Source organism: Balaenoptera ricei, chromosome 6 (genome assembly GCF_028023285.1).
Source record: "Balaenoptera ricei isolate mBalRic1 chromosome 6, mBalRic1.hap2, whole genome shotgun sequence".
In the NCBI taxonomy this organism is placed as follows: Eukaryota; Metazoa; Chordata; class Mammalia; order Artiodactyla; family Balaenopteridae; genus Balaenoptera; species Balaenoptera ricei.
The window spans coordinates 10,992,665-11,226,920 of record NC_082644.1 but is presented as its reverse complement, the minus strand read 5'-3'; the positions used below and the strand labels follow the sequence as shown (position 1 = coordinate 11,226,920).

The window sequence follows — 234,256 nt, the reverse complement described above, 5'->3', positions numbered from 1 at the left end:
TTTTTTTGTAGTATCTTTGTCCGGTTTTGGTATCAGGGTGATGGTGGCCTCATAGAATGAGTTTGGGAGTGTTCCTTCCTCTGCAATGTTTTGGAAGAGTTTGAGAAGGATGGGTGTTAGCTCTTCTCTAAATGTTTGACAGAATTCACCTGTGAAGGCATCTGGTCCTGGACTTTTGTTTGTTGGAAGATTTTTAATCACAGTTTCAATTTCATTACTTGTGATTTGTCTGTTTATATTTTCTGTTTCTTCCTGGTTCAGTCTTGGAAGGTTATACCTTTCTAAGAATTTGTCTGTTTCTTCCAGGTTGTCCATTTTATTGGCATAGAGTTGCTTGTAGTAGTCTCTTAGGATGCTTTGTATTTCTGCGGTGTCTGTTGTAACTTCTCCTTTTTCATTTCTAATTTTATTGATTTGAGTCCTCTCCTTCTTTTTCTTGATGAGTCTGCTAATGGCTTATCAATTTTGTTTATCTTCTCAAAGAACCAGCTTTTAGTTTTATTGATCTTTGCTATTGTTTTCTTTGTTTCTATTTCATTTATTTCTGCTCTGATCTTTATGATTTCTTTCCTTCTGCTAACTTTGGGTTTTGTTTGTTCTTCTTTCTCTAGTTCCTTTAGGTGTAAGGTTAGATTGTTTACTTGAGATTTTTCTTGTTTCTTTAGGTAGGCTTCTATAGCTATAAACTTCCCTCTTAGAACTGCTTTTGCTGCATCGCATAGGTTTTGGGTCGTCGTGTTTTCATTGTCATTTGTCTCTAGGTATTTTTTGATTTCCTCTTTGATTTCTTCAGTGATCTCTTGGTTATTTAGTAATGTATTGTTTAACCTCCATGTGTTTGTGGTTTTTATGTTTTTTTCCCTGTAATTCATTTCTAATCTCATAGTGTTGTGGTCAGAAAAGATGCTTGATATGATTTCAATTTTCTTAAATTTACTGAGGCTTGATTTGTGACCCAAGATGTGATCTATCCTGGAGAATGTTCCGTGCGCACTTGAGAAGAACGTGTAATCTGCTGTTTTTGGATGGAATGTCCTATAAATATCAATTAAATCTATCTGGTCTATTGTATCATTTAAAGCTTCGGTTTCCTTATTTATTTTCATTTTGGATGATCTGTCCATTGGTGTAAATGAGGTGTTAAAGTCCCCCACTATGATTGTGTTACTGTCGATTTCCTCTTTTATGGCTGTTAGCAGTTGCCTTATGTATTGTGGTGCTCCTATGTTGGGTGCATATATATTTATAATTGTTATATCTTCTTCTTGGATTGATCCCTTGATCATTATGTAGTGTCCTTCCTTGTCTCTTGTAACATTCTTTATTTTAAAGTCTATTTTATCTGATATGAGTATTGCTACTCCAGCTTTCTTTTGATTTCCATTGGCATGGAATATCTTTTTCCATCCCCTCACTTTCAGTCTGTATGTGTCCCTAGGTCTGATGTGGGTCTCTTGTAGACAGCATATATATGGGTCTTGTTTTTGTATCCATTCAGCAAGCCTGTGTCTTTTGGTTGGAGCATTTAATCCATTCACGTTTAAAGTAATTATTAATATGTATGTTCCTATGACCATTTTCTTAATTGTTTTGTGTTTGTTTTTGTAGGTCCTTTTCTTCTCTTGTGTTTCCCATTTAGAGAAGTTCCTTTAGCATTTGTTGTAGAGCTGGTTTGGTGGTGCTGAATTCTCTTAGCTTTTGCTTGTCTGTAAAGCTTTTGATTTCTCCATCAAATCTGAATGAGATCCTTGCCGGGTAGAGTAATCTTGGTTGTAGGTTCTTCCCCTTCATCACTTTAAGTATATCATGCCACTCCCTTCTGGCTTGCAGAGTTTCTGCTGAGAAATCAGCTGTTAACCTTATGGGAGTTCCCTTGTATGTTATTTGTCATTTTTCCCTTGCTGCTTTCAATAATTTTTCTTTGTCTTTAATTTTTGCCAATTTGATTACTATGTGTCTCGGCGTGTTTCTCCTTGGGTTTATCCTGTATGGGATTCGCTGCGTTTCCTGGACTTGGGTGGCTATTTCCTTTCCCATGTTAGGGAAGTTTTCGACTATAATCTCTTCAAATATTTTCTCTGGTCCTTTCTCTCTCTCTTCTCCTTCTGGGACCCCTATAATGCGAATGTTGTTGCATTTAATGTTGTCCCAGAGGTCTCTTAGGCTGTCTTCATTTCTTTTCATTCTTTTTTCTTTAGTCTGTTCCGCAGCAGTGAATTCCACCATTCTGTTTTCCTGGTCTCTTATCTGTTCTTCTGCCTCAGTTATTCTGCTATTGATTTCTTCTAGTGTAGTTTTCATTTCAGTTATTGTATTGTTCATCTCTGTTTGTTCTTTAATTCTTCTAGGTCTTTGTTAAACATTTCTTGCATCTTCTCGATCTTTGCCTCCATTCTTATTCCGAGGTCCTGGATCATCTTCATTATCATTATTCTGAATTCTTTTTCTGTAAGGTTGCCTATCTCCACTTCATTTAGTTGTTTTTCTGGGGTTTTATCTTGTTCCTTCATCTGGTATATAGCCCTCTGCCTTTTCATCTTGTCTGTCTTTCTGTGAATGTGGTTTTTGTTCCACAAGCTGCAGGATTATAGTTTTTCTTGCTTCTGCTATCTGCCCACTGGTGGTTGAGGCTATCTAAGAGGCTTGATGGGAGGCTCTGGTGGTGGGTAGAGCTGACTGTTGCTGTGGTGGTCAGAGCTCAGTAAAACTTTAATCCACTTGACTGTTGATGGGTGGGGCTGGGTTCCCTCCCTGTTGGTTGTTTTGCCTGAGACAACCCAACACTGGAACCTACCTGGGCTCTTTGTTGGGGCTAATAACAGACTCTGGGAGGGCTCACGCCAAGGAGTACTTCCCAGAACTTCTGCTGCCAGTGTCCTTGTCCCCACGGTGAGCCACAGCCACCCCCTGCCTCTGCAGGAGACCTTCCAACACTAGCAGGTGGGTCTGGTTCAGCCTCCCCCAGGGTCACTGCTCCTTCCCCTGGGTCCCGATGCGCACACTATTTTGTGTGCGCCCTCCAAGAGTGTGGTCTCTGTTTCCCCCAGTCCTGTCGAAGTCCTGCAGTCAGTTGTCACTAGGCTTCATAGTCTGATTCTCTATGAATTCCTCCTCCCGTTGCCAGACCCCCAGGTTGGGAAGCCTGACGTGGGGCTCAGAACCTTCACTCCAGTGGGTGGACTTCTGTGGTATAAGTGTTCGCCAGTCTGTGAGTCACCCACCCACCAGTTATGGGATTTGATTTAACTCTGATTGCGCCCCTCCTACTGTCTCATTGTGGCTTCTCCTTTGTCTTTGGATGTGGGGTATCTTTTGTGGTGAGTTCCAGTGTCTTCCTATCGATGATTGTCCAGCAGCTAGTTGTGATTCTGGTGTTCTTGCAAGAGGGAGTGAGAGCACGTCCTTCTACTCCGCCATCTTGGTTCCTCTTCTCTCTAGTTTGATTTTTTTACCTGAACTCTGGACCTGAATTCCCAGCTGTCTGTGCATCTCCGTCCCTGCCTGATGAATTTGTGTTGACTGTTCCATCTGCTGGGAGTGGTTCCCCCACATGTTTGCAAGGTGAAATCTTGCCTCCTTCCAGTCTTTTCTCAAATGTCACCTTCTCAGTGGAGCTGACCCTAAGAATCTTGTTTAAAATCGCTCTCCAGGACCTGCCTGGAGATTCTCCTTACCCTGCTCCACTTTTGGTCTTTTTTGCCCATTATCCCAATAGACTTAACTTACCACATAACTCGCTACGCTTGTAAATGATTACTACCATATTGTTTATGGCCTGTAGAGGGCCAGCTCTGTGAAGACAACTCACTCATGCATCCCAAATGCCTACACCAGTGCCTGGCACACAGTGAGTGCTGCACAGATATGTGTTGTGTGAGGATCTGGGTAAAGAGCGTTCTATGCACAGGGAGCAAGTGGATTCACGGACCTCAGTATGGAGACAAAGTGGACAAGCTAGGGGGGCAGACAGGAGGCCTGCGAGGCTGAGCACAGAGAACACAAGAGGAAGGACCTGGATTATTCTGAGTACAGTGGGAAGGCCCAGGCCACTGCCCTTCTCATATCATCCTCTTTTTCCAGCGAGCACAAAGGTCCGTATCATATATTTAGTTTTGTTTTTTTTTTACATATATCTCCACTATAATTTGCTATTTATTTATTTTTTTAATTGAAGCATGGTTGATTTACAATGTTGTGTTAGTTTTAGGTGTACAGCAAAGTGATCCAGTTTTATATATATATATATATACACACACATATATATTTGTATATATATGTATTCTTTTTCAGATTCTTTTCCATTATAGGTTATTACAAGATATTGAATATAGTGCCCTGTGCTATACAGTAGGTCCTTGTTATTCATCTATTTTATATATAGTAATGTGTATTTGTTAATCCCAAACTCCTAATTTATTTTTATTTTTAAAATTAAAAATTTTTAATTGTGCTAAAATACACATAACATAAAATACACTACCTTGACTATTTTTAAGTACATAGTTCAGTAGTTAAGTATATCCAAAGTGTTGTGCGACCCTTCTCCTGAACTGTTTCATCTTGCAAAATGGAAACTCCATACCCATCAAATAATAACCATCCCCCTCCCTTCCCCCAGCCCCTGGGAGCTCCCATATACTTTGTCTCCGTGAATGTGACGATCTAGGTATCTTGTTATTTCTTTATTAGTGGCCTGCTCTACAAAAATATACTCTTCATTAATTTTTACTTTTAGTCTTTTCTTCATCGTTTGTTTTTAATCTGGTTCAGGTGAAATATAAATATTAAAAAACAATTTTTGTCCATGGTTCACAAACCAGTGTTTATCTTTTTCTTTCGTTGTAAGCTTCATAGGAATGTCCTGGTGAAAAGTACATAATCTCTCAAAACCCAGAATTTACATTTACCGTTTTACAAAAGTAACTATTGTTTAATTATACAGTGAATTTCATCAGTTTAGGTCTTGTTCAGGAGAGTTTTGGTAAAAAGTAGTTATTGTACACATGAAATGATGTAGGAATTTGGCTTGCGTGGTTTTATACAAGTTTGTTTGATCAATAACATAAATGCTTTCTAGCTTGTCATCTTATCGTTTACATCAAAGCACCCATCTGATCTTAACTGAAATCCATCAACCACCTCCAGCCACTAGCCCCAACGCCCCCTGCCAATAAGAGCTAAATGTGAGGGGAGGAAGAATGTACCCAAGGAAAGGGGCTTCTGAATCAGAACAGCCCAGGCCTCTGGAGAATCTATGTCTGATGAGCTTTAAGTCATTCCTAGTGAATTTTATTTCCTCCTCCATAACTTTCTGTATCCACCCCACCCCCAAATAAGTATGTATACTTTGTTAATTAGGAAAAATACAATAATTGTCTTCAAAAGATGATTCAGGGCTTCCTGGTGGTACAGTGGTTAAAAATCCGCCTGCCAATGCAGGGGACACGGGTTCGAACCCTGGTCTGGGAAGATCCCACATGCCGTGGAGCAACTGAGCCCACAAGCCACAAGTGCTGAAGCCCGCTCGCCGCAACCAGAGAAAAGCCCATGCACAGCAATGAAGACCCAACGCAGCCAAAAATAAATAAAATAAAATAAATAAATTTAAAAAAAAAAAGATGATTCAGACACTGTACGCCTGAATTCGGACAAAGCCATAGACTCATAGTGTTGAGTCCAGACTTTAATCTGAGGATTCCTACTTGCATGTCCTTGGGCAAAGCACTAAGTTCTTAGTCTCAGCATTCTCACTGGACATAAAGATAATAACCCCTTCTCACAGGGCAGTTCTGAGGATCGGATGGGATGAGACAGAGACTGTGAGCCCACTAGTTTCATGAGATGTTCGTAGGAGTCCCTTGAAAAAAGGTTCTCTGGTCAAAGCAAAAGTGTCCTTTTATTGCAGGACTTATCAGAGCCTTTAAGATGCTATTGAGCATGGTGCCTCGCCAAGAGGGGGATGGAGTATTAAGTTTTCTCCCTTTTTAAGTGCACACAGAGAACAGGGCTGGTGTTCTACAGCTCATGCTGAAGGAAATTCTGAGCTATAATAGTAAAAAGATTTTGTTTACAATTAAACCAAAACAAACTTTAGAAAATTGTCTTATTCCTTTGAGTGCCAAACAGTAGAAGATGTCTCGTGCTACTGGCGTGTGGGGAGGAGGCATTCATCCTGCGAGGATGTAAGATAATCCTGCCTGTCACCTTCCTGAAGGAGGGACCACGTCCCTCTTTTTACTGCCACCCCAGGCTGCAGCACAGCCCCATAAATGTTCATGAGCTGGATGCCTAAAGCATGGGTTTCACCTCCTTGCTCAAGGCCAATGGCTGCCACCGGCTCACCCTCTCCATCCTGTTTTCTTCACCTTGACCCCTACTAGGCTGGTCCCTTCTCACCCCTCCCCTCCCCACTCACACCAACCCACTGCCTGGCCCCCGCCCCCATCTCCCCAGACTTTCCAACACAGCTCACCCTGCAGGACCAGCCCATGCCCTGCCCCTCTCCTGAAGCATCCTGCACCCAGCGGGCCTCCTTTTCTCTCCATGGCTCTTGTGCTCAGAGGCTGCCCCACCTGCTCAGGTGCCTGAACAAAGTGCCATAGCTTGCTCTGAGCTCGTGGAGGTCAGGGTTCACGTGTCATACTCTTGTGTGTACCCCCTCCAGCATCTAGCCCAGCAATAGGCCCAGTGCAGTTGGTAGGTCAACACTTACTAACCGATGACCTGACAGTTGGCTTCAGAGATGCCTTGTGGTGAGAACACTGCAGGCAGGATGCCCCACCTTGCCTCCAGCCCCACCCTCCCAAGCGCTGGGGCTGTGGGCAAATCTCCGAACCTCTTCAAGTCTTGGTTTCCTCATCGGTCACGCTGGGTTGCTTCTCCCCGACCTTCCCATCTCAAGGCTTATTACAAGGGAGAGCAAGGCTGAAAACTCAGAGTGCTTCGCAAATGTCAGCCATCGTTACCATTTTTCAGAGTTGACAGCCCCTGACAGATGGAGTATTCACTGTGCCGTGGCTCTCTCGCTCGTGTCCAGCTGCTGACAGCTGGCGCGGAGTCCGAGGTGGCGGGAGCAGGGGCCTCCACCTCATGGGGTTCCCTGCTTCGCGTCCAGTATGGCACCCACCCAACCATCTGATCTGTCCCCACGTGCTCGGCTCATTTTCATTCATTTCCCAGAAGATGTGGGGATGGATGATGGATTACAGGAGACAGCTCAAGTTTTCTGACACTGGTCCAGGGCTGTAGGCAGTAAATGCCATGAATCCCACTCCCCATCATAGGCACAGGCCAGAGACCCAAGAGGAGGGCTGGCCTGGACTTCCTCCTATTGTCAAACTCGATGGCCCAGGGGATCCAACATGGGTCATATAGTGAGGGGCTTGAAGGGGATCTGTCTTGGAGCTGAGGTGATGTAAATTTTGTTTGGGAATTGGGTGATGAAGTAATTTTAATGTGAGCAGTTTGTAATTGGGAGCCAAACATGTTCATTCAAGTGAATCATAAGGAACTTCTCAAAACAGGGTGAAAATTGGGGCCAAAACTTGGAAGAAGAGATTTAGTGGGATAAATGTGAAATAGACAGCAATGCTGGAAAAACTCATCTGTTTACATACAGGATATGGGATACCAGGCCTCTCAGGAACACATAAGAGAAAAAAATAAGATTTTAAATGACTTTGAGGTTGATGTAAGTCAGCAAGAGTTGAGAGAAATAGATATTCAGCTATTTCAAAACTTGGGCTGCATCAGCAGAAGCATCGTGAGCAGAAAAAGGGAGGTGACAGAGCTCCTGCAGTCTGTACCGCTGAGCTCACACCTGGTGAAGTATGTTCAGTTCTAGGTGCCTCTGATTGAAAGAGTAAGTTGCAGCTTAGAGAGTGCCCATGTGTGTGAGTAGGGTGGAGAAGGGTCCAGAAACCAACAGGAAAGAGTAGTGTTTAGCCCAGAGCAGAAATCACTCATGGGGATGGGATTTCTGCTGACAGATGATATATGAAGAGCTGTCATGGGGAGCAGTGTTAGTTTTTTTTTTTAATCCTAGAGAAAGAGGCAGATTTCCATTCACCATCTAGAAGCTCTTATTCACAACTGAGCTGTCTGGCTCTGGAGGTCCTCGCTGAAGACTGAAAATTCACATCGTTTAATCAGAGCCTGGGTAGTCTGTGCTGAACAGAAGTACCGCAGAGGGGGTCTCCTAAACCAGGTGACTGGTTGGACCCAGTGACCTCTGACATCTCTCCCAAGTCTAAGAGCGCCTTAACATGAAAAATTTCTCCACCTTGTTAAAAAGTAACTTAAACTGATTTTGCTGCTTAGATTGCTTTGGTTGGGGGAAAGAAAGAACATTCCATGCGTGCTTTTAATATTAAGAACTAAGAACAGGAAACATTATGTTCAATAAATATAATAAGTAATAATAATAAAGATATTTTGGCTACATGTCATGCCAGAAAGAGAGAAAAGGAGAAAAAAGGGAAAAAGTTGAAGAGAAATTGAGAAAGAATTATGGTGGTAAAAGAGAGGAAAACAAGGCAAATAAATGGAAAAAGAGAAGGGGAGGGAGAGAGGAAGGAAGGGGAGGGAAAGAGTGAAGGAATCAGAAAGAATATCAAGTGATAGAATATTTTTCTTTCTTTCTCCCCCTTCCTGAAGCACTGGATATATATCACAGCTAGTGCAATATGAAGGTTTTCATCCTTTAATTTAGATTTTACATTTATCAAAGATATGCATGCATTTTAAATAATTTTTAAAAATAATCAATTAGTTCTACAGGTTTATTATGAAACAACAGCTCCCTAAATGCTCAAACCCAAATCCTAATTCCCATAGGCACCCATTTGCAGTCTTTAAACTGTTATTTTTTATATTTATTTCCATCTTTCTAAATAACACAGTTATACTGCTATTTCCTGATTTTTGTGTGTTTTATGCATTATCCATTCCCACTGTGGAGAAAAGAATTAGCTTTCCCTACCTCCCACCTCAAACACATTCCTTTCCCTGCCCTCGTAGTAAAACCATATCATACTTCTGTTTAGACCGTTTTTCAGTTTATTTTATTATGACTATGTAGATACTATTTACAGCCAAACCATGTGATATATTTTCTTCTACAATATTTGATTTTCCGTGGAGTTAGTAATTATCTTATTTTTCTGATTCTGTAGTTTTCTATTTCTGTATCACGAATTCTTCTCCAATCTCCACCCATCCCCCAGCATCATTTGCATCCCTCTCTTCTAGATATAATCAAATACATCAGATATCCTACTAATTTATATTTCTGTAGATATCCCCCCCAGTCTTTCTGATTGGCTTCATGTAGACCAATTGCACTCTACACCTAGTTCATGGCTATTATCCAGAAATTTTCCTTCACTTTAATCCTGGAGCTTCTCCTTGATTCTGTTTTGGGTTGGAGCCTCTGCTTTCTTATTATCCTGCCTTTCTCTTCCTTGTTTGGTGGAGCACATTTATGGTAGAATGCTTTTATGGAGACTTTGCACAGCTGAAAATATCTTTACTTTTACCTTCACCCTGGACTGATAGTTTGTCTAGGTATAAAATTCTAAGTTGAGATATTTTCTCCTCCAAATTTTGAAGGCATTCTACTATTGTGCTCTAGCTTCCAATATTATGAAGTTCAAAACCATTCTTATCCCTGACCTTTACCTATGACCCTCTTCCTTTCCTCTTTAGAAGTGTTTGAAACTTCCTCTGTCCCCAGTGTTTTGAAATTTTACAAAGATGAGTTTTGATATGGATCAGTTTTTACCCATTGTTCCAGGCACTAAATGGGACATTTCAATCTGAAATCTCAGGTTCTATATTTCTGGGACATTTTCTTGAATTATTCCCTTCACAGTTTCCTTCCCTCCCTCCCCCTTGCCTTTTCTTTTTCAAAACTCTTCTTATTCAGGTGTTGGACTTCCTGAACAAGTTTTCTAATTTTCCTAGCTTTTCACTCCCAGCTTCCATCTTCTCATTTTTTGTCCTACTTTTGGGGACATTTCCTTGAATTTATCTTGCAAATGCCCTTTTTAATTTTAAAAAATCTCTGCTAGCAAATTTTTTAATTTCCAGGAGTTTCTTACTGTGTGATACATTTTAATCATAGCACGTTCTTTTCTCATCAGTGCAATATCTTCACATGTCTCCCTAAAGATATTAATGATAGTTTCTAAGAAATATTTTCTTCTCCCTGTAATTGTCTCTGTTTCCTCCAAGCTGCTTATATTCTCTTTGTTTTGGTCTTTATCTCTTATTTGAGAGACTTTAAAGTCTTGATTGTGTTTAGGAGTGGAGGACTGAAAAAGCTATTTGAAAAATCTGTGGATGTGGGTGGGTCAACTCAGGCTTTCATTGTGGGGGTGATCTGAATGGGCTGTTTTACAAGGGAACCCCCAGTATTTGTCTTTAATATTTTTTTCTTGTAGTTTGATCATCTTCAGCCTTCTCTCTGGAGAGTCTAAGACTGGCAGTCAATTTTCTGGGAGCTGAAGGGGAAAGAGTGCTGACAAGTGGGCATCAGCATCCTGCTGTGTACTTAATTTGTTTTCAGTATGCTATCAGTATGATATAACCAGGCTTGATGTTCCTCAGTCTAGAAACCCCCGAGAGACCAGCCCACAGTTTTCTGTTGGAGAAGGGAAGGAACAATTTCCCCAGAGTATGGAGTCAGAGAGACTAGCTGGAAGTTGAAATGCTTAATATACAGATTCTCAAAATCATCCAGTTTTAAGCTCTACCTTCAAACTGGTTCAAAAGGTATCTGGTGCTGTCAGTTCCTGAGAATCTGGGGAGTTTTATGGTTTGTATCAGTTACTATTGCTGTGTAACAAACCATCCCAAATCCTCATAGCATGAAACTAAAACCATTTTAACAGGTTCATAGAGTCCATGGGTTAGGAATGTGGGCAGGCCAGGCAATGATGTCTGGAATTCAGTTGGGCAGACCCAGATGGCTAAATGTGACTCAAATAGCTGAAGATTGAAACAGCTGAAGCTGGAAAATCTACTTCCAAGATGGTTTCATTACTCATCTGGTACTTGGGCTGCAATGATTTGGACTGGACTCAGTCTGTTAGGCGGGACTCAGCTGGGACTGTCTACACGGTCTCTTCATGTAGTTTGGGTCTCTCACAGAGTGATGGCTGGGGTCCAAGAGGGAGCACTCTGAGAGCAAGCATTCCAAGAGAACCAGGCAGAGGCTGTATGGTCTTTTATGAACTGCTTCAGAAGTCCTACAGCATCACTTCTGCTATTCTCTATTGACTGAAAAAGTCACATCCTTCCAGATCAAGGAGAGAGGACATAAATGCCATCTCTTACTGGGAGGAGTGTCAAAGAATTTGGGGGCTATGTTTTAAAACCACCACATTAGTTTTCAAATCAGATTGTTCCTTGGCTTCTCTGTCTTCACAATTTAGGGAATTCAGTTTTCTTGAATCTTCATTTTTCTGCTTTTCAGCTTCTAGAATTTTGTTGACATTGTTTTCTCTCCCATCCCCTTTGACTAGGTTTGTGCCTAAAAACAACAACAAAATACCAAAACCATTTTTAGTTGTTTTAGTGGGGTTCTAAAGGCAGAGGAGATAAATATTTATATTCAGTCTGTCATATTTAACCAAAAGCCCCATTTATTTAATTTTTAAAAATTCTTTGCACATGTAATTTTACACTAGTTCATTATTGTGATTGATTCATCCATGATTGTTTTAGCCAATCTTTAAATGCTTATTGGGACTTCCCTGGTGGCACAGTGGTTAAGAATCTGCCTGCCAATGCAGGGGACATGAGTTCGAGCCCTGGTGCGGGAAGATCCCACATGCCGCAGAGCAGATAAGCCCGTGCACCACAACTACTGAGCCTGCACTCTAGAGCCCGTGAGCCACAGCTACTGAGCCTGCGTGCCACAACTACTGAAGCCCACACGCCTAGAGCCTGTGCTCCACAACAGGAGAAGCCACTGCAATGAGAAACCTGCGCACCGCAAGGAAGAGTAGTCCCCACTCACCGCAACTAGAGAAAGCCCACGTGCAGCAACGAAGACCCAACACAGCCAAAAATAAAAATAAAATAAAAAATAAACACTTATTATTCTATATACGGCTTTGTATTTAGACTCTTGGCCATCCTGGTCATCCTTCTCTGGACCTCCTCTTCTTTCTCAAAGTATCTGTTGAGATGGACAACCCAACATTGGTCTGCAGGTCTGTAGGAATATAGCACTTTGGGACATTGCCTCCTTGCTCCAGACACAACTCTTTGCTGTTGCAGCCTGAGACCAAATGACATTTAAATGCTGCTCTACACTGTTGACTGAATCACCCAAACCACTTTACACATGGGTTATTAAACCAGGTTTTCTCCATCTTGTTCTTAGTAGTTGCCTTGCGGATTCTGAGTGAGCATCTACTTTACATTTATCCCCAGTTATATTTTATCTTGTGAGCGTCAGTTCATCACTCCAGCCTTTAGAGATTTTTTGAATTTTGATTCTATCTTCCATAATATTAGCTAATCCTACCTTTGTGTCAATTATAAATCTGACAAGCCTGCCATCTGCTACAACCAGGCCACTGATAATATGCTGAAAAGCTCAGGACTAAGGCTTTGGATGACCCTACTGGCTCTCTTTGGCCCCAAGATGATGCCGACGCACTGGGCAAGTATGCTTGGCTCTTATAACACAATCTATATCTCTTGGCATTCAGCCCATATTTCTCCATCACGGCCACAGGAATGTCATGAGTCTTTTTGCTTCTCTATGTCAATGGAAATTGTTTTAAAACAGAATGTGGGACTTCCCTGGTAGTGCAGTGGTTAAGAATCCGCCTGCCAATGCAGGGGACACGGGTTCGAGCCCTGTTGCGGGAAGATCCCACGTGCCGCGGAGCAACTAAGCCCGTGTACCACAACTACTGAGCCTGCGCTCTAGAGCCTGCGAGTCACAACTACTGAGCCCACGTGCCACAACTACTGAAGCCCACGCGCCTAGAGCAAGTGCCCCGCAACAAGAGAAGCCACCGCAATGAGAAGCCCGCGCACCTCAATGAGAAGCCTACGCACCGCAACAAAGAGTAGCCCCCGCTCGCCACAACTAGAGAAAGCCCGTGCACAGCAACGAAGATCCAACACAGCCAAAAATAAATAAAATTAACTAATTAATTAATTTTAAAAACAGAATGTATTAATAGAAGGTTTGAGGTAGGGTAAGGCCAACAGATGAGGAGGCAAGTGCTAATGAAAAGATAGTTTGTTGCTCAAACTAAGAAAAAGGGGGCGGGGCAGGCCACACCAGGGTGGGTCAGGAGGCAGATGGAGTGGGGAAAATGTGGGCAAGAGCCTTCCTTGTGATTTCCCTGGGAAGGAACAGGTAAATCAGGGTAAGCAAGTTTAGGATTAGCTATTTTGAATACGTTCAGCAGGCTCTGGAGCATGGGGGCTGTCCCTAGTGGTCTGGTACCTAGCCCTGGGATGATTAGGGTGGGTAGTGACCAGAGTCAGAGCCCAATAAAGGAGGTGGCATGGGGGTGGGCTCTGGACTAGTTGGTTTGCATTTGAAAAGCACACCCACTGGAAGGCAAGTTATTTACTAGCTGTAGGAATTGGATAATCCTGAGGCGGGGGGGAGGGGACCAAAGTAATGAGGGGCAGTCCCTCCAGGGTCAGCAAGGCCCCAGATGTCAAAGTATCAGAAAATAGAAAATAAATGATGTGGGTAATGCACAAACACAGTGTGTTAATACATAAACACAGTGTATTAAGACACAAACATAGTGGGCCAACGTTGATTCCAGGCAAGTCTGTGGACAGTCTCATGGAAGTCCTGCCTTGGGGCTCATGAGGCTACAGGTCTGCTCTCTCTCTAGCCCACATATTCTCTCTTTTACTTTCTTCATCCAAAAGAAGAAGAGAAGAAAGTGTCGGAATAATCTGGCCACATTTCCACAGACCATTCCTCTCTGCTCATGAGCTTTGGGGGCTCTGCTGGGGTTAAGCCGAGGTTCAGGGTGCAGGGGGTGGCCAGCACTGGAGATCCCCTCCCTGGATCCCTCAACGCGCTCCTTGGAAAGTGTGTGTGCGCGTACGTGTATTTCTCAAGATAGATTCATCCTCAGATCAATAGTTTTCCCCCTTCTCCCACTCATACTGATACCTATTATGCATGGAAACCTCAAATCCAAGGTAAAGACAGTGAGTTAGAGTGAAGACTGGCTGGAATTAAGTGTCTGCTCCTTAAGAGCCACTAGGACGAGCTCTTGGCAAGGCTGAGTGAGCATTCTTGCTGTAGGGCATCTCTCCCCTTCTCTGGATTGCATGCGTTTGGCCACCTCCCTGGCCCGCACCGGTTCTCCACACGCGTGCCTCTCACAGAGTGGCCTTCATCTCCTGAGGATTGTAGCATGTGTCAGGAACAGGCTTGTGAATCTTGCTGTCTTTCTCCGGAAACTCTTCCAGTCCCTTGCATTAATAGAAAGAAGCTGGCGGGGACCCAGACTAGAGGCAGATGGTCAGACCTCAGCCAGAGGCAGGGGCTGAGCAGGGAAAACCGGCCAAGAGCACTCACAAGCCTACCAGATGAGGGCAGCGGGCCAGCAGATGCCACATCAGTGTGAGCGTGGTTGACTCTCCATTTGGTCACACTGCTCCGGCCACTGTCCACCGCCACAGAAGACAGAAAGAGAAAGTCCCTGCGGCCACATCCTCCTCCTCCAAGCCTGCATTCCCAGAAGGCGTATCTTGGATCAGAGATTCATCGGGAGGGATTTTACGGTCCCTTCCAACTCTTCTGCTCTCTGGCAGCATCCCTCCTTTAGAAGCCAGCCTGCCTGGCAACCAGGTCTGTGTTCTTGTTTTCTCCTTTGAGGAGTCCTCTCTCCAGCCTCGTGCCCTGAGCTTGGGCACGCACAGAGCCCATTCCCCCGCACGACTGCATGGCCGGGCAACAGCGTCTCCAGAGGCCACAGGCGTTTTGCCAAAGGGTTGAAGCCCAAGCATCCAGGTGCCAACATGCCAAGCGCACACCCTTGACCTCTCTGCACCCTGGTGATTCCCAGGGCCCCTCTGGTGCTGACATTCCAGTATTCAGTTGGGCACATTTGAGCGCGTGGTCTCATATTACAGCACAGCTTGGCGCACATTCAAAGCACCGAGCAGTCCCTCCCAAGCTTCCTCTTCGAGGCACCAGGCCCTTTTAGGCCTAATCTTTTCTGCTGGAGAGGGGAAAGCACTTCTCAGGGGGCCGGGGGACCTGTCATTAGTGGGCAGTTGGAGGAATATTGATCCCTCAAGCATACGGCAATTCTAAAAATTGGCAATGCATTCTACATGGAGAAGAAATGTTGTGGGAACTCAAGAGTTAAGGGAATAAACAGACATAGAAAAGTTTGCCTGGTAACCCTGGGGCTGCTTCACTGTACAAATCCAGGGGGTCCCACTCACATGCATCCCTGGAGTTGTGCAGTACTGCTATCTGCTGTGGCCTTCCTATTTCTTCATCCAGTCTATTATCATTTGGGAAAATGCCCCACCCCTTTGGCAAACTTCAAGTTAGTCTCTTAGAATGTGAGATCCAGAAGGGACCTTTGAGTTCAGTGACACACTGTTCCCTCATTTTGGAGATGAGGGGTCCGTGGCCCGAAGAAGTGAAGTAACTGGTACAGGCATCCCAGCAGAAAAGGCAGGGCCTGTAGCCAGGGCTCTTGACTTCCTCTCCCTCTTTTCTCCCCGAAGAGTGGTCCAGAGACCAGCAGCTTGAGCAGATCTGGGAGGCAGCTGCAAAGGCAGCATCTCCAGCTCCAACCCCAGACCTGCTATATCAGAGCCTGCCTTTAAACAAGACTCCCTGGTCACTTGTATATACACATGCAAGTTCCAAGCACTGACCTTCACCCACCCAAGAAGAAATCATGGAGATCTCTACGTGCGCTCGTGTTTTCAAGACAACCCAAATTTTCCCCTGCCCTCTGGAAGGAAAAGAATTGATGGGGAGAAAGAGGAGAGACTAATGTGTGCATTTTCAGAATCTACTCATCTAGAGAACCGTACTCTTCCAGGTGGACAGCCTCAGAGGGACATCCATGGGGCGTGCTCATGTACGTCTGGGGAGGTATGACCTCACGTCCTCTCTCATTCTCTCACTTGAGCAGGGTTTTGTCTTGACTTCTGCCTTACTGAACAAAGGCCCAACCTCTTGGCTCCTCGCCCTCTTGATATCAAAAACATGACCCTTTGAAGAGGGAGGAGGGCCTGGAGGAGTGAGGGGCCTTGGACTTGAACACCCTCCAGTGCCATTAGCTCGGCTCAGCTTACTGTCTCCTGCAGTCACTGCTTTTCAGGAAGAGGCTACAGCTACCCAGGTGCTATGGACTGAATATTTGTACACAAAATTCATATGTCGAAATCCTAACCCCCCCAATGTGATGGTATTAGGAGGTGGGGTCTTTGGCAGGTAATTAGGCCATGAGGGTGGAGCCCTTTTTTTAAAAATCTTATTGAAGTATGGTTGATTTACAATGTTGTACTAATTTCTGCTCTACAACAAAGTGACTCAGTTATACATATACGTGTAACTATTCTTTTTCAGATTCTTTTCCCATTTAGGTTATTACAGAATATTGAGTACAGTTCCCTGCACTATACAGTAGGTCCTTGTTAGGTATCCATCCCATATATAATAGTTTGCATCTGCTAATCCCAAATTCCCAATCCTTCCCTCCCCCACACCCCTCCCCCCTTGGCAACCACAAGTCTGATCTCTATGTCTGTGAGTCTGTTTCTCTTTCGTAGGCATGTTCATTGGTGTCATATTTTAGATTCCCCACTTAAGTGATATCATATGGTATTTGTCTTTCTCTTTCTGACTTACTTAGTATGATAATCTCTAGGTCCATCCACATTGCTACAAATGGCATTATTAATTCTTTTTAATGGCTGAGTAATATTCCATTATATATGTGTGTGTGTGTGTGTGTGTGTGTATATATATATATATACACACTCCACATCTTCTTTATCCATTCATCTGTCAATGGACATTTAGGTTGCTTCCATGTCTTGGCTATTGTAAACAGTGCTGTTATGAAAATAGGGGTGCATGTATCTTTTCAAATTATAGTTTTGTCTGGGTATCTGCCCAGGAATAGGATTGATGGATCATATGGCAACTCTACTTTTAGTTTTTTGAGGACTCTTCATACTGTTTTCCATAGTGGCTGCACCAATTTACATTTGAGGGTGGAGCCCTTGTGAATGGGATTAGTACCCTTATAAAAGAGGCCCCAGAGAGCTCCCTTGCTCCTTCCATCATGTGAAGACACAGGGAGAAGGCCCTAGCTATGAACCAGGAAGTGGGTTCTCACCAGACACTGAATCTGCCAGCACCTTGATTTGGACTCCCCAGCCTCCAGAACTGTGAGAAATAAATTTCTGTTGTTTATAAGCCACCCAGCCTGTGGTATTTTATAGCAGCCCAAACGGACTAGGACACCAGGCAACAAGCTCCCTCTCCCCACTGAAGCCCCATAACTCTTTGGACCTCTCTTTAGGCTTGGTTTTGTTTATAGAGGTCACCTCCACATCTCCATATCTCCAAAGCTAGATTGCAAGCTTTCATGAGGGGGGGCTTACTCTTGGGCATTGGAGCCCTAATCAGACTTAGTAGATAGGTAGTGCTGACCATGAATTACTGGAGAAGGACTGGTGAAGAGCACATGTCCGGAGTGCGGAGGCAGCCAGCATTGGGCCTTGTCAAGGATGCACCAGGCGTCCCTTGGTCCTGGGAAGACTGGCCCGTGGTTATGGGCTGAACTCTGTCCCCCTCAAGTTCACGTGTGGAAGCTCTAACACCCCACTATCTCAGAATGTGACTATATTTGGAGATAGTGTCTTTAAGGAGGTAATTAAGTTAAAATGAAGCTGATGGGATACCAGTCCCTAATCCAGTCTGACTGGTATCCATATAAAAAGAGGAAACTCAGACACACTGGAAGACTCCAGGGAGCGCAGACAGAGGAAAGACGGTGTGAGGCTGCAGTGAGAAGGCAGCCTTCTATGAGCCAGAGAGGTCTCCAGCCAACCCTGCCGACACCTTGAGCTTGAACTTCTAGCCTCCAGAACCGAAGAGAATAAATTTCTGTTGTTGCAGCCACACAGTCTGTGGTTTTTTGTTACAGCAGCTCCAGCAGACTAAGACACCCGTGAATATGTATAGCAAACCAGATTCTGACTTACCAAGCAGACATTATTTTCCATTTCTATGAAGAAACTGGAGCAATTTCTAGGCTCATATTGAAAAACTTCTTCTCTTACTTTGTTATAAACAAGTGATAGAAGAAAACAGAAGACTGTGGAGAAAATGTAAAATTTTCTCCCCACTGGAAAAGAATCTGCAGCATATCTGGTTGTCTTATGGCTGAGGTCTTTACTAGCATATTTTACAGCAGGGAGTGTGTACACTCCCTTTTCCAGGCATAATTAGATTTCCGTAGGAGCTGGAGAACCTACAGTGTAGGGTCTGATTTGATCGGTTGGTTATTAGTCCACCAGCAATATTTCTAAAACTGTATGCCTCAGGAGAGCAGCACTTGAAACACTTTTTTAAAAGGTAAAGATTGTATGCACTATAAAGTGCATACAATCTCTTTTTTTAATTTCAGTTTTATTGTGATATAATTGGCACACAGCACTGTATAAATTTAAGGTGTCCAACATAATGATCTGACTTACATATGTCACGATTATCCCAACAAGTTTAGTGAACATCCATCATCTCGTATGGACATAAAATGAAAGAGATAGAAAAAGTGTTTCTTCCTTGTGGTGAGAACTCAGGATTTACTCCCTTAACTTTCATATATAACACACAGCCGTGTTCATTATATTTATCATGTTGTGCATGACATCCCTACTACTTATTTATCTTATAACTGGAACTTTGTACTTTTTGACCCCCTTTATCCAATTCCCCCTCCCTATTCCCTGCCTCTGGTAACCACAAATCTGATCTCTTTTTGTATGAGTTTGTTTGTTTTCGAAATATAATTGACCTACAACACTATGTTAGTTCCTGTTATACAACATACTGATTTGATATTTCTATACATTCCAAAATGATCACCATACTTATGGCTATGTCACCATACAAAGATATTACGTAGTTATTGACTATATTCCCCACCCTGAACACTTCATATCTGTGACTCATCTATTTTGCATTTGGAAGTTTGTACCTCTTACTCTCCCTCACCTATTTCTTTCCTCCCCCCACCCCCCTTTCCTCTGGCAACCACCTGTTTGTCCTCTGCATCGATAACTCTGTTTCTGTTTTGTTATGTTTGTTCATTTGTTTTGTTTTTAGATTCCACATATAAGTGAAATCATACAGTATTTGTCTGTCTTCTGACTTATTTCACTTAGCATAATACCGTCTAGATCCATCCATGTTGTTACACCTTGTTACAAATGGTAAGATTTCATTCTTTTTTATGATCAAGTAACATTCCATTGTGTGTGTGTGTGTGTGTACACCACATCTTCTATCCATTCATCTATTGATGGGAATTTAGGTTACTTTCATATCTTGGCTATTGTAAATAATGCTTCAGTGAACATAGGCATGCATATAACTTTTCGATAATAGTGTTTTTGTTTTCCCTCAGATAAATACCCAGGAGTAGGATTTCTGGATCGTATGGTAGGTCTATTTGTAATTTTTTTTTTTTTTTAATTTTTTATTTATTTATTTATTTATTTATGGCTGTGTTGGGTCTTCGTTTCTGTGCGAGGGCTTTCTCTAGTTGCGGCAAGTGGGGGCCACTCTTCATCGCGGTGCGCGGGCCTCTCATTATCACGGCCTCTCTTGTTGCGGAGCACAAGCTCCAGACGCGCAGGCTCAGCAGTTGTGGCTCACGGGCCTAGTTGCTCCGCAGCATGTGGGATCTTCCCAGACCAGGGCTCGAACCCGTGTCCCCTGCATTGGCAGGCAGATTCTCAACCACTGCGCCACCAGGGAAGCCCTATTTGTAATTTTTTGAGGAACTTCCATTTTGTTTCCGATAGTGGCTGCACAAATTTACATTCCCACCAATAGCGCACGAGGGTTCCCTTTTCTCCACATCCTGGCCAACACTTGTTATTTGTTGTCTTTTTTATAATACCGTTCTGACAGGTGTGAGGTGATATCTCATTCTGGTTTTGATTTGCATTTTCCTGATAACTAGTAACATTGAGGATCTTTCCATGTGCCTGTTGGCCACGTGTATGTCTTCTTTGGAAAAATGTATATTCAGACACTCTGTCCATTTTTTAATTGGGTTTCTTGGGTTTTTTGATGTTGAGTTGCATGAGTTCTTTGTATAGTTTGGAAATTAACCCCTTATCGGATATATCGATTATCTTCTCCCATTCAGTAGGTAGCCTTTTCATTTGGTTGATATTTCCTTAGCTGTGCAAAAAGTCTTTTAGTCTGATGTAGTCCCATTTGTTTATTTTGGCTTTTGTTTCCCTTACCTGGAGAGACATATGCAAAAAAATATTACTAAGACCATTGTCAAACAGCTTACTGCCTATGTTTTCTTTTAGAAGTTTTATGGTTTCAGGTCTTACATTTAAGTCTTTAACCCATTTTGAATTTATATTTGTGCATTGTATGAGAGAGTATTCCCATTTGATTCTTTTGCTTGTAGCTGTCTAGTTTTCCCAACACCACTTGAAGATGCTGTCTTTTCCCCATTGCATATTCTTGCCTCCTTTTCATACATTAATTGCCTGTATATGCCTGGGTTCATTTCTGGGTTCTCTGTTCTGTTCCATTGATCCATGTGTCTGTTTTTGTGCCAGTACTATACTGTTTTGATTACTGTAGATTTGTAGTATAGTTTGAAATCAGGGCACATGATACCTCCAGCTTTGTCCTTTCTCAAGATTGTTTTGCCTATTTGGGGTTTTTGTGTTTCTATATAATTTTTAGAATATTTGTTCTAGTTCTGTGAAGAATGCCATTGGTATTTTGATAGAAATTGCATTGAAACTGTAGGTTGCCTTCGGTAGTATGGTTATTGTTAAAATGACCATGAATACAATATAGCTTTCCATCTGTTTGCATTGTCTTCAGTTTCTTTCATCAGTGTCTTACAGTTTTCCAAGTACAGGTCTTTTACCTCCTTAATTAGATTTATTCCTAGGTATTTTATCCTTTTCAATGTTATTGTAAGTGGGATTATTTTCATAATTTCTCTTTCTGATAGTTTCTTTTTAGTGTATAGGAATGCAACAGATTTCTGTATATTAATTTTTGTCTTGCAACCAAATTCATTGATGAGTTCTAGTAGTGTTTTGGTGGCATCTTTAGGATATTCTATATATAGTATCCTGTCATCTGCAAACAGTGACAATTTTACTTTTTCCTTTCCAATTTGGATTCCTTTTATTTTTCTTGTTAATTTGTTAATTGGTTATCACATTGATTGATTTGCAGATATTGAACCACCCTTGCATCCCTGGGCTAATTCCCACTTGATCATGGTGTCTGATTTTTTTAATGTATTGTTGAATTCAGTTTGCTAAAATTTTGTTGAGGATTTTTGCATCTAAGTTCATCAGTAATATTGGCCTATAATTTTCCTTTTTCTGTGATATCTTTGTCTGGTTTTGGTATCATGGTGATGCTGGCCTCATAGAATGAATTTGGAAATATTCCTTCCTCTGCAATTTTGTTTGGAATAGTTTAAGAAGGAAAGGTGTTAACTCTTCTCTAAATATTTGGAAGAATTCACCTGTGAAGCCATCTGGTCCTGGACTTTTGTGGGTTGGGAGTTTTAAAATTACTGATTCAATTTTATTACTGGTAATTGGTCTGCTCCTATTTTCTATTTCTTCCTGATTCAGTCTTGGGAGATTGTACCTTTCTATAAGTATGTCCATTTTTCTTTTAGGTTATCCCTTTTATTGGTGTATAATTGTTCATAGTAATCTCTCATGATCCGTTGTATTTCTGTGGTGTTGGTTGTAACCTCTCCTTTTACATTTCTGATTTTACTTATTTGAGCTCTCTTTCTTTTTTTCTTGATGAATCTGACTAAAGGTTTATGAATTTTGTTTATCTTTTCAAAGAACCAGCTCTTAGTTTCATTGATCTTTTCTTTTTTTCCCCTTCAGTCACTGTTTTATTTATTTCTGCTCTGATCTTTATGATTTCTTTCCTTCTGCTAACTTTGGGTTTTGTTTTTTTTTTTCTTTTTCTAGTTTCTTTAGGTGTAAGTTTAGGTTGTTTATTGAGATTTTTCCTGTTTCCTGAGGTGGGCTTTTATCTCTATAAACTTCCCTTTTAGAACTGCTTTTGCTGCATCCATAGATTTTGGATCATTGTGTTTTCATTTTCATTTGTCTCCAGGTATTTTTTAAATTTATTCTTTGATTTCCTCAGTGATTCATGGGTTGTTTAGTAGCATATCATTTAACCTCCATGTGTTTGTGTTTTTTGAAGTTTTTTTTCTTGTAGTTGATTTCTAGTCTCATAGCATTGTAGTTGGAAAAGATGCTTGATAAGATTTCGGTCTTCTCAGATTTACTGAGACTTGTCTTGTGGCCGAGCAAGTGATCTATCCTGAAGAACGTTCCAAGCGCACTTGAAGAGAATGTGTATTCTGCTGTTTTGGGATGGAATGTATATATACAGTCCATTTGTTCTAATATATCATTTAAGGCCAATGCTTCCTTATTGATTTTCTATCTGGATGATATGTTCATTGACGTAAGTTGGGTATTAAAGTTCCCTACTCTAATTGTGATGCTGTCAATTTCTCCCTTTATATTTGATAATATTTGCTTTATGTATTTAGGTGCTCCTATGCTGTGTGCATATATATTTACAAATTGTTATATTTTCTTGTTGGATTGATCCCTTTATCTTTATGTAATGTCCTTCTTTGTCTCTTACTATAGTCTTTGTTTTAAAGTCTATTTTGTCTGATATAAGTATTGCTAACCCAGCTTTCTTTTTATTTCCATTTGCATGGAATAATTTTTCCATCCCCCCACTTTCAGGCTATGTATGTTTTCAGATCTGAAGTGTGTCTCTTATAGGCAGTATATACATGGATCTTATTTTTTTATCCATTCATCATTATATGTCTTTTGTTTGGAGCATTTAGTCTATTTAATTTAAAGTATTAATAATTATTAATAGGTATGTACTTATTGCCATGTTGTTAATTGTTTGGGGGTTGTTTTTGTAGTTTTCTTCTTTGTTCCTTTTTTTTTTCTTTTTCTCTCTTCCCTTGTGATTTGATAACTACCTTTAATGTTATGTTTAGATTCCTTTCTCTGTGTGTGTGTGTGTGTGTATCTACTATAGATTTTTTGTTTGTGTTACCATGAGTTTTATATATAGCAATCTATCTATGTATATGTATATATATATACACGATTATTTTAAGTTACTGATCTCTTAAGTTCAAACACATTTTATCAACCCTACATTTTTACTTCCCTCCTCCCATGCTTAATGTTTTGTCTTTTAACCTTCCTGCTAGCTTTGTACATGGTTGATTTTTACCTTTACTGTATATTTGCCTTTACCAATGAGCATTTTCCTTTCATAAGTTTCATATTTCTAGTTTCTTTTCTGCTTAGGGAAGTCCCTTTAACCTTTCTTATAAAGCTGGTTTGGTGGAGCTGAACTCTTTCAGCTTGTCTGTAAATTTTTGATCTCTCCATCAAATCTGAATGATAGCCTTGCTGGGTAGAGTATTCTTGGTTGTAGAGTTTCCCTTTCATCACCTTAAATATATCATGCCACTCCCTTCTGGCCTTGCAGAGTTTCTGCTAAAAAGTCAGCTGATTGCCTTAAGGGAGTTCCCTTGCATGTAACTTGTTGCTTTTCCCTTGTTGCTTTAATATTCTCTCTTTATCTTTAATTTTTGTCATTTTAATTACAATGTGTCTTGGTGAGGTCCTCTTTGGGTTGATCCTGTTTGGGACTCTCTGTGCTTCCTGGACTTGGATATCTGTTTCCTTTCCCAGGTTAAGGAAGTTTTCACCTATTATGTCTTCAAATATGTTTCCTGCCCCTTACTGTCTTCTCCTTCTGGGACCCTTATAATGCAAATGTTAGTATGATTGATGTTGTCTCAGAAGTCTCTTAAATTGTCCTCATTTCTTTTTATTCTTTTTTCTTTCTTCAGCTTCAGTGATTTCCGCTACTATGACTTACAGTGTGCTGATCTGTTCTTCTGTATCATCTAATCTACTGTTGATTCCTTCTAGTGTATTTTTTATTTCAGTTATTGTATTCTTCTCTCTGTTTGGTTCCTCTTTATATTTTCTAATTCTTTGTTAAAAACTTCTAATTTCTCACTCTGTTCACCCTTTCTTCTCCTGAGTTCTTTGATCTCCTTTATTATACTCACTCAAATAGTGTAAATAAATGTCATTATCAAAATAATAAAAATTGAACAGTCTCAGTAAGATGTAAAGAAGTACATGCCTAAATATAGTCCTTAATTGTCCTCTATTATTGCTACCTAATGTTGGCTCTGCCCAATCTGGACTTGAGTAGGAATGTTCCAGTCACCCTGAACTGTTTCTAAGACACAGGTGGTTTCAGAGTTTCAACAATTCTACCAGGTTTTTTAAAACTTTCTACTACAGGTTTTGACTTCATAGAGACAGAGAGACAGACAGAGAGAGAGAGAGAGAGAGAGAGAAAGAGGGGGCGCCAATCAGCGGTCATCAGCTTTCTTTCTACCTGTCTATACTGCCTTTTCTCATCTTCTCACTCAAAGTAAAATCTACCTTTTTCTCCATGTGATGCCAAAAGACAAAGACCACAGTGACATAACTTGTCCCCTTTCCAGCAGCAAGAACCCACATGTTTCTGCCAGAGGGAAAAATAAATGAAAAGACTTGTATAAAGACTAGGCAGCAAGATTTTAAAATAGAAATTTAAAGTGGTTCTTATTACAGAGGGTGTCTAGAACACAGTCTCATCCAGATTTCACGGCTTGTTATCAATTTTCTCTTTATCCCTAATCAGATTAAACCATGTGGCTGGGAGAAGGGAAGATATACTGAGCTATGACATGGTAGTTAGAAAGAAGAAAATAAACCAGCACACATTTGTAATTTTCTGGGTAATTCAATTGGAATGGAGAGAAACGCAAAAGAAACAGAAGAACTGAAGGTAAATTGGTAACACACACTGCGCGTGGTATGATGCTTTCAGAGAAAATGAGAGGTCGCTTCTCAATTCTCTCCTTGACAAGGAAATGCTGATGCTGTTGTATTTTGATAATAACACCTCATTTATCCCATGTTGTCAGGTAATGAAGTGCTCCACAAACAACACATTCCCTTATGCCATTTATCAGTGAAACATTTTTTATTTTTTAATTTTTTTAAACTTAAAAAAAATTTATTGATGTATAGTTTATTTACAATGTTGCATTAGTTTCAGGTGTACAGCAAAGTGATTCAGTTTTATATATATAAAAGGCTTTGGCCATGAGCTCTGGAGCTTTCACCAGAAGATAGAAAAGGGAGGAATTCCCAAAGGAGGATGTGTGGGGCCCAAAGTGGGCTGCTGGAAAATGAACATGAGGAGGAGAGACCAAGGGAGGTCAGGAGACAGGGAGCTGCTAGTGGTCTCAGCCTGGCAGGTTCCTCTGCTTAGTGGCAAAGGTCATGCCTTTTGTCACCCCCACTGCTGTGCTCTGAGATGCGCCCTGCACTTCAGGGGTTCAGCCGATCTGGAGAGTCAGGGAAGCTTGAGAAAGGAAGGTATTGCCTCCTGAAGCCACAGGCTGAAATGGAGCTGAGGGTCCACTGCCTTCTCCCCGCTCCTGCTCCACATTGTGAAAGTATCTTGGCAATGTCTCCTGGTCACCAGCAGCCATGGGCAGATGACGTTCCAGGTTTAAGAGACTGGGAAGCTTATTCCCAGTCCTCCTCAACCTCCCTACCCTACACACTCACCCCCATGGGCTAGTGAGGACCGCCCTGCAGGACAGAGAGTGAGGGACCCGCTTCTAGACTTGTATCTGCTTTTAGTTTCCAGATTCCTCCCTCATTGTCAAGAGGTCAGCGGTGAATTCTGACTCTGTTCATTAAAAAGGATGAGGCACTTAAGCGGTTGTTTTTAGCCAAAGATATCTAATCCTGATCATGAAGAGACATCAGACAAACCCACATTTTATAAAACACATGGCCTGTATTCCTCAAATATGTCTGAGATTAAAGGAATCTAATGAAGTACTTGGTCCTGGGTTGGATGCTATACCGAAAAGTATTGCTTTATAAGACAACTGGACAATTGATGAAATTTGAACGTAGACTGTGGATAAGGTGATAGTATTATACTGATGTTGAATTTCCTGAATTTGGTCATTATACTGGGGTTATGTAAGAGAACATACTTGTTTTTATGGAATACACTACAATATTAGGGGGTGAAGGGACATGACATACACAACTGCTTTGGAATAGTTGAGAAAGGTATGCACAAGCACACGCATACATTCATAAAGAATGGTAAAGCAAATGTTATAAAATGTTGGCAAGTTGATACACGGTAGATGGGAGTTCTTTGTACTATTACAACTTTTCTGAGTTTGAAATTCCTTCACAGTAAAAAGAAAAATGTCAACCCAAGCAGTACAAGGCAGTAATATTATAAATCTGATCCCATGGACCTACTGCAGGAAAGAATAATATTCATTTTTGATTTAAAAAAAATGGTATCACAGGAATTCTCATTCCTGCTAGTAAGCAGTGTTTCTTGAAAACATTTGAGACTTTAAAATGCTCTTATACTCAGATCCTGCAATGGAATTCTTAAAAATTCATCCTGAAGATAAAAATCAGAGATAGAAACAGAGATATCTGTATAAGAATATTCCCTACGATATTATTTACAATGGAGAAAAACAGCACCATATAAATGTCCAACCATAGGAAAATAAAGGGTAGTACATCTATACATCAGAATACTGTGTGGCATTTAAAGCTGTGTTTTCAAAAACTGTTGTTTTCCCTGCCCACCTCCCAGTCTTCTGAGCAATGTAACTTCTCCCCTGGTCTCCTGTAGAATCAAGGCCTGGCTTGAACCCCAGTCTTGCTGTTTCTGATGGTAGCATCCTGCCCAACTCTAGCCAGTGTCCCATTTCCTGGGAAGATGAATCAGCTGTGACTTAGAATCTTGATGGAGCCCGTGGGCTAGACTAAGGACCAAACGAAAGACTCTTTTTTTTTTTAATTGAAGTATAGTTGATTTACAATGTTGTGTTTGTTTCTGGTGTACAGCACAGTGATGCATTTATACATATATATACTCTTTTTTCATATTCTTTTCCATTATGGTTTATTACAGGATATTGAATATAGTTCTCTGTGCTATACAGTAGGTCCTTTTTTTGTTTATTTTATATATAGTAGCGTGTATCTGCTAACCCCAAACTCTTAATTTATCCCTCCCCCACCCCCTTTCCCCACTTGCAACCACCAGTCTGTTCTCTATGTCTGCGATTCTGTTTCATAGATAGGTTCATTTGTGTCATATTTTATTTTATTTATTTATTTATTTATTTATTTATTTATTTATGGCTGCATTGGAACTTCACTGCTGCGTGCAGGCTTTCTCTAGTTGTAGCCAGCGGGACTACTCTTCATTGCAGTGCATGGGCTTCTCATTGCGGTGGCTCTCTTGTTGTGGAGCACAGGCTCTAGGCGCGTGGGCTTTAGTAGTTGTGGCTCATGGGCTTAGTTGCTCCACAGCATGTGGGATCTTCCCGGACCAGTGCTCGAACACATGTCCCCTGCATTGGCAGGCAGATTCTTAACCACTGTGCCACCAGGGAAGTCCCTGTTTCATATTTTAGATTCCACATATAAGTGATATCATATGGCATTTGCCTTTCTCTTTCTGGCTTACTTCACTTAGTATGATAATCTCTAGGTCCATCCATGTTGCTCTAAGTGACATTATTTCATTGTTTTTTATGGCTGAGTAGTATTCTATTGTATATATATACCACATCTTCTTTATCCGTTCATCTGTTGGACATTTAGGCTGCTTCCTTGTCTTGGCTATTGTAAATAATGCTGCTATGAACATTGGGGTACATGTATCTTTTAGAATTAGGGTTTTCGTTTTTTCTGGATATATGCCCAGAAGTGGGATTGCTGGATCATTTGGCAACTCTATTTTTAGTTTTTTGAGGAACCTCCATACTGTTCTCCATAGTGGCTGCACCAATTTACATTCTCACCAACAGTGTAGGATGGTTCGCTTTTCTCCACACCCTCTCCAGCATTTATTATTTGTAGACTTTTTAATCATGTCCATTCTGACTGGTGCAAATGAAAGACTCTTGCTCCCGACATTAACCACCTGAACCAGCAGCTCTTGTTCCTGAATCTCCTGTATTCCTCTTGATTCCACCCTTCGTGTGTAAGCTTTGTGTAAGCTTTCCTTTTCTTTCTGGCATCTGTTCTGACCTTCTCTCCTGGATTCTTGTTAGTATCAGCCAGGACTCAAAACTCTGCCCCAGCTTCTTCCCCATTTGTTCTGCTCTGCCAGCTAAGTGCCTTCCTAACAAACAGCTCTTGGTTATGTTCTTTAGGCAGTTAACAAACAGCCCCACTGCCAGTGCCAGCTCCGACTAACTTTCTAAGCTTTGGCTGGAGTCAACTCTACACCTCCTGTTAGCAACGAGGTAATTTTATTTGGGAAAAACTAAGATTTGGAGGAGAGAGATATAAATCCAACAAGATGTTAGTCTGCAGACCTCACTTTGCAGAGGTTATTTAGAAGTGTGTTTTTTACTTTCCAAATATTTGGAGATTTTCCAGATTTCTTTCTGTTATTGATTTCTAATTTAATTCCACTGTGGTCAGGGAATAAACTCTGTATGATTTCAATACTTTTAAACTTATTGGGACTTGTTTTGTGGATCAGGATAGGGTCTGTCTTGGTAAATGTTCCAAGTACACCAAAATGAATGTGTACTCTGATGCCGTTGAGTAGAATGTTCTATAAATATCAATTTATAAGGTTGGTTGATATGTTATTCAAGTATTCTATATCGTTTCTGAGTTTCTCTACTTGTTCTATCAACTAACAAGAGGGGGTATTGAAATATCCAACTGTAATTGTGGATTTGGCTTTTTCTCTTTTGAGGTCTATCAGCTTTTGCTTCATGTACTTTGAAACTGTTTGTGGTGTACAATTAGGATTGTTATATACTCTTGAAGAATTAACCATTATGTCACTGTTCAATGACTCTCTTTATCTCTGAAATCAATACTTTGTCTGATATTAATACAGCAACTCTAACTTTATATTAGGATTTGAAGTATATATTTTCTATCTTTTTACTTTCAACCTACTTGTGTCTTTATATTTAAAGTGGGTTTCTTCCCCTTTCTGAGAGCTTCATGATGGTGAATCATACTTCCATTTGCCACCATGCCAGGCCCCATACCCTACAAGGACATAAGCTCCATTATTCAGGACCTTGCCCTATATATCTCTTCATTTGGCTATTGATTTGTATCCTTTTTTAATAAATCAGTAATCTAGTGAGTAATAAAATAAATAAATAAAGTGTGTTTCTTGTAGACAACACATAGTTGGATCTTGCTTTTTTCAATCCAATCTGATAATCTCTGCCTTTTAATTAGTGTTTTAGGTCATTTACATTTAATGTAATTATTTATGTGGTTGGGTTTAAATCTACCATCTGGCTATATGTTTCTATTTTACCATCTTTTATTTGTTCCTTTGCTCATTTTCCTCCCTTTTTTAGGATTATTCAAGTATTTTTAATATTCTGTTTTACTGCCTTTAGTGGCTTATTAGATATATCTTTCTTCTGTGTTTCTAGTAATTACTCTTGGGTTTATAGTATACATCTTTAACTTATCACACTATATCTTCAAGTAATATTACATCACTTTAGATATAAAATCCTTACAAAAATATATTCCATTTCTCCTTTTCTGGCCTTGTTCTATTGTCATACTGATACATTTTACTTCTACATATTATAAACCCTGTGATACATTGTTGTTCTTTTTGCTTTAAACAATATTTTAAATCTTTCAGAGATGAAAGAAAAGTGAGAAAGTCTTATATATTTACCCACACATTTACTATTTCAGTGTACTTCATTTCTCTGTGAAGATCAAAAATTCCATCTGGTACCATAATCCTTCTGAATGAAGGACATTCTTTAACATTTCTTTTTTTTTAATGTATTTATTTTATTTGTTTATTTTTGGCTGCTTTGGGTCTTCGTTGCTGCACACGGGCTTTCTCTAGTTGCAGTGCGTGGGGGCTACTGTTCGTTGCAGTGCACGTGCTTCTCATTGTGGTGGCTTCTCTTGTTGCGGAGCATGGGCTCTAGGCATGTGGGCTTCAGTAGTTGTGGCATGAGGGCTCAGTAGTTGTGGCTTGGCTCTAGAGTGCAGGCTCAGTAGTTGTGGCACACAGGCTTAGTTGCTCCGCGGCATGTAGGATCTTCCCAGATGAGGGATCGAACCCATGTCCCCTGCATTGGCAGGTGGACTCTTAACCACTGCGCCACCAGGGAAGTCCTCTTTTTTTAAATTAATTTTTATTGGAATATAGTTGATTTACAATGTTGTGTTTGTTTCTGCTGTACAGCAAAGTGAATCAGTTATACATATACATATATCCACTCTTTTTTAGATTTTTTTCCCATATAGGTCATTACAGAGTATTGAGTCAGGTTCCCTGTGCTATACAGTAGGTTCTTATTAGTTATCTATTAACATTTCTTATAATATGAATCTTCTGGTAATGAATTCATTCAGCTTTTGTAGGTCTTACAAAGTCTGTATCACCTGGCTTTTGAAAAATGTTTTTACTGGGTGTAGAATTCTCGGTTAATGGTTTTGTTTTGTTTGTCCTTTCAGTTCTTTAAAGAGATCATTTCTCTCTCTTCTGGATTGCATTGCCTTTGATGAGAAGTCTGCTGTCATTCTTATCTTTATTCCTCTGTGTTTAATATCTTCCCCCTCTCACTGGTTTTATGATTTTCTCTTCATCACTGGTTTTTAGCAATTTTTTATGGTGTGTCTTGGTGAGATTTTCCTGTTTTCTTGTGCATGGGATTCACTTAGCATCTTGAATCTTTAAGTTTATAGTGTCTATAAAGTTTGGGAAATTCTCAGCTATTGTGCTTTTAAATTTTTTTTTTCCATATCTGCATCTCTTTCCTATCCTTCTGTGATTCCAGTAACACATATTTTAGGTGGCTTTATGATGTCTCATAATTCACTGATACTCTGATCTTTTTTTTTCTTCAGTTTTTTTCCTCTCTGTGTTTCATTTTGACTGTATTCTGTTATGCTGTCTTCAGGCTCACTATTCTTTTCTTTTTTTTTTCAGCTTTATTGAGGTAAAATTGACAAATAAATTTGTAAGATATTTAAAGAGTACAACATGATGATTTGGTATGATTTGATATACATATACATTGTAAAAGGATTTCCCCCATCAAGTTAATTAACTAGCACATCCATCACCTCACATATTTACCTTTTTAAAAAAGTAATCCTTTTTTTTTAAAAAAGCATCTATTCTGCTGTTAATTCCAGCTGAACATTGAATTTTTTTATCTCGAGAAGTTCAATTTGGGTCTTTTTCATTTCTTTCATTTCTCTCCTCATTGTGTTTATGTTTTATCCTATCTTCTTGAGCATTTGGAGTAAATTTATAATAGCCATTTTAATATCCTTGTCTACTAATTCTGTCACCTGTGTCATTTCTGGGTCTGCTTCTACTGATTTTTCTCTTCACTGTGGGTCATATTTCCCTGCTTCCTTGCATATCTGGTAATTTTTGTTTTGATGTCATACCTTGTGACATTTCCATTGTTGGGTGCTGGAATTTTTTATTCCTTTAAATGCTTTCATGTTTTGTTTTGGGATGAGTTATTTGAAAACAGTTTGATCCTTCTGAAGCTTGTTTTTAAACTTTGTTAGGTGGGTGCACAACAACCTTTAATCTGGGACTATTTTGGCTCCAATATTAAGGCAATATTCTTCTGAGAACGCTACTTGACACCCCATGTGTATGAAGGTCTTTCCACCAACGCTGCCCCTAGCTTTATGTGAGATTTAGGTATTTTTCTGCATGCTCCTTTCCAGTGGTTCTTTCTTGGCAGTTGCATGTGCTAGTCAGTACTCAGTTAAGATTCAAGGGAAACCTGCTTCATACCTCTGGAGCTTTCTCTCTGTACATCTCTTTTCTTCATGGTACTCCACCCTGTGAATTCTAACCACCTTGGACTCGCCAAACTCTGAACTCTGTCTCAACTCAGGGAGACCTGAGGCTCTGTTTGGGTTCTCCATTCCTGTATTGTGGCCTGGAAACTCTATTCAGGCAGCAGAATGGGCAATTGTAGGGCTCATCTTTTTTGTCTCCCTTCTGGCAGGGATCCTTGTCCTGCACTATTATTTTCTCCTACCTGAAAACCGTTGTTTCATAAATCTTGCTTGGTTTTTTTTTTTTAGTGGCTTAAGGCCAGAGGGTAAATCTGGTCCCTGTTACTCAAGCATGGCTGGAAGTAGAAGTCATCCACATTCCTCACTTGAAATATAAAAAGTGAAACTATGCAAACTGCAATGGAACTGTATGTGTTTATAGAATTTTAAAATGAAGAGGAAGCACTGAGACCCACCTACATGGATGAATCATTTTTTATCTTACTCAGGGGGAAAAAAAACCCCACCAAAATAATAAGGGAAGAATTTAAATATCCTAGAATTTTAAAGACGCAAAAGATTTAAAAACCATCCAGTTAATCTCCCTTATTTGGTATATGAGAAAATGAAATCTGAGAGATGTTAAGGAATTGTCAAAAGTCATATTAGTAGTGGGAAGAGCTGGGATTAGCCAAGTATCCCAATAAACAAGCCATTAAACCATGCTACTTCTGTTCTGCCCCCAAATAATAACCATTTATCAAGTACTCTTGAGTACAGTGTGTCACAATCATTCTTGAAAGCATTATTTTAAACTTCCTGACACCCCTAGTAGTTTCAAGCCTGAAACTGAGGGAGTTTAAATGATTTGTCTAAAACAGTGGTTCTCAGGGGTTCTTGAAATACTTCTGGGGTCTGGTAGGTCAAACTATTTTTATAATAGAATTAGGACGTTTTTTGCCTTTTTCTTTCTACCATGTTGACCCTTACATGGAAGGTTTAAAAATAAAGGTAGTAAAACCACTTGCACCTTAGCATGAACCAAGGCAATGCCACCAAACTATTTTAGTAACTATTGTATTTCTCACTATTCTGCACTTGCAGTTAAAAAAAAAAAAAAAAAGGCCAGTTTCTCTTTAAAATGTTCTTAGTGAAATATTATGTTATTAATTCTATTCATTATTGACCCTTAAGTAGATGCCAATTTATGTGACAGAATGGGGAGTACACTTAAAGCCCTTCTACTGCCTCAAAGAAAAGCACTTGTATGGTTCAGTTGTGAGTTGAACTTGACAGTATTTTCATGGAACATCATTTTTGTTTGAAATGGCATTTGACAGACAAACTACGGTTAATCATACTTAGTTATATGGTGGACATTTTCTCGAAAATGAACAAAATGAAACTATCACTTCAAAGAAAACAACTGACAGTATTTGTTGCCAATGATAAGCTGAGCTTTTAGGGGAAAATGGATATTTATAAAACTTGTATCTTCCACCACGAGCTTGACAGATTCCCAATATTTCAAAACTTTCCTGGTGAAGTTGGTGGAGATATCAACAAATATGATTTTTAGTATTATATAGTGAAATGTCAACATTTGGAAGATCTGCTTAACCCAGTGAATGAATGTTTTCAAAATGACCAATGCCTGACACCACAATTGGTAAAAGATACATTCAAAATATGAGATAGAAATGTATTTTAATGTAACAGGATATAAAAAAAAATTCACCAATATGATTTCAGATTCCACACTGCAACTAACCTTTAAGAAACTACCACTTGTCAAGACTGTAGTATCAAAGAAGAATATCCACAAATGACCTAAGAGTCTATTAAAAGACTCTTCCGTATTCCACCTCTGTATCTGTGAGACTGTATTTTTTTCATATTCATTGTCCAAAAAGATTGCAACAGATTGAATGCAGAGACAGATAAGGGAATCCAGCTGTCTTCTATTAAGCCAGAGAATAAAGAGATTTGTAAAAGTGTAAAATAATGTCACTCTTCTTCACTAAAGTTTTTTGAAAAGTTTTTTTTCATAAAAATATGTTATTTATGAAAGCATGTAGTGGGTTTATTATTGTCATCTTAAAATGAATTAGTAAATAATTATTTACAATTTTTCTTGGTTTTGAGTGTAGTATATATCAACCGATATAACCCATGTCAAAAAAGCTCTTTAAAGTTCTCAATAATTTTTAAGAGTGGGGTCCTGAGATCAAAATGTTTGAGAAGTGCTCGTTTTAGACAACAATCCTGAGAAGTGGTAAAGCCAGGTCTCTTATCTGTCTGGCTCTCAACCCACAGAACAACCCATGTTGTTTCCATGGCACAATGTTACCTCCTTACCTAAAAGTCTCATCAGTCTTAAAATGGCAAATAGAATTGGGTCCCTAAAGCTTTATTTTGCAATTTTTTCCCACAATATTTAAGTTTTTCAATGTTTGTTTTTGGTTTTTGCTTTTTATTAAACTATAGTTGATTTACAATGTTTTGTTAGTTTCTGTTGTACAGTAAAGCAATTCAGTTACATATATATATTATTTTTCATATTCTTTCCATTATAGTTTATTACAAGACATTGAATATAGCTCCCTGTACAATACAGTAGGACCTTGTTGTTTATCCTTTTTACATATAGTACTTTGTATCTGCTAATCTCAAACTCCTAATGTATCCCTCCCCACCCCGTTTCCCCTTTGGTAACCATAAGTTTGTTTTCTATGTCTGTGAGTCTGTTTCTGTTTCATAAATAAGTTCATTTGTATCATATTTTAGATTCCACATATAAGTGTTTTGCTGTTTAGCTATTTTTCTCCAGTAAAGCGCAAGTTTCTTGTCCCTAAAGCTTTAGACCTTCGTGAGGGTTTCAAGATGACTCTTTCTGGCAATAGTAGAAAAATGAAACGATGTTGCTCCGTACTCAGCTTATGACAGAAGTAACAATATACTGAGTTGTCTCTAAAGCCCCCAAAGTTGGGAGGTGTTCTTTATTAGGTTTTAACAAACAGTAGTAAATCTGATTATTTGCCTCCGGGTTTGTACTCCATGGTGCTAAGCGCCAAGAATTAAATCTATGTTTTGGGGGGGCCAGATTTGCTGGGGGACACCCTCAGAAGGAAATCTTGCATGCCCCGACGTAGCAGTGCATTCTCAGCAACCTCCCTCAGGCTCCTGTGCAGCTTCTCCATCTCCTTGTATTCACTTTTGGCATCTACAGAAGAGCAGAAAGCAAGCATTAGGAGCTAGTCCTTTTCAGAAACGTCCCCAGAAAACAAATCCCCCGAGAATCCTGTTCTGACCTCGGTCCCCTGTCCCAGGATGTGAGCTTGAGAATGGAGCTTAGCGATCAGACAGTCCAGTCAATATGTGTTACAAATAGATCAATCAAACCAGGCATTCTTGCTCTTACCTTAAGGCTTATCTCAGCATAGGGGGCACCTTGAAAATAAACACAAACCTACCCACAAAAAAGGTCTGGGAAATCACTGAGTCTTTACAAAGGCCTCATAAGTGCTCAGTGGAAGGAGATACAAAGCACACCCCACACAAAACCTCCCCCAAGTCTTTTCCAGGCATCTCTCTCCTTCTCCGATCTCTCTCCCCACAGCTGTCCCCGTTCTAAGTGAATTTGCTCTTATTTTTGGCATCTCAGGTTTTTAGCCCATGATCTGCAATCAAGTGGTACCCTTTTGATGGTTAATTTTATGTGTCCACTTGTCTGAGCTGTGGTGCCCAGATATTTGGTCAAACATTATTCTGGATGTTTCTGTCTGTATATTTTTGGATGAGCTTTACATTTAAATCAGTGGACTCTGAGTAAAGCAGATTGCCCTCCACAATGTGGGTGGGCCTCATCTAATCAGATGAAGGCCTGACTAAAACAAAAGGCTGGTCTCCCCTGAGCAAGAGGGAATTCTCCAGCAGACTGCTTTCAGACTTCATCTGCAATGTCAGCTTTTCCTGGTTCTCCAGCAGACTGTTTTTGGACTTGAACTGCAAGTCCTTCTTGTATCTCCAGCCTGCTGGCCTCCCTTATCAGATTTTGGATGCACAAAACTGCCATAGTTGCATGAGCCAATCCCTTAAAATGATCTCTTCCTATATATATATATATATATGTATATGGACATATGTGTACATTCTATTGGTTCTGTTTCTCTGGAGAACCCTGACACAGTCCTCTTTGAAGGGACACTTCAGACTGACCTTGGGGTTGGCTCTGGCATTGCTCCTGAAAGCCTCTCCAATCGCCCTTGGCTCTATGTGCCCCACATCATGACTCAGACTTACCCACCCTGAGCTGGCCAGTGATGGGAGCCAAGACCTTGACCAAGAAGGGAGTCAGAATCCTGAGTCTATTTGTCTTTCTCCTGAGTCTAGAAGGTCTCCCATTTCCTCACTGCCTCTTAAATCATATTTATCCTTCCAGGCTCCATTCTAGGGCCCAGCTTACTTGAAGCTACCCCAGTGTCCCAGCCCGAATAACCACTGTCTTCTGCACTGTGGGAATAAAAGTCTGGTGCCCAAGTGCATCCCCTCCCTCAGGTTTTTGTTTACATGTCACATTCCCAGTGAGACCTTCCCTGGCCACCTGGCCCCTCCTCCGGGACCTCTCTCTCTCCTTCCTTGCTTTATTTTTCTCCATAGCATGTATCGCCCTTTGGCTTGCCACACACTTTATTTATTCTGCTTCCTGCCTACCTTCTGCCCTCTGGGCTGTAAGCTCCATGAAGGCAGAGATTTTTGTCTGTATTGGTCACTGCTGTATCCTCAGTACCTAGAACACTGCCCAGCGCCTAGGAGGGGGCTGTGGTTTCTTTTTTTTTTTTAATTAATTAATTAATTTATTTTTGGTTGTGTTGGGTCTTCGTTTCTGTGCTTTCTCTAGTTGCGGCAAGCGGGGGCCACTCTTCATCGCGGTGCACGGGCCTCTCTTGTTGCGGAGCACAGGCTCCAGACGTGCAGGCTCAGTAGTTGTGGCTCACGGGCTTAGTCGCTCCGCGGCATGTGGGATCCTCCCAGACCAGGGCTCGAACCCGTGTCCCCTGCATTAGCAGGCAGATTCTCAACCACTGCGCCACCAGGGAAGCCCGGGGCTGTGGTTTCTTGTGGAGTGAATGCATATGATCTGCTATTGTGATTTACAGTCTTGCACATCTTGTCTTAACAACCAGCTAAGACTCAGAGCAGGCACTGTTTCAGACCTCTTTGGTACCTGGCACAGTACTCCCTACATAGTGTATATTCACTGGTAATGGGAAGAAAAGGAGACGGTCTTAAATTGTGGCAAGAGTAATTTACATCAAACTCAGGGGAACGTTTTCTGTCTGTGAGACCTGGAGAGTCGGAAGACCTTTGACCACTTCGAGAGGGGGTTCTTAAAAGAAGACATGATTGGGTGACTCTAATCTTAAAACAGGTTCAAGACAGATGGTCATGGGAAAGACCGATAAATTGCAGTGCAAGGGTGTCGTATCTCCTCCCCCGGGGACCATTAGGAACAGGTTAAACGGCCGTCTCACCAGCCAGAATTGGGAGAGAACGATGATTTCCAAAGAAATACGTAAGTGCAGGACAGATCTTTAGGAGTGGAAACTGTGGCTTTTTCTTTGGAAATAGCTCTGACCACTTTCACCCTGATGGACTCAGCAAAGGCAGCAGCTCTTTTTTTTTCCCAGCAGGCAACTGTGCACACAGTTTAAAACCTAAAAGACCCAGTGCAAAGCGAGTCTCCGCCCTCCCCATTCTCCAGGCTCCAGTTCCCCTCCTTAGAGGCAACCAGTGTGACCAGTTCCTGTGTAGCCCATGGAGATTTTTCTGCATATACAGACACGTACATATGCTTTTCCTTTTTTTTCTCTCACAAATGGCAACACATTACATGCTTTTTTTTTTTTACTTTACAATATATCTTGGAGCTTGTTTCTTACCGCTACATATAAAGCTGCTTTTTTTTTTTGACCAGTTGCAAGGTCCTCTACTAGTGGTGTAGCTAAGTGAGCTTAACCGTCACGACCCCTAAGTCTATGGATGGATCTTTGAGGTCCTGACACCATGAACAATGCTACCCTGAATAACCCTGTGCACGTGCCACTCTGCCGTGTATGAGGATATCAGAGGATAAATGCCTAGAAGAAGGATTGCTGGGCCAAAGGACGTGCAGACTTTTAATTTTGCTAGAAATTGCCCAGTTGCTGTCTGCACCAGCTTACACTTTCCGGTTTACACCAGGGGACCTGGTGGAGCCCATGGTGTGAAGGGGAGATGGTTGCCTGTACCACACGCACCCTGGTGCTGCATCCCCAGCTTCCTGGTGGGTGAAAACAAACCTTCTCCACCACAACCAGAAAATGAGGCTTCTCATGGGAAGATATCAATCTAAGAGAACGGGTCTATGGAGACACCAGGACAGAGGAATGGATTTGAATTTGCCGCTTTCCAGCTATAGGTCCTCGGCGCATTATCTAAGTTTCTGCTTCTGCATCTGCAAAATGGAGCAAGAATGCCTGCCCCTGCGGGTGAACGTAAGAAGGTGGTGAGACACTGTACACAAAACCCGAATATAATGCTTGGTCTCAGCTGGGTGCTCAGCAAAGGAGGGGGCAGTCATAATCGTCCTCATCATCTCCATCCCTTGCCCTCGAAACTCTTCCTAACTTAGTTTCTTTAAATCCAGCAACGAGCAACCGCAGTTTGGGGGGTAAGGGCGTCGGCATCATCACCCTTTATGCAAAGGTCGCATGTATTTACCTGCAAGCTCCTTGTAGAGCCCATCCCCCTGGGACGAAGCAAGGGTCAGCATGGTGGTGATACTGCCCTTCACCTTCTCCGTGATTCCATTCTACACGACAAAGGACGGTCATTCTGTTAGGAGGGCACAGCCTCAGGGAAAGGAATCTCATGAAAGGGACCCCACCCAATCCCCCAGCCAGAGAGTGTTAGCGAATGGGGTTGCCTTTTGGCAACTTTTTCAAAGTTCCCCTTTTGGCAAATTTTTCAAAGTCAGGTCCAAGGGTGGACCACTTGAGAATACCCTGGGTGACCAGAGTCATCAGGACAGCATTTCTGAGGGGCCCCACCTGCCTTTGTATCTCCTTTCCTAGACTCATGGAAATTGTACCTCTGTTGCTGAATGACCGAATCAGGAGTAATGAGGATGCACAGAGCCATGGTGGGGGGAGAACAGCCACCGCAGAGACAGAAAAAGAGGCAAAGCGAGGGTCACCGTCCCATTGTCCTATCATGCATTTTGTCACTGCGTAAAAGTTTGTTGACCTCCTGCTTTTCATAATATACCATTAATACATAACTTTCCAACTACCTGAGAAATGTCTTCTTGCTACTCTCAGTCGTTCTATCAACTAAAACCAGTTTTCCTCTTCTAAGCATCTCTTGCCTCCCTTTGAAAAGCACTGGACTCTCCACTAGCCTGACAGAGCCTAGTTTTGAACCTGCATCTCCTGACTCCAAGTCTTATGGTCTTTTCTTCAATGCACCAGGCCGGGAACCCAAAGCTCTAATCTCGGCTGCATCTGTGAACCTTGTTCTAGTACCTCAGGCCCTTGGCCTCAGCTTCCTTGTTTGTGAGATCAGAGAATGGGAACCCTCTGTGGTCTTGCCCAGTTTCACCTTCCTGCATTGCTGTCATTTAAGATACATTTGTACATGCTCAACGTGCTAATCATTTTTCAGAGGGATTGTTTTCTTGGGCACCTTAAGGGCTGGTTTTTATACATTCAGTGGGGATTGGCAGCTGTAGAGTTTGGCAAATTTTCTGCAAGTATTTGTAGTCAGTGGTAATAGGTTAAATGACGGAAACTAAACCACGCCTGGTAAATGAGATACCTCTTAGCCTGGTCCAAGAGATATTACATGCCTTGTATTGTGGAGAAAGGTATTTTCCAAAACCGTGGTGATGCGGGGAGAGCAGATTGTGCAGAAGCAGGTTTCAGGAAGCAGGCTGGTTCAGAGGTGGACGGAAATAGCAAGGAGCCGGGGTCCTCAGGAGGTTGGGAGAGAGTCAGCTAAGCCTGGACTGAGGCTGATGAATTTGGAAACCCTATTGGCTTGGGGCCTGGGTTGGGGGGGCAGCCAGCAGTACCTTGGACTAAAACAAAGAATTTATATTACTTGGGGAGGGGTTGGCAAGCTAAGAGACCCAGGGCTGGGATAAGATCGTCCAAGCGTACTTGACAGAAGCACTTAGGTTTGAGGAAACTGTTAGGAACTGTCTTCTGAGATACACAGCGTCACACCTATATCTATGCCAGGGACTGTAACAGACTGACCTATAATAGTTGACTGGCATTTATCTATTGGTATTTCATGTAGACAAGTCATTTTCCCTCATTTAAAAAAAAATCTGTCTTAAGATTATGCTATTGCCGGAGCCAGGTTACCTGGTCCCAAATACCCACTCTGTAACTTACTAGCTGTGCGACCTCTTGATACACCTCTCTCTGCCTCAGTTTTCTCATCTGTAAAATGGGAACAATAGTATACTTCACAGACTTGCTGGGGATTCAATGAACTCATGTTTGTGAAGAGCTTAGGATCCCCTCTAGATATTACAGTTGTCCTAGTGATGACTCAGTAAAGAGGAAAGAGGCAGGAGAGAGCTGGAGGGGCTGCATTTCTGAAGCCACGGCCTCAGAGAGAAGCCCAAGCCAGCATGTGGTGGCAGTGGAGGCTGGCCTCCTCCCCAGCATCATGGCCGTTGGTTGGGCCCTCTCTACAGAAGGCACCTGGCTCTATTTGGGCCCAAACAACTACAAATTCTTCTGTCTTCTGTACCTGCTTCCTGTGCTCCCCCAGGAGCCTCTTTCGGACTGGAATTCAAACCATGGATGTCAAATACCTTCAGCTGGTGAAATTGGTGCTGCATCCTTTCTTGAGCCCGTTCGAACATGCCCTCGGCCACCTGCTGGTCCAGCCCTCTTCTGAGGACATCTTTCATTCTTTCACATGCCTTTTTGCCTGTGATCTGAGCTGCCTCTGGCAAAAATGATAGTCACAGTCACAGCACAGCAAGGACTTGCTTAGAGACCTTTAGCATCAGAAAGACAGACAAGCAAACAAGAACTTCCCTGGTGGCGCAGTGGTTAAGAATCTGCCTGCCAATGCAGGGGACACGGGTTCGAGCCCTGGTCCGGGAAGATCCCACATGCTGCAGAGCAACTAAGCCAGTGCGCCACAACTACTGAGCCTGTGCTCTAGAGCCCGCAAGCCACAATTACTGAAGCCCACACACCTAGAGCCCGTGCTCCGCAACAGGAGAAGTCACTCTCATGAGAAGCCTGTACACCACAATGAAGAGTGGCCCCCGCTCACCACAACTAGAGAAAGCCTGCACGCAGCAATGAAGACCCAGCGCAGCCAAAAATAAATAAATAAATAAATTTATTTTAAAAATAAATTAAAAAACTAAAAAAGCACATTAAAAAAAAAAAAGACAAGCAAACAAACTATACACACACATATATATTATACATACCTACATACATACACTTATATATATTCATACATGTAGCACCATTTTCTACACCGTGGAAATAGAATAACATGACACAAAACACTAACTCAATATTTAGATCATTTTCATGTTGAAAATCTAATGAGTGAATTAAGCAGAAGCTTCCAAAATTCCAAACTCACCTGCCCACCCCAGAAAAAAAAACAGTGGGACCACCAAACCAAGAAAAAGCTGGAAAGTGAGTTTACAAATACTTAAAGAAAATAAGAATGAGAATTGGATAATGGATTTTATCGTTTAATTAGCTGAGATGCAGCACAGAGAGGAGAAGCCAGGTGTCTAGATAAAGGCTGGACAGAAAGAACTAGAAACACCCAGATGGAAACGGTTCATGGCTGACCTCTCCCCACACCCTTGCAATTGCTTGGTTTTAATCTGTAGACCAAGAGTGCTATGGGGACTTAGGACACAGGAGGACAAACACTTTGAAGGGCGAGCAGCAGACAAGGGTGCCAAAGGAGCCGACAGACCCCGGAGGAGGCGGAAAAGTTACTCTCGGGGGCCCACCTTCGTAACAGGGCTTCAGGTCGTTCTGAACAGAGGTGCTGAGAGACTCATAAATCCTCCTCTTCTTTCTGAGGATGTGTCCCTCCAGGCCTCCCAGGATGGCGCTTATCTGAGAATCCACGTTAACCAAAAGCCATTTGTGACAATCCCTTAATAGAAGCAGGGCAGGGGTTCCCGTGTACGGCCACCGCCTCCTCTGCCCTGTATTATCGTTGGCTGTTCACACGTCTCCGCCACTGTGAACTCCTCACAAGCAGGAACTTTATCTGAAGCATTTTTATATCCCCAAGTGCTTCCCACAGTGCCGGGCACCTCAGAAAACTCAGTAACTATTTGCAGAGTTGAACTCAGGTGCGTGCAAGCTGCTGGGATGGGGCATTTGAGGGAGGGCGGGGGAGGCACAGGCGATTTCTCTAGTGTTACCCTGTAACTTGGGCTGGGCCTGTGCTGTGGACGGAATAGTCATGTTCCCCCAGATTCTTATGTTGAAATCTTAAACCCCAATGTGATAGCATTAGGAGGTGGGGCCTTTGGAGGTGATTAGGTCTTAAGGAGGGAGCCCTCCCAATTGGGATGATTCCCCTTATAGACAAGACCCCAGAGAGCTCCTCTGCCCCGTCTGCCATGTAAGCACACAGCAAAAGGATGGCCACCCGTGAACCAGGAAGCAGGCCCAACCGGACACCAAATCTGCCTGCGCCTTGATCTTATACTTCCAGCTTCCAGAACTGTGAGAAATAAATTTCTGCTGTTTATAAGTGCCCGGTCTATGGTATTTGTTACAGCAGCCCAAACAGACTAAGACAGCCTGGACTAAGAAAATGAGTCACAGACAAGAGTCTTGAGGACTCAAAACTGAAACATGATCTGCAAAAAAAGACACTTCTTTAAACTTCACCGCTGTGGATAATACTTCATGATACTGGCAAAAATGATAAAGAAGTCAGTGAGAATGTTACCAGTGGATTCAAATGTTTATACTTCTAAGGATTCTTTGAAGATTCTTCTTGGGAACTGGGTCTACTTGACAATCTCAGCGTTTACTGTTACTTGCTTCTCGGTGGGACAAAGCTTGCTACGTCTGTAGCAGACTCAGGACCGCTTCACTTTGCCCCATCCCACTATGTTCTGTATCCCACAGTGCCTGCTATAAGGTCCACCCAGACCCTGGACACTCCAGGAAAACAAGTGGGAAAAGACAGACAACCTCCAAAATCCTGCTGGGAGGAAAACCACTACCCACCCTCGCTGCCCTCTTCTCTTTATAAGGATCTTACCTCCTGGATCAGGAAACTCTTTTTATAGCTATCATATTTCCAGCCATTTCTTATCCCAATTTCCGTCATCTTCTCCTGCAGAGAGTGCTTAAAAGCATCTATGTGGGGCATCAGAGCTGAACCATCAGTGGGCTTCCCAGACCTACAGGGGAAAGCACCATAAAATGTTAAGAGACAACGGTGGCTATTGTGGGGTTAAAACAAAGAGGAAACTAGCTGGTATTCTTTTACTCATTTTTAAGAGAAGGAGGACGAGATCTAACAGTTATAAAATTCCCATAATGAAGTCCGTGCAATGATGTCCATTTTACAGATGAGAAAGCTGAGGCTCAGAGACGGTAGCTAATGTGTTCAAAGTCGCACAGCTAGTGAGTAGCAGGGCCGGACCTTGGGCACTGATCTGTTTAACCTCAAAACTCATAGTCTTTCTGCTGCCCAGGTGTTCCCACTTGAAAGGGTGGGACGAACTACACCTTAAAAGATGGGTAAGATTTAGGGACGTGACAAGAAGGAGGAGGCGTTCTCCACAGGGACGACATAGTGAACTAGGTTTCAGGACATCCCAGGAATAAAAAGCATCAGGTGAGTAGAGGAGAGGGCAGAGGCTTGAAGTCCTAGCTCTCTACTTATGAGCCGGGTGACCCTGGGAAAACTATATGATTCCTCCGAATGGCAGTGTGTTCACTTGTAAGAAGACCAGAGCCACTTCAGAGGGTTATGGGGAGGGTGTGACGACAGGATGACTGCAAAGTGCTTAGCACAAGTTCCTGGTACATCTCAGTTGCTCTTTGCTGTCTGCAGGCTGGTTAAAGCCAGGGGTTGACACTGACAGGGGGGTGGGGAGAGATGGGAAAGGCCAGTTGGAAGCAGGTGGAATGTCTTGAAGGCCGTTCCAAGGAATTTGGAGTTTACCCTACAGATGTGTAAACAGGGATGGGTGAGAGTAGGTAGAATAGCAGGATTCCAAACAAATTTAAAGGAAGGTTGGGGGCACGGGGGTGGAGGCACTAAGTAAGAATCGAGCAAGGGTAGAATGGCTGGAACAGGAGAGGGTGGTAGGCCAGGTGAAATGCCAGGGGCAAAGGAGGGAGACTGGGGACAGGCTGGGGATTAGGAGAGACTGTTTCTGTGGATGGAGAAAAGGATTGGAGGTCAAGGAAGAAGGGAAGGACGGGGCGCTGTGAAGGTTCAAGCCCCCCACCCCACGCCATGTGTGAGCACGCTGTGTGTCAAAAGCCAGCAGAGCCACTGTGAGCCACTTTTCCTTTTCTCATTCAGGGAAATTTATGAAGGCCGTGTGTTTCCTTAACTCCACACTCTCCAACCAAAATACCCCTGTCCTGGGCTCAGATCTATTAGAAAATGGATCCCCGGTGCATGTAGGAGATATTTGAAAAATAATGGGAATCATAATATTAATCTGAAAGCAGCATCTCCAGCTGCACTCCAGGTCACCACGGGAAATTTTTAAGTAAACCAAACTAAGGGTTTTGTGTTTTGCCAAAGACTAAGTTTTCCTCCTCAAGTTGCAAGCTACTCTGGACCCTTCCAGATCCAAAGTACAAATTCTTAAAGATGAGCGTTCTTCGGATGTTTGTTCACAGAAGAACCAAGTGAAGGATCCTTTACCTAAAAATGACTCCAAACACGGGATCAATCTGTTCATAGATGGGCTGCGTGATGGCTTCGTTCAGATCTATTCTCCCAAGAGTCCTGGAGGCATAGATACCGTTTTTCAGGCAAACCGCTTTCAGAGTCTGGTGAAAACCCTGGTTTCCTCTACTCCTCTGGATAATTAAACAATAAGACAGTGGAGTTAGTAGGTGTTACCTAGAATTCACGGGATCAGAGTTGCACTGCCTTTGGCCAAACACCATCACCAAGAATCACAGGGAAGAGTAGAGACATGATCTTTCAATGTATTATTAAGCTACACAGAGAGGACAGCAGTCACACCTCAAGTTGGCGGGTGCCCCTGCCCTGGGTTCCCAAAGCATCCTCTGCTCTCTGCTTACATACAGCTTTGCATTTGTCTCCTTACTCATCAGGCTGCTAAACTGGACCATCAGCTGGTTAAGATGAGGCCCAATGTTTCATCCATCGTGATGTTCTCACCATCTGGTCCTGGTATAGGTCATGCTTGATAAGTATGTGCCAAATGAGCAGTTATTAAATGAAAATGTGCTCTGACTCTACCGCGAGTATGTGTTTTAGGTTTTCCAAGCACAGCCTCGATGTTTTACACTTTTTTTTTTTTCTAAAGACCACATTTTTTTTTTTGAGCTTGTATTTTTATTTATTTATTTATGGCTGTGTTGGGTCTTCATTTCTGTGCGAGGGCTTTCTCTAGTTGTGGCAAGTGGGGGCCACTCTTCATCGCGGTGCGCGGGCCTCTCACTATCGCGGCCTCTCTTGTTGCGTAGCACAAGCTCCAGATGCGCAGGCTCAGTAATTGTGGCTCAGGGGCCTAGTTGCTCCGCGGCATGTGGGATCTTCCCAGACCAGGCTCGAACCCGTGTCCCCTGCATTAGCAGGCAGATTCTCAACCACTGCGCCACCAGGGTGTTTTACACTTTTTAAAAAATATTTGATAAAATGTAACTTGATGTGTATATCTTTGTAATATTTTCTCCCAGAGACATAAACTCACACATCGGAAGAAAAAAATAATATGAAGCTAGAGCTATAAGAGACTTGACAAATTTTAGCCACATGGTGATTGATCCTCAGCAAAGAGAATAAAAAATACATCTGCACTGACTGAAATTTCAGTAGAGGCCTTTGTGATCATTAGTCAATGATATATGTTTTAAGGGAATATGTTTTAAGTGAATGGCCATGTAGCATGGTACAACTGGCATCATACTATCTCTATCTATCTATCCATATCTATCTTCCCATATCAATCTATCTATCATCTATCTCTATTTTAATATTCTGCCAATTTTTGCTTAATATTATAACATGAGCATTTCCTGAATTCATTGTAAATACTTCCAAAAAATTATTTGAATAACCACGTAATGTCATATGGATGTATCATAATTCACTTTACCATTCTCATATGATTAGACATTTAGGCTATTGTTACCTAAAGATATGATGTTAGTATATACATATCTGTCCAAATATCTGATCACAAAGGCAAGTTGCTTATCAAATAGGAACACCCTGGGTTGTGCCCATAGCCACAGAGTAAAGAAGCCATTGAAGGGCTGAGGAGAGAGGGGACGGTTCCTGGGATGAAGCCCTGGTGACAGCCTGAAGGTGCCTGTTGCTGCTCCTTCCTCCACAAGCACACTGTCTCAGAGGACTGGTCCCCACCTCGTGCCTTCACCTTCTCAGCACCCACCCACTCATTCACCTTTTGTGATCTGGGATCTTCCACCATCGTATAGAAACAGTTCTCTCCAGGGTCACTTCGTTACCTATCGCTATGAAACAAATTACCCCAAACTTCATGGCTTAAACAACCACACACATTTCTTATCTCTCATCCCTTAGAAACCCCATATAACTATTGAATAATTAAAAGATAAAACAACAATTTGTGTGCCAAGTGAGAGATTATAGGGTGCTTTCTTACTGTGTATCTAATTGATACTTACATCAGCCCTGTGAAATAGATTGGGCAAGTGTTTACCATCCCCATTTTATAGAAGAAAAATCCCAACGGGCTTAAGTGGGTTTAGGGCCTTGCCCAGGCCTACAGAGAGGATGTTTGGTGGGGCTGGCATTCAAAACAAGACCCTCGGATCCTAAACTCCAATTCTTTCTGCTGCACATGTACCCTTCCCTGCGTCCTCACAATGCACAAACAATTCACTCAATATGCTTTCTTGTGTGCAATTTTCACTCTCTCCTAATTTCTTCTAGCTCTTTATTTCTTTTAAAAGCAATGGAATAGTGAAAAAAGGTGGAGAATCAGGCAGGCCTCACCGAACATCACGGTTTTTCTTTTTAGAGGGTCACTCACCACCAGGCACGCCCCAAGGATCCGTCGGTAGGAACTCCTGGCACTTTGGACCCCTTCTTGCAGAGGCTGCACTATGTGGGCAAAGCACTGGTCAATGGCCTTCTCCAGCAGCTGTATCTCCTCTTCCACAAATCTCCGCAGGCCACTCACGTGCAAGTATTCGTTCTAGAGACAAGGACCATCAGGAGCATGAGGCCAGCCCCTACCTTAAGGCACCGTCTCCTCCAGCTCTGCTTGCTTTAAGTCTGTCACCAACACAGGATTTAGCTTGAGCAGATCACCCATGGTGGACCTCTCCCTGTCATCCCAATAAGGCATCCTTCAGGGCACAGACCTCCTTAAGCTTTGTGGGACTGGAGAATCAAACAAATATATCCTCCTGCAACTTTTCCTCGGGGTTTAATCCATTAGGCTACTTGAAAGAGTAAATATTTTTAAACAATCCAATTGTCATTAAAAGAGATTTTTCCAATGACATCTGATTCAACAAATATTTATGAACTTTGTGCACAAAGCAGTTTTGGAGGATAGGGCTTGTCAAACTTTAATGTGCATAGAAATCACCAGAAGAGTTGGTTCAAACCCAAGGGCCTGGGATTCTACGTTGCTAGCAAGCCCCAGGTAATACTGATCTTCTGGACCCCACTTTAAATAAACAGCAAAGCTACAGGACCACAAAAATAAAGACTTGGTTCCTGCTTCAAAGGAGAATAGTCTAGTCAGGGAAGAAAATATCTCTTCAGATAATACAAGGGAGGGACCGCCAGGGGCAGCCTTGACCTCTAGGTTCCAAACTGGAAACTCTGTAGTGTCTGTCCGCTGTACGAGAACCCCGGGGACCGCACGGTGCCTGACTGCAGTGGAAAGAAACCACACTCCTTAGCTCGTCACTTAAGGTCCTTCGTGGCCAGAACTCCATCAATTTCTCCAGCACCACCAGCTCTCTGTTTGCCCAAAAGGTCCTCCCGCATAGCTGCCCCTGAACTTGCTACCATTCCCCAAACGTGCCATCCTTTTGGTCCTTTGCATGTTCCCATGTTTGGTCCTTTGCATGGTCCTTTGCATGTTCCCATCCTTTGCTCTTCCCATGTTCTCATACTCCCAAAACTCAAAAGTCACTTCCCATGTGATGCTCTCCCTGACCCCCCGGGCAGAGTTGGGGCGCTCTTTCCTGGGCTCCCGTTGCATTTGGGACACCCCTGCTGTGCTATGTCTCTCTCAGGCCATGTGTCTCCTGCCCTGGGCCAGGACCTTGCTGGAGAGACAGACTCTGTTATTCATGTTTGTTTATTCCCAGGCGGGGCACGGAGAGCACGGTCCATAAACATTTCTGGGGTGAATGAGTGGCGTGGAGAAATGGCTGGATAATGTAGACTTTTAAAGTGTATTCCAAATTTGATGACAGAAATAGCTCTTGAATTGAGGTGTGACCTTACAGAGATGACTTAGCATCTCTGGATCGCAAGGGCATCGTCTGTGAAGTAAGTGAATGGGGCTGAATGATCCTGAAAACAGCCTCAAACTCCTATACCCTGAGTCTCAGAATAGAGGAGTTTTAGAAGTTTACGGAAACTATTCCGCTTCAGGCAAGCCCTGGGCAGTTTCAGAGTTTTCACTAGTTAGAATTCTATAAGCCATACTTTCTCCCCCAGAGTTCCCTCTAGATTCTTTGGAGTTTGTGGTGTCACTAGTGATCAAAATGAAAGAAGAAAAAAGTCATGAGAAGAAACTCCACGGGCAAGATTCCCACAAAGGCTCACTCTCAAAGAATCCTTGTTGAAGAAACAAAAGAATGATAAGAAGGGAAGGGGCTGGAAATAAAAGAGCAGTAAGAAAGGGAAAGGCTGGCATCTACTATGAATAAATGCAGGACTCATTCAACATTGAGATCGTCATAATCAACTTCCCATTGATTCTTAAAAATAAAGACTAGATCCCTGTTCATTTAAAATCACTAACTATCCAAACTCTAAAATTTTTGGTTTGAGTCACAATCTTAAAAAATGATGCGTCACATATATTTTTAGATTTGATTTTTTTTTCCAGAATGCAAAGCAACTGACAAACTCTTGCCTTCCAGCTTTCCATCAGAGAACTAAGACTGAGACCAATATCTGAGGCCAAAGAATTTTGAGTAAGCCTGCTGGCAACTCCTTCTAAAAGGCTATCACAGAAGTGCGAGCCAGCCCCCTGCTCCGTGTCTTCTGTCGCCTGCAGTCTGGCTACAAGGAGGGACTGAGCCCCTACACGGGTTGCACCTCCATACCACGCTCCAACTTTGATTGCAAAATGCTTTGTCCCGGTGTTTATAAAATCAACCAACCACACACGGCACCACATCCGATTCGTTTTCCATCAGCACTTCCAAAAGCAATCTTTTGCTGGGCAGAGAGGCAACTTTCACCCCAAAGAATTTGGGGGGGAAGTTAGAGTGTCAAAACTTTCGCTAGTATTTCAGAGGACAAAAGTCAAATTGGAAAATCTCAGATTCCAGGAGGGTTTCTTTTTTCTTACACAGAACTAGACCCAAACAAGGAATAAGAAATACAATGAAAAAGATGGTGAATCTTGCTCTATATGGCACTTTTAATTTCTAAAATGTGGACATTTGACTGACACTGCGTGGACCATCAAGAGTTGACATTGCTGGGGCTTCCCTGGTGGCACGGTGGTTGGGAATCTGCCTGCCAATGCAGGGGACACGGGTTCGAGCCCTGGTCTGGGAAGATCCCACACGCCGTGGAGCAACTAAGCCCGTGCACCACAACTACTGAGCCTGTGCTCTAGAGCCCTCGAGCCACAACTACTGAAGCCACATGCCACAACTACTGAAGCTCGCGTGCCTAGAGCCCGTGCTCCGCAACAAGAGAAGCCACCTCAATGAGAAGCCCGCGCACTGCAACAAAGAGTAGCCCCCGCTCGCTGCAACTAGAGAAAACCCCCGCACAGCAACGAAGACCCAATGCAGCCAAAAACAAATTAATTAATTAAAAATAAAAGAGTTGACATTGCTTACTTTTCACACTGAAGTCAGGTCCCCACCAGCTGCCTCTGCTCATCACTCCACAGGGCCCTCCCAGGTTCACTCTCCCACGTTCTCTGGACCAGCCCTACTGGTACATTTCTCTCCCCTTTCCCTATTGTGCATAACAAGAAGTCAGACAGCTTGGCTGTGCAAATCTGATAGCTGACAGCAAGCGTGGAAATAAAGAAATACCAACCAAATGAGAACACACAAAGGCTGTTAACTTAGAGCTTGCTATAGCAAGAGTCCGTGGCCATCACTTGCGTTTGGCAGACACTCAAAGGCAAGCAGAGGGATGGGAGTGCTTCTGGTGCCCTGATCAGAGGCCCCTGGCATGGGGCAGCCGTAGGTGGAGACCTTGAAGCAGGGATCCTACGTGATTCATGAGGATGCATATTTATCTTTTCTTGATTGGTCCTCAGTTGGAAGCAGGGATAAAGATTAGGGAAGCCCATGAGCTAACAAGGCTGTCTGTGATGAGAGTTTCACGGGCAGCCGATTATAGTGAGGATGTGTGTGATCAGAATAATGCAGCCTGCTGGGAGACTGTCATTTGCAGAATTAAAGGCAATGCAATCGTTGCTAAAGGGTTTAGTTTGGACGGGCGATGTAACCTTCCAGCCATACTTCTGTCATCTGAATTTGATGGGTTGTTTTTGTGTGTTTCAGCTTGTTTAAATTTTTTTTTCTGTTTTGTAAGAAGCCATTGCTCATATTTTAAAACACCTAAGAGAAATGGCAATCTCTTTGCCATAAAATATGGATGATGGTTAAAAAAAAAAAGGATAAGGGAAGCTGTCAGTCATTAACAAAGGTCTGGCCATTTGGGGCTGATTGTTACAGAAGTTATTGTTTAGCTTCTTAGATTGTTACTAGAGATAGCAGTCTAACTTCCTACAAGTTTTAGAGCAGGCTGGCTTCCTGAGCTGTTCGTTGTAGATGGGGGGGTGGTTTCCTAAGCAGTTTGCTGCAGGCTGTGGGTCAGAGTTCTGTTTTTATATGTGCTTGTCTGTTTGTATTTTCATTCCCTCACAAGGAAACAATGCAGTTGGTGATTGATTCCAGCAACAAAGTTTTCTCCCAAACTCTCCCAAACCTCGAATTTAGCAGCTTATCCCTCTTATCTTAGGGTAAAAAAAATTCATCCATCAAAAAGATAACTTTGTCCACTACTATGAAAAAAGTCATTTTTAACTGGTTATTCAGAAGACCTGCATTCTAGACCATGAAGATAATATCTCTCTGCTGAAAGGCCCTCTTCTTTTCCTTCCTCTCACATTATATAACCACGCTGCTCTGAGTTTGAGATTCTGACAGCACCAGGCCACGCAGGAAGTCCACAGGCAGAAGAAAGTTTTTTGGACTGTATGTGCACACATGCCTCTTTAGGATAACCAAGAACTGACATATTCCAGTAGAAGCAGACAAATCCCTCCTACCATTAAACACATTCTACCTGATTCAAGTCTCAGGAGAGGCAAAAGTGACTATTTTTACCTTTTCCTCTCAGCCCATCTGTCCTAGGTAAAACATTATTTCTTTTTTTCTCTTTTACTCAAAGGTTACAATGTTATCCCTCGAATTATCTCTCTGCTTGCTCTCTTTAGATTCTCTGAGCTTAGGGTCTTCCTCTGATGAGAAAAGAAAGATTACGGTGAGTTAATTTTCTAACTTGGTAAGAGGGAGCATTCTGCCCAGGCCGGGAGGCAGAGGACACACAGCCCAGGGGTCTTCCTACCGGCAGGTTGTCCGTGCAGCTGAAACTGTCTGTGAGGAGCAAGAGGCCAAAAGCTTCAGTGACATACTTGGTCGCCATCCTCCTCTTCTTATCCAAGAGCCTCCTCCTGATATATTCTCTTAACTTGGGGATTTCTGGAATTCACAGGCAGCACAAACAATTTGAAAAGGCCAGAGCTGGTAGGAAATAGAATTCTTAAAAATTAACAGATCAGGCTGGCAGTCTGAATTAACTTCCGCTGAGGTCCTATGCGGGTGGGTTGCTCACTAAACCAACCTATCTGTTTTCCCCGGTCTAGGATCAGCAACTATGGATGGTAGATCAGCAGTGATGCATGCTAATTTTATTCAGTGGTAGAAAACAAACTCTGTGGAAAAGATCAGGCTGGTTAAAAAAACGGGCACTTCCCTCTGGACGGTACTTACCTGGATAGTATATAGAACCGGGGGCTCACATTTCTAGAGCCTCAGCCATTTGGTCCTGCTAGACTTTTCTATCTATATCAAATAACCATTAACATCAAAATAGCTCATGCTTGCTGTAGACAGGGTAGGACCTCTGACAAGTGCAATTCCAGATTAGACACGTATCTTAGTCCGAATCCTCTGTTAGTCGGAAGATAACAGATGTCATGCTAATTTCTCCCCATTATCCCTGTAAGTGGAAATGTTTCTATATTATTCCTTGCCTGTGCCGTGCTGATTATTTCTTTGATATCCTTGTTCAAGCAGTTCCCCATTTCTGGCAACTTTTCACATCTTCTGCTCCTTAATCACCTTTGACACTCATCCATGTCTAGTGACATATAGGCCCATTTTAAACCATTTTCAGCTGAGATCAAGGTCAAGCTCAGATCCTGCCTCCTCACCCAGCTTTCCTTCAGTAATCCAGTCACACAGGTCCTGGGTTCTCTGAATTTCTGCTGTACTCAGAGCACCATAGAACTAGCCTCATTTTTACTTTGATTTTTGCACCTGGCTTCGTATAGTAAGTCCCCTACTTACGAAACTTCACGTTGCAAACTTTCAAAGATGTGAATGTGCATCTGGTTCCAGCAAGGAACCAGAACCTGCGCCATCAACGTCAGGCGTGAGTGACATTGCAGCTTGCTCTCCATCTCCTATTGCTGACGATCCTTCAGCTCTACCATCTCCCACCTCCTCTCCCTCCTCCAGTCAGTAACTCTTCTTGCCTGTTCACTCTATGCCAGCCCCTGGATGCCACCTGTTGTTCTGTACTACTGTACTTTTCAAGGTACTGCACTGTAAGATTACATATGTTTTCTTTATTCTTTGTGTTTGTTTTTTATGTATTATTTGTGTGAAGAGTATTATAAACCTATTATAGTACAGTACTATATAGCCGATTGTGTTAGCTGGGTACCTAGGCTAATTTTGTGGGACTTACGAACAAATTGGACTTACGAACGTGCTCTCGGAATGGAACTCGTTCGTATGTAGGGGACTTACTGTATAAGCTCTTCATGTAAATTTCAAGTTCTCTGAAGAAAGGAGCCATGTTCTCTAACCCCACACCCCCCCCAAAGAAAAAGCATGCCATGGATGCTATTTCTACCTGTCCCTGGGTGAGCAAGGACTCTCAAGGCAAACACTAAGGAAATGACAACTCATCGTAAGATTTGGAGGAGAAAGGAATTGTGGTCTCAGGCACCACAACAATGCAGAGAGAAACACGCATGTAGTTGCTCATAGGTATAGAAACTGTGGCAAACTAGAAGTGTGGCACAGAAGGTTCTAGAACGGGAAATTCAGAGTGCCAAGCTTAATCCTGAGAATTGGAGTGATTGAGATGAAAATACATATACGTATAAATTACCGGTTTCCTCCTTGGTGAGGAGAGCCTGCTGCCAGTACTCCTGGGCGCTGACCGTGTACACCAGCTCTGAGTCTTCCAGAACCCTGGAGTCAGCTGGCAGTTTTCTCTGAAGTGAGAGAGGCACACAGAGAACAGAATAACTCAACCGCCGCAAAGGCAACCATGCACACGCTCCACAAGAGCCTTCAGCAAACTTTAGCTCATTCGCTTTCAGTTCTGCACAAGCCCTGTAAGGAACAAGCAATAGTCCCAGTGTCAAATGACCTCACAAGGTCAGAGGTTGTGAGGACACTGTTGCAGAGATTCTCTTGGGAGTGAAAAAAATAGCAATTCTAGAAGGAAATGTGTAGAGAAAATAGTTCAAAAGTGTATTTAACCTTAAAAAACTAAAGATAGAGTTACCATAGGATCCAGCAATCCCACTCCTGGGCATATATCCGGAGAAAACTGTAATTCCAAAAGATACATGCACCCCTATGTTCATAGCAGCACTATTTACAATAGCCAAGATGTGGAAGCAACCTAAATGTCCATCGACAGATGAATGGATAAAGAAGATGTGGTATATATACAATGGAATACTACTCAGCCATAAAAAAGAATGAAATAATGCCATTTGCAGCAACATGGATGGACTTGGAGGGCATTATGCTACGTGAAATAAGTCAGACAGAGAAAAACAAATACCATATGATATCATTTATTTGTGAAATCTTAAAAAAATGATGCAAATGAACTTATTTACAAAACAGAAATAGACTCACAGACATAGAATACAGACTTACAGTTACCAAAGGGGATAGTGGGGGGGGGGAGATAAATTAGGAGTTTGAGACTAACATATACACATTGCTATATATAAAATAGGTAAACAACAAGGACCTACTGTATAGCACAGGGAACTATAGTCAATATCTTGTAATAACTTATAAAGGAAAAGAATCTGAAAAAGATTAGATAGATAGACAGATAGATATAGATATTATAACTGAATCACTTTGCTGTACACTTGAAACTAACACATCATCAATTAACTGTACCTCAATTTTTTAAAAAGGTATACTTAAATGGTCAGAGGGGGGAAAGTACCAGGATCCGTTTTGGAAAAAGAAGCACAACCCTGACAAAGGCAGTGATGGGCAGGAGCCAGCTTGGACCAGCTCCTGAGCCTCCATCGTACACAGCTCCTCCCGACTCCGCCCTCAGCACCAGCACATCGGTAGCTTGAAACTGGCAAGGGAGCATTTACACCACAGGAATCGGCAAATGCTACAAATTGGGCCTTTTTTGTTTTTTAAACAGAGAGCTGACTGTTAAAACGTTTATCAATTTATCAACACAACACAACACTGGGCAAAGGTCCTATAAAAGTGCAAGTTTCTTAACTGGGTGGTTAGTCATCCTACACATTTAAATGCAGAGTAATGTTTACGCAAATGATGGTTTTAAATGTCAAGGAATTAAGAATCATATGAGAAATTTTTTATAATTAGAAAAACATCACCACAGAGAAGTCATGCTAGAATGACACATAAATGATGTTTCATAATACTTCATTCTTCTCACTTAAAAGAGAAAAGCCATAAAGAGTATGCATGTGTGTGCATGGGTATATGGGGGTGGTAGAACACAGTAGGGAGTTGTCAACCTTCTTCTGATGCAAAGATATAAAAAAGCTGAGTGAGTGGTCCACTGGGAGAGGCAAGAAGCTGCATCTCTGGCAAGTTGTGGGCCCATCTAGTCAAGGCTGGAATAGAGATGCTAGAAGCCCCACACTCTAGTCAGGACTAAAGTTATATAAAGGAGCTGCCAAGATTATTATTTTTTTCCCTGTTTGATAGAGTTTTGACTCTAGGAAAATGTTTAGGGAAAGTTGACCCCACTTTCTACTGGGAGATAAAACTAATGTGGAATTAAATGTTAGTAGAGTTTTAAAATAGTTAAAAGGAAAGGAGTATTCCTAGCTTTACCCAGGTGTTTGCATTATTTAAAATTTTGCTCTAAATTTTGTATATCTTTTCTAAAAATTATTGAAGATTAGTTGACACTTCTGCTTGTTATTGTAATCCAAAGAAATATTTTTATAGTGTCAACGGGTTGACTACAGTAGCAGGTTCCGTATTATTGCTAAAGAGAAGTAGAAACAGTTACAGTTGGAGGGTAGGATCCAAGAGCTAAGTAGATGCTCATCAGATTATCCTATAGAAAGATGAGCCACTGTTATCATTTACACACATGGTTTTTAATAACTATATATAGTATAATGTATTAAGTTTGTAAGAAGATATTGTATATAAGAAAGGAGAAAACCTGGAAGCTCAAAATAGAAGTGACACAAGATGGAAGCAGAATCAAAACGCATATAGTAAAGTTGGAGTTAGATTGAAATCAGGAATATAATTTGTAACCCCATTTTTAAAAAAATTTTATACAATTTTTAAAGGTTACTTTTCATTTACAGTTATTACAAAATATCGGCTATATTCCCCATGTTGAGCCTATCTTACACCCAATAGTTTCTACCTCTCACTCTTCCACCCCTATTTTGCCCCTCCCCCCCCACACTGGTAACCTCTAGTTTGTTCTCTATATCTGAGTCTGCATCTTTTGTGTTATATTCAATAGTTTGTTGTATTTTTCAGATTCCATATATAAGCCATTATCATACAGTATTTATCTTTCTCTGACTTATTTCACTTAGCATAATGCCCCCCAAGTCCATCCATGTTGCTGCAAATGGCAAAATCTCATTCTTTTTTATGGCTGAGTAGTATTCCATTGTATGTATGTATATATCTATCTATTTATCTACATATATATATTATATATATACACTGCAACTTCTTTATCCATTCATCTGTTGATGGATACTTACGTTGTTTCTATGTCTCAGCAATTGTAAATAATGCTGCTATGAACATTGGGGTGCATGTATCTTTTTGAATTAGTTGTAACCGCATTTTTTAAAAATCTGTGTTTTCTAGCTTTGTCAATAAAATGACTTTGTAGTGATATCACCCTGTCCACTTCTTTTACTTTTATGAATTAGTTGATATGCACCTCTTGCACCCCAACTTTTATTTTTAATATTATTCTCTGCTAAAAGAAACCCAAGTTTCTTTGATAGTAATAGTTCCATGCCTTGGGGCAGGGAAAAAGAAAATGGGCCTGAATATGTTCTTGTTGTCAGAGAGGAAAGATTTTTTTTTTTAATGTCTGGGTAATGCTAAAAGGAGCCAGCTTAAATTAAAGGCTCCCATTGGCCAAGATGTGAACTTGAACGTCAAAAAGAACACAGTAATTCTGTGAAAAGCCATGAGTTCATTATAATCCTCAAACTGAGTAAAATAATAAGGTATTATGAAGTAATAAGCTCTATCTCTATCTATCTATCTATCTATCTATCTATCGGTCTCTGCCCTGAGTTCCCAGCACAGGGCTCCTAAACTCCTTATAAATAGGGGGTTTCATTCTAACACTGAGTCTTTGGTCCCAGTTCCCAGCACAGAGCTCCCAAATCCCTTGGAATTTCTACCCCCCACCCCCATTCTCCAGAGAGGGGAGAGGAGCTGGAGCTGGAGTTAATAATTGATCATGTCTGTCTGATGAAGCTCCATAAAATCCCAGTAGTGTGGGGTTCAGAGAGCTTCCAGGTTGTGAGCACATCCACATTCTGGGAGAGCAAAACACCCCAGTTCCATGGGGACAGAAGCTCCTGCGCTGGGGACCCTCCCAGACCTCGCCCTATGTATCTCTTCATCTGGCTGTTCATCTCTTATCATATCCTTTATTATATAGTAAACTGGTAAATGTGAGTGTTTCACTGTGAGTTCTGTGAGCTGTTCTAGCAAATAACCCAACGCAAGGGAGAGGAGGTCATGGGAACCAATTTGTAGCCAAGTCAGGCAGAGTTGTGGGTAACCTGGGGACCTACTTCTTGCAATACATATCTGAAGTAGGGGGCAGTCTTGTGGGACTAAACCCTTAACCTGTGGGATCTGACACTATCTCCAGGTAGACAATGTCAAATTGAGTTAAATTGTAAGGTGCCCAGCTGGTGTCAGAATTGCTTAGTGTGAAGAAAACTCCCACGCATCTGGTGTCAGAAGTGTGAGTGCGGTAGTCATGTGCGAGTGAAGGAGAGGGGCACTGGAGCAGTAGCATAGGTTTTCTTTACAGGTTTGCTAAAGCAAAGGCAAAATGCTGTATAATAATCAGCTCAAAAGACATGCCTGAGAACATCAAAACCCAGCTTTCTTTTACCTGCCACATACAGTTAGTCGTCCAGACATATGGATCTGAACCCCCTATTAGTTCTTGAATGCATCTCCTCTACTCTATTTCTATGGTTACTGCCTAGTTCAGGCTCTTATCACTTCTTTTTTTTTGTCTACGTTGGGTCTTTGTTGTTGTGCGCGGGCTTTCTCTAGTTGCGGTGAGCGGGGGCTACTCTTCGTTGCGGTGCACGGGCTTCTCATCGCGGTGGCTTCTCTTGTTGTGGAGCATGGGCTCTAGGCATGTGGGCTTCAGTAGTTGTGGCACGTGGGCTCAGTAGTTGTGGCTCACGGGCTCTAGAGCACAGGCTCAGTAGTTGTGGCGCACGGGCTTAGTTGCTCTGTGGCACGTGGGATCTTCCCAGAGGGCTCAGACCCATGTCCCCTGCATTGGCAGATGGATTCTTAACCACTGCACCACCAGGGAAGCCCTATCACTTCTTCTTTTTTAAACACCACCTAGGTTACAGAAAAAGCCTCCCAGCTGGTCTTTCTACATCCAGTCTTCACCAGCCCCTCTCCCCACCATCCATTCTCCATATTCCTGAGAAAATCACCTTTCTAAGATGCATAATATTTCCAAATTGAAATCAATAAGTGTAGTCCCAGGAGCCTGAAATTTTTCTTACAATATTTTTCTTAATTTTCATTTTTATAATTAAAAAAATAAGCATAGACATCTCTATGAGTGGCTACCCTATAATCAACTTCTGCCTCATATTTTCTATGATCAAAATTAAATTTGCTCCAAATGAAGGTCTGCAGTACAAATAAAGGTCTCACAATAATTCAAACTGAAAAGAAGTGGTTGGAGAATGAAGGCGTTACCTAGCCATCAGAGGTGTAGGTGTGCAGACCTAAAAGAACTTGTGCCATAAGAATCAGAACCACAGTCACCCTGCAAGCTGATGTATTGTTGCCCAGACCCTATCTTGTACATACCAATTGCCACATTTTTTAGCAATAAATATAATTGTAAATTGTGTATTGAGGTATTTTATGTTTCTGCTTCCAGAAACAATATAATTAGGTCTTAATAAAATGCATATTTCTTTAATGCCAAAAAGAACAGTTAAAGAGAATAAGAACAGCTTTACTGATTTATTGCCTCATTAAAATCAACATTCAAGAATTGCTCGGTAGAAGACTTTGGCTTGAGTATGAGGTCTGATTATTCTGAATTAGAAACAAAAGCCCTGAAATTTCCAATTCCACATTGTACGCCAGACATTTTCTGCATCAATATAATTGAAGTCAAAATACAGAAAGCAATTAAATATAGAACTGGACGTAAGGCCATGTGTTTTTACTGTTAAATCCAACACTGAAGATTTAGTTTCAGCAAAACCATCCCTTCTATCACATTATACTAAGTGTGATATAACACTTAAGTTGTTCTGTTTATATTTTATCTTCAAGTTGGTTTCAGTTTTATAGTTGCACAAGACTATTACAGGAAGGAGTTTTATGTTTGTACCTCTTTTAGTGACAGCATAATAAAAATAACTTAAGAAACAGCAAGATTCCCACAGAACAATTACTCAAGCTTTAAAAATAGAGTTCAGGGCTTTTCTCCCAACACTCCTGCATATGCCCCTTGCTGAGCTATTCAAAACTACTTGCCTATAATTCACCAAGCGTGGCAGTTTTTTTCAACTATGTTCTTCCTTCTGTATCAAACACATTTTCTCTGACTTCTTCACCTCACTCAAGACTACTGGTTCTTTAAAATTCTGCTGAAGAGGCTGAGAAGTTTTCCCTGAACTTCTCCTCAACACCGCCTCCCCCCGCTGCCCGTGTGACTGGGGCATCCTTCCTCTGTGTTCCCCCAGCCCCGCTGCATCCCTCTAGCCAAGCACCCTTCAACCTGCACTGTGATTCCTGATTTTATCTGCACATAGTTCTCAGTAGACCATATGCTCATTCAATCCTTCCAACAATCACAGGCAGTACATATTATTATTCTCCCATTTTACAGATGAGAAAATGGAAGCTCAGAGAGATACGGTAATTTGCCTAAGGTCACAAAGTAATTAATCAGCAGGACTTAGTTGTCTACTCCAAAGCTTCTGCCCTCGCTACCGCACAAGACCAAATAGGTGTTTCTCAAAATCGGAGTGGTTGAAAAGCAGAAAAATGCATAGGAGAATCTGTTAACTTACCTTTAGTTTTTCCTTGAGAACTTTATTCCTTTGTAGCTTTATCATTTCATTTCTTTCTAAAACAGCCTCTCGCTGACTTTGAATAGCTTGCTGGATTGTGAAAAGAAATAAAAGCATGGCAAAGAGTCTAGGGTTATCAAGAGTGATAAAGGGATAAGATGCACATTTTGGGGGCAGCTCTTCATCTGGCCCAGACAAATGTGCATGTGTTCGAATCATATAATACTAATCATAAAAAGTATTATTTAAGAATAACGAGTCCAAACTCATCAAGATGTTTACATTAAATGTGTGTAATTTTTTGTCTATCAATTATATCTCAATTGAGCTTTAAAAAAGAAAGAAAAGAAAAAATAACTAGTCCATACTTACACTTCCCACTTGTCTTTCCCTGAAATGAGAAATGTAACAGTTATTTATCTCATGATGTGTCACAGCAGTCTTGACTTTCCCTGAAAGCAGCATATACTGTCATGCCTTTATGCCTCTCCCTAAGCTCTTTCTTCAGTCCAAATGCTCTGACCCACCTCCAGTGTCCATTTGAAAAAAGTATCTTAATTTCTCAATATTTTGTCATCAGTGGAATTTTCTGTGACCTCACCACCTGGCCCAGTCAAAATGCAGCCCTCACTCTCCGAGGTCCCATGGTACTTTACTTGTCACTCTCATATAACCTTTCATCCTCTTTTAAGACAGTGACCTCAGCGACTAAGCAAGATGCCTCTCTGAATCTGCTGCCCCTACCACAGTGTTCAATAAACATTTAATAAATTCAACTGTTTTATGTTCAGTTTTAGAGCTGGCATTGGAAAGGGAGCACTTGAGATACTATTCTGTGGGAGGGAGTGGAGTGAATGGAATTGCAGGGAAAAAAATAATGGAGCTGAAATTCCAACTTAGACCATGAAAGCAAGAAGTTGGGGGAAAAGTCTTAGTCTGTTTCTTCACTGAGGAATTTTTTCTCTGCTTAGTTAGTTCCTGGAGACAGTAGACTCAAGTGGGGGGGGGATACGGCAGAGGGGACAGGTGGAGAAGCTTTTGTTAGAGCAGAGAAACGCTGGCAAGGGTAGAGCCCGTGACCATGTGTCCCATGTCCCCGGAACAGACCAGTGTATACCTGCCGATCCTCTGTAAAGATTAATAACAACCCCTTTCACTTTCAGAGTGTCCCAACGTGGAAGACAAGTTCCAGTTCTCCTAGTTACAGGGGGAACAGACATGTTCATGGAAATCAACATATATTAACATCTATTAAGCTCTAAAATGCTTACCTTTCATTATTTTTTGTTAGAGTATGACTCTAAGAATGCTTTTACTTTGGGCCAAGCTCTGAAACTTTGAGAACCTTGCTCCTCATGGGTTTAAAATCTCAGGAGGAGACAAATCTGAAACAGAATCTTGACACTTCAAAGCGGTACCGGGCCAGACGGTGTTATAGGAAGTGCCCACTAGCTGTGGGGCGTCTACACTTCCCATATCTGGGGAGACGGGCAGGCCCACCACTCTGTAAAATGCCAGGAGCTGCTCCTTGCATCTCAGACACCTGAGTGGCGCCCCTGGAGCTGTGTAGAGCACAGCCTGTTGGGTGTTAAGCAGCTGCTCTGGAAGATTCCCAAGACAACATACCCAAGGGTCCTGATGTCCCAGGAAGTCACCCAGCCTTCTCTTTTATCCCCAGTGGTCACTTCCCTGAGTCCGCAATGCCCATGAGCCAAAGCTCTGTTGTTACCGTAGTTATGGCAGTCAGGACCCATGGAGGAAAGCCCGCATCCCTGTAAGCCCAGCACCGTACCTTAGATATTCCGGCAAGTGGAGCTTGTCGGTCTTGGTGACCACCAGGGCCACGTCCCTGCAGAACCCCCTTTGGCAGGCTTTGATGCTCTCATTCAGAAGGTCTTCATGGGCTCTCCCTCCAGAAACTCTTTCAATGTCACTGATCAGCCAGATCACTGAGCATTTATCAATGGTCTGTGAAACATGACCACAGCATGTTTAAGAGCATGAATGGTGCCTCAGTTGTAGAGCATGTGCTTCCTTAATGTACCATGTCTGTCCTTGATGCTCTGCCCCGACTCTCTCTCCAACCCCACCTCTCAACCCTCCCCACCACATTCTTTTAGGCACCAGCCATATGAGCTTCTTACACTTCCTGGGATGTAAATTGCTCATCTATCTCTTGGGGCCTTTGCCCTTTCCGTGCCTCTGCTTGACCTCCATTTGCCATCTGAGACTGCCAAGGGCCACGTGAGGCTAGGTTGGCTACCCCCCACCTCTGCATCCCACAACACCTGGACTTACCTGCCACAGTACTTCTCAGGCAGAACTATTGTACAGGGTCGGCACTCTATACCCCTCTCCCCCTCTTCACCCAGACTGTGAGGTACCAGATGGGAAGGGGCTGCACCTTTCAGCTTGGAATCCACATCACCTCAAGCACAGTACTTGGCCCATAGTAGAGGCTTCAGAGATGTTTGTGGCAGTAGTCATTGATAGAATTCAAGAAATCAGACCTCCAGTTCCAGATCCATCACGGGCTTGATTTACCTCAGCTGTCCTCTAGGGAAAATTATTGTTCTTCCAGAACTAGTCCTGGTCATGCATCTACCCCAAAGCTGTCACCACAGGGCATCATTTTCACGTCTGGCTGCCTCTGAATATTCAGCATACTACCACCAGGTGGCAGCAGGGAGCCAGAAACCGTGTGATTCAAGTGGCAAAGGCCAATGAACCTGAAATTGCAACCTACTGATTGAACACATATGTATTGCTTTAGCTAATATGCAACTTTCATGTGACAAGCAATAGTGTGTTGCCTTGTGCCATTTCTCTGACTGTATTGTTTCACTCATCTTATCTCGCCATATAAATGAAAAGCTGGTCCAACATCAAGACTGAGTTTGTTTATGGTTCCTCAGAACAGGACTTTGTACAAAAAGCTGTGACAAGTTTGTGCAAAGAATTCGCTGGCCCCAAAATGTCAAAAGAGCTGAGGCTGAGAAAGCTTGATCTAGAGCAGGGGGTTTCAAACATGTTTTTAATGGTGGAGCCTTTTTCAAATGAAATCTTAGGAAGAATTCCAATTGCCAAACTTGATTTTTGAAAATAGAACTGCTATAGTTGAATTGGGGGTGGAGGGTTTGGAGTCCCCACCTGCTCTGTGTCCCGCACCCTCTGCCCGTGAACCCCTTGGCTTCACGGATCATTGTTATGAAAGCATCCATCTCAAGAGTCAAACAAACTTCATTGTTTTATAAAGAAGGTACATAACAGGCCCCGAGAGGCAAAGGATCAGCTTAAGGCCACACAACTATGGGTCCTGAACTTCCTCCCCTACATGGACGGATTCAAATTCGGGCAGGAAAATAAAACCAATCACTCCCTCCCGCTTCCCAAATTATAACCAATTTAGGGATGCTTCAGACTGTTCCATCAGGCTGTGGAAGCTGAAGCTCCCCCTCTAGGGCAGGGCCTCTTTCACTTTTATATTCCCCTGGTCCTGGTAAACTACAGATGCTTAATAAATGTTTATTAAAAGAGAAGAGAACTGCAATCATAAAGGTTGCAGTGGTTAAATTTCAGGCCCTACACAAAGCTCCCGACTGCCAGGATTTGGTAAAATTAGAGTCACAGAAAACACCGGAAAAAAGCCGATCTATAAGACAAGAGCCACTGGATTTGGGAGTGGGTAGGATGGCCCCTGCCTTCGCCGCCCTCCTCCCTTCCCACAGTGAGAATGGGCCTCCAAGAGGTCAGGTGACTCAGGCAGCACGGGGACGTCTGAGCTCTTAATGGTTTTAGTTTAGGGACGGTACTGCTGGGCAGCTGGGGAGGTGGGGGGGAGGCATCGTGTTCTGTTCTCCCTGGAAGGAGGGGAGTCTTTAGTAACTTCTCATGAGGGGATATCACAAAACCACAAGCGTGGAGGGGAGCGGCGACGAAGTGCAGAGCACGCTGGGAACCATCACTTCGCTTCAGCCCAACCTCCTCAGAGTTCCTCTGTTCCGAGCGGCCTTTGATAAGCTGCCCAGTGTATCTGAACCGGCAGCAGCCTCGGCTCCATCCTGTGAGAGAGGCCGGCCACCTGCTCAGGCTGTCGCCCCCTGGGACTGGCCTGGAACTAAAGGAGGTTGGCGATTCCACTCCAAGAGCTGAAACCCTGCGGAAACAAAGGCTCTCCCGGCCAGGCCTGAGCAGACCACCAAGGGTGAAGGATGCTGGGACTGCCTCCACCTTAAAGAACTGTTAGGGGATGTCCTGGGGGGTGAGAGACAGAGCCTCAGCTGGGAAGGCGGGAACCTGCTCTCTGGTTCAAACTCTGCCGCTCAGTAGATGTGTGGTCTTGGGCAAATGACTTCCCATCTCTGAGCCTTCATTTCCTTATCTGTAAAATCAGGGCACAGGCTGATTATCTGTAAGCTGTCATCCTGATCTTTATTGGAAACCACAGTCACAAAGCTCCCCCAGCCCACAGTCATTCATTTAGCACAAATCTGCTGAATTTAAAGTCTACATATAACAGAGAAGCAGTGGGCCTGCAGTGAGTTTTTTGGCAGCCACTGCACTGATCATGACTCACAGACACTGGCCCTCCTTCCCAGTCCCTTCTGGCTCTGGTCCTGTGCCCCGTGTTCCCTCCCACCCTGCACTCCTGAGCTCCTTCTAAGACACCCTTTCCTTCTCTATCACTCACCCGAGTCCCTCTTGTCCTTCGAACTTCCCCAGGAAGCATGGTATTAAAGCCCACCCCACTTTTCCCAGGCTTGGCTTCTACGCCTCTCTCCATCCTTCCCCCTTGCCCTCCACCCTCTGGGCTCCGCAAATGCTGCTCTCGGGCCTGAAACGGTGCTCAGGGTCCCACCCCCACCTGCCTTCTCTACCTGGTGGAGGCTGAGTATCTGTGTCCCCTCTGAAGCCTCACCCACCTCCCAGAGGAAGTCGTCACCTCGTGCTCTCATTTTTAAGTAATGGGGTTTGCTCATTAGTGTATTTCATTCCCTTCTGGACTATGAGCCTTCCAAGGGCAAGGACTTTGTCTCTGTCCATCCAGAGCCTATTATAAAATTGAGTAGATGCTCAGTGGCTGTTTGTTGAAGGAATGAGCTCTCTGGTTGGAGGTGATTTCGACTTTTGAGAGCTCATAGCTCCTTGTGCTTCTCTTACATCATTTTCTGCCATGTATTTAGTCATCTGCGTGTTTCATTTCTCCTAGTAGACTCTAAGCCCCTCGAGGGAAGGCTCTGCTTCGCATTAACATTGTTTTATTTTGTTCTCGTCTTTTTAGTTTTAAAGATAATACATGTTCAGGCAAAATATACAAACAATACAGAGGTGTCTGTAGTAAAGAGCGGTAGGAAACACAGAAACTGCTGTTAACAGTTGGGTATGTATCTTACCAGAAGGCAGGATCTGACTTTTGCTGTGCATTTGCAAATGTTACACACACACATGCTTCTTAACATAAAAGGTCATGTTCTGTATCTGTTCATTCACTCTTCATTTTGTGTTGTTTATCATGTAGGATATAGTAGAGGTTGACAGCAGAGAGGCTCTTGAGCCTTCTTGCATGGGTTATTAGCTATAAAATTAGCTCAGCTATCATTATTATTGTTATTATTATTAACTATAATCTTTGCATCCTCAGTGCTTAGTACATAGTCTTACATACTGTATGTGTTTGATGAACAGAAAGCAAATTAACAAAGAGATAAATTCTTAAAAATCCCCCAGCCTCTAATCACTAAGTGCAGCTCAAACTGCCCTAGTGCTTAACTCTCTGGCTGCAGACACATCTGGGGGGGGCCCCAATCAGCTTATGCTCCATTTGCTGGGAATTTAACTCCTACCTACTTTCATCTCAACCACCCCCTTCAGGCACAGCTGACTGTACTAGGGATGGATACTTAATCCAGAGAGAGTTGATCCTTAGCTGGGCGGTAATTGATCAGATTTTCCTTCTGAGGAATTTGAACTAAAAGACATAGAGACTATAGTCAGACAGTCACAGGCACAGGAACAGCAATGTCATATAGAGACGCAGCTAAGGTGGTCCTATTCCACAACATGGGTCCTAATGGCTAGAAGAGAAAGCTAAGGGAGAAGCAGGACTCTGCAGAGAGATGCACAAAGAGAAACAGGGTCACAAGAGACCAGGCAGAGGATGAGCGAGAAAATAGCTGCTTCCATCCTGATAGGTGGTCCTGGGGCCTGGCTGTGTCTCGTGAGATCCTTTGATAGCCTTTTGATTAACCCTTCTTGACTTGGGATTTGCTTTAGTGAGTTTCTAGTCCTTACAACCAAACATGGGAGCAGCCTCCTGGTTCCTTGGTGCGTGGCTGTTGGCTTCTCTGCTTTGCACCAAAATCTTGGCCTCCCTCTCCTGCTCTGTCCTTTTTCCTCTGCTCACTCTTGGACAACTTTATTGCTGGCCCTTGTCATCTGTCACATACTCATGATTCCTCCCTCCCCAATTTCTCTGGCCAACCATATCCTGCCATTGCCCTGAGGCTTAGAACGTGGAAGAATTTAACTCCAATGAGCTCATAAAATCCTGTAAGCGGAAAGCAGAGCATTCTTTGCTGCTTTAGAAAGGGTGCTGGAGTTGAGGGGAGAGGGAACAAAGCCATATGAAAGAGAATCACCTTCCTCCACATCTCGTCCCTCTTGCTGTTGAAGTCTCCTGTGCCTGGAATGTCCACCAGCACAACCCCTTCTGGAATCAGCTCCGATTTGGGAAGAGTCACTTCCACCAGTTTGATCAAGGGCCAGATTTGTGTCTCAGCTGATCCTTCATCCCAGCCTCTCCTCTGAGTCCGGATGTAGGGGTCCAGCTTGAGAGACAGCTCTCCTGCCTGGGGAAGAGGGTCAGGTCACACACACCAGACATTCTCCCAGCACGTCCACCCTGAATGGGCTGTGACTCGGGTTCATCGAAGGTCCACTGAGAAACGTGAAAAGCAGCACCTGGGCAACAGGCACCAGGAGGCCTCAGATCCAGCCTGGAAGGGTCTAGACTCAGAACCAGAAAGGACACTGGAGATCAGGAAGTTCAGGCTCCTTAACTGACAGATGCAGAAAAAAAAGTCAGAACAGGGCTTCAGGAAAGTTATAGCTTCACTGGATAATGATTGTATCTTCTAAATTCCATTCCAGTTCTAAAATTAATGGAAGTCATATGCAATATTCTAAATTTGAGAGAGAGAGGATTCTTCCCACATGGTTAATGTGAACATGTTCATTACCAGAAAGCCCTGACTGTGGAAAATGGATAGTGAGATGGTGACCATATTTTCCAGATTGAAAATTGAAGTTGATCTTCAAAAAGATTTTAAAAATTTATCTTCCAAGTACCAAAAAATATATTGACATATAGGCATTTCCAGGATGTTTTAATGATGGTGGGTGAGATGGGGAATCACTCTCAGCCTATAGTTTTTCACGAAACATATCTGGGTACAATGACATATTCATGCCAGCAACTATGTATGGCAGCGAATCTCTATGGGATACTTCAGGGGACAGAAGATTTGGGATGCACGGTAGTCATTGTTAATAAATATCTACAGAATGGTCCTGAAGGAAAGATAAAGTAAATTCTTAAGAGAGTTGAGATTAAGTCAGAGGATTTGTTGCAATCTGATTTAATTGCAGGGTAGGGAGTAGGAGGTTTCATCAATTCTAATCAAATCACAAGAAATTGTGAAAGAGGAAATGATAAAAGTTCCTTAAGATATTTTGATTAAAAAATAAAGGAGATACAAAAAGAGCAACATAAAAGAAAAAGCATGGGCTTTCTATAAGAAGAGGACTCCACTCAATAAACTGGTGGAGGCGAGTCATTCTGGGAGGGAAATTCAGATTCCCTCACCCCAGCCTAGAACCCCTGACCCAAACTCTGAATTTGTGCCCTCATTCATGGAGATGGTAATTCTGTTCCTCTTGTTTCAATGGGTAAATTTGTAACACCGGGAAGGGATATTTCTAAATACACAGTAGTGAAGAAATGAATATTATATTGATACCTTGGTGTAAGTGGTGTGTATTCAGATAAAGTAACCAGTTTTATCATCATTATGTTTCTTTGGACGTGCTCGGTCTATGTTTTAGATATTAGGAGCATAATGAGTTTTAACTATAATAGCCATTTAAATATAAGAAATGGCTACTACATTTGTTCCATTTTCTAGATATATAAGAGCTAAGTGCCTTTAAAGGTTTAATTCATTTGACTTCTAAGTATGCCTGGTCAAGTAGTTCAATTTTTCTGAGAGAATCAAATATATTAAATTTGAACTATAAAAAGAAATCTTGATCAATTATGTAAGTAGCATTAACTTTTTTTTTTTTTTTTTTTTTAGAAATTTCATGTAATTGTAGCATTAACTTTTAAAGGAGGTTTTTCTATGGTAAACTTAGGAGATAATTGAACATTAAATTTTAGAACAGGTGTAAGTAATTGTTCTTGTTTTATACAAAAATTGCCAGATTTACAAATAGAATAACAATATATTAAAGGTGAATTTAAAGATGCAAGAAACACTAGGTTTTTAAATGTACAACATTAATAAATTACATATTAGTTGCCCGTGTATTTTGGTTTAATTTAAAATCGAATTTTAATTCAAATACAATGAATATTGATCATAAAAATGAAGAGAGCATTGTTCTACTAGGTGCAAATCCAGTATCCATCCTGCCCTTCACCTGCACCAGCAACATCCTGACTATTTGTTTATTTGGGAAGGCAGTGGATTGAGATTGGTCTCAGCCAATCTTGGCAAGTCTGCTTCTTGTCTTTTCTAGACTCTCCTTCAGCTCAGAAAGGCCATGTGACTCAGTTCTGAACAAGAAAATCTACATGGAAATTTGTTGGGTGTGTTTCTAGGAAAGCTTTTACTTCCCAGTGAAAGAGGAGATGTGGTTGGTGCCACCTTTTTATCCATTTGTTCCTTCTATGAAGCTAGCTGTGAAGTCCAGCACTTCAGTAGCAATTTTGTTACAATGAGGCAACAGGATGTGGAAGGTCAGGGGAACCAGAGGGATGCGGACATGTTTGAGCCACTGAACCAACCCACAGACCCAGCTGCCCCCAGACTCCTTATGTGAGAAAATGAATAAATCCCTATTTGTTTAAGCCATTAAAAATTGGGCTTATTTTTTAAATTATTTGCCACCAAAAGCATCCTTAATTAATCTTTAAGTAACTGTACACAGTCTTTCCTGTGAACAAAAACTCCCCACTCAGACACTAAAAATTCCCATTTGACAGCCATAAATAATGAAAAACCACTTTCTCATGGATACTTCTGATTTTGGCATCAACTTATTTCCAATAAGAACACTGTGCCTTGCACAAATCCCCTAAATGGATTCAATTGTTATCCTTGAGACTCGTGAAAAAATAAAGACATCCCGAACCTACCGCTTCCGCCTTGAGGGTGATGACTCTGGAGGTGGGAATCTTTCCTTTGGGCTTTGCCCTTAGTAACTCCTCATAGTTCTTCCTTGCTGCCCCGTTTCCATAAAACATTTGCAGCTTCCAAATGGCTTCCTCCACTGCATCAGCCCTGTCCCAGGCGTCCTCTTCTTCTCTGCCCAGCTCCTCAGGCCTGTGCAGGAGTTTCGTCAAGTTCTTCAGCTCCTCCTTCCACTCCTGCCAAGGCAGAGTGGGGGTCAAGCCCCCCATGACACAGATACAGAAGACACAGACAAAGAGAGAAATCCATCGTCCCTGTGGAGGGCAGGGGCCTGCATACCCAGGAAATCTAAAATCACCTAATCCCGTCAGGGATCATCTAATCCAACCCCCTTGTTTTGTCCATGAGGAAACAGGAACCCAAAGAGGGAAACGTCCTGCCCAAAGTCCCATAACGAGCTGAGACAGGACCCACTAGAACCCCCATCTTGTTCTGTTGGACTTTCTCATTCTGTACTATGTTCTTTTTGTTTAACGAAGACGTGAGCTATATTTACAAGGAACATAATGTTAGTCTCTGAGAGGGAGCAGGAAGGAAAGAAAAGGAAGAAGGAAGAAAGAGAAGGAAGGAGGAAGGAAAGGAGGGAGAGAGGGAGAATAACAGGGAGGGAGGGAGGGAGGGAGGGAGGAAGGCAACACTTACCTGGTCGGAGAGTAGGTGGATTTTGGCTTCATACTGCTCACAGCAGCCTGAGCTCACTTGAACAATACATGAGGTACATATACTTTCTCCAGACACTGGCAGAAACATGGCTTGCTGGATGATGGCATTGATCAGGGAGCTCTTCCCAGCCCCAGTGCTTCCAAATAATCCGATGTAGATTGGGTCCAATGATGGCTTTTCAATCAAGGCAAGAAGCCTGTTTCTAGATGAATTTAAAAATGCTCATTGTCACGGTCATCGAAGCATAGTAGGGAGATCATCAGAACAGAACACAAAATAACTGAGTTCTAATCCTGGGCAAGTCACCGCATCTTTCTGAATCTCTGTTCTCTCCCTGGTCAAAGGGGAATATTCATCCCTGTTTACTATACAGAGTTGTCATGAGGATCAAACGAGATTATGCAAAAATACTTGGTAATGATAATTCTACACAAACTCTACAATGTCTATATAGATGTGAAGTCTCCTTGTTTGTGTTCCATGGAAATTACATCATCTTGATCTTAGAAATAAAGTCTATGCAGAGGTGAAGTATTATTAGGAGCAACGTTAAGAGTCTTACTGGGCAGGAGATGCAGGCTTGACACCACTCAAGTCCTTCTAGTCAGCTGGGCGCAGGCCACTGAGGGTACAGGCTCAGAGTCCCACAGCCTGGGCTGGATTCCAGGCCCTTTCACTTACCAACCGTGTGACCTTGGTCAGTGTCTTGGCCTCTCAGAGCCTCAATTTCTGCAAAATGGGGATGATAATAATGGCTCCTACTTTACAGCGGTATTGGGACAGTTAAACGAAATCTGATATGTATAAAGTATCTAGCAGATCACCTAGCCACAGTGACAGCTCAGTGAATGGTAACTATCAGAAATAACAATGATGGCCTGTAGCTACAGAACTTTTTGGCTTTCTTTGCTCAGTTTTTTTTAAAAAAATTAATTAATTTATTTATTAATTTATTTATGGCTGTGTTGGGTCTTCGTTTCTGTGAGAGGGCTTTCTCTAGTTGCGGCGAGCGGGGGCCACTCTTCGTCGCGGTGCACGGGCCTCTCACTATCGCAGCCTCTCTTGTTGCGGAGCACAGGCTCCAGACGTGCAGGCTCAGTAATTGTGGCTCACGGGCCCAGCTGCTCCGCGGCATGTGGGATCTTCCCAGACGAGGCCTCGAACCCGTGTCCCCTGCATTGGCAGGCAGATGCTCAACCACTGCGCCACCAGGGAAGCCCCTTTGCTCAGTTTTTAATTGAAAATTCCCTTTCATTGTTGGAGAAAAGCATCTACCACCACCTAAGGAAAGACATCCAAGTAAGATCTGATGGTAGCTGATGTCAGACTCACATGAGGTACTTGACACCATTAGGGATGCTGTCATCCAGGAACACAGACTGAATGAGTTTCTGGTAAGTGTTGCTCAAAACCCTTCTGGTCCGTGACTCCAGTTTCTCATCTGGAATCAATAGAGATGTATTAGCCGGGATGTACCTGGCAGGGATCAAGTACTTGGTCTCCACAAGCGGAATCTGCTCAATATTACAGAGAAAGAAAAAAAAAAAAAAGAAATGAAAAGCCAATTAAACAAGAGAACAAGTTATCTGACATAAGAGATAATAGCTTGTGGGAGAGCAATCACTGATAATGAGGGCCTCCCATGAAGCCAGCCTGCTCTGAGGCTTAGTGTAACAGAAGTCAGCATATGCTTCACCCTGGGCTGTAGCCCTTCTAGATTCTTCTCTCCTGTGGTCATAAAAAAAAAAAAAAAATGCAAGGACATCATATAAATACCCACCAAAACAACCATTTTCATTCAAGAAGAGATTATTTTTGTAACAAGCCTCCTATCCAGATTCTGAGAGATAAACTGTCATATTACATTATCTCTGCAGAGACTAGGAGGCCTCCTTTTTTGGATCGGGATCATTCGAAGATGTTCCATCCTGCTTCTGAATGTAACCTTCTCTTCCTTTGAGCACGTTAACACATTTGGAAAAGAACAGAGGCACATTAAAACAAGTGATAGAGCCCTTTCATGACACTCACATTCCTTAAGGGCGCTTTGTTCCACAGAGGGAAACGCTCGGAACCGCTGGTCTCGATCTGACCGTCTTCTTTTTTTCATTGGTTCTTTAAATAAATCATCATCAACTAGAGATAAACAGAGGTTATATAAAATTATAGGTCTTGGGGGCATAGTATACAGTTGACCTTTAAACTATATGCAGATTTCTGACTTCGAAGCAGGGTGGGCGCTCTAACCCCTGCGTTGTTCAGGGGTCACTGTGTTTGCCTGACCTCTATCGATACACAAACCCAAAGAGTCTAGGAGGACCCCTGCCAGCCCTGGATGTCCGTGAGCTCATTTCAGAAGCAGCCCTGTTGGGCCATTCCTAATTCCCAGAGTCCTAGGACTCTGCATCTAGTTCCAAAACGCAGAGTCCAACGTATCTCCCCAGAAGATAAGTTGAAATGACATGAAAAGTTCCTGTTTGGGAATCCTGAGAAGACAAAATGGCTCGATATTCTTCACCAAATGCCAAGAGTGTTAAGAGAAGCCCAAGACGGCTCAGCGTGGGGTGGAGAAAGGCTCCTGGGAGATCTTTTCAAACAGGGAAATTGATTGGGAGCAGAATCAGAGGAAAGAACGGGCCATGTGACCAGGGCAAATCTCTTCTTCTCCCGGAGCCTCAGTTTCTTCATCTGTAAAATGAGTTGGCTGACAAAAATATCAATATAAGTAATACAAGAGTTTTGGAGGGTGCCCTCCCAGTGGACATCATTCAGAGATTAAATTGGGGGGCTTTCCCCCTGCTTCCTCACTGAAAGACATTAGCAGCTGCTTCCTTACATGGGCAAGAAAAAAAAAATTGCCAAGAAGCAAATCTTCGTAGTTCTGCAGAGATTTATTCACTTTAGTGGCTTCCATCGGTTATGAAGTGAAGAACTGGAAGGGTCCATAAACCTCAGGAAAGGGTGTAACCAAAACTGTGTGTTGGGGTGAGTTTTAGAAAACACCCCCCTGGCAGGATTCACCTGGTTAGAAAGGGGCAGTAGGTGGGTCTTTGGAGTCAAGATTGTTGGAAATGGTTCTAACCCAGTGCCCCTGGGGCTGGAGCTGGCGTGGGCCTTAGGAAACGGCCATGAGGTGACCTGGAAAAACAGGTGACCCGAAGAGTCATACTCTCTAAGCTCATAAAAGGGCGTGAGGCCTCCAAACCGAACATGACACAGGGTTCATATTCCTTCAAGAACCAGAGAGAGGGAGTTTCGCTCAGGGACCCAGGGTGGCAGCCTGAGCAGAAGGCCCAGCCTCTGCCACTGGCCTGCAGACGCGGGTCTCCCGGATAACTCAGGCGGCCTCAGCCTCGCATCTTCCAGCACAGATTCTGCTGTGTGCTGGAGCCGGCTCACACCCCACAGGGTACTGCAGCACAGCCTGAGCTGTCTGCCGAAGCCCCAATCTCTGCGCCCTCATGCTCACACAGTGACAGGGAGTTGAGAGAACTTGTCCTTAGACCCTCTCTCTCAGACATTCTAACTTTACGAGTGAGCTCCACTCAAAGAAGTTATCCTGGCTCAGTCTAAGGACTGCCTTAGAAACACCAAGGGGTTGCTGGCTCAGTGGCTATGCCGGAGTGGAATGGGCAAAGAAGAAAAACAACATGCCACTAGTTAGGGAGTTTGGGATTGACATGTACCCACTGCTGTATTTAAAGTGGACAACCAACAAGGACCTACAGTATAGCACAGGGAACTCTGCTCAATCTTATGTAACAACCTAAATGGGAAAAAAGAATTTGAAAAAGAATACATGTATATGTATAACTGAATCACTGTGCTGTACCTCTGAAACTAACACAACATTGTTAATCAACTATACTCCCATATAAAATAAAAAGTTAAAAAAAAAGTGGAGGCAGATAAGGTTTTCCAAAGTCCCCAGATTATTTGATTATAATATGCAAATATCAATAGCTAACTTTAATAATTTAGCTTATGTAAGGGAATACACTGTAGGTTAAACTTTTGAGCCTAGATATTGATAGTAGGGGGGCGTGACAGAATCACAGGATTTATGAGCTGGAAAACAATGTAAAATATGTATGAATTGAGATGTAGAGTTCCAGAGAGATCAAGTGACTTGTTCTAACGGGCACAGAGCTAGCAAATGACAGAGCAAGAACAAAAAGCCAAGGATGTAAACTACGAGTCCAATGTTTTTTGATGCACAATTACAGTCTCATTACTTTAAATTATTATACATTATGGTTTAATATTGTGGAAGATGTTTATAACTTATTCTTCTATTTTATCCATGATCCCAGAGTGTGGAAAAGAAAAACATTTAGAGCTATAAATATGTTATGACTGAAGTTATCAAGTGAAATTCTAGAAAATCTGCCAATAAGTTTTAACAAAATAATTTTTAACCATTAAAAAAGAAACAAACAAACCAACCAACATGCAACTTGGGCCCCTAGGCCAGCGGCCAGCGGCCAGCAGCCAGCGGCCAGCTGAAGAACAATTTAGTACGTGTTATAAACGGTGTCTTGGAATTCCAGTGTGTTTCCACCCTGCCTGCGGAAAGAAAGTAAAAGGATGGAGGGCCTTGATCTTGACTCTGTAACTCGGGAACTCTTCTGTGTAAACAACGTTTGCACAGTATCTTAGCCACATGTACAAAAGAGTCTCAGTACAGCCCATGTATCCTGGCCTTTATTTCAACTTTGTAAAGACTGGCAATTAATCTGATCAAAGTTTGGAAGCTTATTTCTCAACTAAAGCAAACGCTGAGAAGTCAGATAAAACAGCAAGGTTTTAAACTTTTTCTTCAATTTCTAAAATGAAAAACCACGTGGAAAGGAAAAAGTACTTCATCTGGGATTTAAACCACTTAAGGGTAGTAGTTTTATATTAAACTGCAACCGGAATGAATTGGTGTGAACTGGCCACATTCATTCTTCCCTGTAATTGCTCAAGCACTCCCTCGCCTTTTCCAGCATTTCACACTGATTTATTCGAAGAAACAGCAGAGGGGTGAGTAGCAGTCCGAAGAAGTCTTAGCCTCTGCTGCTGTTGCTTCTTGCTGCCACAAGGTGTCGCTTTTGACAACTGCTCTCAATACAGGCTCTTTGTTGATCCAGACCGTAGCCAGAACCTGCTGCAGATCTTCCCAGCAGAACGCCCCATGCCTTCAGGGCTAACCTCAACCAAGGGGTCCCCAAAGTTGCATTTCCTTCAGTTTTCATGCCCAGCCACGTCTCAGATGCTAGCACTACCCCACTGACCCAGAAACACTGATCCCTTGCCCTGAAAGGAATTCATCCCCAGGAGTGAAGCAGTTTTTCCTCTTCAATTCTCAAAACACAAAGGATGTGATACACCCTGCTTTCTGCACATAGGGGTTACTCCCCTGCATCTTCCGAGGAAAGGTTCCCCCCTTGTCTCCGGGGGCCCTACACCCAGCCTTCTAGGAAGGGGGGCCACCCTCACGAACTCCAGTGTTGTTCACCCTACAACTCTCCTTCTAAGGAAAGCACCTGCAGTGATTCCAGGGGCTTACCTTGCCCATTCTGAGAGGGCTACCCTCAGAAAATCCAAGATGGTTTCCTGGAACCTTCTTTTAAAGGAGGGGGAAGCACAAATGTAATTGCTGGTCAGACAACCCACTGTACTATGAATAGGATATTTTAGTTGTTATTGAAATAATTGACGTTCATTCACTGTTAAAAATGTGTCGTGAGAAAGCAGCTTCTGAATAAAGAGCAAGGAACGATGACTATAGTTCAATACAGTCTCAGCTCATTTGCCCTTGATTACATAATGGTAAACAGTTCCCATTCATTTCGTCAGGTGATACTGTAGGGATGTTACCTGGATGTGGCTCCTGACCCACAAAATCTTCAGTTTCTGCCATTTCCGGTTGTGTAATCACCTGCTTTTGTCCACTTAGAGCATCAGCCTGAAAAAAATGCACACAAAGTACAAGGGTGGAGGTGGGAGGGGTAGACTGCAGAAATTGTAAATACAAAGCAAAAAACCAAAAATAACATGTAATTTTGCTTACGCTTTGTCTCCCCAGTTAGATCCCAAGCTTCTAAAGGGCAGTGGCCATTCTAACTTATTTTCAAATCCATCACAACAGCTACTTCACTACACGTTGGTTTAAATATGACAAAAATCCATGTTTGACTATTGGTTTTCAACAGTAGTTGTATCCGTAGAACTTTAAACTGAAAAGACCTGAGATCTTTAAGGCAACTCACTCTGAAAAGAGAATAAACCTCTAGTGACCAGACCCTTGAAGGTGAAGTTTTATATAGGTTTGCTGCTTTGGGAGACATCGGCGCCCCAATCAGGTAACCCTCCAACTCCTTTGCCAGTGATATCGAGTCCCAGGAGGTCTCAGCAAGTATCTGGGAGTTGGATGGAATATTTGATACTCCTGGGGCCCCCCGGAGTTGCCACTGAGTGGGGAGGAGAGATGCAACAACTAGGGTCTCTGGATCTTCCTCACCAGCCCACCCACCACTTCAATCAGGAAGACACCCCTACTGGGGGCTACGAGCAGCTCCGCCTCATGGGGCATCTGTGGGTGGCAGGGTGGGTGGAGAGAAGGAGAAGCCCCTCCAAAAGAAGAAGTGCCATATCCAACCTGTCTCTAGTCCCGGGCACACAGGGTTGGGCACAGAGGGAGAAGTGGGTCCGTAAAGACTCAGAACAGTGGGCCCTGCTCCCCTGGAGTTCTTTTGTCCCCACACGTTGAGGAGAATCTGAGGGACACAAGTTGGGGGGCATCTGTGCTTCTTCTCCACTTCTGATGTTGCTATTTGGATCACTCAGCTGCGTAATTCAAAAGCAGAGAGTCACCAGCCCTTCTGAAATATGCAAAAGCCCACCTGACCTGTCAACCCCGACTAGACCCACAGGCCGTTAGTTGTGGAGACGGTGCCTCGTTTACATATTACCCCCAAATGAAAATCACCACTCGTCAGTCAAAAGAGCCTCTTACTCTTAGTTTGGCTCATGGGTATCAAACCAAACAAATGGTTTCTGTACTTGGTGGGTGTTTGTTGAATGTGGGGTGAACCCTACTATGTACAAGGTCCTGAGCCTTCACTAGAGCTCCTCATCTCTCCATTCTTCATCTTGAGGCTCCCTCTCCGACCACCCCAAACTCCTTGCAGTCCTCCGAGGCAGGGAATCCAAGAAGAAACGTGCTTCTGTGTAGGGTACCCTTCCCCTCTTCTTCCTGGTGAATTCCTACTCTTTCTTCAAGATCTTGTTTGAGTATTTCCTCTGTGCAACTGTGTCCTGATTCCCATTCATTCCCTTCTTGTGTCACCGCTGCTCCAAGGACATCTGTACTATGATGCTTGCTATGCTTCCTTTATGTCTCTTCCTCTTTACTGAACCGTGAGCTGTTTGAGGTCATGGCTGAATTGATTTCAGTGCTGCATTTCTATCATGACGTGCAATGACTGACAATAAGGCTGAATGATTGAATGAATGAAATAGTGGTGGGAAGCTTTTGATGAGATTCTATACCAAAAGATGTTTTAAAATCAAATTCATTTTGATAGGACTGCTCCATAGGAACTGAGAATGCTTAGCTTGAAAGGGAAGGGAAGACACAGGCTAAGGCAGAAGACAGGGAGAGGACTTCGTAGTGGTCTTCAAATACCTGACCTTAGAGCTGCATATAAAAGACGGACAACGCATGTTTCCAGTGGTCCCAAGCAGGGAGAACTAGATCCATTAGGTAGGTGTAAAGTAAGTATAAGAAAGCACATTTTTGCTGAACATTCTCTGGTACTCAGAGTTGTCCAAAATGGAATGTAACGAATTTTCTGCCCCAGAGATGTGTAAACCTTCACTGGTATAGCAACCTAATAAGAGCATTGGACTAGATGGATTTTAAGGCTTCTTTAAATCCCAAGATGCTGTGTTCTTGCTTGAAATGGTCACCAGTAAAGCTGGTGGTGGGAGGGCTCTACGAGGTCACTAAAATTCATGAGAGTTTCCTGATTGGAAATGCTGAGTTAGAAATGCTAAACCACATCAAAACTTAGGCGAGTTAGGAGGAAAAAATATGGTAACATCATCAGTAACTTTAGATGCGGAACTGGGAATTGCCCCTCAGAAGGAGATCTGTTGTTTTCTGAAGACAGCAGCTCCATGAGCCATAGTCACACAAAATGTTAGGCATCATATTACAGTGGGCACTGGAAACAAAACAACATGTGTGGTCCTCCCAGGGGACAGATCCACTGTAGACCTTCAGGACAGCTTATTCTGCTAGTCAAATGCCAGGAACAGATAGAGAAGCCGGATGAAGCCCCAAAGAACTAACAAGTTGATAAGTGTTACCACCATTTGAACACTGAGATTAAGGCCCTTCAGTCCAAGACGGAAGAGGACTTGGAGTACAAGCAGACGTGTTCACCACATTCTAGAATGCGGACAGTGGTTTGGGCTCCCTTCAGTGTCACAGGACTTTACTGATTAAATCAACAGTGCACAGTGGCCAGCAAGGGTTATTGGCATGTAACTGTCTGGGGTTAGATTGGGTTTAGCTGCTTGCAATGCAGACACCAAACCATGAGCCTCCCACTATAAAGCACCTACGGTACCAGTATAGGAGTAATGTGTGACCCCTAACTGAAATTTGGAGAAACTGGAAATTATTTGAGTTGTGGTTGTGGTAAATTCTGCTTCATTTATTCCTTCTGCCAACGTTCCAACACTGGCAGAAAGGGACCATTTGATTGATAAACGAAGACACTGGAAAATGGAAAGGGATCGTTTACTAAAAGGCTGAAGAGGCAGAATGAAATAAATGCCAAGCACTTACAAAGGAAAACCTATAGACAAACATATCAATTAATAGGGGATAGTGTGGTATAGCCCCTCAGTATATAGCCATTGAGTTAAACTAAATGATACGGTGGGAAGGGCATTAAGCTGGAAATCAGGGTGGCAATTTCCAGTTCTGGCTTTGCCAAAATCAAAGGAACCATAGGACTTGAGACCCATCATTGTACCACTCTGGGCCTTAGCTTTCCCATCTATAAATTGAACTAGTCCTTAAGGTGCGAATTTTCTCTGATTTAGTTGGGAGCCAAAAGGATTAAGTTCTTATTTTGAAATGTCACTTGCCATGGAAACCAAGACTGTACCAATAACTAGGGCTCCTGTGTAATCAAAAGCAGCGTAGCTGAGATTACGGTCATTTCAGGTTCATTTTGCTTTGAAGAGCAAAAGACCCATAGTCCTTCCTCAAATTATGTTGGGCTCCACTTTCCACCAAAGAGAGGTAGCAACAATGGTATATTTTGTGAAAATTTGTTTCTGTAGAGAAGCAATTGAAAACGTCCAAATGTATTGCTCACACGGGCAAGCTTTTTATGTGTGGTTTATTTCACTTGTATTTCAACTGTGTGGTTAACAGTTAAGTTTTGCTCTTAGTACTTATTTACATTCATGTGCACTGAGCCTAAGAATAGCATCTTTCAAATGAGACTCTCTGCATATTTATCTAGATGTGTGAAGGTTGCACAGAACCAGTTTCCTGTCAAATAATTGTGACTATTGACACTTTTTCTTGCTTCTCTTGCTCTCCTTTCCTTCTGTTTGTGTTTGCTTACTGCCTTTTCTCTTAAGAGAACATAACAGAGGCGACACAAATGCAACGGTCACTCCTATACTAGAACAGCTTCATGTAGTGGAATTAAATAATGTTCTTGAGCCCCTTCTACAGATTTGGACACTGAGGCCCAGAGAGGGGAAGGGACTTGTCCAAGGTAACGTAGTGAGTCCAAGTTCCGTGTTCTCTTCATTCCACCAAGCAGCCTCTAAGTGGTACTATTTAAACAAAGTCTCCGGAGCTTAAGAGTAGGAGAATGAGGGAACAGTGCCCACAAATGAGGGGCTCCCTCTAATGCATGATGAAGGCATTCGGGGAGTGAAGGCTGTTGAGTAGCAGGGAGAGTGGGAACTTGATAAAAATTGTGCTTAGGGACTCCAGCTGAAGCTACTGTCTGCAAATTCTTCAATGCCCTCAGAAGAAAACAAGCCAGACTGTGTGCGGGGTGTGTATGTGTGTGTGTGCGTGCGTACGTGTGTGGTGAGGTGGGGGACGAGTAGTACACTTCACTGCCTTCAGTCCGTGTCCGAGGCAAACTGCATGTGTTTATTAAGAATGACAAGCGTCCAGGTTTCTTCTCCTCCTTTAGTCAGAATCTCATCCCACCTTCCCTTGCTTCCCATTAACCCCTCCCGACACGATTCTTGTTTTCCTTTCATTTCTGTCCCTTACCCACCACCCCAAGATAACACTGATAGGAAAAAATTAAAATGCTTCAATTAGCAAAGTTCCTTGAAGGGGCATTTTGATCATTAATATTGGTTTATTCCCTACTTTTAACAAATGTGGGAAGTGCTCAGTGCTTAGTAAACACTGAATAAATATTTGTTGAATGAATGAAGCGTGTCATTAATAATGGCAGGAATTATATTCATTCGTTCAATAAATATCTGTTGGGTGTCGACTGTGTGCCAGGCACTGTTACAGGTGCTGGGGACACATCAGGGAAGAAAATGGGCAAGGTGTGCCCATACCCAGAGCTTATATTCCAGACTGGGAGTGGTGTAGTGGGAAGTACTCAGGTTTTGGAGTTAGAATGCCTGGATTTGGAGATCCTGCTCTGGCATTTCAATGTAACACTGAACAAATCACTTAATCTCTCTGAGCCTCAGTTTATCCACGTATAAAATGAGAATTAAAAATACTTATGTCTGGAGTTCATTGTGGGGGCTCAATGTGACATTGCATGCATAGTTGGTCTACAGACACTCATGCATCTGTACAAATGTTATTGTCTTTCAGAATATTTGGTGAAGACAGTTAAACAAGAAATCAGTACTAATATTTACCAGGGCAAAGTCTATTTATTTTGGGTGGAACAGATGCCACCTTAACTGATAAACTGACACCCCCATTCTTGTCCCCATTGACCAGTCACCTTGAAGGTTCTATGCACTTGGTAGAGTCTCGTCCCCTTCTCACAGGGAGGTAGCTGAAGAATGAAAAATAAGGGCAAGGAGGAGATTCTTAATAAAACGATGGAATGTTGATGACATTTAGGATTTATCTCCTTTCTGTTTTTAAATCTTAAATACCTTTGGTGCTGGCAAAATTTCCTAACCACTTTATTGGACATTGCACTGCTCTTCCAAACTAGTACATTCCAAAGGAACAATTTAAATACGTTAGCTTAGAGGCAAAAGTGAAACAAGGGCCTTCAGACCCCCAAAGGAAAAGAGTTCTGTTTTGAGCATTAATGCATCAACTAACGTGTGCAACATTAGAAGCACAGCCATGGGAGGCAGATACAGTAGAGAAGGCATTGGGATGACACGCCTCCTTCTCCCCCAGGCGAACAGGTCAGTAAATTAAGCAGATATTTTCATTACGTACTTTATTGGATTCTAAGGAAATGAACTTGAATCCTCTCATATTGCTTCCTCAAGCTTGCCAAAGTTAATGAGACTTTTAACTCTGTAATCTTCCTCCCTAAACCCATAACTCCAGTCTAATCCTGAGAAAAAAAGGACAACTCTCAATAGAGGTGAGCCCTACAGAATGTCTGACCAGGACTCCTCAAAACTGTCAAGGTCATCAAAAACAAGGTCACAGCCAAGAGGAGCCTAAGGAGACATGACAACTAAATGTCATATGGTGTCTTGGATAGGATCCTAAAACAGAAAAAGGACATTAGGTAACAGCTAAGAAAATCTGAATAAAGATAGCCTTTAGTTAATAATAGTATTATAAATGTTGGTTCATTAATTATAATAAGTGCATCATACTAATGTAAGATAAGAGGGGAAACTGGTTGTGGGTTCTATGGGAACTCTCTGTACTATCGTCTCAATTCTTCTATAAATCTAAAGCTAATTTTTTAATCAACCATAAGTTACAGCATAAATTGCATAAGAGAAACAACTTACCAGATGTCACTTTTTCTGCTTCAGCTCCAGAATTCCAAAAAGAAGACAGTGGCAGCTTCTTTGCCTTGGTCTCAGTATGTGGAACCAGCCGGGGTATAGAGCCCTTTGTAGCCACAGTCACAAAGCCACATTTACAAATAAGCAGAAGTGAAACTAATTTGTCATCAGAGGGCTATTTATGATGACTTCCTCCCTCAGAAATTGATTCACGCTATTTGCCTCTTTCATTTAAACTTAAATTGTATGTGAACTGGGGCTCTTATATTCTTTCTTCTCTGCCCTATCCCTACAGGTTAGTCATTTTTCCCTTCCAAATAGATTGCAGGATCCATCCTGCAGCATTCTTTCTTTGAGGATGAGAATTATTCAGATGGATCTGACTTACATGAGCAAGAGAGGAAAAAATGCCCCCATCCCAAGAGAGACAAAGCACTCGTTTCCCCTCCCCCACCCCCCGCCAAATACAAGACAACTGGGAGAGATGGATAATATGAGATGATGAAGATAAACTGATTCTTGATACACAATCTTGAAATTTACCAAAACTCAAACAACATTGGATTGTTTGATTGTAGAAATGAGTGTCATATAGTTTTAAATAACTCTTTCTGGAACTTAAATTTTACATCCATATTTTAAAAACAAAACAGAAAAACAAGTATTTTTAAAATGCTGTCCAGGAAAAGAAAGCATAACCTACTCCACATTGCTGTATCTGACAACCCAAACAATCACATCAAGTACAGGGGGAAAATATGTTTTTTAACCTGCAGCTTCAGGTAGTGTTTGACCTTCAAAGACAGTCAGTCATTACTAGGATAACCCTCGGTAACTGTAGGTATGTTTTTAGCCCAAAGTGGGGATTCAGAAAGCAAAAAGGTCAAAAAGAATGTGGTCTTAAAAATTGCTTTGAACTTTTAGCAAGATGGGTGCCTTATCCATAAGAAAACCATAGAAATACCAATATAAAGTTCAAAACAAAGAAAATCAGCGTGAATAACATGGTTAGTGTTGGATCTTCTACTTATCTCTGGGCAAAATCATACCTTATATTCATGACATATGTGCTTAGCTCTCCCTCTACTGGCTGTTTCTCTGCTTCAACAGGTAACTATTCTTAATCAGAGGTGCTACTAAAGTACCTAATAACTGAAATTAATTTTGGTCCTTTTTAAAGCTGCCTGGGTCCTTGACACCTGCTGTTGGACATCTGAATGCTAGGTCCTGAATGCTTGGTTAGAAGTTTGGGCAAACTACCAGGCTGAATTTTCACTGAACTCACTGGAACCACTGACGCAATTGAAAGAGAACTTCCACAGAGCCCCACCATCACACCAACCACCTCTCAGGATCTGCCTCACCTGCTCCACCTTCCAGCCTGTAAACAGATGAACTACCTACGCATGTGCCCATCAAAAGCTAATCCCTTCTCTCGTGCACCAGATCCCACCCGGTCTCTCCAACTGCAGGACGAGGTAGAGTACTTTCCCCTCTTCGGTCATCAAATTTTCACTCTCCACTGGATTATTCCCATCGGCACACAGACATGCTGTTATTTATTCCATTTGAACAGACACTCCCTCTGACCCCGGTTTCCCTGCCAGCTACTGTCGCATTTATCTGTATTTTATGGCAAACCCCCTCAAGAGTTGTGTCTAAACTTACTGTCTCAAATCTCTCTCCTTTCAATCATCAACCCACTCCAGTCAAGCCTTCACTTCTACCATTCTGTGAAACTGTTCTTGTCAAAGTCCCCAGTGACCCTAGTTAATTTTCAACCCTCCTCTTGACCCATCAGCCGCATTTTACTCAGTGGATCACTCCCTCCTCCTTAACACACTTTTTCCACTCGGCTTCCAGGAACCACACTTGCCTAGTTTTCTTCCCAACCTCCCTGGAGGCACCTCCTCAGCCTTCTTTTCTAGTTACTCCTCTTTCCTGCTGATAATAGAGGAGTAAACTAGAAAAGAAGGTCTTAAAGCTTAATCTTTGGTCTCTTCTCTTTCTTTTCCACGTTCACCCTGTTTCATGGCTTTAAATATCACCTATATGCCCACAACTCTCAGTTGAGTATCTCCAGCCCCAATGTTTTTTGTGTCTTACTGCTCACTAGGCATCCCAAACCCAATGCATCCAAGTTAAGCCCCCCACACTCCGCCCCCCAAACTCCACTCCACCTACGATCTTCCCCATTTCAGCTCAGGGCAACTACACGGTTCCAGTCCCTCAGTCCAAAAGCTTCCGTGTCACCCCTGATGTTGATGCCTGTCTTTCTCCCACATACCACATCTGGCTGTCGGGAAGTCTTGTTGAAATCTTCCAAGCGTATTCAGAATCAGAACATGTCTCGCGTCTCACTGCCTCCACTGCTTACTACCCTGATTCAAGTCATAATCATCCCTGGCCTCATTCAGTGGTTCCCAAACTTTGCTGCATTTTGAAATCACCCAAGGATCTTAAAAAATACTAGTGCCTGGCTGCCACCCCCTTGAGATTTTGATTTAATTGGTATGGGATGTAACCTGGGCACCAGGATTTTTCACTTCTCTCCAGGTGATTCTCATGTGCATCAAAGTCTGGGAATCCCTGGCATAGGTATGATAACAGCCACCTAACTGATCTCCCTGCTTCTACCCTTCCTCACTACAGTCCATTCTCAACACAGCAAATAGAGGTATTTTAAATTATAAATCAGATTATATCTCTGCTAAAAACTCTCCAATCGCTCCTCACGTGACTTAGAGTAAAAGGCAAAGGCTTTACACTGGGCCTACAAGGTCTTACATGAGCTGCAGTGTCCCCCATGGCACCCCGTCACTTCTCTGACCTCTATTACACTTCCCCTGGTTCACTGCTCAACTGACAGCGGCCTCCTTACTTTCCTTGAATACACCAGGCATCCTCTCTCCCTAGGACCGTTGCTCTAAGTGTTCCCTCTGTCTGAAATACTCTTCCCCCAGATATCTGCGTATCAAATATTAGCTCAAATATCACATTTCCAATTATAAGTTAAAATCTACAAATGTACTACTCATCTCTTTCTCTTGTGTGAGGTAAAAGAGTGATGAGGTAGAGGATGGTGTCTTCAATTAAGGAAGATTGGGGAAAGAGCAGAACTGAAGTAAAAGCAGAGTTCCTTTTGGGACATGTTAAGTTTCTGATACATATCAGACATGCAGATCTAACAAGATGTCAAATAGGGAGGAAGTTGGAGCTGGATATAAAATGGGAGCAGACAGATGGTGTTTAAAAGCTCTGGTACTCTGGGGATCACGTTGGGGAAGACAAGGCTGAGAAGTGACCCCTGTGGTACACCAATATTTTGAGATGATATACAGCAGGATTGAGAAAAAGCAGAAGAAAAACTCAGAGTGTGGAGGGTCCTATCATAAAAGACTTCCTAGGTATCTAACTTATGTCACTTGGTACTAGGATGACAATAAGGACACATAAATGCTACTGAATTTGTCCTGCTGGGCAGTCACAAAAGACCAGGACAGTTTCAGTGTCATGGTGAGGTCAAAGACTTGGAGGTACCTCAGTTCTAGTGGAAAGTAAGGAACTGGAAACAACACAGATTCCTGTCTTTGTTAACGAGAGGCGTTCTTAATTTCTGGTCCATGAACAAAGGAGATCATGGACGGGTTTCAGGAAAACATGATTCCAAGTCCTGCCTCCAAACACTACAAAACTTTGTGCGTGTGTGCGTTTTTCTGGAGAGACCTCCAGAGCTTTCATGATGGTTACTGATAACGCGCCATTCATCCGAGACCAGGGGGATCCACTGGCGTCAGAGCCTGAACCTCAGATCGTTGCTTGATTCCTGCATGGTCTCTTCCAGGCTCTGAATCTAGTTTCCCGCGATCCCCACTCACGTTCCCGCCCAGCCACCCTGGACGCAACGCACCCTGGGCTCCTCCACCTTTATTTAGAGACCGCCCACAACATCCGCCCTCTTATCTAGGTTTTCTGGCACAGCCTCTGTCCATAAGCTCTGTCCTGTCGCTGTGCTGCCCAGGTCGCGGTTTCTAATGCTTAAGCTGCCCTTGCGTTCGGACCTGGTGACCCTACAGCCCTTAGACTCCGGCCTGTTTCGCCCGGGCCGCAACTTTGCCCCGCCTCCCGGAGCTCCGCGAGCAGCTGCTGGGATGCGGAGCGGACCCTTTGCGCGCGCTGTCTTCTGGGAACAGCTTTACGATATATTGATCGTCGTTTTACGACAGGACAGGGTTGCTTTGTGGCTGTCAATTTTCCCAGCGGTCCGAGTGGGCAGCGCTACATTGTCTGGGGTGGCTGCTGCTACGAGAGAGGAGAGATGAGGCAGAAGCGGAAAGGTGCGAAAGAGAGGGGGAACGGGGCGGTGGTAGGGAAGGGGCGAAACCCGGGCCCTCAGATGCTGAAGCCAGTTTTTCCCGCGGGAATCCGCTACCTGATCCAGTCTCCCCAACCACCTGTGGTCCGTCTGTGGCCTCCAGCCCCCTGCTTTCTCGTTTCACCTGTTGTGCTTTTTGAACCAACCTATCCTTATTCTTCCTTTTTGGCAGTCACTTGGTGTGTTTTGCATAAGGGACAACAGCTCTAGTCCAGGGTATGCCCTTCAAGAAGTTAACGTGGTCGGTGGATTTAACACGTTCTCGGACTCTTAATTTGCTAAGTTTCGTTTTACTACACATTTCACGTGCTTTTTTATCTGAGATTGTTTTAAAGCTCTAAGTTAAAAAAGAAAGAAAATCACTGAATTATTCTTGGATTCTGTGGGGGTCAGTTAGGCAGTTATTCCCGTTTGTATTACCTCCTGAGTTAGCGTGGAGCAATTCCATCTTTAGTTTTTCAGCCGAACGGAGTCAAATTTCAAGTATTTTCTCACAGGTTCTAGTGTTATCTCTGTAAGCTCAATTGAGCAGTCGGTCTAATAATAATGGTGGTTATGATAACTGTGGCTACCGTTTATTGAGCCTTTGTTAATAATTCTTAGGCTGATATCATCCCCTTTTCACAAATGAAGCCGAGATTAAAAGAGTTAAGTAACTTTCCTAGCCCAGAATTATATTTAGGAAGTGGAACTGGTTTGTCAGGCTGTCTCTATGAACCCCAAAAACATAAAATTAAAAAAAAAAATCTGTTCCTTAATCACTGTGCCTCTTGGCATCAGCTGCTCCAAGTATCCAGGTTACCTTCAGTTACTTTGTGGCATCAAATTCTACATGCCCCTAATTGATTAATCATCTTCTCCCTCTAACGTGCTCCTCCTCCATCTCTCCAGCTTTAAACTTTTGACTTCATTTATCACCAAGTCCTGTTACTTCTTATACAAATTGCTTCTTGAAATAGTTTATTCCTCATCATTCTAGCCACCATCCCCCTAACCCACCTTCATTAAGAACTGATACTTGAATAATACTTTGGCTTTCATATATACATTATTTTTGTTGATTCTTACTGAATCTTGTGAAAGATATGTATGGATTATCCTCATTCTGCAGACAAGGAAATGGGAGCTCAGAAGCCATTCATCTTCCCATTATCACACAGCCAGTAGGGTTTGGAAGCTAGGGACTGAGTCTGTCATCCAAGTTTTTTACTGTAAATCTGTTTTGTTTTGTTTTGTTTTAACAATGTTGCCTTTCAAGAGCCTTTTACTTAGTATCCAGAGGATGTGTATTTTTTTCATCTTCTGAATCATTTTTTTGTATCCTCTTTTTCTTTAGTATATTTTGTATACAGTTGACCCTTGAACAATGGGGGGGGGGGCGTTGGGGGCACTGACCCCTGCACAGTTGAAATTCTGAGTGTTGCTATCTCTGCCTGAAAAACAAAGGAATTGATAAATGACTCACCCAAGGGCAGGAAGCTGAAACAGTTTGGATAGAATCAGGACTCAGATCCTCAAACACAAACTTTTCCCCACACTTAGTTAATTTAAGGATCTGTAAAATAAAAATACAGGTACTGTATTTATTTGAAAAAATGTGCATATAAGTAGACTTGTGCAGTTCAAGCCAGTGTTCAAGGATCAATCTGTACTTATTTTCTTTAAACACTACTTTCATCTTTTTACTCCCAAACTTGAGAACATATAATTCTCCACTGTGTATTGCATCCTATTTAAATGCCTTTGCCTTGTAGCCAGTGTACTCTGTAATTTGTTCTTACTGAACCCTGTCAAAAAGCCTCTATTCTATTTAGGCAGTACTCCTGCACATAAAGATGATAGGTAATTCCTATACCTAACATTGTTCCGTCTGGATTGCCCTCTGTTTTGCTTGTCCAAATCCTGCCCTTTAAAGATCCCTGTGTGATTTCCTCCACGAAGCCTTTTCTTACTAATTTACTTCTCTGGTTAATTCTTGATATACTCAAGGGCTGTACAAGTGTTTTAAAAATCTATATCTTCACGCATACCTCGTTTGTTGCACCTAGCTTTAGTGCGCTTCGCAGATACTGTGATTTTTACAAATTGAAGGTTTGTAGCAACCCGTTTGAGCAAGTCTGTCAGTTCCATTTTTCCAACAGCATTTTTGCTCACTTCATGTCTCTGTCACATTTTGGTAATTCCTGCAATATTTCAAACTTTTTCATTATTGTCATGTTTATTATGGTGATCAGTGATCTTTGATGTTACTCTTGTAATTGTTTTGGGGCCCCAGAAATTGCCACATAAGATGATGAACTTAATTGATAAATGTTGTGTGTGTTCCGACTGCTCTACCTGTTGACCATTTCCCCATCTCTCCCTCCCCTCAGGCCTCCCTATTCCTTAAGACACAGCGATATTGAAGTGAGGCCAATTAGTAACTCTACAGTGGCTTTTAAGGGTTCAAGTAAAAGGAACAGCCGTACATCTCTCACTTTAAATCAATAGCTAGAAATGATTAAGCTTAGTGAGGAAGGCATGTCGAAAACTGAGATAGGCTGAATGCTAGGCCTCTTACACCAGTCAGCCAAGTTGTGAACACAGAGTTCTTGAAGGAAATTGAAAATGATACTGTAGTGGACACATGAATGATAAGAAAGCAAAACAGCCTTATTGCTGATATGGAGAAGGTTTTAGTAACCTGCATAGAAGATCAACCAGCCGCAGCATTTCCTTAAGCCAAAGCCCAATCCAGAGCAAGGCCCTAACTCTCTTTAATTCTTTGAAGGCTGAGAGAGTTGAGGAAGCTGCAGAAGAAAAGTTTGAAGCTAGCAGGGGTCGGTTCATGATGTTTAAGGAAAAAAGCCATCTCCATAGCATAAAAATGCAAGGCAAAGCCCCAGGTGCTGATGGAGAAGCTGCAGCAAGTTATCCAGAAGGTAATTAGTGAAGATAAGATAATTAGTGAAGGTGGCTGCACTAAACAGCAGATTTTCAGTGTAGACCAAACAGCCTTATATCGGAAGAAGATGCCATCTAGAACTTTCATAACTAGGGAGAAGTCAGTGCCTGGCTTCAAAGCCTCAGAGGACAGTCTGACTCTCTTGTTAGGGGCTAATGCAGCTGGTGACTTTTAAGTTGAAGCCAATGTTCCTTTACCATTCTGAATTATGCTAAATCGACTCTGCCTGTGCTCTCTAAATGGAACAAAGCCTGGATGGCAGCCCATCTGTTTCCAACATGGTTTACTGAATATTTTAACCCCACTGTTGAGAGCAGATTGCTTTCAAAATATGACTGCTCCTTGTCAATGTACCTAGTCACCCAAGAGCTCTGATGGAGACGTACAAGATTAATGTTGCTTTCATGCCTGCTGACACAACATCCATTGTGCGGCCTGATCAAGGAGTCATTTCGACTCTCAAGTCTTATTATTTAAGAAATACATTTTGTAAGGCTATAGCTGCCATAGATAGTGATTCCTCTGAGGGACCTGGGCAAAGTCAATTGAAAACCTACTTGGAAAGGATTCACCATTCTAGATGCCATTAAGAACATTCGTGATTCATGGGAAGAGGTCAAAATATCAACATTAATAGGAGTTTAAAAGAAGTTGATTCCAGCCCTCATGGATGACTTTGAGGGGTTTAAGACTTGATTGGAGGAAGTAGCTGCAGATGTGGTGGAAATAGGAGAACTAGAATTGAAAGTGGAGCCTGAAGTTGGGACTGAATTGCCGCAATCTCATGATGAAACTAATGGATGAGGAGTTGCTTCTTACGGATGAGCAAAGAAAGTGGTTTTTTGAGATGGAATCTACTCCCGGTGAAGATGCTGTGAAGATTGGTGAAACTACAATAAAAAATTTAGAATATTACATTAAACTTAGTTGATGCAGCAGCAGTAGGGTTTGAGAGGATTGAATCCAGTTTTGAAAGTTCTGTGGGTACAGTGCTGTCAATCAGCATTGCCTGCTACAGAGAAATCGTTCCTGAAAGGAAGAGTCAATGGATGAGGCACACTTCACTGTGGTCTTATTTTAAGAAATCACCACGGCCACCCAGCCTTCAGCAGCCACCCACCCTGATCAGTTTGGTAGCTAACATCGAGGCAGGACCCTCCACCAGCAAAAAGATTATGATTTGCTGAAGGCTCAGATGATGGTTAGCATTGTTTAGCAATAAGGTATTTTTTAATTAAGGTTTTTTTTTTTTAAGGCATAATGCTCTTGCACACTTAACAGACTGCAGTACAGTGTAAACATAGCTTTTATATGCACTGGGAAACCAAAAAAAATTCGTGTGACTTGCTTTACTGCAGTATTTGATTTATTGTGATGGTCTGGAACCGAACCTGCAGTATCTCTGAGGTCTGCCTGTATTTTTATCACCCGAATCACCTTTTCCCCCTCCAAATAAATTCTTATGCAGAACTTCAGCATATAAATAGATGAAAGCCAAGCGGCTTTGGTTGAAATGGAGATAGAGAGCCTCCCTCTCCCTCCCCTTCCTCCTTTACCTTAATCACCACCAGCCCTACCTCTGTTACATGGCCCCTCAGGCACCTTTGTAGAGCTCTGAAGGGCTGAGTTACATGGTTTAGAAAGCACTTAGCCTTTGATTATAGATGGACTTCTTTTTCTCTCAAATTGTTTTGTATGTGTTAGCTTTACCTCATTAAATTAGACGTGGCTTGGTACAGTGGGAAAAAGCATGTAAGTTGCGGAGAAAAGACCTGGATTTGAGTCTTAACTATGCCATTTACAATTATGTCTTAACTGGCCTTAATTTTTCACATCTGTGAAATATGGTAACAATACCTACCTTCCAGTGTTGTGAGGTTTCAAATGAGATAAAGTAAATGAAAGGGCTTCATGAGCGCCAGGGCTTTCTCATCTGTGTTTCTCTCTGATGACATCATTATCTTTGCACACCAGCTTTCTCTGCAGGCAGGAGGCAGGCTTGCTAGTAGCTCCCAAGCTGAAATCTCACAGCTTTTTATCACTGGAGAGGGACTGGTGTCTTTTGCCTTGAGAAAAAGAGCTCAGATTGGCCCGACCTGGATAGGTGCCCATCCTTGAACCAGTCAACTTTAACTGGGGGGATGGGGTCATGTAAGAACATGTCAGCTTCTGCTGTTGCGTTTTAGAGGAGAAGGGTAGCCTCAGTTGCCAGGAGAATGTTGCGATGGCGGACAGACTATATTTTACAGATGTGTTAAGATCCCTAGGCACATACAGACCCATGTCTTTGTATTTCAAAATAGTACTACATTGCTTTGTATTTCAAAATAGTATTAACATTACTTCTGTGGATACCTGGGTTTGAGTTTCAACTTCACCCCTTGGTAGCATTTTTATGGGACAGGCAAATATTCTTGTTCCATCCACCTCACTGTGTTCTGAGAATCAGATGAAATAATGCATCTAAATGTAATTACCAATCTGGAGATAAAGGGAAGCTGCTTTAACTACTTTGGTCCTTTCCTGTGTGATTAGGTTCTTTTTCCTCATGTTTGTCTCTACTCTTTCCTGCATCTGTCCTTCTTTAGGTGTATATGCTTCTAAAGTGAACTCTTCCCATATATAGGTGAAGCCAGGTTTGTTTTAAAATTAAAGATATAAAATATATGATCAAATTGTAAACAGTAGTGTCTTGTGTACTTGAGCTATCATTTTGACATGATTGGAATGATTTTGGAAGGAAAACTCCTAATAAATACAAAAACCTTTACTGAATAATATGATTTTTTTAGTGTCAAATATTATCTTTTCAGGAGATCTCAGCCCTGCTGAGCTGATGATGCTGACCATAGGAGATGTTATTAAACAACTAATTGAAGCCCACGAACAGGGGAAAGACATCGATCTAAATAAGTAAGTGGACCTATAAAAAAGAAGGTAATCTTGTTCTTGGGTAGTAGATATCTTTTATGAAATTATAAAATACTACTGGTTCTATCTCATGTTTCATGTTTTAGTTGAGAATTTAGCTTTCTGCCCTGCCCTATCGATTATTTATGGCAAAATTGCCTTATAGCCTTATAATACTAGTAGTTTCTAACATTTCTTGGGCGCTTACGGTATTCTGGTCACTGTTAGTAGTACGTTATATGTATTGGCTCAGCTGATCCTCTCAAACACTATATGAGGTAGGTATTTACCTCATTTGACAGATGGGTCCTCTGAGACAGAGAAAGGTTAAATAATTTGTTCAGGAGTAAATAACTGGTGATTGGCAGAGCTGGGATTTAGCATCAGGTCATCTGTCTCCAGAGCCCAGGCGCTGTCCTGCTGTGCACTCTCACTTCACATCCTTCCTCTCTTCCCTGTCGTCTCAGAAAGGTGGTAGCTCTCTTCCAGGGAAGCCCTCTCTTTGGGGCCTTGGATCCAATCCAGCCTTTCCCTACTTTAGAACCTCCTGGACACATTCATCCGCTTCCTCTCCACAACCATGTTCATCTTTGACTTTGCTACAGCCTCAAATAAGAGTGGTCTTTCCTCTCTGCATCTATTTATTTACTATATATTTGTGATATAGATCTGCTCTAGTGAAAGGGTTCTCCCCCCATCCCCAGGTCGTCAATGGTCTAGTCACTACGCACATGACATTTTTTTAGACCCTGTCTTCTGTTACTTGAGATACTACAATGTTGTATCCCTTCCTTGGAACGTTGTGCTTGATAACATTTGCTAAAGAATGAATTAGTAACTATTCTTTTTTACCATGAAGACATATTTTATTGGTTTTTCTACCATGTGTTTAGCAGTGTTTTTTTTTTCCCCATCTTTCTTGGCTATATCTCTAATTATACAAATCTTTTGTTTCTCATGAACATTTCTACTTCTTGTATATTTATGTCATTCTCTTTAATTTAGCACATCTAAAGCTAAAGCTAGCATCTTCTTTAAAACCAGCCCCTACTCAGATGTCCTCTTTGCCTAATTGTTTTAACCTTCACCCAGGTTTGAAACTCTAGTGTCATCTTTGAATCTTTTCCCTTAGGTCCACTTAGATCAAAATTTTGCCTACTGCTTCTTCATTATAACTCTCTTTCATGTTCACCACCAACTTCCTCTTCCATTCCTTTTTAAACTTAAGTCTAGACTCCTGCAGTAGTTTATGCTTTCAGTCCTTTTTACTGTCTTGCTGGATTAATTTTCCTTCGTCATTTCCCTGTGCAGGAACTTTCAGCACGTTCCCAGTGCTTGTGGAATTAAACGCAGATTCCTCAGCCCATTATGTAAGGCCTCTCGGTGTGGCTTCAACTTACTTTTCCAACTTTTTAAACTTCTGTATCTTCATATTGAAAACCTTCCGCTTTCTGTTAAGTTGGTCTACTCATATTTCTTAAAATCTGTACTATCCTGTTTTTGCATCTTCACGTAAGCCAGCCTGTTGGCTCTCAGTGTCATCTCTGTGTCTTTATTGCCTGTCTGAAGTCTACTTTTTTCTGTGCCCATTTTCTTTCAATATCTCCCCAGCACACATTGAGTTCCTCTCTTTAGCTCTGGAATCACTCATTGTTGTGTGTGTGTTTTATTATTGATACGTATGTTTTTATTACTTGTAGATTTATTTTTGTGCATGCCTGTCTGCAAACATGCGAACATAGAGCACGAAACAGCTATGCCTTACACCTCCTGACGTACCAAGTACTTAGGTAGTCTCTTGTACCTATCAGGTACTCAGTAACCATTTGTTGAAATGATTTGAACACCCCATAATATTTCTAGATGGATTAAAGTGAGAAGATAAAGTGACTATTAGGATTTGGTTAGCAGCCACAAAGAAAAGAAAAATTGCTAAATTATAGAGGAAAGCGAGGAATTATTAGTTGGAATAAAGGTTACTTCCAGGGGTTAGGGATAGGGTTATGGTCAGGAAGGGGCAAACGGGTCTTCTGAAGTGCTGATCATATTCTCTTTCTTGGAATGTGGTTACAAGAGTGATTGTTTTATAATTGTTAGAGTATATTTATATGTTTTATTGTTCTTTATATAATATTTTGTATTAGAAAAAGTTTTAAAACTTTTAAAGCTTTAAAAATATATCTACTTTATTTCCTATTTGGTTCTGCATAGCTTTGCTTTAAATTGTTTTGTTTTGTTTTGTTGGCCTGAGGCAGTGCTTTGCAACCAGGCAAGACCATCCCCGCCCCCAAGTCATTTGGCAATGTCTGGAGACAGTTTTGGTTGTTACAACGGGAAGAGGTGCCAGTGGGTAGAGGCCAAGGATGCTGCCAAACATCCTGCAGTGTACTGAACAGTCCCCCACAACAGAATTAACGTGATCCCAAATGTAGTAGCGTGGAAGCTGAGAAAAGGGTAGAATCCTTCGAAGCTGGAGCGCTACTTTGAACGAGACCTACACTGTATCACTGTCCTGGGCCACCCCCCGCCCCGTAGTCATCTGGTTTTCTTTCTGGTACTCTGGAGAACAAGAAGTCATGAATTTTGTTCTAGTTCCCTGATAGTTGCAAATGTTAAAACCACTGTTGTCATCTGCTGAAGGGATACGGGAGTGATGGGAGTTGATGGTGTTATTTATAGGTTATCGTTTTGGTAGCTTGTCCTTGAAATATTGTGATCTTGATAATGCTAGATGCTTTACTTTCAGGGTGAAAACCAGGACAGCTGCCAAATATGGCCTTTCCGCACAGCCCCGCCTGGTGGATATCATTGCTGCAGTCCCACCTCAGTATCGAAAGGTCTTGGTCCCCAAGTTAAAGGCAAAACCCATCAGAACTGCCAGTGGGGTGAGTGATTCAATTCATCAAAGATTGATTGTGTATCTCTTCCACCACAGATCCCTGCCTCCATGTAACACCCGGGTAGTGAGGTGGAGGTGGGGGATTTGGACTAATAAAATCCATATGCTATGGTGTGTGCTGGAGTGGAGACACGTGCAGAATGCTAGGAGGGCACAGAGGGGCAAAGGTCACTGTTCTTAGAGGAGTGGATGATGTTTTGGTTTTTGCTGTCTTTAAAAGTATAGCTACATGCTTGGGGACTATCATGAGATGACCAGTATTGTTGGCCATCTTCAGCTTGTGGCGTATAAGATTGATACTTATAAAAGGTATTTTGAAAAGTTAATTGATAGTGCAAAGTCGTTCTATTAATCTATATGGTAATTGTGAAACAGTTGACACCATAGGGAGTGATATGGGAGTCCAGAGGACAGAGATGTCCCTGCAGTAAAAGGGACTAGGGAAAGCCCAAGAGGAAGCGTGGAGCTTGACTAACATATAAATGGTGCCCATATAAGCAGAGAAGAGCAGGTTCAAAGAGTAATGGGAGCGAGGACCCAGGAACTAGAGCACAGAGGTAGAGGTGAGGTAAGAGGCGTGTGTGCAGGGAACCACGAGTGTACCAGACTCACTGGGGCTGACAGTTCATTTTGGAAAGCAGCAGGACATTGGGGTGAAGAGTTAGTGTGGGATCCACTTGTAAAAGATCTTAAATGTCCTGCAAAATAACCAAATAATAGGAAACTGAAAGATTTTTGAGAAGGGGAGTGATGGGAACCAAATAGATTTTCAGAAAATTAATTTGCATACAAGATGTAGGGTAGCTTGGAGCCAAAAGGACCAGTTGGGATACTCTTGGTTTGACCTAGGTGTGAAGTGTTAAGAGCCTGAATCAAGGTAGGGCCTCCAGGATAAAAAGGATGAGTGTGAGAGACATGAGGGAAGAATTGCTGGGATTTAGACCCTCTTAAAACATGGTACCCAGAAGCGAATGCTGTGTTCCTGATGTGATGTAAGAAGTTCAGTCTGTTGTTTGGATGGGGATATTGTACTTCTAGTAAATGCAGCTTATAATGACTTGCTGGGTAGCTGTATCTCCTGGATCATATATTTGTGACTAATTAAACCCCAGAACTTTCACACATAATGTACCACCTATCCTAGTCTCTTCTCCTTTGTACTTAAGTGTTTGGGGTTTGTTTGTACCTAGTATAAAAGACTCTTTCAGAAAAACTAATAGGTCCAAACCCCTCACCTCCCATTCCCCCCGCCCCAACTATTCCCCCAGGGCAACCACTTTTAGGTCTTAGCTGATTTCTTGGCATTTACTTCCATATCCCTAAATAACGTGCTTTATGGATAAGTCTTGGATTTTCACTTTTCAGCATTGTGTGTGGGCTTGCCACCATGGAGACAAAGGTTTAGCAATGTTTCAACCTGACAAATGCACTTGGCTTTCATAATTCCATTCTGTCTTCCTCCTACCTCGGATCGTTTCTTTCTTTGACAGCTACTCTTGTTCTGCTTCCCTGTAAAAACTGATGTTTTCTGTGGTCCTGGGCCAACTGCTTTTAGTGTCATACATGCTTTCTTTGGTGATCTCATCCATTGATGTTTTTAAGTATTGCCATATGCTGACTCGTTGCTCTGACTTCTCCCCAAGCTTCACATCCATGTCAAATTGCCTGTTAGACCTTTCTCCTTTGACTGCCTGTAAGTATTCCCTTAAGTATAGCATAACCAAAACCTCAGGCTTGCTCGTCCATCTTCCTTGTCCACCTTAGCTAATGGTGCCCCCATCCACTCAGTTTCTAAAAGATGCGAAACGCATTGTCCATTCCTACCACCACTGGGAGGAATGTTTTGGCCTTTATCATTTCTTGTTTAGATTGTTTTAGTCATTTCCTAATGGGCCTGCTTTGTCTCACCTGCACCAAATCCATTTTCCGCAGTGTCACCAGAGTGACTGTTAAACACATCAGAAGAGCAACAGCTGATCGTCATTCCCTACCTGCTATGCATCCTAACCTCTGTGCTTTTGAAAAAATTCATTTTACTGAAGTGTAGTTGATTTACGATACGTTAATTTCTACTGTATGGCAAATGTATGATTAAGTTATACACATACACATTCTTTTTCATATTCTTTTCCATTATGGTTTATCACAGGATATTGAATATAGTTCCCTGTGCTACACAGTAGGACCTTGCTGTTTATCCATCCTATATATAATAGTTTGCATCTGCTAATCCCAAACTCCCAATCCATCCTTCCCCCACCATGCCTCCCCCTTGGCAACCACAAGTCTGTTCTCTGTGTCTGTGAGTCTGCTTCTGTTTGTAGATAAGTTCATTTGCGTCATATTTTAGATTTCACATATATGCAATATCATATATTTATCTGTCTCTTTCTGACTGACTTAGTATTATAATCTCCAGGTCCATCCATGTTGCTGCAAATGGCATTATTTCATTATTTTTTATGGCTAATATTCTGCTCTGTATAGGTACCACATCTTCTTTATCCATTCATCTGTTGATGGACATTTAGGTCGTTTCCATGTCTTGGCTATTGTAAATAGTGCTGCAATGAATATTGGAGTGCATGTATCTTTTTGAATTATAGTTTTCTCCAGATAGATGCCCACTAACCTCCATGCTTTTACTTCTGCTGTTACTGTAGTGCTTTGTTTATATTTTTTTATAGAGCAGCTTTAGGCTTACAGAAAAATTGAGCAGAAAGCACAGAGAGTTCCCATATACTTCCTTTCCCCCTTCCCCAGGTTGCCCTATTATTAATACCTTGCATTGGTTTGACACATTTGTTATAATTGATGAACCAATATTGCTATCTTATTATTAACCAAAGCCTGTAGTTTACATTGGGGTCACTCACAGTGTTGTACATTCTGTGGATTTTGCCAAATGCATAATTTCACGTATCCACTGTTACAGTATCATATGGAATAGTTTCACTGTCCTAAAACTTCCCTCATCATTTCCTCTGTTTCATACCTCTCGCAACTACTGATCTATTTACTGTTTCTGTAGTTTTGCCGTCCCTAGAATGGTATATAGTTGGAATCAGTATGTTTTGTAGCCTTTTCATATTGGCTTCTGTTACTTTGCAGTGGGCATTTAAGGTTATGCCATGTCCTATTAGTGGCTTGATAGCTCATTTCTTTTTAACATTGAATAATATTCCATTGTCTGAGTGTGCCACAATTTGTTTATCCACACACCTGTTGAAGGACATCTTGGTTGCTTCCAATTTTTGGCAATTACAATGGACAAAGCTGCGATAAACATTTGTGTGAAGGTTTTTGCATACACAAAAGTTTTCAAACTCATTTGGGTAAATAAATATCTAGGAGCATGATTGCTGGATCATATGGTCAGACTACGTTTACCTTTGTAAGAAATTGCCAACTGTCTTCCAAAGTGGCTGCACTGTTTTGCATTCCATCAACAGTAAATGAGAGTTCCTATTGCTCCACAAGCTCATCAGCATTTGGTGTTGTCAGTGCTCTGGATTTTGGCCATTCTGTTAGGTATGTAGTGATATCTCATTGCTTTAATTTGCAATTCCTGAATGACATACGATGTTGAGTATCTTCTCATATACTTATTTTGCCTTCAGTGCATCTTTGGTGAAGTGTCTCTTCAGATCTTTTGCCCTATTCCTAATTGGGTTGTTTGGTTTTTTTATTGTGAAGTTTTAAGGATTTTTTTTGTATAGTTAAGATACATGTCTTTTATCAGCCATGTGTTTTGTAAATATTTTCTCCCAATCTGTGGCATATCTTTTTAGTATACTTACGTCTGTGATCCATTTTGAGTCTGTTTGTATTTGAGTTTTTGTTTGTTTTGTTGGTTTTTTTTGCTTTGAAAATCATGATTTTTATTATTCAGAGTAGTATCATTACTCATTGCAGCAGTAGTGACCATATGTTGCCCACCTGTTACATACCAGCCACTGCACTGGTGTGTTTTCTTTTTTTTTTTTTTTTTAAACATCTTTATTGAAGTATAATTGCCTTACAATGGTGTGTTAGCTTCTGCTTTATAACAAAGTGAATCAGTTATACATATACAATATGTTCCCATTTCTCTTCCCTCTTGCATCTCCCTCCCTCCCACCCTCCCCATCCCACCCCTCTAGGTGGTCACAAAGCACCGAGCTGATCTCCCTGTGCTATGCGGCTGCTTCCCACTAGCTATCTATTTTACATTTGGTAGTGTATATATGTCCATGACACTCTCTTACCCTGTCACATCTCACCCCACCCCCTCCCCATATCCTCAAGTCCATTCTCTAGTAGGTCTGTGTCTTTATTCCCGTCTTGCCACTAGGTTCTTCATGGCCTTTTTTTTTTTTTTTTCCTTAGATTCCGTATATATGTGTTAGCATACTGTATTTGTTTTTCTCTTTCTGACTTACTTCACTCTGTATGACAGACTCTAACTCCATCCACCTCATTACAAATACCTCCATTTCATTTCTTTTTATGGCTGAGTAATATTCCATTGTATATATGTGCCACATCTTCTTTATCCATTCATCTGTCGATGGACATTTAGGTTGCTTCCATGTCCTGGCTATTGTAAATAGAGCCGCAATGAACATTTTGGTACATGACTCTTTTTGACCTATGGTTTTCTCAGGGTATATGCCCAGTAGTGGGATTGCTGGGTCATATGGTAGTTCTATTTGTAGATTTTTAAGGAACCTCCATACTGTTCTCCATAGTGGCTGTATCAATTTACATTCCCACCAACAGTGCAAGAGTGTTCCCTTTCCTCCACACCCTCTCCAGCATTTATTGTTTCTAGATTTTTTGATGATGGCCATTCTGACTGGTGTGAGATGATATCTCATTGTAGTTTTGATTTGCATTTCTCTAATGATTAATGATGTTGAGCATTCTTTCATGTGTCTGTAGGCCATCTGTATATCTTCTTTGGAGAAATGTCTATTTAGGTCTTCTGCCCATTTTTGGATTGGGTTGTTCGTTTTTTTGTTATTGAGCTGCATGAGCTGCTTGTAAATCTTGGAGATTAATCCTTTGTCAGTTGCTTCATTTGCAAATATTTTCTCCCATTCTGATGGTTGTCTTTTGGTCTTGTTTATGGTTTCCTTTGCTGTGCAAAAGCTTTTAAGTTTCATTAGGTCCCATTTGTTTATTTGTGTTCTTATTTCCATTTCTCTGGGAGCTGGGTCAAAAAGAATCTTGCTGTGATGTATGTCATAGAGTGTTCTGCCTATGTTTTCCTCTAAGAGTTTGATAGTGTCTGGCCTTACACTTAGGTCTTTAATCCATTTTGAGTTTATTTTTGTGCATGGTGTCAGGGAGTGTTCTAATTTCATACTTTTACATGTACCTGTCCAATTTTCCCAGCACCACTTATTGAAGAGGCTGTCTTTTCTCCACTGTATATGCTTGCCTCCTTTATCAAAGATAAGGTGACCATATGTGTGTGGGTTTATCTCTGGGCTTTCTATCCTGTTCCATTGATCTATATTTCTGTTTTTGTGCCAGTACCAAACTGTCTTGATTACTGAAGCTTTGTAATGTAGTCTGAAGTCAGGGAGCCTGATTCCCCCAGCTCCATTTTTCGTTCTCAAGATTGCTTTGGCTATTTGGGGTCTTTTGTGTTTCCATACAAATTGTGAAATTTTTTGTTCTAGTTCTGTGAAAAATACCAGTGGTAGTTTGATAGGGATTGCATTGAATCTGTAGATTGCTTTGGGTAGTAGAGTCATTTTCACAATGTTGATTCTTCCAATCCAGGAACATGGTATATCTCTCCATCTATTTGTATCATCTTTAATTTCTTTCATCAGTGTCTTATAATTTTCTGCATACAGGTCTTTTGTCTCCTTAGGTAGGTTTATTCCTAGATATTTTATTCTTTTTGTTGCAATGGTAAACGGGAGTGTTTTCTTAATTTCACTTTCAGATTTTTCGTCATTAGTGTATAGAAATGCAAGAGATTTCTGTGCATTAATTTTGTATCCTGCTACTTTACCAAATTCATTGATTAGCTCTAGGAGTTTTCTGGTAGCATCTTTAGGATTTTCTATGTATAGTATCATGTCATCTGCAAATAGTGACAGCTTTACTTCTTCTTTTCTGATTTGGATTCCTTTTATTTCTTTGTCTTCTCTGATTGCTGTGGCTAACACTTCCAAAACTGTGTTGAATAATAGTGGTGAGAGTGGGCAACCTTGTCTTGTTCCTGATCTTAGTGGAAATGGTTTCAGTTTTTCACCATTGAGGACAATGTTGGCTGTGGGTTTGTCATATATGGCCTTTAGTATGTTGAGGAAAGTTCCCTCTATGCCTACTTTCTGCAGGGCTTTTATCATAAATGGGTGTTGAATTTTGTCAGAGGCTTTCTCTGCATCTATTGAGACGATCATATGGTTTTTCTCCTTCAATTTGTTAATATGGTGTATCACATTGATTGATTTGCGTATATTGAAGAATCCTTGCATTCCTGGGATAAACCCCACTTGATCATGGTGTATGATCCTTTTAATGTGCTGTTGGATTCTGTTTGCTAGTATTTTGTTGAGGATTTTTGCATCTATGTTCATCAGTGATATTGGCCTGTAGTTTTCTTTCTTTGTGACATCTTTGTCTGGTTTTGGTATCAGGGTGATGGTGGCCTCGTAGAATGAGTTTGGGAGTGTTCCTCCCTCTGCAATATTTTGGAAGAGTTTGAGAAGGATAGGTGTTAGGTCTTCTCTAAATGTTTGATAGAATTCACCTGTGAAGCCATCTGGTCCTGGGCTTTTGTTTGTTGGAAGGTTTTTAATCACAGTTTCAATTTCAGTGCTTGTGATTGGTCTGTTCATATTTTCTATTTCTTCCTGGTTCAGTCTCGGCAGGTTGTGCATTTCTAAGAATCTGTCCATTTCTTCCAGGTTGTCCATTTTATTGGCATAGAGTTGCTTGTAGTAATCTCTCATGATCGTTTGTATTTCTGCAGTGTCAGTGGTTACTTCTCCTTTTTCATTTCTAATTCTATTGATTTGAGTCTTCTCCCTTTTTCTCTTGATGAGTCTGGCTAATGGTTTATCAATTTTGTTTATCTTCTCAAAGAACCAGCTTTTAGTTTCATTGATTTTTGCTATTGTTTCCTTCATTTCTTTTTCATTTATTTCTGACCTGATCTTTATAATTTCTTTCCTTCTGCTAGCTTTGGGGTTTTTTTGTTCTTCTTTCTCTAATTGCTTTAGGTGCAAGGTTAGGTTGTTTATTCGAGATGTTTCCTGTTTCTTGAGGTAGGCTTGTATTGCTATAAACTTCCCTCGTAGCGCTGCTTTTGCTGCGTCCCATAGGTTTTGGGTCGTCGTATCTCCATTGTCATTTGTTTCTAGGTATTTTTTGATTTCCCCTTTGATTTCTTCAGTGATCACTTCGTTATTAAGTAGTGTATTGTGTAGCCTCCATGTGTTTGTATTTTTTACAGATCTTTTCCTGTAATTGATATCTAGTCTCATAGCGTTGTGGTCGGAAAAGATACTTGATAGTATTTCAATTTTCTTAAATTTACCAAGGCTTGATTTGTGACCCAAGATATGATCTATCCTGGAGAATGTTCCATGAGCACTTGAGAAAAATGTGTATTCTGTTGTTTTTGGGTGGAATGTCCTATAAATATCAATTAAGTCCATCTTGTTTAATGTATCATTTAAAGCTTGTGTTTCCTTATTTATTTTCATTTTGGATGATCTGTCCATTGGTGAAAGTGGGGTGTTAAAGTCCCCTACTATGATTGTGTTGCTGTCGATTTCCCCTTTTATGGCTGTTAGTATTTGCCTTATGTATTGAGGTGCTCCTATGTTGGGTGCATAAATATTTACAATTGTTATACCTTCCTCTTGGATCGATCCCTTGATCATTATATAGTGTCCTTCTTTGTGTCTTGTAATAGTCTTTATTTTAAAGTCTATTTTGTCTGATATGAGAATTGCTATTCCAGCTTTCTTTTGATTTCCATTTGCATGGAATATCTTTTTCCATCCCCTCACTTTCAGCCTGTATGTGTCTCTAGGTTTGAAGTGGGTCTCTTGTAGACAGCATATATATGGGTCTTGTTTTTGTATCCATTCAGCCAGCCTGTGTCTTTTGGTGGGAGCATTTAATCCATTTACATTCAAGGTAATTATCGATATGTATGTTCCTATTCCCATTTTCTTAAATGTTTTGGGTTTGTTATTGTAGGTGTTTTCCTTCTCTTGTGTTTCTTGCCTAGAGAAGTTCCTTTAGCATTTGTTGTAAAGCTGGTTTGGTGGTGCTGAACTCTCTCAGCTTTTGCTTGTCTGTAAAGGTTTTAATTTCTCCATCACATCTGAATGAGATCCTTGCTGGGTAGAGTAATCTTGGTTGTAGGTTTTTCTCCTTCATCACTTTAAGTATATCCTGCCACTCCCTTCTGGCTTGCAGAGTTTCTGCTGAAAGATCAGCTGTTAACCTTATGGGGATTCCCTTGTGTGTTATTTGTTGTTTTTCCCTTGCTGCCTTTAATATGTTTTCCTTATATTTAATTTTTGACAGTTTGATTAATATGTGTCTTGGCGTGTTTCTCCTTGGGTTTATCCTGTATGGGACTCTCTGTGCTTCCAGGACTTGATTAACTATTTCCTTTCCCATATTAGGGAAGTTTTCAACTATAATCTCTTCAAATATTTTCTCAGTCCCTTTCTTTTTCTCTTCTTCTTCTGGGACCCCTATAATTCAAATGTTGGTGCGTTTAATGTTGTCCCAGAGGTCTCTGAGACTGTCCTCAGTTCTTTTCATTCTTTTTTCTTTATCCTGCTCTGCAGTAGTTATTTCCACCATTTTATCTTCCAGGTCACTTATCCTTTCTTCTGCCTCAGTTATTCTGCTATTGATCCCATCTAGAGTATTTTTAATTTCATTTATTGTGTTTTTCATCATTGCTTGGTTCCTCTTTAGTTCTTCTACGTCCTTGTTAAATGTTTCTTGCATTTTGTCTATTCTATTTCCAAGATTTTGGATCATCCTTACTATCATTATTCTGAATTCTTTTTCAGGTAGACTACCTATTTCCTCTTCATTTGTTAAGTCTAGTGTGTTTTGACCCTGCTCCTTCATCTGCTGTGTGTTTTTCTGTCGTCTCATTTTGCTTATCTTACTGTGTTTGGGGTCTCCTTATCACAGGTTGCAGGTTCGTAGTTCCCGTTGTTTTTGGTATCTGTCCCCAGTGGGTAAGGTTGGTTCAGTGGGTTGTGTAGGCTTCCTGGTGGAGGGAACTAGTGCCTGAGCTCTGGTGGATGAGGCTGGATCTTGTCTTTCTGGTGGGCACGTCCACGTCTGGTGGTGTATTTTGGGGTGTCTGGGGCCTTATTATGATTTTAGGCAGCCTCTCTGCTAATGGATGGGGCTGTGTTCCTGTCTTGCTAGTTGTTTGGCATAGGGTGTTCAGCACTGTAGCTTGCTGGTCATTGAGTGATGCTGGGTCTTGATGTTGAGATGGAGATCTCTGAGAGATTTTTGCCGTTTGGTATTACGTGGAGCTGGGAGGTCTCTTGTGGACCAGTGTCCTGAAGTTGGCTCTCCCACCTCCGAGGTACGGCCCTGATGCCTGGCTGAAGCACCAAGAGCCTTTCGTCCACACGGCTCAGAGTAAAAGGGAGAAAAAATAGAGAGAAAGAAAGAAAGAAAGAGGCTATAATATAGTGAAGTAAAATAAAGCTATTATAAAGCAAAGCTATACAGACAAAATCTCCCCCAGAAGCATATACATTTACACTCACAAAAAAAAAGGAAAAGGGGAAAAATTAATATATCCTGCTCCCAAAGTCCACCTCCTGAATTTGGGATGATTCGTTGTCTATTCAGGTATTCAACAGATGCAGGCACATCAAGTCGTTTGTGGAGTTTTAATCCGCTGCTTCTGAGGCTGCTGGGAGAGATTTCCCCTCCTCTTCTCTGTTCGCACAGCTCCTGGGGATCAGCTTTGGATTTGGACCCGCCTCTGCGTGTAGGTCGCCTGAGGGCGTCTGTTCCCCGCCCAGACAGGACGGGGTTAAAGGAGCAGCTGCTTCGGGGGCTCTGGCTCACTCAGGCCTCGGGGAGGGAGGGGTACAGAGGAGGCGGGGCGAGCCTGCGGCGTCAGAGGCCGGCGTGACGTTGCAGCAGCCTGAGGCGCGCAGTGCGTTCTCCCTGGGAAGTTGTCCCTGGATCCCGGGACCCTGGCTGTGGCGGGCTGCACAGGCTCCCGGGAGGGGCGGTGTGGAGAGTGACCTGTGCTCGCACACAGGCTTCTTGGTGGTGGCAGCAGCAGCCCCAGCGTCTCACGCCCGTCTCTGGGGTCCGCGCTGAGAGCCGCGGCTCGCGCCAGTCTCTGGAGTTCGTTTAGGCGGCGCTCTGAATCCCCTCTCCTTGCGCGCCGCGAAACAAAGAGGCAAGAAAAAGTCTCTTGCCTCTTCGGCAGCTGCAGACTTTTTCCCGGTCTCCCTCCCAGCCAGCTGTGGTGCGCCAACCCCTTCAGGCTGTGTTCACGCCGCCAACCCCAGTCCTCTCCCTGCGATCCCACCGAAGCCCGAGCCTCCGCTCCCAGCCCCGCCCGCCCCGGCGGGGGAGCAGACAAGCCTCTCGGGCTGGTGAGCGCTGCTCGGCGCTGAGCCTCTGTGCGGGAATCTCTCCGTTTTTCCCTCTGCGCCCCTGTTGCTGTGGGATCCGCGCTGTTAGCCGCGGCTCGCGCCCGTCTCTGAAGTTCATTTAGGCGGCGCTCTGAATCCCCTCTCCTCGCGCGCACCAGGAAACAGGGAAGAAAAAGTCTCTTGCCTCTTCGGCAGCTGCAGACTTTTTCCCGGACTCCCTCCCGGCTAGCTGTGGTGCACTAACCCCTTCAGGCTGTGTTCACGCCGCCAACCCCAGTCCTCTCCCTGCGATCCGACCGAAGCCCGAGCCTCAGCTCCCAGCCCCGCCCGCCCCGGCGGCTGAGCAGACAAGCCTCTCGGGCTGGTGAGTGCTGGTCGGCGCCGAGCCTCCGTGCGGGAAGTGCGGGAATCTCTCCGCTTTGCCCTCCGCACCCCTGTGGCTGCGCTCTCCTCCGTGGCGCCGAAGCTTCCCCCCTCCGCCACCCGCAGTCTCTGCCCGCGAAGGGGCTTCCTAGTGCGTGGAAATCTTTCCTCCTTCACAGCTCCCTCCCACTGGTGCAGGTGCCGTCCCTATTCTTTTGTCTCTGTTATTTCTTTTTTCTTTTGCCCTACCCAAGTACGGGGGGAGTTTCTTGCCTTTTGGGAGGTCTGACGTTTTCTGCCAGCGTTCAGTGGGTGTTCTGTAGGAGCAGTTCCACGTGTAGATGTATTTCTACTGTATCTGTGGGAAGGAAGGTGATCTCCACGTCTTACTCTTCCGCCATCTTCTCTCCTCTCCCCTCGTGTTTTCTAATTTAATCCTCAAAACTGTTTTGAGGGTAGGTAGTATTGTCTTCATTTTACAAAACAGGAAAATACACAGTAAGAGGCAGAGAAAAGATTCAAAGGTTCATCTCTCTGGCTGACTCCAAAGTCATAGCTTTTTCTACCTTATCAGTAATCTTTAAGCTGTATTCTACAAAACTACAGGATCCGTATAAGTTTTTTAGGAGCTACTGTGGGGAATAATAGGGAAGCCGTGGGAGCAGGCCCCATCTCTACTTCACCCAGGGCTGTTGCTTTTCTCTCTTCTGTAAGTTGATGTTCTAAGTAAAGCATTACTTGAAGGGAGAGTTCAGCCACTTAAAAAATGCTTGAAAACTCCTGCACATTGCTTCCCTGGTCCCCACGTCCCTCTGCCTTCTTAGCTCAGTTAACTCTTACTCAGCATGGCTGTCAACCCCTTAGGGAAGGCTTCCCTGACGCCCCTGGTCAGGGCTAATTAATCCCCTTCTTTGGGCATCCCTAGTATTTTCTTTGTGCTTCTTACCATGTGGTTTTGAAAGAGCCTATTTCTCTATGTCCTCCTCCCCTGCTAGCTTGTATGATTTCAGAGGACAGAGACAGTGCATTAATATTTTTGTAGTCTTAGGGCCCACCTGCTCTGTGTAGCTCAGAACCTGGCCTATATTGTAGGCCCTCAATAAAAGATTGGGAAGTTAGATTGACCTCATCAGTGGTATACATATACCACTTGTGTCTCATTTTAAATACAAACATTTGTTTGAAAATCTAAGTTTTTAATTCAGATTTGCAAAATTATTTATTTTGGAGTTTCTCTAGATCACTAATGATTTAAGTTCAATTTTAATCATTTTTATTATTAAAAAATAATCACAGACTTACAGAAAAGTTGAAAATCCACTACAAAGAACACTTTATCCCTGAGCCATTTGAGAGTAAGTTGCAAAGCCGATGCCTTTGAATACTTTAGTGTGTACTTCCTACAAACAAGAACATTTTCTTGCATCACCACAATACAGCCATCAAAATCAGAAATTTAACACTGATACGTTATCATCATCTAATCCTCAGACCTCATTCAAGTTCTAATGGTGTGTCAGTAATGACCCACAGGACCCAGTTCAGAATCACGTGCTGCATTTAGTTGTCATGGCTTTTCAGTCTGGACACTTCCTCTGGCTTTCCTTTACTTCATTACCTTAACACTTTTGAAGATTTCAGGCAAGTTGTTTTGTAGCATCTCCCTCAATTTGGTTTAATCAGATGTGTCCTCATAATTAGATTCGGGTTTGCATCTGTGGCAGGAACATCACAGCAGTGATACTGTGTTCTTATTATATCCTGTCAGGTGGTGCATAGTTTGTTGTCCTGTCACTGATGTTGTCTACTTTGATCAAGGTGATGTCTGCTAGGTGTCCCCTTTGTAAAGTTATTCTTTTCCACTTAGTAATTAAGAAGTTTTGTGTGGTGAAGTACTTTGAAACTATGCAAATATCCTGTTCCTTATCAGACTTCCAGTTTCCTCATTCATTTGTGTGAATGGATTAAATGGTTTCCTGTTTGGTGGGTTATAATCTGTTGCATCCTTATTTATTTTGATGTACAAATTTTCCCAGTTTTGACCAGTAGGAGCCCTTTCAAGCTGGTTTCTGTTTCTTTTTTAAATGTCCCCATCATTCTTTGAGCAGTTTGTAGCTTTCAGTCATAATAAAATGTTCCAGGCTCATCTTGTACTTTCTTTACCCCAGCCCTGGAATCAACTGTTTCTCCAAGGAGCCCTGGTTTCTTTTAGTGGAGAAGAGTATTTAGAAACAAAGATCTGAGTGCTAGATGTGCTCAATGCCGTTAGGGTGTTGCTGCTCCCAGACCCTCTCCGTGGACCAAACTAGGAAATATATATGTAGATGTACATACATGCACACACATATACGTAACACATTTGCATCTATATTTGTGTGTGTGTGTGTGTGTGTGTGTGTGTATACTGTTAGTCCACAACAGTACCTTTAATTTCATCCAACCCACAGAGTTCATTCTAGTTCTCTCCCTTTCCATATTTTAACTTTCTTCTCTGAGGTACCGCCTCACACCGGTCAGAATGGCCATGATTAAAAAGTCATTACAAATAACAGATGCTGGAGAGAGGGTGGAGAAAAAGGAACCCTCCTACATTGTTGGTGGGAATGTAGACTGTGCAGCCGCTATGGAAAACAGTATGGAGGTTCCTCAGAAAACTAAAAATAGAGTTGCCATATGATCCAGCAATCCCACTCCTGGGTATGTATCTGGATACAACTATTGATATAATTCAAAAAGATACATGCACCCCTATGTTCATAGCAGCCAAGACATGGACACAACCTAAATGTCCATTGAGAGATGAATGGATAAAGAAGATGTGGTATATATATACAATGGAATACTACTCAGCCATAAAAAAGAATGAAATAACGCCATTTACAGCAACATGGCAGGTAAAGTCTGAAAAAGAAACACAAATACCATGATATCACTTATATGTGGAATCTAAAATATGATACAAATGAACATATCTACAAAAGAGAAACAGACTCACAGACATAGAGAACAGACTTGTGATTGCCATGGGGGAGCGGGGTGGGGGAGGGATGGATTGGGAGTTTGGGGCTAGCAGATGTAAACTATTTTATATAGGATGGATAAACAACAAGGTCCTACTGTATAGCACAGGGAACTATATTCAATATCCTGTGATAAACCATAATGGAAGAGAATTTGAAAAAGAATGAATATATGTGTATAACTGAATCACTTTTCTGTAGAGCAGAGATTAACACAACATCGTAAATCAACTATACTTCAATAAAATAAATTAAAAAGTCATAACTTTCTTCTCTGACAGTAAGAAACCTGGCTTGCATTCATCTTAGTGTATACCCTTATTTGACCAGCTGCCCCCATATGTAACCGATTGTCTAACTCTGCCATCGCGTCCTTCTCAAGCAGATGCTCTTCTTACCCCACTTGGGCTCTGACAGACCCCTCTGAGAATATCTTGCACACATTCTGAAGTCTAGCTCCTAGTTTAATAGTCTCTATTCTAAATATGGAGATCTATTGGGAAGAGTTTGAGATACAAAGATTAGGTTTAGATATAATTTTATAGAATTGCATAAGTAATTGTTCTCTTGTAGGCTATTTTATTAAAACAAATCAGAAAGAGCAAGAGAGAATAAGAATCACCGTGACTTTAAAAATCATTAATTCCTTATTTTGCACTTAATTTATTGTAAAATACAAACTACTGTATACAATGCATATGTACATTTTGAAGATTAATAATATTGAAAAGAGATCACCCTGGTACCCACGGCTCTGTTTAAGAAATACAGCGTTACCAGTACTTTTGAAACCCCCTGTGTGCCACCCTCCGATTGCATTCCTCTCCCGCTTTCTGAGCGATAACCACTCTCCAGAATTTTGTATGAATTATTTCATAATTGCTTTTTTGTTAATCTTCCTTTTTTAGATTGCTGTTGTGGCTGTCATGTGCAAACCCCACAGATGTCCACACATCAGTTTTACAGGAAACATATGTGTGTGAGTATGATGATTGTGATAAGTTGTGTATGTGTATGTATTTTAATTGAACCAATAAGTCCCCTAGAGCTTTGATCAATACATGCTGGTAATATTTAAAACTTTTTTTTGTTTTTTGGCCACGGCTTGTGGGACCTCAGTTTCCCGACCAGGAATTGAGCCCAGGCCACAGCAGTGAAAGCCCAACGTAACTAACCACTAGGCCACCAGGGAACTCCCTGGTAATATTTAAAACTTTGACTTAATAGATTCATAAGTTAGTTCTTTGAAACAAGCACCTATTAGTAGGATATTTCAGTGCTTTAAAAATGAAGCATATAAAGATTTTAATTTGTTGCAATATACAGTAAAAAAAATTCATAGGTTACAGAACTCGAAACAGTAGATATTCTGTTAACTTGATAAATGATGCATGGAAATATGAGCTGCCTAAATTCCAAATGTCAGAAGTTTATAATGAATTTGGATCAGAAAAGTATCCAAGTAAAATGTTCTCCTTACTAATAATCTTTAAACTTAGTAAATTTAGATAATCAGAAAAATTAGCAGAAGAATATTCATGACTCTAGCCAGGAAGATTAATCAGGAGAAAGATTTTCTTAAGTGTAGTTACCAAGAGAGCACTGTGAGTATCAGTCCAAACTTAGGAAAACTTAGGCCCGGTTATTTGCCCCTAAAAGCTTAAACTTCTAAAATAATAGTGACTGCTGTACTCTGAAAATGACTGTAATAATGTTCCTTTATATGTTTATCTTTTTACTTGTTACTAGAAAATGTATATATTTGCAGATACTACAAAGGTACAATCTTCTGTTAGGATTCGAAAATGAAGCTGGTTCAGTCAGGATTTTATGGAGCCTGTAGATACTTGAGCTAGACTGTTGAACTAAGTTCTGTATCTGACATCTTCCTTTTATTGTATTGGCAGATACTGCCCTGGTGGACCTGATTCAGACTTTGAATATTCGACCCAGTCTTATACTGGATATGAGGTAAAGTAATGTGAGGCTGTCCTGAGGAGTGTTACAGCATACTTCATTAAGAGTATGCTTTTATAAGTACTGGCTTTCTTAAAATTTTTATTTTTTATTTTTTTCCTGATGACATAAGTTATTCATGCACCAAACATTTGCTGAGTGTCTGTGGTTCTAGTCACTGGAGAATATTTATGTAAGCACTTACTATGAATATATCAACTTTGTTCTAAGTGCTTTACAGCGTTAAACCTTACAGTGGGATTTTGAAGGTAGACACTATTATTATCCCAGTTTTATAGATAAGGAAACCAGGGCCTAGAAGTCTTACACGACTGGCCTGGGGACGCGCCCCTAATATGTAACAGGGCCAGGCTTTGAATTCTGTGCTCCTCACCAGTACATTGTCCTGCCTCTGCAGCTGTGAAAAAAACAGGTCAGGTCTTGAGGAATTTACATTCTAATAAATGGGGGGTAGACAGTAGAGAAACAAACAAGAAAAAAATATCAGGTACTAGTAAATGCAAAGCAGGGAAGTAAAGTCAAGTAAGGTGTCGTAGCAGGGTGGATACTTCAGCCTTGGAGGCTAGGAAGGCATGGTCTGAAGAGGTGACATTTAAACTGAGCCCTGAATGACAAGAAAGAGCCTTTCAAGAATACCAAGAAAGAGCATTCCTAGCAGAGAGAACAGCTGGAACATGGAGCCAGGCTCAGAATGACGGTGGGGGGCTCTGGAGCAGAGCAGGTGAGGGGAGAATGAGATTCGGGAGACGGGTGGCGCAGGGGATTGTAAGCCAGGGCAAGGAGTTTGTTACAGGTGTCGTGAAAAGCCATCCAGGTTTAAAGCAGGGGGATGATATAATCCAGTGTCGGTTTTTAAAAGATCATCTGATGGTTCTGTGAGGGCAGGATTAGAGCGGGGGCAAGAGTGAAAGCAAGAGGCCAGCGAGCAGGCTTTCGAAGCCGTCGGCCTCGTCCGAAGAGGCCAGCAGCCAGGAAACCATGTGACTTTTTTCTTATACATGGTTTTTCATTTCTTACCTGTTTTTCATAGTTCAAATTTTTAAAAATACAAGAAGAATTTTTCAGTGAAAAGGCTCCCTCTCATCACTCTCCCCTAGCCGCCCCTTTCCGCTCCAGCCCCCGAGCAGACAATCAGTATCATCCCTTTCCTATACGTCCTTCAGAGATAGTATATAGATAGAAAAGCAATACATCTTCTTTTTTTTTTTTTTTTTAATTTATTTATTTATTTATATTTATTTTTGGCTGTGTTGGGTCTTCGTTTCTGTGCGGGGGCTTCCTCCAGTTGCGGAGAGCGGGGGCCACTCTTCATCGCGGTGCGCGGGCCTCTCACCGTCGCGGCCTCTCTTGTTGCGGAGCACAGGCTCCAGACGCGCAGGCGCAGTAATTGTGGCTCACGGGCTTAGTCGCTCCGCGGCATATGGGATCTTCCCAGACCAGGGCTCGAACCCGTGTCCCCCTGCATTGGCAGGCAGATGCTCAACCACTGCGCCACCAGGGAAGCCCAGCAGTACATATTCTTTATCCTAACTTTTTACACAGGAGGTAGTCTATCAAAACCTTGCACCTTACCTTTCTCATTTAACAATGTATCTTAGGGAACATTTTATATCAGTATATTGTTTCATGGCCGTAGACTATTCCACTGTATGATAGCATGATGGCTTTTTGTTAAGCCATTACAAACAGTGTTGTATAGATATTTAATGATCTGGTTTAAAGGTTATTTTATCAAGTAACTCTTTTGAATGTGTATACACAGCTATGTCTGTGAGCAGTATAACAATTTGGTGACCCTGGGGATTCCATAAGGGTTTACACAAAGATATAACTATGATCCAAGGAGCTGCCTGCTGTTGAGTTGGAGAACAGCCAGGTGCTATTCAGGACATTATTTTGAACTCTGACAAGACTGAGAGAGGAAGAAAGGAGCCCAAGAGAACTTTATTTTTAATACCCTTTTGAAACTACTTTTTATTCTTAATTCAGTGTGGGCATAACAGGATACTTTTCTTTTTTCTTAGCCAACCTCCATGCGAGCTATCCGTGCTAGGTATGACCCTTATCTACAGACAAGACACCGAATAGAACAGGTAAGGTTTTAAGAAGCATTTTTACATTAGATCTTTATACTTGGTTAGAAGGTATTATTGCTTGATTTGAGTTGAACCAGAAATAACTGAAAGAATATTTCTCCCCTTTGTAAGTTTTTAATATCCATCTGAGGGAGAGGGACTATTTTGCAATACCTAGCAAGGTCAAAAACACTACTTCCTTTAAAGACTGTATTATTTTCCGTAAGGATTTTATAGTCTCTAAAGTTCTTTCAATTTGTAGAAAGTTATTTATGGTGTGAAATTTACAGAATGTGGATATGTCTTAGACAGTAGGTGGGTGGATTGAATTTTAGCTTCCATAAGCCAAGTGAGAAGTATTGTGACTGGTTTGCTAGGGTGTGAATGGGGAATTGACTGTACAGGGGGATGAGGGGCTCTTGGGAGCCGTGGAATTGTTCTGTATAATGGTGGTGGTGGTGGTAGTGGTTACACAACCCTAAACATTTGTCAAAACTCATTTAATTGTACAGTTAAAGTTAATGGATTTTATTATATATAAATTATACCCCGGGAGTTCCCTGGTGGCCTAGTGGTTAGGATTCTGGGCTTTCACTGCCGTGGCCTGGGTTCAATCCCTAGTCGGGAAACTGAGATCCTGCAAACTGCGTGGCAAGGCCCCCAAAAAAAAAAATGTATACCTCAATATAACTGATTAAAAAACGAGTACTGTTAGATGGCCTTGCTCTGTTCAAGAACTCTGAACATTAACACAGATTTTCTTTTTCACAATTTTATTTTAAACTTGTCCAATTTCAAACAATGCAACAAGCACTGTCCATAGTTTTTATACTTACATCTAGCAGGACAACTAGAAAATCTCACATGGAAAGTAGCACATACCATAGTCAGTAAGTGGCTTCTGTGCTTAACTGTTACTACGAGTGGATACCAGCCACTTCTAATTTTCACGTCATTGTCACCAAGCATATATGGATCAGGACTGCCAGCTGTAGGAGAGGACCCCACCTGCAGGGAGCCGACATAGTTGCTAAACTGACCATTGCTTCAGTTTCTTTTTTAGCCATAATTTTTTTTTTTTGGAACCCATGCCCCTTGCAGTGGAAGCACGGAGCCCTAACCACTGGCTGGACCACCAGGGAATTCCCTTAGCCATGATATTTAACTCACTTGAAGTGTTTCAGTAGAGTTCGAAATGTTTATATTTACCAAAAAGGAGCATGGGTTTTGAAAGATTTTAGAAACTACCAGAGAGTAGTGATTCTTTTCCTAACTGTAAATGCACTAGAATCACCTGAGTAACTTTTCCAAAACACATGCCAGATTTCACTGCTGAAGTTCTGATTAAGTCTGGTTTAGGGTCCAGGCAAGATATTTTGAAAAAGCTACCAGGAAGATTTTGTTGTGTATTCCTGGTAAACAACCATAGTTATAGAGTATTCTTTTAGTGTTGATAGCTATGTATACGTACTTACAGATATATATTTGCATGTGTATGCACGTGCATGCCCATATGCTTATGTATCTGTAAGGATTTATGTATGTATGTATAAGTTATTTGCCATTTTCAGAAACAAGTATAAAACAAGGTAACTTTTTGCTCATATTAAGTGTGGACATCCTCTTTACATAATACATTAGAGTTCATAATTTGTAGTCTACTTGACCTAGTTTTTCTCAGGCCTAAGATATGGCAAGACATTTAAATACCTGTTTCTAAAAATTAGAATCTTGCCTTATTGTAGTTGAAAAACTGAAAGATCTATACCATTCTCTTCCCAAATAGAAGAGATGTCATATTTCAGACTTTTATTGTCCTTCCCCCCACCCCTGAAACCAGGCTTAAGGTGCTACCTGTACCCAGAAACTTCATAATTAATTCAAAACTTTTAATTTAAAACTGCTTTCTTAATGTTTCTTTCTAATCTAGTGTTCTCTTTCTTTCACTTGCATCAAGTCCTGATTATGTTGCATATAGTCTTCTTCGTCCCCAATGCTGACCACAAAGTCTGGCATAAAATATGTAATCAATAAATTTTTGTTTATTCTATTACATATTGTGTTATTTGCTTTGCTGCTTTCTAATTTATATTCTTTGTATTATTAAATTTTCACTTAACTCTGTAAGTTGACATCAGACTTCTTGTTTATTATTTTTAATTCTCGTCCTCCTTATTTGAGCAATAATTTTCTTTTCAGACCCTGGCGTCTATTTTTTTTAGTCCATAGAATTTGCTTAACATGTTTGCGTCTCATTTTTAAACTATACTGATGAGAACACTGCAAAGTAAAATTAGAAATTTGCAATAACCCTCTTAGGGTAGTTGACTATGTCTTTCTAATGCTGATGAATTTATGTCTTTCAGTTAAAACAACTTGGCCACAGTGTGGATAAAGTGGAATTTATTGTGATGGGTGGAACATTTATGGCCCTTCCAGAAGAATACAGAGATTATTTTATTCGAAATTTACATGATGCCTTATCAGGACATACCTCCAACAATATTTACGAAGCAGTCAAGTAAGAAATCCTTATTTTATCATATTCACCAACATTGGATGTCGGTTTATCCTCCTAGCAGCAGTCTGTGAGAATTCTTTTTGCTCTATGTCTGTATTCCTAGTTCTTTTGGGGTGGGAGGGGAGAGGATGTCATTCTTTTTATCTGCATACCTTTTATGGGTTGTAAGGTTAAATACATTTTTTCCCAATTTTCTTGAGATACAACGGACATAGAGCACTGTATAAGTTAGGGTGTGCAGCATAATGATTTGATGTCACATATATCATGAAATGATGACCACAGTAAGTTTAGTTAACATCTATCATCTCATGCAGTCCTGGTCCTTGTAGTTGCTTCTGTTTTGTGGGAAAAGGGATTATGTTTTTAAAAAGTGAGGATGGTCCATTGGTTATTAGTATTTTCACAAAATCACTATGTAAAAGAATAAAAAGAAACTTAAAAAAAAGGAAAAATAAATAAAGAACAACAACAACAAAAAACCAAAACCAAGGGATTTCCCTGGTGGTGCAGTGGTTAAGAATCTGCCTGCCGGGCTTCCCTGGTGGCGCAGTGGTTGAGGGTCTGCCTGCCAGCGCGGGGGACACGGGTTCGGGCCCTGGTCTGGGGGGATCCCACGTGCCGCGGAGCGGCTGGGCCCGTGGGCCACAGCTGCTGAGCCTGCGCGTCTGGAGCTTGTGCTCCGCAGCAAGGGAGGCCGCGACGGTGAGAGGCCCGCACACCGTGATGAAGAGTGGCCCCCGCTCGCCGCGGCTGGAGAGGGCCCTCGCGCAGAGGCGAGGACCCAACACAGCCAAAAATAAATATAAATAAATAAAAAAAAAAAAAAAAAAAAAAAAGAATCTGCCTGCCAATGCAGGGTACACGGGTTCAAGCCCTGGTCCGGGAAGATCCCACATGCCACGGAGCAACCAAGCCCGTGTGCCACAACTACTGAGCCTGCGCTCTAGAGCCCGCGAGCCACAACTACTGAGCCCATGTGCCACAACAACTGAAGCCCGCGCGCCTAGAGCCTATGCTCTGCAACAAGAGAAGCCACCGCAATGAGAAGCCCACGCACCGCAACGAATAGTAGCCCCTGCTCGCCGCAACTAGAGAAAGCCCACGTGCAGCAACAAAGACCCAATGCAGCCAAAAATAAATAAATAAGTAAATAAATTTATTTAAAAACAAAAACAAAAAAACCACTGTGCAGATCTTTTCGGCCTTAGGCTGGTCTAAACTGCAGGGGTAGCTTTGATTGGACTAGGTGAGCCCACCCAAAAGAGCACTGGGAGTACTCTTAATCTGAGACATTTAGCTGCTATATAATCAACAAAACAAGTGACTTTTTTTTTTAAAACATATTTATCGGAGTATAATTGTTTTACAATGTTGTGTTAGTTTCTGCTGTATAACTAAGTGAATCAGCTATATGTATACATATATCCCCATATCCCCTCCCTCTTGTGTCTTCCTCCCACCCTCCCTATCCCACCCCTCTAGGTGGTCACAAAGCACGGAGCTGATCTCCCTGCGTGATACAGCTGCTTCCCACTAGCTATCTATTTTACATTTGGTAGTGTATATATGTCCATGCCACTCTCTCACTTCGTCCCAGCTTACCAACTTCCCCTCCCTGTGTCCTCAAGTCCATTCTCTACGTCTGCATCTTTATTCCTGTCCTGCCCCTAAGTTCGTCAGAACCTTTTTTTTTTTTTTTTTTATGATTCCCTATATATGTGTTAGTATACGGTATTTGTTTTTCTCTTTCTGACTTACTTCACTCTGTATGACAGACTCTAGACCCATCCACCTCACTACAAATAAGAAAACACTCCCATTTACCATTGCAACAAAAAGAATAAAATATCTAGGAATAAACCTTCCTAAGGAGACAAAACACCTGTTTGCAGAAAACTATGAGACACTGATGAAAGAAATTAAAGATGATACAAACAGATGGAGAGATATACCGTGTTCTTGGATTGGAAGAATCAACATTGTGAAAATGACTCTACTACCCAAAGCAATCTACAGATTCAGTGTTCCCCTGTCAAGCTACCAAAGGCATTTTTCACAGAACTAGAACAAAAAATTTTACAATTTGTATGGAAACACAAAAGACCCCGAATAGCCAAAGCAATCTTGAGAAAGAAAAACAGAGCTGGAGGAATCAGGCTACCTGACTTCAGACCGTACTACAAAGCTACAGTAATCAAGACAGTATGGTACTGGCACAAAAACAAATATAGATCAGTGGAACAGGATAGAAAGCCCAGAGATAAACCCACGCACATATGGTCACCTTATCTTTGATAAAGGTGGCAAGAATATACAATGGAGAAAAGACAGCCTGTTCAATAAGTGATGCTGGGAAAACTGGACAGCTACATGTAAAAGGATGAAATTAGAACACTTCCTAACACCATACACAAAAATAAACTCAAACTGGATTAAAGACCTAAATGTAAAGCCAGACACTGTAAAACTCTTAGAGGAAAACATAGAGAACACTTTGACATAAATCACAGCAAGATCCTTTTTGACCCACCTCCTAGAGGAATGGAAATAAAAGCAAAAATAAACACATGGGACCTAATGAAACTTAAATGCTTTTGCACAGCAAAGGTAACCATAAACAAGATGAAAAGACAACCCTCAGAATGGAAGAAAATATTTGCAAATGAAGCAACTGACAAAGGATTCATCTGCAAAATATACAAGCAGCTCGTGCAGCTCAATATCAAAAAAAACAAGCAACCCAATCCAAAAATGGGCAGAAGACCTAAATAGACCTTTCTCCAAAGAAGATATACAGATTGCCAACAAACACACGAAAGGATGCTCAACGTCACTAATCATTAGAGAAATGCAAATCAAAACTACAGTGAGGTATCACCTCACACTGGTTAGAATGGCCATCATCAGAAAATCTACAAACAATAAATGCTAGAGAGGGTGTGGAGAAAAGGGAACTCTCTTGCACTGTTGGTGGGAATGTAAATTGATACAGCCACTATGGAGGTTCCTTAAAAAACTAGAAATAGAACTACCATATGACCCAGCAGTCCCACTACTGGGCATATACCCTGAGAAAACCATAATTCAAAAAGAGTCATGTACCAAAATGTTCATTGCAGCTCTATTTACAATAGCCAGGACGTGGAAGCAACCTAAGTGTCCACTGACAGATGAATGGATAAAGACGATGTGACACATATATACAATGGAATATTACTCAACCATAAATAAAACAAGTGACTATTATTTAATAACTACTGTTTTAATTACTGTTTAATAACTATTAAATAATTTGTTTATGGATGGGATCATTTATTTCAAATTCTAGTTGACAGAACAGAAGACAATTATGCTTTCTTTTGATACCTCATATCTCCATTTTTAGCGAGAAGAATACTAAGGTTTCATGTATAGTTCAATGATTTAAGAAGTAAAAGTCTTAGAATAGTTTTTATTTTCAGAAATTTCAGGAACACCTGGCTAAGTTACTGTGTACTATTCTCTCTTATTTACTGAACGTTAATTAAAGGCCCACTAGGGGCCATGCACTGCCTTGGGCACTGGGAACAACATGGTGAACAAGATGGATGTTGTCCTTGCCCTCATGGTGCTTACATTCTACTGGTTTAACAAATAACAAACAGTAAGTGCTGTGATGGATATAGACGGCTGTGATGGAGGATACCTGGGCTGATTCTGCACATGAAGTGGTGACGTTTAAACTGAGATCTGAAGTATAAGGAGGGAGTCAGGCCAAGCACAGAAAAAAGAAGAGGCAATGAAATGAGGAAGAACTTGAGGTGTTCCAGGAACAGAGAGGAGGCCAGGGTATCTAGATTCCAGTGAAAAGGGGGGCATATGTCATGAAGGGAGATTGAAAAGTTAGGTGTGGGCCTGATTACACATGCTTTTGAGGACTTAAAAGCTTTCGAGTCAGCAGTAGGAAGTAGATGAATGGTTTCAAGCAGGAGACTGACGTGTTCGGGTTTGTGAGAAGCTCATCCTGGTTATTGTGTGGCTAGTGGGTGCAGGAATGACGTGGGAAACCAGGTGGAAGAGTGTTGTATCCACCCCAGCTCAGATGAGGGTGGTGGCAGTAATGACAGAAAAGAATAGATGGATTAGCTGTATTTTTGTGTGGAAACTGACAGACTTTGGATCAGGTCCACGGTGAGAAAGAGGAACGAATCAAGGATGACACCCAGGTTTTGGTTGTAGGAAATGATTGAGAGTTGTGTCGCATACTGAGATGGAAAAGACAGAAGGAAGAACAGGTTTGTGGGAGAAAATCAAGAGTTTTACTTTGGCTGCATTAAGTCTGAAATGCCTAGAATACATTCAGGTGCGGATGTCCGTAGGCTATATAAGAGATGTCTGGGCTGGCAATATAAAATTGGGGATTATCAGCTCATAGATGGTATTTATAGCCATGCAAATGTATAGGGTCACCTTATGGGAGAGTTTCAGATTTCCAAGGTATGCTACATGAAAACGCAATGTTTAGAGCAATTCTTACAATGTGAGCCCATCATTTTTGTATACGTGCCTGTGTGAGTATAAATGCATAGAAGAGGTGGTAGAATGGTGATCATCCTAGGCAATGGTTAGCACTGAGGAGAAAGGGACATGAGACGTGGGGGTAGAGGAGGACGTTTACAGTGTACAGTGTGCTGAGCGCTGGGATAAGTATTGACTTACTCACTTCTTGTAAGAAGTCTTGAAGTATTTAACTTATCCCTGTGTTACAAGTGAGGAAACTTTCATTACCCTGTAATTAAAGCGGTTTTTGGCACGTAGTAGCCACAAGCAAGCTTGTGAATGAATTTTGAATGATCCATCTGTTGGTCAGATATTGACAGCTAATGACCTAGGTAGGGCTTCCTCTTGGAATTGGGGACAGGGCCCTCTTTTTGTGCTCGCCCTACTTCTCCTATCCCCTTAACTTCTTTTGCTCTCCTTTGGGTTGGTAAAAATGAAAAGAGTAGAGAGACTTTTTCATAAGTTTAAATAAATCTTAAGGGTAGTTTGAGGGGCCTGGGTAGAGAGTTCAGCAGCTGGGAGAGCATGTGTGAGCAGCTACTTTGTGTGATGGCCAGTAGAGGATGCGACAGGTTAATTCTATGTCCATGAATCTGGACTTAGAGCAACAGCTGGCCCAGGTGATCTCTCCATCCTGCAGGGCCTTTAGTAGCAGGATGAGATGGTACCATATTTTACTGCTCATTCAGAACCTTGATCATTCATGAATATGAGTCATGCTGAGTAAAACGCTGAAGTCTTTCAATCTTTAGAGGAGTAATGATGTAAATCCATCGCATTCTTCCTAATAATACTGAAAATCAGATGATAGCTTAGAATAAAATGCAGTTGGAGGAAGAAAAACAACCTTAATTTGTTCAAAGCCCCATGATATTAGGATGGCAGCAGTACCTCAGAGGATTACTGACTAAAATCCATTGAACTCTAAGAATTCCCTCACAGGATAATCTATTCAGACCATCATATTTTCCTACCCATGCTTATGTATTATATATTTTTTTCTCAGTGCAGCTGTTCTCATGTTGCAGACCTTGCACAGTATGTGGATTTGAGCCATAAATATCTTGGACTTGTCCCGCCCCTCCCCACCTCCATGAAAGTTTGCTGCAAAGCTTTTCAGTCTACAGTTTGGGTCGCCCGGGTCATGTGAGCTAGGCCAACTGAAGATCTGCATAATGAATTTTTAGGATGCAGTTAGTCTGACATCTCATCAACTGAAACTTTAAAATATTTGCTATATTCTTTGTGTGAAGTTTTATCTTTATTTTTGAAGAAATGGTGCAGTGTCCAGTGGTGTTTGTAAATTGCCTTTTTTTTTTTCCAGGTGAAAATAGTTTTATTATAACTTGCGATTACGGTATGTGTGTAGAAAAAGCCCTTTGGAGAAGCAAACCTTTTTCTCTAATGGACTAGGCAGAGCCGGCGTTGTTTTGTTTCTGTTCTTGAATTTACCTCAAGGGGGCAACAAACACTTTACTTTCGGATAAAAATTTTTATGGGATTTGAGCCTTCATTGCAACAAATATCATGAATGGCTCTCGGGAAGTAATAAAAGTACAGTCTGGGAGCCATGAAACCATCCATAAATGCTACACTGAATCCTGCCAACCCACATTCGACATGTTTTGCTTTTTTACTCCTGGTCTCTATACTTCTATGAGATTATCTGGAAAAAGCCAGTTTGTGGTATCTTGTTTGCTTTGTTGAGGTAAATTTTTACTGCCAATTCCCTATAATAGAGTTGGTATTTGTTTTTCAGGGAAGCTTTGTGTAATCTGAAGAAATAGTTGTCTGGTTTGTATTATAGAGACATAGAAAACTATTTTCAAATGTTGACATCTTTGCAAAATGTAGAGCAGCCCAGAGATACTGTGTTTTGAACATAATGTTTTCTTCAAAATTTTTGGATGAGATATTTACCTTGCTGTTCTCTCAGTCCTCTTGCACAGAGGGTATTCATGAAAACTGTTTGGGTTACCCAGCGTGACCCACCTCTCTCAGAGGTAAGGTGATGAATTTCATGTTTATTTTACTAGTAGTTGATACTAGTACAACTACACAGATGTAATACTGACTTTGACAAGCTTGGCATAGGTGGGGTGTTTTTTGTTGTTGTTGTTGTTTTTAATAAATTTATTTATTTTATTTATTTTTGACTGCGTTGGGTCTTCGTTGCTGTGCACGGGCTTTCTCTAGTTGCGGCGAGCGGGAGCTGCTCTTTGTTGCGGTGCGCGGGCTTCTCATTGCGGTGGCTTCTCTCGTTGCAGAGCAAGGGCTCTAGGCGCGCAGGCTTCGGTAGTTGTGGCACGTGGACTCAGTAGTTGTGGCTCACAGGCTCTAGAGCGCAGGCTCAGTAGTTGTGACACACGGGCTTAGTTGCTCTGCGGCAGGTGGATCTTCCTGGACCAGGGCTCAAACCCGTGTCCCTGCATTGGCAGGTGGATTCTTAACCACTGCGCCACCAGGGAAGTCCCTAGGTGGGGTTTTATTTTAAGATTAATTTTAAATTAAGTTAAAAGTTACGTATTGTGACAGATGAGTCAACCGTGTTTAAGGTTAAAAGTCTTTTTTTTTTTTTAATGTCTGAAACATTTATATTAACATATTTCCATACATATTTCCATACAAGTACAAATATAAGATTTTTAGAAATTTCATGTAATGTCTGAAACATTTATATTAACATATTTCCATACATATTTCCATACAAATACAAATATGATTTTTAGAAATTTCATGTAATGTCTGAAACATTTATATTAACATATTTCCATACATATTTCCATACAAATACAAATATAAGATTTTTAGAAATTTCATGTAATGTCTGAAACATTTATATTAACATGTTTCCATACAAATAACCCAATGAAAGTTTAGTATTAGTTGTTTTGTTTGTTTTTTTATACTGCAGGTTCTTATTAGGCATCAGTTTTATACACATCAGTGTATACATGTCAATCCCAATCGCCCAATTCAGCACACCACCATCCCCACCCCACCGCAGTTTTCCCCCCTTGGTGTCCATATGTCCATTCTCTACATCTGTGTCTCAACTTCTGCCCTGCAAACTGGCTCATCTGTACCATTCTTCTAGGTTCCGCATACATGCATTAATATACGATATTTGTTTTTCTCTTTCTGACTTACTTCACTCTGTATGACAGTCTCTAGATCCATCCACGTCTCAACAAATGACTCAATTTCGTTCCTTTTTATGGCTGAGTAATATTCCATTGTATATATGTACCACATCTTCTTTATCCATTCGTCTGTTGATGGGCATTTAGGTTGCTTCCATGACCTGGCTATTGTAAATAGTGCTGCAATGAACATTCGGGTGCATGTGTCTTTTTGAATTACGGTTTTCTCTGGGTATATGCCCAGTAGTGGGATTGCTGGGTCATATGGTAATTCTATTTTTAGTTTTTTAAGGAACCTCCATATTGTTCTCCATAGTGGCTGTATCAATTTACATTCCCACCAACAGTGCAAGAGGGTTCCCTTTTCACCACACCCTCTCCAGCATTTGTTGTTTGTAGATTTTCTGATGATGCCCATTCTAACAGGAGTGAGGTGATACCTCATTGTAGTTTTGATTTGCATTTCTCTAATAATTAGTGATGTTGAGCATCTTTTCATGTGCTTCGTGGCCATCTGTATGTCTTCTTTGGAGAAATGTCTATTTAGGTCTTCTGCCCATTTTTGGATTGGGGTGTTTGTTTCTTTGATATTGAGCTGAATGAGCTGTTTATATATTTTGGAGATTAATCCTTTGTCCGTTGATTCATTTGCAAATATTTTCTCCCATTCTGAGGGTTGTCTTTTCGTCTTGTTTATGGTTTCCTTTGCTGTGCAAAAGCTTTGAAGTTTCATTAGGTCCCATTTGTTTATTTTTGTTTTTATTTCCATTACTCTAGGAGGTGGATCAAAAAAGATCTTGCTGTGATTTATGTCAAAGAGTGTTCTTCCTATGTTTTCCTCTAAGAGTTTTATAGTGTCCACTCTTATATTTAGGTCTCTAATCCATTTTGAGTTTATTTTTGTGTATGGTGTTAGGGAGTATTCTAATTTCATTCTTTTACATGTAGCTGTCCAGTTTTCCCAGCACCACTTATTGAAGAGACTGTCTTTTCTCCATTGTATATCTTTGCCTCCTTTGTCATAGATTAGTTGACCATAGGTGCGTGGGTTAATCTCTGGGCTTTCTATCTTGTTCCATTGATCTATGTTTCTGTTTTTGTGCCAGTACCATATTGTCTTGATTACTGTAGCTTTGTAGTATAGTCTGAAGTCAGGGAGTCTGATTCCTCCAGCTCCATTTTTTTGCCTCAAGACTGCTTTGCCTATTCGGGGTCTTTTGTGTCTCCATACAAATTTTAAGATGATTTGTTCTAGCTCCGTAAAAAATGCCATTGGTAATTTGATAGGGATTGCATTGAATCTGTAGATTGCTTTGGGTAGTATACTCATTTTCACAATGTTGATTCTTCCAATCCAAGAACATGGTATATCTCTCCATCTGTTGGTATCATCTTTAATTTCTTTCATCAGTGTCTTATAGTTTTCTGCATACAGGTCTTTTGTCTCCCTAGGTAGGTTTATTCCTAGGTATTTTATTCTTTTTGTTGCAATGGTAAATGGGAGTGTTTCCATAATTTCTCTTTCAGATTTTTCATCATTAGTGTATAGGAATGCAAGAGATTTCTGTGCATTAATTTTGTATCCTGCAACTTTACCATATTCATTAATTAGCTCTAGCAGTTTTCTGGTGGCAGTTTTAGGATTCTCTATGTATAGTATCATGTCATCCGCAAACAGTGACAGTTTTACTTCTTCTTTTCCAATTTGTATTCCTTTTATTTCTTTTTCTTCTCTGATTGCCGTGGCTAGGACTTCCAAAACTATGTTGAATAATAGTGGTGAGAGTGGACATCCTTGTCTCGTTCCTGATCTTAGAGGAAATGCTTTCAGTTTTTCACCATTGAGAATGATGTTTGCTGTGGGTTTGTCATATATGGCCTTTATTATGTTGAGGTAGGTTCCCTCTATGCCCACTTTCTGGAGAGTTTTTATCAGAAATGGGTGTTGAATTTTGTCAAAAGCTTTTTCTGCATCTATTGAGATGATCATATGGTTTTTATTCTTTAATTTGTTAATATGGTGTATCACATTGATTGATTTGCGTATATTGAAGAATCCTTGCATCCCTGGGATAAATCCCACTTGATCGTGGTGTATGATCCTTTTAATGTGTTGTTGGATTCTGTTTGCTAGTATTTTGTTGAGGATTTTTGCATCTATATTCATCAGTGATATTGGTCTGTAATTTTCTTTTTTTGTAGTGTCTTTGTCTGGTTTTGGTATCAGGGTGATGGTGGCCTCATAGAATGAGTTTGGGAGTGTTCCTTCCTCTGCAATTTTTTGGAAGAGTTTGAGAAGGATGGGTGTTAGCTCTTCTCTAAATGTTTGATAGAATTCACCTGTGAAGCCATCTGGTCCTGGACTTTTGTTTGTTGGAAGATTTTTAATCACAGTTTCAATTTCATTACTTGTGATTGGTCTGTTCATATTTTCTATTTCTTCCTGGTTCAGTCTTGGAAGGTTATACCTTTCTAAGAATTTGTCCATTTCTTCCAGGTTGTCCATTTTATTGGCATAAAGTTGCTTGTAGTAGTCTCTTAGGATGCTTTGTATTTCTGCAGTGTCTGTTGTAACTTCTCCTTTTTCATTTCTGATTTTATTGATTTGAGTCCTCTCCCTCTTTTTCTTGATGAGTCTGGCTAATGGTTTTTCAATTTTGTTTATCTTCTCAAAGAACCAACTTTTAGTTTTATTGATCTTTGCTATTGTTTTCTTTGTTTCTATTTCATTTATTTCTGCTCTGATCTTTATGATTTCTTTCCTTCTGCTAACTTTGGGTTTTGTTTGTTCTTCTTTCTCTAGTTTCTTTAAGTGTAAGGTTAGATTGTTTACTTGAGCTTTTTCTTGTTTCTTTAGGTAGGCTTGTATAGCTATAAACTTCCCTCTTAGAACTGCTTTTGCTGCATCCCATAAGTTTTGGGTCGTCGTGTTTTCATTGTCATTTGTCTCTAGGTATTTTTTGATTTCCTCTTTGATTTCTTCAGTGATCTCTTGGTTATTTAGTAACGTATTGTTTAGCCTCCATGTGTTTGTCCTTTTTACGTTTTTTTCCCTGTAATTCATTTCTAATCTCATAGCGTTGTGGTCAGAAAAGATGCTTGATATGATTTCAATTTTCTTAAATTTACTGAGGCTTGATTTGTGACCCAAGATGTGATCTATCTTGGAGAATGTTCCGTGCGCACTTGAGAAGAACGTGTAATCTGCTGTTTTTGGATGGAATGTCCGATATATATCAATTAAATCTATCTGGTCTATTGTGTCATTTAAAGCTTCTGTTTCCTTATTTATTTTCATTTTGGATGATCTGTCCATTGGTGTAAGTGAGGTGTTAAAGTCCCCCACTATTATTGTGTTACTGTCGATTTCCTCTTTTATAGCTGTTAGCAGTTGCCTTATGTATTGAGGTGCTCCTATGTTGGGTGCATATATATTTATAATTGTTATATCTTCTTCTTGGATTGATCCCTGGATCATTATGTAGTGTCCTTCCTTGTCTCTTGTAACATTCTTTAATTTAAAGTCTATTTTATCTGATATGAGTATAGCTACTCCAGCTTTCTTTTGATTTCCATTTGCATGGAATATCTTTTTCCATCCCATCACTTTCAGTCTGTATGTGTCCCTAGGTCTAAAGTGGGTCTCTTGTAGACAGCATATATATGGGTCTTGTTTTTGTATCCATTCAGCCAGTCTATGTCTTTTGGTTGGGGCATTTAATCCATTCACGTTTAAGGTAATTATCGATATGTATGTTCCTATGACCATTTTCTTAATTGTTTTGTGTTTGTTTTTGTAGGTCCTTTTCTTCTCTTGTGTTTCCCACTTAGAGAAGTTCCTTTAGCATTTGTTGTAGAGCTGGTTTGGTGGTGCTGAATTCTCTTAGCTTTTGCTTGTCTGTAAAGCTTTTGATTTCTCCATCAAATCTAAATGAGATCCTTGCCGGGTAGAGTAATCTTGGTTGTAGGTTCTTCCCTTTCATCACTTTAAGTATATCATGCCACTCCCTTCTGGCTTGCAGAGTTTCTGCTGAGAAATCAGCTGTTAACCTTATGGGAGTTCCCTTGTATGTTATTTGTCGTTTTTCCCTTGCTGCTTTCAATAACTTTTCTTTGTCTTTAATTTTTGCCACTTTGATTACTATGTGTCTCGGCGTGTTTCTCCTTGGGTTTATCCTGTATGGGACTCTCTGCGCTTCCTGGACTTGGGTGGCTATTTCCTTTCCCATGTTAGGGAAGTTTTCGACTATAATCTCTTCAAATATTTTCTCTGGTCCTTTCTCTCTCTCTTCTCCTTCTGGGACCCCTATAATGCGAATGTTGTTGCGTTTAATGTTATCCCAGAGGTCTCTTAGGCTGTCTTCATTTCTTTTCATTCTTTTTTCTTTAGTCTGTTCCGCAGCAGTGAATTCCATCATTCTGTCTTCCAGGTCACTTATCCGTTCTTCTGCCTCAGTTATTCTGCTATTGATTCCTTCTAGTGTAGTTTTCATTTCAGTTATTGTATTGGTCATCTCTGTTTGTTTGTTCTTTAATTCTTCTAGGTCTTTGTTAATCATTTCTTGCATCTTCTCAATCTTTGCCTCCATTCTTATTCCAAGGTCCTGGATCATCTTCACTATCATTATTCTGAATTCTTTTTCTGGAAGGTTGCCTATCTCCACTTCATTTAGTTGTTTTTCTGGGGTTTTTTCTTGTTCCTTCATCTGGTACATAGCCCTCTGCCTTTTCATCTTCTCTATCTTTCTGTAACTGTGGTTTTTGGCAAGGTTAAAAGTCTTTGTTCGAATTTGTTCGAACAAAGAATTTGTTCAAGTTCTACTATCAGCTCGAGTGTGTCTCTGCTTTGCTATCGTGTGTGTCATCTGGTTAAAGTTTTGCTTTCTTCTTAAAAGATTAAGAGTTAGGGTAAGGAAAAGCTCTAACAAGGTGAACTTGGTTGTTATTTATGGCAGGTTAGTAACAAGCAGTATGTTATATCCTTGCAGATGGAAACATTGGAAAGCTGAGTGAGCAGAGAGGTCAAGGACAAAGCAGGTATGATTTCTGTGAAGGCTCATTAAACCAAGCAAAGTGATAATCACTCATTACTATCAGCTAGACTGAGACCGCAGTAATCTCCAGAGAGCATCAGTTACTGGTGACTATCATCCTCTAAAAATCATAGCTCTGGAGGTGAAAAGGACCGGCAGTGGGATCTGAGTCACCCGTTCACCAGAATGCAAATGTTGCCAAATATCTCAAAACAACCTTTTAAAATAGTTTGATTCTTTTTTAATCAGCCTTGCCCAGAAGCAGTTTTGCATTCAATTTTTAATGCTCCTTGGCTGTTTTCACAAAATGCAATTTAAAAGGTAGTTACCCACCAAGAAGTAGGTGAGTCATACCTTCTCCCTGTGGAATTTTTAATTCAGTTCTGTTGCTTCCTCTTTTTTTCCCCCTCCATCAATGACTTTAAATCCTCCAACTATGTCCTTCTCTGTCTTGGAAAAGCTAGAGTGCTAGGTAATGCTGGGTCCCAGGCCTGGAAGATAATTTCATAGACTTGCAGAGGAAAGAAGAAAGCAAAGCAACCTAAGAAGGCCTGAAAGTGGCAGTCTCCTGCCTTGCTGCCCTGGCCTTATTTCTGGCAGGCCTCAGAACCTCCTGGATGTCTGGGCTTTGGCTCTAATACCCTCCCCATCCCCGCCCCTCACTTTATATGGTTGATCACTTTTACTTCTTTGGTAATCAGATTTTCATAGATGGTGACCAGGATCCTTAACATTGGCAGCCCAACCTAGGATACAATCTTAGTCATCATAAAAAGAGGTGATGTTAGTTGTTTTTCTTCCAACATTTTATTTGAAACAAACAAATTTCCAGTGAACATCACATACCTGTCACCTAGGTTCTACAGTGTTTGCTTTATCACATACTTATCCAACTAGCCATTCCTCTGTCCATCCATCACTCCTTCTTTTTATTTATTTATTTATTTTATTTATTTATTTTAACGCATTTCAAAGCAGGCTGCAGACTTCGGTACACTTCTCCCCAAATACGTGCATTTGCACATCATTAGCTAGTTCACTGTTTGTAATATTTTCTTTTCAAGTAAATTTACATACTGTGAAATGCACAGGTCTTATGGGTACTCTTCGATGAGTTCTAACAAATGCATATACCTGTGCAACAAAAGCATACTAAGATATAGAACATTACCATCATCCCAGAAAGTTTCCTCCTGTCTCCTCCCCGTAAATCCTCACCTGCACCTCCCAGAAGCAGCCAGTCTTCTCATTTTTTCCCTTTCATAGATTAGTTTTGCCTGTTCTAAATCATCATATGAATGGAACCATATAGCATATACTCTTTAGTGTAAGGCGTCTTTCACCGAGCGTTATATTTAGAGATTCATCCATATTGGGTATTTCAGTAGCCGTTACCGTTTTAGTGCTGGGTAGGATTCCGTTGTATGCATAGAGCACAGTTTGTTTATCCATTCTGTTGTTGGATAGCTGGGCTGTTTCCAGTTTGTAGCTATTATGATAAAACTTCAGTGAACATACTTATATAAGTCTTTTTGTGAGTATATGTATTTATTTCTCTTGGGTAATAACTGGAAGTGGAATTGCTACATCATATGTTTAGTTTTAAAACTGCCAGACATTTTCCCAAAGTGGTTGTACCATTTTTACTCCTACCAGTAATGTATGAGTGTTCATTTGTTCCACATCCCACCAGCATAAGGTGTTGTCAGTCTTTGTAAGTTTAGCCATTCTAGTGGGTGTGTTGTGGGTTTAACTGTGGTTTTAATTTGCATTTTTCTGATGACTAATGATGTTGAGCACTTTATTATGTGCTTATGCTTTCTATATATATTTCCTTTGTGAAGTGTGTGTTAAAATCTTTTGCCCATTTTTTATTGGGGTATTATACATCCTGGATTCTAGTCCTTTGTTAGATCTATATTTTACAAATATGAAAACCCAGTCTGTGGCTTGACTGTTCATTATGTTAATATATTTGAGCAGAGTATTTTGTTTTGGTAAAGTCTAATTTAGCAATTTTTTCTTTCATAATTACTGCTTTTCATATTATCTCTCACAAACCTTTGCCTACTCACAAGGCAAAAAGATATTTTCCTGTGTTCTCTTCTAGTTATAGTTTTAGCTTTCATACGTAGGCTTATGATCCATCTTGATTTAATATTTTATGTATAGTGTGAGGTAAGAGTCAAGGTTTCTTTTTTTCCATACACATACCTTATTGTTTCAACATTACTTGTTTTAAAACTTCCCTTTCCTATATAGATTGTATTGGCACCTTTGTCAAAAATCAATTGGCTAGGGCTTCCCTGGTGGCGCAGTGGTTAAGAATCCGCCTGCCAGTGCAGGGACATGGGTTCAAGCCCTAGTCCCAGAAGATCCCACCTGCCGTGGAGCAACTAAGCCCATGCACTACAACTACTGAGCCTGTGCTCTAGAGCTTGCAAGCCACAGCTACTGAAGCCCGTGCGCCTAGAGCCCATACTCCGCAACGAGAGAAGCCACCGCAGTGAGAGGCCAGCGCACTGCAACGAAGAGTAGTCCCTGCTCACTGCAACTAGAGAAAACCGACACGCAGCAACAAAGACCCTGTGCAGCCAAAAATAAATAAAATAAAATAAATTAATTTTAAAAAAAATCAATTGGCTATATAAATTTGGGACTGTACTCACTTCTGTTCTGTTGATGTGTTTTTGTCTTTATGCCAGTACCACAGTCCTGATTATTGTAGTTTTATAGTATACCTTGAAGTAGTATAAGTCTTCTAACTCATTGTTTTTCAAGATTGCTTTGGATATTTTAGGTTCTTTGCCTTTCTATATAAAGTTTATGCTTGTCAATTTCTATTATAAAGTGTGATATCCATATTAACAAACTGAAGGATAAAAACCATATGATCATCTCAATAGATGCAGAAAAAGCTTTCGACAAAATTCAATGATAAAATTATTTATGATAAACACTCTCTAGAAAGCGGGCATACAGGGAACCTACCTCAACATAATAAAGGCCATATATGACAAACCCACAGCCAACATAGTTCTCAATGGTGAAAAACTGAAACCATTTCCTCAAAGATCAGGAACAAGACAAGGTTGCCCACTATCACTGCTGTTATTCAACATAGTTTTGGAAGTTTTAGCCACAGCAATCAGAGAAGAAAAAGAAATAAAAGGAATCCAAATCGGAAAAGAAGATGTAAAACTGTCACTGTTTACAGATGACATGATACTATACATAGAGAATCCTAAAGATGCTACCAGAAAACTACTAGAGCTAATCAGTGAATTTCGTAAAGTAGCAGGATACAAAATTAATGCACAGAAATCTCTTGCATTCCTATACACTAACGATGAAAAATCTGTAAGAGAAATTAAAGAAACAATCCCATTTACCAGTGCAACAAAAAGAATAAAATACCTAGGAATAAATCTTCCTAAGGAGACAAAACACCTGTTTGCAGACAACTATAAGACACTGATGAAAGAAATTAAAGATGATACAGACAGATGGAGAGATATACCATGTTCCTGGATTGGAAGAATCAACATTGTGAAAATGACTGTACTACCCAAAGCAATCTACAGATTCAGTGCAATCCCTGTCAAGCTACCAATGGCATTTTTCACAGAACTAGAACAAAAAATTTTACTGTTTGTATGGAAACACAAAAGACCCCGAACAGCAAAAGCAATCTTGAGAAAGAAAAACAGAGCTGGAGGAATCAGGCTCCCTGACTTCAGACTATACTACAAAGCTACAGTAATCAAGACAGTATGGGTCAGAGGGAGATGCAAGAGGGAGGGGATATGGGGATATATGTATACATATAGCTGATTCACTTTGTTATACAGCAGAAACTAACACAACATTGTAAAGCAATTATACTCCAAAAAAGATGTTAAAAAAAAAAGACAGTATGGTACTGGCACAAAAACAGAAATATAGATCAATGGAACAAGATAGAAAGCCCAGAGATAAACCCACGCATGTATGGTCACTGTATCTTTGACAAAGGAGGCAAGAATATACAATGGAGAAAAGACAGCCTGTTCAATAAGTGGTGCTGGGAAAACTGGACAGCTACATGTAAAAGAATGAAATTAGAACACTCCCTAACACCATACACAAAAATAAACTCAAACTGGATTAAAGACCTAAATGTAAGGCCAGACACTATAAAACTCTTAGAGGAAAATATAGAGAACACTTTGACATAAATCACAGCAAGATCCTTTTTGACCCACCTCCTAGAGGAATGGAAATAAAAGCAAAAATAAACACATGGGACCTAATGAAACTTAATTGCTTTTGCACAGCAAAGGTAACCATAAACAAGATGAAAAGACAACCCTCAGAATGGAAGAAAATATTTGCAAATGAAGCAACTGACAAAGGATTCATCTCCAAAATATACAAGCAGCTCATGCAGCTCAATATCAAAAAAACAAGCAACCCAATCCAAAAATGGGCAGAAGACCTAAATAGACATTTCTCCAAAGAAGATGTACAGATTGCCAACAAAGACATGAAAGAATGCTCAACATCATTAATCATTAGAGAAATGCAAATCAAAACTACAATGAGGTATCATCTCACACTAGTTAGAATGGCCATCATCAAAAAATCTACAAACAATAAATGCTGGAGAGGGTGTGGAGAGAAGGGAACCCTCTTGCACTGTTGGTGGGAATGTAAATTGATACAGCCACTATGGAGAACAGTATGGAGGTTCCTTAAAAAACTACAAATAGAACTACCATATGACCCAGCAGTCCCACTACTGGGCATATACCCTGAGAAAACCGTAATTCAAAAAGAGTTATGTACCACAATGTTCATTGCAGCTCTATTTACAATAGCCAGGATATGGAAGCAACCTAAGTGTCCATCGACAGATGAATGGATAAAGAAGATGTGGCACGTATATACAATGGAATATTACTCAGCTATACAAAAAAATGAAATTGAGTTATTTGTAGTGAGGTGGATGGACCTAGAGTCTGTCATACAGAGTGAAGTAAGTCAGAAAGAGAAAAACAAATGTTGTATGCTAACACATATATATGGAATCTAAAAAAAAAAAAATGGGTTCTGATGAACCTAGGTGTAGGACAGGAATAAAGATGCAGACGTAGAGAATGAACTGGAGGACACGGGGAGGGGGAAGGGTAAGCTGGGATGAAGTGAAAGAGTAGCATTGACATATATACACTACCAAATGTAAAATAGCTAGTAGGAAGCAGCTGCATAGCACAGGGAGATCAGCTCGGTGCTTTGTGATCACCTAGCAGGGTGGAATGGGGGAGTGGGAGGGAGGCGCAAGAGGGAGGGGATATGGGGATGTAAGTATACATATAACTGATTCACTTTGTTATACAGCAGAAACTAACACAGCATTGTAAAACAATTATATTCCAGTAAAGATGTTTAAAAAAATGAGTAAATAAAAAAAGTGTGATAGGATTGGGATTGTTTTTATACTATAGCACAATTTTGAGAAAATTACCATTTAACAATATTGTTTTCCAGTTTATGAACATAGTCTATCTCCTAGTTTCCTTAAGTGTTTTCTAATTTCTCTTAGCAATCTTCAGTTTGGATATTTTGTAAGCTTTTTGTTAAATTTATTTCAAAGTATTTTGTTGATGCTATATTAAATGAAATTTTTAAAAATTGTATTTTCAAATTGTTTGCAGCTAGTATCTAGATACATGGTTGTTTTTTGTATATTAACCTTATATCATATGACCTTACTATAAATTCACTACTTAGTTCTAAAAGTTGTTTTTGTAAATTTGCTGGGATTTTCTTCAACAACAATCGTATAATCTGCAAATACAATGAGTTTTAATTTTTCCTTTTGGATTTGCATGCTTTTCTTTTTCTTGCCTTATTGCAACAGCTAGGACATTCTGTACAGTGTTAAATAGAAGTGGTGAGAGTGAGTCTCTCTGTCTTATTCCCAGTAATACAGGGAAAACATTTAATATTGCAGTGTTAAGTACAGTGTTACTTGTGAGTTTTTTTTGTAGATACCTTTATCAGATTGAAGAATTTTGCTAAGAGTTTTTTATCATTAACTCATTTGTCTAATGATTTCTTTGTCTGTATTTAAATGATCATATGATTTTCCTTCTTTATTCTGATAATATATATCACTTTGATTGATCTTTTAATGTTAAACTAACCTTGCATTCCTAAGATAAACCCTATTTGGTCAAAATGTATTTTTCTTTTTATATATCACTGGATTCACCTTTCTAAGACTTTGTAAAGGATTTTGTTCTTGAGGGATGGCAGTCTGTGATTTCCTTTTATGTAACTTCCTTGTCAGGTTTTGGTTTTAGTGTTATGCCGGCCCTATAAAACAACTTATGAAGTGTTTCCTCCTCTATTTTCTGAAAGAGTTCATGTAAGATGAATATTATTTCTTCTGTAAGTGTTTGCTAGAACTCAACAGTAAAACTATCCAAGACTGGAGTTTCTTTATGGGAGGGTCTTAGATGATTAATTCAATTCCTTTAATAGATAAAGGGATATTCAAATTTTCTGTTTCTTCTGTGTCCGTTTTGGTAAATTATATTTTCCAAGGAATTTGATTTATCCAAATTGTCAGACTTTTTGGTATTAAGTTGTTCATAATGTTCCCTTATTTTGTTTTTAATGCCTGTAGGATGTTAGTGATCCATCCCTCCTTCAATCCTGATATTCATTACCTCTGTTCTCTCTTTTTTTTCTTTATTACTCTAGTTAAGGTTTATCAATTTTGTTGTTCTTTGTAAAGAACTAACCTTTGGTTTTGTTTATGTCCTCTACTTAATATATTTCTGCTTTTATTTTTATTATCATCTTCTACTTGCTTTGGATTTCCTTTACTCTTTCTATGCTTAAGTAAGGTATAGAAACTTATCACTATAGACCTTTCTTCTTTTCTAATGTAAGTATTTAAAGCTTTAAAGTTTTCCCCTAAGCACTGCTTTGGCTGAATCCCACAAATTTTAATATGTTGTATTTTAATTATTATTCAGTTCAAAATGTTTCCTAAAATTGTTTGTATTTTGACCCATGGATTATATACAAATGGATTGTTTAATTTCTAAATTTCCCAAAACTTGGAGTTTTTCTTGATTTCTTAATGTCATTGATTTCTAATTTAATTCCATATTGGTCAGAGAGGGTCTATTCTATACAATTTCAATTTCTTAAAGTTTTTTTATTGAGGCTTATTTTGTGGCTCGGCATATATGGTCCATCTTGGTGAACAAACTATGTATATTTGATAGAATGTGTATTCTACAGTTGTTGGATGTAATGTTCTATAAATATCAATTCAGTCAAAGTCGTAGATAGTGTTGTTCAGTTGGTCCTTGTCTTGGGGTTGGTTTGTTTTGTTTTTTTTCTGTGTAGTTCTATCAGTTGCAAAGAGAGAAAGAGAGATTAAAATATCCAACTATGATTGAAGAATTATCTATTTCTCCTTTTAGTTATATTAGTTTTTACTTCATTTATTTTGAAGATCTGCTTGAGGGATATGCACATTTATGATTGATATGTTTTCCTGGTGTATGAACTTTTTATCAATATGAAGTTACCTTTTTATCATTATGAAATGTCCTTTATTTCTGGTCTTGAAGTTTCCTTTTTTTGATGTTAAATTAGCCATTACAGCTTCTACATACTTACTGTTTTCCCTATGTAGTATCTTTTTCCATCCATTTACTTTCCACCCATATGTGTCTCTGTATTGAAACTGTGTTTCTTTTAACAGTCTAGTTGGCAGTTTTATGGAAGTCTACAGTAGTTGGGTCTTGTTTTTTTATCCATTTTGACAATGTCTGCCTTTTAATTGGAATGTTTAATCTGTTAACATTAGATACCATTAATATTTGCATCTACCAATTTAGTCACTCCCTCACTTTGGTTTTCAGTAGCCAAGAGTAATGGTTTTACTGAATACCATTATTGTCTAATTCTGTGCAATACATTTTTTCTATATCCTTTAATAGGGAATGTATTCTTGAGAGAGAGAGTCTGTCATATCTAACACAATTCCTTGAGGAGAGAAGGTATAGTAAGTCCCCTACATACGAACCTTCAAGTTGCGAATTTTCAAAGATTTGAACGTGCGTTTGCATGTCCAGTCACGTAAGTTAGTTCATGTGTCTGGCATTATCTGTAAAAGTTGGGTACCTAGGCTAATTTTGTTGGACTTACGAACAAATTGGACTTATGAATGTGCTCTCGGAATGGAACTCATTTGTATGTAGGGGACTTACTGTACTTAAAAAACATTGTTAAATGAGTGCAGTGGGAAGAACTGTGCATTAAGAATTAGGTTCCAGACTTATTTCTTTTGTTATCTTACATTATTAATGAGGAGGCAGACTATGTTATTTCTAAAGTTACTTCTTTCTGTGACGTTGTATGCTTTGAAGATTTCTATTGGAATGGGAATTTTTATCTAAAAGATGTGCTTGAAGGTTATTTTTCATCTAGCAGTCACTTTCGGACAATGACAACTTTTCTATAATGCATTTATGTATATAGCCCTTAAATTTGAATGTGAATAGAATATTAAAAGAACGTGTAATAACCATGATTGTTTTTTTCTATTAATAGTACATTGCTGTTGGCTCTTCAGCTGTCTGATTAGGAGTATAAAATGGTAGCATTCTTGTCGGCTACTGAAAGAATCAAAACCGAAACTGTTAAGGGTTGTTTTCCATATATCTTAAACCTTGTCAACTAGCATGATAAGGGACCAAAGGTCCCTGATTACTCTCTAAGCTATGTTACCGGGTGAGTTTTTCATAGGTTGTACTCATTTAAAAATTGAACTTCTGTTCCTGTCTGTTTCCTCAGTTTGTGTTAGGCAGAACCTTATGTTGTAGACCCTCTTGACGTAACTGCCAATATTCAGGAAGCAAACTTGACCACCATCTCAGAAGGAAAAAGATAGTTATTTTTAAATTCTCAAACATTCAACTCAGTCATTCTTAAGTTTGGAATATCGCTAGCACAGCATTATACAGAACATAAAATTTTTTTGAGATATTTTCCAGATATGATTATAGCCCCCGCACCACCCTGCCCCCCCCCCACCCAAAAAAAGCATGTGTTCTGTGGTGCTACTGAGGAATTACACCAATCACCCCAGATGTTATTTGGCAAGTCAAAAAAATCTTTGGCTGTCCAAAGAAGTTTATAAATTCTCCTTACTCATTTTGAGACTGCAGATGCAAAAGAGTTTGTACATTGTGATTAATGAAAATCAATATTTCATCTACATATTACAAATATTTACGTTGTGATTTGGTTTGAGCAGGTTGAGTTTGAGATAGAGGGATGTCCATGTAGGAAAGGGTCCATAAAACTCTCAGAAATTTGGGCTTAGACCTCTAGTGAGATTTCACACAGGAAATCTAAAGCAAGACACATCCAACTTAATTAATGACAGAGGTTTTAGAGAGGACTTCAGGAGATTAATAGTAATCAGAAGTGTTCTTTGATGCCACAGCCTTCTTGGAGTGAATCAGAGACCGTTTACAGAAGATAACAAAGAGACCTTCACATCGTCTTTCTTCAGTGTCCCCCTGGTTGGGACCTTAGTGTGAAGGGACAGTAAGTAATAACAGATGTCACTTTTATAGGTCACTTTCTTCCTTCCAGAAATAGAAGCATGCTTTCCAAGAAATCATATCTATCCAGTTATATATCTGCCACTTCTGACTCTTTGTCCTTAAGTGGTTCTTGGCTTTAGCTGTGTGTCTTATCCCTGCAGCTAGACTGTTGAGCATCTCTGGGACGAGAACTACCGTATCTTTACTTTCTGTAGATTACCTGGCCTAGTGTTAAGCAACTTTTAGGGTTAACTATTTGCAAGAGGAAAGGTAACCAGTAGAATTAGCTAGAGACTGCTATGGGAGTAGAGAGAGACCTCCTATGTCTTCGGTTATGCCTCATTCATTTACTCATTCTTCATATTTGTAATTTTTATATTGAAGGAGAGTTTTTAGTGCTGAAGCCCTTACCTCTAAATGTATACGAGCCTACTGCCTTCCAGGAGCTTCCTGTCTAGGTGGATAGACAGGCATAGCCACAAATAACAAGACAAACTCCATTCAGAGTATGGGCAAGGTACTTCAGGAATGAGAGCGTGGAGTTACTGAGAGGCGCTGGGAAGATGTCATGGCAGGAGAAATGTATTTGAGCTTTGTTTTGAAGTCTGGGTAGCGTTTGGTTTTTATTTGCTTTTATATTCCCAGGTTACTGTCCCATCTCCCACCCCCTCCCAGCCCCAACCCCCCAGTTAAAAAAAAAATGCTGTCAGCATAAGTTATTGGCTTAAGTTATGCTTCACAGAGAACATTAGCATCGTTTATAGTTGGTGCCAGTCCTATGGCATACAGAAACGTGTAGGATTCAGCATAGCCCCACAGTGGTGACGTTTAGGCTTATTTAAAATGACCCTATAATGCCACAAAAAGAGAAGTGGAATTGGAATCAGAAGACCTGGGTACAAGTCCTGGCTTTGTCTCTTAGAAGCTCATGATCAGGGTTGGAAAATTTGGTACATTTCGTAAACGCCCAAGAATTTAACAAGTCTGACTTTCCCCGCTCCCCAACTGTATGGTAGTTGAACTCGGTAGTAAAGGAGAGCCACACTGTCGGATGGCTGTCTAAACAGTGTGGCGGGTTATAGCAGGCCATTAAATGCCAGCTCAGATATTTTGCTTAGATTAGTTGACAGCCTTTATGAACATATTTGCAATATTTTGAAAAACCAATCATATTGATACCTTTACATCTCTCTTTAATGAAGAGGCAAGAATTAGTGATATGTAGAACTAAATATAGCATTAACAAAAATCCTTTAAAAAATGATCTTATACTGTATAAGATGACCTTATATTCTGTTCTTTAGAAAATACTCCATTATTTTTGCTCAAATTTGATAGGAATTTCTGCTTAATTGCTTTTCAGATGAAAATACAATTCTGAAAGAAAGATAGTGGTAAATAGAAAATATTGGCTTTTAAAAACTTGAGTTATTTTTTGTTCCTCCATTTCTGCTCCTGCAAAAGGTAATGACATTTTCCCCAAGAGGAAAGACACTTTTGAAATGGAGTTAAATTATTGTTTGCGAATAAGGTTTGCCTCTTTGTCCTGTACTACATTCTAACTACTTATGAAGAGACCTTATCATCCTCGCAGCAGCTTTCTCTATCAGTCTTGCTTGGGCCTTTGATGATCTGTGCAATAGAGATTAGCCAGTGGATTTCTCTTTCCTCTAGACGAATTCCCATCTGTGCAGTTGCCTGTCCTCTAGTTTTAGTAATGTAAGGTACTGTTGTGCTGCCAACTTTGCTGATAACTTAATGGCATCCTTTTAGGAAATACTGTGGGTTGTTTTTTTGTTTTGTTTGTTTGTGTTTACGTACTTATTTATTTATTTATTGGCTGTGCCTTGCAGCACGTAGGATCTTTGTTCCTTGACCAGGGGTTGAACCCATGCCCCCAGCATTGGGAACATGGAGTCTTAACCACTGGACCACCAGGGAAGTCCGAGAAAATACTGTGGGTTTTATAAAAATATCAGTGAATGGAGAGGTTTTATGATACAATTTTGGAATGCCTGACTGTAAAATGTTCTCACTTACTTTGTTAAATATACTCAAAACTTAGAGTTTTCTGCTTTTTGGTTTTTTTCAGCTGTCATGCAATATGCTTTCTCCATAATACGTTAGTGTTTTCTATTTTTTTACTTTTTTAAAAAATATTTATTTATTTATTTTATTTGGCTGTGTCGGGTCTTGGCTGCAGTACGCAAGATCCTCGTTGCGGCACGCAGGATCTTTTTTGTTGTGGCGCACAGGCTTCCCTCTAGTTGTGGGGCACAGGCTCCAGAGCGTGCAGGCTCAGTAGTTGTTGCGCGTGGGCTCAGTTGCTCCGCGGCATGTGGGATCTTAGTTCCCCGACCAGGGATGGAACCCGCGTCCCCTGCACTGGAAGGCAGATTCCTAACCACTGGACCACCAGGGAAGTCCCTTAATTTTTTAAAACAATGGTTTTCTTCAAACACAATAATTGGTATTCGAAGAAGGTGAGTTACATGTATTCTGCATGCCTTGGGACCCACCTATTTGAGAGGCGTGAGACTTTCTGATCTGATTGTTTCAGAGAAGCTAGCTGTCAGAAGCAAGATTTGATAAGATCTGTGCCCTTTTTTGTCTTACGATTTATCGTTTAGTAACTATAAACTAGTTGTTTCCCTTTAGTTCTTGCTGCCTCTAGTAATCCTATATAAAACCTTAGGAATAGGGTAATAGTGTAAAGACTTTGAACGTCTAGAGTGAAAGACTTCAGAATCAGTCCTTCAGTTCAGTGATTCGTAACCTTCTTAATAATTATTATTAAATTAGATAAGTCAGTTTTATTGACAATTATGAATGAATGAACTTAAAGGAGAACAGTAGTTACAACACTATGGAAATTTTATGATTTTTATTTTTCAAGAAAAAAGCTATGAACTTCTTTGGAAAGAAGGAAATTAAGTGGCAAAAAAAGGCTTCCCTCACCCTGCCCGAAGAATTGAGAAAGTTGTAGAAGGGTGCACTGAGAAGAATTATTTCGTTCTAGGAGAAGTTGAAGAGAGGACAGATCTGATGTCCCATGCTGAATTGTCCAAGCCATGTGATAGAGTGAAACACAGAGCAGGAGTTTTGAAGTCAGGCAGACCTACCTTCAAATCCTGACTTGGATTTTATGAGCTCTGTACGCTTGGACAAAGTATTTAATCACTTTAGGAACTTCAGTTTCTTTATCTGTAAAATGGGGATAATAAGACATACTTCATAGAGCTAACGGGAGCATTCAGTGCATGTGGAGTATATAGTGCCGTGCTTGGCCGCAGTGGCCTCTGTAGGTAATGGTTCCTATTCCATCGCATCAGCAGACCACTTAGCAAGTCATTTTCCTCTTCTAGGTTCTAGCTTGAATCTAAAGTGGTACTCATGGGCTTCCCTGGTGGCGCAGTGGTTGAGAATCTGCCTGCCAATGCAGGGGACATGGGTTTGAGCCCTGGTCCGGGAAGATCCCACATGCCGTGGAGCAGCTAAGCCCGTGTGCCACAACTACTGAGCCTGCGCTCTAGAGCCCGCAAGCCACAACTACTGAGGCCCATGCGTCAGGAGCCCATGCTCCACAACAAGGGAAGCCACCGCAATGAGAAGCCCGCACACTGCAACGAAGAGCAGCCCCCGCTCGCCACAACTAGAGGAAGCCCGCACGCAGCAACAAAGACCCAACGCAGCCAAAATAAATTAAATAAATAAATAAATAAATTTAAAGTGGTACTCACTACTCTGATATCTGGTTTTAGTGAAGGAGAAAAATGATTCCTAATTTTGTAAGTTGTTGCTAAGATTAATAGGCTTGACAAAAAGACTTGTGGGTATAGAAGACATTTCATCTGAATTATTCTTATGATCATTATGCATACCCTCCCCTCCCCCGTCGTTTGTTTTCTTTTATTTACCATAACTCTAAAATATGGAGTGGAAAATAAATAATGCAGATGGTTTTCACTTCCATGAAAAATCGTTGCTAGGAATTGAAAATTAGGGTTTTCACAGTTGAAATCCCTGCTTTCAAGGAGATTATGGTTGCAGCACACTGCAGGAGAATAATAACGATAATGGTGATGATCACATTACTTTGTGGCGGCTCAGTCACATCAGTCCCATGAGGTATAGCGACTCTTATCCTCATTTTGCATATAATGAAACCGAAGCACAGGGAGGTTAGTAACTTTCCTGTTTGCATAGTTAGGATTTGAACTCAGACAGTCTGGCTCCAGAGCCCACGCTCTTTTTTTTTTTTTTTAACTATTTTTTAAAATTTATTTATTTTACTTATTTATTTTTGGCTGAATTGGGTCTTCGTTGCTGCGTGTGGGCTTTTTCTAGTTGCTGTGAGCGGGGGCTACTCTTCGTTGCGGTGTGCGGGCTTCTTATTGCAGTGGCTTCTCTTGTTGCGGAGCACGGGCTCTAGGCACATGGGCTTCAGTAGTTGTGGCTCGCGGGCTCTAGCGCGCAGGCTCAGTAGTTGAGACGCACGGGCTTAGTTGCTCCGCGGCATGTGGGATCTTCCCGGACCAGGGTTTGAACCCGTGTCTCCTGCATTGGCAGGCAGATTCTTAACCACTGCGCAACCAGGGAAGTCCGAGCCCACGCTCTTAACCACTGGGTTAGAGCCGGGAGGACAAGAAGAAGACATCCTTTAAATGAGAACAGATGTCCTAAAGCTTTGGCAAGTTGTTTACTTTTCGATTTTACTCTACAGATATTCTGAGAGAAGCCTCACAAAGTGCATCGGAATTACTATTGAGACCAGACCAGATTATTGCATGAAGCGGCATTTAAGTGATATGTTGACCTATGGCTGCACAAGGCTGGAGATCGGGGTGCAGAGTGTCTATGAGGATGTGGCCAGAGATACCAACCGGTAAGACGGTGCAGATGATCTTGCACAAGACTTCCTTTTCCCCCACCGACTGGATCTGTGTTACTACCCATCTGACAGGGAGAGGTATTCCTCGTATTCGTATTCGTTCTTCTGTCTGTGCTCTTAGTTCCATCTCCTCCCTCCTTGATTTTCAGTCTCTCTTTACTGGCTTTTTTCCAGTAGTCTATAAACATGCTCGTCTCTCTTCCAGTTCTTGTGATAAATAGCCTTTCCCATGTGAAAAGCAGAGGGCAGGGCTCAGGGTTAGTAGTTCAAAGCATGAGAGAAGGCCAAGGAGAATAGGAACAAAGAAAAGGGTTTGAACAAGAAGGAAACTAGTGTGAGAGTTAAGAGATTAGTTTTGGTGAAGCAAATGCCAGTTGGTAGGGTAGAGAAAGAAAGGCTGGTGAGGTGATGGGTATAAACTTTGAGAAATTTGGGAGTCTAAGGAAGGAAAGAAATAAGGGTTGATAGAGCCATATGAAGTTCTCTTCCCTCCAGAAATAAAGGCAGGCTTCAGGGAGTAAGTGTGTGTTGAGCTGGATCTTAAAGGCTACTTCAGTTTAATAGGATTTGGATAGACATGGTGGAGGGTTGTGCTCGGAGAAGGAAGTCAAGGGAAACTAGGGAAACACATGGGTCAGTATCTTAGCAACAACCAGGAAAAGTGCCAGGCTAACGAGGGCGGATGCTTCCCTTTAGGTAATAGAGGTCTATTAAATATTTTGCACACAGGAAGAGTCAGATGGATATCAAGCGTGAGAAAGATCAGCCTGCATAGGATGCGGTCTTGTCGGGGAAGGCTTGAACCGGGAATGCTGATAGGGCTGCTGCAGTAACCAGGGCTATGCCAGAGAGGTACCTTGTGGGTGGAAAGAGTCTCTGGAAGAGTCTGAGTTAGTCAGGTGGGGAAGAGGAAGATTTTTTTCAGGCAGAAAGGAGAGTACGAGCAAGCTCCTGAGGGTAGGAGCACACGGCACATTTCGGGAAATTGGAGTGGTTTCATTTGGTGGGAGTGTGGAGCGTGAGGTAGGAGCGTGGTAAGAGGTGAGGCTGAAAGGGTCAGCAGGTTGGCCAGATCATGGGGCACCTTAGAAGTCAGCCCAGCAAGTTTGGGCTTTAATCCAAGGCCAGGCTGCAAGCTAACTTGTGATCAAGGCATATCTGCATTTTATTTTATTTTATTTATTTATTTTTGGCTGCGTCAGGTCTCAGTTGCAGCATGCGGGCTCCTCGTTGTGGTGCGCGGGCTCCTCTCTATTTGTGGCGTGCAGGTTTTCTCTTCTCTAGTTGTGGCGCGGGCTCCAAGGTGCACGGGCTCTGTAGTTTGAGGCATGCGGGCTCTAGTTGAGGCGCACGGGCCCAGCTGCCGTGCGGCATGTGGGATCTCAGTTCCCTGACCAGGGATTGCACCCGCGTCCCCTGCATTGGAAGGTGGATTCTTTACCACTGGACTGCCAGGGAAGTCCTGGGGATCACAGTGTGAGGGTGGACTAAGAAGACCAAGCTAGAAGGAAGGTGAGTTCAGAGGCTGCTGCGGTAATTTAAGCAGGAAATGATGTCCTGAGAAGCAGTGTTTGATGACTGAGTGGGAATGAGGGTGAGAGAGAATGGGAAATAGAGAGGCTTGGAGGGAAGATGAGTTTCATTTTGGATAAACTAAGTTTTAGATACTTGTGGGACAACCGGTTGAAGGTTTGCTTTAGAGCGGGGCTGTCCAGGAGAACATTCTGCAGTGACTGAAATGTTCTGTACCCGCACTGTCCGCTGTGATAGCACAACCGAGGGATTGAATTTTTCATCTGAATTAATTTAAAGATAAACTTGAATAACCACGTGTGCCTCATGACTCTAATATTGTACAGTGCAGCATTAGAGTATTGGATATTTGGGCATGGTGTCAGAAGAGAGGCCTGGCCCAGTCATATAGATTGAGAAGTCATTAACAAAAAGAGATTAGAGATGGAAGCCATGGAAATGGATGGGAACCTTCACAGAGTGGGAAGGAGTCCATGGTTTGTAGGATTTTTTGGTGGTGAATGGGAATGGCTAGGTGGTGAAAGGATTGATACAGGGCTTCGGTCTTTAGTAGCCCCAAACTATTATTAGGGCTTGCTTCTTACTTGAATGTGGCACTAGAATGTTAAAATGATTTATACAGCTGGCCCCAAATGATTCTGACTTGTCACTAAATCATTCTCTCTTCTTACCTTTTTTTTAGGGCCCTCCAACCCACCAGAGTGAAATCTACTTTGTATATAGATGTATCTCTCTCTCTCCCTCTCTCTCTGTCTCTCTCTCTCTCTCTCTCTCTCTCTTCCCCCCTCCCCCTCTCTCCCTCCCTCCCTTTCTTTCTCCAAATGAAATTATTTGTTAAAAGATTTTTAAAGGAAAGAGCATAACAAGATGCTGCTCCTGCATGGTTTTGAGCTCATTATTCTTGTTTTTAACCTAGATATTTACATTAGCAAGCTTATTTTGGCCGATGATGCTAAATCAAATAATTTTAGTGTATATTAACTCCTGTGACCTCAGTCACTTACTGTCAGAACTTACTGTCAGAGTAAGTGCATAAGGGAATTTCTGAGAAATATCTCAGAAGTAAAATTATTTTTTTCTAGGCCTTCTCAGAGGTGGAGATGTAAAAATGACTTTCTACGATTTCTTTTTCCCCAACCATATTCTTCACTATAGAGCTACTGTTACCTGTCTTGGAGATTGTTTTCCCTCTATTCCTTGTACTCACCTTGTTGCCCACTTATTTGTGTAACAGGTAGTGAATTTTCTTCCTCAGGGGCCACACTGTGAAGGCGGTATGTGAGTCCTTTCACCTGGCCAAAGATTCTGGTTTCAAAGTTGTGGCTCATATGATGCCCGATCTGCCAAATGTGGGACTAGAGAGAGACATTGAACAGTTTACAGTAAGTATTACCTTAAACCAAGCTACTTGAGAATGCCTCTGCATGCTGCTTCTACCCTCTCTGCTCTTTCTGATTATTTACTGTTGATTTTTTTTCCCATTATTAAATCAAGACATCCTCATTATGACGCAGTGGAGAAAGAGGAGTCACTCACAGCCCCGACACCAAATAAAACCCTAACATGTCAATATACTCCCAGGGTTTTTTTATACTTAGGATTTTTTAGGGGATGAGGTGGGTGATACATAGATACACAAAGACATACTTACACTTACGTATATGATAGGTAATTATTTTAATAGCTTTTTCACTTAACATTATAGCAAGCATTTATTCCTGTTATAGCCTGGTCTCTGTTAAAAGGTTAACATATTTAAATATCCACTTAATTTCCATTGAACAAATATGCCATACTTTGCTTAACCACTTCCAGTTTTTTTAATTGAAGATATTATCAGTTTTTGATAATATCAAAATATCAAATAGATATTTGTAAATAGACTGCACATCAACAATTTTACGCCTGTAATTTTTTATAGTATTTAGGGTTATTTCTTTAGGACAAATTCCCTGGAGTAGAATTATCAGGTAAAGGTATAAATAGTTTAAGAATCTCACCATATTACTTAGTTGCTTTTCCCAGGGTTGTAACAACTTACACTCATTTCAGCAGGGTTATCTTTTTCCCAAAATAATTCTCTCCTATTTATGTATTTTCTACATACATATACACACACACACACACACACACACACACACATACATACAATATTTTATCTTCATTAATTTGATGGATAAAAGTGCCGTTTCAACTTGTATTTTGTAATTATAAGTAATGCATTTTTCAGGTTTGTATTTAATAAGTATAATTCTTTCATCTTTTTGGAATTGTGTGTTTTTGTCCTCTGACCAATTACTCTATTAGATATGAATATTTTTAATATTAATTATATGAACTTTCTAGGTAATGACATATTATGGATTGTTTTTTATATTTGTTAAAAATATTTTCCCCAACCTATCCTTGACCTTTTGTTTCTGTTGTCAAATCTATCTTATTTACTTACTTATTTTCTTAGTGATGATTTCTTAAGATACTTCTAAGCTTAGAACTGCCTTTCTCGTATAGCATTTCATTAAACAGTGAAAGAAAATATTCTGTTTTCTTCTAGCCTTTCTGTTCTTTGAATTTTAATACCTAACTTGGAGGTTCGTTTGTTTGTTTGTTTGTTTGTTTTTACTCTATCACATGTTAGCTTGATTCATGTTAGCTTTGTCTTGGGAAATGAGATTGCTCAAAACTCTTTTTTCCTTCAGATTCTCAAATAGGGAAGGTGGCTTAAGGATATCCTTTTAGAGAAGAGAATGAAAATATTTATCAAGTTATTTCATCCACAAAAATACTTTTATTTTGCTCTGTTTATTAGAACAATAGAATTCATCATGCCTTATTTGTGAAGTTAATAATTCTTTCCTTTTAAAAAGTTTATTTTTATTATTTCTAAGCCAATGAATTACTACTAAAGGCCTATTTTATAAGACAGCATTAATTCACAGATGTTATTAATTCCCCCATATTGACTATGTAATAGATTTTGAGTCTAATATCTTCCCCTCAGTAGTACTAGCCAGGTACTCAGACTTCAAGCCTAAAAGGCACGTGAAACACACTTTTCTTTAGCACAGCTCCTAGGTGGGCCAGTGGTATAGCCAGCATTCATAACTTTAAGTGCCCTTGGAAAAAATATGTCAAGTAATAGCAAATAGCTGAGTCTTACAATTCATTTTCTTTGTGTCTTCAAAATAAAGAATAGTTCAGAAATAATATTGCAGAGACAGCCCTTCATGTAAATGGATTTATCTGCTTGTTTATAATCTTTTCAAAGAAACCTACAGGGAATATGAGCAGACCATATGCCTTTTCTAACTGCATCCCAGCAAATGAGTAACAAAATAGAGCTAAAATGAGAAATCTGATTTCTCTCTAGAGAAAAATTCTCTGAAAAATTAATCTATAGATTGTCTTAAATATTTTTACAAATCAATTAAAAAAAAGACAGACCACCTAATAGGAGAATGGGAAAAAAAAACAAAACTTGAACAAACACTTCACAGATAGGATATTCAAATATTCAGTAAAACTATTTAAAAGTTCTCAGTCATTTATCTTCAAAGAAATGAAATTTAAAACTACAATGCATGGCTACTGTATACTCATCAGAATAGCTAAGAATAGCTAAAATGAAAAAAGACAATATCAAGTGTTGGTAAGAGTATGGAGCAACTGGAACTCTCATTTATTGCCAGTGGGAATATAGTACATCATATTAGAAAACTGTTTGACAGTATCTACTAAAAGTGAACGTAGGCATACTCCATGACCCAGCAATTCTACTCCTTCACGTTTACCCAACAGAAATGCACACATATTTACCAAGACACAGTCACAAATTACTGAGTGTAGTATCATCATATTGGAAACAACCCAAGGGTCCATTAAAGTCAAATACATAAATATTGTAAGTTGTGGTGTAGTCAAACAATGAAATACATAAAACAATAAGAGTAAATTAATTATGACTTCATGCAACAACGTGGCTGATTCTATTCAGCATAATATTGAGCAAAGGAAACCAGATCCAAAAGACTACCTAACATACAATCCTATTAATATGAGGTTCAGAAGCTTTGGGTGGAATTGTAGCTGGAAACAGGCATTTGGTAGGCTTCTGAGGTTTGGATAATGTGCCTTTTCTTGATTTGAGTGTCTAGGTGCTGGCTACATGATTTGTAAAAATCTATCAAGGTGTACACTTATGATTTGTGTACTTTTTTATACTAAGATATATTTCAATAAAAGGTTTACTAAAATTTTTTTAAACTAGTTTTTGTTTAAGAAATCTTGTTTGGGCCTATTTGGAATTCACAACTTTTCCTGAATTAGTAGGCAGTATATTTTACACTTTAAAAATTTCTTTCTTCCCTACTTTATTTCATTGTCACATTATTAGCAACCCACAGATACAGTTCCCTTAATGTGTTTTATCCATAGGAAGGGTTGCTAAGTAAAGGGTCTACTTGTATAATTGTAGAAGTCTAAAAAATGTTATATCTGTAGAGGACAAGATAGCCTTGCCTGGCACGGATCCCAGCTATGTGCCTGCATGTGTTAGTTTTAAATTTGCTTTGCTCTCACACCTTGTTGCTTAGGTCAGTTCCGGGTCGCTAAGAGCAAAACTGGTCATTTGCGTCTGTTCATTGCAAATTCACACTCTTATCTAGTGGTAGGTACAGAGCTCATAGCTGTTTGTGATAAATAGCATTTGCTTATATTTTTCAGTAACTAAGATTTATTTTTGAAATGAAGTTTTCTTTTTTCTTATAAAGCTGAAAGTCCTGGTTGTGATGGAGAATGTTTAACATCTTAGGAATTTATCTTCCGAGCATTAACTTCACCCTTTCCATCTGTCCTCAGGTCTCCAAAATGTTTATGTCATTTACTACTCAAAATAACCTTTAGCTGTTTTTGTATTTTATTCTTTTAAAATTAGACTGCTCCTGGATGTCTAAACTCAGGTTGCTGAAAATGCTTAGAGAGTGTCAGTTTCTCTTGAGGAAAAATTTATCTCCAGAACCTCTTGTCAGTAATGCGAAATCTTTCAAAGTCCATTAATGTTTGCCCACCCTTTGGACACTCAGAAGCTCTTTTTTTCCCCCACTGAGCTGTTTTTCCCAAAAGCCAGTGTGATCAAGTTACAGTTTGGCAGGTATGGTTAGAGGTGTTTGTTGTTGTTACTTCTTCATTTGCTTGGTTTTCTTAATGTAAAGGCTCGATACTTAAGGTAATGTCATAGAATACAGGTAGTGTAGAATTATATCAGAAAAGACCACCTGTTCCAGCCTCCTCAGATAAGGAAACAAGACCTGATGAGGTTAAGTAACTGTTAAAGGCCATGGTGAGTCTCAGGTAGAAGCAGGCTCTTAGGAAGGCACCCTTTCTATTGCACCTTTCTGTGTTTCCTTTCTTAGGCCAAGGAAAGTCTGTTTTACGATGAATGACTATGCATGACCTGAATGATGTTGAAATCCTGGTCGGGTTGGATCTTACAGAAACAAAACTTCCGTTTTCAGTTATTTTTTATTTGTATCAAAGGAATACATGCAAAATTTTAAAAGTCAAATTGTACTGTAAGGCCTACAATGAAAAACAGCAGTACCCTGCCTTCCTTTCCCTTGAGTGCCCCCATGTCATTTACAAATGCTTCAGTGTCCCTGCTTCCTCCAAATCCACTGCAGCTTGGCTTCTACTCACTCCCCGCTGCCCACCAACACACACACACACACACACACACACTCTCTCTCTCTCTCTCTCTCTCTCTGAAACTATTCTCTCAAACATTGTAAAGTACTTGCTAATCTCCAGATCCAAAGGATACTTCTCGGCTGACATTTTATCCAATCTTAGCATCTGTTATTGTTAAAGACTCTCTCCAGTTTTAAATTCTCACCTCCCTGGCTTTTGTGACTCTGCTGTCCCCTGGTTCCCTTTTTAACCTCTAGGACTATTTCTTTTCCGCTAGATCTTCTTTTTCTTCCCACCACTTAAATGTGGCTTCTGTCTTTTGCTCTCGTCTATATGCTTGTCTTTCTTCTGTTGTTCTAACTTCACCACTTACAGTTCAGTGAATCTCATTTTCTCTCCAGCCTTAAGCCTTAGCTCTTAAGTCCAATTGCTGAATACTCTTCAACTAGCACCAGATGTCTTACGTGTACTTCGGACTTAACGTGTCCAATATGGACATACTTCATTCCCCCAGTGGTCTCCTCGTCTTCTGTTTCCTGTGATATTGGTGTTCCATCATCCACATACCCTCCCAAGCTAGACATTCAGTCATTCAGAAGGAAAGAGAGAATATGTGGAGCCAGACTGGGCCTAGTTTGAATCCTGGCCCCACCCGCCACTTGGTAGCAATCGGACTGCTTTGTTCCTCAGTTTCCTCATCTCTGAATGAGGCTGTTGTGAAGGTGGGCAGAGGTAGTGCATGCAGCATGCTTAGAAGAATGCCTGGCACACAGCGAGTGCTCAGTACATCACTGCTGCTGCTCCCTCTACCGTGGGTCTAATCTAACAGGAGGTCCTGCGTGTTACTCCCTCTGAATATCTTTCAGAGCTGTCGCCTCCTCTTCATCCCCACTGCCACAACTTCAGTTCATGCTTTTGTCAGCTCACTGCACAGGTAGACAGCTTCTTAGCTAAGTCCCACGGCCACCAGCCATGTTCCCTCCTAATGCATCATCCACATTGCCGCCAGAATGATGTTGATTAAATTAATTTTTATCTTTAGAGTATAAAAGGTATTAATTAATAAAATTATTATTAACTAGTGTTTGAAAATCCAGTAAGTCCTAAAGGGGTCGTATCAAAACACAGTAGGCCTCCGCCACTTTCAACTGTTGTAGCCAGGCCAGGCCAGGGGAGGCGGGGGTGTCCCAGTATTTACCACCGTGTTTCCTTCTTCTATGCTTGGATTCCTGTTTCCTGACTATCGGTAGAGAGATCCTCTTGTCTTACTGTTATCAATACAATAGTTAAAGAGTTAATTCTTTGAATTCCCATTCTCCCAATATTATTAGGCCACTATTTTAGTTATATGAGTAGTCAATGTTTTCATTACAGTTTTTACATAAATTATTATTATTTCCATGGAGCCAAGTAATATACTATACTTACTTTCTTTTCTTAAATACCTTTTTGTTTTTCCTAGAGTTAACAGTAAAATTGTCTTATTTATTTGCTTGTTAGTTCTCTGAGTATCTGTAACCTTCAAGTGTGCCCATTGAGTGTTAAAGCCCCTCTCTAAGTTCCTTTTTTAGGCTGGAGACATAACTCCCGGAGGTCTAACCTTCCAGCTGCAAACTGGACTGACAGTTCTCTGTGCCTAGTTCCCAGGGGTCTTCCTTAGGGCTCCTCTTCTCCTCTCTGTAAGATCGGATCCTTTGTTTTTTGGAAACCAAGTTAATCCTTTTTATTGGTTTATTCCTTGACTTTACTAAAACACATTCTCCAGCAGCTTTCTAAGAAAGGATTCATCATGGGAAGTAAGCCTTTTACATGCCTCAAAATGTCTCTATTCTAATACCTTCACACTTACAGAATTCTGTGAAATCATTTTCCCTCCTTTTTTTTTTTTTTTTTTTTTTTTAAACTCATTATTGACCAGGGGATTTTTGCAGAAATTAATGCCTGTGGCCGGCGATTTTTATTTCGGCCGATCAAAATTAATTCTGTTATTGCACTAACACTTTGTGGGTTATTACATTCAATAGTTACACCTGACACACCTGTAAAGTCTTCTAATTTTCATGAAATGTTGTCTTCAATCCACTCTTCTGTAGAAGCAAAGGAGCATTCTCCAGCATCGTGAGTTTCATTTTCACTTTCCGTATCAGAATCAATCACTAAGGTTTTTTGTCTTTTTGTTGGTATAATATTCACATCATCTGAATCAGAACTATATTCTGAAGAACTGTCATTCCTGCTATTTCTGTTCCATGCTCGTTCCTGGGACTCTGGTGTGACTGAGCTGCCCTTTCATCCGTATCCCCCTTTGCAGATAGTTTGTTTACAGTTTTCCTCATTTGCAAAGTCATTTACCAATCTTCCATCCGTTTTCTGTCTTCCAAAAATTTATTGCCATCATTTATTCCCCCTCCTGTCTCCTCTGATGTTGTCTTTGTTCTTCTGGGTTTATGCTTTTTAAAAAATTATTTCCTGTTATTTCAGTGTGATTTTGGAAGGAAAGGAAAGAAACACATATTTTAATTCTCCATGTTTAACCGGAAGTCCAGCACCAATTCCATCTATCATCATTCTTATGAAAGGATTATATCAGCCCATATGTCCCCTAAATTTATTACACGAGTAACCAGAAGTACTTTACTGAAATCCTGTGTTCTAATATAGATGCAGACTAGGTAGAAAGTGACTTGCATACATACTCTTTGTGGATGGCTATAGAATATTAAAGACCTCATGAATCTTTAATATATAAATGTTACAGGGAAAATTACATGCAATTACAGAAGAATATCCCTAAGAGCAAGTGGTGCACAAAGATTATAGCATTTAAGACTGTGACAGAAATCAATGAGAGAGGTCGAAAACTCTATAGTTATATATTTCTTTGAAAACCAAGTTAAACAATGGAAAGCTCTGTAAGAATAACAGCACAAGATAAAAAAGCATTTTCACAATTCACAAGATACAGTACTGCTGGCCGTTTAAATACTAACGCCAGGGTCGGGGTGAGAAGGAGCTGTATGAGTCCACCTTCATTCCTCTATCACGTGTCAAGTGAAATCAAGATAAGAGCAAATTAGCAGTGCAAAGTCATAGAAAGGAGAATGCCTGATGTCTCCTTTCTACATCCCAAGTAAAGAAATAAGGCAGCCAGCTGGGATGATACAGTGCAGGAAATTACTATGTCAAAATAGATGAATTAGATGTATCCCTCAGTGTCCAGATAACAAATGGACCATGTGTATCCCGGGTTAGGAATGGTGCCAGTTGGCCTGAGGACAAAGTAGTCCTATCCAGGGGTCGGCATACTTTTTCTGCAAAGGGCCATATAGTAGACAGTTTAGGTTTTTCAGCCCAGATGATGATCTATGTCACAACTTTTAAAAGTTTAAACAATTAAATATATTCCATTATTAAAGGAGGATACAATCTGGAGGTGAAGGCAGGCATCAGATGAATTGTCAGTATGATGCGGCTAAGAAGGCAAGAATACAGAATTCCAAAAAACATTTTTAAGTGAAGCAACTTGTATTTGAAGGTCAGGAAGACCTCTCTGAAGAACTGGCATTCAAGCTAAGACCTGAAGATTAGCTAGATGAAGGAAAACTGATGAAATTTCCAGGCAGAGGAAATTGCCTTTGCAAAGACAGAAAAGCAAGGTGGGGAGGGTGGCATGCGATGACACCACAGCAGTGGACCGGGGTTGTGTTGGTTGGCAAAGGCTTGGTCACCCAGCACACACATGTTTTGCTCCACTGAGGCTGTAAAAACAATGAATTTCTGTTCTGTCTACCTTCCCTCACTTGATGGGAAGGAAAGTCAGTCTAAGGACCATGTAGGTATGTGAGAGAAGCCAGCCCCAGATTGAAACTTCACTATGGGTAATCTCCATATAACTAATGGAGAAGTCATTTTCTCTATTCACAGGAGTTTTTTGAGAACCCTGCTTTTCGTCCTGATGGTTTGAAACTCTACCCTACCCTCGTGATTCGTGGAACTGGGCTTTATGAGCTGTGGAAATCGGGAAGATACAAGAGTTACTCTCCCAGTGACCTGATTGAATTGGTGGCCCGGATCCTTGCCCTCGTGCCTCCGTGGACTCGAGTGTACCGAGTGCAGAGGTAATGTGTTCATCTTTTATGCCAGAAATCATCAGCGACGAGTCTTATCTGTTAACAGTTTCTAATGAGAAGAGTCTCACTGCAAATTGATGGGTTTGAATTTTTTTAAATTAAAAATGGGACACCTAGAATGCTGTCTGTAGATAGAGAGGATGGAAATGATAGGACAGCACGTCCAAGCCTCTTTGCCAGTACCACGTTTATTCGCATGTTCATCTCTCCATTCACGAGCCAGGAGATGGAGGATGATGGGAAGTGGGCATGGTGTTTGGTTCCAGGAGCTTGTGATCTACATCAGCGTTTCCTTTTTCAGATCTGCTCCAACCCAGGTACTCTAGTGAGTGTGGGAGGCGGACGTGGAGCCATGTGTCTGTTATCCCTGTTCTAGAGCCTCTGAAGAGAAAAGAAAGAGTAGCAACAAGCATTCTTTACTGACATTAATGTAAATGTGGAGAAAGAGTGACATATTCCTGATAGTGTGAAGGAAATCATCTTAACTACTTTTCTAGGAGAAACTGAGATCTCATTTACAATTGTGGTCTTTTTAAAAAAAAAAAAAATAGAAACATAACACTGAAGAAAAAATTTAGAAGCCATAAAGTTACCTATTTACCTACAATCCTGACAAAGCCATTCCTGTACTTCCTGGTCATTAAGGCACATTTCCACCACCCTGCCGAAAACTGCCTGGATTCCAGTATTACCAGTACAAGGCCAAATGGGGATCGATAAATGCATGTCCAGTCAGCTGCTGTGACTAGTATTCCACTGAGCACAAAGACTGTGCTACTAATCACATAAAGCAGGACTATCAACTAAAGGAAAATTATCAAGGATATAAAATAATGGATTTCCTTAAAGGTCAAAGGATATTTACACCACATTTCTGGCACAGTGTATTTATTTCTCAAATTTTTAAAATTATTGGCCCAACTTAAGGACCTAAATTGCTTAATGATCTCTATTTTTTAAAATACAGGTAAAAATACTAAGGAGATAGTGACTAGAAAATCAGCCATCAAAATCATTTGCATTATCCTTCCTCTTCTCTTCCACCTTTCTGGAACAATTCAGTCCAAAAGACATTAGGAGGTGCTGAGCAACGCAGGCATCCACACGAGGGACATAGGGAGCCGCAGGGCCCAGAGCACGGGGAGAAGGGTGTTCTTGGGGAGGAGGTGGTGGTGTGGTTCAGGCTGCTGCAGCCCAGATGTGTGAGGAAGGCGTTCTCACTGAGGGCTGACCTGGCACCAGATGTCAGAGCTCAGCAGGGCAAGGAGGATGTGTCTGAGGGGTGTGGAGACGGGGACAGCAGCAAAGGGTCAGTAACTTGCAGGCGGTGGATCTAATAAGTAGATAATATTAAGGATAATGGGAGCTGGGTTTTCTGTTATCTGAAAAGGGAATGACAAATATGAAAAAGGAGGAAATTAGAATGTACCCCATGGTGTTTGGGAATAGGAGATACTGGTGTGAACTTGTGGTTTTCAACATATTGGTAGAGATAGAAATAATTGTAAATGTAACAAACGATAACAAATGGTGTGTGCACATGTCCTTTTCACAGTCTATTTAATGGCCATGATTTTTGCCGTTTTGTGCTGTTTGTTGGTGATTTCACTGTTTAAAATGGCCTCTAAGCATAGTACTGAAGTGTTGTGTAGTGTTCCTGAGTGCAGAAAGGCTATGCTGTGCCTTACGGAGAAAAGGCATGTGTTAGATTAGCTTCATTCAGACATGAGCTGTGAGCCATGAGCTTCATGTTAATGAATCATCTGTCTATTTATTGAGAGAGAGAGAGAGACACCTTAAACAGAAATACACATAAAACAAGGTCATGTTGATCAGCTGATGGAAATCCTGTGACCAGAGGCTCACAGGAAGCTGGGATGGAGTCTAGGATTAGATAATAGTAAAGTGCCAGTGTTAGTTTCCTGATTTTGATGGTTGTATTACTGTTATGCAAGAGAATATCCTTGTTGTAGGAAATACTAAGAGTATTCTGGGGGTATTGGGACATCTTGTTCCCAATTTACTTTCAAATATTATACTTCAGGAATATAGTTATTTGTACCACACTTGGGAATTTTTCTGTGACTTTGAGATTGTTTCAAAAAATTAATACAATAGAAACAAAGATGCAATAAGTAATACTAATAACAACAAAAGAAAAATAGCATTTGCATTTAACTCACTGGGGCAACCACAGAACAGTGAAGACACTACTTCCCAGCAGCAGAGCAAGGCAACAGATAACACAGAATAGATAGAAATTTCACAGCCATAGACACCATAGTTTTCCTACCAAGAGTAACAAGGCATAGATCACATGGGCAATCAGATGAAGAATTTGCATTCTCCCCATTCATTTTTAGCTTTAAATTTCTTACTGCTGTAACCAGCGAGTCAAAAGCAACAAAGACATTGCTATAACATTAAAAGCTTAATTTTATAGGCTTTATGAAATACCACTATGGGACATTATCCTGGCTTACCACCAGCTGAAAAAACAAGGATTTCGAGAAAACAGGAGCAGCAAATATAATCTCTATAGGAAAATTGTAAAGGGGTCATGACAGGAAGAATTAAGAATATGTATATTATACAACCAAAAGGGTGTACGAGGAGAAAGGCATGATATTATGGATAACGAACATGAGGCTGATTAAAGACACCTCCCCGTTCCCAGTTCTCCTGTCATGACCCCATTGCAGCTCTCTGGAGAGCTGTCCTTGTTCACATAGTACACTTAACACTTAATAACAATTTGGTAGCTGTGTTCTGGTAAAACAGCTTCATATCTCTGCATAAAAACTTTATGCTCCATTTACTGATGTTTTTAAAGTTATATTCAGATACAGCTAGAACTTGGTATATCTAGACTTCTAGAAAGAAACTTGTATCGAGGGCTCGATGGTAAAATGTTGAAAAAGAAGTGCTAAGGAAAGTGTTAATGGGTAACTCAAGGTTTACATACAGATGTGTACAAGAGAAGGCTGAGTGTTTAGACAGTGTTCAGGGGCTGAGAAACCTTTTGAGTTGGGAAAAGAGAATCGCAGTGTTTCGTCTAGCTTCAGTTTTAAACTTTTAGAACGATTTTGAAAATGTAGAAAACTGATAGTGGTTTAGAAGTGCAGTTAAGTACCCTCACTCTATTAATTTGGAAGCAGTTGGTTATGTCTTGCTGGAAAGAAGCCATTGGCAAAGGAAAAAGCCTCCTCTTAAGGTGTTTAATCCAGGTGATTTTAATAATTATAGTTTATTTTTGTTTTAAATCATAGTAAAGGAAAATCGTGTGTGTCTTTTTGTTCTGTGCCTTTAGAAAATCTGGCTATCTCTATGTTGGTTCACCTAGTGACAGCTTCTACTAATTACAAGCAACTTGCTCAGTGCTGACTAGCTAATCTAAACTTATATACATGGAGGAGAAGATTTTAGGAATGATTTTCTTTTTTTTTTTGTTTATAAATTTATTTATTTATTTTGAGCTGTGTTGGGTCTTCGTTACTGTGCGAGGGCTTTCTCTAGTTGCAGTGAGCGGAGGCCACTCTTCATTGCGGTGCGCAGGCCTCTCACTATCGCGGCCTCTCTTGTTGCAGAGCACAGGCTCCAGATGCGCAGGCTGAGTAGTTGTGGCTCACGGGCCCAGTTGCTCCGCGGCATGTAGGATCTTCCCAGACCAGGGCTCGAACCCGTGTCCCCTGCATTAGCAGGCAGATTCTCAACCACTGCGCCACCAGGGAAGCCCTAGGAATTATTTTCTAGACAGGCATCAGAAGGAAGGAGCAAAGGAAGGAAAGTGAGAGGGAAGATATTTCAAGTGAAAACACAATGTTTTACACTTGTCTTTTTAAAAAAAAAAAATACTATAATTTACTATTAGAGTACCTGATATTTTTTTAATTGGCCATTTTCCCCACCCCACCCCCCTTTTTTTTCTTAATTAATTTACACTTTAAATTTTATGACAGTTGAGTCAATACCATTTTACCGGGTGTTTTTATGAAGTAACATCCCAATAGATGATTCTGTATTGCAGCCCTGAAGGGTGCAGTCAATGATTAAATGTACAATTCTGTCCAGGCACATGATGGAGCCACATTAAACTGCTGCTGCCCATAGGCTATTTAACAGCTGTCTGCCTTGATGTGATTTTTTTAAATCACTGTGAAGCATTTGAATAGAATACCAATTTGCAGCCAAAAGATGCTTCTGAAGTGCGAGAAACTTCAGACCAAAAAAGCTCTAGACAGCACTTTGAAAGGCTTTTGATGAGCAAATTGCAAATATTAGTGCCTCTAAGCTTGAAATGTTACCTGTGAAATAGAAAAATGAATATTCTTGAATGTAATATCTCTTCAAGCCAAGAAAGTGAAACAAATTGAAAAGCCTAAAAATAATTTTAAGTCCCACCTAGATGGATGTAGCGAGTTCAGATGGTCAGTACTCTTACCTGGGTTTTGAACTCCTAGGAGTCTGTAACAGTGTCTATTTATATATTCCAAATCGCTTAATATACTACTTTGCACATAGAAGATGTTCAACATATATAGAACTCTCTCTCTTCATTTTTAGTGAAAAAAACTTTATCGCTGAAAGTGGAGATTGCCACATTTCTATTCCCTAATGAGGAAAAACTCCTGTCTGGTACACTCTAGGCATTTCACTGCCAAAGACCATTAAAGCCATATTGCATTTTGTAGTGACAGACATAAATTTAAGGACATTTATGAACTGTCAGCATCATTATAAAGCCCTGTGTTACCAGGTCCACACTGACTTGTGCTTTGGGGTAGTCAGTGCCAGCTTCAGGGACATGCGACCTGTGTAGTCTCATAGGACTTTAACTTGGCCTAATGCTCTGCTCTCACTGTCTTGAAATCATTAATAATTTTTTCAGAAGAGGCCCCCTGTTTTCATTGTGCACTAGGCACCACAAATTATTAGCTAGCCCTGCTGGTAATTCTGTCATTCTGTCATATAGTTCTGCATAACAACACCATATGATAAAACCTAGACCTTAGAGAGTTTACTTGTATTGAAAATTTTAGTGTCTTTTAAAAGTACTTGTTCACAAGAGATCACTGAGGAAATCAAAAATACATAGAAACAAATCACAATGAAAACACGAGGACCCAAAACCTACGGGATGCAGCAAAAGCAGTTCTAAGAGGGAAGTTTATAGCAATACAATCCTACCTCAAGAAACAAGAAACATCTCAAACAACCTAACCTTACACTTAAAGCAATTAGAGAAAGAAGAACAAAAAACCCCAAAGTTAGCAGAAGGAAAGAAATCATAAAGATCAGATCAGAAATAAAAAGAAATGAAGGAAACAATAGCAAAGATCAGTAAAACTAGAAGCTGGTTGTTTGAGAAGATAAACAAAATTTACAAACCATTAGCCAGACTCAAGAAAAAAAGGGAGAAGTCTCAAATCAATAAAATTAGAAATGAAAAAGGAAAAGTAACAGCTGACACTGCAGAAATACAAAGGATCATGAGAGATTACTACAAGCAACTATATGCCAATAAAATGGACAACCTGGAAGAAATGGACAAATTCTTGGAAAAGCACAACCTTCCGAGACTGAACCAGGAAGAAATAGAAAATATAAACAGACCAATCACAAACACTGAAATTGAGACTGTGATTAAAAATCTTCAAACAGGCAAAAGCCCAGGACCAGATGGCTTCACAGGTGAATTCTGTCAAACATTTAGAGAAGAGCTAACATCTATCCTTCTCAAACTCTTCCAAAATATAGAAGAGGGAGGAACACTCTGAAACTCATTCCACGAGGCCACCGTCACCCTGATACCAAAACCAGACAAAGATGTCACAAAGAAAGAAAACTACAGGCCAATATCACTGATGAACATAGATGCAAAAATCCTCAACAAAATACTAGCAAACAGAATCCAACAGCACATTAAAAGGATCATACACCATGATCAAGTGGGGTTTATCGCAGGAATGCAAGGATTCTTCAGTATATGCAAATCAATGTGATAAACCGTATTAACAAACTGAAGGAGAAAAACCATATGATCATCTCAATAGATGCAGAAAAAGCTTTTGACAAAATTCAACACCCATTTATGATAAAAACCCTCCAGAAAGTAGGCATAGAAGGAACTTACCTCAACATAATAAAGGCCATATATGACAAACCCACAGCCAACATTGTTCTCAGTGGTGAAAAACTGAAACCATTTCCATTAAGATCAGGAACAAGACAAGGTTGTCGACTCTCACCACTGTTGTTTAACATAGTTTTGGAAGTTTTAGCCACAGCAATCAGAGAAGAAAAAGAAATAAAAGGAATCCAAATCGGAAAAGAAGTAAAGCTGTCACTGTTTGCAGATGACATGATAGTATGCATAGAGAATCCTAAAGATGCTACCAGAAAACTCCTAGAGCTAATCAATGAATTTGGTAAAGTAGCAGGATACAAAATTAATGCACAGAAATCTCTTGCATTCCTATACACTAATGATGAAAAATCTGAAAGAGAAATTAAGGAAACACTCCCATTTACCATTGCAACAAAAAGAATAAAATACCTAGGAATAAACCCACCTAAGGAGACAAAAGACCTGTATGCAGAAAACTATATAAGACACTGATGAAAGAAATTAAAGATGATACAAACAGATGGAGAGATATACCATGTTCTTGGATTGGAAGAATCAACATTGTGAAAATGACTATACTACCCAAAGCAATCTACAGATTCAGTGCAATCCCTCTCAAGCTACCAAAGGCATTTTTCACAGAACTAGAACAAAAAATTTTACAATTTGTATGGAAACGCAAAAGACCCCGAATAGCCAAAGCAATCTTGAGAAAGAACGGAGCTGGAGGAATCAGGCTCCCGGACTTCAGACTACACTACAAAGCTACAGTAATCAAGACAGTATGGTACTGGCACAGAAACAGAAATATAGATCAATGGAACAGGATAGAAAGCCCAGAGATAAACCCACGCACATATGGTCACTGTATCTGTGACAAAGGAGGCAAGAATATACAGTGGAGAAAAGACAGCCTGTTCAATAAGTGGCACTGGGAAAACCGGACAGTTACATGTGAAAGAATGAAATTAGAACACTCCCTAACACCATACACAAAAATAAACTCAAAATGGATTAAAGACCTAAATGTAAGGCCAGACACTATAAAACTCTTAGAGGAAAACATAGGCAGAACACTCTATGACATAAATCACAGCAAGACCCTTTTTGACCACCTCCTAGAGAAATGGAAATAAGAACAAAAATAAACAAATGGGACCTAATGAAACTTAAAAGCTTTTGCACAGCAAAGGAAACCATAAACAAGGCGAAAAGACCACCCTCAGAATGGGAGAAAATATTTGCAAATGAAGCAACTGACAAAGGATTAATCTCCAAAGTATACAAGCACCTCATGTAGCTCAATATCAAACAAACAACCCAATCTAAAAATGGGCAGAAGACCTAGACATTTGTCCAAAGAAGATAAACAGATTGCCAACAAACACATGAAAGTATGCTCAACATCACTAATCATTAGAGAAATGCAAATCAAAACTACAATGAGGTATCACGTCACACCAGTCAGAATGGCCATCATCAAAAAATCTACAAACAATAAATGCTGGAGAGGGTGTGGAGAAAAGGGAACCCTCTTGCACTGTCGGTGGGAATGTAAATTGATACAGCCACTATGGAGAACAGTATGGAAGTTCCTTAAAAAACTAAAAATAGAACTACCATACGACCCAACAATCCCACTACTGGGCATATACCTGGAGAAACCCATAATTCAAAAGAGTCATGTCCCACAATGTTCATTGCAGCTCTATTTACAATAGCCAGGAGATGGAAGCAACCTAAGTGTCCATTGACAGATGAATGGATAAAGAAGATGTGGCACATATATACAGTGGAATATTACTCAGCCATAAAAATAAACGAAATTGAGTTATTTGTAGTGAGGTGGATGGACAGAGTGAAGTAAGTCAGAAAGAGAAAAATAAATACTGTATGCTAACACATATATATGGAGTCTAAAAAAAAATGATTCTGAAGAACCTAGAGGCAGGACAGGAATAAAGATGCAGACGTAGAGAATGGACTTGAGGACGTGGGGAGGGGGAAGGGTAAGCTGGAACGAAGTGAGAGAGTGGCATGGACTTACATATACTACCAAATGTAAAATAGCTAGTGGGAAGCACTAGCTTGGTGCTTTGTGACCACCTAGAGGCGTGGGATAGGGAGGATGGGAGGGAGATGCAAGAGGGAAGAGATATAGGGATATATGTATATATATATATAGCTGATTCACTTTGTTGTAAAGCAGAAACTAACACACCATTGTAAAGCAGTTATACTCCAATAAAGATGTTTTAAAAAAAAAAAAAAGGGACCGGTTCATTATTAAAAATATTTGTAGAGCCCATCTTCCTTTCCCTTCATCTCCCCTTCCCATCACCTCCGGAGGCAGTGCCACAGAGGTATTGACAGCAGCATGCCTGGCATCTGAAGAAATGGAGAGTAAGAGTAGTGAGTGCAGAGGTGGCAACGAGAGTAGTTGGGAGATTGGTTATATTGAGCAAATAAGTTGTTTGATTTAGCAAACAAATAAATATACTAAAGATAAGAGAGCCAGATTTCTCACTGTCCAAAGGGATTTACAGACATTGAAGGGTAGAAAGCTGAAAAGAACACTGAGGCGCTGGGTTAGAATTGTAATTATCAACATGATCTCACAGCTTTTTACATTTATATATAGAAACAGTTATAATGTTTATGTATATGAATATATGAATATAAATATATATACACATATGTATATACATAACATAAATTTCTTAGTTGTGTACACTGAAAGGGTCTAGAGGCAATGATACCTCAATAGTAATGAGCACAATGAGTGCTCAGACCTTGGTTTCTAAATACCACTCTCCACTAAAAGGAATCAGGGATGCTTGGATAAATGGCCAATTCTAGGGCTGGGGCAGCAAACATGTAAGATCAACCTGGAACATCTTGTTGTTCCAGAAAGTAAAGAAATATTCAAACAATGGTGGGAACATGTCAGAAGGACCCCAAAGCCAGCCTAAATGCATGCCCACTGACCAAATCTAATGTAAGCAACAAAATAAATAATGTTAATATCAGATTACAGCTCATTGAATAAAATAGAAATCTATGCATTTATAAATAAATGAATAAATAGAGAAGGGAACATTCTTCCTTAAAATACAAGCTCAACTAACAAATGCAGAAGGGATGGTAGAAATAGATAATCACCGTTGTTGTCTATTCTAGGGACGGTGATACAGAAGGAGTCATCGGTGGGTGCTAGACTGGTAGTTGGAGGGTTGGTGAGGAACAGGATATTGGCATGATGCCATGTACTTGTTTCAGCCCTCACACTGTAACAAGTGTCCTTTCACCGTCCATTTGATAACACAGTTTTCACATTTCTATGCTTTTTGTTGATTTTGCTGTTTAAAATGGCCCCCACATGTAGTGCCGAGGTGCTATCTAGTGTTCCTGTGTACAAGAAGGCTGTGATGCGTCTTACAAAGAAAATAAATGTGTTAGATAAGCTTCATTGCAGCATGAATTATAGTGCTATTGGCCACAAGTGCAATGTTACCAAATCAATTCTGTGTTAAATAAAGTGTTTTTAGCTGTAAACACACATAAAACAAGGTTTCGTGTTGATCGGTTGGAGAAAATGGACTGAAGGCTCACAGGAACCTAACCCTGCATTTTCCATAGGAGCAGTGCTTCAGTATTCGCTAATTCAGTGTTCATGGCACATTATAGGACTTCACTGCCATGAATAACAAGAATCAAATGTATCTCACGTAATGGGTACTGCCGAAACCGATAAGTGTCGTTTCAGGGGGGCTCCAAGGAGCCTGGTCTTTTATGTCTCAGTGCAGAAAGAATTCAGCGAGAGTCAAAGTGATAGATAAGCAGTGATTTATTAGAATAGGACGCTTGTGAGGCTTACAAGCGGGTGGGCGAGAAGGTGCCGTGCCCTGAGAACTTAGTGGGCTACAGTTTTGTAATCAAAGGAAAAGTGGGGAGGGTGAAAAGACCACCTTCTTCCTCATTCTTTTCTTTTTTTTTTCACACACGCACACTGTATTTTATTTTTACAAGAGATAAATAGACTGACACCAAGCATTGTACATGGATGACCACAACAAAAGCAACAATGATTGCAATTACCAAACATGAAACACACTCATACTATGTCATAATATTGACATTCAGTCCAGTAATCCTCCACTGTAACAGCTCCTTTACTTTGCAGTGAAAATTGATTTGTATATTCTTTGCCTCTCAGTCCTTGTGGGATTTTTTTTTTTTTTAATTCAGACAGAAAGTCACAAAAATTATACTCATCCTCATCAGTTCACTCAGTCCCATGTAATTAATTTTTTTTTTCATCTTGATCTTTTGTTAGCACTTTTATGAGTTCATCCGTTTTTCATTAGAGTTCTGAAAATGCTTATTCATTCAGTTCAGCAGTACAGTCAGTTACCAGAAACCTGTACTTGTCAGAGTCTTTTCCATGAATTTCTTGAAGATGAAACCCTTTTATAGGAACATATTTGCAAAAGCATCAGAGTACACCCAGAACTGTCTGTAAATGACAAAAGACTTAAAAATGACCACGGTTAAAGATTTGATGAAAGTTCATAATAATGCAGTTGACAAGAAAATTAGTTATTAGATATACATTTTAAAGTAATAACTAGGATTATTACTTATAACATTATACCAGAACATATAAGATTTTTAGAAATTTCATGTAATGTCTGAAACATTTATATTAACATACTTCCATACAAATACAAATATAAGATTTTTAGAAATTTCATGTAATGTCTGAAACATTTATATTAACATATTTCCATACAAATAACCCAATGAAAGTTTAGTATTAGTTGTTTTGTTTGTTTTTTTATATTGCAGGTTCTTATTAGGCATCAATTTTATACACATCAGTGTATACATATCAATCCCAATCGCCCAATTCAGCACACCACCATCCCCACCCCACCGCAGTTTTCCCCCCTTGGTGTCCATATGTTCATTCTCTACATCTGTGACTCAACTTCTGCCCTGCAAACTGGCTCATCTGTACCATTTTTCTAGGTTCCACATACATGCATTAATATACGATATTTGTTTTTCTCTTTCTGACTTACTTCACTCTGTATGACAGTCTCTAGATCCATCCACTTCTCAACAAATGACTCAATTTCGTTCCTTTTTATGGCTGAGTAATATTCCATTGTATATATGTACCACATCTTCTTTATCCATTTGTCTGTTGATGGGCATTTAGGTTGCTTCCATGACCTGGCTATTGTAAATAGTGCTGCAATGAACATTCGGGTGCATGTGTCTTTTTGAATTACGGTTTTCTCTGGGTATATGCCCAGTAGTGGGATTGCTGGGTCATATGGTAATTCTATTTTTAGTTTTTTAAGGAACCTCCATATTGTTCTCCATAGTGGCTGTATCAATTTACATTCCCACCAACAGTGCAAGAGGGTTCCCTTTTCTCCACACCCTGTCCAGCATTTGTTGTTTGTAGATTTTCTGATGATGCCCATTCTAACAGGAGTGAGGTGATACCTCATTGTAGTTTTGATTTGCATTTCTCTAATAATTAGTGATGTTGAGCATCTTTTCATGTGCTTCGTGGCTGTCTGTATGTCTTCTTTGGAGAAATGTCTATTTAGGTCTTCTGCCCATTTTTGGATTGGGGTGTTTGTTTCTTTAATATTGAGCTGAATGAGCTGTTTATATATTTTGGAGATTAATCCTTTCTCCGTTGATTCGTTTGCAAATATTTTCTCCCATTCTGAGGGTTGTCTTTTTGTCTTGTTTATGGTTTCCTTTGCTGTGCAAAAACTTTGAAGTTTCATTAGGTCCCAGTTGTTTATTTTTGTTTTTATTTCCATTACTCTAGGAGGTGGATCACAAAAGATCTTGCTGTGATTTATGTCAAAGAGTGTTCTTCCTATGTTTTCCTCTAAGAGTTTTATAGTGTCCAGTCTTATATTTAGGTCTCTAATCCATTTTGAGTTTATTTTTGTGTATGGTGTTAGGGAGTATTCTAATTTCATTCTTTTACATGTAGCTGTCCAGTTTTCCCAGCACCACTTATTGAAGAGACTGTCTTTTCTCCATTGTATATCTTTGCCTCCTTTGTCATAGATTAGTTGACCATAGGTGCGTGGGTTAATCTCTGGGCTTTCTATCTTGTTCCATTGATCTATGTTTCTGTTTTTGTGCCAGTACCATATTGTCTTGATTACTGTAGCTTTGTAGTATAGTCTGAAGTCAGGGAGTCTGACTCCTCCAGCTCCATTTTTTTGCCTCAAGACTGCTTTGGCTATTCGGGGTCTTTTGTGTCTCCATACAAATTTTAAGATGATTTGTTCTAGTTCCATAAGAAATGCCATTGGTAATTTGATAGGGATTGCATTGAATCTGTAGATTGCTTTGGGTAGTATAGTCATTTTCACAATGTTGATTCTTCCAATCCAAGAACATGGTATATCTCTCCATCTGTTGGTATCATCTTTAATTTCTTTCATCAGTGTCTTATAGTTTTCTGCATACAGGTCTTTTGTCTCCCTAGGTAGGTTTATTCCTAGGTATTTTATTCTTTTTGTTGCAATGGTAAATGGGAGTGTTTCCATAATTTCTCTTTCAGATTTTTCATCATTAGTGTATAGGAATGCAAGAGATTTCTGTGCATTAATTTTGTATCCTGCAACTTTACCATATTCATTAATTAGCTCTAGCAGTTTTCTGGTGGCAGTTTTAGGATTCTCTATGTATAGTATCATGTCATCCGCAAACAGTGACAGTTTTACTTCTTCTTTTCCAATTTGTATTCCTTTTATTTCTTTTTCTTCTCTGATTGCCGTGGCTAGGACTTCCAGAACTATGTTGAATAATAGTGGTGAGAGTGGACATCCTTGTCTCGTTCTTGATCTTAGAGGAAATGCTTCCAGTTTTTTCACCATTGAGAATGATGTTTGCTGTGGGTTTGTCATATATGGCCTTTATTATGTTGAGGTAGGTTCCCTCTATGCCCACTTTCTGGAGAGTTTTTATCATAAATGGGTGTTGAATTTTGTCAAAAGCTTTTTTTGCATCTATTGAGATGATCATATGGTTTTTATTCTTCAATTTGTTAATATGGTGTATCACATTGATTGATTTGCGTATATTGAAGAATCCTTGCATCCCTGGGATAAATCCCACTTGATCGTGGTGTATGATCCTTTTAATGTGTTGTTGGATTCTGTTTGCTAGTATTTTGTTGAGGATTTTTGCATCTATATTCATCAGTGATATTGGTCTGTAATTTTCTTTTTTTGTAGTGTCTTTGTCTGGTTTTGGTATCAGGATGATGGTGGCCTCATAGAATGAGTTTGGGAGTGTTCCTTCCTCTGCAATGTTTTGGAAGAGTTTGAGAAGGATAGGTGTTAGCTCTTCTCTAAATGTTTGATAGAATTCACCTGTGAAGCCATCTGGTCCTGGACTTTTGTTTGTTGGATGATTTTTAATCACAGTTTCAATTTCATTACTTGTGATTGGTCTGTTCATATTTTCTGTTTCTTCCTGGTTCAGTCTTGGAAGTTTATACCTTTCTAAAAATTTGTCCATTTCTTCCAGGTTGTCCATTTTATTGGCATAAAGTTGCTTGTAGTAGTCTCTTAGGATGCTTTGTATTTCTGCGGTGTCTGTTGTAACTTCTCCTTTTTCATTTCTGATTTTATTGATTTGAGTCCTCTCCCTCTTTTTCTTGATGAGTCTGGCTAATGGCTTATCAATTTTGTTTATCTTCTCAAAGAATCAACTTTTAGTTTTATTGATCTTTGCTATTGTTTTCTTTGTTTCTATTTCATTTATTTCTGCTCTGATCTTTATGATTTCTTTCCTTCTGCTAACTTTGGGTTTTGTTTGTTCTTCTTTCTCTAGTTCCTTTAGGTGTAAGGTTAGATTGTTTACTTGAGATTTTTCTTGTTTCTTTAGGTAGGCTTGTATAGCTATATACTTCCCTCTTAGAACTGCTTTTGCTGCATCCCACAGGTTTTGGGTCGTCGTGTTTTCATTGTCATTTGTCTCTAGGTATTTTTTGATTTCCTCTTTGATTTCTTCAGTGATCTCTTGGTTATTTAGTAACGTATTGTTTAGCCTCCATGTATTTGTCTTTTTTACGTTTTTTTCCCTGTAATTCATTTCTAATCTCATAGCGTTGTTGTCAGAAAAGATGCTTGATATGATTTCAATTTTCTTAAATTTACTGAGGCTTGATTTGTGACCCAAGATGTGATCTATCCTGGAGAATGTTCCGTGCGCACTTGAGAAGAACGTGTAATCTGCTGTTTTTGGATGGAATGTCCTATAAATATCAATGAAATCTATCTGGTCTATTGTGTCATTTAAAGCTTCTGTTTCCTTATTTATTTTCATTTTGGATGATCTGTCCATTGGTGTAAGTGAGGTGTTAAAGTCCCCCACTATGATTGTGTTACTGTCAATTTCCTCTTTTATAGCTGTTAGCAGTTGCCTTATGTATTGAGGTGCTCCTATGTTGGGTGCATATATATTTATAATTGTTATATCTTCTTGGATTGATCCCTTGATCATTATGTAGTGTCCTTCCTTGTCTCTTGTAACATTCTTTATTTTAAAGTCTATTTTATCTGATATGAGTATAGCTACTCCAGCTTTCTTTTGATTTCCATTTGCATGGAATATCTTTTTCCATCCCCTCACTTTCAGTCTGTATGTGTCCCTAGGTCTAAAGTGGGTCTCTTGTAGACAGCATATATATGGGTCTTGTTTTTGTATCCATTCAGCCAGTCTATGTCTTTTGGTTGGGGCATTTAATCCATTCACGTTTAAGGTAATTATCGATATGTATGTTCCTAAGACCATTTTCTTAATTGTTTTGGGTTTGTTTTTGTAGGTCCTTTTCTTCTCTTGTGTTTCCCATTTAGAGAAGTTCCTTTAGCATTTGTTGTAGAACTGGTTTGGTGGTGCTGAATTCTCTTAGCTTTTGCATGTCTGTAAAGCTTTTGATTTCTCCATCAAATCTAAATGAGATCCTTGCTGGGTAGAGTAATCTTGGTTGTAGGTTCTTCCCTTTCATCACTTTAAGTATATCATGCCACTCCCTTCTGGCTTGCAGAGTTTCTGCTGAGAAATCAGCTGTTAACCTTATGGGAGTTCCCTTGTATGTTATTTGTCGTTTTTCCCTTGCTGCTTTCAATAATTTTTCTTTGTCTTTAATTTTTGTCACTTTGATTACTGTGTGTCTCGGCGTGTTTCTCCTTGGGTTTATCCTGTATGGGACTCTCTGCGCTTCCTGGACTTGGGTGGCTATTTCCTTTCCCATGTTAGGGAAGTTTTCGACTATAATCTCTTCAAATATTTTCTCTGGTCCTTTCTCTCTCTCTTCTCCTTCTGGGACCCCTATAATGCGAATGTTGTTGCGTTTAATGTTGTCCCAGAGGTCTCTTAGGCTGTCTTCATTTCTTTTCATTCTTTTTTCTTTAGTCTGTTCCGCAGCAGTGAATTCCACCATCCTGTCTTCCAGGTCACTTATCCGTTCTTCTGCCTCAGTTATTCTGCTATTGATTCCTTCTAGTGTAGTTTTCATTTCAGTTATTGTATTGGTCATCTCTGTTTGTTTGTTCTTTAATTCTTCTAGGTCTTTGTTAATCATTTCTTGCATCTTCTCAATCTTTGCCTCCATTCTTATTCCGAGGTCCTGGATCATCTTCACTATCACTATTCTGAATTCTTTTTCTGGAAGGTTGCCTATCTCCACTTCATTTAGTTGTTTTTCTGGGGTTTTTTCTTGTTCCTTCATCTGGTACATAGCCCTCTGCCTTTTCATCTTGTCTATCTTTCTGTAACTGTGGTTTTTGGTCCACAGGCTGCAGGATTGTAGTTTGTCTTGCTTCTGCTGTCTGCCCTCTGGTCTTCCTCATTCTTGAGTAGACATCACGCGTCCATCATCAGCTCCTCCTCCAGATTGGGCAGGGGAGTTTTCTTGTCCCTACATGGTCGAGCTAGGACTGTCATGGCACTATGGAAAAATTATTTCAGGTCTTTCACTTTGAAATGTCACCTTTCCGTAAAGTACTGTTTTTTATGTGTGCAGAGAGCATGTCCTAGGGATCATTGACTTACTGAGCTCACTGGGCAGGGTGTGGGTCTCATGTCACCATTGTTTTTTTTGTTTTGGGGCTTGTCTCATGCTTCTGCTGCATGGGTTTTGTTGCTAAGCAGGCCTGCTTGGCTTTGTGGTTAAGCAAACCTGCTTTCTTTTTTTTTTTTTAATTTATTTTTATTTATTTATGGCTGTGTTGGGTCTTCGTTTCTGTGCAAGGGCTTTCTCCAGTTGTGGCAAGTGGGGGGCCACTCTTCATCGCAGTGCACGGGCCTCTCACCATCGCGGCCTCTCTTGTTGCGGAGCACAGGCTCCAGACGCGCAGGCTCAGTAGTTGTGGCTCACGGGCCTAGTTGCTCCACGGCATGTGGGATCCTCCCAGACCAGGGCTCGAACCCGTGTCCCCTGCACCGGCAGGCAGATTCTCAACCACTGCGCCACCAGGGAAGCTCCAAACCTGCTTTCTTGAATGACCATTAACTTACAGGGGTCTCCCATACTTTCTTCTTTACTTACAATCCCCTAGTGGGATTAACTATTTAATTGCCTAATTTGTCCCTTTACTTCGTCCCTATCACTAACAGTGGTTGCCATTGGTTTTATCAGATTAATTTCATATGATGTATAACAGCGTTCAAAATTTTACTTTGTTGTGAAACTATACACATGTATTTGTGAGTAATTTATAAAATATTTCAGGGTTAAAAGGGACATTTGGAAGACTAACTTTGGCTTATATAATATGAAATAGTAAAATATTTAAAACAGTTGTTTGTACATTTCTTGCTAAAATAAACTATACTTTTTAGTTCACTAGCCTTCTTTCAGTTTCATCTGCTTACTAATTTAAGATGAATTTGATTTTAAGAAATTATAGTTCCAAAGACAGAAAGTTTATTTTACTAGAAAGTATGAGTAAACCATATCTATTAACTAATCACTCTAAAATATGTTTTTTATGTTGCTCTCACTTTGAACTCCCTGGTATGTCTTTCTCTTAAAGAATTTTGGCTTATCAGTGCTTTATAGTTGCTTCCAGAGCCTGATAGATTTATTGTGTATAGTTTTTAATGCTAATCAATTGGCTTTTGATACTTTTTTGAGTGATTGGGGAGTATCTTATTAGAATCAAATGGATGAATTAGCTAATTGTATTTACTTAATGTTTGGAGGGATAAGTGAAAAGAGAAGGAAAAGACTCAAGCTGATTCAAAAGCAAAAATGAGAAGAAAAGATAAATGACGTATTCTTCAAGTCTTCTAAATCAACCAAATGTTAGACAAAAGAAATTGGGGATTTGTCTTTAAACCGGAGATGTGCTGAGCATATTCTTACTTTAGGTTTTTTTTTTAAACTGTCTTGTCTTTAGATACTGATTTTTGTCTAGAAGGGATAGTGAGGGCTACTAAAATGAAACTCATAATTTCAACTTTTGATTGACGTTTCCTTGATGCCAGGCACTTTACACTATATTAATGCCAGGAAATAAATTTTATCTACTCTCATCTTTAGGCAAGTTCTTATTCTTCGAATGCAGGGTCACTTCTAATTTAGATTTTTAGGAAATGGGAAAAAATTTATTCTTTGAGACCAGTTGTCTAAGCCAGGCTTTCGCGCTTCCTGATTACTTGTCATTCAGCAACTGTATGGGAAAGTGTTTGTAAGCTATAAATCAGTGTGTTAATAATAATTTTTATTTCTCCTCTTAAATTGGATTTTGTAAAAAACAGTTTTATTTCTTGTTTTGTTTACTACAGATGTCTGTCTCTTCAGCCAAAAATCATTACTAATGGTTATTGGACATTTGTTTTGTACCCTGTAATCTTATAAAGTGTTTTCATCAAATGTTTCTTACAAAAACCCTGAGTGATAGGTGAAAATCGTAATTTCATAGATGGGAAAACTGGGAGGTAGAAAAGCTGTGAACCTTGCTTTCGGGTTAGAATATTCAACCTCTGCTTTCCTGGTAGGTTTTGAGGTGGGGAAGGGGTGGTTTTGTTCTTTTTTTTTTTTAAATATCCCTGCCTTACTGCTGTAGAGAATGACTTATATTTTGCAACAGCTGATGTTTTTCTCCTACAGAGATATTCCAATGCCCTTAGTCAGCTCAGGAGTAGAGCATGGTAACTTGAGAGAGCTGGCGTTTGCAAGAATGAAAGACCTTGGAATACAGGTAAGAGTCTGACCATAACTGTTGAGATCAAAGTAACCTGAGACACGAAAACCTGTGATACTATCACATTACAAACTTACAGGTTTGGTCAAAAAGCTTTCATGTATTGAAGCCATTCTTACCGTATAACACGTTGAAATTGAAGCTAGTGGTTGCAAAGTCTGCATCCTGTCCCCTACACCCCTCTGCTTTCTTCTAAAAGAGCGTAGGTTTGTCAATTTAATGGTTGTTTTTTCTGCCTTCTCAGATTGCCAACTATGTGTTCAACTCCTTTTTTAAAAAAACTTTTTTTTTTTTTTTGAAGTATTGGGTGTTCGATTCTTGACTAGTGGTTAGAGAAGAATACAGCATTTGAAGAAACAAGGCTTACATGCTGAAATAATTAGCAGTGTTATTGCCCAGATATACCAGTCTCCCTTGTCCTGCCCCACCCCCATGTCTATTCACTCACTCATTTATTTCACAAATATTTACTAAGCACCTCCTTTCTGCTTTCCTTGAAAGAGCCCAGGAATCTGCAATTTGACAGTCTCTGTAGATGATTCTGAAATCAAGATAGGTTTGAAACTCAGTGCCCTAGGAGCTATTTCTCAGAGCTGCTAAAGAGAAAAGGCCAGGAGGGTGTCTAGGCCTGAACACTGATTCCTGGCCTCTGCCTTCAAAGATTCTCATTCACTCCATCTGGGGTGGAGCTGTGGGAGGTTCTCACGCACAGTGCAAACATGGACCACACTTCGAAAGACGTCGTTGAGAGGACTGCATATCATGTTTGTGGACCTACCCAAAACATTTTGTTCTCTGTCAATATATTATGGAGAAAATTTTTCAGAAAATTGTTTGTCCATAGGAGAGTTTGTGAACATTATGGCTTATTCTACCCTCCCCCCTGCAAAAAAAAAAAATTTCAGTTCTAGAAAAACAGCAAATGTCTGTACAGTAGTGAATAGCCCCAAACACGAGTGTGCGCCTGCTCAGCTTCCCAGCCCCTCCCCGTCCTTGTCGCCCAGCTCCTCCTCCTCCTGAGGATACCGCTGCCGGAGTGCCCCCTGGCCTGCTGAGCCTGCTCACCTCGTCAGCCGGCCACTGTTTTTAACCCTGTACCCCTCCTAAACCGTGATAGACCCTCGTAAGGTAAACTGGGATTGAGTCTAAAGACTGGAATTCAGTCACACCAAAAGACATCTAGTTCACATAGGCAGTGTCTTTACTAGAAAATAAGCCCACACCAATCTCTGCCTTAAAAAGCATTCCCCTCCCCTCCCCTCCAAAAAAAAGAAAACAGCGTGCAAGTGTTCATTAAGAGCATGTAATATGGGTTCCCGGGGCGTGGAAATAGCTTAGTTCTTATAGAACTGAATAATGAGCTCTTATTGTTCTCATGGAATTCCATCCATATACCTACTCAATATACTATTAGTAGTATAGCTGCATGACATCATCAGATTTCCTATGGCGATCTTTTCTCACTGATGGAAAATGTTAGAATCCTGGAAATAATTTTTACAGTTCTATAGGGGAAAATATACCATAGGGCATATAACAGTTACTGTAATTATAAATGTCAGGCTGTGTAGCCTGCTCACTGGGTTGTGGTATAGAAGCAAGAGTTGCATCACATAGCTTGGCCGTGCAGACGAGGCACTGCTTCCGTATCATCCACAGGCAGCTTTGTGCTTCCCAGGGATGCTCAAAGAGCCAATCTGCGACCATGGTTCAGATTGTATAATAAATAGCTCAAGCTTCTTTCTTTCCATTCTTCTTCCTTCCCTTCCTCCCTCCCTCCCATCCTTTCTTCTACAGAGCCCTTCTCTGCAAAAAACAGCAGTCTTAGCTTCCCTCTTTCTGACATTCCTAAAATGATACAAATATGGTGATGCTAAAAGTGTTAACTGCCATAAAATGGTGAAGGTTTTAAAAAATTAGGAATTCAGTTTTTACTCTTCAGTAGACATAGTTTTGGATTGCAGTTTCAGATACAGTTATATCCTCTGGATTTTCAGATTTTAGGATGTATGTTCTTTACTTTCAATATTATATATTGATCTCCTTTGGATTCTAAACTTATTTTAAAAGCAATACTGTACCAACTTCATGTATTTCTAGTTTGTTTTTCCCTATTCTCAGGTTTATTAAAGATGGCTTCATTTTTAATTCATTTCTTTTATCTCAAGGTAAATTATGTCCAAACTTAATTTTGAGCCCAGGATTTGGTGGAGAAGTTTCAATAAAAATTGAATTAGTTACCAGTTTTATATTTGCCCCCCTTCCCACTTTTTTTTCTTTCTTTCTTTTCTTTCTTTCTTTCCTTTCTTTTTTCTTGGCAGTGTCGAGATGTGAGAACCAGAGAGGTTGGAATCCAAGAAATTCATCACAAAGTGCGTCCATACCAGGTTAGTTTCTTCATTTTATAGAGAGATTGGGTCCTGTTCATTAATCTTTGTCAAGCTTGGGCCTACACCTGCTTACCAGTAGGACCAAACCCTAGAAGTTAATGAGTAAACTAAGAGCAAAGAGTAACTGAGAATGAGGTCAAGCCAGGAAAGCCAGATACGAGGGTGGCTCAACTCTAGAAGAGCCAGGTTAGGAAAACCAAGTTTGAACTTCATTGTAGATCACCACTGTCCAGTAGAACTTTCCGTAGTGTTGGAAATGTTCTATAATCTGTGCCATCTAATAGGATATCAGCTACCAGTCACATGTGACTTGAAATGTGGCTAGTGCAAAGAAGAACTTAGTTTTTAATTTTATTTAATTTCAAGTAATTCAAATGTAAATAGCCAAATGTGACTATTGGCTACCTTCAGGTAAAGCTGAGTGTCATGTGCTTGTCTCTGTGTGCAGCTGTTAAATTATTGCCTATTGGTGGTGATCAAGCGAATAGATCAGCCGTGTCAACTGGGGTTCCATACAACGTGTTTGTGATGAATTAACTTCTCTCCTAGAATGACATCGTGTTAGCTGTTTGCCAGATTTTCTGTGGGGGTTAGCTGTCGTGTGGGAGCCCATTTGAGAAAGGCTAGAGTAGATCTGCATTGATATTTCTGTTCTCAAAATGAATTGTTTACTTGATTGACATTTTTCACATTTTGGATCTTTTGAGGAAAAAAGTAGACCCAAGCATAGTTAGTCATTTTGCCAAATTCTTGTGCAATCCAGTTATTCAGCAAACATTAAGTTGAGGAGGAGTGTCAGTATTAGTCTGTTTATTCACCTCACTGTGGGTCCAGTCCGCCCATTTTCAGCGTGTATCTGGGTGTGACCCTGCCCACATATGTAGCTTTCTCTGCATGCATTTTGCTTATATTTATGCAAAGTACAAGGGACACTTGAGCAGGAAGCAAGAGTCAAAAGCCCATGTAGATTGCTAACACAAAAGCTTCCCCAAAAGCCCCTCTCCGGTGATTGAATTTTCTTTAACATGTTAATCTCATAACTAGGCATACTATTTGAAAGGTCCTGTGGGATACTTTTTTAAAAAATTCCATCAAGGAATAAGTAACTAATAACACATTTTTTCCCCTAAAAGCAGGTTTTAGTGGAGGAGGTAAGGACTAGAAAAGAAAACCATTGAGTACCTGACAGTCCTGGGGCCTCAGGGTGCTCCCAAGAGCTGCACACGTGACATAATGTATAATTTTACCTTAGAGACTCTTCATGGAGGATCAGATTTAAATACGTGGAAGCATTTACTGAGCCAAACTCTGTAAGAATCACAAAGTTAATGAGGTGCAAATATTTATGAAGTTGTAAAACTGGTTTCCTTTTATATAGTCCACGAACAAGTCATGAACTCTTGTTCAGTGCTATTGAGAGGAGACAAGTAAAAAGAAACATAATTTGTGGTTATTTATTCTTTATCCCTAATCGTGGATATTAGTCTAATTAAACATATATAATTGTAGAAACGCACTTTGTTCTCTAATTTAAAAAAAAAAAGTTTTTGCGTGGCTTTTTATGAAACAGGTTGAATTGGTAAGAAGAGATTATGTTGCAAATGGTGGCTGGGAGACGTTCTTATCCTATGAAGACCCCGATCAAGACATTTTGATTGGCCTCCTGAGATTACGGAAGTGCTCAGAGGAGACATTCCGTTTCGAATTGGTCGGGGGGGTGTCCATAGTCCGAGAGCTGCATGTGTATGGAAGTGTCGTCCCCGTCAGCAGTCGGGATCCCACTAAATTTCAGCATCAGGTATCCTGTATTCCATTTCTATTTGACTATGATTAAGAAATTGCTCAAAGGAGGAAAAGAGAAAAAGAATGGGGCGAGGGTGGGAGCAGAGGAAAAGGAGAGGGGAAATTCGGAAAGTGTAGAAACAGAGGAACCAGTATAATACTACAGTTGTTCAGAGATGTTTTCTCTTTAAATTGCTCCCCTTTGGGTGTGAGGGAGGGAGGGGGAGGGAGAGACAAATTGAGACTCAGTCAAGTGGAATATAATAATAGACTGAACCATATGAAATTGCTATTTTTGAAAGTCAGAAATGGTCTAATACTGGCAATTTCGTATGATTCAACTATTTTGGGATCGAAGGAGATGATTATTTGAAAGAAAGCACTTATGAAATGTTAAAGCACTTCGTAAAGACAAGCAAGCTATGTGATATATATAGTGGAACACTATTCCACTCCCCCAAACAACCTAAATAAATAACTCACTTTTTTAAATTTCAGGAGAATAGGTTAAAACTGTTAATGGTGGATGTACCATAAACCCCCATATTGGTGATTTAAGAATATTGCCTGGTTTCAAAAAGCTTTTTAGAAATTGAAGGGGTGACTAATAATACAAGAGTACATGCCCCAGACTTTCATCACCTGGAGATTGCCTAGAACTTGTTTAAAAAGAGACAAGTTGAGAGGCAATTACCCCCTTGCTGTGACTAGATTACATCATCCACAGAATACCCTTTGATGGCTTTTGTTGCAGAGTTATTCCTAGTCTGCTACAGTGTGCTTTTGGTATAATTGAATAGTGAAACTTTTCTTTACACCCGTAAATGGTTTTTTGTCACTCTTATTTTAAAAGAGTTTAGCAGCTACGAAATATTACCCTTCTTGTTTTATGGACCCCTCTTAATGACTTCTTCCCTTCTTAATTCCCTAACCCCTCCATTGCCTCTTACAGGGATTTGGCATGCTACTAATGGAGGAAGCAGAAAGAATAGCTAGAGAAGAACATGGATCTGGGAAAATAGCTGTTATATCAGGTAACTGGGGGAGGGCAGAGTTCATGATTTGTTCACATTTTTAACTTGGTTCCACAATGAAAAGCACCTCAGGCCTCTCTTGCCCCCATTTATGATTATTATGTTCAAAATTGCGCAGAGCCAAATAGGGAAAGACTGGTGCTCAAGCACAAAGAAACTTCCTGTAAGCAGTTTGGCGGACTAGAGCTTGCAGAAGCTCTCCATCTCTTGAGTGGCAAGGCCAGTAATCTATATCCTGTCTTCCTCGTGGTGTGTCACACTGGTCTCCTGGGCTTTGTGCCCAGTTACTCTGTCTGGGAAAAATGAAATTTGATGATACGGATCTAAGAAAATCATAAGTCAGTGTGGAGATTTGTCAGTATCATTCTGGAAATTAAAATAGAACCTACTTGCCAGTATAAGATGTTTAAAGGCAGAGTTCCTTGCTGCTTAAAAATTGTTTTCAATGACTTTGTTCCTGGGGAACAGATTTCCCCTGTTTGGAAGCTTTCCCCTTACCTTGCCTAGGACATCAGATAAGTGGAGAAGTGGGCGTGTAAAGGAAGGCCTGCTGTAAGTGGAGCAAGAAATAACGCATATGCACCCTTTCACTCATACTCTAGAGTGTCATATCCTCACAAACTTTGCTATTCTCAAGAAGCTAACATGGTGAAAGCCATGATCAAGATTCAGGTTATTTTCCCTGCAGAATTTGTTTTCCCATTAGACTATGGCATTATTAAATGAAAGTTGAAACAACACTCTTTTAAAAAAAATCAGTAAGTTGTTGCCAATCAATAAATCAGTACCTTTGCCCAGATTTCAATGATTCCAAATATGGAAATGTAATGACCCAGGCTCACTTAATCGATTATTCAGTCTGGCTATGGTTTTTGGCATTATCCAGACAGATAATAAAGCATTTTTTAACATGGCTAGCTCTCTCTATGTTTCTGTGTTATCTTTAATATTCTTTTAATTGAAGTACAGTTGATTTACAATGTTGTACTAATTTCTGCTGTACAGCAAAGTGACTCAGTTATACACATATATACATTTTTTTTATATTCTTTTCCATTATGGTTTATTCCAGGAGTTTGGATATAGTTACCTCTGATATACAGTAGGACCTTGTTGTTTATCCATTCTGAATGTAACAGTTTGTATCTACTAACCCCAAACTCCCAGACCATCCCTCTCCCTCCCGCTCCCCCTCCCCCCCTGGGCAACCACAAGTCTGTTCTCTGTTTTTTCTGTGTTATCTTTAATCACACTAAAGAAGTAGGAACTAAATGAGGCTCACCTGATTGGTGCCGATATTTGTAATAAAAAAATGTTTACTTCTCAATTGTTTAGCCTGTGGTTGACCAGAAGTCAACCTTTCCTGGTACCAGGAAAGGGCCAGACCGACTCAGAACTCTTTGTACATGTGCACCTGTGGATTACCCAAAATTTCAGTGGCCTCCTTTGCCAGCGCACTGTCAGTGTTTTCAGTACAGTACTTCCCAAGCGTTAATGTGCTTGTGAATCATCTGGAGATCTTGTTAAAATGCAGATTCTGACTCATTAGGTCTGGGGTGGGGCCTGAAAGCCTAGATTTCTAACCAGCACCCAGTGATAACCTATACTGATTGTCTTCAGACCATACTTTGAGTAGCAAGGTTTTAGTATTCTCTTCCAAATGTAGTATTCTCTTTCAAATCACTAAGGTAAAGATACTCTCTGTGACCCCGGCAGTGCCTGCATTCCCAAAGTCTGATATGCAATCAAGTGATTTTCTGGTATCTGTGGGAACTTGATCAGTTTTAAAACTGAAGGGCATCTGTATTCTTTTTTTTTTGGCTGTGTTGGGTCTTCATTGCTGCGCGCGCGGGCTTTCTCTAGTTGCAGTGAGAGGGGCTACTCTGTTGCAGTGTGCGGGCTTCTCACTGTGGTGGCTTCTTTTGTTGCGGAGTATGGGCTCTAGGCGCGAGGGCTTCAGTAGATGTGGCGCGAGGGCTCAGTAGTTGTGGCTTATGGGCTCTAGAGCGCAGGCTCAGTAGTTGTGGTGCACGGGCTTAGTTGCTCTGCAGCATGTGGGATCTTCCTGGACCAGGGCTCGAACCCATGTCCCCTGCATTGGCAGACGGATTCTTAACCACGGCGCCACCAGGGAAGTCCCAGGGCTTTCACTTCTCCATTATATTTAATTTGCCTTCATGATATCTATCTCTTTTTAGAAATGTTACATGCAGAGAGGGGTGTCTGACTTGCCCGAGGTCACATTCAGTTGCCTGTAAGAGCCTCAGTTTCTGCTTTTTGAGCAGTGCCTTTCTACGTGGAAATCAGCATCTGTCCTCTTTCTAGCTTTTTGTTATACTCTAAATAATAGCTCAATTTCAGATCATCTGCTTGTAGAACTTTTAAAATAACAAGAAGAGACTTGCTAAAAATAACAGGGAAGAACCTTTCTGCTTATTAGTTGTCACAGTAAGACTACTCGGTTTCTGTACAGGGGTTTCTCTTGGCCAGAGGGTTTCTACAGGAGCAGCCCTGGAATGCATTCTTGGCGCTCAAGGGAGTTCTGTGTTACTTCCTGTCTCTCTGGTCTGTGAGCCTCCCCACCACTGCTCTCTGCTGGGGAAACCAGCTAGGGCCTTGACTTGCTGTTTGACTGACGATCTGATCACTCTTCAAATGAAAACACCAAGAACATTTACTCTGTGTGTGATGCATTTTATTTCTCTAATTTAATAATATATTACTGTTCTATTTAAGTTTCTGAATCAGACATCTGAGGTGTCCATTATTCAGAACTTCAAGGAGGGCAGATTTAAAGTGTTTTTTATCATGTGTTTTTTGGTTGGTTTTTTTCTTCCATATTTGTTCAGTTGACTTTGGTCTTTCTGATTTAAGTACAATGCTGTGTGTGTGTGTGTGTTTAATTGGTTTTTGTAAAAAGTGAATTATTCTCCATAGGTTGATCCTTAGAATGCAAATCTCCTTGTGATAGTACTGGTGCTTGTGTGCTGCATTTATTCACAAGACTTCATTAGATGTGGTGTGTAAGAAGAGACACTTGGATGGGGGTGTTGGGATTCTATTCCTGCGTTGACAGTAGCTCTCCTTGTGATCTTGAATAATGTTGCTTGATCTCCGTGGACATTTATTTCTTTACTAAAAATAAGTGGGTTAGGTTATCTTTTACAGTTCTAACAGTCTAGAATTCTGCCCCTTAATATCTTCATTTCTTTTAGTTCTCAACAAGGCCAACTGTGTTGTACTGATTACATATGAAGTAGATTCTTTTCTAAAACCATATTAAGAGACCCTTTAATTTCATTAGTAATTGATCTCAGTCTCATTTAGTTTGGGGTATTTGATGATAAAGTTTCCCGTAGGTAGCTAATCCTAGCCATGATTTGTGGAGGCATGTCCTTTTCTGTCCCAAGTAGTGATATTTCATGACCCGTGTCCTACTTTTTTTTTCCTGACCTTGTCCTTGATTTGTAAATCCATCTTTGTTCTGGTCTGTAGGCTTTTGCATAACTCATACACAGTGGTGGCCTAGGTATTCTGTCCTGGCATAACTAGTAGCTTGAGTAAAGGGAGAGACAGATCATTTATCATTCTGGTTTCTGTGACTGTAAGAGGAATGCATTTATGTAGAATTTTTTTTTTTAATTACATCCTGATTCATTGTGATTTCCCTTCATCTTGCCAGCAGATTTTCTGTTTTCTTGGATTTATAATCTTTGATACTGCCTCTAGACAATATTATTAACTACACAGTAGATGTGATTTGAATCACTAGTCAGAAAGACTCCATATAGTCTATTTTTCCATATTAAAAAACAACTTGTTTTTATCTGTTACCTCAATATATTTTGTTAATAAAAGGTACATACTGTATATTTTATAGCTGATTTATCTTTTTTAAAAGACTAACTTTATAGCTACATGAGAAAACTGAAAACTTGTTTATCAGAGTCCAATGAAGCACTTTCTCAGAGTGACTTTTAAGTTTATTCATTCTGCTTAAGTATATAAAATTGTCTTAGTAAGTAAACTGTGTGTTTTAAAATTAACCATCAACTCTAAATGTGAAAATTAAACCAAGCACAAATGAAATGGCTAATAACTTCATCAACATCAAAGTCACTACACGTATTGAGTATCTCCTGTGTGCGGGGGACATGGGCTGAGAGGGCAGAGAGAGGAAGGAGGAGATGCCACCCTGCCTTTGAGGGATGTTGACATGGGGCCAGAGCAGCTCGCTCAGTCTTCACCCTGCGGATTGTCCTTAACTGCAGAGAAAGACAAATTTTTCCCTACTTAGACTATTTCTCAACTCAGGATTAGTTGCTTCAGCGTAAGAAAATCATCTTTTCCTACATATAAAAATGGGTAAATCAGTAGTATGAGAACAACCAGCTTATAATGTGTAGGCAGGAAATAACAGTTAATTGCTGCTAAATATCTAAGCTGTTAATTAATCTAAGCAGTTAATTAAGTTAATTAATACTTAAGTCCAAGTGCTTTAGTATCTTTCATCAACTTACTGACGTAGCTTCGATCAGCACACATCTGTTTCAGATTAGCAGATCGTATCTACTTAAAAGCCAGGATGTTTATCTACTTGGACGATCAGCATTCTTTCCTTTAAAAATGCTAAGATGGAGCAGTTTTTTCTCTTCCCTCTCATAAGTTGTAAAGTGCAAAGATTACACTGTAGGACTTAACCGTAACATTTGAAATGCCATCACTAATAATCACCATGGAAACTGGAGATCTCTGATGTCACACCGCCCGTACGATTTCTAAAAGGGCAAATATAACTGTCGATAGCCACTATTTAAAGAGCCACTTAATACCCCCAACAAAATGATTTTTTTTTCCTTTAGGCAGTTTTGGCTAGGCATCAGATCCAATCATGTTCCTGTTTCTGTTTGCCAAGCTAATTGCTGTGCATCAAGATGAACAGCTATTCCCCAAGCTCCCCCTACTACCTTCGTCATAAGCAGTATCCTATTTGTGTTCTTTCAAGTAGAAAATTAACATGGCCATTGGCCAAGAATTGTACCAGGCTGACGGATCAAACAATGATGATGAGAAACGAGGAAAATGTCTGAGTGTTTGATGACAGAAATCACTGAAGTCAGAGGCTGATAGCCATTTGGTTTAAACCTATTAAAAAGGCAAAGAAGAGGGGAAAAGAGAAGAGCTTAAATACAGGGTGAGCAAACGAGTCACCGTGGGATGACATCGTTCTAGATCATGAAGCTCAGAGTTGTATGACTCTAAAGCCACATGTACAATCCCCACTAGTGAAAAAAATCCATGTGCCTGAGACTTACAGCATCCGATGTGGCTTCCTGGGACTGAAATTAATGGTCTTGTGCCCCAGAGCCACTGATTAATCAAATGATATGTGGGCATATATAGAAAGTAACAGTCGTTTTGTTTCAATGGACTACGAATGACTGAGATTACTTACTGGGCCCCAGAAACTTGGCCTGTATCCCAGGCTGTAACACATCTCCCTCCTTTTGAGGTGAAGGTAGTTTTATTCTTTGCATTATAATCTAGTTGGGAAAAAAAGGGTACATTTGTAACTAGATCTGTCTGGTAATGGACTTGTAATCATTACCAAAATGCCTAGAAAAGCTTTTCCTTATTTTGGCTTACCTATTTGCTAATGGACGCAGGAAGCCTGCCAAATGCAAACCAGTTTGTGTCGCATGTGTTAATATAGGACTTCTCAGAAAGGAAGGGAAAAGGCTGTTTGCTCTTTTATAGCTTCTGTTTCATCCCTTTACATAATATATCTTTTCATAAATTATCCCCTAACTATTCCCTAGTTAAATGCACATTATTAGGGTTCTCTATATATTCCTCTGTTTCTTTCATTTTGATATTCTAACTGTGATCATACATATTTCTTTTTTGGTGCATGTTCCAGTGGGATTTTGTTATGGTGGTGGTGAATATCTTTCTTTTCAAGAACAATAGGTACAACATAAAATATTGCTTTACAACAAGAACTTTATTAATTTCATCATCTTTATTAATCAGACTAGCACTGATGACATAGAATACTACTTAGCTTGGTATCAAATTAGCTAAATGTGTGCTAAGTGGTGTCTGTATTGCTGTGGAGGCATTGATGCATAGCTCACTTCAGGACTCTTTATTCCCTGACTTGATGTTTATTCATTTATAGATGAATCAGGTACCAGTTATATAGTACATTGCATATCAAGTGCATTGGACCCATCTCTCACTTGGCATCACATGACTATATTAATTAATGCATGTTTTTCAAATATTCCCAAATAGGCCATTAGTCAGTTTCCACTGTTTGGATCTTGAGGGCAAGTGAATTTTTGGTGACGTTTCCTAGGCAGAAGCTAGTGATACCAGTAGATATGCTGACACTGGAGGAACAGGATTTGGATTTGGCACGTGCTGTTGCTCTTCCCACGTGCACGCTGTCAAGTCTTCCTGTGTCTCCGAAACGTGCAGGTTAAAGTCTTGGAGGATAGCCTTGCTAATGTGGTTGACACACCTACGTTTGTAGACTTTTTCTCCCCATTCTTGTTCCTTTTTGTTTATGGGTATTGGGAATGATAGCTGTATACTTCTGCTTGGGTAGAGGAATAGTGTTAATATTATGTGGTTCCTAATAATATGCCCGAGAGGTCTGGGAGCTTTAATATAAAGGACCGCCTTTATTGTAAAGTTACATGCTTCACAGGCTTTTTTCTGAGCCAGGACTCCTTTTCCAAAGTGGTCTAGCCTGCATTGCTCACCATCTGCTGTCTATCACAAAGGCTCTTTTGTAGTTTGTTGCAGTGTTAACTCCTTACCAGTGTAACATTCATGTGATTAGTACTGTGCTTTTCTCTAAATGTTTGACATTGCTATAACCCATTCAGTTTGATAAAGCTTTTCTCTTTTAGATCTATTAGAGGCAGGGCTTTGGCAGATTCTTCCCATTTGGGTGAGCAGGTAACTAAATAATGCTGGAAAATACTGATGCTCCCTTTTTTTAGCAACAACCAAGATACTGATATTATAGAGCCTTTTTAGTTTGGGCATTTCTAATTGCAGCAGGACATACACAGGGGATTTCTTTGGTCAGTCTGGCTTAAACTGTTGACTCTAACCAACGGCTCACATTTTCAAGACATTAAGTGGTGGATTTAGGTTTTAGATTGTAGCCACAGGATAATGTTTCCTTATGCACCTCATCCTGTGCCTCCCAATGCATCCAGTTGTTCAGTTTGTCCACCACTTGTGAATGAATCACTGATGTCTAGTATACCAGTCAGAAGCCCCAGGTCTATACCCTGTGTGGTCTGTTACCTCTTACTGCAAATCCTACTAATTAGTGGTTGTCTGGGTTATTTATTGTGGTGGAACACACCACCCCAAAATTTAGTGTCTTCACACAACCATTTTATTTGCTCAGTGATTCTCTAGGTCAGACATTCAGCAGGGCATGGAGAAGATGGCTCCTCTCTGTTCCATGGTGTCTAGGGCCTCGGCTGGAGGGGCTTGAATGGCTGGCAGCTGTTGGGGTGGCTTGCCTAGAGTCTGTCTTCTAGCTGATAGCGGCTGCTTGGCTGAGACTGTGCACATGAGCACCTTGCTGCTTCTCCACATGCCTTGAACTTCTCCTAGCATGAAGGCTGGCCTCTAAGAGGAGGGAGGAAAGGCCTCGGCTTAGAAGTTGCAGAACATCTTATATGCATCATTTATCGCTGTATAATAAAAAAGCCACAAAACGTAGTGGCTGAAAACAACAAGCAGTTATCTCATGGTCTCTGTAGGTGAGGAGTCCAGAAGGGACCCAGCTGGCTGCCTCTGGCTCAGAGCATCTCATAAAGCTGCATCTACAGTGTCAGCCGGGGCCGTAATCATTTCAAGATTCAATTGGGATGGAAGGGTCACTTCCAAGTTCACTGTATGGTTTTTGGCAGGCATCAGTTTCTCACGGGCCGTTGGTCTCAGGGCCACCGTTCCTCCCCATGCCATGTGGGCCTCTCCGTGGGGCCGCTCATCACGTGGCAGCCTGCTTCCCCCAGCAGAGTGATCACAGAGACAGAATCCCTTTGACATGGAAGCCTAGTCTTCATAACCTGGTCTCAGAAGAGAGCCGACGAGTCTAACGCCACCTTCAAGGGAAAGGGATTACACATGACTGTGAATACTGGGAGACAGTGAACTTTGAGGGTCATTTTAGAGACTGCCTGCCACGATGTGACTTCTGCCCCATTTTTTTTTGGTTAAGGAAGTCATTGGGCCAGCCCAGATTTAAAGGGAAAGGAAAAAATCCCACTTCTCAAAGAGAGAGGCTCTGGTAGTGACCATCTTTGGATACTAAGTGAGCGAATACACTTTCATTAACTTGTGACTAATACGCATCCAGCCCTTTCTACAGGAAACTTCACGTAGCCTTCTCCCAGGACGGACTGTCTGTGGGCATACCTAGCGTCAGGGGTCCTTGTCCCCGTCCTGATACCAGTATTTTCATGCAGCCGTCACGCAGCACAGGCACACCTAACGCTGTCTTAAGCGGAGTTTGGCAGGCCGCACAAGAAGCACCTGCATCTGACCTTTGTCTGCCCTCTCTTCCGTGAGGACATTCCTCTGTTTCCCCTTACAGGCCTGTCTAAATGTCTCATGCTTTAGGTCTAAGATGTTGCCCATTTATGTCTTCCTTCTAGGCTATGGAATATAGAAGACCATCTTAGGCAAGGGTACATGCTTTCCCTAGGGAGATCTGACCCTAATCGACGTTCCTTCCTCTCCATAAATACCGAAGATAGTTAATGCACCTTAAAGTCTTTTTTCCCCCCATTTGGGGAAGCAGTAAATTGTATATAGCATAAAATTTGCCATTATAACCATTTTTAAGTATACAGTGCAGTGGCATTAGTTACATTCACAATGTTGTGCAACCATCACCACTATTTCCAAAACATTTTCATCACCCCAGACAGAAACTCTGTACTCATTAAGCAGTAATTCCCAATTTCACCATCTCCCAAGCCCCTGGTAACTTCTAATCTACTTTCTGACTCTATGAAATGGAATCATACAATATGTGTCCTTTTGTGTCTGGCTTATTTCACTTAGCATAATGTCTTGAAGTTTCATCCATGCTTTACACACACACACACACACACACACACACACACACACACACACACTCTTGGGTTGTTTCCATCTTTTGGCTATTGTGAATAATGTTGCTATCACATTGGTATACAAATATCTATTTGAGTCTCTGCTTTCAGTTCCTTTGTGTCTGTACCCAGAAGTGGAGTTGCTGGATCAGTGGTCGTTCCATTTAACTTTCTGAGGAGTCACCAAATTGTTTTCTACAGCTGCTGCATCATGTTACTTTCCCATCAGCAGTGCACAAGGGGTGCAATTCTCCACATCCTTGCCTGCACTTGTTATTTTCCTTTTTTTTTTTTTTAATTTTTTTTTATTTTATAGCCATCCTAATGGTGTGAAGTGATGTTTTATTGGGGTTTTGGCTTACATTTCCTTAATGACTAAAATGATGTTGAACATCTTCTTGTGTGCTTATTTGTCATTTGTGTCTTTTAAAAAATGTCTATTCAAGTCCTTTGCTCATTTTTTAATTGGGTTGTTTGTCTTTTTATTGTTGAGTTGTAGGAATTTTTAATATCCTCTGGCTACAAGACTCTTAAATGATCTGTGATTTGCAAATATTTTCTCCCATATATATTCATAAAGATAGTGGTCTGTAATTTTCTTTGTAGTGTCTTTGTCTGGCTTTGGTATCAAGGTATTGCTAGCCTCATAGGATGAGTTAGGAAGTGTCCCTCTTCAGTTTTTTGGATGTGTTTGAGAAGGATTGGTGTTAATTCTCTAAACATTTGATAGAAATCACCAGTAAAGCCATCTGGTCCTGAGTTTTACTTTGATGGGAGGTTTTTGATTATTGAATCAATCTCTTTACTTGTTACAGGACTATATAGACTTCCTGTTTCTTCTTGAGTCAGTTTTCGTAGTTTATGTTTCTAGGAATTTGTCCATTTCAACTAGGTTATCTGATGTGTTGGTGTACATATACATTCATATTGTTATTCATATTCTCATAATTCTTTTTATTACTGTAAAGTCAGTAGTAATGTTTCCTCTTCATTTCTAATTTTAGTGATTTGAGTCTTTTTTTTCTTTGTACTTATTTTTCATACTTTGTATGATTTCAGTCTTTTAACATTTATTAAGACTTGTTTTATGGCCTGATACATGATCTAACCTGGAGAATGCTACGTGTCCGCTGTGGAAAATGTGTATTCTGCTGTTGTTGGGTGATGTGTTCTGTTAGGTCTAATTGGTTTAAAGTGTTGTTCAAGTCCTACATTATTGAAAATGTGTATGGTAGTCTCCAGCTCTTGTAGAACTATCTATTTCTCCCTTCAGTTCTGTCCATTTTTGCTTCATATATTTTGGGGCTCTGTCATTCGATGTATATACATTTATAATTGTTAAACCTTGATGAATTGAACCTTCTATCAATTTGCAACGTCCCTCTTTGTCTTTTATAAACTTTTTTTTACTTAAAATGTGTTTCATTTGATACTAAATCCACCCCAGCTCTCTTTTGGTTATGAGTTATTTTCTTAGTGATTACCTTAGGGATTGCAATTAACATCTTAAATTTATAATAACCTAGTTTGGGTAATACCATTTCAGTGAGTAATATGCAAATACTCTGCTCCTATACATCTCTATCTCTTGTTTACATTGTTACTGTCACAGATTACATCTTTATACCTGTCTGACCTTTGACATAAATTTATAATTATTTTATGAATTTGCCTTTTAAATTATAGGGAAAAAAGAGGAGTTACAAACCAAAAGAACAATAATATCAGCTCTTATATTTACCTATGTAGTTATCTTTACTAGTGTTTACTTATTTCTTCACATGGCTTTGAGTTACTGCCTAATGTCCTTTTATTTCATCCTGAAGGATTCTTGTAGGATAGGTTTAGTGATAACAGATTTCCTTAGCTCTGGTTTATCTGGAAATGTCTCAATTTATCCTTTATCCTTGATAAATACTTTTGCCAGGTAAAGAATTTTTGGTTGACAGTTTTTTTTTTCTTTCAGCACTTTAAATGTGTCACCCCACTTCCTTTCTGACCTCCATGGTTTCTGATATCAGCTCTTAATCTTATTGAGGATCCCTTGTATGTGACGAGTCACTTCTCTCTTGCTGCTTTCAAGATTCTGTCTTTGGTTTTCAACAGTTTGACTGGGTACTTCTCTGGTAGGCCAGTGGTTAAGAGTCTGCACTTCCACTGCAGAGGGCCGGGTGTGATCCCTGGTCAGGGAACTAAGATTCCACATGCCGCTTGGCACAGCCAAAAAAAAAAATTTTTTTTTTTTGACTGTTACGTTCCTCGGTGTGGATCTCTTTGAGTTTATCCTGCTTGGAACTTGTTGAACTTCCTAGGAGTGTAGATTCATGTCTTTCATCAAATTTGGGAAGTTTTTGGCCATTATTTATTTTTTCTACCCTTTCTCTCTCTCATCTCCCTCTGAGACTCCTATGATGTGGTGTTAGTATGCTTGATGGTGGTGGTGTAACACAGGTCCCTTATTTTAGCTATTGTACTTTTCAGCTCCAATATTTCTCTTTGGTTCCTTTTTATAATTTCTCTTTATTGGGTTCCCCCCCTTTGTTCATACAGTGTTCTCATTTCCTTTAGTCTTTTTTTTTAATTGAAATAGATTTGACATATAACTGTGTAAGTTTAAGATGTAGAACAGGTTGATTACATTTATATAATGCAGTATCATTGCCATTGTAGTGTTACACCTCTAAGACATCACATGATTATCATTTCTTTTTTGTGGTGAGAATAATAAAGATCCAGTCTCTTAGCAGATTTGATGTTTATAATGCAGTACTGTTGTCTGTAATCATTATATTGTGTATTAGATCACCAGGATTTATTTATCTACAGGTGTCAAGTTTGTACCCTTAAACGGCATCTCTCCTATTTCCCTACCCCGCAGCCACCGGTAGCCACCATTCTATGCTCTCTTTTTACAAGTTTGGCTTTTTCAGATTCCACAAGTGGTGTACAGTATTTGTCTCTCTCTATCTGACTTATATCACTTGGCATAATGTCCTCAAGGTTCATCTATGTTGTTGCAAATGGTATGGAAATGAATTTCCACCTTTCTTAGGGCTGAATTCTATTTCTCTGTGTGTGTGTGTGCGCGCGAACAGTTTTCTTTATCCATTTATTCATTGACAGATACTTAGGTTGTTTCGATATCTTGGCTATTGTGTATAATACTACAATAAACATGGGAGAGCAGATTTCTCTTCAATATCCTGTTTTTATTTCCTTTGGATATATACCCAGAAGTGGAATTTGCTGGATCATATGGTAATTCTAAATTTTTGAGGAACCTCTGTACTGTTTTCCATAGTGGAAAAGAACATTACCAACTTACATTCCAGCAGTGGTGTACCAGGCTTCCCTTTTCTTCATGTCCTCACCAGCACTTGTTATCTCTCGTCTTCTTGGTGATGGTTATTCTAACAGATGTGAGGTGCTATCACATTGTGGTTTTTTTTTTTTTTTTTTTTTTTTTTTTTTAATTTTTGTTTATTTATTTTTATTTATGGCTGTGTTGGGTCTTCGTTTCTGTGCGAGGGCTTTCTCTAGTTGTGGCAAGTGGGGGCCACTCTTCATCGCGGTGCACGGGCCTCTCATTATCGCGGCCTCTCTTGTTGCGGAGAACAGGCTCCAGGCGCGCAGGCTCAGTAATTGTGGCTCACGGGCCTAGTTGCTCCGCGGCATGTGGGATCTTCCCAGACCAGGGCTCGAACCCGTGTCCCCTGCATTGGCAGGCAGATTCTCAACCACTGCGCCACCAGGGAAGCCCCACATTGTGGTTTTGACTTACATTTCCATGATGATTAGTGATGTTGAACACCTTTTCATGTACCTGTTGGCCATTTGAATGTCTTCTATATCCAATAGGAAAAACGTCTATTTAGTTCCTCTGCCAATTTTTTTAATCAGATTTTTTTTATTGAGTTATATGAGTTTTTATATATTTTGGATATTAACTCCTTATCCAGTATATGGTTTGCAAATATAAATATTTTCTCCCATTCTGTAGGTTGCCTTTTCATTTTGTTATTTTTTTTTGCAGTGCAGAGGCATTTTAGTTTGATGCAGCCCCACTTGTTGACTTCTGCTTTTGTTGTTTGCGCTCCTTTAGTTCTTTGACATGATTTCCTTTAGCTCCTTGAGCATAATTAAGACAGTTGACTTTGCCTAGTAATCACAGTGTCTAAGATTCCTCAGGCATAGTTTCTGTCAACTTCTCTTTTTCTTGTGAATGAGTCTTAGTTTCCTGTTTTTGGTATGCTTTGCAATTTTTTGTTTAGAACTGCACATACTCAAGAATTATAAAAGTCAGATTCTCTCCCTCCTCGGGGATTGCTCTTGAGGGCTGCAGTCATCCACTTGTATTTTTTCAAGCTCTTTTGGCAAAGTCAGTATTCTTTGTTGCATGTGCTCACTAAAATTTCTTGTTTCATTTTCTCTGCAATCAGCCTGTGACCTGACAGGGATTTCCTTAAATGTCTGGATCTTTTTTAAAAAGGTGGTAAGGGAATATATCTCTTCAAATCTTACAATAGATACCGTTACTGCCCACCCTGGCTCCAGCTGGCCACTGTAGGATAGGGGGATGGTAGGTGGTTCACATCTGCTGCCCTCTTACCAAAGGGCAGCGGCCTCTCCCTTCATCAGGCACTCCCCTGGTTGCTGTAAGTGCCTTATCAGGTTCTGGTGTCCCCATGTAGTTGGCTTTGATTGTTGTTTCCAGCTTACTGGTTGTTTCAGTAGAGGGACTGATCTCTAGCGTTTTCTACTCTACCATTTTCCTTCTTAAAGTCTTTTTTTTTTTTTTTAAAGATAGAAGGGATTCCTCTTCCTACCAGGTTACCTATGACAGTCTTTAACTTCTACAGAAACACACTAATGATTTGAGACATGAAGTAGTGAAAATGATCTGTGACATAGCAGACATTCTGCACTGGTGGGAATAGAGCCACTCATTTTTGAATTAGATGACTGTGGGCCCTCCTATGTCAGACTCCCTGTGAAGAATAAACCTAAGAGCTATAGGATAACCCTCCAGCGTCTCCCTACTGTAAGTATCTCCCTACTGTAAGTTACCACGGTAGCTTCTATTTAGAGTCTCTATACATGCTTTATAAGTTACTGCTTTTATTCTTTGTTCATTTTTACTTTGTTATCTTGGTGTACCCATTTCAGAAGGAACAGGGGAACCTTTAGGCTGCTGGGTAACTGGTTGAATCTCTTCTTCTGAGATATTCTCTGTATCTTCCAAGGTGATGGAGAATAAATGTACTAACGTGCTGTGTTAATGACTTGCAATAACCAACTACTTTGAAGAGCTAAGATCATATGTGGGTAACCTTCTAAGAGTTTATTTTTAACAGAACAGGAAAAAAAATTCTCTTTCAGAGATTTAGGGTCATTGAGTTAATTTGGCTCATTTTCAAACATTCAGAAGAAAAACCTTTCCCCAAATCTGATACCAGTGTGTATTGTTGAAGAGTGAAATATTGCCATCCTACTAAAAGATCAATGAGATGTAATAAAATCTCATTTCAGTAGCAAATGAATGAAACTAATGAATACATTTGCCTTGTATTAATGCTGCTAGTCATATATCAAGCACTCAATAGTTGATTAATTGAACCCAAAAGTAATTAAAACAGTTTTTTGAAGTTGTTTTTATTTCACTAATTTTTTTTTATTAAGTGATCATGACTTATCTCAATCTTTTGCATCTAATCAGAAAAATCAGAGATTTAAGTTTCAAAGGATAGATTTAGCATATTTTCTCTCTTTTTTCAAGTTTGGCTTTAGGAATGTGATATGGGCTCAATTTTAATTCAGTCCAACACATAACTAGCCATGAAGCACAGCCCTATGTCCTAACAAAGGTCGTGTCAAAGAACAGGAATGAACCTCCAGATTTCGAATTCATTTTCCTTCTTCAGACATTTAATGTCTGTTAGGCTAGAATTTTTCTTTTCTTGAAGATTCCAGGAGGTAAAACTCGTTAATTTCCAGGCTCCTAGTATATCCTCAATAAATACTTGATTAAATGATTTCTTCCTCTATTAAGTCACATTAGAAATTTCATGTTCTTTCTTTGTCCTGTTGGAATCACTAAACCCAAGTTTTCTCATTTGATTTTCCATATACATGAAGAATTGTTTTATTTCCCCATTTAAAGAAACATTCATGTAGTTGAAATAACTTAATCTTACCTTCTCTTTTTCATTTTTATTTATTTATTTTTCATTTTTAAAAGTTGACAGTAAACTGTAGCAAATAGACAGCAAAGTTGATTAGATGTTAAAAAATGAATTGTTTAACCAGCCCCCACTTAGGTCACGAACATAACCAACATCCCTGTTGACCCCACCCCATCATAATCCCCTCCCCTCTCCTTGCCTTCCTCCTTCCCCAGTAGCCTCTTTTTTCCTACTTTATTCTGTGTGTTTCTTTATATTCCACTACCTAACTATGAATCATTTATAAATAGTTTAGTTTTGTTGTTTTTAATTTTAGATAAGTGGGATCATTTTGGTATATTTTTGTTGTTGTTTTGGCTACTTTGGTGCAACACTGTTTGTGAGATTAGGTCACATTGTGTGTGGCTATGTCCATTCATTTTCATTGATAGGCTGGACTCCATTACGCAAATATCTCACAATTTATCTGTCTTACTCTTGCTGGATATTTAGGTAGTTTCCAGTTTGGGCTTATGAATATTCTTATATATGTATCTTAAGGCTCATAAATACACATTTGTGTGGAATATATACCTAGGGGTGGCATTGCTGGATTTCAGGGAATACATATGTTCAACTATAAGAGTCTGCAGAGTGGTTTTCCAAAGGGCTACCAATTTTCACTCCCACCAGGAAGGTATAAGAGTTTCAGTTGTTCAGTATGATTTGTATGTAGTGGTTTTTCTTTGTAGTTTTAATTTACATTCCCTGATGACTAATGAAGTTGACTACCTTTTCATATGCTTGCTGGCCATTTAGATGTCCTCTTTTCTGAAGTGTCTGTGTGTGAGATATATTTTTTCAAAAATCCACAAGACATTATTATTATTACTACTATAATAATTATTGTTATATACAGTCCATATTCATTTAGATTTACTGGTATATTTATCACTTTCTTTGCTCTTCAATCTTTGCTGAATCTCTAAGGTAGTTTATTCATTTTCATTGATAACATAGGATTCCATGATGTGGATATAGCACAGTTTATCTGTTTTACTACTGATGAGTATTTATTTGGGTAATTTGCAAGTATTGTTTTCTTTGTACCTAAAGAATTTATTTTAGTAATAATCTGCTGGTAGCAAATCATTCTAATTTTGATTGTATGAAATATCTTATTTTGCTTATTCTTAAAGTAAGTTTTCACTGAGTATAAAATTCTGGGTTTGCATTTATTTTTTTTCAGCACTTTGAAGCTGTCTTTCCACTGTCTTCTGACTTTTAATGATGCAGTTAAGAAGTCAGATGTCTGTCTTTGAGGATATACTCTGACTGCTTTTATGATTTTTTTTTAGTATCTTTATTTTTAGATTGTTTTCTCTAGTTTTACTATGATTGTTTCTAGATATGCATTTCCTCTGCTTGAGCTTGCTTAGGTTTCCTTGGGTTTCTTTAATTGGTGGTGGGTTTTTTTTTTCTTTTTTTTTTTAATTACGTGTAATTTTCAGTCTCTGACTCATATATTGATTTTATCCCATTCTCTTCCCCCTCATCCTGGGACTCCAGTTAAACATATGTTAGACCTATTCATTGTATCCATTGTGTCTCATACCCTCTTCCCCCACCCGTTACTCGGTTTCTCCATGCTTCATTGTTGATAGTTCCTTCTGACTTAACTTACACTTTACTGATTAAGTCTAATCTACCATTAAACTCATCCATTGATGCCTAAGTTCTTATTTTATCTTTCAATTCTCTGATTTCTGGCATCTTTTTCAACTCTGTTATATCATGTTTTATAGTTTCCTGTTGCTTCTAAACATTCTTAAATTCAGTATCCATCTCCATGTATGTAGTAAGCATAGCTTTTCTACAATCTATGTCAAATAATGGCAGGGACTCCAGATTTGAAGTCTCTTATTTCTTATCATGTTGTCGTCTCTAAGTGTGCCTCATTTTTATTATTTGCTGAGCATTTTATGAGAGAATTTGCTTTCAGGAATACTTCAAGACCTAGATGATGGTTGCTCCCCCACCTCCCTTGGAGCGTAGCCCTTCGTGAAGGGGAGTGAGATTCAGGGTGTTGGCAGCTGGTTCTGTGCCTCTGGTGGCCACGTGACTCCTCCCATCCTACTTGTCTCTGGCCGGCCTTTGTGGATCTGGCCGACCTTCCTGGGTTGGCATCACCACCAAGGCAGAAAAGGCTCTACTCCCTTCTCAAAGCTCACATTTTCTCCTTATTCTCTGCCTGATAATTAATAACTGTTAGATCTTTGATATTTTTCTAGTGGAAGCATTTTTAATTTTGTCTAAATTTTTAAATTGTCTTTAGCTGGAAAGTTGATCCTGGTCACTTAGTCTGCCGTAGTCAAGCCTGAAGTCACCTTTTCTGTAAGCTTAAATACTCCTGACTTGTCTCCTCCTCTAGGGTCTAGTTTCCATCATTGTTCCATCTTTGTTGCTTTTTTTCCCCCCAAACTCTACATTGTATTTCTCTTCATTTTAAAAAGGGTGACCACATTTATCAAGTTGTTATTTAAAAGTATCCCCCTTCCCAGTAGTTCTCACATTTGTAAGCCACATCTTTTAACAGTTTTGTGTTGCCTATGTTATCAGAATATTTTATGTAATTATTGTTTCTTACTGAGCTCTGTTAGTGAAATGGAAATAAGGTCACTATGTTTGTTTCATCTAGTGATTTATCAAACAAAGAACACTGAGAAACTAGACACAGATAGAGGAGGTAAGGTGATCGAGACAAGTCAAATGTCCTTTTTGTGCTTTAATAAAAAATGGATGTGCTGTTATCAGAGCCAACTAGATATTTAAAGCCAGAGCGGGGGAAGCAGGGTCTGGCATCACCCACAACACAGGCACCACGGCTCCTTGGGAATACTCTGCGTGCCGTGGAGACAAGCTGGCCCTGAATTATGGTTCTTCTACTTCCCAGCCATGTGACCTTGAGTTATGACCCTTTCTGAAACTCTCGTGCCTCCCAGGATAGTAATCTCAGTCTTGCTGGTGTGTGTTGAGCATCCAGCATGCGTGCCTGGCATGTATTTAAGGGCTCAGAAAAGAGTCGTCTTACTCTAGCTTTGTACTTTACAGTCGCTCAGCTATAAAGTTGTTGCTTCTTTTGTTTTGAGATGGAGTTAGTCAGAATCACAAGCTAGGTTGAGTTGAGGCTCATTTCCTGCTCCTGACTTATTTTCTCTTTTAAAGGGAAAATGTGTTTATTTTCAGCTTCTAAGCTTTACTCTGGTGTTGGATTTATCCCCTTAGACAGAAAGGGCTGCAGTAATGTGGAGAAGCAGAGTTTCACAGCCAAATCAGGTACCACATTGACTAGTTTATTACTCCTTTTGCCTGCTTCCTCTAAATTTATGTTAAAATAGATTGCATACTTTCTAATATAGAATCAGTAGAATTTAAACAGCTAGGTTTTTTCCATTTTCATCTTTGATTCATCTTTTTAAGGTTTTGTGATTCCCCCCCCGCCCCCCCCCCCCCAAACACACATACTTTTTTTTTTTAGTTTTTTGTTTTTTGTGTTTTTTTGGCTGCTTTGGGTCTTCGTTGCTGCACACGGGCTTCCTCTAGTTGCGGCGAGCGCGGGCTTCTCATTGCAGTGGCTTCTCTTGTTGTGGAGCACGGGCTCTAGGCGTGCGGGCTTCAGTAGTTGTGGCACGTGGGCTCAGTAGTTGTGGCGCATGGGCTTAGTTGCTCTGTGGCATGTGGGATCTTCCCAGACCAGGGCTCGAACCCGTGTCCCTGCATTGGCAGGCGGATTCTTAACCACTGAGCCACCAGGGAAGCCCCAAGGTATTCTTTTTCACTTTCATCATCATCATAGCTGGTAAAGTAGTGAAGATAAAAATATTTATCCTGCCTCCAAGAGTAGGAAAAAGGCCCCCGTGATATAGGTAGATTCAGGTTGTGGGTTCAGTAACTTGGAGGATAAAACAAAGCAAGCATGTGGACTGCCCCTCTCCTCCCCATCCTTACTGCTCTGCTGACAACTGTCGGCTCTGCCGCTAGGGCACCCTGAGGACTGCTGCACAGAGGTTACTGCTGCTCGCCCCCCAGCCCAGGGATTGGCAGAATCGCACGCAGGCGAGCAGGTAGAGAACACGGATACTTGTACAGCCCGCTGCGTGTCTGTCCTCAAGGGCAGGAGCCTGTGACACAGCTGCCCGCGTCAGTCCAGGAGCTTGGCTGACGTCAGCTGTGAAAGGTAATTGCTTTTTCTTGGCTGGCTAACAAGAGGAAAGTTACTGTGACGAGGACTGTAGGAGCCCTGCTAACCCAGGAGAGGAGCAGGCGGCAGAGTGTGGCCTCCACCCACGCCGCTGACGGTGTGTTCCCTTCCGCGCTGACTAGCAATGCTAATACTTTCGCCAGCCTGCTCCGCAGAGTGTAGGAACGGAGGAAGAATCTTTCTTTCAAGAAACAAGAGGCACAGGGAAATACAAATGGGGAATATTTTTGCTTAGTCATTTAAGTAAGAGGTTAGAGTCCAGGCTGGCTAGAGGTCAAAAGACTTAAGGCCTCCCTGAAGGTCCGGAAGTAGACTTCCCGTCTCAGTGCTACAGCATGTTACTGAAAACAAGGAGAGGAGCTTGAAAGATATGCCTTTATTCAAAAAGGCTCATAGCAAAGCCTGAGTGCCTCTCCTCAAGGTGGTGGTAGTTTCCAGGGCCCACCTCCCGTATTAGGGCAAAAGTAGAGAACGTGAGGAGCCTGCACGCTCAGTGGGAATCTGACTGAGGAGCGCTGAGTTGTACCCCAGTAAAGCTGTGCCTTTAACCGGCACACTTAGGCAATCAGGGCACTCCAGAACATGGCACTTGTGGTTGTCCAGGGGTGTTGAGTCCTGTGTTAGGTGTAAGGAACAGCTTCTCTCTCACCTCTACAGCTATTTATGGTAGGTTGTGACAGATGTAGGTTGTGGCATGTTTGGGGAAGTAAAGCTCTTTGACCAGCTGCACATCTTCAATCTGGTAATAACTGGTAAAGAAGATGGTAAAGATTACCGTCATCTTTATTTGAAAGAGGAGAATTAAACATGTCTCCAGTGACTGAGCTGAGCAGAACCAAAAGGAAGTGTTAAATCTGTCTTGTGACTTCACATGGGTGGAGAGCTAGAAGCACTAGAAGTCTGATGGATGAACTGATAATCGTTGAAGCTGGGTAGTGGGTCTGTGGAGGTTCAACATACCATCGTCTCTACTTTTGTATATTTGAAATTCTCTGTAATAGATTGTTTTAAGCCCATGGGAAATGGCATCTATTTTGTAAAATTAGAAGTATAAAAAGCCAACCTCACACCAGTCAGAATGGCCATAATTAAAAAGTCTACAAATAATCAGTGTTGGAGAGGGTGTGGAGAAAAGAGAACCCTCCTACACTGTTGGTGGGAATGTAAATTGGTGCAGCCACTATGGAGAACAGTATGGAGGCTCCTTAAAAAACTAAAAATAGAGTTACCATATGATTCTGCAATCCCACTCCTGGGCATATATCTAGAGAAAACTCTAATTCGAAAAGATACATGCACCCCAGTGTTCATAGCAGCATTACTTATTGATACAATAGGCGAGACGTGGAAGCAACCTAAATGTCTATCAACAGATAAATGGATAAAGAAGATGTGGTACATATGTACAATGGAATATTACTCAGCCATAAAAAGGAACAAAATAATGCCACACACACACAAAATAGAATACTACTCAGCCATAAAAAAGAGTGAAATAATGCCGTTTGCAGCAACATAGTGGACCTATAGATTATCATATTAAGTAAGCAAGAGAAAGACAAATATATGATATCACTTATATGTGGAATCTAAAAAAATTATACAGATGAACTTACTTACAAAACAGAAATAGACTCACAGGCATAGAAAACAGACTTATGGTTACCAAAGGGGGAAGTGGGGGGAGGGATAAATTAGGAGGTTGGGGTTAACAGATATACACTATTATATATAAAATAGATAACCAACAAGGACCTACTATATCGTACAAGGAACTATATTCAATATCTTGTGTGTGTGTGTATATATATATATACACACACACACACACACACATAACTGAATCACTTCGCTATACACTTGAAACTAACATAACATTGTAAATGAACTGTACTTCAATTTTTTAAAATCCAGAAATATTTCTGAAAATTTTAGGGGAAGTTTTTATTAGTTAGAGGTAATAGTATAAATCAGAGAGCTGCCTCTACATCTGTAAGCTAACAAAGTAGGAAATCTATAACTAGATTAAGCCCTACCCTTCATCCCTTTTACATTGAGTCATTCCCACTACCTGGCAGCTAACATAGGGCCAGTTCTTCTTTCTTTTCTTTTTTTAAAAAAATACATCCCCCAGGAGCACATTTCTTTATATATACACAACATAATGATAACCGAATACAGTACAGTAAATCCGCAAGCATTTATTGCCTGTTGATTATATGCAGACACTGTACTAAGCCCTGAGGATAGAAGTCATTGACTTCAAAAGGCTTACATTCTAGGAAGGGGGCTAGACATGCAAGTAAAATAAAGCACAGCATGACTACTGAAACAGTAGAACTCTAAAGGATCCAGCCAGCGTGGAGAGGGGGGTTATGAATGCCAGACTCTGTGGAGAGGGGAGGTGTGTGCAGCGGTCTCCTGGCGAAAGTGGTGTCCGAGGGAGGGTTCAAGGATGAATGGGAGTGCCCTGGGGCATGGGCTGCAGCACTGAAGGGGCAGCGGCCAAGCCAGTGGATTAGTGAAATTATGCCTGGTTTGGTAACGCCAGACTATAAGGACTAAGGTCAGTTGTGGCAGGAACTAGAGGTAAACCAGACGGGACGTGAAAATCTTTGTGAAAATCAGGCTGAGGAATCTGAGCTCTGTCTTGGGACTTGCCAATAGGACAGCAGCATGGTCAGAATTACCACCCTGATTTATGGTTTTAAGTGCTGACTTGACCTCATGTGTTTAATCTCTTCCTGTCCTCAAGCTCACGTGTCAGTTACAACATTTTCAGTTACAAGTAACACAGAACTCAACTCACATGGTTTAAACCCAACATGGATGAACCTTGAAGATATAAGCCAGTCACCACAAGACAAATACGGAATGATTCCACTTCCATGAGGTGCCTAGAGTAACCAAATCCATAGAGACAGGAAGTAGAGCGGGGGGTCGCCAGGAACAGGGGGAAGAGGGAGCAGGGAGCTATTGTTTACTAGGTACAGAGTTTCAGTTTTACTTCTGGAGACGGATGGTGGCGATGGTTGCACAAGAGTGTGAAGGTACTTAATACCAGTAAACTGTACACCTAACAATGGTTAAAATGATAAGTTTATCTTATGTATATTAGTCCAATACAAAAAAGTACCAAAACAAAATGGCTTAAACCAAACGGAAAACATTATTTCCTAACAGCTTCCTTGGTAGAGCAGCTTCAGACTTGGTTAGTTGTTGATTCAACAGTATCAAAAAGGACCCAGGTTGTCTTCACCTGCCCCCTCCGCCGGCCTCCACCCACCTGCTTCCTCCTCAGCCAACTCCCCTCGTAAGACAACTGCCCCAGTCAGAAATTTCTTTCCAACAGACTCACAGATATGGAGAACAAACTAGTGGTCGCCAGTGAGGAGAGGGGAAGGTAGGGGTAGGGGATTAAGAGGCACAAACTACTATCTGTAAAATAAATAAGCTACAAGGATATGTTGTACGGAGCAAGGAGTATAGCCAGTATTTTATCATAACTTTAAATGGAGTATAATCTATAAGAATTTTGAATCACTGTGTTATACACCTGAAACTAATATTATTATAAATCAACTATCCTTCAATTAAGATAAAGAAAATAAACTTCTTTCCAAAAGAGCATCCAAGAAAAGAGACCATCTAAGAGCAAGAAAGGCTTCCAAAATCACATATTCCTCAACATCCCCACTCGAATGTCTAACAGCCATTTCACCTGCAGCACAGCCAAAGCTGAGCTCCTGACGTCCTCCTCCCCGACCCTCTTCTCACCATCTTTCAGTCTCAGTAACTGGCAGTTCATTCTTTCTCCAAACCATTCCTGTACTCAGGCCAAAAACCTTAGAGGCATCTTGGGCCCCTCTCTTTGTGTCCCACCCTGCATCCATCAACAGATTCTTTTGACTCTGCCTTTAAATGTTTCCAGGGTCCAGCTACTCTTCACCACCATGACTCTGCTTTGAGCCACCACCGTCTCTTATCTGGATTATTGCAATAGCTTCTTAACTGGTCTCCCTGTTTCTGCCCTTGGTCACTTATTCACTCATTGAACAAATATTTCAGTGAGTACTTAATATGTGCAGGCATTGCTCCGGGTGCTAGCGGTCCTGCAGGTAAAAATCCCTGCCCTCCTGGAGCTTTCATTCTGTTCTCAAAATAGCAGTCAGAGTGATCTCTTTCAAATGTAAGTCAATCGTGTCACTTCTCTGCTCAGAATTCTTAGATTTATGCTATAGTCTGTACGTGTAGGTGACGATGAGGAAAAGCAACGTTTTAATCTCAGGGTGCCTGTGCCTCTGACGAATGCTGTCATGTCACAGAGAATAGTTCAGTTTGAATGTGAACTTTTAAAGTGCGGAGAAAGAAAGAGGATGAAAAAAATAGTTTCTACCATGCGGGATTCTAGAAATAGAAAACACTGCATTGAATGACTTCAGAGGCATCTATGTGATAGAGTGATCACTCCAGTAATGATTTCTTAACCACCTACCTCTCATCCTTTTTCCTTATTTTGCTGAATTCTTTGGACAAGTTGAGCTCTCAAAACACATTGAACATCTATTAAATGGATGTACCCCCTCTTGAGTTTTTTTAAATTGAGCTAGGACGTACATGCAATAAATTACAACGTTTTCAGTATACCACTTAATAATGTTTTGCCTGTGTGTGTTCCCATGTAACTTCTAATCCAGATCAAGATATACCATCTTTCAGCACTCCAGAAGACTCCCTTGTTCCCTCTTTCAGTCCATATCATCTTACAAATGTAACCAGTATTCTGACTTGAATCACCGTAAAATTAATTTTGCCTGCGTCTGAACTTTGCATTGATGAAATCTTTTACATCTGGTTTCTTTCATGCAAAATTAGGTCTGTGAGATTCATCCATGGCATTGCAGGTAGCTCTAGTTCTTTCTTTTTTGTTGCAGTATCATATTCCATTGTGTGAAAATACACAATTTATCCATTCTACTATTGATAGATATTTGGGTTATTTCCTGTTTTGGCTGTTATGAGTAACATGTCTTTTGTTGGCTATAAGCATTCATTTCTCTTTTCACTCTGGGAGTATACTTGCTGGGTCATAGGATATAGAACTTATGCTTACGGATATAGAACTTTAGGAGATAGTGCAAATAATAAAGTGGTTGTACCCTCTGAGGGGTGTGAGATGTCTTCCTGGATCCAGTGGGTCTGAGCTGCTGCCTGACCCATTATTTGTTCATGTTTTTGTCTTCTCCCTGCTCTACCCCAAGCCACGGTGTTGAACAGAAGTAATGATTAGAACACAAAGACAAGGTTGAAATTGTGCAAGACGGAATGTCAGTAATCCTTGGATTAAAAGGGAAATTCTCCAGTGACCTATTATCACATGACACGGTTCTGTTACCTTCATCACATCAGTTTCAGTTCCATTTTCTTAATACTTGAAATTTTTTTGAATGAGGTGGGAAACAAAACACGGTAGGAAACCCTATTCCTAAATAGTAAATGTTTGGGCTACAGAATTAGGCAAGACTGGAGGGGGCTTAGCAGTGATCTGATTTCATGCACATACTGATCGCTAGGAATACAAAGTGACGAACAAGATACATAGAGCTTCCACCACGTGGGGAGGCCGACCGGCAATCGCAGTGCACCGTGGGGAGAGCCGTGGGGAGGAGCACGGTAAAGAGAAAAGCCAGCATCTTCCTTTACGTTACACACACGAAAACCACAACACTACTGCGCCAGAGGTGTGGGGTTTCCACACGTCACGCAGCTCTGCACCACCAGCCGGGTGGCCTACCGTTGCCTCGGTTCTGACACTGTCTCCCTGGAGGTGGCATCAGACTCCACAGGTTACGGGTCGGTCCCGCGGGAATGACCCCACCTCAGATGCCAATTGCAAATCTAGGTTGTCACTGTGCTTCTGACCGACGAGCTCCAGATCAGAGGATCCCACGAACCCCCTTGGGTTCGATCAGTTTGCTAGAGGGCACAGCATGAGCCAAGCCTGGAAGCTAGGTAGAGCCAGACACACTGGGAGCTTTTAGAAAAGTTAAATTTTCACTGGGGCTGAAGCATAGTGTTTCAGGGGAGAATAGTAGCAAGCAGTGAAGCCAGAAATATAATCAGATATCAGACCATGAAAAGCTCTAAAATAATAGCAGCAGCCAGTTGGTTCTGGAGGAGTTGGCTTTTTCCAGACTTCCGACTAAGCACATATCAAGGACTATCTCATTTAATATTCAGTATCCTTAAAACATAGGTACGTTATTATAGATGATAAAATGTAATTAAGTAATTGGCCAAAGCTACAGCCCTTAAAATGACAGGTCTAGACCTTAAATCCGTATCTTTTGAATGATCAAAAGCCCATTCTCTTAGCCACTCGTATAGATAATACCACGTAAGCCACGCTTTATCCTCCTAGGAGCTCAGCTTCTTAAATGTGATCGTGTTTTATTATAGCGGCACCATTTAGGATAATGATTCCTTTTAAAGAAAAAACTTCACAGACCTTTAGTATTGACTTAAATCAGCTAGTGTTCCTTAAATGGACGCAAGTATAAAACTGACATAAACTCCTGGTACTTACACTGCTCGTATATCAATGTAAGTATACCAATTAATACCCCCCCCCCCAAAAAAATATATATAAAGTGAATAAAATGCACATTAAGTAGCACTAATTTAATGTCACTGATGGTGATTGGTGAAAATCGTTGCTCTGGATGAGTGAGTGGCACTGACACCTCGCTTGGTCAGGGCACCCTGGCTGCCGGCGGCTGTGGGAACTCCACTTCCCATACCTGACCTCTTGTTCAACCTTCCAGGAAACCGTAACGCCGTCTGGCTTCACTTGGAGTGTGGACATCTCACACATTAGATCCACCACTTCCCGTTCACCTATAACACCTGAAGCTGTGCTGCACGGTACCCACAGGATTGTGAACCCACAGGCTCGGAAATACAGTTTATGTGTTTTTAACGCAACTTGAATTCAGAATGTTTTTAAATTTCCGAACTTAATGAAATGAGATTCGATCTGGAAAGGACTTTGGTCTGTGAATGAGAGTGGGAGAAGGAGGACTGCTAGGAGGGGCACGTGTGCTGGCTTTTGAGGCCTGCTAAAGTAATGCTTAGTAAGAGACTCTTCTGACTTTTGTTTTTCTGCTTCTTCACAGGGGTTGGCACCAGGAATTATTACAGAAAGATTGGCTACAGATTGCAAGGTCCGTACATGGTAAAAAATCTAAAATAACCGCCACACCAGCGCACCTTGATACGTATCCTCCCTGGCAGAAAACAGAGATTCAGGATGTCTTGAACACTCAGCACAGAGGCTGAGCGAAGCACATGGACCTCCCTGACCCCCTGACAAGGAGCCTCCCCCTCGCCCTCCCGCTGGAGCCACAGAGACTGGAAGCCGCGCTCAGGGCCGGGCCGGGCGTCTGCTGACCAAGCCCACGGAGACTGGGCGCTCAGAGCCCCCGCACCGCGCCCTCCTGCATGTTCTCAAGACGTCCCTTCCGTTTTCGAGGCTTAAGTCCTGTAACCAATTTTTAAATTCTGCATGAGGACTGCAAGTGACCTAACCATGACTCAGGCACAGTGACAAAAGCAAACTGATCAACTCATTTGAACTGACGGTTCATGAACTAAAAACTGGCTATGTCATTTGAGGAGGACACTTAGTTTCCTATCAGCAGGTTATTTATATCCTGTACAGACAAAACGCCAGGTTGGGACATGTGAAAACTGTCACGTTAATCTCTGACCTATAACTACATATGCCTTCCAGCACAGGTCAAGAAAATGAGCTTTTGTTTTCATGGACATCATTCTGGTTTGAAATAACAGTGTGATGGGGAGAAAAGAAGCGAGATTGTAGGCTTGTGTTTCAAGCTTGAAACCAGCCTTTCTCATTTGGGCGTCTACCATCTATGAAGGGCCATTACAGACATCCATTTACAGACATCCATTTTTTTCACATTTTTAATCGTCTGTACTTTGCACACTCTTGACAGTTGCAAAACACCGTGGGCAGCACTTTCGCCCGGAGAGGCGTTTGGCCTCCCCATTGGTCTGTCCTGAGCAGGCAGAGTCTGCTGTGCATGTGTCTGGGTTTGGGTGACGTCTGTGGACGTCAAGAGGCACATCCACAGGAGCTGTTCCCTGCATTTTAATTCTTTAAATGGATTTTGGTTTGTTTTAAATGGAGAAAGGTCAGGGTTAAACTTTTTTGTGAAAGCAAAAAAAATGGAAAATAGGCCCAAATCTAAAAATAGGAAAAAGACTGGCTTTTTCAAAGTTTCATCTTTATAGAACTGCCTCTATGTAACTTCCAGGTAATCTACTAAGGAGACTCAGCCTGGAGAGGGTCAGTTCTTAAAAACATGGCTTAACCCTGCATCCCTTGGCTTCTGTGGCATTTTACAAAGGTTTATTAAATGGAATTGATTCTTCTAAAGGTTTGAAAAATAAAATCTTCAACATACAAGGAAGAATCACGAAAGGTTTTTTTCCTCTCCCTGTAAACGCAGTGACATTTGCCATGAGTTTACAGGTTTGGGTTTCCTGCCTGTGGCACTGTTTTTGTTTCTTCCTGGGTGCTGTTTGCCATTTTGTTAAACTGCTACAAGGCAAATGGCATTGACTTCCTGTGGGCTCGCTGTGGCACTGCAGAGGCTTTCTGTGAGTGCTATTTAAGGAATTCAGCTACTTCTCAATTTTGAGCCAAACTGACGATTACAGCCTAGAAGACAGCCTCTCAGATAACTGAGGAACTGCCCCAGAGAAGCGTGGTTTTCAGCACAGTTTTGGGGGGGAAACAGATCAGCACATACACAGCGAGTCAGTATGGTCTTGGTACCTGGGAAGGAAGTCTTGTCGTGGAAGGAGTATCAGCATTGGCTTCCCAGCCAGAGAGGCATTTAATCTTTGTGTTTAACGTGGACATTCTTCTAGTCAGTGTGCCCTTTTCTTTAATAATTAAAGCAGATATACAGTGTATGTTTGATAGGCCACAAACAGGCTGTTCTGTTCAGCTTCAGATTCAAGTTAACTCATGGATAAGCCAGAATGACTTCCCCAGACCTCGATATGCGAACATTTCTTTCACCAAGCCTTTCTGCCGCCAGAAGCTTCAGCTTCTCCCCTCACTGCCAAGCACTGTCCCTGGCATGTGCGGTGCCTGGCGCCTCCACAGCCTGGCTGGCCTGGCTCGCCTAGAGATACGTGCGCCTGCGCAAATGGACCACCTCGTAAGGAAGATCAGTTAGACAGGATCCTGTCGGCCCCCGCGTGAAACCTTTAAAGCTGCAGCTTGTGTTTCTGATCTATATTGAATGATTCCTTAGCAACCATCTCAGGCCCACTCACATAGCTCCGCTTTTGACTCAAGTGTTTCTTAAATCACCTGGAGAGGTTTCGTTGTTGTTTTTAAATTATCAGAAACAGACTGAAATCTATTCAAATAAAAAATGAGACTTTAAAAATACATTATCGCCAAGTAAAAGGGCCTGGTAGGGCTCACTGTTTCCCCAACTTAGGAATGAATGTGGAGCCCTTTTAAAGGAAAAAATGTCTGCTAACACAAAAGAATACTGAAAAGTACAACTTAAAAACCAAAGCCTGTTCTACGAAAACAGCTTTCGAATTCAACTTTTCATTTCCAAAGGTTTTTATGGGTGGTGGTGGTTTTTTAAGATGATCATCTAATTAAAAACAGAATTTTGTTCATAAAGAACTCACAGACCCTTAAGCTGATGAAAGAGCTCAAGATCTAGGTTCTGAAAACCTGGGCTCCTTTATTAACTCTGAAGCTGTGGGCAAGTCCCCTCCCCTTTTTCAGCTACACGCCCCCCCCCCCCAATTTGTAATATGAGAGAATCGCCCATCTGTCAGGGTAAGCGCGAGGTCCAGTGGGGTCCCATTTGAGAGACGCTGCATAAACCACGACATTATGTAAAATGCCGTTACTCCAGTGAAGTGACTTCTCAACAGATGTGTGACCTCGAGCAAGAAAACTCTTGCCTCTCAGCAAGTTTCCTGTCTGTAAAGTGGAAATGATAATTTCTCCCTCGTGCAGTAGTTGTCAGGATTAAATGAGCTCACGTATGTCAGTTTCTTAGACCAGGGCCTGTGGAACGTAAAACACACTACAAGTACTGGCTATTACGACCAATATCTAACAAGTGCAGAATCTGGCCCATTTTAACATGAGAGTTTCTTATCTGTTGGCAATAGAATCTGATTTTTTGCTAGAATCTCGAACTTTTGCTACAGGCCAGTGTCAGAAGAATAGTATTGCTGGGGTCTGAGGCCTTCTCTCCCATCCTCTGATCGGTCCTTCTGTTTCATTCACATAAGTCTAGGGTTACAAATTGTCAGATCCATGCTTTGAGGGACAAGAAACTAGCTGAGACTCTGCAAGAGCAAAAAGCATTTCCAAATACCACTGTAATTCTGGGGGCTTCCCGGAAAGTTGTCCAGTATTAGATTAGCATGGACTGCGGTCTCCCATGAGTGTGCACAGGTCGCCATATCCACTTACAGAGTCCCCTGAGGGAGGCTGGCACCTTTCATGGCAGGGAGGAGGAGCAGTGCCACATCTGTGCCTTAGACTTGTGTGCCCTCTGTACGGTTGTGTTTAACTCCGTGAAGGCAGTTCCAAAAACTAAGCTTACAGACCTTTTAAACTGATTTTAACATAGACAAATAATCAAACACACGCCTGTAACAAGGGGCAAACCAGCTGCTTTTCTACATCCAAATGTGCGGCCTTATCTCTTCCTGTCTCCACATGCCTAGAATACCCTCCAAGGAGGGAACTGCCATCTGAGGCCCACCATGTGCTGCTTCTCTATCTAGGCCACCCTTATGCAGCCCTCAAGGTCAATGCTCGTCTCCCCCCATTAACAAATGAGGACACAGGCTGGTGTCATCATGGCTGGGCCTGAAGCCCCAGGGCCACCACGTTGCCCAGTAGAGTCGGCACCAGCCCTAAATGTCCACGGATCGCACACACAGCCACGTGAAAGGCGCCCGCAGAGCGGCCCAGCACAGAAGCCCCTGAGCTCAGCTATAATACTAAGTGGGTTTAGGATTCCAACGCGAGTCACTGACTCGGCCTTTCTCCACTCCACCCCCATGTTTCCTTTTTTAGGGGAAAAATGCTTTCAGTCAGCTTATGTTTAAAGAAGACACAAGTATTGAGCAACGAGGCTGTGCTTTCTTACTATTTCATCCTCACGACAGACAACCTGTAACCTGAGTCCTGTCACCTGCCCGGTTTTCCCCAGCGCAGGTAGTGGAAGGGCACGATGTCATCAAGAGAGAACGCAGAGCAAAGGGAGAGTCTGCTCTTTCCGTTTCAATAAAAATAGCTTTTTTTGGTTCTAAAAATTATATATGCTCAATATAACAGATTGAAATGAAACAGAAAGGTACAAAATCACCTGAAGTCCCACCATCAGACAGTGGTAAGCCCTGTGATGAACGTGCTTCCATGCGTCTCACCCACACCCGAACGCACACAACCATCAGTCACCTTTACGTAAAATGGTCACACAGTGCCTGTCGCTTTGTAACCTTTTTCACTCCACAAAATGTAAGTAACACCAGCCTCTTCCTGTGTCAGTACACACGGATCTACTTCATCCTTTTTAATGACTACCTAGCTTCCCATTGTCTGCAGATCCCATACTTTATTTAAGTGGGTCTTCCCATATCTTACATTCCTTTATATCCTCATTGTCACAATAGCTAGAACTGTGTATGAAGCATGGGGGCTGCATACACTCGTTGACTCAATACTAAGATTTGCTTTAGTTTTTTTCTACAAGCCTCACTCATCCATGACAGGCTTCTGTGTCCCTCCCTGTGGTTCTTTGCCCCCAAGCCCTTCCATCCTTCACTTGTTACCCACCTTCCAGGAGGTGGGGAAGGAGCAACCTGCCTGCGGGCTGGCCTTGCCCCGGCAGAGGCAGCAGCACCTGCGGTTGGGAGCGAGTCCCATCACACAGAATGCCAAGCTCTGCGTCACCGAGAGGCCCTGGAGCGTGAACGTCCTTTCATTGAGGTCAGAGGTGACCATACCTTATCTCATCTCCCCTGATGGAAGTTACTGCTTCAGGTCAGATTCCTCAACTGCTCAAGCCCTGCAGGGAAGTTTATCCTCTTGTTTCAGGGCCGATCTTGTCTGTGAGATTAGCAGTATGAGCTAACCTCACAACATTTTTTTTTTAATGGTGTTTCAGGGCTCACATGCCCTCTCTGTAACTCTATCCCTTCTTTTTTTAATTAATATTTTTTTATTTCTGGCTGCTTTGGGTCTTCGTTGCTGCACGCGGGCTTTCTCTAGTTGCGGCGAGCAGGGGCTACTCTTTGTTGCGGTGCGCGGGCTTCTTATTGTGGTGGCTTCTCTTGTTGCAGAGCACGGGCTCTAGGTGCACGGGCTTCAGTAGTTGCGGCACGCAGGCTCAGTAGTTGTGGCACATGGGCTTAGTTGCTCCACAGCATGTGGGATCTTCCCGGACCAGGGCTCGAACCTGTGTCCCCTGCATTGGCAGGCGGATTCTTAACCACTGTGCCACCAGGGAAGTGAGCCAGGAAGATGATCGTCCCTGCTGTCCAGCTGGGCAGGTGGGGAGGGGCCTGGCACTTGGCCACCACCCCACCCCGCCCTCCAAGGAAGAGCCGGCGTGGCATCCAGCTGCCTGGGTTTGAGGCTGGCTTCTGCCTCCATCTAGCTTTGCAAAAACTAGGGTCTTGGACCACTGCGTGCTTGGGGTGCTGGGGCAGTAGGTAAGGGACTACTTACATCAACCTGAAGGAAGGGAAAGGAACGCTGGGGAAAGGGAAGGAGGAAGGGAAGAATGTCTGAGCAGACAGGCCTGGTATTGCCCCCACAACAATCCTCCGAGGTAGGAATTTTGGCCCCCATTTTAAGAATGAGAAACCAAGGTTCAGAACGGTTAAATAATGTAACCAAGGCCACAAAGCTGGTAAGTGAAGAGCTAAGTATAAAGGCAACAGGTTGACTTTCGCAAACTTGCAAAGATTTAAAGACCCTAATACCTATGAGCAATGGTGGCTCTAGAATTTCTAAAACCGATGGTTTCAGGCTGGCAATTGGGTTGGAAAGGGATGGTTTTTTTTTTCTTGAAGCTGTGTTTGCCTTGCAGATACTCTTTGCTCTCCACCCCCACCAACCTCCAGCCACTTCTCGCCATAACTGCCAGTGAGCTCTCCTTTGACAAACTACTCGAATAATACAGCCAAGAGACATATCCAAATAAGGAACTTAGGAATAGGGATAATACGGAAAGAGAACCAGCAGTAAGTAATCAATCCATTTAAATAGAGAGCTGAAACCAAGTAACTCTGGAAGTTACTCTCATAGAAAAGGATGGACGCTTCTGGGTTAAAATAGAGGAGTGAATACACACATATAGTTTGGCTCCCAACCAAAGCTCACACAGACTAAAGGGGATTTCTTTTTTTTTTTTTTAATCCACAAGGACAAAAGAAGAGACAAAAGTGCTAAGATTTTGGAAGCTCTAAAGCAGATGGACAATAGTAACTCAGTTGGCAGTTGAGACTGGATAGTGGAGAAAGTTCCAGTACAATTTAAGCCACAGGACCTGGCAACACCATACACTGGAGGGGAAGGGAAGAGCCAGGGCAGGACTGATGGAGCTCCTTTAGAGGTCCTGGGTCCCTGGGTTCCCTCCATTCAGCACGTGCTCTGTTACCACCTCAGCAACAGACTGGAGGTGAATTAAGGGAGTCAAACAAGAGAGGATCTTTGGATGAGAGAACTCCAGACGAAGCGGAAGGTCAGGGTAATAGAACTGAGAACAGGGTGATGAAGTGAACCCATGCATATTAAATAGTGAGTACTGAGACTTCCCGCCGTCTTCCCCAGCTCAGTTTTCAGAATGCTGACAAGACCTCTCCCCACAGGCCAGAAATTGACAGGCTCTTCTAGAGAATAACCAGCCCGAGAGGAAAGACTTAAACATACAATCAGGGGCTTCCCTGGTGGCGCAGTGGTTGAGAATCTGCCTGCTAATGCAGGGGACATGGGTTCGAGCCCTGGTCTGGGAAGATCCTACATGCCACGGAGCAACTGGGCCCGTGAGCCACAATTACTGAGCCTGTGCGTCTGGACCCTGTGCTCCGCAACAGGAGAGGCCGCGACAGTGAGAGGCCCGTGCACTGCGATGAAGAGTGGACCCCGCTTGCCACAACTAGAGAAAGCCCTCGCAGAGAAACGAACACCCAACACAGCCATAAATTAATTAATTAATTAATTAATTAAAAAATAAAAAATAAAAATAAAAAACATACAATCATATAGAGTTCCTCAAGAAACAACCCAGACGGCAACTCCACGGCAAAATCAGTAAGCCCTGCTCTGATGGGCTGAATGTTTGTGTCCCCCACAAAAGTTATACATTGAAGCCTCAACCCCCAATGTGACTGAATTTGGAGATCAGGCCATTCTGGAGGTAACTAAGGGTAAATGAGGTCACAGGGTGAAGCCTTCATCCAATAATATTAGACAAGAGACAACAGAGGACAGTGGCATCGCCAAGACGGTGACATAGTCCATTCCTATAGGCCTTCACTCCCCGTCAGGAAGAACAACTAACAATAATTCATGGGCAAGACACCCCTGAGAGAACCCTAGAACACAAGAGTGAGGCTGAAGCAAGCCCTGCACTGCAGAGACCAAGACACCACATCAGAAGGGTAAGAGGAGCCGCTGCGTGCTGACAGCTCTGCCTCCTCCCCAGGCTGGTCTGTATCACACTGAGAGGTCACCCCTGAGCCTACGGCTCCTCCAGTGGGAAAAGAGAGCCAAGGGTACATATCTGGCTCCCACTGTGGGTCCCTTCTTGGGAGCCCCCCACTCTGGTCATGCCCCACGGGGATTGCAGGGGAACCTGCAGGACTTGACCCCTGGGAATCTGATTGTGATGGAGAGGTGGGGAAGGGCTGGCAACAACCAGCACTCAGATCTTAGCAGACCGAGTCCTACCTGTGGTGTCTGAGCAGTTGTCCCAACGACTGCAGCCGTTTTGTTCATCTGCAGAGCCAAGATGGGCACAGTCCGGCCAGGGAACTCGGCAGGATACAGGCTTGCCTGATTTGGGCCCACAAACGAAGAGCTTTGCCAGCCCTGGAGGCTGGTCTGCCCTGGCCCAGGCAGGGGAGCTGAGTCAGAGCCCAGCCTGCTGCTGAGTGTAGCTCCCAGCCCCTCCAGCTAGAAAGCCTGACTGGGGACACCTGGGAGGCTGCACAGCCCAGCAACGCTCAAGCAGAGCAGAGGATACGGCAGGCAGAGCTGATGACCTGTAGAGCAAAGCCAGTGGCACCAACTGGCCAGGGAACTTGGGGAGTGGGTCAGCTTGAGTCAAGACCACAAACAAAAAGCCTTGCTGGGCTTGGAGAATTCCCCTCTTCACCCAAGCAGGAGGACTAATCCATAGCCCCACCTACAGCTGAGTGTAGTTCCTGGCCCCTTCTGACCAGAAGGCCTGATCAGGAACACCTGAGAAGCATCTATGAGCTGGCTTTTCCTCCTGCCCATGGAGGGGAGCTGAGTCAGCCCCACTCACTGCTGTGTAGCTCCCAGCCCCACCTGACCAAAAAGCCTGACCATAACACCTGGAAGCTGTGAACCCAGCAACCCTTGAGCAGAGAATACACTAGGCCAGCAGAGCTGATGGTCTGCAGAGCAAAGCCAGTGGCCCTGTTCAGCCAGGGAACTTGGGGCATGGGTCGGGTTGAGTCAAGACCACATACAAAGAGCCTTGTCGGCCTTGGAACTGGTTCTCCCACTGCACCTGGGCAGGGAAGCTATTTGTAGCCCCACCCACTGCTAAATGCTGCCCTCTGCTCATCCTACCAGAGAACCTAACCAGAGCACATGGGAAGCTGCATGGCCCACCCAACGGTCCTACTTACAGAGGCACTTGAACAGAGAGCACACTCATGGCTTTCCCTGTCTGCAGAGCAAAACCAGAGGTCCCAACTGGCCAGGGAATTCAGTGCAGTCTTACCTGATTCAAGTCCCCAAAGAATAAGCCATGCAGGTCCTGGGGCCCATCCTGCTGCCCCTCCAAGACAGGGAAGCTAATTCATAGCCCCATCCTTTGCTGAGTAGAGTACTCAATCCTGACCATCTAGTAAACTTGATCAGAGAGAGAGCTCATCCTACAACTTTGCTTAGGCAGAGAACCAAGTTTGCTCGGGCAGGGAATCAAGCCAGTAGTCCTATCCAACTGTTCTCAGCCAGTGGCACAACCCCATTCTGCCACCTCAGAGCTCAGGCAGTGGCCTCACCCAAAAACAGACCCTGCTAGCAAGTCTTACCTGCCCAAGAGCATCACCAGCACACACATTCAGAAACGTGAACTGAGCTGACCAGTGAAGACCTACCTCTGCCAAAGGAAACGTGTAAAGTTTGGAAGAGGAGACCATGTACCCAGATGGACGAATACCAACATAAGGAATCAAGGATTATGAAAAATCGGGTAAACATGACACCACCAAAGGACACCAACAGAGGTATGATGACTGACCCGAAAGAAATGGAGATCTATGAACTGTCCGACAAAGAATTCAGAATAATCCTCTTAAAGAAGTTTAGTGAACCACCAAAACACAGTGACAACTAAATGAAATTATGAAAACATTGCATAAACAAAATGGAAATTTCAACAAATAAATAGAAAACATCAAAAGAAAACAAACAGAAATCCAAGAACTGAAAATACAATGACTGAAGAAAATATGATTGAAGAATTCAAGGGAGAGCTTCAAAAGCAGACTTGACTGTGCAGAAGAAAGAATCAATGACCTAGAAGACAGGACATTTTAATTTATCTACTCAGAGGAATAAAAGGAAAAAAGAATGAAAAGTGGTGAAGAAAGCCTACAGGACTTATGGGACACAATCATAAGAAATAATATCCACATTATGGGAATTCCAGAAGAAGAAGAAGAAAGAGAGAAAGGGACAAGAAGTATATTTAAAACAATAATGGCTGAAAACTTCCCAAACCTGGGGAGAGAAATGGACATCCAGATCCATAAGGCCCAGAAGATCCCAAATAAGTTGAACCTGAACAGGTCTACTCCAAGACATGTTATAATTAAGTTGTCAAAAGTCAAAGACAAAAAAAATTTTGAAAGTAGCAAGAGAAAAGAAAGAAGATTCACATAAAGAAAACTCAATAAGGCTTTTTAGGCCAGGAAGAATGCCATGGCATATTAAAAATATTGAAAGAAAAAAACCTGTCAGTGAAGTATTCTATACCTGGCAAAGCTGTCCTTCAGAAATGAGGGAGAGTTAAAGACTTTCCCAACAAGCAAAAGCTGAGGGAGTTCATCACCACTAGACCTACCTGACAAGAAATGCTAAAGGGACTTCTCTGCGTGAAAGTGAAAGGATACTAGTTAACATATTAAAAACATAAGAAGATAGAATAAAACTTGCTGGTAATGATAAATATATAGTCAAAGTTAGATTTTGTAATATGATAATGGTGGTGCATAATTCACTTACAATTCTAGTTTAAAAGTTAAAAAACAAATGTAGTAAAAAATAACCATAACTACAATAATCTGTTATTGGTTACACAATATAAAAAATTTGTAAACTGTAACATCAATAACCTAAATTGTGAGGCATAAAGTTAGGAATACTATTGAAGTTAAGTTTCTATCAGTTTAAAATATGGTGTTATAATATTAAGATATTTTATGTAAGTCCCATGGTAATCACAGGGGAAAAACCCATAGTAATTACACAAAAAACATGATAAAGAAGTCAAAACATACTGATACCAAAAGACCTCAAAACACAAAGAAAGACAGAAGAAAAAGAAACAAGGAACAATGGATCTACAAAACAGCCAGAAAGCAGTTAACAAAATGGCAATAATAAGTCCTTACCTACCAATAATTATTTTAAATGTAAATGGATTAAATTCTCCAATCAAAAGACATAGAATGGATGAATGGATTTAAAAAAAAAAGGGGGGGGGGGCTTCCCTGGTGGTGCAGTGGTTAAGAATCCACCTGCCAATGCAGGGACACAGGTTCGAGCCCTGGTCTGGGAAGATCCCACATGCCACGGAGCAACTAAGCCCGTGCACCACAACTACAGAGCCTGTGCTCTAGAGCCCATGAGCCACAACTACTGAGCCCACATGCCACAACTACTGAAGCCCGCGCACCTAGAGCCCGTGCTCTGCAACAAGAGAAGCCACCACAATGAGAAGCCCGTGCACCGCAATGAAGTGTAGCCCCCTCTCGCTGCAACTAGAGAAAGCTGTGCACAGCAATGAAGAACCAAAGCAGCCAAAACTAAATAAATAAATAAATTTATTAAAAAAAAAAAAAAGATCCAACAGTATGCTGCCTACAAGAGACTCACTTTAGCCTTAAAGACAGACTGAGAGTAAAGGGATATGGAAAAAGATATTTCAAGCAAATGCTAACCAAAGAAAGCAGGGGTTGCTATACTTAGACAAAATAGACTTTAAACTAAAAATGGTAAAAAGAAACAAAGAAAGTCATTATATAATAAGGGGGTCAATCCATCAAAGAGATATAAAATTGTAAATATTTATGCACCCAACATCAGACTACCTAAATGTATAAAGCAAAATCTAACAGAGCTAAAAGGAGAAATAAACAGCAATACAATAATAATTGGGGACTTTAATACCCCACTCTCAACAATGGATAGATCATCCAGACATAGTCAATAAGGAAACAGCAGATTTGAATAACACTATAGACCAAATGGACATAACATATACAGAACATTGTACCTGATAACAGCAGAATATACATTTTTCTCCAGTGCACACAGAACATTTTCCAGGATAGACCAAATGTTAGGCCACAAAACAACCCTCAGCAAGTTCAAGAAGACTGAAATCATACCAAGTGTCTTCTTTGACCATGATGGTGTGAAACTAGACATTAATAATAGGAGGAAAACTGGAAAATATATGAATAATGGAAATTAAACAACACTCTTCTGAGCAACCAATGGATCAAAGAGGAAATTAAAGGGGAAATTTAAAAGTATTTTGAAAAAAACAAAAATGGAAACACAACATACCAAGACTTACAGGTGCAGCAAAATCAGTTCTAAGAGGGAAGGTCATAGCTATAAACACCTACATTAAGAAACAAGAAAGATCTCAAATTAACAATCTAACTCTATGTCTCAAAGAACTAGAAAAAAAAAAAAGAAGGAATTCCCTGGCAGTCCAGTAGTTAGGACTCAGCACTTTCACTGCTGGGACCCGGGTCAAATCTCTGGTTGGGGAACTAAGATCCTGCAAGCACACAGCATGACCAAAATAAAAGAACAAACTGAGCCTAAAGTTGGCAGAAGGAAGGAAATAATAAAGATCAGAGCAGAAATACATGAAATAGAGAATAGGAAGACAATAGAAAAGATTAATAAAACTAGGAGTTCGTTCTTTGAAAAGATAAAATTGACAAACCTTTAGCTAGACTAACCAAGGAAAAGAGAGGGCCCAAATCAACAAAATTATAAATGAAAAAGGAGACATTACAACTGATATCACAGAAATACAAAGGATCATAAGAGGCCACTATGAACAACTACATGCCAACAAACTGAACAACCTAGAAGAAATGAAAAAATTCTTACACACAATCAACCCACCAAGATTGAATCAAGAAGAAACTGAAAATCTGAACAGACCAATTACTAAATAAGGAGATTGAGTCAGTAATCAAATATCACTCAATGATGAAAAGCCCAGGACCAAATGGCCTCATTGGTGAATTTTACCAAACATTAAAAGAGAATTAACTCCAATCGTTCTAAAAGTCTTCCAAAAATCATGGAGGAGACGACACTCCCAAATTCATTTTACAAGCCATCATTACCCTGATATCAAAGCCAGAAAAGGACACTACCAGAAAAGAAAACTACAGGTCAATATCCCTGATGAATATAGATGTAAAAAATTCTCAATAAAATACTAGCAAACCAAACTCACATTAAAAGGAACATTCACCATGATCAAGTGGGATTATCCCTGGGATGCAAGGATAGGTCAACATATGCAAATCAGTCAATGGGATACATCACAGTAATAGAATGAAAGAAAAAAAAAAAGCACATGATCATCTCTATAGGTACAGAAAAAGCATTTGACAAAATTAGTCATACATTCATGATAAAAAAAAAACTCTTAATAAAATAGGTAGAGAAGGAACGTACCTCAACATAATAAAGGCCATATATAACAAGCCCACAACTAACATTATATTCAATGGTGAAAGATTGAATGCTTTTTCTCTAAGATCAGACACAAGACAAGGGTTCCCACTCTTACCACTCCTATGCAACATGACACTGGAATTCCCCATCAGAGCAATCAGGCAAGAAAAAGAAATAAAAAGCATCAGAATTAGAAGGGAAGAAGTAAAATTATCTCTATATGCAGATGACATAATTGAATATATAGAAAATCATAAAGACTTCAAAACACCATTAGATCTAATCGATGAATTCAGTAAAGTTGCAGGATACAAAATAACATACAAAAATCAGCAGCATTTCTGTACACTAACAATGAATTATCTGAAAAAAAATAAAGAAACCCATCCCATTTATAATAGCATCGAAAACAATAAAGTACGTAGGAATAAATTTAACCAAGGAGGTGAAAGATCTCTACGATGAAAACTACAAGACACTGATGAAAGAAATCAAAGAAGACATAAATAAATGGAAAGGTATCTTGTGTTCATGGATTGGAAGAATTAATATTGCTAAAATATCCATACTACTCAAAGCCATCTATAGATTCAATGCAATCCTTATCAAGATTCCAAGGGCATTTTTTTACAGAAATGGGAAGAAATCCTAAAATGTATATGGACCCACAAAAAAAACAAAAAAAAACAAATAGCCAAAGCAATCCTGAGAAAGAACAACAAAGTGGGAGGCATCCCGATTTCAAGCTATATTATAAAGTTGTAAACCAAACAGTAAACCAAAACAGTATGGTACTGGCATAAAAACAGACACACAGACAAATGGAACAGCATCAAGAATCCAAAAATAAACCCATACTTATCCAATCATCTAATATTTGGCAAGTGTGCCAAAAATACTCAATGGAAAAAAGACAGTCTCTTCAATAAATGGTGCTAGGAAAATTGGATAGTAAAAGAATAAAACTAGACCCCTACCTTACACCTCACAAAAATTAACTCAAACTGGATTAAAGACTTAAATGCAAGACCAGAAACCATAAAACTCCTAGGAGAAAACATAAGAAAAATCTCCTTGACATGGGTCTTGGCAATGATTTTCTGGAAATCACACCTAAAGTATCAATACCAGCAACAAAATAGAAATAAACAAGTGGGACTATTCAAAAAAAACTTTTGCACAACAAAAGAAATGATTATCAAAATGAAAAGACAACCTACAGAATGGGAAAAATCTTTGCAAACAATGTATCTGATGAGGTGTTAATATCCAAAACATAGAAAGAATTCATATGACTCAACAGCAAAAACAAAAAAACCCACAAAAAACCAAATAATCCAGTTGGAAAATGGGTAAAGGACCTAGACATTTTTCCAAAGAATATATATAAATGGCCAACATGTATATGAAAATGTATTCAACATCACTAATTGTCAGGTAAATGCATATCAAAACCACAATGATATATCACCTCAAACATATTAGAATGGCAATCATCAAAAAGACAAGAGATAACAAATGCTGGCAAATGTGGAGAAAAGGGAAGCCTCATGCACTACTGGTGGGAATGTAAGTTGGTGCAGCCACTGGGGAGAAGAGTATGGAGTTTCCTCAAAAAACTAAAAACTACCATATGATCCAGCAATACCACTTTGGGGTATATATCTGGAAAAATGGAAAACACTAATTTGAAAACATACATGCACCCCAGTGTTCATAGTAGAACTATTTACAAAGCCAAGATATGGAAACAACCTAAGTGTCCATTAACAGATGAATGGATAAAGAAGATGTGGCACATATATACAATGGAATACTACTCAGCCATAGAAAAGAATGAAATTTTGCCACTTACAACAACATGGATGGACTTGGAGGGCATTATGCTAAGTGAAATAAGTCAGACAAAGAAAGACAAATACTGTATGATATCACTTATATGCAGAATCTAAAAAATAAAACAAACAAGTGAATATAACAAAAAAGAAACAGACTCACAGATATAGAGAACAAGCTAGTCGTTACCATTGGGGAGAGGCAAAATATGGGTAGGGTATTAAGAGGTACAAACTACTATGTATGAAATAAGTAAGCTACAAGAATGTATTGTACAACACAGGGAATATAGCCAATATTACATAATAACTATAAATGGAGTATAACCTTAAAAAAAAAAGAACACATGTCAAAGATTTTAACTAATTAATGAGGTAACCAGAAAGATGTTAAAACCTATCAAGGGCCTTCCCTGGTGGTCCAGTGGTTAAGAATCCGCCTTCCAATGCAGGGGACATGGGTTTGATTTCTGGTCGGGGAACTAAGATCTCACATGCTGGGGACAACTAAGCCTGTGCGCCACAACTACTGAGCACACGGGCCACAACTAGAGAGCCCGTGTGCTCTGGAGCCCGCATGCCACAACTAGAGAGAAGCCCACGTACCACAACAAAGATCCTACATGCTGCAACTAAGACCCGACGCAGCCAAAATTAAATAAATAAATAAATAAATAAATAAATAAATAAATAAAATATTTTTTTAAAAAGAGAGAGAGAGACAGGAGAGAACCTGCTTCCCTCTCTCCTCTCTGCCATGTGAAGATACAGAGAGAAGACATCTGTCCTCAAATCAGTAAGAGGGTCCTCATCAGAACCTAATCATGTGGGCACCCTGGTCTCAGACTTCCAGCCTCCAAAACTCTGAGAAATAAATTTCTGTTGTTAAAAAACCAAACAAACAAACCTAACAAAAGACCAACTGAGAAGCTAGTTATGTACATATAGTTTAATTATGGGTTAAATACAAAACTGGTTAATGTCCAACAGGGCCATAAACCTTTGGGGTTATCTATTCCTCTGGACAGAAATGATTTTCATCTCTACCTGACAACCATCTGCAAGTTAACTTAACCTCTGCCCCAAGGGCTTGTGAAATACCTAGTAAATAGAGTCAGGCCTAGCATTGCACTGAAAGAACACTTGCAGTGTTCTCTGTTTTTCCTATTTCCAAGTTTCAGATAACTTTTCTTGCAAAAAGCACAAAAAGCTGAACATGCAGCAAAATTAATAAAACACAAAGCAATGGGAGACTAATTCACTTCTGTCAGAGTAAGATCAATCTTTTTTATCTTTTATAATAACTATAAGTGGAGTATAACCTTTAAAAATTGTGAATCACTATATTGTACACCTGTAACTTATATAACATTGTACAGCAACTATACTCCAATTAAAAAAAAAAAAAGATCAAACAATCTTTTAAAAAATAAGGAAAAATATAGAGCCGGGGTTACAATCTCAAAGCTTGCAGCAGATTATCATAAATGAAGTAGGTTTAAGAAAAAGATCAACAACCAAAAGTATAATAACCTATGTGTAAGTACATCCTTCACGCAGGACGTGATGATACTCTTCCTGCTGTCTCAGAGTTTGGGCTGAAGTCCCCAAGCTGAGGCCGATAGTGACAAGGACCTCTACTTCTACAGACAGCTGAGATTTAATAAACTAACATTTTAATAAATGAGAGCAGATCCAATAACCTAGTAAACTAGAGCAGAACCAATCTAGCTGGTCACCCCCAGCCTAGAACAAGAAGACTGAAAGGGGAAAGGAGAATTACTGGCAGGGAATTCACAGGACTAGAAGAGGGAAGCAGGGGCCTCCCACAAGCCAGCTGAGAGGTCTCCAGGAAAAGCACTGGGCAGGATGGGGAGCTCCCGGGGAAGGGGTGCCTGAGGTCTCCCTCCAGCTATAGAAACTCATGGGACCATCCTGGTGGGACCACCAGGATGTAGATGGTGAGAGAGGGTTGGGGAGAACCCGAGTCAGGGGATAGGTGTGAACATAAGCTCATGAGCAGTGAGTAGGAGTGCAAGGATGGACACATCCCCATGAAGCAAGAGGACCCAGGGAACACAGCCTGCTTGAAACATCTTGAAGTTCCTCCTTCCAAGAGGAGTGTCTGCAGCGATGAGGAAATCAGCAGAAAGAGGCTGCCTTAGTCCATGTTACAAATATCATAGACCAGTGGCCTATAAACAGAAGAAATTTATCTCTCATGGTTCTGGAGCCTGGGAAGTCCAAGATCAAGGCAATGGCAGATTCAGTTTCTGATGCAAACCTGCTTCCTTGTTCACAGTCAGCTGTCTTCTTGCTGGGTCCTCACATGACGGAAGGGGCAAGGAATCTCTCTGGGGTCTCTTTTATAAGGACACTAATCCCATTCATAAGGGCTCCACCCTCATGACCTAATCACCTCCCTAAGGACTTACCTCCTAAGACCATCATATTGGTGGGCAGGATTTCAACATTTAAATGTTGGGGGGACACATTCAGACCACAGTAGATATTGTAGATGAAGATGGGGACCAGGGTAGGGAGAGAATCCACCAAATGGCAAGAAAGAGCATGGCACAGAGGTCCTTGCAAAGGTGTGTTCCAGAAACACACCTCATGCCTTTAGAGTAAAGAGGTACCAGGTGGCCTCATCACGGCACTCCTGTCACATAGGCTTTCCCCTTTTCTTCTGTGCCCCCCATTCTCCCCCCACCTTTGAGGAGCCTGCAGCAGGAGGACATAGAGAGCATGACAGAGCAAGATGGAGCCAAAGTAGACACCCCAGGCCCCTTTCTCACACCCAGGGGAGGGGACCCGTCTGGAACTCAGCATGACGTCACAGTGCTGACTTAGGCTAACTTGTAAATGTCTGCAAAGGAGACTGTTCTTACAGCTAAAACAGGACAACCGTGGGTCTGTCTGAGATGCCATAGGGGGTGGAGGGCCGAGAGGGAGATTGATGGAATCATGTGAAGGTATTGGTGGTAAAAAATAATTATAATAATAAAGCTGCTCCCCTACACTGCCCGCGGAGCTGGTCCATATAATGAAAGGCAAAATGGCAGCTCCAGCAGGGTTTCTGAGGAGGGAGCTATCCAAGTGGGGTACCCAGACTCAGGGCGCTGGACATGGATCTTAAACCTCTCATCATCCAGATCAGGAATGTAAGTCAGATTGGAGATGAGGAGATTTTGGAATCTAAAATGAGGGCTTTAGAGACACCCCTCATCCCCTTTCCTCAAAGAGGGGAGGTGGAAGTTGCCATCACCTGAATTCAGCTTCAGCAGGCCCCTCTGTGAGCTTGCTCTGTGCTCTGCCTGCATGGACACAGTTTCGCCCTCCAGGAAAATCTGGAATCTTCTGACAGCCCCTCCAGGGGAAGTGAGAGGAATGGGAGTGAGGAGGGAGAGAGGAGGGGACGCGCTCCCAGGATCTGTCTGGATGCAGATGCACAAGTGTTCCCAGGGACCAGAGGTGAGCCACGCGAGAGGAAGCCAGCGTGGGGTTCCAGGGCTGGTCCAAAACTAGGGGCAACTAGGTCTCTGCCAGGAGAAGCTGAAAGCACCCCCAGATTCCTAGGGCTGCAGAAGGAGCAAGGGGCCAACCAGAAAAGAGATGCGTGACCTCACAAAGCCAGCCTAGGACAGGCCTCCCCACCTGGACTTGTCTGTAGCCCCAGCCCTTCATCCCGCAGGGAGTGGGCAGAAGGCCTGGCACCCCCCCTGTAGCAGCACCTACCCCACCCCCGCCGACAGGGAGAGGGTAGAGGTCACACCTTTGAAGCGCGGCTTTTGTATGGGATGGGACATTCTCACTGTTGAACTGGGATTGTGTTGAGGGACTCAGAAGAAAAGGAAGGACCTCTCATAACCTAAGAGAGGTCATAGAAGTCCTGGGAGGCCCCTGAGAACCTCCCATCCACTGGGCTCATTCAAGACAGTAGTGAGGACCTAGAGATGGTCATACTGAGTGAAGTAAGTCAGACAGAGAAAGACAAATATCATATGATATCACTTATACGTGGAATCTAAAGAAATGGTACAAATGAACTTATAATATTTACAAAACAGAAATAGAGTCACAGATATGGAAAACAAACTTATGATTACCAAGGGGGAAGGGGGGGGAGGGATAAATTGGGAGATTGGGATTGACATATACACACTACTATATATAAAATACATAACTAATAAGAACCTACTGTATAGCACAGGGAATTCTACTCAATACTCTTGTAACGGCCTATATGGGAAAAGAATCTAAAAAAGGGTGGATATATGTATATTTATAATTGATTCACTTTGCTGTGTGCCTGAAACTAACACAACATTGTAAATCAACTATACTCCAATAAAAATTTAAAAAAACAAAAAAAGACCTCATAATAAAAAAACAAAATATTAGTGACATTCTTCTGCTCCCACTCTATCCACTCAGGCCATTCAATTAGCATGGGCAACACCTGATTTGCATTTTAAATTGAAAATTGAAAACAAATTGAATAACAGATATTTAACTACCACTTTTGTTTTAATCATTTGTTACCCCCCTTGAAAACAGACATTTTTTTCTTCTGTACCAAGATCTCAGTGCCAGGTGTGGAATTTGACACTGCTCTGTAACTAGAGAATGCAGCCTTAAATCTGTGAACAAAAAATGTTGCCTGCATTTCAGTAAACAAAGAATGTTGCCTGCCTTTCCGATAAACAATAAATTATGCTGGCCATCAAGCCAGCAGCCATTGCAGCTGCCCTGACAGTGTGCCCTCAGGGGATTCAGGATGGAGAAAAACAGGAGACTGGCCCTAGATAGTTAAGGTGCATATCAAAGGAATGATTTCAACCAACCCAGACTTTTGCATCTTCCCATATATAGAAAAGTGCTAAAATCATTCACTTAAGATGTCTGTTTTTTGTGATTAGTGGTGATCTTTTGATGTTCCACTACCTTTTTTTCTTTTTTTTTTTTTTAGCAAAAACTCTTATATATCCCGGCTCCTCTCTGACCTCTTTGGAACAGACCCTCAGAGACATCTGAGAAGCTGCCTTCCCGGGCTATATTCCTCAGTGATGCCCTAAATAAAACATAATTCTCAATTTTTAGGTTGCGCTTTTTTTTTTTCAGTTGACAAATCCTTAGACTGAAATTATATAAGGGTGAAATCATTTTCAACCATGGAAAGTTTAAAATGAAATTCACACTATCGATACTTCGGGGCTAAGGTTAGAGATAATCTATGTATTTGGTGTTTAAAGTGTCATTTTTCAGAGAATGACATTTTAGATTATTTGACAGATGAGCTTGTGATTCCAATTTAAAATGTGCCATTGATTTTTAGACTTAAAGATTTTCAGTTGAAAGGTGTGAATTTGTCTAAATTTGCAAACAATGCTGGAATATTTAAGAAAACATGAGATTTACAATATTTAAATTTTTATATATTAGATCTCTAAGAACTTTTTTACATTACTTGGGAAAATTTTGTGTGTTGAGGTCATAAACTGCCCGGTCAGGGATCTGAAGTGAATAAAAAGAAAATCAAGCATATTGAATTTATATGAATTCATGAATGTGCTTTATAACATTAAAGGAAATTGTATTAACTGAGTTGAAAACAGGGCTGGTTTTGAAGATTCATGCTTAACCTGCATACCAGCTATGGAGAAGTGCAGGGAATCACAGCCCAGTCTCATAATCTGGAGTCTCATTTAATGCACTTACCCCTCGCGGCTCTGGAAGTTACACAGCAAAGTTAGCTGAGAAAGGCAATACCCTAAAACTGCCTGATGGTGGTCAGTTCATGGCATTCGTTTATTACCAAGAACAGACTGTAGCAGGAAAATCTATGGAAGCCTAGTGGAGGGCATTCAATGAGAGGAAACCTTCTGTGCGGAGGGTCATGAGGATGAATAAGAGCGGCCGGGGCGCAGGGACACAGAGAGAACTCTAGGCCGAGGGGTCTCACAAACCTGCACAGAGAAGCCACAGGGCAGAGTGCACTCCAGAGGCTGGACATGGTGGGGGGTGAAGGACGTTTTCTTACCACTGGGTGGTGTCGACTGAAAAAAATGCACCTAAAAATTGAGAACTTGCTGAGGACTTAAGCCAGGGAAACAGCCTCTCAGATTGCTCAGAGGGACTGTTCTGAAGAGGTAAGGAAGGAGCCAGGATATAGGAATTTTAGCAAAGAAAAAAAAAAAACCTCACCATCGAACATCAAAAGATTACTGCTAATTAAAGAAAAACCAGACATCTCAAGTTAATGAATTTAGCACTTGTCTCTGTAGGGGAAGATGCAAGAGTCTTGGGCTCATTGAAATCATTCCTCTGATATGCACCTTATCTAGGGCCGGTATCCTGCTTTTCCCCATCCTGAATCCCCTCAGGGTGCACAGTCGGGGCAGCTGCAGTGACTGATGGCCTGATGGCTGCAACATCCTTTGTTGACTGATAAGGCAGGGGACAATCTTCGCCCACAGTGGAAAGACCAGTTTTAGAAAGAAGTAGGCTGAACAAGGTGAAGGAGAGAAGACATCTGAGAACTCAAAATGCAGCAGCAAATGGACAAAAGGGGGGGCAGGGAGGGGTACACAGAGCTGCAAATGCAGTGAGTGTCCTTGACCCCAATCTACTCAGACACGACGACACAATTTCTTTACAGCTACATCTGAGTAGAGAAGGCAATTGGGGGTGGGGAGGGGAACTGGGGGCTCACCCCTGCCCCCTCCAGGCTCCGAGCGGCTCCAACCCCAGCACGCCTCGTTCACCTTTGTGTCCCCAGAGCCCAGTACTCAGGCAGCCTCAGGAAACGTTTGCTGGAGGAAAGGCCAGAACAGAAGTCACGCTCCTGCTGTGGAATCAGGAGATTCCTGGAGAGAAGGTGAGCGGCCTCAACGCAGGGTGCTGTGGTCAACGTGCGGTTTCTCTCTTAATTTTTACACACTTGTCGTGCCAGACACAACAATAACCAAAGTTGCTTTATATTTTGTACCTTGCATTCAATACTATAAGCCAGGAAGCTTTTACTTTAAATGTTTTAACAGAAAAGTGTCCTATGCTTTAAAATGTCAACATGGATCTCCTACTTTCAACTCTGGGAGCCTTTTCTCCAGTATTTTTTTCTCTCTCCCCAGGATCATTATGATCCTTCCCGCCTTCCTTGGGCTCAGACGACATTCTCCGTTAGACACGTGAGCTTCCCCACCACCCTCCCCTCCCCCGTCACCTCTCCGCGAGGACAACGGCCTCCACTGTGATCTAAGATGCGTCATGAATCCATTAGTGACCATGGAGTCCCCTCTTCATGGGCTCCAGTCAACCGTTTCCGATTGCATACTTGACATTTCTACTGTAATGGCCCACTGTCACCTCAAAGTCATCTAAAATTAAGCTAGAGTCCCTCCATCCCCACAGAAGAGCTGCCCTGCCTGACTTCTATTTCTACTAATGGCTTCAATAGCCTCCCAAGTCCAAACTCAAGTTCATGGTCACTTTGGACTTGGCTCACTCTCTTGCCTTCCCCCACCCCCAACTGCAGATGTAGGCAACTACTGAGTTCTTTCCTCAACTTTTCTCTAGCATTCATCTGAATTTTCACTGCCTCGACCATTTTTTAAGTTCATACTACCTCTTTTTTTTTTTTCCTTTGGTTCACACTACCTCTGCTCCTAACGTATCTACCTGCCTCCATTTTCTCTCTCCTTTAATCTGATCTAACAGATTAATCTTCCCATAATAAAAGTAAAAGTAACAATAGCCAACATTTACTAAGCACGTACTATGTGCCAGGTTCTGTTCTAAGATCTTGACATATTCGTTCAATAACCACAGCAGGGCTTCCCTGGTGGTGCAGCGGTTGAGAATCTGCCTGCCAATGCAGGGGACACGGGTTCGAGCCCTGGTCTGGGAAGATCCCACATGCCGCGGAGCAACTGGGCCCGTGAGCCACAACTACTGAGCCTGCGCGTCTGGAGCCTGTGCTCCGCAACAAGAGAGGCCGCGATAGTGAGAGGCCCGTGCACCGCGATGACGAGTGGGCCCCGCTCGCTGCAACTAGAGAAAGCCCTCGCACAGAAACGAAGACCCAACACAGCCATAAATAAATTAATTAATTAAAAAAAAAATAACCACAGCAATCTTCATTTTGTTATTCTGACTTTACAGATGAGAAAACTTGAGGCGCAAAGAGGTTAAGCAGCCCACCCTGGAACACACAGCTAGGCGTGTGGAGCATTAGGATGACATAAGGGCGCCCCCCTACTGTGTACAGCATGTTGACCAAACCACATCTCCCACAGAGTGGCCCCCACCTCACTCTCTCTGCTGTACTCGTGTCAGCGAGACTCCTGCCTTTCCCTTGGCTAAATATGTCTGGTACTTTCCCTCTCCTTTCTCCTAGGTCCCCCTCCATCCTTTCTGCCCTCCTGACCCGTCCTCCCAGGCACAACTGCAGGAGCCCTCCTTCCATCCCGTCTTTGAGGCTGTCGTAACCCACCGTGGTCCCTGCTGCCTCTGCTGTTGTCAGTGCCCCTGCTGAGCAGTGCCAATGGTACCTTATCTCCTGGGATGTACTGCCAAGTACGATGTCCTGGCATCGCTGATGTGACGGGGCCATTCTGGCGTGGAAGACGTTTTGAGGTGGCAAGATCCAAACAGTCGTATCTAAATATAAACAGGTTATTCGTTTTACTTTTTGTTTTTTTATCTTATTGTATTTCATTTTTAATAACCAAGAAATATTAATAAACATCCTTAACCCTCACCCTTTCCCCTTCTCTCCACCTCTCCCTGAGCCTAGCTTTTGCTCAGGGATTAGGGGTGGGTGGTCTGTGGCACACATGACCTGATCTTTTTTGTTTTCTTAGTTACTTTTTCTACTAGGATATATACACACGGCACAAAATTCCAAAGGCACAAAAAATATATCATGAAAAATAAGTCTCCCTTACTACCCTGTCCCCAGCCACCCCTTCCTCTCCCAAAGGCAGCCACTCATCTTTTCGGAGATATTCAGGATAGGCTCAAGCATATAAATATATATGCTTGATGTTTTTCAAGATGAAAGTTTTAATCATTTGTTTTCTGACACTGTGATTATCAAGACATAGATATTAAAAAGTATTCTGTACACACTACTATATATAAAATAGATAACAAGAACTTACTGTATAGCACAGGGAAGGCTACTCAATACTCTGTAATGACCTACATGGGAAAAGAATCTAAAAAAGAGTGGATATATGTATATGTATAACTGATTCACTTTGCTGTACAGCAGAAACTAATACAACATTGTAAGTCAACCATACTCCAATACAAATTAATTTAAAAATAAAAAAATAAAAAGTATTCTAATGTTGGGGCAATTAGTATCTAACCAGTATAGTATTTCAGTGTTGCAAGTTTTAGAGATCTGTTGCACAAAATGAGAATATACTTAACACCGCTGAACTGTACACTTAAACATGGCTAAGATGGTAAATCGAATATTATGTGTTTTTTACCATACTCTGAAAAAAATGACCCTGATGTCCCAATGGCAGTATTGACACATCATGCACCTCCCCTCCCAGCTCTCTGTAACTCGACTGTCTTGTACATTTCTGTACCTCTGCTTCTCTCTTCCCCAAGGCCCAGTGCTGGTCCAGTGTCTGGGCTCGGAGCAGACACTCAATAATCTGGTTTGGCGCAGTGCGGGGCTCAGTGAAAACCACAGTCCAGAGCAAGGAAAGGCTCTGAGTGAGAAATGGAGTGGGGGTCAGGGGGGGCAAAGAGAGGGGAAAGAGGGAGGAATTAGCCCCGGAGAAAAACCCAGACATGGAGAAAAGTGGAAGTGTGAACTTCAGTGCTTGCCGTGTCCACCGCCCCTTCCACCAGCGCGTGGACGCACCGTGGGAGAGGCCCCGCGTGTCTGTCTGCTGGGGTCTCACTCACCCCAGCCCCACCCCCTGAGGAAACGGGGCCCCGGCTTGGCCCACCTTCCCTGCAGTTTGTTCACTTTGCAGAACTGGGCTGGGCTTGGCTTTCCAGGTGCCATTCCCCAAACAGTCACCATCTCTTTGAGAAAACTGTTTCTGTGGTGACTCAGAAAAGGAGTCATAAAGCACTGAATCACCACTGCCCCCTCCTGCCCTGCTCCGTAGCTTCTGCTTTGTGTTTTCCCTTCCAGAGACAATTTAGGATCCGTTTCTGTGCTCTTAGCCCTATACAACAGCTGCCGCTGCCAGCTAAACCAAAATCAGCAGTAACCTTTCCCCCTACTCAATGTTCACCTGAAACTGGCTGTCACTGATAAATGCCCTGCCTTGCCTGGCTACTAACCAAGTTGAAAAAGGAAAGGAAATCAGATCAACAAGAGAACAAATCTGTACTTGGCTGAGGTCCACACTGCTTCTAAATGATAAGCAAGAAATTCATGTCCCTTACTGAGACTCTGAAAAAGCTTTCTCTGTGTTTAAAAACTGTTTAAGAATGATTCTAAATGATGTAACTTTGAAAAGGCCCACATGGAAAGGAAAGGAAATAAAACATATGAAATTTTTTCTAATAAATGCTCAGTAATTCACATGCAAAAAATCTAAACACAGACCTTAAACCCTTCCCCAAAATTAACTTAAAACGGATCAGAGACCTAAATGTGAAATACAAAATTACAAACTCCAGAAGAAAACCTAAAGACTTTGGGTATGCGATGACTTTTTGGATATGATACCAAAGGCACAATGCATACAAGAAAGAATTGATAAGCTGGAATTCTTTAAAATTAAAAACTTCTGCTCTGGAGGGCTTCCCTGGTGGCGCAGTGGTTGAGAATCTGCCTGCTAATGCAGGGGACACGGGTTCGAGCCCTGGTCTGGGAAGATCCCACATGCCACGGAGCAGCTGGGCCCGTGAGCCACAACTACTGAGCCTGCGCGTTTGGAGCCTGTGCCCCGCAACGGGAGGGGCCGCGATAGTGAAAGGCCCGCGCACCGCGATGAAGAGTGGCCCCCGCTTGCCGCAACTAGAGAAAGCCCTCGCACGAACCGAAGACCCAACACAGTCAAAAATAAAATAAAATAAATAAATATATTTCCAAGGCAACTAAATGTAACTTAAAAAAAAAAAAAAAAAAAAAAAAAACTTCTGCTCTGGAAAAGACACTAACAAAAGAATGAGGAGACGAGCCACAGACTGGGAGAAAATATTTGCAAAAGACACATCTGATGAAGGGCTGTTCTCCAAAGTGTACAAAGAACTCTTAAAACTCAACAATAAGAAAAATTTAAAAATCAAACAATTAGGAGTAGGGCAAAAGAAATGAGCAGACAACTCACCAAAGAAGATATACAAATGGCAAATAAGTACATGAGAAGATGCTCAATATCACATGTCACTCGAGAATTGAAATTAAAACAAGAAATGAAACTGAGTTATTTGTAGTGAGGTGGATGGACCTAGAGTCTGTCGTACAGAGTGAAGTAAGTCAGAAAGAGAAAAACAAATACCTTATGCTAACACATATATATGGAATCTAAAACAAAAAAAAAAAGGTTCTGAAGAACCTAGGGGCAGGACAGGAATAAAGACGCAGACATACAGAATGGACTTGAGGACACGGGGAGGGGGAAGGGTAAGCTGGGACGAAGTGAGACAGTGCCATGGACATATATACTCTACCAAATGTGAAATAGATAGCTAGCGGGAAGCAGCCGCATAGCACAGGGAGATCAGCTCGGTGCTTTGTGACCACTTAGAGGGGTGGGATAGGTAGGGTGGGAGGGAGACACAAGAGGGAGGGGATATGGGGATATATGTATACATATAGCTGATTCACTTTGTTATACAGCAGAAACTAACACAACAATGTACAGCAATTATACTCCAATAAAGATGTTAAAAACAAAAAACAAAAAAAAACGAGATACCACTACACAGCTACTGAGATGACCAAGATCTGGAACACCAACACCAAATGCTGGTGAGGATGTAGAGAAACAGGAACTCTCATTCGTTGCTGGTGGGAATGCAAAACGCACCAGCCACTTTGGAAGACAGCTACAATGCTTACAAAACTAAGCATTCTCTTACCATACAATCCAGCAATCGTGCTCCTTTGATATTTACTCAAAGGAGTTGAAAACTTATGTCCACGCAAAAACCTAGACATAAATGTTTATAGCAGCTTTATTCATAATTGCCAAAACTTGGAAGCAACCAAGATGTCCTGTAGTAGGTGAATAGATAAATAAACTCTGGTTCATTCAGAAAATAGAGTATTATTCAGCACTACAAAGAAATGAAAAGATGTGGAGGAACCTTAAATGCATATTACTAAGTGAAAGAAGGCAATCTGAAAAGGCTACATGTTGTATGATTCCAACTATAGGACATTCTGGAAAACGCAAAACTATTGACAATTAAAAAGATCAGTGGTGGTCAGGAATTAGGAGGGAGGAGGGGTGAATAGGTGGAGCACAGGGGATTTTTAGGGCAGTGAAACTAATCTGTATGATACTGTAATGATCTATACATGTCATTATACATTTGTCCAAAGCCTTAGAATGGACAACAAAAGAGTGAACCCTGATGTAAACTACAGACTCTGGGTGATAATGATGTTCACCATGAGATTCATCAATTGTAACAAATGGACCACTCTGGGGAGGGATGTTGGTAGTGGGGGAAGCTATATGTGGGGCTGGGGGCATATGGGCACTCTCTGTAATTTCTGTTCAATTCTGTTATGAACCTAAAACTGCTCTTAAAACTTAAGCCTAGGGGCTTCCCTGGTGGCGCAGTGGTTGAGAATCTGCCTGCTAATGCAGGGGACACGGGTTCAAACCCTGGTCTGGGAAGATCCCACATGCCGCGGAGCAACTAGGCCCGTGAGCCACAACTGCTGAGCCTGCGCGTCTGGAGCCTGTGCTCCGCAACAAGAGAGGCCACGATAGTGAGAGGCCTGCGCACTGCAATGAAGAGTGGCCCCCGCTTGCCGCAACTAGAGAAAGCCCTCGCACAGAAACGAAGACCCAACACAGCTCAATAAATAAATAAATAAATAAATAATTTAAAAAAAAAAAAACTTAAGTCTATTTAAAAATCATTAGAGGAAGATTTTAAGAATAAATTAAAACTCAAGGTTATGTTAAAAACAATGAATATCCCTACTGTAAACAACCACATGAATGACCACACAAACCCCTCAGGCCAGGAGGCATGGGTTCTCAACACATTCTCTCTTGGACTTGTTGGGATATGTGTATTGTCCTGACTTTTTAAACCAAACCATCAAGGTGTGGCACAGTAATTTCTTTTTTTAATTGGTTTCCTCCTCATATTTTTCCCTTGTTCTTCCCCATTCTGATAGACTCCATTCTTTGTCTCAGGATGTAAACTTTTATCACCATTTCCTTGGTTGAATTAACAAGTGGATTGGCTAGATTGTGAAAGACATTAGGGAAACAGAAGCTGGAACCAGGAGGAATTAGATGTTGTGCATAAGAAGGCTCTGTGCAAGGCCCATCGGTTGCTCATGGATCCATGGACCCCTAGGACCAGTGGTCATAGAACTTGACAGGGTCAGACAAGGATAATTCACATAGCCAAGGGCATTATTCACACAGTGCAAGTGAAGAGAACAAGTGCGGCCATTAAGGAATAAAAAAGGATCTGACCAGCAATTTGTACAGACCTATGCATGAGAATAACTAAAACATGCACAGGGTCAAATTCATTTGCATGTAATGTGTGTGCATCTCAGGTTATACATAAATTATGCACACAAGAAGATATGCTCTCATGGGCACATAGGTATACTGAAAAGATCAGAAAAACTTCTCCTGAGTATGTATCTTTAACCAAAATGCAAAAGAAAACATTTCCAATTTTCGTCATTATCATCATATTACTATTAACGAGCAAATTACAATGTAATGCCAGCTGGTACGTTTCTCAGACAACAAGTTGTGCACTAATACACAGCTTTTTATGTTTTGTTTTCTT

The 234,256-nt window shown here is 41.0% G+C and overlaps 2 protein-coding genes across 2 annotated transcripts; one reads left to right on the top strand and one right to left on the bottom strand.

The window, feature by feature from the left end:
- Window positions 1-35,238: 35,238 nt before the first annotated feature.
- On the bottom strand, window positions 35,239-82,770 carry NUGGC (nuclear GTPase, germinal center associated). The gene is made up of 19 exons (XM_059926220.1): window positions 82,714-82,770; window positions 76,576-76,663; window positions 72,745-72,849; window positions 72,046-72,154; window positions 70,693-70,915; window positions 69,996-70,226; window positions 67,216-67,425; window positions 62,370-62,545; window positions 60,950-60,968; window positions 60,578-60,667; window positions 54,142-54,247; window positions 52,306-52,439; window positions 47,543-47,707; window positions 45,196-45,353; window positions 43,567-43,708; window positions 42,290-42,398; window positions 41,108-41,244; window positions 39,001-39,091; window positions 35,239-35,461 (listed from the first exon to the last, which is right to left on the bottom strand). Exons 2-19 carry the CDS (start codon window positions 76,616-76,618, stop codon window positions 35,322-35,324), a joined length of 2,388 nt encoding a protein of 795 aa, XP_059782203.1. The 5' UTR covers window positions 76,619-76,663; window positions 82,714-82,770; the 3' UTR covers window positions 35,239-35,321.
- Window positions 82,771-86,937: 4,167 nt separating this feature from the next.
- Window positions 86,938-206,655, top strand: ELP3 (elongator acetyltransferase complex subunit 3). The gene is made up of 15 exons (XM_059926834.1): window positions 86,938-87,047; window positions 92,843-92,942; window positions 95,686-95,824; window positions 110,749-110,819; window positions 111,748-111,811; window positions 113,842-113,910; window positions 116,259-116,413; window positions 143,475-143,636; window positions 146,431-146,557; window positions 154,785-154,978; window positions 173,284-173,374; window positions 175,699-175,764; window positions 177,338-177,565; window positions 178,502-178,583; window positions 205,333-206,655. Exons 1-15 carry the CDS (start codon window positions 87,029-87,031, stop codon window positions 205,407-205,409), a joined length of 1,644 nt encoding a protein of 547 aa, XP_059782817.1. The 5' UTR covers window positions 86,938-87,028; the 3' UTR covers window positions 205,410-206,655.
- Window positions 206,656-234,256: the final 27,601 nt, after the last annotated feature.

Bases quoted from the DNA above. Each gene is read 5' to 3' on its own strand.
- NUGGC (XM_059926220.1), bottom strand. From the start codon at position 76,618: ATGGCAGAAACTGAAGATTTTGTGGGTCAGGAGCCACATCCAG. The intron at 62,546-67,215 runs GTGATTCTCTTT...CATGTTTCACAG, and splicing joins GGGACGAGATGTGGAGGAAG to ACCATTGATAAATGCTCAGT. The intron at 54,248-60,577 runs GTAAGTTAACAG...CTCTCACTTCAG, and splicing joins TTCTCAAGGAAAAACTAAAG to AGAAAACTGCCAGCTGACTC.
- ELP3 (XM_059926834.1), top strand. The intron at 92,943-95,685 runs GTAAGTGGACCT...CTTTACTTTCAG, and splicing joins AAAGACATCGATCTAAATAA to GGTGAAAACCAGGACAGCTG. The intron at 178,584-205,332 runs GTAACTGGGGGA...GCTTCTTCACAG, and splicing joins GAAAATAGCTGTTATATCAG to GGGTTGGCACCAGGAATTAT.